The sequence below is a fragment of the Salmo salar genome, chromosome ssa01 (genome assembly GCF_905237065.1).
Source record: "Salmo salar chromosome ssa01, Ssal_v3.1, whole genome shotgun sequence".
NCBI lineage: Eukaryota > Metazoa > Chordata > Actinopteri > Salmoniformes > Salmonidae > Salmo > Salmo salar.
The window spans coordinates 89,782,095-90,070,452 of NC_059442.1; the positions used below are offsets into that span (position 1 = coordinate 89,782,095).

General features: G+C 44.2%; 6 protein-coding genes across 11 annotated transcripts; 2 read left to right on the forward strand and 4 right to left on the reverse strand.

Annotated features, from left to right (window-relative positions):
• Positions 1-14,137: 14,137 nt before the first annotated feature.
• On the reverse strand, positions 14,138-35,144 carry LOC106610051 (NADPH oxidase organizer 1-like). Of its 2 annotated transcripts, none has more exons than XM_045724177.1 (8): positions 35,030-35,144; positions 21,078-21,158; positions 20,765-20,837; positions 20,381-20,564; positions 19,946-20,139; positions 19,642-19,755; positions 16,039-16,156; positions 14,138-15,530 (listed from the first exon to the last, which is right to left on the reverse strand). In XM_045724177.1, the coding sequence occupies exons 2-8, from the start codon at positions 21,156-21,158 to the stop codon at positions 14,810-14,812; spliced, it is 1,485 nt and encodes a 494-aa protein (XP_045580133.1). In that variant the 5' UTR covers positions 35,030-35,144; the 3' UTR covers positions 14,138-14,809. The 2 variants fall into 2 exon arrangements, with proteins under 2 accessions (XP_045580133.1, XP_045580127.1); XM_045724171.1 differs by lacking the exon at positions 35,030-35,144 and adding an exon at positions 21,393-24,435.
• A 20,381-nt stretch (positions 35,145-55,525) lies between these two features.
• On the reverse strand, positions 55,526-65,730 carry cq039 (CQ039 protein). Its single transcript, NM_001173827.1, is given in 6 exon segments — positions 55,526-57,058; positions 58,708-58,838; positions 59,165-59,266; positions 59,903-60,010; positions 62,819-62,878; positions 65,433-65,730. Coding segments are annotated over 6 exon segments (654 nt in total). The 5' UTR covers positions 65,622-65,730; the 3' UTR covers positions 55,526-56,994.
• A 101-nt stretch (positions 65,731-65,831) lies between these two features.
• Positions 65,832-69,440, forward strand: LOC106609766 (ATP synthase mitochondrial F1 complex assembly factor 2). Of its 2 annotated transcripts, none has more exons than XM_014208779.2 (8): positions 65,832-66,423; positions 66,536-66,580; positions 66,690-66,841; positions 67,017-67,114; positions 67,274-67,354; positions 67,537-67,649; positions 67,865-67,980; positions 68,123-69,440. In XM_014208779.2, exons 1-8 carry the CDS (start codon positions 66,285-66,287, stop codon positions 68,258-68,260), a joined length of 882 nt encoding a protein of 293 aa, XP_014064254.1. In that variant the 5' UTR covers positions 65,832-66,284; the 3' UTR covers positions 68,261-69,440. The 2 variants fall into 2 exon arrangements, with proteins under 2 accessions (XP_014064254.1, XP_014064260.1); XM_014208785.2 differs by having other exon boundaries at positions 66,693-66,841.
• LOC106609750 (TOM1-like protein 2) lies at positions 69,148-86,359 on the forward strand. Of its 4 annotated transcripts, XM_045724186.1 has the most exons (16): positions 69,148-69,305; positions 69,806-69,957; positions 70,705-70,789; positions 71,495-71,723; positions 72,508-72,642; positions 72,778-72,969; positions 73,117-73,233; positions 73,472-73,605; positions 73,737-73,785; positions 75,002-75,164; positions 75,365-75,488; positions 75,672-75,750; positions 81,454-81,513; positions 82,049-82,085; positions 82,162-82,311; positions 82,483-86,359. In XM_045724186.1, the coding sequence occupies exons 2-15, from the start codon at positions 69,906-69,908 to the stop codon at positions 82,302-82,304; spliced, it is 1,599 nt and encodes a 532-aa protein (XP_045580142.1). In that variant the 5' UTR covers positions 69,148-69,305; positions 69,806-69,905; the 3' UTR covers positions 82,305-82,311; positions 82,483-86,359. The 4 variants fall into 4 exon arrangements, with proteins under 4 accessions (XP_045580142.1, XP_014064233.1, XP_045580147.1 ...); XM_014208758.2 differs by having other exon boundaries at positions 82,162-86,359; XM_045724191.1 differs by lacking the exon at positions 81,454-81,513.
• Positions 86,360-88,999: 2,640 nt separating this feature from the next.
• Positions 89,000-94,655, reverse strand: LOC106610058 (forkhead box protein L3). Its single transcript, XM_014209181.2, has 4 exons — positions 94,092-94,655; positions 93,323-93,424; positions 93,163-93,229; positions 89,000-92,757 (listed from the first exon to the last, which is right to left on the reverse strand). The coding sequence occupies exons 1-4, from the start codon at positions 94,235-94,237 to the stop codon at positions 92,293-92,295; spliced, it is 780 nt and encodes a 259-aa protein (XP_014064656.2). The 5' UTR covers positions 94,238-94,655; the 3' UTR covers positions 89,000-92,292.
• A 4,783-nt stretch (positions 94,656-99,438) lies between these two features.
• On the reverse strand, positions 99,439-224,281 carry LOC106609787 (extracellular serine/threonine protein kinase FAM20C). The gene is made up of 9 exons (XM_014208805.2): positions 222,825-224,281; positions 222,256-222,434; positions 220,807-220,885; positions 122,294-122,386; positions 115,540-115,655; positions 112,765-112,945; positions 112,351-112,460; positions 106,763-106,904; positions 99,439-101,300 (listed from the first exon to the last, which is right to left on the reverse strand). The coding sequence occupies exons 1-9, from the start codon at positions 223,361-223,363 to the stop codon at positions 101,039-101,041; spliced, it is 1,701 nt and encodes a 566-aa protein (XP_014064280.1). The 5' UTR covers positions 223,364-224,281; the 3' UTR covers positions 99,439-101,038.
• Positions 224,282-288,358: the final 64,077 nt, after the last annotated feature.

Below are 288,358 nucleotides of genomic sequence, written 5' to 3' on the forward strand. Positions count from 1 at the left end.
CAGTGTAGGGAGGCTAGCACTGGAGTAATATGATCAAATTTTTTGGTTCTAGTCAGGATTCTAGCAGCCGTATTTAGCACTAACTGAAGTTTATTTAGTGCTTTATCCGGGTAGCCGGAAAGTAGAGCATTGCAGTAGTCTAACCTAACAAAAGCATGGATACATTTTTCTGCATAATTTTTGGACAGAACATTTCTGATTTTTGCAATGTTACATAAATGGAAAAAGCTGTCCTTGAAACAGTCTTGATATGTTCATCAAAAGAGAGATCAGGGTCCAGAGTAACACCGAGGTCCTTCACAGTTTTATTTGAGACAACTGTACAACCATCAAGATAAATTTTCAGATTCAACAGAAGATCTCTTTGTTTCTTGGGACCTAGAACAAGCATCTCTGTTTTGTCCGAGTTTAAAAGAAGAAAGTTTGCAGCCATCCACTTCCTTATGTCTGAAACACAGGCTTCTAGCGAGGGGCTTCACCATGTTTCATTGAAATGTACAGCTGTGTGTCATCCGCATAGCAGTGAAAGTTAACATTATGTTTTCGAAACACATCCACAAGAGGTAAAATATATAGTGAAAACAATAGTGGTCCTGAAACGGAACCTTGAGGAACACCGAAATTTACAGTTGATTTGTCGGAGGACAAACCATTCACAGAAACAAACTGATATCTTTCCGACAGATAAGATCTAAACCAGCCCAGAACTTGTCCGTGTAGACCAATTTGTGTTTCCAATCTCTCCAAAAGAATGTGGTGATCGATTGAATCAAAAGCAGCACTAAGGTCTAGAAGCACGAGGACAGATGCAGAGCCTCGGTCTGACGCCATTAAAAGGTAATTTACCACCTTCACAAGTGCAGTCTCAGTGCTATGATGGGGTCTAAACCCAGACTGAAGCATTTCGTATACATTGGTTGTCTTCAGGAAGGCAGTGAGTTTGTTGCGCAACAGCTTTTTCAAAAAACTTTGGAGAGGAATGGGAGATTCCTTGTTTTAGCCTATTAGTTCATATCCTGATTTTAACCGTTGTTGTATTTATCTATTAATTCAAATACATTCTAAATGTTTATGTGCACCAGAAACGACCAACTTTGTCTTGCTGTAAAGGAATGCATTTCCTTCAAGGAAGCATCACACCTTCGTCTGCTAAATGACTCCATTGTAAAAGTAGTGCTATGTACATTATCCTCTTACATCTAGACGTTCCGCTAGCGGAACACCTGCTCCAATATCCAATGATAGGCGTGGCGCGAATTACAAATTCCTCAAAAATACAAAAACTTCAATTTTTCAAACATATGACTATTTCACAGCATTTTAAAGACAAGACTCTCCTTTATCTAACCACACTGTCCGATTTCAAAAAGGCTTTACAGCGAAAGCAAAACCTTAGATTATGTCAGCAGAGTACCCAGCCAGAAATAATCAGACACCCCTTTTTCAAGCTAGCATATAATGTCACAAAAAACAAAACCACAGCTAAATGCAGCACTAACCTTTGATGATCTTCATCAGATGACACACCTAGGACATTATGTTATACAATACATGCATGTTTTGTTCAATCAAGTTCATATTTATATCAAAAACCAGCTTTTACATTAGCATGTGACGTTCAGAACTAGCATACCCCCCGCAAACCTCCGGTGAATTTACTAAATTACTCACGATAAACATTCACAAAAAACATAACAATTATTTTAAGAATTATAGATACAGAACTCCTTTGTGCAATCGAGGTGTCCGATTTTAAAATAGCTTTTCGGTGAAAGCACATTTTGCAATATTCTGAGTAGATAGCCCAGCCATCACGGCTAGCTATTTAGACACCCACCAAGTTTAGCCCTGACCAAACTCCGATTTACTATTATAAAAGTTTGATTACCTTTGCTGTTCTTCATCAGAATGCACTCCCAGGACTGCTACTTCAATAACAAATGTTGGTTTGGTTCCAAATAATCCATAGTTATATCCAAATAGCGGCGTTTTGTTCGTGCGTTCAAGACACTATCCGAAGTGTAAATAAGGGTCACGAGCATGGCGCATTTCGTGACAAAAGATTTCTAAATATTCCATTACCATACTTCGAAGCATGTCAACCGCTGTTTAAAATCAATTTTTATGCCATTTTTCTCGTAAAAAAAGCGATAATATTCAGACCGGGAATCTGCGTTTAGGTAAACAGACGAAAGAAAATAAAGCATGGGGTCGACTCGGGCACGCGCCTGAGTCTCACAGTACTGTGACCAGCCACTATCCAAACGCGCTACTTTTTTTCAGCCAGAGCCTGCAAAGCCACGATTCAGCTTTTTGCCGCCTTCTGAGAGCCCATGGGAGCCGTAGGAAGTGTCACGTAACAGCAGAGATCCCCTGTATTGGATAGAGATAATCAAGAAGGGCAAGAAATTGTCAGACAGGGCACTTCCTGCATGGAATCTTCTCAGGTTTTGGCCTGCCAAATGAGTTCTGTTATACTCACAGACACCATTCAAACAGTTTTAGAAACTTTTGAGTGTTTTCTATCCAAAGCTATTAATTATATGCATATTCTAGTTTCTGGGCAGGAGTAATAATCAGATTAAATCGGGTACGTTTTTTATCCGGCTGTGAAAATACTGCCCCCTAGCCATAACAGGTTATGTATTTTTTTCGTTCTGTTTTGATTCCTGTTTAGACACCAGGTAGATTAGCCTCTGCAGCAGCTAATTGGGGATACTACTAATACTGATAAATACTACTAATACTACTAAATACTGCTTCTCAAGCCTAACAGTAAACAACTCCCCTTCAGGGTTAATATTAACTCTCTTCTTTATCATTCAGGTCTATCCATTCCCATTAAGTAATTATCTTTATCTTAACAATGCATAGATAAGATTTACTGCATGCAATGCGGATGCTTCTCTATGTGTTTCGTTTCGAGAAACTAGTTATAAACGACAGAGATGAGAATCTTGAAAACGTGCCAACTTGCTATATGTGCTTGGAAAGACAGTGCACTGATCTGGGTGGAGAGAGGGGAAAGTTGCTACTCAGCAGTGTTGGTAGTGTGGGAAGTACTTATGCTAATTAATACTGATGCCTGTCTGACGAGCATCTACAGATACCTGACCTGTTGAGTGAGATGATTGAGATGATTGACTTGTTTTATGATCTAATCAAATCAAATGTTATTGGTCACATACACATGTCTAGTAGATGTTATTGCGGGTGTATTGACATGCTTGTGCTTCTAGTTCCGACAGTGCAGCAATATCTAAAAAGTAATATCTAACAATTTCACAACACATACCTAATACCCACAAATCTAAGTAAAGGAATGGAATTACGAATATATAAATACATGGATGAGCAATGTCAGAGCGGCATAGACTAAGATACAGTAGATAGTATAGAATACAGTATATGCATACGAGATGAGTAATGCAAGATATGTAAACATTATTAAAGTGACTAGTGATTTGGCCTTGAGATAGAAGCTGTTTTTCAGCCTCTCGGTCCCAGCTTTGATGCACCTGTATTGACCTCGCCTTCTGGAGGATTTTTTATTTTTACCTTAATTTAACTACAAGAACAAATTCTTATTTTCAATGACAGACTAGGAACAGTGGGTAAACTGCCTTGTTCAGGGTAGAATGACAGATGTTTACCTTATCAGCTCTGGGATTTGATCTTGCAACCTTTTGGTTACTAGTCCAACGCTCTAACCACTCGGCTACCTGCCGCCCCAATGATGGCAGGGTGAACAGGCAGTGGCTCGGGTGGTTGTTGTCCTTGATTATCTTTTTGGCCTTCCTGTGACATCGGTGCTGTAGGTGTCCTGGAGGGCAGGTAGTTTGGCCCCGGGGATGCGTTGTGCAGACCGCACCACGCTCTGGAGAGCCCTGCGGTTGTGGGCAGTGCAGTTGCCGTACCAGGCGGTGATACAGCCTGATGCTCTCAATTGTGCATCTGTAAAGTTTTGTGAGGGTTTTAGGTGACAAGCCAAATTTCCCAAGCCTCCTGAGGTTGACGAGGTGCTGTTGCGCCTTCTTCACCAGTCTGTCTGTGTGGGTGGACCATTTCAGTTTGTCAGTGATATGTATGCAGAAGAACTTAAAACTTTCCACCTCCACTGCTGTCCCGTTGTTGTGGATAGGGGGGGAGCTTGCTCTGCTGTTTCCTGAAGTTCACGATCATCTCCTTTGTTTTGTTGACACTGAGTGAGAGGTTATTTTCCTGACGCCACACTCCTAGAGCCCTCACCTCCTCCCTGTAGGCTGTCTCGTCATTGATGGTAATCAAGCCTACTACTGTTGTGTCATCTGCAGACTTGATGACTGAGTTGGAGGCGTGCATTGCTACGCAGTCATGGGTGAACAGGGATTACAGGACAGGGCTCAACACGCACCCTTACGGGGCCCCAGTGTTGAGGATCAGCGAAGTGGAGGTGTTATTTCCTACCTTCACCACCTGGGGGGTGGCCCATCAAGAAGTCCAGGACCCAATTGCACAGGCCGGGGTTGAGACCCAGGGCCTCAAGCTTATTGATGAGCTTGTAGGGTACTATGGTGTTTATTGCTGAGCTGTAGTCAATGAACAGCATTCTAACATAGGCATTCCTCTTGTCCAGGTGGGATAGGGCAGTGTGCAGTGAGATGGCGATTGCATAATCTGTGGACCTATTGGGGCGGTATGCAAATTGAAGTGGGTCTAGGGTGACAGGCACGGTGGAGGTGTTATGATCCTTGACTAGTCTCTCAAAGCACTTCATGATGACAGAAGTGAGTGCTACGGGGCGATAGTCATTTAGTTCAGTTACCTTTGCATGCTTGGGTACAGGAACAATGGTTGACATCTTGAAGCATGTGGGGACAGCAGACTGGGATAGGGAGAGACTGAATATGTCTGTAAACACACCAGCCAGCTGGTCTGCGCATGCTCTGAGGACGCGGCTAGGGATGCCGTCTGGGCCGGCAGCCTTGTGAGGATGTACACGTTTAAATGTCTTACTCACGTTGGCCACGGAGAAGGAGAGCCCACAGTCCTTGGTAGCTGGCCACATTGGTAGCACTGGGTTATCTTCAAAGCGGGCAAAGAACTTGCTTAGCTTGTCCGGAAGCAAGACGTCGGTGTCCGGTTTGGCTGGTTTTCCTTTTGTAGTCCGTAATTGTTTTTAGACCCTGCCACATACGTCTCGTGTCTGAGCCGTTGAATTGCGATTCCACTTGTCTCTATGCGGACGTTTTGCTTGTTTGATTGCCTTTTGGAGGGAATGACTATTTTGTTTGTATTCTTCCATATTCCCAGTCACCTTGCCATGGTTAAATGCGGTGGCTCGCCCTTCAGTTTTGTGCAAATGTACCATCTATACACAGTTTCTGGTTAGGGTAGGTTTTAATAGTCACAGTGGGTACAACATCTCCCTTCTTGATGAAATCAGTAACTGTCTCAGTGCACACGCCAATATTATTCTCGGAAGCTACATATCCCAGTCCACGTGATCAAATCAATCTTGAAGTGTGGATTCCGATTGGTCAGACCAGCGTTGAATAGTCCTTAGCATGGGCACTTCCTGTTTGAGTTTCTGCTTATAGTAAGGGAAGACCCCCCTGAAATGGACAAAAAATGAATGGGATCTTATTGGCACCATACGAAACATATACACAATGTACAATACCACTCATTTAGACGCCGTTTCATTCAAAACATATTGCAAATGTCATATGGCAAATGCCAAGTGTCACACAGCAAAAATCCAATAGATGGCGAGCGTGCTCCACCGTAAATGTTCTTATTGCAAATATAACACAAGTCAAGACCCAAGAGTAAAATTTTGAAAATTTGAAAAAAATTTCAAAAACATATCACCCCCTTAAAAAAGTGCTTTCTGGACCGTTTTTTTCGAAATTCTTTAGATTTTTTTGTCAATTACACATGTATAAGAACTGTATGAACATACTTTTGTCATATTTTATTGTTATATATTATAAGTCAAAAGTCAAAGTCAAAAGTCACTTTTTTTTGCCAAATGCCATAAGAAATGTCCAAATGCAATATGAAAGTATTGAATGTGCCAAATCAGGATGTTTTGTCCATTTGCCATGCACGATCATAGGAAGTCGGTTTCCAAACACAAAAGTCAGTGAACCATGTCCAAATGGCATTTATACGGCCCAAATGATATATAGCCCTATTTTAGCCCTATGACCAGCAGCATACCACCCTGTATCCCACTGCTGGCTTGCTTCTGAAGCAAAGCAGGGTTGGTCCTGGTCAGTCCCTGGATGGGAGACCAGATGCTGCTGGAAGTGGTGTTGGATGGCCAGTAGGAGGCACTCTTTCCTCTGGTCTAAAAAAAATATCCCAATGCCCCAGGGCTGTGATTGGGGACACTGCCCTGTGTAGGGTGCTGTCTTTGGGATGGGACGTTAAATGGGTGTCCTGACTCTCGGATGTCATTAAAGATCCCATTGCACTTATTGTAATAGTAGGGGTGTTAACCCCGGTGTCCTGGCTAAATTCCCAATCTGGCCCTCATACCATCACGGCCACCTAATCATCCCCAGCTTACAATTGGCTCATTCATCCCCCTCCTATCCCCTGAAACTATTCCCCAGGTCGTTGCTGTAAATGAGAATGTGTTCTCTGTCAACTTACCTGGTAAAATAATGGTAAAATAAAATAAATAAATAAAGCAAAGAATCAACCTAGATGGTCTATTTGTCATGTATGATGAGGGAGAAGTGGGACTCTATACTCACAGACACCATTCAAACAGTTTTAGAAACTTTGGGGTGTTTTCTATCCATTTAAAATAATTATATGCATATTCTAGTTTCTGGGCAGGAGTAATAACCAGATTAAATCGGGTACGTTTTTTATCCAGCCGTGAAAATACTGCCCCCTATCCTAAACAGGTTAAAACACGTAGTTACGTTCTAGCTGCGGGTCCAGTTCTGACATTATGTGTAGGCCTAGCTGAGGCGACCCCGAATCCCAAGTTTCGGCTCGATAGGTAATTTGGAGCCTGAGCAGCAACCTTAATTGGTGCTGAAAATCCAAATTTTCTGAGCATTGCTACGGGGTCCTTGAATGAGCTATTGGACAGAAACATTGGGGTCCGTCTCTATGGGCCGAGGCAGTTTCAATGCACCTAGTCTTGCGACTCTGGGACTTTTCTAAATGTCGTCATTTTCGTAATGGTCAAAATGAATTGAAGTTATTGTAAATGTATGAGGCTGTTTCTCGGTCTGGGAACCTTCTAGAGCCACATAACTCACCGTGCACTATTGACTTGAGCTCTAGAACAGGTTTCTAAAGTTTCAGAGCTCTAGGTCTGACTATTCTTTGATAGTTCGAACAAAGGTAACTATTGCAGGCTCTGTGTGTCTCTAAGCCCCACACTGTGTCACTCCATCCTTGCTGTGTGTGTGTGTGAGCTTTTCTTGGAAATGTGATAGGATATATGACTGATTTACAGTTCATGAGGGTTACCTAGTCACACATATGAAGTTTTGGAAAGATGTGACTTTTATAATCCTTCGAAACAGCCACTGTGACCCCAATTTAAGGCCCTTCCGGTTGGCACAGGAAGCTTAAAGTAAACACATATCCTCATTGGGGTAGGCTTTTACAGAATCCTGAGTTTAAAGTCTTTATGTTAAGAACTGACTGATTTACACAGGGTTGAATGTAGTGATTTTCACAATCTGCGGGTTGGTTATATCAAAACACCTTTAGGGTGTTTTTAACAACTTCCGGTTACTCCAGGAAGCTTAGAATCGACACAGGTAGACCGCACAGTGGCCTGATGGTATGTCATCGAAGACAGGTTCATAAGGCATTCATAACCCACATAGGCAGCAGGTTGAATTTAGGGGAATAAGCAATGTATTCCTATGGGGAGAGAAGTCATTGAAAACTGTTTGATGTAAACACCTTCTTTTCACTGTTAAGGGTTAATGCCACATTGTCAAGGTTAACCTGTTAGGGCTAGGTGGCAGTATTGACACGGCTGGATAAAAAACGTACCCGATTTAATCTGGTTACCACTCCTACCCAGTAACTAGAATATGCATATACTTATTACATATGGATAGAAAACACCCTAAAGTTTCTAAAACTGTTTGAATGGTGTCTGTGAGTATAACAGAACTCAAATGGCAGGTCAAAACCTGAGAGATTCCTTTACAGGAAGTGGCCTGTCTGACCATTTCTTGAACTTCTTAGTCATCTCTATCTTTTACTAAGGATCTCTGCTCTAACGTGACACTTCCTACGTCGTCCATAGGCGCTCAGAGCCCGGGAAAAACCTGAATGTCATCATCCCAGCCCCAGGCTGAAACACATTATCGCCTTTCTCAAGTGGCCGATCAAGGGACTCTGGGCTTAGGCGCGTGACCTGACCGCCCCCGTCTTTGTGATTTTTTCCTCTGTTTGCCGAAAAGGAGATTCCCGGTCGGAATATTATCGCTTTTCTACGAGAAAAATGGCATAAAAATTGATTTTAAACTGCGGTTGACATGCTTCGAAGTACGGTAATGGAATATTTAGAATTTTTTTGTCACGAATTGCGCCATGCGTGCGACCCTTCTTTACCATTTCGGATAGTGTCTGGAACGCACGAACAAAACGCCGCTATTCGGATATAACGGATTATTTTGGACCAAACCAACATTTGTTATTGAAGTAGCAGTCCTGGGAGTGCATTCTGACGAAGACAACAAAAGGTAATCAAACTTTTATAATAGTAAATATGATTATGGTGAGTGCTAAACTTGCCGGGTGTCTAAATAGCTAGCCCGTGATGCCTGGGCTATGTACTTAGAATATTGCAAAATGTGCTTTCACCAAAAAGCGGACATATCGAGTGCATAGAGGAGGTCTGTATCTATAATTCTTTAAAAAACTGTTATGCTTTTTGTGAACGTTTATCGTGAGTAATTTAGTAAAATGTTAGCGAATTCCCCGGAAGTTTGCTAGTTCTGAACGTCACATGCTAATGTAAAAAGCTGGTTTTTGATATAAATATGAACTTGATTGAACAAAACATGCATGTATTGTATAACATAATGTCCTAGGGTTGTCATCTGATGAAGATCATCAAAGGTTAGTGTTGCATTTAGCTGTCTTCTGGGTTTTTGTGACATTATATGCTAGCTTGAAAAATGGGTGTCTGATTATTTCTGGCTTGGTACTCTGCTGACATAATCTAATGTTTTGCTTTCGTTGTAAAGCCTTTTTGAAATCGGACAGTGTGGTTAGATTAACGAGAGTCTTGTCTTTAAATAGCTGTAAAATAGTCATATGTTTGAGAAATTGAAGTAATAGGATTTTTAAGGTTTTGAAAATCGCGCCACAGGCTTCAAGTGGCTGTTACGTAGGTGGGACGAATTCGTCCCGCCTAGCCCATAGAGGTTAAGCTTGCACAGATCGGGAGAACCTCAGGAACGTTCCTGAGATCGAATTGTGCTTCTAACCCTAACGGTTCCACCACTGTCCCCCAAAAGCACCTGAAATTTAGGGCCAGGCTGCATTATGGGCCGAATTTTTTCACGTTCGCTGCGCTCAGACCGAGCAAGCTAAGGTCAGGCGGGGCATCTCGTTGAACTCGGCACTGCCTAGAGATTATGGTAATGCCATTGCAGGCTATGTGTGTCTTTAAGCCCCGCACTGTGTCACTCCATCCTTGCTGTGTGTGTATGTGTGTTTGTGAGAGCTTTTCTTTGACATCTGTTGGGAGAAATGACTGATTTACAGTTCATGAGGGTTGCCTAATCACACATATGCAGTTTTGAAAAGATCTCACCTTTTTAACCCTTCAAAACAGCCCCATGACACCATTTTAAGGCACTTCCAGTTGACACAGGAAGCTGAAAGTGAACACATATCCTCCTTGGGGTAGGCTCTTATAGAATGTTGAGTTTTAAGTCTTTATGTTAAGAACTGACTTATTTACAGAGGGTTGAATGAGTGTGTGTTATTTCAGAAAATCACAGACAATCACAGAAATCTCGCAGAGCTCCGAAATCCACCTTAACAGATTCATCTGAACACACTGCAACTGGAGCTGTAACTTTCTTTGAATTATATATTTTTTTGAACATCACCAATTGTACATTGTACGATTTCTCTTAAATTACGATAGATAAATGGCTGGTTCTTTTTTCCTGACACCGTAGGTTCATGTACTTTGATGTGAAGCAGTCAAATTAGCGCTCTATTTTTGTTTTTGACCTTTAATCCCAGAAAAATGGGATTAACTCTTAACTCAAAAAGCGTTGAGGCCTCGACGCCATCTTTTTCGGGGCCAACTGCCCATTATGCTAAACCTATGCTCACCAAGTTTCGTCTTCAAAGTCTTTTCCGTTTAGGAGAAAAGGCCACGTCGTGATTGGTGATGTTCTGTACATTTGCAATATGATTACATTCGCCCTCTGGTGGTATTTTCGTAAAAATTACCAAAATTTGAACATTTTATAAAACGGAAACCGAATGTCCGAGAGACTTTGTTCGATGACTTCCCGGAAGATCTGGCCCCGGTGCACGGCCCGCCGCCGTCTAGTAAGGGACCGTACATTTGCAATATGGAGTTTCTCATCAACCATACAGCAAATGCCAAAATGTTCCCTTCATGTATGGAAGGGAGGAGCAAAATGGAGTCGTGGTCAGATTTGCCAATAGGAGTGCGGGGGAGGGCCTTGTATGCATCCCGGAAGTTGGAATAACAATGATCGAGTGTTTTTCCAGCGCGAGTACTACAGTCGATATGCTGATAGAATTTAGGTAGCCTTTTCCTCAAATTTGCTTCGTAAAAAATCCCCAGCTACAATTACTGCAGCCTCAGGATATATGGTTTCTAGTTTGCATAAAGTCCAGTGAAGTTCCTTGAGGGCTGTCGTGGATTCGGCTTGAGGGGTGACATACGGTGCTGTGACAATAACCAAATACATTTAATTTGGGAGATAACACGGTCGGCATTTGATTGTGAGGTATTCTAGGTCAGGTGAACAAAATGCCTTGAGTTCCTGTATGTTATTACAATTACACCATGAGTCGTTAACCTGTTATGGCTAGGGGGCAGTATTTTCACGGCCGGATAAAAAAGTACCCGATTTAATCTGATTATTACTCCTGCCCAGAAACTAGAATATGCATATAATTATTAGCTTTGGATAGAAAACACTCAAAAGTTTCTAAAACTGTTTGAATGGTGTCTGTGAGTATAACAGAACTCATTTGGCAGGCCAAAACCTGAGAAGATTCCATGCAGGAAGTGCCCTGTCTGACAATTTCTTGACCTTCTTGATTATCTCTATCCAATACAGGGGATCTCTGCTGTTACGTGACACTTCCTACGGCTCCCATGGGCTCTCAGAAGGCGGCAAAAAGCTGAATCGTGGCTTTGCAGGCTCTGGCTGAAAAAAAGTAGCGCGTTTGGATAGTGGCTGGTCACAGTACTGTGAGACTAAGGCTCGTGCCCGAGTCGACCCCATGCTTTATTTTCTTTAGTCTTTTTACCTAAACGCAGATTCCCGGTCGGAATATTATCGCTTTTTTACGAGAAAAATGGCATAAAAATTGATTTTAAACAGCGGTTGACATGCTTCGAAGTACGGTAATGGAATATTTAGAAATCTTTTGTCACGAAATGCGCCATGCTCGTGACCCTTATATACACTTCGGATAGTGTCTTGAACGCACAAACAAAACGCCGCTATTTGGATATAACAATGGATTATTTTGAACCAAACCAACATTTGTTATTGAAGTAGCAGTCCTGGGAGTGCATTCTGACGAAGAACAGCAAAGGTAATCAAACTTTTATAATAGTAAATCGGAGTTTGGTCAGGGCTAAACTTGGTGGGTGTCTAAATAGCTAGCCGTGATGGCTGGGCTATCTACTCAGAATATTGCAAAATGTGCTTTCACCGAAAAGCTATTTTAAAATCGGACACCTCGATTGCACAAAGGAGTTCTGTATCTATAATTCTTAAAATAATTGTTATGTTTTTTGTGAACGTTTATTCGTGAGTAATTTAGTAAATTCACCGGAGGTTTGCGGGGGGTATGCTAGTTCTGAACGTCACATGCTAATGTAAAAAGCTGGTTTTTGATATAAATATGAACTTGATTGAACAAAACATGCATGTATTGTATAACATAATGTCCTAGGTGTGTCATCTGATGAAGATCATCAAAGGTTAGTGCTGCATTTAGCTGTGGTTTTGTTTTTTGTGACATTATATGCTAGCTTGAAAAATGGGTGTCTGATTATTTCTGGCTGGGTACTCTGCTGACATGATCTAATGTTTTGCTTTCGCTGTAAAGCCTTTTTGAAATCGGACAGTGTGGTTAGATAAAGGAGAGTCTTGTCTTTAAAATGCTGTAAAACAGTCATATGTTTGAAAAATTGAAGTTTTTGTATTTTTGAGGAATTTGTAATTCGCGCCACGCCTATCATTGGATATTGGAGCAGGTGTTCCGCTAGCGGAACGTCTAGATGTAAGAGGTTAATCATGAAACATACGTTTGTCAGTCACAGTTCTGAAGCTTCCCTCCTTTTGTTTTAATTGAATTGGTGCCAACTTGTGGCATGCTTTGAATACATTACACTGATCTGACTTACTGGCAAAATGTTACAGGAATCCTGTAAATTGGAGACATGGGAACGTTTTTTGTTATATCAGCAATGTCGGTATTTTCAGTGATTTAAAGGTCAATTGAATAATCTACCAATGTTTTTTTGTGTAAACAAAAGTCTTTATTACCTTTCTTACAGTATTAACCTTCTCTTAAAAGCATTCCCACCAGTAAATCATTGATCCTTAAGCAATTCCCATTAGGCACATTCCCTTGTCTTTGCTTTGACCATTCATGAATATTAACTCATTTTCCCAATAAGCCGTCACTCTTTTAGCAACATGTGTGTGTAATAAGCAAGAATGGCACTGTGCCAGTTCAGCTACTCTACCCAGCGTCTACGTGTTTAATCAGTGTCCTTCCTGCTTGTGTTTGGATAAAAGTCATAATGTCAACAGAATTAACACTTTGTTCCTGACTGTAAATGCCACTCCTAAAAGTACACTGTTGGTTTGCTTTAGTTTCAAGTTTCAAGTTTTAATGTCACGTGCACAAGTCCAGAAGTAATAGTGGAAGTTATAGATGACATCAGAGATCCTCAATTCATGTAATGATTTGGAAACTCCACATTCTTCTCTTTTATATATTTCCTTCATTGTTTGATTGACAGATTTAATCTAGATGCAGTAGGCTAGTTTCATCTTGTTGTGATAAGGAATGGATTGCTACTGTGAGTCCACTATTCCTTTTCTCAGAGGGAAACTATCAGAATACCTTGTTTATTTAACTAATAAATGGGCATTAAAGTGCTGAAAAGCAAAACATATATTGTCCATAAAGATTGATTTTGAATATGATACGGTTAAGTTATTTTTAAGATGTGATACGATGTGAATCCCTTTGTCTGTAGCATGAGTCACGTTAACAAAGGCCTTTTCTCGACATACACAGAGAGAGATTGCTGCCAACAGCAACAACTTGAGAAACACATTTATCATCTAACAGTGTCAATGGCAAGGCGATGACAGACTGACAAGAGCTTTATTTTACAATGTTTGTTCATCAGTCTTTCTAACTGACTGTTAGAGAACAGAAGAAACCAAGTTACATAACATGCTGTTATTCTCACCTCAATCAGAAGCAAATTGACAATCTCAGACTCCAACGTCTAATAGTGTCAAGGCAATCCCCACGAATGTTTTTACACAATGCTTTTTCTTCACTTCATTCATTTTGCAGTTTAAGTCACCTCGCCTTTGAAATGAATGGAATTGAGCTCATTTAGAAAGATAAAAGTAACAAGAAAAACAGTGTAATGAACCATTTGAATCATAATCTCAGCTCCTCAATCACTTCTAGTGTTTTCTTAAATACCACAGGTATCTGTTCACCTGATGTTTTCGCAGGCAACTGGTGGATTGTGTGTGTGTGTGTGTTGGAGGGATGTTTTTAATAAGATGTTCAGTTTGCTTGCGATGTAGTGGATTCTGAGGTGACAATATAAACGGAAAGAATCATGTGATCACAGTAGAAAATACGACTTGGAAAGAGAGAAGATGAATACATTGAATTCAGTGTATAGGATATTGTTTAATGCACACTATATTAGTTAGACATGCATATAAGGCATACAGACAGTAATGGTAAATAGTTACAGTAAAATTCCAGTATGGAATAACAGTGACTTCAGACACCAATTGAAGAATGAAATGTAGGCTACAACAAACAAACCAGTCATTGGTCAGCAACAAACAAACCACTCATTGGTCAACTCCAAAGAGGTATTTAGGCTACAACAAACAAACCAGTCGTTGGTCAACAACAAACAAACCAGTCATTGGTCAACTCCAAAGGGGTAGATCTAAAGCGTATGAGACTGTACACATTTGAAAAAGTACTTTGTCACATAACTTTTAATTTACTGAATAAAAAACAGAAGTACAATGTGTTTCCTTCCCATCTTAACTCTGATTATGGATAAAAGGCCTGTCGAGAGTTTTTTATTTGACAGGTACATTACTCGCATAAAAAGGGTTGGATGGAGTCATGGTTAGTGTAACATGCAGCATAGGCATTCTTATGCTAATTTAACCATAGTCTCATGAGCCATACTCAAAGTATTGCGCTACATGATGTAATGTCGGCCGCGAGAGACGAGTTTAAACCTAACCCCAAAACCCCCACTCCCCATGGCTCCCCATGACCCTATCTCCCACTTCCCCTACCACTGCTGCCAACCTTTCTAGTGGGTCTGGATGGGGTCCTGCAGGGAGAACTCCCCCCTGGAGGCCAGGGCAGCCTTGCGGGTCATGGTGGTACACCGAGTCAGGATCTCATGTGTTCTGGGTCGTGTGGGCACCCTGGGGGCAGCGGTGGGCATCTTACAGGACCCAGCCTCAGGCCTGGAGATGGAGTAGAGGCTCTCATCTGGTCGGCTGCGGCCACTATTCCTCTCCCCTGGCTCGGGTGAGGACTTGGGGCTGTGTGGGGGGCTTAGGGGGTCCTCCTCACTGGAGGAATACGCCCTGACACTCCGGCCCAAAGACTCAATGCCTGACGAGCTGAAGTCAGAGATGGAGGACTCTGCCCCGCTGATGGTGCTCTTGCGGATTGCCGGATTCGGGTTTGACTCCAGGTCTTCTCTCTCTCTTTGGGATGGAGGGACAGCCATGCCGAGACAGGTCTCAGACAGGAGCTCCAGAGAACGGGTCTTTTGGAGATGGGGAGCCCGGTACGGATCACCCCTGGGCTGGGTAGTATGCTCCTTATACAGGGTGGCTGGGTAACAGTTGCTAGATTGGCTTCCACCACTTGATGCCAGGTTGAGAGTAGAGCTGTTCATGTGGGTTGCCAGATTGAGAGAGGAGCTGTGCAGCTTCCTCTGCAGGGTGTGGAAGCCAGCACGTGGGTTGTTGTAGGGCTGCAGGTACATGGAGGGAACATAGCCCATCCTGCCATTATACCTGGAGAGAAAAGATCTGCATCACTCAGAGTTCAAATAGTTCATTTTTTTACAGAACATCTTCAGGTCATGACTTTCATGTCTTTGCTTAACAGAATATTGAAGTGGTGCCGTTCGTCACCATCAATCATCATTTGTCAAAAGGAACCACTAACAGGTGATTGGTCATCCCTACTCTCTTCACTGTTGTTCGTTACCAAATAACACTGTAAGAAAACCATGGGATGTCACTATGACATTTTATTTCAGGTATTAACTTTTGGTGGCCAGCCAAATAGGTGCTCCCTGTTCACATAAACTATAATCACATTTGGAGTGACAATGCATTCAAAAGTTCCCCCCACATACTTGCTGTCACACTATTGTAGCCAAGACAATGAGAGGTTGTACATTGGTTGCGTTGTCTTGTATCACAGACCAGACAAGTAAATGCAGTTTGGTTGCTTTGTCTGTGTAGTATTCTGAGAGGCAGACAGGCAGACTGATAGTCAGGTTACATGTTGACATACCTGATGAGCCACCATCCGTCATCTGATTTCCTTAGCACCTCTACCACAGAGCCAATAGGAACAGGCACCTCGTCATTATTGTTAGTGGAGTAACTCCTCATAGCACAGTAGAGAGTTCCTGAGGGACAAACCAGGAAGCGTGTTAAACAACAGAGATTCCTTTCTACAACACCATCAGCAGTAGTCCTTCTGGGAATTTATACAGTGACTTTAGAAGTATTCACAACCCTTTACTTTTTCCCACATATGTTTTTCAGAATAAAAGTGGAAAGCTCTTAGAGACTTACCAAGAAAGACTCGCAGCTGTAATCGCCACCAAAGGTGCTTCTACAAAGTACTGTCTCAGGGGTGTGAATACTTATGTAAATTAGATATTTCTATATATCAATGAATGTGCAAGAAAAAAATACACTCTGCTCAAAAAAATAAAGGGAGCACTTAAACAACACATCCTAGATCTTAATGAAAGAAATAATCTTATTAAATACGTTTTTCTTTACATAGTTGAATGTGCTGACAACAAAATCACACAAAAATAATTAATGGAAATCCAATTTATCAACCCATGGAGGTCTGGATTTGGAGTCACACTCAAAATGAAAGTGGAAAACCACACTACAGGCTGATCCAACTTTGATGTAATGTCCTTAAAACAAGTCAAAATGAGGCTCAGTAGTGTGTGTGGCCTCCACGTGCCTGTATGACCTCCCTACAATGCCTGGGCATGCTCCTGATGAGGTGGCAGATGGTCTCCTGAGGGATCTCCTCCCAGACCTGGACTAAAGCATCCGCCAACTCCTGGACAGTCTGTGGTGCAACGTGGCGTTGGTGGATGGAGCGAGACATGATGTCCCAGATGTGCTCAACTGGATTCAGGTCTGGGGAACGGGCGGGCCAGTCCATAGCATCAATGCCTTCCTCTTGCAGGAACTGCTGACACACTCCAGCCACATGAGGTCTAGCATTGTCTTGCATTAGGAGGAACCCAGGGCCAACCACACCAGCATATGGTCTCACAAGGGGTCTGAGGATCTCATCTCGGTACCTAATGGCAGTCAGGCTACCTCTGGCGAGCACATGGAGGGCTGTGCGGCCCCCAAAGAAATGCCACCCCACACCATGACTGACCCACCGCCAAACCGGTCATGCTGGAGGATGTTGCAGGCAGCAGAACGTTCTCCACGGCGTCTCCAGACTCTGTCACGTCTGTCACATGTGCTCAGTGTGAACCTGCTTTCATCTGTGAAGAGCACAGGGCGCCAGTGGTGAATTTGCCGATCTTGATGTTCTCTGGCAAATGCCAAACGTCCTGCACGGTGTTGGGCTGTAAGCACAACCCCCACCTGTGGATGTCGGGCCCTCATACCACCCTCATGGAGTCTGTTTCTGACCGTTTGAGCAGACACATGCACATTTGTGGCCTGCTGGAGGTCATTTTGCAGGGCTCTGGCAGTGCTCCTCCTGCTCCTCCTTGCACAAAGGCGGAGGTAGCGGTCCTGCTGCTGGGTTGTTGCCCTCCTACGGTCTCCTCCACGTCTCCTGATGTACTGGCCTGTCTCCTGGTAGCGACTCCATGCTCTGGACACTACGCTGACAGACACAGCAAACCTTCTTGCCACAGCTCGCATTGATGTGCCATCCTGGATGAGCTGCACTACCTGAGCCACTTGTGTGGGTTGTAGACTCCGTCTCATGCTACCACTAGAGTGAAAGCACCGCCAGCATTCAAAAGTGACCAAAACATCAGCCAGGAAGCATAGGAACTGAGAAGTGGTCTGGGGTCTCCACCTGCAGAACCACTCCTTTATTGGGGGTGTCTTGCTTATTGCCTATAATTTCCACCTGTTGTCTATTCCATTTGCACAACAGCATGTGAAATGTATTGTCAATCAGTGTTGCTTCCTAAGTGGACAGTTTGATTTCACAGAAGTGTGATTAACTTGGAGTTACATTGTGTTGTTTAAGTGTTCCCTTTATTTTTTTGAGCAGTATATATACAGTGCCAGTCAAAAGTTTGGACACACCTTCTCATTCAAGGGTTTTTCTTAATTTTTTACTATTTTGTACATTGTAGAATAATAGTGAAGACATCAAAACTGTGAAATCACACATATGGAATCATGTAGTAACCAAAAAGTGTTTATATTTTAGATTCTTCAAAGTAGCCACCCTTTGTCTTGATGACAGCTTTGCACATTCTTGGCATTCTCTCAACCAGCTTCACCTGGAATGCTTTTCAACAGTCTTGAAGGAGTTCCCACATATGCTGAGCAAAAGACACGGCAGTTGGAACCAACAATCTCATATTTTGACTCATCAGACCTAAGGACAGATTTCCAGCAGTCTAATGTCCATTGCTCATGTTTCTTGGCACAAGCAAGTCTCTTCTTCCTATTGGTGTTGAAGGGGTTAAACCAAGGCCTCATACCTTTTAAAGGGTTAATAAATTGTGTTATGATAAACTGTAAGGTCTCCTCTTAAGAGACCTCTGTGTGTGTGTTAACACCTGTTTTGAGTATTGTGCCCTTCAGACACTATCAGAAGGCGGAAACCGCCTACGCTCATACTCCTTGCCATAATATGGACTTGGACTTTTACCAAATAGGGCTGTCTTCTGTACACCACCCCTACCTTGTCACAACACAACTGATTGGCTCAAATGCATTAAGGAGGAAAGAAATGCCACAAATTAACTTTTAACAAGGCACACCTGTCAATTGAAATGCATTCCAGGTGACTACCTCATGAAGCTGGTTGAGAGAATGCCAAAAGTGTGCAAAGCTGTCATCAAATTAAATGGTGTTTTCTTTGAAGAATCTCAAATGTAAAATATATTTGGATTTCTTTAAACCTTTTTTGGTTACTACATGATTGTGTTATTTCATAGTTTTGATGTCTTCTCTATTATTCTACAATGTAGAAAATAGTAAAAATAAAGAAAAACCCTTGAATGAGTAGGTGTCTCCAAACTTTTGACTGGTACTGTATATGTTTTCACTTTGTCAGTATGGGGTACTATGTGTAAATGGGTGAGAAAAATCTATTTAATCCACGTTGTATTTTTTTATTTAACTAGGCAGGTCAGTTAAGAACAAATTCTTATTTACAATGACAGCCTACAGTGGGTTAACTGCCTTGTTCAGGGGCAGAAGGACAGACTTTCACCTTGTCAGCTCAGGGATTTGATCCAGCAACCTTTCTGTTACTGGCCCAACACTCTAAGCACTAGGATCGCTACCGCCCCAAACAGAACAAAATGTGAAATAAGTCAAGTATGTGAGTATATTCTGATGGCACTGTAGATAGTGGATCTTGACAAATCTCAAAACCATGACACAACATCTTGTAATGCAATATTGTAATCTGTAATACAATCTCTGTCTGTAATTCTCTGCTGTTGTTATGATGAGGGTGATTTATCTCGCTCAGGACTACCCCCTGGTGTTTGGCTGGCTGTGGAATGTTCGAACAACTATGGTTTCACCATTCACCAACTGCAATCCAAAGTAGGCCTAGTATATTAAACAAACTCACAACATCTACTGTGATCAAGTTTGGACTGTGGAAAGGATATGCATTAATATACAGTAAGAAGTATCTCACCCCCCAAGGGAATTCCATCCATTTCATCTTCATCCTCCTCTGCCTCACACATCTCCAGGTAGGGAGCAGGGAACCAGGCCAACTGTTTATCCTCGTTCTCCACCAGCCACCAGCCTGAATGAACACACACAGACCGAGACAGAGGAAGTCTTAATTAGACTAGTCTTAATTTCCATGCTTCTCCACACAAAGCTTGAAAGTGGAGCATATCCCAGGTTTACAGTGTAAGGAGAAATTAAATGTGGGCTAACCTACATTTAAATGCAGGTAAATAAAAGTAAACTATATTAAAGAGGACTCTAACCTGCCGGGTCTTTGATGAGCACGTCCAGCCTCTCATCCAAGGCCACTTTAAAGGGCCTGTTCTTAGTGTCCTTGGTGTTGTAGGGCCCCACACAGCGGTAAGACTGGCTAACAAAGGCGTGTGTCCTATTGCCCACGCTCAGACGCTGCCCGCTCATGTTCCCCACCCCCTCCTTTGATGGCAGCGTTATGACGCTGTAGAGAGGAGACAAATGCTGACGGTAACATACCTGCTGGAGGTTTTCTTTAAGTTTTTATGAGAAGACCAGAGTGCTAGGCTCATAAAACATTGTTGCCATTTAGTAAGTAGATGCTCTCATCCGGTACGTTAATCTACGATTTAATTATTAGTGTAGTGAAATAAGAAGGCTGAAACAATAAAAAATATATATTTTAAAAAAAGAAGCTGAAACGAGGAATGTTTGTATGTGTTTACCTGTTCTTGGTGAAGTCTGCCTGCAGGTCGTGATCTTTGGGCATGAAGAACTGAGTGACCTCTGAACTACGGGTCACGGAGGGGTCACACCTGAGCAGGTCGCTGCAGTAGTTCTCCAGTAAGTTCATCCGACGCATCAACCAACTAGGCCCCTTCTCCTGGATCTTTCTCCTCATAGCTGTGGCTGAGAGAAGACAACAATTAGTAAGGTCTGAAAAATGTATTCCCTCTTTTTTAATTGTTGAGGTTTCACTCTTTCATTGAGGTAGGAAGAAGAATAACATGAATGTGATGAGGAAGTGAGATAGCAAAGTGACAAAGCTGAGTTTAAATAATTTGGGGGTAGATTGTGAGGCAAAGATGAGACTGAGGTTGTTGACTTGCCTCTGAATTTGGGAATCACTCTGTCTCTCTTGCGGAAAGGATTCCCAAGGAAAAACCTCTTCTTCAGTTGTCTCTGTTGAAATAAGAGGAGGGATATCACATATCCTCTGATAAAGATGTATCAACCACTTTCAATTGTTACATTTGTTTATCATTTAGCAGACACTTATCCAGAGCAACTTACAGGAACAATTAGGGTTGAGTGCCTGCTCAAGGACATGTCGACATATTTTTCACCTACTGGCCCAATGCCCTTAACCGCTAGGCTACCTGACGCTCCTTTATTGATGTACAGGTTCAATTTAAAACTTACATGAAACTCCTTCAAGTCTAGGAATGATCTGTAGACAATTACTTCACTCTCATCAGACCACAGTATGGAGATCATAAACATCTGTAGAAAAAGTTAAATTATATTACTTTAGAATACTATGTAAAAATGTAACAGATACAAATATAAGAAAAATGTTTAAATTGATCAATTTATATAAACAAAAATGGAATACACACAACACACACACACACACACACACACACACACACACACACACACACACACACACACACACACACACACACACACACACACACACACACCTTATGCTTATTCATTTCTATTGTGGTTTACCTTGACTTGAAATGCCTCTCTATATATCACTCCAATAATCTGGGCACTAGTGGCATAGCGCATCTGGTCTCCCATGTCTGAGTTTATTCTAATCTAATTTTGAGTTGATAATCTAATCTTTCTCTCAAGCCTCTTGCTTTGATCTCTATCTGCTCGACTAGTTTAGTACAATTTATACTTTAGGAGAAGAGGCGGAGTCGGTTGGCACTTATGAAACTACATCGTCACCGTGGTGCTTTTTACCTGTCTGTGGGCTGTGGTTTGGTCATGGGTAGGCACCAGGCTTACATTTACTTATCCATTGATTGTAGGCATACCAAGTAGCCTACTACGAACTTGCAAAATGTGAATTAATTCTACCTTACACCTAGCTGGCAAGATAACTTCAGAGAGTGTTAGTTAATACCTGCTAGGTGTTTGTGGCACTGAAGAAGCACAGTAGCAACATGGATAGTGTCGAGAATCTGTTGCTGTGAATAGGATGGGATGATGAACCACATGTAGTTGTTATTGAACCTGTTTTTGGCTGATATTACCTGTGTGTGTGCATGCAATTACAACACACACACACACACACACACACACACACACACACACACACACACACACACACACACACACACACACACACACACACACACACACACACACACAGTGTTGTTATTGTCCAATGCAAATTTGTTTTAAATGACTCAACGGCTCGTCAGAGTTAATAATCTACTAGTACCAGCCTTCTCCATGAGTAGGCCTAATGCCTGATGCACACACCTCATAGAGGTTAATAATCTACTAGTACCAGCCTTCTCCATGAGTAGGCCTAATGCCTGATGCACACACCTCATAGAGGTTAAATTATACACAGTTTTATTTTAGGCATTTCATTTAGAAGCACAATGTAAACATGCCGATCCAGCGCACAACAGTACTGGCGACCTAAAGCCTATCGCCATTTGTGCGCCGATTTTTGCCTGCCTACTACAGATTATGCATTTAGATGTGATGCAGTTGTAGTGAGCTCCTCTCTATGCAACCTGGCCTCAGCGCCATTCGTTGCATTTGAAAGGTTACATTACATTGCGAATTGAATAGTAGTTGTAGGCTACAATATCATAAGAACTAGAGGAAGTATCATACCTCTTACCCAGTCTTTCAATATCATATGAGTTGAATGACATCCTGTAACTTATCATAATATCATATCATATGAGTTTGATAACATACCGTAACTTACCATCATATCATATGAGTTTGATAACATACCGTAACTTATCATCATATCATATCATATGAGTTTGATAACATACCGTAACTTATCATCATATCATATAACTAAATAATAATACAGCATCATAATGTGTATCAGCAAGCAATATGGTATTCATTTATATGAATGTGATAATATAAATATATATACATATATTTTTTAAAATAGACTAAAGCTATTCCTGGTCTATGTAGTTAAGTAAATAATGTATAAACTTGTTATACATTGAATGTGAATATATAATACATTGAATAATGTATGTGCCCAGTTCCAACCAGACAGGTTATCTATGCAAGCATCAGCATCTCTGCTCAACAATAGACAACAGCTTAGGAGGAAGCAGAACATGGCATGACACTTGGACTGGCACGTTTTACCAGTAACTTATCAGAAAGGCTGATGTATGGCATGTGGACTATCATTCCACTCTCAAATACCAGTAACACATCGGTGAAGCACCTATCCTTTCATTCAGTCAGTTCCTGTAACCTTGCCTTTCATTTGGGGATGAGTCACTGGAGTCTGTCACTTCCCTTTCCTTGTTGTCTCCTAGAAAAAAAGCTGCAATAGCCTATGTATCCATGGCCATACAGAATATTAGAGAATATTACAGTTGTATGGTCTTTACTTTCAAAAAATAGAAAATAATTGCCTATTCCAGCATTGTTGTTATCTTATTTTTCGAACATCATAATGAGGCCGGTAGTAATAAAGAGGTAAAGGGGGACCTTTTAAATACAGAAACTGTGTGTGCAGGCCTTTGGTTTTGTCTGTATCAGGCATGTGGTTGGCGCTTGCAACACCACAATAGTGGGTTCGATTCCTGGGACCACACATACATCAAATGTATGCACACATGACTGTAAGTCGCTTTGGATAAACACGTCTGATAAATGGAATATATTATATTATTATTATTATATATTATATTATGTGCATTTTGACTCTTGATTAAAGAAATTGGCATTGGATACTTGTCACCCACTTTTGCTGTAAACTGTATAGTGTAGTAACATAATAAATACTGTATTTTACTGTAAGTAAATCTATTCAATCTTATTGTATTTGGAACCAAATATAAAATACCGCTACATGTTTATAGCCACTTTGTGACTCCTTCATCTCCAGTGAATGTGTTGATATGTAACGCTTTAACTAAGACATAATAACAATAAAACGATGTCTAAAAATGTGTGTCTGTGTGCGTTTGTGTATGTGTGCGTGTATTGTCGTGGAATATTTCTGATTCAAAGGAGAGAGACTTTTAGATTTCATCAAAACAATCAAATGTTATTATCGATTAAGAATTGCAATAATGAAGCTGGTCAATGACCACCCTTAAGTGATCGCTGAGAGCTCAAATAAGCAGGGTTAGGTTACAGCTCTTTATAGAAAAGTACATCCTCCTGAATGTTCATAACAAATCACAGATGTATAGAATTATACATTGTACTATCAAGCAACAGACAGCAAGATTTACATTGCGGCAGGTTTCTGTCACTAGCTCATTTACTGCTTGTTATACAGGTTTACCTTCTCAGTTTTGCAATCCTTAACACACAGATATTAATCATTCAATGGAATGTAGGCTGTAGGTTCTATCACCAAGCCATCATATATCAATTGTTAGCGCCAAGCCCCAGAGGTCCAACTCAGTCCCACAGACACAGATGATACATACATGGTGTATATGTCACGTCCTGACCAGTATAGGGGTTATTTGTTATTGTAGTTTGGTCAGGACGTGGCAGGGGGTATTTGGTTTATGTGGTTCGGGGTGTGTGTCTATGTAGAGGGGTAGTTGATTTATGTGTTCCGGGGTTTTTGGTCACTGTTCTATGTTTATGTATTTCTATGTTCTGTCTAGTTTAGTCTATTTCTATGTGTAGGTAATTGTGGTGTGGACTCTCAATTGGAGGCAGGTGTTTTCTAGTTGCCTCTGATTGAGAGTCCTATAAATAGGTATGTGTTTGTGGTTGTAGTTTGTGGGAGGTTGTTCTTGTATTGATGTGTGTTGCCTTCAAGACTATTTGTCGTCGTTCATAATTTTCTTGTTTTGTTGTTTATCAGTGTTCACATTAAAAGTTTAATTATGAGCACTCAACCCGCTGCGCCTTGGTCCATTCCTCACGATGGTCGTTACAGTATACTACACATACACTACATTCCTTGTCAATTACAAATTATGCAGCCTTAAAAGTCAAGATAAATTTGTCACTTGCATGAGCACTAGTGTCGGGGTCAATTGCATTTCAATTTGGTTTACTTTTTAAAGGTTATTTTTAAAGGTCCAATGCAGCCGTTTTTATCTCAATATAAAATCATTTCTGGGTAACAATTTAGTACCTAAAGCTTTCCACCTTCTCCACTGCGGTCCCGTCAATGTGGATAGGAGCGTGCTCCCTCTGCTGTTTCCTGAAGTCCACGATCAACTCCTTCATTTTGTTGACGTTGAGAGAGAGGTTATTTTCCTGGTCCCACTCTGCCAGGGCCCTCACCTCCTCCCTGTAGGCTGTCTCATCATTGTTGGTAATCAGGCCTACTACTGTTGTATCGTCTGCAAACTTGATGATTGAGTTGGAGTCGTGAGTGGCCACGCAGTCATGGGTGAACAGGGAGTATAGGAGGGGGCTGAGTACGCACCCTTGTGGGGCCCCTGTGTTGAGTATCAGCGAAGTGGAGGTGATGTTTCCTACCTTCACCACCTGGGGGCGGCCCGTCAGGAAGTCCAGGACTCAGTTAAACAGGGTGGGGTTCAGACCCAGGGCCCCGAGCTTAATGATGAGCTTGGATGGTACTATGGTGTTGAAGGCTGAACTATAGTCAATGAACAGCATTCTGACGTAGGTATTCCTCTTGTCAAGAAGGGATAGGGCAGCGTGCAGTGTAATGACAATTGCATCATCTGTTGATCAATTGGGGCAGTAAGCAAATTGAAGTGGGTAATGGGTGTCAGGTGTGATAGAGGTGATATGATCCTTAAGCCTCTCAAAGCACATCATGATCACAGAAGTGAGTGCTACGGGGAAATTGTCATTTAGTTTGGTTACCTTTTCTTTATGGAGTACAGGAACAATGGTGGACATCTTGAAGCAAGTGGGGACAGCAGACTGGGATAGGGAGAGATTGAATATGCCCATAAACACTCCAGCCAGCTAGTCTACGCATGCTCTGAGGATGCGGCTAGGGATGCCATTTGATCAGGCATTCTTGCAAGGGTTAACCCTCTTAAATGTCTTACTCACGTCAGCCACGGAGAAGGAGAGCCCACAGTCCTTGGGAGTGGCCCGCATCGGTGGCACTGTGTTATCCTCAAAGCGGGCAAAGAAGGTGTTTAGCTTGTCTGGGAGCAAGACATCGGTGTCCGCGACGTGGCTGGTTTTCCCTTTGTAATCCCTTTGTGATTTTCAACACATTAATGTTTCTTATAAAAAGAAGAAAATATGCAGTCAGTCTCTCCTCAACTCTTAGCCAAGAGAGACTGGCATGCATAGTATTTATATCAGCCTGCTGATTACAATGAAGAGCAAGACATTTCGCTCTGTCCTGGGCCAGCTGCACCTTAACTAGGTCTTCATTCGACCACACAACTGGACAATAATCAAGATTAGACAAAACTAGAGCCTGCAGAACTTGCTTTTTGGAGATTGGTGTCAAAAAAGCAGAGCATCTCATTATTACGGACAGACCTCTCCCGATCTTTACAACTATTGAATCTATATGTTTTGACCATGATAGTTTACAATCCAAGGTAACACCAAGTAATTTAGTCTCCTCAACTTGTACAACAGTCACACCATTCATTACCAGATTCAGCTGAGGTCTAGAACTTAGGGAATGATTTGTACCAAATACAATGCTCTTAGTTTTAGAGATGTTCAGGACCAGTTTATTACTGGCCACCCATTCCAGACAAAAGACTGCAACTCTTTGTTAAGGGTTTCAGTTACTTCATTAGCTGTGTGTTGCTGATGCCTATATGGTTGAATCATCAGCATACATGGACATACACGCTTTGTTTAATGCCAGTGGTAGGTCATTGGTTAAAAAGAGTAGAAGGTCTAGGGAGCTGCCCTGCGATACACCACACTTAACATGTTTGACATTAGAGAAGCTTCCATTGAAGAAAACCCTTTGAGTTCTATTAGATAGATAGCTCTGAATCCACAATATGTCAGATGTTGAAAAGCCATAACACATAAGTTTTTCCAACAACAGGTTAGGGTCAATAATATCAAAGGCTGCACTGAAATCTAACAGTACAGCTCCCACAATCTTCTTATAGTCAATTTCTTTCACCCAATCATCAGTCATTTGTGTCAGTGCAGTACATGTTGAGTGTCCTTCTCTATAAGCATGCTGAAGTCTGTTGTTCATTTCTTTATTGAGAAATAGCATTTGGTCTAACACCATTTATCCAAAAGTTTGCTAAGAGCTGGCAACAGTCTTATAGGTCTGCTATTAGAAGCAGTAAAGGCCGCTTTACCACTCTTAGGTATCGGAATTACTTTAGTTTCCCTTCAGGTCTGAGGACAAAGACTTTCCTCTAAGCTCAGATTAAAGACATGACAGATAGGAGTGGCTATAGAGTCAGCTACCATCCTCAGTAGCTTTCCATCTAAGTTATCAATGCCAGGAGGTTTGTCATTAATGATCAATAAATAAAAAAAATCCACCTCTCACACACTAACTTTACAAAATTCAAACTTGCAATGGTTTTCTTTCATTATTTGTTTTTTTATGCATGAATACGATGGCTCACTGTTTGTTGTTGGCATTTCCTGCCTAGGTTTGCCCACTTCGCCAATTAAGTAATCATTAAAATCAGATGAACAATCCATCTGATTTGAATTTCTTTTCTCCATCAAATCAAAACGCATTTTATTTGTCACATGTGCCGAATGCAACAGGTGTAGACCTTACCGTGAAATGCTTACAAGCCCTTAACCAACAGCGCAGTTTAAAAAAATACGGATAAGAATAAGAAATAAAAGTAACAAGTAATTAAGAGCAGCGGGTAATTTGTACATGTAGGTAGGGGTAAAGTGACTATGCATAGATAATAAACAGCGAGTTGCAGAAGTGTAAAAACAAAGGAGGGGAGGGGGGCAATGTATATAGTCCAGGTGGCCATTTGATTAATTGTTCAGCAGTCTTATGGCTTAGGGGTAGAAGCTGTTAACACCCTGGTAGGTTGATTAATAACCTGAACCAGATTACAGGCAGTAGTTACAGTGAGAAGTTTCCTCTTGAGCGGACAGCTTGATGAAAACCAGTCAATATTCAGGTCCCCAAGAAAGTAGACCTCTCTGTTTACATCACATGCACTATGAAGCATTTCACACGTATTATTTGGATACTGACTGTTAGCACTTGGTGGTCTATAGCAACACCCCAAAAGAAAAGGCATTCGATGTACCAAGTGAACCTGCAACCACAACACTTCAATAACACTTGACATAAGATCTTCTCTAAGCATTACAGGGATATGGCTCTGAAAATATACAGAAACACCTCCCCCATAAGCATTTCTGTCTCTTCTATAGATGTTATATCCTTGTATTGCTACTGCTGTATCATCAAATGAATTATCTAAGTGAATCTCAGAAATGGCTAATATATAAATGTTATCTGATGTTAGCAAATGATTGATTTCATTAAACTTATTTCTAACGCTACGTATATCAATATGGGCTATTTTCAGCCCTTCACTGGGTAGCTTAACATAGATATACATAATATGGAAAAGAGCAAACAAAGCAAGATAAAAAAATATACATTCAGCAGTCCATTAATCGATTGGTGTGTGTTGTGGGGTTGAAGCTATGAACCCATAGACTTGGCTCTCTCATCCCTTCCAAGCTTCTGGGAGGGAGGGTGGACAATGAGCCTGTCATAGCGGATGTAAGCAATGTCCCCACGCGCTCTGGCAGCTTTCATGGCTGGGATAAGTTCTTTCCTCTTCTGGTGCACAACTTCCCAATAGCCCTCAATGAGGAAGATAAATGTTTCTCTCGAGTTCTTTGCTCTTTCCAGAGCAGCTACCTTGTCCTTGAACCTCAGGAACTTGACCACTATCGGCCTGGGCCTCTCACCTGGGCCGGTGGTGGGTTTCCAGTCCTGTAGGTGCGCTACGCCTCAATTTTCCTGTGGTCCATCTTCAATTTCTCAGAGATCATTTCCCTCACTTCGTCCTCAGACTAAATCCAGGTCTCATGTGGAGATTCTGCAATTCCGTCCACCACCATGTTGTTCCACATTGATTGTCCCTCAAGACGATTTATCCGTCATTGTTAACATGGATTCACACACAGAACTGATGTCCTCTCTCAATGACTTACAGATTGCTGTCATCTTGCCGTTCTCCTGTTTAAACTCATCGAACTGACCCTGGGAGAACTGTAAACTGTTCTTCAGGTCCTGGACCTCTCTGGTCAGGTTGTCCATTCTTTTATTTGTTGAATCCACCAATATTTGGACAAAATACTTGAAACTATTACTTGTTGTTGTAACAACTGCTTGTAGAAATATTTTTGCTCGGTTAAAAGATTCTTCACGTGTGATAGAGAGACACCACTGTCCTCAACAGTACTCCCGCTGGCTTTGGTCTTTGTCATGGTAGCTATCAACGTAGGTTACGCTGTTACTCCTCACAGTTCCAGACAGGGCAAGTCACAGGGAAGCTTCTACGCCAAATAGCTCCTCAGACCCGGCCTTGGTCAGCGGGATCACTGGACAGAGACTAGAAATCTCTGCAACTGATGCCAACTGCGTCGCTGGATCCAAACTAAAAAGTTAGCTAGCAATACACTTTCAAAACAACAAACTTTTCAAAACAACAAACCGAACTCTCTCTCGTTCCGCGTTCAACAGATCGGTCGGATGGGGAGCGTTGTTGCGCAGCTATTTTCAGGTCTCTCAGTTCGAGTCTGGGCTGTGTCTGGGCAACTCAAGGACATTCAGAGACTTGTCCCGAAGTCACTCCTGAGTTGTCTTAGCCGTGTGCTTAGGGTCATTGTCCTGTTGGAAGGTGAACCTTCGTCACAGTCTGAGATCCTGAGCACTATGGAGCAGGTTTCCAGCAAGGTTCTCCTTGTACTTTGCTCCATTCATCTTTCCCTCAATTCTGACTAGTCTCACAGTCCCTGCCGCTGAAAAACATCCCACAGCATGATGCTGCCACCACCATGCTTCACCGTAGAGAGGGTGCCAGGTTTCCTCCAGACGTGACGCTTGACATTCAGACCGAAGAGTTCAATAGGTGCCTTTTGGCAAACTCCAAGCGGGCTGTCATGTGCCTTTTACTGAGGAGTGGCTTCAATCTGGCCACTCTACCATAAAGGCCTGATTTGTGGATGATGTCTTGAGATGTTGCTTCAATATATTCACATAATTTTCCTACCTCATGATGCCATCTATTTTGTGAAGTGCACCAGTACCTCCTGCAGCAAAGCACCCCCACAACATGATGCCCCCTGTGCTTCATGGTTGCGATGGTGTCCTTCGGCTTGCAAGACTCCCCTTTTTCCTCCAAACATAACGATGGTCATTATGGCCAAACAGTTCTATTTTTGTTTCAACAGACCAGAGGACATTTCTCCAAAAAGTACGATCTTTGTCCCCATGTGCAGTTGCAAACCGTAGTCTGGCTTTTTTATGGCGGTTTTGGAGCAATGGCTTCTTCCTTGCTGAGCGGCCTTTCAGGTTATGTCGATATAGGACTCGTTTTACTGTGGATATAGATACTTTTGTACCTGTTTCCTCCAGCATCTTCACAAGGTCCTTTGCTGTTGTTCTGGGATTGATTTGCACTTTTCGCACCAAAGTATGTTCATCTCTAGGAGACAGAACGTGTCTCCTTCCTGAGCGGTATGACGGCTGTGTGGTTCCATGGTGTTTATACTTGCGTACTATTGTTTGTACAGATGAACGTGGTACCTTCAGGCGTTTGGAAATTTCTCCCAAGGATGAACCAGACTTGTGGAGGTCTACAATTTGTTTTCTGAGGTCTTGGCTGATTAATTTTGATTTCCCCATGATGTCAACCAAAGAGGCACTGAGTTTGAAGGTAGGCCTTGAAATACATCCACAGGTACACCTCCAATTGACTCAAATGATGTCAATTAGCCTATCAGAAGCTTCTAAAGCTATGACATAATTTACTGGAATTTTCCAAGCTGCTTAAAGGCACAGTCAACTTAACGTATGTAAACTGACCCACTGAAATTGTGATACATTGAATTATAAGTGAAATAATCTTTCTGTAAACAATTGTTGGAAAAATTGCGCAAAGTAGATGTCCTAACCGACTTGCCAAATTATAGTTTGTTAACAAGAAATTTGAGGAGTGGTTGAAAAATGAGTTTTAATGACTCCAACCTAAGTTTATGTAAACTTCCGACTTCAACTGTATATACTGAAACCCTCAGTGTAATAGAGCTGCGATGTACGTTTCCAGGGGAAAGTAGGATAGGTACTGTCTTTACTGTAAGTTAAACAGAACTAGTAACCCCAGCTACACACTGTACAAGACAGCAGTGTAATAGCTGAAAAGTGAGTTTCCAAAGGAAACTAGGATAGTCACTGGAAACTAGCATAGTTACTGTATGTAGTCTACTGTTTGTAGTGCAACAGAGAAACTAAGGTAAACCCAGCCACGCACTGTGTGAAAAAACAGTAGTGTAATAGAGCTGTCAGTTTCCAATTAAGTGGATAGTTACTTTCTGTATTGTAAAGCAGTGCAACAGAGAAACTATAGTAAACACAGCTACACACTGAAACCCTCAGTGTAATAGAGCTGAGATGTGAGTTTCCAACGGAAACTATGATAGTTACTGTCTGTACTGTAAAGCAGTGTAACAAAAACTATTGCAACCCAGAAACTGTGTGAAAAAAACACCAGTGTAATCTCACTATGGTTGGGCTAACATAAACTCAGCCCAATACTGGAAAATGAAGCCAACAGTGGTCTAACGGTCTATAGTATACACTGTGCAATACTGTATGATCATATAGAATGGGACCTGCAGTATCAGCCTTTGTCTCATACACTATCTGAATGAGAGAGAGGAGACATGAATGGCTGTAGCTTTTTCTTGTGGAAAAATAATTAAGCCAACAGTGTAAACTGCCTGACCATGAAGGGGTAGGGCATTCTACCTCACACACATAATCACTCCAATAAGGATCACTCCAATAAGGATACCAAATTGGAGTGATCCAATATAGTGCTACATAACCCCACTGTAAAATGCTGGAAAGATGGGGGGAGGGTGAGTCAAAGGGCAGTGGGCTGGATTCAAACCCAATGCAGACTCTGGCATACGTGTGTGGCTTGCCAGGGTCAGCAGCTGTAACCACGAAGGCCACGGATTTGATTTGCTTTCTGAATTGACTGGAATTGAAATGGAATTGACCCCAACCTTGATGAGCACCTCTTCACGTAAGGCTGCTCCCTATTATTTTTGTTGTAGCCTATAATGCAATTTCATGCCCTGCCCTCTCTGTCTCATCTCTGTACTTAAAGTGAAACTGACAGAGTTTTAGCAACTTAAAATCATATACAAATCTATTCATACACAGTGCATTTGGAAAGTATTCAGACCCTTTGATTTTTTTCCCACTTTTTACAACCTTATTCCAAAATTGATTAAGTTGTTTTTTTTCTCCTCATCAATCTACACACAATACCTCATGCTGACAAAGCAAAAACAGGTTTTTAGAAATGTTTGCAAATTGTATTGACATATCACATTTACATAAGTATTCAGACCTTTTACTCAGTACTTTGTTGAAGCACCTTTAGCAGCGATTACAGCCTTGAGTCTTCAAGCTTGGCACACCTGTACTTGGGGAGTTTCTCCTATTCTTCACTGCAGAATACCGCTGTAACATAGCAACACGTGGAAAAAGTCAAGGGTTCTGAATACTTTCTGAATGCAATGTACACCCCCGGGAAGAATATGACACCTTTTCTTTTACATTTACTTAGAGATGGTCATTCATAGAATATTTGGGGATGATGTATACTAAGGCATTTATGAAAATTCTATAGCAATATAGAGTGGGAAAGCTGCCATGCGTTTGGACAATAAATAGACTGTAATGTGGGTCGTATAAAGGGGACCAAGGCGCGGCGTGTAGAGTGCTCATATTTACTTTAATGATAACACTTGAACAAAACAACAAAACGACAGCCAACAGTTCCGTCAGGTGATACTCACAAAATGGAAAACAACTACCCACAAAACCCCATAGACAAACCCCAACTCAACCTAGAAATAGAAAAACAAGAACAAAACATAGAAACAAAAAACATAGACTGCCCACCCATATCACACCCTGATCTAACTACCCAGAGAAAAAACAGCTCTCATAGGTCAGAGCGTGACAGTACCCCCCAAAGGTGCGGACTCCCGGCCGCAAACCTGAACCTATAGGGGAGGGTCCGGGTGGGCATCTGTACTTGGCGGTGGCTCTGGTTCGTGGAGCTGAAACTGGTCTCACCGGACTAGGAAGACGCACTGAGGACCAAGTGCTCAAGGCAGGCACCGGCCGTACTGGGTTATGGAGGCGAACTGGAGGGAGAGTGCGAGGAGCAGGCACAGGACGTACTGGATTATGGAGGTGCACTGGAGGGAGAGCGCGATGAGCAGGCACATGATGTACTGGGCTACGGAGGCGCACTGGAGAGAGAGCACGGGAGGCAGGCACATGCTCACCACAATAAGCACGGGGAGTTGGCTCAGGTCTCAGTCCTGGCCCAGCCAAACTATCCGTGTGCCCCTCCCCCCAAAAAATATTTGGGGTTGCCTCCCGTTCTTCCCCGGCAGGCTCCGATATCTCTTTATTACTTGCCCCCATGTCCAGTTTCTCCTTTCTATCCACTTCTCATGTGACCAGGTGTCCATTTCTGCCTGGGCACACCGCTTGATCCAATCATGGTGGGTAGTTCTGTAATGTGGGTTGTATAAAGGGGACCAAGGCGCGGTGTGTAGAGTGCTCATATTTACTTTAATGATAACACTTGAACAAAACAACAGCCAACAGTTCAGTCAGGTGATACTCACAAAATGGAAAACAACTACCTGCAAAATCCCATAGACAAACCCCAATTTAAATATGATCTCCAATTAAAGACAACACGAACCAGCTGCCTCTAATTGGAGATCATCCAAAACTCAACCTAGAAATAGAAAAACAAGAACAAAACATAGAAACAAAAAACATAGACTGCCCACCCATATCCCACCCTGACCTAACTAACCAGAGAAAAAACAGCTCTCATAGGTCAGAGCGTGACATAGACACTGCAAAACCAAATAAAAAACATCTGTCTTGTCCAGGACCGGAGTTTACGCAGACCGGTGCGTCATAGCCAATCACAGCTACAGTAAGCCTACATACAAATAAGCCATTTGCCACAATGGCCTGCCATCATTCACTTTTAACAGGATTGTGTGTTTACAGGCAGTAGTAACAGCGTGTCATATTCGTGTATGTAGGTGGCAGGGAAGTCAGGCGCAGGTGAAACCAAGTTGGTTAATAATGGAGTATTTAATTATTTTTTTAAATCCAAAACCAAAGTACAAAATAAATGGGTAAAGTATACCCGTCGCACACCGATACACAAACCCACGTAACATAACATCACAAACAATCACCGACAAGGACATGAGGGGAAACAGAGGGTTAAAACCTGTTGGGGCTACAGGTTAGCAATGAACGCCGAGTCGGGATTGCTAACAAGGCTGGAAATTCAAAACATAAAAAATCTAATAATTTCAATTTCTCAAACAATCAACTATTTTACACAATCTAAAAGATAAACATCTCCTTAATCTAACCACATTGTTCGATTTTCAAAGAGGCTTTACGGCAAAAGCATAAAGTTAGATTATGTTAGGACAGTACATAGCCACAAAAGTACAAACATCCATTTTCAATTCAAGGTCAGGCGTCACCAAAAGCAGAAACCAGCTAGAATTATGCACTAACCTTTGTCAATCTCCATCAGATGACACTCCTAGGACATTATGTTATACAATACATGCATTTTTTGTTCCATCAAGTTCATATTTATATCCAAAAACAGCATTTTACAGTAGCGTGAAATTCAGATTTTTTCTTCTCTGAAATGCTTCCGGTGAACATAACAAAATTACTATTCGAAAACATTGGTAAATTATAATATTGGCATTCAAAGAATAATATATTATCATCTCGTAATTGCTACCGAATGGCCAGATCTCAAAATAACTTTACTGGGAAATCACATTTTGCAATAAACGGGGTGCTATGCTAAGAACAATAAGCTATGCTATACAGTTAGCATCATCTAATATCGATAATAACATTGTAAATATCCCCTTACCTTTGATTATCTCCATCAGAAGGCACTGCCAGGATTTACCAGGTCCGGAACAAATGTGGTTTCTTTTGACAAAGTTCATAATTTATGTCCAAATAACAACAAGTAGTTAGCGTTCATTATGCTCCCACAAAACGTGGTGGGGGGGGTGTAAAATCACGCCGAAAAGCTAAAAAAAACTAGTAAATAATCTATTTACGTTCGTTCAAACATGTCAAACGTTGCTTAGCATTAATCTTTTGGTCCATTTTTAACGTTAAACATCAGTAATATTTTCACACAACCTATCCTATGTCTAGATAAACAATGATGACAAACTCACGCTTCTCAGATTTATGCGCAGGCGCAAAAAAATGAAGTGATGACATGTCAACTTCCTTGCATTCTAATTTGCTCTCTGTTTATCATAGACGCTTCAAACAACTTTATAAAGATCGTTGACATCTAGTGGAAGCCGTAGGTGTTGCGAAATGAATACTTTCTCACTATGGTATCTATAAAACAATGACACTAAATAGTACAGTCACAAAATTCACATTTTTTTTGATCTATTTTTCACAGGTTTTTGCCTGCAATATGAGTTTTGTTATACTTGCAGACACCATTCAAACTGTTTTAGAAAATTCAGAGTGTTTTCTATCCGAATGTGTTAATAATATGCATATCCTAGCTTCTGAGTTGGTGTAGGAGGCAGTTAAAAATGGGCACATATTTTTTTCAAAATTTCTCAATACTGCCCCCGAGCCCCAACAGGTTAAATACAAAACATGATTGATTGGATTGGAAACAGGTGTGTAGGAAGACAAGACAAAACCAATGGAAAATGAAAAACTGATCGATGATGGCTAGAAGACCGGTGACGTCGACCGCCGAGCACCAACCGAGCAAGGAGGGGCATCGACTTCGGCAGAAGTCGTGACACAGCGTGACTTTAGATCATTAGAATCTATTCTTCTGCAAATTTGTAAATACCAGTGGCCAATGATTTCAAGTCTGTACAGTGAGGGAAAAAAGTATTTGATCCCCTGCTGATTTTGTACATTTGCCCCCTGACAAAGAAATGATCATTCTCTAATTTTAGTGGTAGGTTAATTTGAACAGAGACAGACAGAATAACAACAACAAAAATCCAGAAAAAGGCATGTCAAAAATGTTATAAATTGATTTGCATTTTAATGAGGGAAATAAGTATTTGACCCCTCTGCTAAACATGACTTAGTACTTGGTGGCAAAACCCTTGTTGGCAATCACAGAGGTCAGACGTTTCTTGTAGTTGGCCACCAGGTTTGCACACATCTCAGGAGGGATTCTGTCCCACTCCTCTTTGCAGATCTTCTCCAAGTCATTAAGGTTTCGAGGCTGACGTTTGGCAACTCGAACCTTCAGCTCCCTCCACAGATTTTCTATGGGATTAAGGTCTGGAGACTGTGTTTTGGGTCATTGTCATGCTGGAATACCCATCCACGGCCCATTTTCAATGCCCTGGATGTGGGAAGGAGGTTCTCACCCAAGATTTGACAGTACATGGCCCCGTCCATCGTCCCTTTGATGTGGTGAAGTTGTCCTGTCCCCTTAGCAGAAAAGCACCACCAAAGCATAATGTTTCCACCTCCATGTTTGACGGTGAGGATGGTGTTCTTGGGGTCATAGGCAGCATTCCTCCTCCTCCAAACACGGCGAGTTGAGTTGATGCCAAAGAGCTCCATTTCGGTCTCATCTGACGACAACACTTCTACCCAGTTGTCCTCTGAATCATTCAGATGTTCATTGGCAAACTTCAGACGGGCATGTATATGGATTTCAGGACTGAAGGATTTCAGTCCTTCACGGCGTAGTGTGTTACCAATTGTTTTCTTGGTGACTATGGTCCCAGCTGCCTTGAGATCATTGACAAGATCCTCCCGTGTAGTTATGGGCTGATTCCTCACCATTCTCATGATCATTGCAACTCCACGAGGTGAGATCTTGCACGGAGCCCCAGGATGAGGGAGATTGACAGTTCTTTTGTGTTTCTTCCATTTGCGAATAATCGCACCAACTGTTGTCACCTTCTCACCAAGCTGCTTGGCGATGGTCTTGTAGCCCGTTCCAGCCTTGTGTAGGTCTACAATCTTGTCCCTGACATCCTTGGAGAGCTCTTTGGTCTTGGCCATGGTGGAGAGTTTGGAATCTGATTGATTGACTGCTTCTGTGGACAGGTGTCTTTTATACAGGTAACAAACTGAGATTAGGAGCACTCCCTTTAAGAGTGTGCTCCTAATCTCAGCTCGTTACCTGTATAAAAGACACCTGGGAGACAGAAATCTTTTTGATTGAGAGGGGGTCAAATACTTATTTCCCTCATTAAAATTAAAATCAATTTATCACATTTTTGACATGTGTTTTTCTGTTTTTTGTTGTTGTTATTCTGTCTCTCACTGTTCAAATAAACCTACCATTAAAATTATAGACTTGTCAGTGGGCAAATGTACAAAATCAGCAGGGGATCAAATACTTTTCCCCCTCACTGTATGTAGGCAGCAGCCTCACTGTGTTAGTGATGGCTGGCTGTTTAACAGTCTGATGGCCTTGAGATGGAGTGGCTTGGGTGGTTGTTGTCCTTGATGATATTTTTCGCCTTCCTGTGACATCGGGTGCTGTAGGTGTCCTGGAGGGCAGGTTGTTTGCCCCTGGTGATGCGTTGTGCAGACCGCACCACCCTCTGGAGAGCCTTGAGGATGAGGGCAGTGCAGTTGCCATAGCAGGCGGTGAAGCAGCCCGACAGGATAATCTCAATTGTGCGTCTGTGTTTTTGGTGACAAGCCAAATTTCTTCAGCCTCCTGAGGTTGAAGAGGCGCTGTTGTGCCTTCTTCACTTCACTGTCTGTGTGGGTGGACCATTTCAGTTTGTCCATGTGTACACCTTGATGATTGAGTTGGAGGCGTGCATGGCCACGCAGTCATGGGTGAACAGGGAGTACAGGAGGAGGCTGAGCACGCACACTTGTGGGGCCCCAGTGTTGAGGATCAGAGAAGTGGAGATGTTGTTTCCTACCTTCACCACCTGGGGGGCGGTCCGTCAAGAAGTCCAGGACCCAATTGCACAGGGCGGGGTTGAGACCCAGGGCCTCAAGCTTAATGATGAGCTTGGATGGTACTATGGTGTTTATTGCTGAGCTGTAGTCAATGAACAGCATTCTTACATAGGTATTCCTCTTGTCCAGATGGGATAGGGCAGTGTGCAGTGAGATGGCGATTGCATCGTCTGTGGACCTATTGGGGCGGTATGCAAATTGAAATGGGTCTAGGGTGACAGGTACGGTGCAGGTGATATGATCCTTGACTAGTCTCTCAAAGCACTTCATGATGACAGAAGTGAGTGCTACGGGGCAAAAGTCATTTAGTTCAGTTACCTTTGTCTTCTTGGGTACAGGAACAATGGTGGCCATCTTGAAGCATCCTCCCAGAAGCTAGCTAGCAAGCTAATGTTAGGCTCTGTGTTTTTAGCTTGATCAACAACTAATGCTAGCCAGAGCGAGAGCCAGAGCAAGATGAGCTAAAATCTAACAAGGGAACATCAGATAAACACTTTCAAACTTTTTCAGCTAGTTGGCGGTCAAAATTACATTGATTGATAAACAATGGGGAATAGTAGCCTACTCGTCCTTCTGCAGCTTGCCTGCTAATGCATGCTTGTCCCAACCCACGTTTTGAAAACTGAATGGGAACTTACCTGCCTGCCTGCCCGCCCATTTGATCGATGCCAAATACATTTGATTGACAACTAAGAGATATGCTAACTGTGGATAACAGTCGTTAAAGTTCAGCATAGCTAGCAAATTCATGGGCCAGACATAGACTATTTGTTTTTACAAGTGAACATACAACTGTGACCCATACGGCCCACTATTGTACTAAAAAACATATGCCCTTTATAATGTCCACTTACAGTGCATTCGGAAAGTATTCAGACCCCATGACTTTCTCCACATTTTGTTACGTTACAGCCTTATTCTAAAATTTATTAAATTGTGTTTTTTTCTCATCAATCTATACACAATACCTCATAATGTCACGTCCTGACCAGTATAAGGGTTAATTGTTATGGTAGTTTGGTCAGGACGTGGCAGAGGGTATTTGTTTTATGTGGTTCGGGGTGGTGTTTTTGTAGAAGGGCGTTTGATTTATTATTTCCGGGTTTTGGTTTATGTTCTATGTTGATGTATTTCTATGTTTAGTCTAGTGAGTGTATTTCTAGGTTTGGTTAATGGGGGGTTTGGGACTCTCAATTGGAGGCAGGTGCTTCCTCGTTGCCTCTGATTGAGAGTCCTATATATGGGTAATTGTTTGGTGTAGGTTTTGTGGGAGATTGTTTCTTGTCTAGCGTGTGTGAGCCTGAGAAGACTGTTCGTTGATCGTGAGTTCGTTTTGTTATTTTGGTGTTCAATTTTGAGTCTAATAAAAGTTCAAGATGAGCAACCACATACCTGCTGCATTTTGGTCCTCCTTTCCCGACGACAACCGTGACAGAATCTCCCACCAAATATGGACCAAGCAGCAGAGTAAGGAGCAAGGGGATTTCAATATGGACTGGCAGGAGAAATGGAGGTGGTCGGAGATGAGGATGTGCATTTCCAGGGCTATGGAGGGGTTAAGTAAACCCGAGAGGCAGCCCCAAGATTATTTTTGGGGGGGGGCACAAGGGCAGTTTTTCGGGGCGAGGATGGAGCCCCAGGCCAGCTCCCCGCATTAGCCTGGAGGTGCGTGTTCCCAGTCTGGCACGTCCAGTACTAGCACCACGCACCAGGTTTCCAGTGCGTCAGCCCAGTCCAACGTCGCCAGAGCTGCCCGTCAGTCAGACGTCGCCAGAGCTGCCCGTCAGTCAGGAGTCGCCAGAGCTGCCCGTCAGTCAGGAGTCGCCAGAGCTGCCCGTCAGTCAGGAGTCGCCAGAACTGCCCGTCAGTCAGGAGTCGCCAGAACTGCCCGTCAGTCAGGAGTCGCCAGAACTGCCCGTCAGTCAGGAGTCGCCAGAGCTGCCCGTCAGTCAGGAGTCGCCAGAGCTGCCCGTCAGTCAGGAGTCGCCAGAGCTGCCCGTCAGTCAGGAGTCGCCAGAGCTGCCCGTCAGTCAGGAGTCGCCAGACCTGCCCGTCAGTCAGGAGTCGCCAGACCTGCCCGACTGCCCGGAGATGCCAGAGCGGCCCGACTGCCCGGAGATGCCAGAGCGGCCCGACTGCCCGGAGATGCCAGAGCGGCCCGACTGCCCGGAGATGCCAGAGCGGCCCGACTGCCCGGAGATGCCAGAGCGGCCCGACTGCCCGGAGATGCCAGAGCGGCCCGACTGCCCGGATCAGCCAGAGTGGCCCGACTGCCCGGATCAGCCAGAGTGGCCCATCGGCCAGGATCAGCCAGAGTGGCCCATCGGCCAGGATCAGCCAGAGTGACCCATCGGCCAGGATCAGCCAGAGTGGCCCATCGGCCAGGATCAGCCAGAGTGGCCCATCTGCCCAGAGTCTGCCGATGACCAAAAACCAAGGGAGTCTAGCAGCAACCCTGAACTGAGTAAGCCTGACAATTCAGAACTTAAAGTGATTAATTGTTTAATTAATGAGTCTGCCTACAGGGTGGAGAGGAAGAGGTCTGCCCATGATCCGGAACAGGGGGAGTCTGCCTACGGCCCGAGGCTGATCGGGTCGGTGTGCATTTTGGAGGACAGTAGGCCGGAGCCTGAACCACCACCTGCTTAGGTGGGTTGGGGAGGGGGGGTGTAGCACAAGTGCTGTCGGTGACGGCAGCCACCCTCCCTTCCCTCCCTTTAGTTTAGGGGGATTTTTTTGTTGTTGTTGGGGTTTTGTTTATTCACGAGGTGCTTCCGGGGTTAGCACCTTTAGGGGGGGGTACTGTCACGTCCTGACCAGTATAAGGGTTAATTGTTATGGTAGTTTGGTCAGGACGTGGCAGAGGGTATTTGTTTTATGTGGTTCGGGGTGGGGTTTTTGTTGAAGGGCGTTTGATTTATTATTTCCGGATTTTGGTTTATGTTCTATGTTGATGTATTTCTATGTTTAGTCTAGTGAGTGTATTTCTAGGTTAGGTTAATGGGGGTTTGGGACTCTCAATTGGAGGCAGGTGCTTCCTCGTTGCCTCTGATTGAGAGTCCTATATATGGGTAATTGTTTGGTGTAGGTTTTGTGGGAGATTGTTTCTTGTCTAGCGTGTGTGAGCCTGAGAAGACTGTTCATTGATCGTGAGTTTGTTTTGTTATTTTGGTGTTCAATTTTGAGTCTAATAAAAGTTCAAGATGAGCAACCACATACCTGCTGCATTTTGGTCCTCCTTTCCCGACGACAACCGTGACACATAATGACAAAGCAAAAACAGATTTTTAGAAATTGTTGCAAATGTATTTGATATAAAACATCATATTTACATAAGTATTCAGACCTTTTACTAAGTACTTTGTTGAAGCACCTTTTGCAGCGATTAAAGTCTTGAGTCTTATTGGGTATGATGCTAGAAAATTGGCACACCTGTATTTGGGGAGTTTCTCCCATTCTTCTCTGCGGATCCTCTCAAGCTCTGTCAGGTTGGTTGGGGAGCGTTGCTGCACAGCTATTTTCAGGTCTCTCCAGAGATGGTCGATCGGGTTCAAGTCCAGGCTCTGGCTGGGCCACTCAAGGACATTCAGAGACTTGTCTCAAAGCCACTCCTGCTTTGTCTTGGCTGTGTGCTTAGGGTCGTTGTTCTGTTGGAAGGTGACCCTTTGCCCCAATCTGAGGTCCTGAGCGCTCCAGAGCAGGTTTTCATCAAAAATCTTTCTGTACTATGCTCTGTTCATCTTCCCCTCGATCCTGACTAGTCTCCCAGTCCCTGCCGCTGAAAAATCCCCACAGCTAGATACGGCCACCACCATGCTTCACCGTAGGGATGGTGCCAGGTTTCCTCCAGACGTGATACTTGGCATCCAGTTCAAAGAGTTCAAGCTTGGTTTCGTCAGACCAGAGAATCTTGTTTCTCATGGTCTGAGAGTACTTTAGGCGCCTTTTGGAAAACTCCAAGCGGGCTGTCATGAAGCCTTTTACTGAGGAGTGACTTCCGTTTGGCCACTCTACCATAAAGGCCTGATAGGTGGAGTGCTGCAGAGATGGTTGTCCTTCTGGAAGGTTCTCCCATACCCACAGAGGAACTCTGGAGCTCTGTCAGAGTGACCATCGGGTTCTTGGTCGACTCCCTGACCAAGGCCTTTCTCCCCCGATTGCTCTGTTTGGCCCGTCGGCCAGCTCTTGGAAGAGTCTTGGTGGTTCCAAACTTCTTCTATTTAAGAATGATGGAGGCCACTGTGTTCTTGGGGCGCTTCAATGCTGCAGAAATGTTTTGGTACCCTTCCCCAGATCTGTGCCTAATCACAATCCTGTCTCGGAGCTCTATGGACAATTCCTTCGACCTCATGGCTTGTTTCTTCGCTCTGACATGCACTGACATGCACTGTGAACTGTTGGACCAAATCATCTCCAACCAATTGAATTTACCACAGGTGTACTCCAATCAAGTTGTAGAAACATCTCAAGGATAATCAATGGAAACAGGATGGACCTGAGCTCATTTTGAGTCTCATAGTAAAGGGTCTGAATACTTATGTAAATAAGGTATTTCTGTTTAATTCTTTAAAAATAAATTAGCAAAAACGTCTAAAAACCTGTTTCCCCCTTTTCATTATGGGGTATTGTGTGTGTGTATTTAATACATTTTAGAATAAGTCTGTAACGTATCAAAATGTAGAAAAAAGGGGTCTGAATACTTCCCGAATGCATGTATGTCATGGAATTTTTAAAACCTCTTAAAAGTTGCTTTGAAGCATAAACTTGTGGTTTGATATTTATTTTTGATAATATGATTGTCTGTTTGTTTCATATCTGCAGAGTAGTTAAAACGCAGTCAGTTCCATTCTGTGGAACATTCATACACTCATCATCGACCTCTGAGCCTTACATAAATATAATTAACTCACAAGCCATATTCTTGAATTAAAACACACTATGCTGGGACACAGGAAAATACAACTTTATTTAATTCCAGTGATGCTTTTTTATTGTCAGGAAATACCAGCCAAGCCCTTGTGTCACTGCAGAGCAACACTGACCTTCCTACTATTTCTGGGAAATAAATAACATAAAGATCCATTGTGCTGGTGTAAACGTGTCTAGACAATGGGTTTTTCCTCCACTGCATACTAGTTGAATGAGAGGGATGGGGTTTTCCAGATCTGCCACTATATACTCTACCAAACCAAAAGTGCTAACTAACCAACACATCATATCTACAGGACAGTAGTTACCTGGAATTATACTGCAACTTACAAGTTATTTCTATGACAAGGGCACAGAACAGAGGATGTGCAATTATGATTTATGGAGTGAATGACTGGGGTTTGTTACCTTGGACAGGGAAGTTATTTCTTTATGGGTCATCACGGACCTCTGGGGAATATACATGTTTGATATATAGAATGTGGTTATCTGAGTTAGTTATATATAAATATGACAATGTATATGTAATTAGAACTATGGGTGACTGGGCTGAACAACCATGTTGTTCAGAAAAGCTTTGAAGGAACTCTACTAATTCTGTTCTCATGTCCACCGGATCTAATGACACCTGTAAATAGCTTTGTTTGTTGTCTATGTTTTGGAGTGTTTTTATTATTATACATTTTTTTCGCCTTGGGTGTGAGAAAAGTATTGAAGATTATTAGGGCCTAGTGAAGAGAAAAACATTTATAAATGGTGAGGGGTGGTGTCAAGATGCACTAGAAGTGAGGGAGGGGTGAAGTGAGGGAGGGGTTGTGACAGGTGGTGGTACTTGGATAATATATTATAATATTTTTTTCTTTTGTGGTATAGTGCTTTACAAAAATATTTAGAAAATGTCCAAATAAAATTTTGTGAATAAAGTGGCAATATTTTGAAAATGAAGTGGCAATATTTCGAGAATAAAGTGACAATATTTCTAGAATGAAGTAGCAATATTTCAAGAATACACACACACAGTATCCCAAAAGCAATACCATTCTAACGGCAATGGTGAGTTGTCAGACTGCGAAGAGACATGGAGTTGTGTGCATCAGTCACAGGGACTGGCGGGTAGGACAGTTGGGCTGGTAACCGGAAGGTTGCTGGATTGAATCCCTGAGCTGACAAGGTAAAACTAGCGTTCTCCCCCTGACCAATGCAGTTAGCCCACTTTTCTCCAGGCGCTGATGACGTGGATGTCGATTAAGGTAGCCCGCCGCACCTCTCTGAGTCAGAGGGGTTGGGTTAATTGCGGAAGACACATTTCAGTTTAATGTATTTAGTTGTACAGCTGACTAGGTAATTCCCTTTCCTTCACGGTGCCCTTTGAATTCGCTATAATGTTATCCTCAATCCCCTGGGTATGTCAACACCTTGTACAGTATATTTTAGACTAGAGAGTAACAGCTAGACCAGCAGCCTATATGTCGAAATGAAGGGTTAACTTACAAATGTGTGCGTAATGGCATGGTGTTTTATGTTGGCTACACTTCCAATGAAGTAGCATCATAGGCCTATGCTTATTATCTTGTGAATGTCACGAATTGCGTGGAGAAGGATTGCGTGTCCCTGTCGGGCTCAAGGGCTGCCCCCAAACTATTGTCATGGACCTTGCATAGCCACGGAGCATGGGCAGGGGTTTGGGTAAAGCCCCATATGAGAAGAGTAATTCTATGTTCCATTGTTATAAAGTAACAGCCAACAGGTATTGCCACTTGCCTCTATAAGGTGAACAAGTGGTAGCCTAAGTTAGCGGTATAGCTGAGACAAATAGCCTATAACAGGGATGATGCCCCTTCTTTGGGATAACTTATGCAAGCTTCATTCCTCCCATCCTTGAAGACAGCACCGATAAATGAATAGTGAAAGGAGATATTACGGTAGGCTACCAAGTCATGTCAGATAAGTGATTATTTCTTTATAGCCTATAAGAATGTATCTAATTGGCCTATATTTAGATCAATGATTATTTCAAGAAAGGGAGAATCCAGCCATAAATATATTCAAACAATCACATTTTAAGGTATGACCCAGGTGCAGACAGTGTTGAAGAAACAAAAGTTTATTCCTCAAACAGGGGCAGGCAAATGACAGGTCAAGGCAGGCAGGGGTCAATAATCCAGAGAGGGTGTAAGGTACAGGACAGCAAGCGGACTCAGGGTCAGTTCAGGCAGAGGTCACTAATCCAGAGTAGTGGGGCAAAGGTACAGGACGACAGGCAGGCTCAGGGTCAGGGCAGGCAGAACGGTCAGAACCGGAAAACTACAAAACAGGAGCAAGGAAACTGCGGGAGCAGGAAAACAAAACGCTGGTAGGTTCTATGAACAAAACGAACTGGCAACAGAAGGAGAGAACACAGGTATAAATACACAGGGGATAATGGGAAAGATGGGCGACACCTGAGGGGGGTGGAGACAAGCATACCTGGTTGAGCAGCGTGCCGGTGTTGGAACTCGGAGATGAGGCCTGGGTCCAGGATATCCCTAGCGGAGACCCAGCACCTCTCCTCCGGGCCATAACCCTCCCAGTCAACCAGGTACTGGAATCTCCTGCCCCGAGGTCGAACCTTCAGGAGACATCTCACCATGTACGCCAGTTGGCCGTTGATGAGACGGGGGAGAGGGGTGGGACTTGAAACAGGAGACAAAGGGCTGTGAGACATGGTTTTAGTACTAGACACGGGAAAGGTAGGAAGTATACGGAGGGCACGGGGCAACAGAGGACGAACAGCAGAGAGGCTAATGATCTTGGAGCGGGGGGGAAGGTCTCGGCTTCCGGGGGTGTAGCCACATGCCTGCATATCTGGCTTGACCTTCTTGGATACGGTCGGTGCTGTGGAAGTGAAGTGGCCCGGGCCTTATTGAACCCCTCCCGGAGGTCCTGGTAATCCGCGGGACTGGTGTAGAGGTCCGGGGCAATTTCCAAGCCCCCACGAAGATGTCCTGGGGCAGGCAGAGCTGACTTCAGGCAATGAGTGTGGCAGGATGGGCTCGAGCCCACAATGGCACCAGTATTCCAGTCAATAGAGGGATTGTGTCTCTGGGCCTAGAGCATTCCAATACCACGGAACCTGCGGAAACTCAACTAGCAGGAATTGGATCGTCTTGCTGTGGTTCCCTGACACTTGTAGGTTGATGGGGGTGGAATGGTGGGTGAGCCGGCCTATAGAGCGCCCGTCCAGTGCTCTAACATCCATGGGAATGGAGAGGGGTTGAGAGGGGATGCCCAGTTCAGACAACCAGGGTGACATCCATAAGACTCACATCGGCCTCCCGAGTCGATGAGTACCTGGAGAGACTTGGACTGGTCACCCCACAGCAGGATGGCATGGAGAGGGGGGCGAATAAGGGGAGAAGAAAATTCTCTTTAAGACCCACCAGAGTACTTACGCCAACGAATGAGCTATGTCTCTTGAAGGGACAGGTAAACACATAATGACCGGCAGTACCGCAATACAGACAACTCTGGGTGTCAAGTCTGAGTAAGCATTCAACTGGAGACAGCCTAGCCTTGCCGAGCTGAGGTGAATCGGCAGTCTTCGGAGGTTCTTGGAGGAACTCGGGTAAGCTTGAATCCTCTCGGGGATGTAGACGCCGGGGACTTCCGGAGTTCATCAGATGCAAGGTGGGATCCTTGAGTGAGCTATTGGGATTCCAATCAGACCTCTTCTCCCTCCTACATTCCCGTAGCCGACCATCAATCCGGATGGTTAAAGCGATGAGTGAGTTGAGAGCCGTCGGTAGTTCCCGGGCTGCAAGCTCGTCCTTTACTTCCTCCGATAATCCGTGCAGGAACGTGTGGAACAGCGCTTCCGGGTTCCAGGCGCCATCCGCTGCTAACGTGCGGAAATCCACCACATAGTCTGCCACACTGAGGGAGTCCTGCTGAAGCTGGAGAAGCTTCCGGACAGCCTCTCTCCCGGACACCAGAGCCTCGAAAACTTTTTTCACCTCCGCCACGAATCCCTCCAGACTGAAGCATGTGGCCGACTGTTGTTCCCAAACGGCCGTAGCCCAGTTTTATGTCATTTTTTATGCTTTGTGTGGACCCCAGACAGAGAAGGTTCTGCTTTCACATCAGCTAATGGGTATCCTATTAAAATACCAAATACCAAATAAGCGTAACTGTCATGCCCTGACCATAGAGAGCCATTGTTTCTCTATGGTGTAGTAGGTCAGGGCGTGACTAGGGGGTGATCTAGTATGTCTATGTTGTGTTCTAGTTTCTTTTTCTATGTTGGTGTTTTGTATGATTCCCAATTAGAGGCAGCTGGTAATCGTTGTCTCTAATTGGGGATCATATTTAAGTAGTTATTTTTCCCACCTGTGTTTGTGGAATCTTGTTTCTGTGTAGTTGCCTATGAGCACTGTTTGAGCTTCACGTATCGTTTATTCTTTATTGTTTTTTCAGAGTTTCATTTAATAAACATGTGGAACACAGATCACACTGCGCTTTGGTCCGAGTATGCTTCCAGTTCGAACGACGAGCGTGACAGTAACTCCTTGTTTGAACGAGTGTTTTAGATCAAAATTGATGGCCATTTGTTTGTTTTGCCACAACTTTTTACGGCCCACACACACACCTGCATACAGACAACGCGCCTGTCTCTACCTATGTATGTAACAATGGTTCTTCCTTCTGAAAATAATCTGTGGCACAACCTCTTTGTCCTAATACTTATAATGATATGGTTATTTCGTTTTTAAAGAGCAAGGATTTCCTTGTTACTACAGCCAATTCTAAAGCATAGTTTCACCAGGTCATCAAACTCAGGCATTTCAACAGTGGTGGACACAGCAACAGGGAGCCAGGGAGCCATGAAATTAACCAAATCCCCATACATTAATCTTGAAATATAATTGCCACTTTAGGAATATTGCCTCTTTATTCTGAAAATATTGCCACTTTACGCAAAAAATAAAAATAAGATATGAATCGTTCAAAGAACGAAAAAATAAATGAAATAATATAGGCCTAAATGCTCAAGCGCGCACATTCATTCATTCTGACTGTCTGCTCAGGCTAACAACCTCACCTGTGAGGGAGGGCCGAGCCAACTCACTCACAGTCACACACTTAGCAGCCGAGGAGAGAGAGGAAGGACAGCTGTGAAAACAACAGCTGGAAAATGAGTCGGAAGCACAGTAGCATTTGGATGCATTTTAATAATGTAGACAATGTTAGAGCACAGTGTAGAATTTGCCAAAACAAAATCTCATATAAAGCCGGTTCTACTCGCAACCTACTCCGGCATATGTGAACTGTGCACCCAACTGTGAAGCTAGCTGTAGCAGAGCTTCAAGAAACTAGCGGGCCTGCTAGTGAAAGTGGTGGAGCCAGCACCTCCACACGTGGAGATGTATCCACTCAGTCAAGTAGGCCTACTCCACAACCCACAGCAACGCAGTCTTCTATGGATCAGTTTATGCCAGTCTATGTCTGTAGCAAAACAAGGCCAAATTGATATCGTATTGGCTAAAATGATTGCCACCGATTTCCAGCCATTTTCGATCATGGAGGACAGATGTTTTAGAAATTATAGCAATAGTCTAAATCCAATGTACACAATTCCAAGCAGGAAAACCCTTTCAAAATCACTTATTCCACAACTGTACGAGAGCACACAGGCTTCAGTGCGGGAAAGAGTTCAAAAAGCTACTGCAGTTTGCCTGACATCAAGGGTAACTACTTCTTACATGTCAGTTATATGTCACTTCATTGAAGATTTTTCAATGTCTAGCTGTCTTCAGGACTGCTTTGAGTTCAGCGACAGACACACCTCAGAGAACTTGGCAGAGGAACTGTTGAGTGGCCAGAGAATGGCAAGTAGATGGAAAAGTGGTCTGTTGTGTTAGCGACAATGCAGCTAACATAACTAAAATGGACCATTCATCCATGTCTTGCCCACACAATCAACCTGATTGTAAGAGATGCTCTGAAGGTGATGAAGCACACTGTGGACAAAGTGAAAGCAGCTGTGGAATACTTCCACAGGAGCACAGTAGGTGCTGAAAAACTACACAACGCCAGATGGGGATGCCTGAGCTGAGGCCTAAACAAGACTGCACTACAAGGTGGAATTCAACATTTTATATGTTGAAGAGGTTTCTTGAGTCAAAGGATGCCATCATCTCTACCCTGGCCAATGTCAATGCACCTGTTGATGCTCTGACCCAAGAGGAATGGGAGGTAGTGGAGGAGTTGTGCAGAGTCCTGGAACCCTTTGAGCAGGTCACTGTGGAGATCAGTGGAGAGAGGTACAGTAAGCAGTTATTACTACATCATTATTTAATCCAGTATTATATATGTATATGAGCAGTAGATGAGAATGTAGTATCAGTAGACAAAACATGAACCTGACTTAATAAGTTACTGTTCTCTCTTTTCAGCTATGTGACAGCCTCAAAAAGGATACTCCTGTGTAAGGGTCTGCAGCAAATCACATCCAGCCGCCAGAGAGAAGCAAATGTAACCACAGGACATGTGACAGAGTTGATGGACACCCTACGTTCATCAATGGACAGAAAGTTCCACAGAATGGAATATAATCACGTGCTACCAGAAACCGCTGCATTTGACCCCAGGTTTAATTAAAATAAGTTAGCCTTCAGTGATGCTACAGCGATTGATGAGGCTCTTCAAAGAATGAATTCAGCAGCAGGGAGGGACAGCCCCAGCAATCAGCTGGCTCAGGCACCAGGGCAACATGAACAAGAGGGATCAGATGGAGCAGAAGCACCAGCAGTATTGCCACAAACATCTGCTGTTTGGATGCTGTTTGACGGGAGAGCAACTGGGGATGCAGCACAAAGATGCCATAACGGAGGTCAGATCCTTTTTGTTTTAAGTGGGATGCTGCAGTTTTGCACATTGTTATTTATTTTTCTTTGATATGGTGCAATATTCTATTATTATGCTGTTCAGATTGTATTAGTCTTGAATTGTTATATACATAAAAAAGTTATACTTTAAATGAAAATGTTTAATAGCATTCTTTTTCATTACAAACCAACGCATTTTTAAATATGATTTCATTTAATAATTTAATTAGAATTGTTTTAACACCAAATATAGTCAAACTATCGCAAACTGTTTGACTTGAAAAAATCCGAAACAGATTTTTTTTAAAGAGCTGTTTGGGAGCCAAAGGAGCCGGCTCTTTTTGGTGAGCTGAGCCGAACAAGCCGGCTCACTGAAAAGAGCCGGAATGCCCATCACTACTATTTTCACTTCCTGTTCGAACCTCGTAGCGCACAAATAGCTTATAACCTGTTTTAGAGAAATGTAATCATCGAACATTGTAAGCGCTTTCATTGTCTGTTTATATGCCCCATTTATTTATCCTACGGTTCTAACTTGTACAGGGATGACACTGTAAGAACAGCCCTTGTTCTGAATTCTGTCGCTGTACATTTGAAAATTGCTAAACAAATAGGTATAGTGACTATTTCCATGGTCACTTGCTCATGTCTTAATCGACATTACGGATTGCCTCTTATCCGCTTGTCGTCCCCTTATGCCATAGTTTCTACATCTCAATTGTCAGTATTAAGCAAGTCTGCCATATCAGATATGTTTTTTTTAAAGGCAGTAAATGAGGCTGAATGAATTGTTTCGATGCCAGACAAGGCTCTGCTGAAAGCCAGGTGTAGCAGTGGTAAGGTGTTGGGACTCTGCTGTTGGGACTCTGCTGTTGGGACAGCGTTACCTGGGGTTTATCCAGTGACCTGGGCTTTATCCAGTGACATGGGGTTTATACAGTGACCTGGGGTTTATACAGTGACCTGGGCTTTATCCAGTGACATGGGGTTTATCCACTGCTGTGGGGTTTATCCAGTGGAGTGCACTGTACTGTATATACAGTGAGCTCCAATAGTATTGGGACAGTGACACATTTAGTTATTTTGTGTCTGTACTCTATCACTTGGGATGTGAAATTATATCATAACTATTTAATTTGAGGGTATTTTCATCCATATCGGCTGAACCGTTCAGAAATTACAGCTCTTTTTGTACCTAGTCCCCCGATTTTAGGGGACCAAAAGTATTGTGACAAATTCACTTATATGTGTATTAAAGTAGTAAAATGTTTAGTGTTTGGTCCCATATTCCTAGCAATGACTACATCAAGCTTGTGACTTTACAAACTTGTTGGATGCATTTGCGATTTGTTTTAGTTGTGTTTTATATTATTTTGTGCCCAATTGAAATGAATGGTAAATTGTGCATCACCACCTGGTACGGCAACTGCACTGCCAACAACAGCAAAGCTCTCCAGAGGGTGCTGCGGTCTGCCCAACGCACAGGGAAAAACGTCCCGCCCTCCTGGACACCTACAGCACCTGATACCATAGGAAGGCCAAAAAGATCATCAAGGACATCAACCACCCGAGCCACTGCCTGTTCAACCCGCTATCATCCAGAAGGCGAGGTCAGTACAGGTACACCAAAGCTGGGACCGAGAAGCTGTTTTTCAGTCTCTATCTCAAGGACATCAGACTGTTAAACAGCCATCACTAGCACATCAGAGGCGGCTGCCAATAGGCATAGATTAATAGTGTATAAACTGCACTCCACACTATTCTACAGTATCTTAGTCACTTCAAATTGTGTTTACATATTAAATCACCCATTTCATATGTATATACTATATTGTATTCTATACTACACCACTGACTGTTAAACAGCCATCTCCAGCACATCAGAGGCTGCTGCCTATAGACATAGATTAGGAATCACTGGCCACCTTAAGGAAATGAAACAATAGCCACTTTAATAAGGTCTCCGTATCTTGCATTACTCATCTCATATGTGTAAACTGTACTCTATACTATTGTACGTTATCTTAGTCACTTTAATTGTGTGTAAATATTGCATCACCCAAAGGTGCAGACTCCAAATGCAACTAAAAAAAATTAAAATCAAAAAAACAAAAGGGAGGGTAGGGAGGGTAACCAGTGTCTATGGCGGCTCTGGTGCAGTACCCAGAACCTTATCATCCAGCGCATCTTCCAGTGGAGGAGGCGGCTCTGGTTCGGGGCGTAACCCCCGCTCCGCCCGCTGATCCCTCTGATTCTGTGCCACCGGACCGCAGGCCGTTGCCGGAGGTTCCGGGCCGCGGGCCGTCGCCGGAGGTTCCGGGCCGCGGGCCGTCGCCGGAGGTTCCGGACCGTGGGAACTGTCGCCGGAAGCTCAGGACCGTGGGAACTGTCGTCGGAAGCTCCGGACGTGGGAACTGTCGCCGGAAGCTCCGGACCGTGGGAACTGTCGCCGGAAGCTCCGGACCGTGGGAACTGTCGCCGGAAGCTCCGGACCGTGGGAACTGTCGCCGGAAGCTCCGGACCGTGGGAACTGTCGCCGGAAGCTCCGGACTGGGAACTGTCGCCGGAAGCTCTGGACTGGGAACTGTCGCCGGAAGCTCTGGACCGGGAATTCGCACCGGAGGCCTGATGCGTGGGGGTGGCACAGGTGACGCCAGACTAGTAACACGCACCTCAGGGCGAGTGCGGGGAGCAGGAATGGGACACCCCGGACTGGGCAGGCGCACTGGAGGCTTGATGCGTGGGGCTGGCCTAGGTGGCACCAGACTGGTAAAACGCACCTCAGGGCGAGTGCGGGGAGCAGGAACAGGGCGTACCAGGCTGGATAGACTCACTGGAGGCCGGGTACGTGGGGCAGGCACAGGATATACTGGACCGTGGAGGCGCACTGGAGGTCTCGAGCGTAGAGCTGGCACAACCCGTCCTGGCTGGATGCTTACTTTCGGCGGGGGGGGCGGGGCGCGTGCACAGGACGCACTAGGCTGTGAATACGCACTGGTGACACAGTGCGCAGCGCCGGCGCAGGATATCCTGGACCAAGAAGGCGAACTGGAGACCAGGAGCGCTGGGCTGGCACCACCCTTCCTGGCTGAATGCTCAACCTAGCACGGCAAATGTGGGGCGCGGGCACAGATCGCACTGGGCTGTGAATGCGCACTGGCGACACAGTGCGCATCACCGCATAACACGGTGCTTGCTTCTTCACTCGCTCCCCATGGTAAGCACGGGGAGTTGGCTCAGGTCTTCACCCTGACTCTGTCAAACTCCCCGTGTGCCCCCTCAAAAAATGTTGGGGGGTGCCTCTCGTGCTTCAGCTTTTGCCGTGCTAGTTCCTCGTAACGTTGCCGTTCTGCTCTCGCTGCCTCCACCTGCTTCCCCGGCAGGCTGTTATATCTCTCCAATACCTGCTCCCTAGTCCAGTCTATCCTTTCCTCCAACTCCTCCAGCGACCAGGATGCCATCTCCTCCCGGGCACACTGCTTAATCCTGTCCTCTTGATCACGCTGCTTGGTCCTTTGGTGGTGGGTGATTCTGTCACGGCTGTCGTAGGAATGAGAGGACCAAGGTGCAGCGTGTGTGTCGTTCCACATTTTATTTAATCTGTGAAACTTTGCAATTCATAAATAAACTGAATAAACAAAACAACAAACCTTGACGCAGAGGAGAAAACAAACACTACTCACAAATAATCACCCACAAAACCCAGGAAGAAAAACCCCTACTTAAGTATGATCTCCAATTAGAGACAACGAGGACCAACTGCCACTAATTGGAGATCATCCCAAACAAACCAACATAGAAATACAAAAACTAGAACCTAAGAACATAGAAATAGAACACATAGAATAAACCCTCCTGTCACTCCCTGACCTACTCTACCATAGAAAATAACAGCTTACCGTGGTCCGGACGTGACAACACCTGTCAGGTGGACGGATTATCTTGTCAAACGAGAAATTCTCACTAACAGGGATGTAAATTAATTTGTGCACACATTGTTTTAGAAATAAGCTTTTTGTGTGTGTGGAACATTTCTGGGATCTTTTATTTCAGCTCATGAAACATGGGACCTACTCTTTACATGTTGCGTTTAGATTTTTGTTCAGTGTAGTATATGTTGGACAGATGGTTACTTGAGGCAAACATGATTAACGCAAACGTATAGCATATGCGAGTTCGAAGCTCATCACGGGTAAAATTTAGCATCTAATGATTCTCCATTCGTATTTGGGAAAATGAACATAAATTCAGGAGGTGGAAAGAACCAATATCGCCAGGCACCCCTATTTGGAATACCCCCACTGTACCTCCAGCGTTTAATGATACCACCTTTAAATTCTGGTTCCAAAGCAGCAGCATCATACATTTTGAGCATGTGTACTATGATGGATCTCTGCTGTCATTCAATCAATTACAAGAAAGATTTGGACTATCCAAAGCCGATTTCTTTATGTTCTTACAACCCAGAAATCTTATTCAATTCGCTTCAACAAAATCTAGATGAACCTAAAGGCCTCTAGCATAGAAAAAAAACGAAAGAAGCTTCTACGCCAAAGATGTTGACTGTCAAGTTATATCAAGGGTTGATTGAAACTCTACCTGATCTAAAGGAAGAAATGGAGAACTATTGGTCACAGATATGTGAAAATGCTCATATCTGCTCCTACAACATGGGACAGAAACTACAGCAATTTAAGATCATTCATAGGACTTAGCACATTCCTGCCGGAATGCATGTAATGCACCCAGAAATGTCACATCGCTGTTGGAGATGCAAAAAGCACAAAGAACCCTATCAGTGGAGGCTGGTGGGAAGAGCTATAGGAGGATGGGCTCATTGTAATGGCTCGAATAGAATGAATGGAACGGAGTCAAACATGTGGTTTCCATGTGTTTGCTGTGTTCAATACCGTTCCATATATTCATTCCAGCTATTACAATGAGCTTGTCCTCCAAAAGCTTCTCCCACCAGCATCCTCTGAACACTATTCTGGGATAATGTATGTGCTATCATTTTATTGTGTATAGGAATTTTATATCCATCCATCTCCAAGATTATGTCTGGTGGGAAATGTAAATATTGGTGATCAATATCAGAGAAAGTTTTGTAATCCAGGTCTAATTGCTGAGGAAAAATGAATAGCGATCAATTGGTACACCTCATATTCACCCTTAATAACAAACTGGAGGACTGAAATACCAAGCTACACACCATTAGATTCGATATAATATCAAATCAAACATAAACCAGACACATTTGACAGAATTTGGAAATCGTATGTTGACCGTCTTAGAGAATGATTTGTATAGTGGGCGTTTTGTTTTTGTGTGTTATGAGAACACAAAAATAAAGTAATTGGTTACTTTCACTGACCGCCAAGGATCTAAATAAGGCGATTACGCCGATACGTAAGCCTGTTGGTACGTCAGATCAGATCAATGCAGAAACAGAGCTCAGTTTTCTTTATTTTCCAGGCGTCACCAGTCGAAGCGTCCTGGGGTAAGGAATCCTTTTTTTCGTTGTGACCCTAGAATACTTTGTTGTAAACTATTGACACAACATTGTGTATCAGGTATGACCACTAGAGGGCAGTGGCTTGTAAGTAGGAACAGGGAACCAAGAACTGCACACATTTTTTCCGCTGTGCATTCTTGACCTTGATGTGGCTCAGAATTTACATGCAGATAGAATATTTATTTAGTTCATTGTAGGTGTTTGTATGAAGAAATATAAAGAGCAGAACCCATTGCTAGTATGTCATTGCAGTACAGTTAATACAACAGTCATTTTTCAAGAAAAAGACAAGGCATTTTGATATGATTTACTCCATTCCTCATAGCCACAACCAGTCAGGTCACACCAATCTACTTTCAGTCCACACACACACACATTTTGATAAGCTTTAAAAAGATGGCACCATTCCATGGACAGGGACTGCTTTAAAAGGCAATTAGACACAATATTTCCTTTAATGAGAAAGAGACACATTTAATACTATCATGATAGAATAAATCTGGTTTCTGAAAACAAGAGTTGTATGGTTGATGTCAGAGTTGTACTGTTAAATAATGTTGCATAGTTAACGATGAGGGGGCATGGGCTTTATGATTTTTTTTGTCAGTGAAAAGTAAAATGCTGCCGACTGCATGGGGCTAAGAACATGACTCCATGTCAAATCCAACCAGGATCTACGCGTTGCGTTACATTATGTATGTACACTGGGTTAGCAGTGTTGCACTGGAGTTAAACACAATGTGTGGCAAATAACACCAGCAACAGAAGCAATCATGAATGTCACCTCGTTAGTCAGAGACCTCCAGGCACTCATTACTCTGTCTTCTGAAGCTTTAGAATGGGTAGCTGAAGAGGTAACTTGCAAAATCTCTTCGCAGGCAATCAGAGAAGTTAGCTGAGCTTTCCAATAAAATAATAACACTGTCATTCAATGAGCTATAAAGTCTTTAAAGCTCCAATCCAAAAGATGCCTGACCTGTAGTTCTAGAACTACAGGTCAGGAAACTTTATTCCAAATGCTGACATTCAGCTTCAAAATTGACCCAGCATATGATAAGAGTAAACTTGTAGAAGAATCCTTGTCCAATATCTGTTCAGCTCAGCTGTGATTGGATAACAGCAGACAAGTCCCCAAGAGGGAATCTTCAGCTATATGTATAGTGTCCAAAGATAAGTGCTGTAGTAATGGAGTCCAGGACTCGACCTCAAAGCAGCAGAGTGAAAGAAAACAAAATATTTTAAACCAGACATTAAAACAAATTAAGAAATTATAAAGCATCACACTGCTGCAGCTGTCTGCCCCAATCTTACGACTGAAGTTCCTGCCTGCCCTGGGGCAGAGCAGTCCTTTCCCTCAGTCTTCTGCATCCATCTTTCCATCCCTTAATCTGTGAAAGCTCCAGCCTAAAAGACCTCCTTCCATCTGTCCATCAATAAATCCATAATTTCCTTTACTTCATCCTCAGACGTCCTCTTGGTAATCGTAACAACAGTTTCCATGTTCCCTTCTCCCCAGTCCTTCCCCAGACTCAGTAGCTTCTGCAGGCCTTACAGTCCTTCTGAGCCAACAGAGCCACAATTCCTGGGTCACCGGAACTCATAGATGGCTGCACTATGTTCTGGAACATGGGTGAGGTTCAGAGACTGGTACCTGTGAAGGAGATAGACAGTACTAGTTAGTGTGGAAAGTCAAGAGAGGAGAGATGCATTGGCCTGTCCCAAATCAACCTCTAGTCCTTGCCTCATATCTTACAGAGAACAGTGCATTCTGTTTAACTTGACTGAAATAAAAATCACATAACTTCATGCCCCACAGAAACAGGGCATGAACACCATTCTGACCTTGATAACCTGAGGACATCAAATATTTGCAAAACCAGTCTAAATAACAAATAAAAAGTTAATCTCTCCTCTGCTCTCATCCTCCTAGACCTATCTGCTGCCTTTGATACTGTGAACCATCAGATCGTACTCTTCACCCTCTCCGAGCTGGGCATCTCTGGCGCGGCCCACGCTTGGATTGCGTCCTACCTGACAGGTCGCTCCTACCAGGTGGCGTGGCGAGAATCTGTCTCCGCACCACGTGCTCTCACCACTGGTGTCCCCCAGGGCTCTGTTGTAGGCCCTCTCCTATTCTCGCTATACACCAAGTCACTTGGCTCCGTCATATCCTCACATGGTCTCTCATATCATTGCTATGCAGACGACACACAATTAATCTTCTCCTTTCCCCCTTCTGACAACCAGGTGGCGAATCGCATCTCTGCATGTCTGGCAGACATATCAGTGTGGATGACGGATCACCACCTCAAGCTGAACCTCGGCAAGACGGAGCTGCTCTTCCTCCCGGGGAAGGACTGCCCGTTCCATGATCTCGCCATCACGGTTGACAACTCCCTTGTGTCCTCCTCCCAGAGTGCCAAGAGCCTCGGCGTGACCCTGGACAACACCCTGTCGTTCTCCACTAACATCAAGGCGGTGACCCGATCCTGTAGGTTCATGCTCTACAACATTCGCAGAGTACGACCCTGCCTCACACAGGAAGCGGCGCAGGTCCTAATCCAGGCACTTGTCATCTCCTGTCTGGATTACTGCAACTCGCTGTTGGCTGGGCTCCCTGCCTGTGCCATTAAACCCCTACAACTCATCCAGAACGCCGCAGCCCGTCTAGTGTTCAACCTTCCCAAGTTCTCTCACGTCACCCTGCTCCTCCGCTCTCTCCACTGGCTTCCAGTTGAAGCTCGCATCCGCTACAAGACCATGGTGCTTGCCTACGGAGCCGTGAGGGGAACGGCACCTCCGTACCTTCAGGCTCTGATCAGGCCCTACACCCAAACAAGGGCACTGCGTTCATCCACCTCTGGCCTGCTCGCCTCCCTACCTCTGAGGAAGCACAGTTCCTGCTCAGCCCAGTCAAAACTGTTCGCTGCTCTGGCACCCCAATGATGGAACAAGCTCCCTCACGACGCCAGGACAGCGGAGTCAATCATCCCCTTCCGGAGACACCTGAAACCCCACCTCTTTAAGGAATACCTGGGATAGGATAAGTAATCCTTCTAACCCCCCCCCCTTAAAAGATTTAGATGCACTATTGTAAAGTGGTTGTTCCACTGGATATTATAAGGTGAATGCACCAATTTGTAAGTCGCTCTGGATAAGAGCGTCTGCTAAATGACTTAAATGTAAATGTTAATTTAGAGAAAATAAATAATCAGAAGTGATGATGCACAGGAATATGTTCTAAGTTATCAGTCATAAACTGTTCATGAATTAACCCGTTGGTATTTAGTGTCCCGTTACCATTCTGAGCTCCTGTGGTAGTAGTACCCCTCAATGGTGGCTGTGGACTTCTGGAAGCAGATATAGTAGAAACCAGCAAAGGAAGCACCGCTGATGTCTTTAATTGTGTGATCAGGGACCAGGAACTGTTCCTGTGGAGGAAAACAACAGTTAGTACATCATTATAAGCCGGGGCGGCAGGTAGCCTAGTGGTTAGAGCGTTGGACTAGTAACCGAAAGGTTGCAAGTTCAAATCCCCGAGCTGACAAAGTACAAATCTGTCGTTCTGCCCCTGAACAGGCAGTTAACCCACTGTTCCTAGGCCGTCATTGAAAATAAGAATTTGTTCTTAACTGACTTGCCTAGTTAAATAAAGGTTAAAAAAATACATTATACAGAGGAAATGTTTCCAAACTTCATTTGCATGTTTTCCTTGGTCAGGGAAGAAAAGGTGACATGCAGTCAGGTTTAAGCTTACCTTCCACCTCATGAAAATGTAGTCAGAGTTCTTCAGCTCATCGTAGTCAAACTCATCCGAGTTGAATGTTTTTGCATACTGGTAGAAGGCTTGGAATTTGCCCTGGAGCCCAAATAGAAAATGGTTAAAACACACCACATGGGGTCCTTTTGCTGGAACAGTACAATCTGTTAACAATCATAACTATTGTTGTTGCTCGACAAATCTACTGATATCAGACTCAGACAGTAAAAGCCAAACCACTCTTCTGTAGCAACCTGATCTCAGAAACACAGAACTAGAATCATGTGTAATTGCATCAGATGCTGGATAAGGTTCTAGGGGAGATGCATGAGAGGAGATATTAACCAGACATAAAAATAAACTCTTAGCACGGGCCAGCTTAATCGAATCCTCTCAATTGAAAGCTCCGCCCCCACTTTCAGCACAACCTTCAATCAATCCTGATATGACCAAATAAAAACCCAGAACAACTGTTGTTTGTCAGTCGTCGCATCCCAGAGTCTTTTGGAAGAAGTTCCAAAACCACTTGTTAAGTAGTCTGTCCACAAGAGATGAATAGCAACCCAACATCATTCATGGGGGGGTGGGAGGGGCAGGGGTGATGCCCCCACATTCTCACCAGACAAGATTAGCCTACTTCATTTGGATCTGAGGTCTAAAGCAGAGCAACGTTGGTGGAAATCACGTTTTTTTTATTTTTATTAGGCTAAATTAAAGATCACATCTTCGATTTACCCAGTGCTTGCGATCCACATCCTCATCTGCATCCCACTTCCTGGTTAGAAATGGACGCTTCCTGCTGATGATCTCCCCAGCAAAGAACGTAGTCAGAGTGGGGTACTCCTATGGAAGAACATCACAACAGAGAAAGAGAAAGAAGTTATAGGCTGGGAATCAAATCAAACCAAATTTTATTTGTCACAAGTGAAAATGCTTACTTTAGAAGCCATTAACCAATAATGCCGTTCAAGAAATAGAGTTAAGAAAAAAATTTACTAAATAAAACTACAGTAAAATAAATAATAACACGGCTTTAAACAGGGGGTACCGGTACCAAGTCAATGTGCGGAGGTACAGGTTAGTTGAAGACATTTTTACATGTACAGTTGAAGTCGAAAGTTTACATACAACTTAGCCAAATACATTTAAACTCAGTTTCACAATTCCTGACATTTAATCCTAGTAAAACTTCCCTGTCTTACATCCGTTAGGATCACCACTTTATTTTAAGAATGTGAAATGTCAGAATAATAAAGAGAGAATATTATTTATTTCACCTTAATCATTTCATCACATTCCCAGTGGGTCAGAAGTCTACATACACTCAATTAGTATTTGGTAGCATTGCCTTTAAATTGTTTAACTTGGGTCAAACGTCAGTTAGCCTTCCACAAGCTTCCCACAATAAGTTGGGTGAATTTTGGCACATTCCTCCTGACAGAGCTGGTGTAACTGAGTCAGGTTTGTAGGCCTCCTTGCTCGCACACACTTTTTCAGTTCTGCCCACATATTTTCCATAGGATTGAGGTCAAGGCTTTGTGATGGCCACTCCAATACCTTGACTTTGTTGTCCTTAAGCCATTTTGCCACAACGTTGGAAGTATGCTCATTGTCTATTTGGAAGACCCATTTGCGACCAAGCTTTAACTTCCTGACTGATGTCTTGAGATGTTGCTTCAATATATCCACATAATTTTCCTACCTCATGATGCCATCTATTTTGTGAAGTGCACCAGTCCCTCCTGCAGCAAAGCACCCCCACAACATGATGCTGCCACCCACGTGCTTCACGTTTGGGATGGTGTCCTTCGGCTTGCAAGCCTCCCCCTTTTTCCTCCAAACATAACGATGGTCATTATGGCCAAACAGTCATATTTTTGTTTCATCAGACCAGAGGACATTTCTCCAAAAAGTACAATCTTTGTCCCCATGTGCAGTTGCAAACCATAGTCTGTTTTTTTTTATGGCAGTTTTGGAGCAGTGGCTTCTTCCTTGCTGAGCAGCCTTTCAGGTTATGTCAATATAGGACTCGTTTTACTATGGATATAGATACTTTTGTACCCGTTTCCTCCAGCATCTTCACAAGGTCCTTTGCTGTTGTTCTGGGATTGATTTGCACTTTTCGCATAAAAGTACATTCATCTCTAGGAGAAAGAACGCATCTCCTTCCTGAGTGATATGACAGCTACATGGTCCCATGGTGTTTATACTTGCGTACAATTGTTTGTACAGATGAACAAGGTACATTGAGGCATTTGGAAATTTCTCCCAAGGATGAACCAGACTTGTAGAGGTCTACAATTTGTTTTCTGAGGTCTTGGCTGATTAATTTTGATTTCCCCATGATGTCAACCAAAGAGGCACTGAGTTTGAAGGTAGGCCTTGAAATACATCCACAGGTACACCTCCAATTGACTCAAATGATGTCAATTAGCCTATCAGAAGCTTCTAAAGCCATGACATAATTTTCTGGAGTTTTCCAAGCTGTTTAAAGTCAGTCAACTTAGTGTATGTAAACTTCTGACCCACTGGAATTGTGATACAGTGAATTATAAGTGAAATAATCGGTCTGTAAACAATTGACTTGTGTCTTGCACAAAGTAGATGTCCTAACCGACTTGCCAAAAGTATAGTTTGTTAACAAGAAATGTGTGGAGTGGTTGAAAAACTAGTTTTAATGACTCCAACCTAAGTGCATCTAAACTACCGACTTCAACTGTAGGTAGGGGAAGTGACTATGCATAGATAATAAACAGCAAGTAGCAGCAGTGTAAAAACAAAGACAGAACAGTCTATGACTTGGGTGACTGGAGTCACAGTTTTTTTGGCCTTCCTCTGACACCACCTAGTATATAGGTCCTGGATGGCAGGAAGCTTGGCCCCAGCGATGTACTGGGCCGTACGCATTACCCTCTGCAGCGCCTTAAGGTCGGATGCCGAGCAGTTGCCATACCAGGCGGTGATGCAACTGTTCAGGATACTCTCGATGGTGCAGCTGTAGAACTTTGAGGATCTGGGGACCCATGCCAAATCTTTTCAATCTCCTGAGGGGGAATAGGTTTTGTCATGCCCTTTTCACAACTGTCTTGGTGTGTTTGGACCATGATAGTTTGTAGGTGATGTGGACACCAAGGAACTTGAAATTCAAAGAGAAAGGGGGCATGTTCAGCTCTCCTTTTCCTGTAGTCCACGATCAGCTCCTTTGTCTTGCTCACATTGAGGGAGAGGTTGTTGTTCTGGAACCACACTGCCAGGTCTCTGACCCCCTCCCTATAGGCTGTCTCATCATTGTCGGTGATCAGGCCTACCATTGTTGTGTAGTCAGCAAACTTAATGATGGTGTTGGAGTCGGGAGTACAGGAGGGGACTAAGCACGCACCCCTGAGGGGCCCCAGGGTTGAGGATCAGCGTAGCAGATGTGTTGTTGCCTACCCTTACCACCGGGGGTAGCCCATCAGGAAGTCCAGGATCTAGTTGCAGAGGGAGGTGTTTAGTCCCAGGGTCCTTAGGTTAGTGATGAGCTTTGTGGGCACTACGGTGTTGAATGCTGAGCTGTAGTCAATGAACAGCAATCAGAAACATGATGAAAATAAAAGCATGAGATTCAACCTCTATTTAACCTCTTTTCAGTATCACGTAATTCATTCTCACCTCTGTTAACCCTTTGATCTTCAAGTACCCACACAAGTATGAGGCTTCCATGGTCACATGCTGAAAGAAACAACACTTCATTGTGAATATAAAGGCTGGACATACAGAAAGTAAGACGAATGTAAAGCTGATTTCTGCTGGAGTCTCGGGACTGATAGGAGAGCTGGTAATGAAAATGTTAACCCTATCACATGTCACTTCCATTAATGATATGGTCATCCTAAAGCTAGGTTTAATTAAGCAATAAGGCCTGAGGGGGTGTGGTATATGGCCAATATTTCCGCTAAGGGCTGTTCTTAAGCACGACAACGAAGTGTGCCCGGACACAGCCCTTGGCCATGGTATATTAGCCATATCACAAACCCCTGAGGTGCCATATTGCTATTATAAACTGGTTACCAACGTAATTAGAACAGTAAAAATATAAATTGTTGTGGTATACGGTCTGATATACAACGGCTGTCAGCCAATCAGCATTTAGGGCTTGAACCACAAAGTTTATAACGGCTGTTAGAGCATCCCTGACAAAATGTAAGATGACACTGGCAGTAGGGCTGGGAAATATGGCCAAAATATCATATCAAAGTATTTTCCAAATTTGATGGTATGACGGTATTTAACGTTTTTGAAAAAAAAGTTTTTTGCTTTGAGTAGTGCGTGACCCTACGTGGAAGCACATTCAATGGGTCATTCTTCATTCTGATTGAACAGTATATAACAATACAACCAAAAATAATTTCCATCAATTTCTGCATTCATTTGAGACAATTTCCACACTTTCACATAGGGCTGCATGATATGGGCAAAAAAATTAGGCCTTATTTTTAACCAAACGTGATTTGACTGCCGATTTAGATCAAAACACTTGGGTAACTGTTGGAATCATGGAAATAGAATGATTATTATAATTACACTACTGTTCAAAAGCTTGGGGTCACTTAGACATGTCCTTGTCTATGAAAGAAAAGTACAAATTTTGCACATTAAAATAACATCAAATTGATCAGAAATACAGTGTAGACATTGTTAATGTTGTAAATGACTATTGTAGCTGGAAACGGCAGATTTTTGATGGAATATCTACATAGGCGTACAGAGGCCCATTATCAGCAACCATCACTCCTGTGTTCCAATGGCATGTTGTGTTAGCTAATCCAAGTTTAACATTTTAAAAGGCAAATTGATCATTAGAAAAACCTTTTGCAATTATGTTAGCACAGCTGAAAACTGTTCTCATTAAAGAAGCAATAAAACTTGCCTTCTTTAGACTAGTTGAGTATCTGGAGCGTCAGCATTTGTTGGTTCGACTACCAGCTGAAAATGTCCAGAAACTAAAACACTTTATTCTGAAACTCATCAGTCTATTCTTGTTCTGAGAAATGAAGGCTATTCTATGTGAGAAATTGCCAAGAAACTGAAGATCTCGTACAACGCTGTGTACTACTCCCTTCACAGAACAGCGCAAACTGGCTCTAACCAGAATAGAAAGAGTGGGAGGCCCCAGTGTACAACTGAGCAAGAGGACAAGTACATTAGAGTGTCTAGTTTGAGAAACAGAAGCCTCACAAGTGGCAGCTTCATTAAATAGTACCTGCAAAAAAACAGTCTAACGTCAACAGTGAAGAGGCAACTCCAGGATGCTGGCCTTATAGGCAGAGTTTCTCTGTCCAGTGTCGGTGTTCTTTTGCCCATCTTAATCTTTTATTGGCCAGTCTGATATATGGCTTTTTCTTTGCCTAGATGGCCAGCATCCCGGAGTCGCCTCTTCACTGTTGACGTTAGACTGGTGTTTTGCAGATACTATTTAGCTATTAGCATTAGCTGCTGACACGATTTAGCTAAAACCTGCTAAGAAAATACAAACTAATATCGTAATTATAGCACGCACGAAGGAAAGTGGCAACAACATTGCTGCATGTGCTGCATTGACCATGCAGACCAAACAAGTCTCGTGGTCAAGCAACAAATGCTTGAGTGACAGGGGGCGGGACTAGGTCTGTGTGGAAAGCAACATGGAGAGCAGAGATGACTCAAGTAGCGGAGTAAACTTTACTTATATATAAATAAATGGACGTTACAATACTTATCACATTTAACAAACCAAACATTCAAATATAGTTATATAAGGTAAAGTAAAAACCCAAACCGGTCCATGCATCAATACCGGCATATAGTAAAATACGGAATACCGCCGAGCATAACCAGTGTTGGAGAGTAATGTTAGTGAACGACATGTAATTCAACTAGTAACGTTAATTTAACTACATTTTGCATTAGCTTGGTGGTAGTTTAACTAAATTCAAATATATGTAGTGCTTTCAGTAGTTAATTACTTTTTGCCGTAAAGTGGTGTAACTTACTACTGGAACACTTGACAAACATAGGTACAGGTAAGCGTTTTCAGAATTGACATTTTTACAATAATGGATGGATGGCGTCTCAATGTTGTTGCTAGTAAATCCCGCGACTAGTCATCAAAACTCGATAAAAGAGAACGGAGTTGAGGGTTCCTCAGGTAATTTTCTGGAAGCTGTCAATCATTACGTGTTATGACATGTCAGCAAAATGACTCGTCAGCTGACTGGCAAATTAAAGTTTCATAAATCGAACTTGCCTGCAAAACAACCTCGACATCGTAGGAGTTGCCTTTGCTCTTCTGGTGTCCTCGGAACTTGGAGCCGCTGTACAGAAGTGAGGCGACAACCCCGGGCTGGTGGGTGTTGATCGGGGGAGCCGGGATAAGCGAGGCCGAGGATGTGAAGGCCATGGGGGTGTTACGGAGGTATCCAGCGGGGACAGGCATGATTCGGGTACCGCGGGGAGGACACCGACCGCAGTCAGTGGCCGTCCGGGCGATAGACGTGGGAAGGGGGTACGGAGAGCACGAATGAGGCGGCTCACCTACATCCAAATGCCTCCAAATTTGTAAGCACGTCAGTCACCAGCAGGCTCGAGTAAAGTAAGCGGACTTTGACGCAGGTGCCGTAAGGCAGCAGCATCCTCCTCTCTCATTAGCTGAGGAATTTCAGTGATCTAAAACCTCGCTGCTGACTGGCTTATTTAGCGCAATGCTGTCTGGGAAGTGTGAGGATGTAGTTCTTTCCGCTCTGGCACTGTTACATTCTGGTTGATTTTGTAACCACTATGGAACTACGTTTCCCATGTATCTGGGAATTCTGTCGAATCTGTGGTCTGTCAAACACGGAAGGTCACGCTCATGTAGAGATGCGAAGCATTGCAGCGAGAGGTGTGTGGAAATACAATCGTATTTCTCCAAATGGTTAGTTTTAGATCAGTCAACCTTCAGCTACTCTTCGGTCGTTTCTTATAGTGACCGCAATGTTTACTACATTTTGAATAGCGACACTGTCCGCCATTCATAATTCCTGCTCGCTAACGTTAATGCAAGTTTTGAACCACACTTTAATTGGGAAACTTGTTTGTTAATAACTCTCTCACTGACACGATGCTGAGGAATCTTCTGAGATTGCACAGTCGTGTGGGGCATGCCCTCTCTCCCCCCATTGTCTGCCCAAGAAGTCAAGCTCTCAAGCTGCCGCTCCCTCTACTCTCTGTGAACTCAAAATATTACTCCATTATCACAGGTAAGAGGTGCACGATTTTATCACCTTTTTTCATCATCAAATATCTGGCTATATGCATCATGAAGGTTGCACAGTTCTTGACATGTTGACTTTGTTATGCTGTCATCAACAGAAAGAAAGAAATTCTACGATGATGTCAGCATATCCCACGGAGAGGGTGAGTACAGGACCGGGCGAGGGAGATACTTTCTCTCTTGATTGAAATAAGTCTCTGAGTGCTAAGAATTCCAAGAACTCACTGTAACATTACCTTGATTCTTGGTCAGCAGGTGGCATGTTTGAGATCAACCTGGACCAACGGAAACTGAAGACACCAGGAGGAAAGCTGTTCACAGCCCCCAACGAAGCCTTAGCCATTGCCGTGGCGAATGAGTGGGATACTCAGAAAGACACTGTCAAGTTTTACAGCATGCATATGGTATGACCTTTTACCTTAGTTCTTTTGTTTGATCCTTCATGTTTGCTGTATCTGGAATGACACACTGTACCCCAAACAGGGCACTACTTTCATTAGATCTTTTGACTTGGGCACTGACTTAAAACTAATGGGGAAAAAGGGTGCCATTTGAGATTTGTTCTCTCTTCTACTTCAGACCACTCTCTGCAACACAGCCCTTGATAACCCTACATTCCGCAGCAAGGACCAAATAATCACTGCTGCCCTCAAGTATCTGGAGACTGACACTATTTGGTACGCAGAGGTCTTCGTAGTAGCATAGGGTTTAAGTATCTGGTGAAGAAAAGTAACCTGCCTAACAGGACCAATATGATACACAGGTTCTCTCCATCAGATCATTAATGTGTGTGATTTTGTATGAATTATAACTCTGATTATGTTGTCTCCTTGTAGTTACAGAGTTGAGGAGCCTCCATCTTTAGTGGAGCTTCAGAATAATGAATGGGACCCTGTGCTGAACTGGATTGAAGACAGGTTAGTTTCACTTTAACATGATCATTGACATGATCATTGACTCATTTGCTGTGGGTTACCTTACTAGAAGTTCACTGGACATGTCTACTTATTTGCATGTCATCTTCAGCAAGGAGCAAAGGAGGAAAACAGATTTGTAGCACTGTCTTGAGAGTACTTGAATTAATGTTTTCCTCTTGCAGGTACAATGTAGTCATTGGCTCTTCTACCAATATATTGGGGCCAGAGATCCCACAGGCAACGATGGATACTTTTCGCCAGCACCTGGGTTCCTATAACTTCTGGTCCCTGACAGGTAAAAACAACTAAAAGCGTAATTAGAGATACTCCCATGCACCTGTGCAAATTCTGAACTGTGTGGGTTTTAAAGGAATCAGCCTCTTGCCTAGACCAATGGAGAGAGAATCCTCAGAAGTTGCACCGCTGTTCATGATCACATCATATTGCTGAGTCTCAGTTAAATAGAGTACACGACTGCACTAATACTATTTGCGTGTCCTCTGTGTATAGGACTGGAGTATGTGATCACCCAGCTGAAGTCTGTGGTGCTGGCATTTGCATTGATTGACAAACACGTTACAGTGGAGCAGGCTGTGCTGCTGTCACGACTAGAGGAGGAGTTCCAGGTATGAACTCGCCACAGAATCAATGCATATACAGAGATTAGAAAAGCATCTTGGCAATGTATTCAATCTCCCTGTCTGTTTCTGTCTCTTCCTCTCTTACTAACGATTTATTTTCCCCTCACTCTCTTTCCCTTCTCCACAGATTGGGCATTGGGGAAACGTAGAGTGGGCTCATGATGTTGACCTGTATGAGCTGAGAGCACGTACAGCAGCAGGGGCTCTGTTTGTTCATTTCTCCTCTGAGAGTTCAACGGTCAAACGCAAACTCATGCAAGACTAAGGAGGCCCTTCGGCGCTTCCCTGAGTCAAACATACAAGCTCAGACAGCACTCTAAGAGCAAAGACAATAAAGGCAGTGTACTGGCCTCTGACTGGGAAGAAATCCCAACTCCTTAGGACTTAAATTTATCTCTGGTGTTGTCCTTGGCGGAACAAAACACATATTTTATCTGCCCAGGTCCGTGACATCATCTGCAGTTTATAAAATGTCCTGTGATGATTCATTTCAGTAAAGAGGAACCGTCTCCTCTGCCACTCCTTCCCTATAAAGTACAGCCAAGTATGATGATCATCTCTTCTACATGTGTTTTGAATCACTAACCAGGTTTCCATCCAACCTTTTTATGGGAGTAAAGTACATGTGTGATAAAAATATCATGGCAGGCTTGATGGAAACAGAACATTCGTCTGCAAACTTTACAAATGTCGACAAAACACAATATGATAGACAAGTTGGGATCTTTTTGTATTGGTCAAATTAATTACATGAGAAATGTTGGTGGAATTATTTGAACTATTGATATATTAACCATCATAAAGAATGTAAACTTGGAGTCTGGAAAGCATTCACAGTTTGGGAACCACTGTATTGGGCTACAGATGAAATAAAGTGTAAGGTGATCAACTCAATTTATGCCCCTTTCCAATAAATATAGAGGGTCTTATTCTGGTGACATGATCATCGATGCTTGGCTGCTGTTTGACACAAAATACTCTCGTTATGTACAATGGCCTACCCGCACGTGCCAATACCAGAGTGGGCACACTCGCTATATAACGCACATTGTTTTGTGAGAAAACCATCAGTAGAGTTGAAAATGCGATTGAAACCAATTTAACTTGTTTTTGTTGTTCGGTTGGCGCGTTACGTCATCACGCATCTACGTCATTGATGGAACCACATCTCTTGGTGGGAAAATGCGCATTTTGTTCTTATGCAGATTTTTGAATATTCGCATGAAAATCTGTCCCCAGTTGGATGGAAACCTAGCTAGTATCTCAGTCATCAGTGACTTTTGGGAACATCGGATGTTTTTATGGAAACAGTAAGTGTTACCCTCTGTCTGTTTCAGCCCAGACGTCTCACCCACTCCCACTGTATTTATTATGTGGTGACTAGCTTGTACAAAGTACACTCTTTTGCTTCAGTAGAAATTGAATAAATCTATCAATGGGTCAAACTGACTAAAGTATGTTTGTTACATGCACAGCAGGGACATACAGCACCAGCTGTTTTGTCTAACTTTGCTTCAAATCCTAAATGCATTAGAATACAAATGACATGGAAACACTTTTTAATTTTTTTTTGTTAGAAAACATTTTGAAATCCTATTGTAAATTCATTGAATTCTTGTCTTGTGGATGTGAGAAGGTTGCTATGTAAACATACTTTCTCAAGGGTTTACATTGGATTGTGTCCACTACACAGATTGTAAAATCCTATTAAGTTAAAAAAAAACTAAAACCAAAATGAGTAGGTTTTATTGTTGGTTGTCATTTATTTACAATAATAATGTAAAGATGGACGTGAATGTTGCTCAATCAGATTGACATGCTAGATGCAGCTGATTGCTCGACGGGCGGAGCTTACTTGTGCCTTTCCCATGAACTGGTGACTTCGTACAAATTGTTTGTTGTCGATCAAGATGGAGTTCCTTTTGGGAAATCCATACAGCACTCCTGTGGGACATTGTATTGGTAAGTATTTCTAAAATAAACTGTGGTTGAAAGGAAACGTCAGATAATCGTGTTTCACGTTCTTGAATCGCACTAACATTTGATTCTTACTTGCTATCGTCTTTAAACTCTGGCTATCGACCCACTTATTAGCCGCGAAGCTATATGCCTGGCTGACTTGCTATTATTTTGATTATTTGCAGGCTGATTTTCAATAAAGATGTTAACTAGCTATGTGTATATACGCATAAACAATAGTTGGTGGTAATCTTGCTAGTTCGTGGTGGGGATCTGGAACAGTATGTTGTATCGCTAGCCTACTATATCTAACGTTAACTATCTTGTATTCATTCCCACTACTAAACTAGCTAGTTAGCAACCAACCAAGCTAGCTAGGTTACAGTCTGTACTGTATCTGGTTGCGTTAACTGGCTTACTAGCGAATGATTGTAGCTGGCTAGCTAACTATTCGATTGAACCATGTCTGTCGTTTGCCATACATTTGACAACTGATACAACTGGATCACTGACCTGGGTGCAGCTGTCCTAAACCGCAATAACCAGCCCTCCCTAGTACGAGTGTGGGCAACTAGCTAGTTAGCACTACCTGTCTGTTCCACAGTATAGAGTTGACAGTGGTTGTGAGCCAATTAGCTAGTTGACAAGTTAGTATGTGATCATTACAATCATGAAAAATATATTGTTTTCAAATTACAATATTTTTCTACTGCTCTGACAAGAGGAAATGTAATGTTCTGTCTTCTTTAGAGAGAGCCACTGATGGCTCCCTTCAGAGTGAGGACTGGACCCTCAATATGGAAATATGTGACATCATAAATGAAACTGAGGATGGGTAAGTAGAAAATAGCTTTCTAACTAGGCCAATGAATAATATGAAGTCAAAAACACCTTTTACACCTCTTCTGGAGCTGTGTGAAGTTGGACTCAATAATTTGTCCCTAGTGACTTACATGTGAATATGACCACGCTTTCTTGGTGAAGATCTCTGGCCTTGTTTGCCGCTTATCAAATACTTGTCTTATCAGAAGCAGTAATGGACTTGAGGATGGATTTGCTCCAAGTGCTGTTCTACTATCTAAGGCTTGGGTGGCAATCTGGTCCATTAACCTTGTTTGTGAAAGTGTTGAAAGCCCTTGCCTGTTTCTGTTTGATAAATGGGTGGGAAATTAGTGTATGTCGATTTGCCCCTACTCCCAGTTTATTTCAAAGTATGACATCAGTTTGATAAAGCCCTATATCAAGAATTCAAGGGAAGGCCACACCTACCTATCACAGTACCATTGATTTGTTATCTGCATTATAGTGTAACCTAAACCAGAGCCCTCTATTAGACCATGTAAGTAAAACATTGAGTGTTAAAGGGTTTAAGTAAAGTGTTACTAACATCATTTCAGTCAACATGGAGAAATGATGCTTGGTGGTGCTGTTACTACATCGTTACTACACAGTAGACTATATGTTTTGTGTATCATGCACATCATGTGTCTGTCTCCTCCCTCTCTGACCCTGTGCTCTGCTCTGTGTGTTGTTGCTGCAGGCCCAAGGATGCCATCAGGGCCATGAAGAAGAGGCTGAACGGAAACAAGAACTACAGGGAGGTGATGCTGGCACTGACCGTCCTGGAGACATGTGTGAAGAACTGTGGGCATCGTTTTCATGCCCTCATCACCAGCAGGGACTTCATAGACGGCGTGCTTGTGAAAATCATCTCTCCCAAAAACAACCCTCCCACTATCGTGCAAGACAAAGTGCTCGCCCTGATCCAGGTCACTTGTGTGAATGTGTATGCATGACATGTTTTCCTTTATATTTGACGACTTGAGTGACGGCATTAATATAACCCGCTTTCATTGAGTATTCTGACAGAATTGTCTGAGGAGATGATGATAGTTTGTCCTTGAGAAAATGGGAGTCATTTGAGGAAGTATACTGTATGGCAAGTGCTTTGAGAAGGTACTGTACAGTATAGGCTACATACTGAGGCAGTGGAGGAGGGTGTTTGGTTACATGTAGCTGCAGTGTTAACCAGGCAGGGTCTTGCTGGTGTGCTACCTGCAGCCAGGCCACTGGTTCTCTGTTTACCATGGGGATCTCGGGTAACCCTGGCCGATTACCTCAGGTGGCCTCTAGCTTCCCGCTGACATGGTGGCTGTTGATGTCTGCTAGAGCACACAGACCTGACAGCAATGAGGAACCATAAGGTTTTTGGCTCAGACTCTGTTCATATCATCTTGTGCAAGTACTGTAACACAAAACAGAGACCTGACAGCAATGAACTGAATGGTTTCTCACCGGACCTCGTGCAAGTGTTATATTACAAACACAGCACAGTTTTCTCACAAAGATGTATGTGTAATGATGAAACACCAAAGATGCTTCCTTGCTCAGCAAGCAATAGCTTTTGTGCTAGCCTAAATGTAATTTTTGACACCTCTGACCTTAATACTTTGACCACTTAATGAATACAGCACTGACAGACATGAGACGATTATACAGTGTATATAACACTTGTCTTTCTCATCCTCCTTCTCCCTCCCTCCTGTCTCCCAGGCGTGGGCTGATGCGTTCAGGAGTAGTCCAGACATGACGGGTGTGGTCCAGATCTATGAGGAGCTGAAGAGGAAGGGTATAGATTTCCCAATGTCGGACCTGGATGTCCTGTCTCCCATCCACACTCCTAAGCGGGTACAACTGCCACTGTCACATCCATTTACATGCAGTTCCATACTGAGTACGAAAAATACATCTGTTCTGCCATTTTTCAACAACTTTATATGAGTTTTTGGGGGTTTGTCTCTTTTTTTTCTTTCTCATTTAAAGCTGTTGACTGGCCCAGAGGAGAACCAAGCCACCGCCCCTCCCCTGGCCCAGCCTATCCCCCAACCCCAACAGCAGCCTCCTCCTCATGCTGTCTCCGCCCCATCGTTTGCATCGTCTGTTCCTCCCACCTACTCTGCCCCGCAGGTCCTCAACCTTGGCGCCTCTGGGTCTATCAACCCTTCACCTGAACAGGTAAGGAAAGAGTGAATTGCCATTACAGTTGCACAATCTGTTCCCTTCCCAGATTTGTAAGAAGGCTTTAAAATCTTCTGGATAGCTTGCATTCCACAGTGCAAGGAGATGGATCTGAGAGGAGTTGACATGGTATTCCCTGTTCAGATCTGCCGGCTGCGAAGGGAGCTGGACATTGTGCGTGGCAACACAAAGGTGATGTCAGAGATGCTGACAGAGATGGTTCCTGGACAGGAGGACCCCTCGGACCACAAGCTCCTGCAGGTCAGACTCCTTGGCCTTCTTTCTCTCTGGTATTCTTATAGCGTGTAAATAGGGCTGGGTTTCTTGGCCATGTAACATGACAAGCGAAAACTCCTGGACTTTATTTTACTGAGGCCACTGGGGGGGTCTGCTTCAGTGTTTCTGGTGTACTGGTGAAAGTATCTGTAATATCAACAGGCGATTTCAGCCTGGGCAGCACTATATCTTTTGATGGCTAACCCTCTTGTGCTTTTTGTAGGAGCTGAACCGGACGTGCCGGGCCATGCAGCAGAGGATAGTGGAGCTCATCTCCTGTGTGTCTGACGAGGAGGTCACAGAGGAACTACTGCACGTCAATGACGACCTCAACAACATCTTCCTACGCTACGACAGGTAGGCTAGCTTACACACACCCACCACTAACATTTGTCTCAACACCTTTCTCCTCTGAGAGACATGCATGACTTCATGTAATAGTCGTTGTGAACAGGTATGGACTACTTGTTATTTGGCTTCTCTCTCAGGTACGAGAGGTACCGGTCAGGCAGAGCATCTCAGGGTATCAATAATGGGGTGAGTTAGCAGTGACAGCCATAGGACGTAACCCCCCCCACACACACAATGACATCCCTTGCTTATTTGTACATGGTTGTCACATATTTCTGTGGTAAAGTTTCTGTACTTTGTCTTCCATAGCTTGCCTGTTTCTCACGTTTCCTCATTCTGTAACGTTGTCGAGTCTGTCTAAAATACAACTGTTCTGTCTAGAGATGTAGGCATGTTACATAGTCTGTCGATGTCCGCACCGTACCATTAATATCATGTCCACACTGACCGTGGCGTGTTGCCCAGGCATGTTAATGATATTCATGGTCTTTTTCCTTTCTGTTTGTCTCTATGTCTAGCTGAGGCAGGCAAGTATGAAAGTCGCCCCAATAAATAGTATGTCACGTATTTGGACCCAAGGTGGCCACTGTTAACACATGGCTGAACTATATGGACCCTGTACATCCCATTTGCTCCATGTGGCATGTTTTAACCACCCACTCTCCTCAATAACTGACACAGAGACAGTCTTAAGCTGGGAGTAGTTGCCACTAGACACTGATCTTAGGCCAGGTGGGTTTCCTCCCTGTATGGTTAAAGTTGGGATTCAGGGAGGGTGAACTGATCCTAGATCTGTGCCTAAGGGGTAACATCTACCCATGTCTAAACATGCACCAACCCCTTCCCCACCACCACCCATCATTCTCAAGTGGAAAGATTATTCTCTTTCGCAGCCAAAAGAAAAAACACCCGCCCAGTGCAAAGGTCATTGCCATGGTTTCTGTGGTCACTGATCATAAATGAATGACAATATCACAGACACACCAAACAGCTCATTCTTCGCCACAAACAAATCGTATTATTGCATTTCTCTCACAAACCCATTCTGGCTGAGTACCTACCCCTCCCTTCAGAAAAAGTCCCACAAACAACAACATGTTTTTCTCCAGCTAACCTATGATATTCCCTGACCTCTCACGTGCTTTATTTGCCTGTACCTTTCTGTTCCAGGTAATCATGTTGATGTTAGTCAAATTGATGAACAAAACTGAAGCCAAATGTCAGAGCCTTTTCTGTAATCCCTCTTCCCTTACTTCAGGACTAGTTTGTCACTTTGTTGTAGTGACGGTAATGGAAAATGGAATTGGCATTCTGTTTTGGAATGGCTCCTAAAAGAGTGGTCCTACGTTGTCTTCAATGGGTCTCTTTCTCTCTTTCCCCCTCTGTCATCCCTGGATCGCAGGTCCTCAGTGAGGCTACAGAGGACAACCTTATAGACCTGGGCCCTGGTTCTCCTGCTGTCGTCAGCAACATGGTCACTTCCACCGTCACGCCTCCATCCTTCACCGCCCCCGCTGCACGTCCTTCCTCACCTGCCTCCCTCGCCTCTCGTCTGGCCGGCCTCGGTATGTCCTCCGGACTCTGTTACTGTACACCGCAGTCTATTTAGTAAAAATATAATCTACTTTAACAGTGCTGAAGCATTTTGTTCTCTTTGAATCAGGTAATTTAGCAATGTGACAAGTTCTTAAAAACACAATTATTTATATATTTATTTTTAATTTTGTTGGAACAATATGGCTGATGTCTTTTTGGCGTTCCTCAGACGTGGGTGCCAGTGTGACCAGCACTCTGAGCTCTCTGCCCAGCTGTAAGCCTCAGGACGACTTTGACATGTTCGCCCAGACCAGGACCGGAGCTCTGCCACTGACTACTGAGACACTCGTCACGTAAGAACACTTCATACATGTTCTCCTGTTCAGAGACAACCCATACCTCCTAGGCTTGTAATGAATAGAGCATACACAATGAGCTTTTCTACATGACTGACAGTGTCTGTTCTGTACCATACATTTTAAATCTGAATGTTTTATAACTTCGTGTCCTTCTGGTCATTACCTCTATCCTGACAGGGCTCCTCTAGAGGACCTTAATGCTGTAGGTGGGATTGAGCTGCCTCCTACTCTGGAAGTCAGGCAGCCTGCAGGAGGGGTGAGTATTGTGGCTGGTCAACCTTTAGAAGTGCGCTAACATCACTAATGATCACTAACTTTTCCATGCAGTGTGCTGTTACACTGTCGGGTAGGGCTGTCCCCAACAAAAAATAATCTTGGTCGACCGAGAGCCTTCTGTTCTTAAAACGTGTATTTTTCCATATATACACACCCTATGTGTTTGAATACAATTAACTATATGCATTGCACTTGTCTGATGCTTTAAGCGCACTGATTGATGAAATAATTAAGACACACTAATGACTAAAGAGGGAGCCAGAGATCAAGATAACGAGAAGAAAATAAACCTAAGTGAACAATGTTACTTTTAAGTTTTCAACCATACAGTAAGTAGAGCAGCAGTAGTAACAACCTGATGAAGTGAGGAAAATACTAGGAAATTAATTATACAGTAACAGAAAAAGAGTACAGTTTTAATTGACGTAAATGGTAGTTTGGGAGCTGTATAAACACAAACTCCCTTCCTTGACAACTTTCTTTACAACAACTCTGCGAATTGCAAGTATTTCTGCAAAGGCCGCATCGCAGTAAATGCTGTATGGCCAATGCAGATGCCGGATTGACCATGCTGCTAGCTTAACTGTCACAGTGGTATTCAGTACAGTATGAATGGCCATGGCCCTAAGACTGATTGGACTGTACCAGATGAAGTGCCCCTCTGCAAGGTCCCCTTTAACCTTGTACCTTTTCCCATTTGTAAGTTAATATTTGTCTGTATCCTTTTCTCGAAATTAACATTTAAAACCTGTTTTTCCCCCAAAAAATCTACATGCCCCCGGACCGCCCACAAATGTTGGAGTTGCTCCTACGCCCCTGGCTTCAAGACTGGTGATTATACACAACAGACTAATACTTTTTTATTTGACCGACTCAACCAGGTAACAACTTGTGGGAGTCAACCATCTGAGTTAGACCTACAGCAGCCTAGGTTAAAACAGTCAAAGCTAAGCTTATCACTGACTCCTCCAAACGCAAATAGCCTAAGTCTCTCAAATATAAGATATTGCAAAACGGAAAAAGTCTTATAAGCTATGTAATAAAGAGAAGATAAAATAACACATTTTGCTAATATTTCTGCATTTAATTGTCAAAAAACTCCTTTTAAATAAGTACTCACACCCCTGAGTCGAAACATGTTATTAACCGTTGGCAGTGATTCTGGTTAAGTCTCTGAGAGCTTTGTGGACCATGATTGATTCAAAATTCTTCAAGCTATGCCAAATTGGTTGTTGATCATTGCTAGACAACCATTTTCAAGTCTTGCCATTGTTTTACAAGCCTATTTTTTTTTTTTAAGTCAACATTTTAACTCGGGAACATTCAGTCTCTTCTTGGTAAGCAAATTGAAAGTAAATTTGGCCTTGTTTTAGGTTGTCCTGCTGAAAGGGGAATTCATCTCGCAGTATCTGGTGGAAAGCAGACTGAACCAGGTTTCCTCTAGGGTTTTGCCTGTGCTTAGATCCATTTTATTTATTTTATCCTGAAAAATTCCCCAGTTCTTAACAATTATAAGCATACCCATAACATGATGCAGCCACCACTATGCTTGAGCATATGGAGAGTGGTACTCAGTAATGTATTGGATTTTCCCCAAACATAACACTTGTATTCTGGACAAAAGTGGATTGCTTTGCCACACTTTTTGCAGTATTACTTTAGTGCCTTATTGCAAACAGGATGCATGTTTTGGATTAAAAAAAAAAATGTGTACAGGCTTCCTTTTCACTCTGTCAATTAGGTAAGTATTGTGGAGTAGCTACAATGTTGTTGATCCACCCTCAGTTTTCTCCTGTCACAGCCATTAAACTAATCGTTTTAAAGTCACCATTGGCCTACTGGTGAAATCCCTACGCAACTGAGTTAGGAAGAATGCCTGTGTCTTTGTAGTGACTGGGTGTATTGATACACCATCCAAAGTGGAATTAATAACTTCAGCATGATCAAATGGATATTCAATGTCTGCTTTAAACATATATTTTTAACCCATGTACCTTCTTTGCAACTCATTGGAAAACCTCCCTGGTCTTTGGTTGAATCTGTTTGAAATTCACTGCTCAAATGAGGGACCTGACAATTATCTGTATGTGTGGGGTACAGAGATGAGTTTGTCATTAAAAAATGATGTTTAACTCTTATTGTACACAGAGTGAGTCCATGTGACTTGTTAAGACATTTTTTTTCCTGAACTTATTTAGGCTTGCCATAAAAAAGGGGTTGACTACTTATTGATTCAAGACATTCAGCTTTTCATTTTTAAATAATTTGTTAAAATTTTGAATAACATAATTCCATTTGTCATTATGGGGTATTTTGTGTATGCCAGTGATGACAAATCTCAATTTAATCAATTTTAAATTCGGGCTGTAACACACTGTGGAAAAAGTCAAGGGGTGTGAATACTTTCTGAGGACACTGTAATTGAACAGTATTACAGTAAATATATTATGTTTAGTAACGAATAAAATAAACAATGAACAAGTTGTAGCCCATCACAACAGTAGGCTATTTAAGTCACCTTCAACAGCAGCTTATGATCTCTAATGCTGAACATAAAATGGCTTATATAGGCCTAGGCTACTTACAAAAAAAATAATAAGCATAGACTATTGCACAATTCCAAACGTTTATCCACCTGCATAATAGCTTAGTCTTCTCTCTTGTCAACTGTATCGGACTGGCTTACTTTACTTCCTCACATAGACCTGGGCTGCCACTTATTACCCTACTTCCCCAATCTTTTCAAGTTATGAGACAGGAACACTAGCTTGTCAACATTTTCGGACAGAAGGCAGCTCCTGGTTTTATTGAATATAAGCCCTGCCTTGGAAAAGATCCGCTCTGATGGAGTAGAGGTCGCCGGGATGGAGAAGAGGTATTTCGCTGCTCTGGCCAGCTTCGGATACCTGTCCTCATTTTTTCCCCACCAAGCTAGCGGTCCACCGTCGACTTTCGTTCTATCTTGGAGATAATCCTTAATTTCTTCTTTGCTATCCCGTTGATCGTCTTTCTCTTCCTCATCTCCACACATGAGCATCTCCATCTCTCGCTCCTTGTCCGTTTTCTTTTTCTTTTGTGCAGGTTCCTCTTCTTCCTCCGTAGATGTAGAGTTGTCTCGTTCTCTCTCATGGGGCCCTGGCTCCTCTAGCTGTGACGCGCTCAAACTGTCGGCCAGCTGGGACAGGTTGACATAGGCTACATCCCGTTTTGCATCGTCAAGGAAGGAAAGCAGCTTGAAGCGGGGGTCTACAACTGCTGCTTGGATGTAAAGACTACTGTCAAATATTTGGTCGTTGAGCTGCCATCTTCTGTCAATTTCCTGCACCAGCTTTGTTTTGAGACTCTTAGTGGTAGGGCTGTCGTCCTCCGCCACGGCCAAGTGGCGGCGTTTGAGGTGGGACAGCATGGGTAAGGTTGCAGATAAGGATGTGTTGTCTTCCTCGGACAGCAGCTCCGTCAGGGTGACCATAGGCTTCAGCACATTCCAAATGTCTTCTGCCTTGTTCCATTGCGCTGTGGTGAGATCAAGGCTGTGTTCCCTTTTCCCTGTGTAGTTGGGGTCGGAGAGCACGTCTATTACAGGCCATCTATGTTCTAGCAGACACTCTATCGTGGTCTGAGAAGAGTTCCACAGCGTGGAAACGTCTAGGCTCAGGAGGTGTTCAGCCACCTTTTGTTTCTGCTTCAGTCCCTTTCTGGCTTCCTTCTTAAAATGAGCCACGAGGTGTCTGGCTGCAGCCGCAGTGCGACAGATGGGGTCTTGTTCGAGAGCAGCATTGATGCACAGCTGTAAGGTGTGCCCGGTACATCTGACTCCTTTAACGTCTGCCCATTCTGCCTCCTGCCTCAGTATATCCGCACACAAAACCATGTTTGCGGCGTTGTCGTGTACCAAAGCAACCCTTTTACATCCTGGAATTTCATATGCGTCTGCAACTTCTCCAAGTCTCTCTGCAATGTTGGCTGTGGTGGGATTCTCCTCCATTTGTTTTGTCTCCAGCACAAGACACTGCAGTCTCCAGGCCTTGGTAATGAAATGGGCAGTGACGGTCATGTAAGACTCCATTCTCAGGGAGGTCCACATGTCGGTTGTAAAACTTACTGCCTGGCTGTTTTGGATAGCCTCCAAAACCTTCTCTTTTGTGTTATGATATTTGGCAGTCAGAGCATGCATAACAGTCTCTCTCTTGGGAACGGTGTAACCAGGCTCCAAGATTTTCATCATCTTCTTAAATCCCACGCCTTCTGTCAGGTTAACGGGCCTCGTGTCCAGGGAAATGAAGTCCACGATACCATCGGTTATCTCCCTTTTTCTTTTTTCTGAGATGTGTAGCTTCTGGTCCAAGGTGGTTAAACCTGAGCTAGCAGTGGAGGCGCTGTACTGAGGATGCGCCTATAAATACACAAATAAAGTACATTTTAAATTCTGTATGCCATTACTATGTTATTACATTGTAATAGGCCTATTCAATTTGGTAATGTTCACTTTTCAATCATATAAAACCTGTCAATGTTTTAGCATGCAACTAGAAAAACAAAGGTTAACTTACTGTTTTCAAGTGGTATGTCATATTCGTTGTCGAACTATGGTAAGCAAACCGCTGTTGGCAGAGTTCGCATTCCACTTTTTTGGTGTCATCCTTTACTACAATGAAATGTTGCCATACTGCAGACTTTTTTGACATTTTGCCTTTAATTAGACCTAATAAGAGTTTCAAGTAGCTACCGTATGTAGCGGTAGGTAAGTCTTAGGCAGCAGTTAGGCAGATTCGCATGTGCTGTCTGCAAAAAAATCTGGCAGATACACAGTTAAATGAAAGGGGATGTTTGGCGTTATATGTTAATAGTAATAAACCACACAATTCGGAAAACATTTGTTATAAAATAATAATACATAATTATTAGCGTAGCACCATTTTGTTCTTGCATAATATAACTATATACAATTTCAGTAGCACATATGTCTTAGTGATGGACTGTACCATCCCCACGGCCTCCACAATGGATTAGGCCACTGAGACAGGCGAGAATCAGACGGGTGTCTCCGTCGACCAACAGCCTATCGACCACACAATCGACCAGTCGACTAAATGGGGTCAGCCCTACGGGCAATACATTATTTTCCACCATTGGCGCGTGTGTGTTTACTGTTGGCCTCTGCTCTAACCATTGATCCCAAGCTGACACTCACTCAGAGAAGTAAGGATTTCATATAGAGATTTGTTATTTAGGATTTGTTTTTGATGGGATAGATCTTTTTAGCTGGCCTGTGGTAGTTGGTGCTTGTTGGTTTGAGCAGACAACCTCTCTCCTTAACAACAACTCTAACATTAAAGACTAGTCTAGTGCATGGCCATCCCATCCCACAGTTTTTCATGCAGCCTGGAAGATGATGCCTCTTCATATTGACTGTCACTGCATGGCGTTGCAAAGCTTTCACATGGCTGTGTGTTAGTTGGAGTGTTTCATGTTGTTTGGTACTGCATGTCATCGATCAGTAGCAGAGGTCTATGTACCATTTATCGAATGGTTTGTTTGCGTTTTTATTAAATGTTAGGTTTAAGTATTGCTTTTTATGTTATTTCAGTTATTTTTATATTTAAGTTGGTTTTGTTTTTGTCTTTTTTTTTTCTGTGGATATTTTTTTGTTGTGGTGCTGTTTGTCCATGACGTTGCCCTGTAGATTCCCGTTGGCCAATCCTCTGTCATGGATGACATAGAGGAGTGGCTGTGTACTGACGTGGTGAGACTATGATTTTATTCCGCCTGTTTTCTTTTCTTTTTCCTGTTGCATCCTTCCATTTTTGGACTCCTCTTGTTCTTCAGAAATATAACTAACACATTACACTTTCTTTGTCTTTCAACACATTTCCTCATCTTTGACCAATCACGTGTCTGACCCATTGTAGCTTTCTGTGTAGTCTTAAATAATGGTGTGTCCTGGCAGGGAACAAAGGACGATTTCTGTCCTCTTTGGTGCATGGTGGTTTTGTCTTAACATTTGAGTGTGTGTGTGTGTGTGTGTGTGTGTGTGTGTGTTGAAGTTCTCTAACCTAAATGGCATTGCGGTGTTGGTGAAATGGGGGATCCACTGTTGTGTGGGTGTAATCCTGTCTGTGGTTTTAAGCACAGAAAAACTTGTCAATGCTGGGTCTGGTTGTGTTTTAATCAGCACTTTTGGATAAATGAAAGGTCAAAATGTACTTTTACGTTATAGGAGTTTGAATTCAGGTTATCCTTAAGATAGTTCCACAATGATGCTTTTCCTTCCTCGACAGCAAGGAGAGGATGGCGAAGAGGGGGTGACCAGTGAAGGTAGGAAACATTTATTCACCTCTAGTAGCTAGCATGTATAATATGCTTCCTCTGATCCCTCTCATCCTCCTTCTAGAGTTTGACAAGTTTCTGGAGGAGCGGGCAAAGGCAGCAGAGACGGTGCCCAGCCTCCCCTCACCCCCTTGTGGTGATCCCGGTGCAACTACCGGTGCACCCAGGAAGAAGGCTGAAAGACCAGAGGACGCCCTGTTCACTTAGTACAGTGGTTTTCAAACCTCTCCTCGGGGACCCCCAGACATTTCACAATGTTGTAGCCCTGAACTAGCCCACTGATTCACCTAGTCAAGGGCTTGATGATTAATTGACAAGTTGAATCAGGTGTGCTAGCCATAGAATAGTTCAAACGCATGGAACGGCTAGGGGTCCCTGAGGAGAGGTTTGAAATCACTCGCTTAGTAGACCTCTCTTAACCTTTTGACTTCTGACCTGACCAGCGCCTGGAGTCCCCAGACTGTTGTCTGTGAAAAATCCACTTTCTCATCCTCCCACTCTGGAGCTGTCTACCATCAGCTAAACGTCTGCTACCCAGTAACACACATTCATGTTCTCAGGCAATTTACTACACTGCAAAGGGAACCCCCACGCATTTTACATTTGTTTTTTTAGAAACAAACCAGCTTCATTAGGGACAAGGTTGCAATGTATTCCCATAATCAACAGTCCCTATCTAACAGTTGATGGTTTGGAACTGTCTCCAGCTTCGGAAGGACTGTGGAGAATCGACAGCCATCTTTATAAACCAGCAGCTCACTCTGTCCCGGGGCTGGTCTTCCTCTGAAGGGTAATATGAGACGTACCCTACCTACAGTACTACCCATATTCTGCTCTGTTCTGACAGCAAGAAGCCATCCCTATCCAGTCGTCCCCTACTCTACTGCATGTATAAACACATCCATTCACCCTTCAATCCCTCCTCGGACTGAAAGGGACGTCAAAGGGAGTTAAATGAAGTGCAGGGACAGTTATTGTTAACCTTTTTTATAGGTCAGATGAGGGCAGGTAGTATTGAAATATATCATGATGTATGAATGGGGAATATTCTGGATCATTGTATTGTTTTTACGATGTGTTTAATTCCAAGTCTATTATATTGTCCATTATAGCCCCTGACTGAATGTCTTACTTCATCCATTTAACTTTGTTTTTGTGTGTAGAATATTAGTTTGAGAGATTTATTTTCGGGTTATTCATTTTGATTTTATTTTTTTTTTGAGTAAGACAACAATCATTAACATTAAATCATTGAATGCACTGCTATGGTTGTTTATTGAGGTGTTATAAAGTTTATTTTAATGAACAAATAAGTAGTATCTACCTGACAAAGATTTTCTATTCATCCATATATTGGGACAGGTACAATGCTGTTGGGAAGGCAAAGACCAGATGTTGTCGTGGAGCCCAAGCATGATTGCATCACATCCATAGTGAATAAAGTAGCTGATCATGCTGTAAGAGTCAGTCAGGAGTGATAATGTATTAGTCAGTCTTATGAGAACAGTAACTTTAGGTTTTAAAGTCTGTAATGTGGTTTTCACTACAGATATGGAGGCAGACTGAATATTGTATGTCTGGTGTTGAATAATAACTGAATTAATGGACTGAAGTTTTGTCTAGTGGATGTAAAAAAAAAACTATAGATGAGATGGTTATGAACACTATGAAGGGGACATTTGGTCTCTGGGGAGTCCAATGCTATATTTTCACCTGAACTCTACCATGTTCTTGTCTCTCGCTGGCTGTGCTGGCACCACTCAGATGCTAGCCAGTTAGCTCTGTGGTTTCACCAGCTGATCAGAAACAGTGTGACTGTGCTGAAAAGAGGGATGGCCTGAGTGGGAGCCAAGCTCTCACCATTTAGCGAACGTAACATTGATGTTTTCAGAAACAACACTGCTTTACTGGTATGAGCAAGAACGTGGAGTACTGAAATCATCTTTATTCTCTTTCTTGATCGTACACATGCTGTTTCATACAATCACAAATACTTGACAGTCCTTCATTACCTTATCCTGCCATTCTGTTATTATTAAAAGATCTAGTTGAGTGAGTTGGTACATTTAACATATCTGTAATCAACGGAGAATGTTGAAATATTGACAAGTCTAGGAATAATTTATTTCGTATTTTCTTCTGTTCTATCAGTATTTGAAATAGTTTTATTTTATAAAGCAGAATGCAATCATGAACTGCTTTATGAGACCGATCAAGGTTTTTCATGTGTGTTAAACATGTTTTGTTTATCTTTTATGGACTTCAACATAATTTTTCCTACACACTGATTTATGCTGATTCAATGTTAGAAATTGTAGAAATGTATTCGGATTAATTTGCAACAACTTTAACGATCACTATGTCAAGTGTCCACTCGTTGGTTTGTAACTAAGGAAATAACCCTATTGAATTTGTTTTCCCATGGTTTGTTGAACAAGCACTACAGTCATGTTACTGTATCTTCCCCTCTGTCTTAATATATGTATATATATATATACACCATGGGACAGCCTAGCACATGATGAACCAACATCATAGGTGTCAGAAAAATGACCTCGCTTCTGAAAGACACTTTAAAAGAAGTGTTGACATTGCACATTATGAAAAGGTTTTCCGTCTCTTCTGTGAATGGAAATATGTTGTGTGCATGTAGAAGGGTTGCCTGTACATCTGATGTATTGGAGGGGGAAGAAGAATTGCTATGTGTGCCATCCAGTATACATAGTTTAATATAGCTCGATATTGATCTAGCTTGCTCAGTGGAACTTTGATTCTATACTTTATCTTGTATAATCAAGGCAGGTATGACTATTAGCTTGGCAGGTGGTCACTTTGAAGCCTGCTCTTAGAAAGAACAAATAATGTGTATATGGTAAAAAATAAAGGGTATTTTATAAGGGAGGCTGTATGTATGCCTACTGCTTCTGCTGTGTACTGCGTTACAGTGAGCTTCAAAAGTATTGGGACAGCGACACTTTTTGTTGTTTTGGCTCTGTACTCTCCACTTTAATTCGAAGGTGTTTTCATCCATATTGGGTAAACCGTTGAAAAATTACAGCACTTTTTGTACTTAGTCCTCCCATTTTAGGGGACAAAGTATTCCGACAAATTCACTTATGTGTAAATAAAAAATATAAAAATTATTGCGACATTACCTCAGAACAAATTCTTATTTTCAATAACGGCCTAGGAACAGTCGGTTTAACTGCCTTGTTCAGGGGCAGAACAACAGATTTTTACCTTGTCAGCTCGGGGATTCGATCTTGCAACCTTTCGGTTACTAGTCCAACACTCTAACCACTAAGGTACCTGCCGCCCCAATTGAAGTATACTGAGCAAAAATATAAATGCAACAATTTCAACGATTTTACTGAGTTACAGTTCATGTAAGGAAATCTGACCATTTAAATACATTCATTAGGCCCTAATCTATGGCTTTCACATGACTGGGCAGGGGTGCAGCCTGGAGAGCCAGGACCAGCCAATCAGAATTAGATTTTTTTCCCCACAAAAGGGCTTTATTACAGAAAAACTCCTTAGTTTCATCAGCTGCCCGGGTCTCAGATGATCTCGCAAGTGAAGAAGCCAGATGTGGATATCATACCGCCCAAAAAATGCTAACCTCCCCTGTTATTATAATGGTGAGAGGTTAGCATGTCTTGGGGGTATGATATTTGTGCCTCTAACTTTCTCATCTTTATTCACAGTTCATTCAGGAATATCCATAATCATGGTAGCATCCACATTAATGTAGACGTGTTTAGAAACATATTCTATTCTTATTTACAATAAAAGTGACTCCAAAATGACACAATTACCATTAATTTCTATTGGGCACAAAATAATCTGAAACACAACTAAAACAAACAGCAAATACATCCAAAAAAATTAGTCAAAAGCTTGATGTAGTCATTGCATGCTATGGATATGGGACTAAATACTTCACTTTTTAGTACTTTAATACACAAGTGAATTTGTCCCAATACTTTTGGTCACCTAAAATAGGAGAACTATGTACAAAAAGTGTTTAATTGTTAAACAGTTCACTCGATATGGATGGAAAAATCCTTAAATTAAAAAGCTGTCAGTCTGCACTTTAACTTCATAGTCATTGTATAATTTCAAATCCAAAGTGCTGGAGTAGAGCCAAAATGTGTCACTATTCCAATACTTTTGGAGCTCACTTGTTTGACTATTGTTTGACTCATGCATGTGTTGAACACCAATAAAACGCTATAGCGGTGTAATATGCTCCAACTTTATCCCTTTGTTTTTGTTTTTTCTTACCATATATAGTTTAATGCTGTGTATATAGTTATGTTGAGTCTAGACTGTATCAACTTGTCTGATACATTTCTGTGCAGTTTTGGCTGTGCATGATTACATATGCTTGCAAAGAAATAAAACAAAGTACATTACTGTACTGTGGAACAGAAGTAAACCTTTTCATGGCTTTTGCCTCACATACATTACTCTAGTCTAATTTGACCTACAGTAACCATTCACCTTGCTGTGGAACCACTGCATTCCCTCCAATCCTCATCCCATGGCTCTCTCTCATCCCTTTCTTCCTTAGGGGGGCAGGCCCTAACTGCCAGTAGCCTCGGGGCTCTCCCATTGGTTGTTTAGGATCACCTCATCTGGAGCATGGCTGGCTCCTCACATTCTGCTCCATACTGCCTGCTGCATTTTCCCGGTCAAAAATATGGGCGTGTCTTATTGCACGACTCATGCTTTGCACAAGCTTGCTGAACATGTGTGGACACTGTTGTCCACAAATTCTATTCTGTTCTATTCCATAACGTGTGGATTTCACTTTGGAAGGTAAATCGTAGTAATAATATATTGTTGCATTAGATGGATGTTTGTTCTTCATGTTGCGAAATTTTATGGTGATGTACATGTATTTTGCAATGTGTTCATAATTCATATTTGATTGATTATTTACGGAATTATCTCAATCTTGTATCCTTTCTCATAATTTCAACGCTATACTTACTATAATCTGTCATTTTTGGAAAATATGAATGATTTAAGTTACCCCGCCAAAACACTTTCATTATAATAACTAGAAGATTCAAAACCTTTATGAAAACCTCTAAGAAAAACATGTGATCATGCCACATGCGATCAGATACTGCATTGAAGACTTCCGTATTGTCCAGTAATGTGATAGTGGTAACTGGACATCGATCTGAGAGAGGAAAGCTGCCTCTGCGTTATTAATGATTGAAATAAATAGAGATTTCCGAATAAATCAATGACATTATTAAAACCATAGCGCTCTTGATTAAAGTATGTGTGTAAAGGGAGCAGTCTGAGCATAGCATAGGCCAGGGATCATCAACTAGATTCAGCCTCGGGATGATTTTTTCTTGAGCAGATGGTTGGGGGCCGGAACATAATTACAAATACTTTGTAGACTGCAAATTGACCACAGAAAACCTAAACAGATATGTTTGACTAAAACATAATGACTTTAAATCTGGCTTGTATACGATCACGTGTCTCTATTGTGCGTGGGAATACTTGGGAACAGATTCCTTAATCCTTTTGAGTAAGACATTGTTGGAGGATGGGGTACTAAACTGACAAGGAATTGTTTTAAACTGGTCGTGCTATGGATCATTTAGCTGTTACATTTAGAATTTTAGGACCCCTTTAGGTATCAAAAAATATATACAAAATGTATTTGATAAAATTTAGATTTTGGCCTAAGAAACAAGGTTTTGAAATGTCTGTCCTAAATCTAGATTTAAGAAAGCTCAGGAAATACATATATGTATATATATTTTTTACACATATTTAACCCCTTTTTTGGGGTATGCACAAAATCACCTTCATCCTTCCATTAGTTTTTTAAAACCGGTACCGTGACACTTGTGGGGGTCGGATGTGGATATCCCATGACACTTGTGGGGGTCGTAGAGCAAAACAGAGAACACCATCGTTTTTGTGAGAGTCTCCCCTTTCCATTGTGAGGTAGTAGTTTAGTTTGTAGGTCAAACCATTCGTACGCTACAGATGTTTACGTGAGAAGACCGATTTCAGGATGTCTCATGGTCTAACAAAGGCCGCTCTAGCTTTGCCACCTTTCACCGCAGATGCGGAAGTGTGACACTGGCGGATGCAGTGGATTGAGACGCATCCAATGCAAAGAAAACAACCTAAACTCTAGCTTAAACTGACACATTTTTATGGGGATTTTTTTGTTATGTAACTTAGATTGAAGCAACGGTGCGTCAATCGACTCTAGGGGGTTAAATCAAAATCACTTGGAGCTGATTTCCTGGTGTTTTTGCAGTCTTTTATGTCCAACAATGAATATATATATATATATATGTTTAATTAGTTTTTGTTTAGAAAACTTGGGGGCCAAATTTGGCCTGCGAGCCGCCAGTTGGGGAACCCTGGCGTAGGCCGACTTACACCGACAACATGAATTAACAAGTGGTCTTACAGTCACCCAGCCTCTATTAATGTCAATGGTCTCTTGCCCTCCCCTTTTCTAGTGGTTGTTTACATGGGACCATGGATCTTTGCAGTACGTAGTAGTATCAAAGATACTGATAACCTTTTATCTGTGGTAGAACCCACTGAAGGCAGTAGCGGTGTAAAACAGATAGGATTAATGATGTTCTTCTCTTCCTCTCTTCAGTTTCAATGGAAACATGACAATCACAGTTCACATTCTAAGCTGTGAGCAGCTCCTACTGGCCAAACTGGGTGTGAGAAGGCAAATGGCCATGTGCAAGCAGCGCTGGAAGGGACTGGGACTAACCACCGTCAATCAGCCCATACACTCATAGCAAAGCAGCAAAATCAACTGACGTGTGTGTTTCTATGTGTGTGTCTGTGTGTGTGTGAGAGAGACTGACTGGCGTGCGTACGTTTGTGTGTATTGACCAGGGCTGTGGTGCATTGTAGTTGCATTGCATGTGTGTGTACATGGTGTGCAATGTGCCTTCCATGCAACACAGAGCTGTGTCATGATAACACACACATTGTGCATGCTGTGTAATTCAGTCTTTACAATTGCAAGGAAGAATTAAATAAAGTCAAGGTCTGATTCTGAAACGTTTTAATCTCATTGTCTGCCGTCTTCTCATCTATCATTTCATGATAAATGCATATTAATTATTGTATTTTCACCCAAAGGACATGACTGTGAAGTGTGAATACTGAAACATGGGACAATATAATGTGAATATGCTAGTTTGCTTTTTTAAGCAGTCTGCTGTACCCCTATAGATGTTGTCACAGATAATATTCTTGAAGAGGGTTTACAAAACGTTGACTCAGCAACAACAAGTGGATGTCTCAGATTGGTCCATCAAACATTGGATTAGACATTGTGTTCTGTCTATGGTCTTAGTAAATTGCTTCCCAAATGGCACCCTATTCCCTACATAGTGCACTACTTTTGAGAAGAGCCCTATGGGTCCTGGTCAAAAATAGTGCACTATATAGGGAATAGGGTGTCATTTGGGACTCATGGTATGCTCTGCCAGGCTTCCTGACTGGGACAAGCAGACATGTAACTGGAGGTGGAGGAGAAATGAGGCAGGCTGAATTGGAAATGAGGGCTTACCCTTTATTTTACAGTCCGATGTTTACTTGCTATTTACCAAGAGTCGCAAGCTACCGTAATTACATAGTAATTAGCTAACAAATTACTCTCATTTCTTTGAGATTCACTGAAGTGCCTCAACATATAAAGCGGTTCCTGCTTGCTAAGCAGTAGATGCCAATTCTCAGTGAATAGTGATGTAAAATAAGGGATACTTCCCATATTTCTCTTACATCCTATTTCATTTCTTACACCCTTCTAGTCATTTTAAAACCCCCGTTTCGGGTTTAGCAGGGACATCCTAACAGGTCTCCAGTAGCAGGAGGCATACAGGGCCTGAAGGATCTACAGTAAATATAATCTAACTGTAAACACATCTAAACTGACATTGATTTGACATCCAGTGTTGATGTTCTCATTCAAAACACATTTAAAAGCCATTTTAAAACTTGCATATTCCACCCCGCAGAATCTACCCCTGGGCTTTTGACTTGTACTGTAAATGGGGCTTCGAATGGATTCAAATGTATGTGAGTCCTTTCTGGCTTCTCAGGCTATTCCAACCCATCTTCATTAGCTAGATGCAAGCCTGATATCATTACCCAGCAATCTGCATTCCATTGTAGGACTGGTACATAAGCAAGTCCCATACAACAAACTGCACCCCTACCCCCTCCTACCACAGCTCAAAGAAATCATGGTTGTTAGTCAAGTAAATAGAAATTACACAGCCTCCCCCATATACAAACATACACTGTATTGTATTGTTTATAAACAACAACACACATATTTATAATGAGATTCATGATCATAGTCATGTTGAAAATGACTCCCAAGAATGAAAATCCAATTATAAAACAAACGCTGTAGATTAAATGACTTACTTGTGTTTATGATTTAGATGTTATTAACGTTGCAGATCGTTGCTTTCCCAATTTCCTTCTCCCTATTCCACTCAATCTACCCTGCGCTGCACATTTCAACATTACCTACCTGCAACATAGCCCACAGCAAGTTGACGTTTATTGGGATGAGTCTTGTCCTGGAGGCAGGCAGAACTGAGTGATTTCCGCTAGATAGGCCAGCTGTGTGTTTTTTTTTGTTGCTCAATATGACATAAATAAAGGTAAAAAATATTGATAGCCTTAAAATGCATTTAAAATATTTTGCGAAAATGTTTGGATTAATTAAAAAATATTTCCCAAGAAAAATAAATCAAACATGAAATAAAGACGTTTAATAAATGTAATAGACGCCGTTCTAGAACCATTGAGTCCGCAGCTACAGCAATAATAGGAGCATTCATTGACAACATAATGTGTGCACCGACTTTTCCCCTGCCTGTGCTCTTTCTCTTTGGTGTCTCAACACAGACCCATGCAGACCCAGACCAGCCTTGCAGCACTTTATGATTAGTTAATTTACCCAAATAGGCCTACATCCACAGCGCCACCTTATATCAACAGCTTCGTTAATGGAAACCTACTGATCCATAACAGTGGTGGTGCTAGACGTTGGCTGGAGGGCCAAGCAGGTATGAATGTTAATATCACTGATCGATCACAGGATTTGAAAGGAGGCATACGCCGGCGTGTTTAATTATAATTGCGTCAGGCTGGTCGGGAGGGGATTGTGGCATTGTTGTTATGGCAGGCCTCGTGTATTTAACTAGGGTCACATCTCGCAAGTGTAATGCTATATTAAATGCCACTCATGTTAAGTGTGTTGTTGTGTTCTGTTGAAACCCCTCCTGTCCTGAATGATGTAGTCACGGCATAATATAAAGGTTAAATTGAAAATTGTCCCTTCAAACAAGCAAGAGAAACCCGGCGATGATTGATATCCCTCCTCATAACAGGGAAACAAATGTTAGCAGAGTAGACCCCATGTTTAAACTCCTACATACAATATATGAATATAATGTATTTTAATGGAGTGCCTGGATTAAATATGGAGTATGTCAGTCGCAGGAGAATTTAAAAGGTCATTGGGAAAGATTAGGTTTGGAGAGGGCTCAGCCTGGATTAATTCAACCTCATGATAATTGCCTTCAATCACAACAAGGGTTGAAACGGCTGAGTACCAGCTGTGACATGTGCCCTTTACCCTGTTCATTGCTTTGACACTTTCACTAACCCAAAACATTGTAGAGATTATTACCTTTTAATCTTAATAGTTCATGATGATATCACACTCCCTTCAGTTTTATCAGCTTTCTCATACAGTCAGCATACACTGTATTATCCTGTCCTTAAAATAGGCAAGATATTATATAGATTATAGATATTATATAGGTGAATCATTATTTTCACAGACCTTCGTAACAGAACGTCCTACTTTATGAATAAAGCGTAATGTAAACATGTATGCCTTGGGACAAGACTATGAACAGTGTACAAGTTTCTTTAGAGTGTAGACTAATGTATATTTACTATAATCAGCTAGGATCCACAGCACAATACTGGACCTCTCTATGTTATTTAATTACAGGACAAGTCAATAAAATATCCCCTTGCACAAAAGGGCAGTCTTTCGATCTCTTCATTTACTAATTCAGATATGGAGGAAAAACCATCCAGTCTTTCAGATGTAGTCTCTCTCTCTTTGTAGTCAAGACTGTGATACTCACAGGGTCCAGAAGTGCAGGTTGAGGTGTTGGGGCTCCAGAACGTGTATGTGGGGCTCTGATGTACCACTATGTGGGGGTCTGAAGCCCGGCAGAGGGGGGTCTGGGGTGGAGAGGATGTAGTCAATACTGAATTTAATTTCCGGTCCTGGTTTCCCCTGGCAGTTTGGGTTGAGGGGGTTGTGGTGACCTGGTCTGTGGGCAGGGCTGATGGAGCAGAAGGAGTCCGGACTGGGGTTAGGATCGGACCGCCTGGTGGAGCTGCTTTGTTGTTTGTTGATGTTGTTATTGTTGTTTACTGGGAAGAAAGGCTCCCCAGGCTCTCTGAAACCAATCTTCATGTTGCGTCGGCGCCGGCGACGCCGAAAGTTGCCGTTCTCAAAGAGGTCGAGCATGGACTCACAACCGGTGGCGAAGGTCCAGTAGTTGCCTTTCCCCTTCTCATTTCCTTCTGTGCGGGGAACCTGGAGGGAAAGTAAAAAAACACACCAATAAGAAAAGAGAAATAACCCCATAATTTTTTAGATCAGGCTCAAATGTGAATTCTACATACAGTACTGTAATGAAACAGTGTTGTGTCTGTTACCATTTTTGCTGATATTGTGTGCAAAAAAGTATTTGCTTACAATTCATACAGTCGATTGGTAAATTAGTATGTAAACGTGTATGCCTGTCTTTACTGTTACCTTATTATTGTAATATATTTTCAAAGTTTCATACAATATTTCATCAATGAGGATAAAATATTATAGTCTTATATATTGTTCTGACTGATATCAAGTGAAACGTGTATCGAAGATTGTGATAACATTTGTAATTAATCAAATGATCAAATATCATCACACAACATGTGATAAAATGTCCCTTACCTTAACAAAGCAGCTGTTGAGAGAGAGGTTGTGTCGTATGGAGTTTTGCCATGCCCTCTGGTTGGACCTGTAGTAGATAAAGGAAACACTACTCTGTCAAACTGAATTTGTGGAAGGTATCCAGAAAATGGCTGTTGAATAAACATGTGAAGCTCCTAACCGGTAGTAGGGAAAGCGCTTCATGATGAACTCATAGATCCCTGACAGGGTGACCCGGTGCTCTGGACTCTGCTGGATGGCCATGGCTATCAACGCTATGTAACTGAGGAGAGAGGGCAGACAGAAAGTTACAAAAAGTAAAACAATTTATTTGTTGGTTTTCACATTGAAATTCACAAGAACATGGTTGGAGAGTAACTGATTACATGCCTTTTAAGGGGAAAGTAATCCAAAAGTACCTGAAAGTAATCAGATTACATTACTGAGTTTTGGTAATCCAAAAGTGACGTTATTGATTAAAATTTGGGACAGGTAACGGATTACATTTAGAAAGTAACCTACCCAACCCTGACCAAGAATATCTTGATAAGACTGATTCAAAATTATATTCAGGGTAACAGGTTTAATATTCTTAATTATGATACCAATTTAATTTGGATATTGGTTGAAATACCACAATCTGATTAAAATAATACAACAATATTTGGTTATTTAAAATTAAGAAAATAAGGTAACTGAGAGTAAGTAAAAGGTTTTTAGATTTTAAATGAGTTGCGTTACATTCCTTTGGGATTTATATTATGGTCTCTAAAATACCAAAATAATTTGAATTTCTTTAGTACTTTTTTACACATTAAAACTAACTAAACATAATGTAATATTTTAAATACATAATTTATAATAGCTTAGATCATGAATAATGCTAATAACAATACTCTTGATAATTCGATTATAAATTCATAAGCCAATATTAATCATAAGAATTCTACCTGTAAGCAGGTCGACACATCTTCTTGTCTTCATCTGTGCTGCAGGAGGGGTATCCATCTCCATCATAGTTGAAGCAGTTATATGGATACTGTGAGTTATCAAACATGTCTACACTTCCACACTGGCTATTATCGGACTGCTTCATCTAATTAACAAATAAAGGCGAGTTTTTACCACCCTCTAAATACCAACAAAAGCAGACACTTGTTTCCTTTACAGTGAATGCCAATGGTCTTCTACTCTAGCATACTCTACTCATAGTGGTAGCTACTGAGAATGAAGTCTACCTTTTCCCTCGTTGATGACTGGGTCCCAAGGAACCCCCACTCTCCTCCTGACTGGCTGACTGTTGGTCCCCAGCTACTGTAGGCTAGGCTTGCGCCGATAAGACATGCCATGCACCAAATGACTTGGCCAGCCCAACACATGCTGTCTGCTTGAATGTCTGAACCCAGGGCGTGATCAACTGGTAGCTAGACTAATCTCTGTCTCACTTTGAATCTGGGTGGTCTATAGCCTACTTAGAATTTACTTTGTTTTGTTTCTTATAGGTTAATCTACCTAACAGAATTTAAACTAATCCAATACTAACAAACCTCACATCTCCATCGCTCTCTTTCTATTGTTTCTCTTCAGCCTAACTCTTTAAAAAGTGTGTTGTGTCAAGATTATACTTTTTTCTGTCCATCGTTTTTTTGGTGTGTGTGTATGTGGAGGGGGGGGGGGGGCTTCCTTGCGTTTTAGTCAACAAGGAGAGTTTTGTAGATGCAATCTATAACGCTGTATAATGGCCTCAAATTGTGTTTCCGTGAATAAAACAGGGGATGTGTGTTAAGACTGGCTCCTAAAGGGCCATGTAGGTCTCTCCAGACAGCCGACACAGACCGGAGAAAACAGCCTGTGGGCGAGGCCTCCATGTGTGGTCTGATGGGATCCAGTAGATTAATTGTTGTAGTGGCCCTTTGTGTGATTATATCGATGCGACCAGAACCGTTTTAAAATGCAATTCTGTGTTTACTAATTCTATACTAATGGGGCAACAAAGTGTCAACACCCAGGTCAATTTTAAAGAGGCAAACAAGAGTGAACATTTTAGATGTCCATGTCCAAATAAAAATAGTCCTATTCTCAGCTCATGTAATTGTGGATTTCCAAATGAATAAAACGTTCAAGTAATGGCATGAAAAAAGTGCCCAACCATATGCAGGCAGCCTAGGTATGGTGCATTAGGAAAGTATTCAGACCCCTTGACTTTTTCCACATTTTGTTAAGTTATCCTTATTCTAAAAAATATTAAATTGTTTTTTCCCCCCTCATCAATCTACACACAATACCCCATAATGACAAAGCAAAAACAGGTTTAGACATTTTTTCAAATGTATAAAAAATATGAAACATCATATTTACATAAGTATTCAGACCCTTTACTAAGTACTTTGTTGAAGCACCTTTGGCAGCAATTACAGCCTCGAGTCTTCTTGGGTATGACGCTACAAGCTTGGCACACCTGTATTTGGGGAGTTTCTCCCATTCCTCTCTGCAGATCCTCTCAAGCTCTGTCAGGTTGGATGTGGAGTGTTGCTGCACAGCTATTTTCAGGTCTCTCCAGAGATGTTCGATCGGGTTCAAGTCCGAGCTCTGGCTGGGCCAGTCAAGGATATTCAGAGTCTTGTTCGGAAGCACTCCTGTGATGTCTTGGCTGTGTGCTTAGGGTTGTTGTCCTGTTGGAAGGTGAACCTTTGCCCCAGTCTGAGGTCCTGAGCACTCTGGAGCAGGTTTTCATCAAGGATCTCTCTGTACTTTGCTCCGTTCATCTTTTCCTCAATCCTGACTAGTCTCCTAGTCCCTTCCACTGAAAAACATCCCCACAGCATGATGCTTCACCATAGGGATGGTGGCAGGTTTCCTCCAGGCGTGATGCTTGCCATTCAGACCAAAGAGTTTCATCTTGTTTTCATCAGAGCAGATACTCTTGTTTCTCATGGTCTGAGAGTCTTTCGGTGCCTTTTGGCAAACTCCAAGCAGGCTGACACGTGCCATTTACTGAGGAGTGGCTTCCGTCTGGCCACTCTATCATAAAGGCCTGATTTGTGGAGTGCTGCAGAGATGGTTGTCCTTCTGGAAGGTTCTCCCATCTCCACAGAGGAACTCTGGAGCTCTGTCAGTGTGACCATTGGGTTCTTGGACAGCTCTAGGAAGAGTCTTGGTGGTTCCAAACTTCTTCCATTTAAGAATGATGGAGGCCACTGTGTTCTTGGGGACCTTCAATGCTGCAGAAATATTTTGGTACCCTTCCCCAGATCTGTGCCTCGACACAATCCTGTCTCGGAACTCTACGGACAATTCCTTCGACCTCATGGATTGGATTTTGCTCTGACATGCACTGTCAACTGTGAGACCTTATATAGACAGGTGTGTGCCTTTCCAAATCATGTCCAATCAATTGAATTTACCACAGGTGGACTCCAATCAAGTTGTAGAAACATCTCAAGGATGATCAATGGAAACAGGATGCACCTGAGCTCATAGCAAAGGGTCTGAAGACTTACAGTAACAGTCAAAAGTTTTGGCACACCTACTCATTCAACGGTTTTTGTTTATTTTTACTATTTTATACATTGTAGAATAATAATGAAGATATCAAAAATATGTAATAACACATTAGTAATCATGTAGTAACCAAAAAAGTGTCAAACAAATCAAAATATATTTTAGATTTTAGATTCTTCAAAGTAGCCACCCTTTGCCTTGATGAACTCTTTGCACACTCTTGGCATTCTCTCAACTAGCTTCACCTGGAATGCTTTTCCAACAGTCTTGAAGGAGTTCCCATATATGCTGAACACTTGTTGGCTGCTTTTCCTTCTCTCTGCAGTCCAACTCATCCCAAACCATCTCAATTGGTTGAGGTTGAGTGATTGTGGAAGCCAGGTCTTCTGATGCAGCACTCCATTACTCTCCTTCTTGGTCAAATAGCCCTTATACAGCCTGGAGGTGTGTTGGGTCATTGTCCTGTTGAAAAACAAATGATAGTCCCGCTAAGCGCAAATCAGATGGGATGCCGTATCACTGCAGAATGCTATGGTAGCCATTCTGGTTAAGTGTACCTTGAATTCTAAATAAATCACTGACAGTGTCACCATCAAAGCACCCCCACACCATCACACCTCCTCCTCCATGCTTCACAGTGGGAACCACACATGAGGAGATCATCCGTTCACCTACTGCGTCTCACAAAGACATGGGGGTTGGTACCAAAAATCTAAAATTTGGACTCATCAGACCAAAGGACAAATTTCCACCAGTCTAATGTCTATTGCTCGTGTTTCTTGGCCCAAGCAAGTCTCTTCTTCTTATTGGTGTCCTTTACTAGTGGTTTCTTTGCAGCAATTCGACCACAAAGCCCGGATTCACACAGTCTCCTCTGAACAGTTGATGTTGAGATGTATCTGTTACTTGAACTCTGTGAAGCATTTATTTGGGCTGCAATCTGAGGTGTAGTTAACTCTAATGAACTTATCATCTGCAGCAGAGGTAACTCTGGGTCTTCCTTTCCTGTGGCGGTCCTCATGAATGCTAGTTTCATCATAGCGTTTGATGATTTTTGCAACTGCACTTGAAGAAAGTTCTTGAAATGTTCCATGTTGACTGACCTTCATGTCTTAAACTAATGATGGACTGTTGTATCTTTTTGCTTATTTAAGCTGTTCTTGCTATGATACGGACTTACTAAATAGGGCTGTCCTTTGTATGCAACCCCTACCTTGTCACAACACAACTGATTGGCTCAAACGCATTATGAAGGAAAGAAATTCCACAAATATACTTTTAACAAGGCACACCTGTTAATTGAAATGCCTTCCAGGTGACTACCTCATGAAGCTGGTTGAGAGAATGCCAAGATTGTGCAAAGCTGTCATCAAGGCAAAGGGTGGCTACTTTGAAGAATCTCAAATGTAAAATATATTTTGATTTGTTGAACACTTTTTTGGTTACTAAATGATTCCATATGTGTTATTTCATAGTTTTGTTGTCTTCACTATTATTGTACAATGTAGAAAATAGCAAAAATATAGAAAATCCCTTGAAGGAGTAGGTGTGTCCAAACTTTTGACTGGTACTGTATGTAAATAAGCTATTTCCCGCTTAGTCATTATGGGCTATTGTGTGTAGATTGATGAGAAACATTTTTTATTTAATCCATTTTAGAATACGGCTGAAACGTAACAAAATGTGGAAGAAGTCAAGGGGTCTGAATACTTTCCGAAGGCACTGTAGGCCTATACCAGCAAATGTGGATTAAATCAACTATAACCAGGTGTCAGTCCAACTGCAACAATGAGGTGTCCACATCTTTATCAACTACAGGATATTGTATTCCCATTTAGAGCCACGGTGTATCCTCTCTGTTTTGTAAGCGACCTTTGTGACCTTTGGTTCGTCTCCCTCAAAATTATTTAGCAAATAAAGTGATTAGCCAGTTATTCTAATTGCAATAACCCATTATCTATTCTAAACATGCCAGTGCACTAATTTCCTTTCTTTAGTGATGCAGTGAAATCAACTGCACCACCGTCTTATGGAGCAAATCCAGGGCATGGTGTACCACACACATTTTCAAACAAGGAGTCACTATCATAGAATTACAACTTCTATTCTATTCTATTCTATGGTCACTCCATCGGAGCAGTGCAGAGGAAAGAGGGTGGGCTCAGGATCAGATAAGGCGTCCTGTTGGTCAGATTCCTGGTTTATTCCCATGACGATGATTCCTCTGCTGTCCCGTCTGCGGTCAGTATGATTACCCTAGTTAGACCTGTGGTCTCTGTCTATTAGATGTTTGTCTCAGAGTGCATCCCAAATAGCACCCTATTACCTTTACAGTGCAATACTTTTGACCAGGGAACATAGGGTTCTGGTTAAAAGTAGTGCACAATGTAGGGAATAGGGTGTTATTTGAGTCGTAAACTCAGACTGGGCTTCCTCCATTCAGTCCTATGGATGCATTTATTAAGCCTGGCGGAGGCTTTTACGGGGGCTAGGGAAAGGTTATCAAAACAAAAAGACTGTAAACATGTTGATGTTGTGGTGCTGTAGTAGACATCATTACTGTACTTATATGTATTCAATTCACTTGATTGTGTCAATTAAGCTACATATGAGGCACTGTACTCTGAACGTATGGACACGTAGATATTAGATATATTTGTTTTCTGTAAGATTCGACTGTTTCTGTGGTGCCTACAAGGATCAGAATCAAGTCAGATTTTTTTTGCCCCGTCTCAATCATTATTTTATCTATTTTTCTAACTTTGAGATATATAACTGATGAGGTTAAATGCCACATTTAAATGCACACCTTGTTTAATTGCACCTTTACAAACCTCCACATAAACCGTCCATACATACAGTATCAACCAGACAGACCTAAGGAGACACAGATAAAAACAGGATGGGATGGATGGAGTATACGCACAGAACTCCCCACCTATGTATATAGCTTTATATCAGGAATTCATATTTTCCTGCAATTACTCTCTTAGTCATGATCCCAAACTTTCAAGTAGTTCTATCATTGCACAGGCACTAGGTTTATCTACCGCAGTGGGGGCTGGTGGGAGGAGCTATAGGAGGATGGGCTCATTGTAATGGCTGAAAATGGAATTGATGGAACGGAGTCAGAAATGTGGGTTCCATATGTTTAATGTGTTTGATACTGTTCCATTTATTCCATTCCAGCCATTACAATGAGCTCGTCCTCCTATAGCTCCTCCCACCAGCCTCCAATGATCTATATATTGACTTTCAGTAGCAATAAGTTAAATGTTTTCTCCAGTAAAGCAGATCTGCCATTGGAAAGTTAAGAAATGTACATCCTGAATATCTGTAGACCACATTTCCATCTGAACATCAGACATTCATCACACTCTAAAGGAACAATCATCATACAAAACCTTGGTGTCAATTTTAGCTTCTTAGTACCATAATAGAGGACATCTTTTAAATCTTAACTTCATCCTCAAATCAATAAAATAATCTACAAGCAGAAGTAAAATAAGAAAAAAAGTACAAAGGAATAATCTGAATAATTGTTGTAATATACACATAGATTTGAACATACATTTTGATTTGATTTATTCCCACCAATGATTAACGGGTCTGTGAATTGTGATACAGCTCTGGACTGGTGCATTTCTTGACAAGTCAAAAGAGCCTAAATTGGACTGAGCCTACTGTACCCTGGTTAGGTTTTGACACAGTTCAAACAGAATCCACAAGCGATTCAGATTCCTTTCCACTAACATTGAACAAAAAGTTCAAATTTATTGACAAAGGACATTGCTATTTGTAGATGCACTAGTGTTACCCACTAGCTGACAAACTCTGAACTCTGTGACCACTTTGTGGCTGTGGTAACTAATAAATACTCTCGGAACAGGTTGCATTTGAAAGATGAAAAGCAGAAGACACAATTTGCAGTAAACCGGCACTCCAATCAAATATATTTATAAAAAAACACATCGACAACAACGTAAAACAGCAACAGAAGTAATAAAACAATTAGCAATAAAACATTTTTGTTAATTAAGACAGTCGATCTCCTCAAATAGGCATGTTGTTTACAGGCCTTTGACAGGTCCCAACAATGCGTATAAACACACATGATTCAGGTGACAACAGAAGGAATAATATCAGTCTTGGAATTCACTGAATTCAAAAATGTCTTCTGAACAAGACAAGCATCTCTCAAGACTTTCATGGTCTGTAGCGCTGTGGTGGGCAATCCATCGATCGGTTGGTTGGGTGGTGTACACTAAGTTATTTAAGGGGCCTATGGTGATAGCGGTCCACATTTGTTCAATCCAGTCCAGTTAAGTCTGATCCACTCTAGTTCTGGACAGTTCGATCCAGTCCAATCCAGTCTAGAACGGTTCAGGCCTTGCAGCTACCTCCCCCTTGGTGATGTGTGCCCCCACTCCCTCTCCCCCGCCAGGTCATCCTCCACAACATTACTATAGCCCTCCTTCTCGATGCAGTCTGCCAGGACGTTGAGTGTATGGCGTAGTCGTCTGTCCATAGCCTTCAGGTGGGGCTGGATGAGGATGGGGGTCAGTTTGTCCCTCAGCAGAGACTCAGACATCAGACCACTCAGCTGGTACTCCTCCTTCGCCAGCAGCTGCAGACGCAGGTGTGTCGACTTCTTCACTCTGGAGGGACAGGAGGGAATGGTGGAAGTTTATTAATGCTGTTTGATTACAACTTCATATAAAGTCATCAACTTATGAAGTGAAAACTCAGGTTAACTGCATTGCAGTTCACCAGTCCCAATTCAAGTAAATTCTGAGAGTTCAGGAAGACCTACAACAAACAAAGAAAAGTAGGAGGGGTGCTCGACAACTATGAAAAAAATCCAACAAAAGGCCTTACCAAGAAAATCTTCCAAAATTACTAATTCGAGGCAGAAGGGATTTGGAGCACTCAACAAAAAAGGCAGAGATTCATATCTAAAAAAGTTTTAATAGGAGACAGAATGCAATCGGATCATCATCTAATTGGCGTTCACATAACTCTTATAGAATTTCCACGTGGACGGGGATATTGGAAATTTAATCAAGGTTTACTGGAGGACAATTTATTTTTTAACTATAACCAAATAAATTCATAACTGAATTTTCCCAGTACAATATAGGTTCAGCAAATCACCTTATTGTTTGGGATACCTTTAAATGTACCTTCAGAGGTCATTCAATTCAATATTCATCAACAATAAAAAAAGCCGTTTTTGGCTAAAGAGACAAGACTAACAAGGGAAATACATAAACTAATTGTACAGGTAGATAGCAAAAAAATTGATACTACAGTACAGAGATACAAAATATGTTAGAGGAAAAAAAGAACTGGAGGAACTTATTCAAGAACAATCTAATGTAATCTATTACAAAAATAAAGCAAACTGGATGGAATATGGAGAAAAATGCACCAAATTATTCCTGAATCTCCAACACAGGAACGCTAACAAAAAGAATTTGCAGAAACTCATTACTGAAGACGGAGTCATCAATGACTCTCCAATTTATGTTTTAAAAGAGGAAGCTAAATATTTTAAGCAGATGTTTTCTTTTCCGTCTCATCCTCACCCACTTAATGACGATTACTGTAAGGAATTCTTTCCAAATAATACAAAAAATATAAAATTAACAAATGTACAGAAAGATCAATGCGAAGGCCAAATTACAGAGGAATAACTTTTTGAAGCTATTCAATCCTTTCAGTCTGGAAAAATCCCAGGGCTTGATGGCATACCGGTAGAGGTATATCAAGCCTTTTTTGATATACTCAAAGCTCCATTGTTAGCTTGTTTTAACTACTCCTATAGAAATGGTAGTCTGTTAGGTACTCAGCAGGAAGGTCTGATTTCACTATTATTAAAACAAGACTAAGATAAAGATCCAGTCTATCTTAAAAACTGGAAGCCTCTTACACTTCAATGTTGTGATGCAAAAATACTAGTGAAATGCATAGCACTCAGAATTAAAAAGGTTTTCGCCAGGTATTGTTCATCCTGATCAGACAGGTTTTTTACATGGACGATACATTGGAGATAATATACGACAACTACTAGAAATAATAGAACATCATGAAACATCTAAGAAGCCAGGCCTGGTATTTATACCGGATTTTGAAAAGACCTTTGATAAAGTAAGACTGGATTTAATTTATAAATGCCTGGAATTTTGACATTTTGGTGATTCTCTCTAAAAGTAATGTATAGCAACCCCAGGTATAAGATGTAAATAGCAGCTACTTTTCAGAGAGTTTTGAATTGTCAAGAGGAGTTAAACAAGGGTGTCCTCTGTCACAATATCTATTTGTTATGGCCATTGAAATGCTAGCTATTAAAATCATATCAAATAACATTACAGGATTAGAAATCCAAGGCTTAAAAACAAAGGTGTCTGCCGATGCCTCAAGTTTTATATTAAGTATGCAAGCTAGATCCCTGCAATGTCTCTTTGAAGATCTAGATAACTTTTCTGGACTCTCTGGACTAAAACCTAATTATGATACGTATTGGATCTTTAAAAAAACTTCTACATTACCCTGCAGTTTACCTATAAAATGGGCTGACAGTGAAGTAGACATACTTGATATTCATAACACAAAATATATAAATTAATTTAAACAGAAAACTTGTAAAAATAGACCAGATCCTGCAGCCATGGAGAGGTAAATACCTGTCTATTTATGGAAAAGTTGCTCTGATTAACTCTGTTTACTCACTTAGTTTGGCGATGCCTACTCCTGATGATTTGTTTTTAAAATCATATGAGCTAAATAGATTTCGCTTTATCTGGGATGCTAAACCATACACGAATATGAATTGGGTGGGTTGAGATGATCAAATAGAAAATACTAAACTTCTCTCTAAAAGCTTCACTTATTCAAAAGTTTTACTTGAACCCTAAATGGTTCTCAAGTGGATTACTAAAAAAATGACAACCATTGTTTAAAAATGGCTTTTTTGCCATGTCTAATTTTTTATTCATTTAAAATAATACTTTTTTAAAAGTGTCAGTTTTTTTCAAACAAGCATTGTAGAGCTGGCTACAATTTCAATTTAATCCCCCCGAAAAGATAGAACAAATATTACAACAAATATTATGGCTTAACTCAAATGTGCTGGTTGACAAAATACCTGTATTTATATTGTAAATTGGAATGGTAGAGTTATGTCTTTCATGGAGTTATCAGAATTGTGTGGGAAGGTTTGCTCAATACAAGATTACAACCAATTGATTTCAGCATTACCCCAAAAATCGAGCGGGAGGAGGTAGGGAACTGGTCTGTCTGCCCAATATAAAGGATCAAAACTGGCGGAGGAATAATAATAGCATTAATAGGAAAGTATACCAGTTTCATTTGAGGACCAGGATGTTGACAGCTGCGCCATACAGATTGCAAAATAGTTGAGAAGAGATTTTTGATGTACCTATTCCATGGTACTGGGTGTATGAGTTGATATATAAAATGACGCAAGATTCAAGACTTAATGCCCTTCAGCTAAAATTATTATATAGAATTCTTGCCACCAACAAAATCTTAAATTGGGGCATTCAATCATCAAAGCTCTGCAGATTTTGTTGTAATGATTAGGGAACCAATAGACCATTTATTTTGGTACTGCCCTCAATTAGCCTGTTTTTGGACTCAGGTTCAGAAATGGCTGAAAATGCATAACATTGATCTAAAACTGTACCATTGGGAGATCTGGAGAGACCGGGTCTGTCAATTACTAATATACTAATACACTTAGTAAAAGTATTTATCTTCAACTCGCAATCTGTGGATTCTATTCGATTAGATTGAAATTGTATGTTAAACATCACATCATAGTTGAAAGATATATGGTGCATCGAAATCCGAAGAGGGTGGCCAGCAGAGATAGGTGGGATGGGCTGAGGGAGCTGAGGGTTGGGATGTGGAATTGGAGACAAGTGGGAGTGCAGTTGCAGGGCGGGGGATAGAATGCTTCTACATCTGCATTGCTTGCTGTTTGGGGTTTTAGGCTGGGTTTTTATATAGCACTTTGTGACATCGGCTGATGTAAAAAGGGCGTTATAAATAGTGTGATTGATTTGAATGAATGACGGTCAAAGATAAAAGTTTTAAAAAATTACGTAAAAATAAAATATAACTAAAATTAAGTTTGAATGACACTGAGGGGCAGTGTTGTTACAGTTAATGCCGGTTCGCCTGAGGCTGATGCAGTGCAAGTGTTTGTACACATGCAACATACACACATTCTCATTCAAATGCACACACACACACACACACACACACACACACACACACACACACACACACACACACACACACACACACACACACACACACACACACACACACGTAAATAGTGCCATACATGCACTCAAACATATTCAGTTGGCCTTGCTGTTATGATTTTTGTTGTCCTTGATGTCTCTTGTTTTTTGCATTGTTGTTTTCTGTTTTTCTTTGTCTTTCTCTTTTTTCCCTTTTGTTCATTTTGTTGGTTGTTGGTGCATTGGAGGGGGGGTCTTGGGGTTGGGGAATGGAATCATTGTATTAATGTGGGGACAGCTCTTGGGGAACTGTAGGGGGGCTGGTAGGAGATCTGACGACATGCCCTTGATGTCACGTCCAGACCATTGTAAGAGGTCATTTGCCATAGTGGAGTGGTCAGGGCGTGACAGATGGTTGTTTTGGGTGGTTTTGGGGTTTTCTGTAGGTGGGATCGTGCTAGAATTCTATTTCTATGTTTCGTTTTCCATGTTTTGGCCGGGTATGGTTTCCAATCAGAGGCAGGTGTCTTTCGTTGTCTCTGATTGGAAGCCATACTTAGGCAGCCTGTTTTCCTTTGGGGTTTGTGGGTAGTTGTTTCCGTTTAGTCTAGTGTACCTGACAGGACTGTTGTTGGTCGTTTGTTGTTTTGTTGTTAAAGTGTATTCATTAAAGACAAAGATTGAGCACTATGCACGCTGCGCCTTGGTCTCCATTCGACGACCCTTATGACACTTGAGCAGGGCGTTGACCCTGGTTGCTGCTTCTGTCGCTCTGCACGGGAGGCTGTTAGATGACTAATGTGATCTAGTTGTTGAGCGGCTTGTTTTAAATATTCAATAAAAACAAATGTAAATAATGTATTATTTTAAAAGAATATCTGTCAAAGAATTAGCATACAGGAAATCTGTTCACAATGCGGACACAGTGGACAGATAAGACCATGTGTAGACGCATTTCTGAAAATGTGGGCACAATCATTATGTGGACAAGATCAGGACAAAGGATGCATGTTAGCGCCAGAAGTTTATTTATAAACTGGGTGGTTCCAGCCCTGAATGCTGATTGTCTGAAAGCCTTGGCATATCAGACTGTAGGTGGCAATCAACACCCATGCCCACACACTACAACCCTCCACCTCTCCTCCTGTTGCTGCCCAATAACTATCTGATACAGTTTCCCCTCGTGAGACCATCCTCATCCAGGTTGAACCCCCAATATCCCCCACCACCCAGGAGACCAGCTACACCTACAGGCTGAACCTGGTTGGGGATCTGCCCAGGAGATAACCCCCACCGCCCAGGAGACCAGCTACACTATCCAGGAGCTGCCCAGGAGACCAGCTACACTGTCCTTGGGGATCCGCCCAGGAGATAACCCCCACCGCACAGGAGACCAGCTACACTATCCTCAACCAGGTTGAACCCCCAATTGCCACCACCGTCCAGGAGACCAGCTACACCCAAACCGAATCAAAGAAGACGGGGAGAAAGTCCTGTAGTCCCCCCATTTTAGGGGACCAAAAGTATAGCAACAAATTCACTTATCTGTGTATTAAAGTAGTCAGAAGTTAAGTATTTTTGTCTTTATGTTTGAAATGATTCATTTTACTATGTTATTAAATATCGACGTTTAAATTATTTTTTTATTTTTTATTAAAATAAAAAAAATCGTATTTCTCATTGTTCAGGATGAATACAGGTGTCAGACGTTTCAGTCAGAGATCCAACTTCTTTCTGCCTCGAATTAGTAATTCTGGACATTTTTAATTGGTAAGCCCTTGATGTCTGCATGCCCAATGATACAGCAAACATGTCAGTTGGTGGAAAATATTAAAAAAGTCACTAACCTGCAACATTGGCTTAAAGGCACCAGAATAGACACCTCATCATGAGAATGCTTTCCAAACCCTCTCCCATTGTCGAGATGGATGATGAAGCTCTCATTACCAAACTTCTCAAACGTCTCGTAGTGATGACGATCCATGTTGCCTAAGGAGAGATGTCATTTTAGAAAGGGAGCCATGTTGTAGTTGTAGTGGAGAGTGCGGTAAGTTCAGCCAAAGTGGTAAGTTGAGCCACCCTTGTTTCTAGAAAACCATACACAAAATTAATAATTTGACCACATAATTATGAAGAGGTCATCATTTCATGGAGTCTGTGAACCAAGAAACCACATGGAAAAAGTGGTAAGCGAGTGAGGTCCGAAAACAGATTTCACCAAGTCAAATTAATGTATTGTGTTAGAGGGTTCATGATGCCAAAGTAGATAATTGTAAGGTTGTTCTATATATCATTAGGCATCCCTATAAGCTTCAATATGAGGTCCCAAACCTAGGATGAGAGTGTATCCTTGTAGCTGTGTGGGCTAATATAGTGCATTGCGATTGGAAACCCTAATTGGTCTACGTGGACAAGTTCTAGCCTTCTTTAGATGTTATCTGTCGGAAAGATATCAGTTTGTCTTTGTGGATGGTTTGTCCTCTGACAAATAAATAGTATGTTTCGGTGTTCCTCAAGGTTCCGTACTAGGACCACTATTGTTTTTACTATATATGCTACCTCTTGGTGATGTCATTCGGAAACACAATGTCAACTTTCACAGTTGTGAAGACGACACACAGCTGTACATTTCAATGAAACATGGTGAAGCTCCAAAATTGTCTACCCTGGAAGCCTGTCTTTTCAGACATAAGGAAGTGGAAAGCAAATGTTTTACTTTTAAACTCGGACAAAACATAGATGCTAGTTCTAGGTCCAAAGAAACAAAAAGATCTGCTGTCGGATCTGACAATGAATGTCAATGGTTGTATAATCGTCTCAAATAAAACTGTGAAGGACATCTGCCTTTCTCTGGACACTGATCTCTCTTTCCAAGAACATATCAAAAATATTTCAAGAGCAGCTTTTTTCCATTTTCGTAACATTGCAAAAATCTTAAACTTTTTGTCCAAAAATGCTTTTGTCACTTCACTTCCTACCTAACTCTCTGATATGGTCCTACTGTACATACAGTACCAGTCAAAATTTTGGACACACCTACTCATTCCAGGGTTTTTCTTTATTTTTTACTATTTTCTACATTGTAGAATAATGAAATAACACATATGGAATCATGTAGTAACCAACAAAGTGTTAAACAATTCAAAATATATTTTATATTTGAGATTCTTCAAAGTAGCCACCCTTTGCCTTGATGTCAGCTTTGCACACTATTAGCCTTTTCCGAACCAGCTTCATGAGGTAGTCACCTGAAATGCATTTCAATTAACAGGTGTGCCTTGTTAAAAGTTATTTCCTTCTTAATGTGTTTGAGCCAATCAGTTGTGTTGTGACAAGGTCAGAAGATAGCCCTATTTGGTAAAAGACCAAGTCCATATTATGGCAAGAACAGCTCAAATAAGCAAAGAGAAACGACAATCCATCATTACTTAAAGACATGAAGGTCAGTCAATCTGGAACATTTCGAGAACTTTGAAAGTCGCAAAAACCATCAAGCTCTATGATGAAACTGGCTCTCATGAGGACCGCCACAGGAAAGGAAGACCCAGAGTTACCTCTGCTGCAGAGGATAAGTTCATTAGAGTTAACTGCACCTCAGATTGCATGCAGCCCAAATAAATGCTTCACAGAGTTCAAGTAACAGACACATCTCAACATCAACTGTTCAGACACTGCGTGCATCAGGCCTTCATGGTCGAATTGCTGCAAAGAAACCACTACTAAAGAACACCAATAAAAAGAAGAGACTTGCTTGGGCCAAGAAACACGAGCAATTGATATTAGACCGGTAGAAATCTGTCCTTTGCTTAGTGGGACTATCATATGTTTTTCAACAGGACAATGACCCAACACACCTCCAGGCTGTGTAAGGTCTATTTGACCAAGAAGGAGAGTGATGGAGTGCTGTATCAGATGACCTGGCCTCCACAATCACCCAACCTCAGCCCAATTGAGATGGTTTGTGATGTTGGACTGCAGAGTGAAGGAAAAGCAGCCAACAAGTGCTCAGCATATGTTGGAACTCCTTCAAGACTGTTGGAAAAGCATTCCAGCTGAAGCTGGTTGAGAGAATGCCAAGAGTGTGCAAAGCTGTTTAAAACGTTTTGGTTACTACATGATTCCATATGTGTTATTTCATAATTTTGATGTCTTCACTATTATTCTAATAGTGAAACAAATAAAGAAATCCTTGAATAAGTAGGTGTGTCAAAACCTGTGACTGGTACTGTACTTATACCTACGCTATTGTTCGTAGAATTTCTAAGCAAACAGCTGGAGGCGGGGCTTTCTCCTATAGAGCTACATTTTTATGGAATGGTCTGCCGATCTATGTGAGAGACACAGACTTTACTGAAGACCCATATCTTCAGTAGGTCCTATGATTGAGTGTAGTCTGGCCCAGGGGTGCGAAGGTGAACGGGCACTGGAGTGACTAACCACCCTTGCTGTTATACCCTGCCTGGTTGGCCCTGTCCTGGGGTAACTTTGGATGGGCCACAGTCCCCCCCCACCCCCTGTCTTAGACTATTGCAGCATAGATACTGGAGACTATGTGCCTTTCTAGGGAGTTTTTCCTAGACACCATGCTTCTACATCTGCATTGCTTGCTATTTGGGGTTTAGGCTGGGTTTCTGTATAAGCACTTTCAATCAATCAATCAATCAATCAATCAATCAATCAATCAATCAATCAAATGTTTTTTATAAAGCCCTTTTTACATCAGCAACTGTCACAAAGTGCTTATAAAGAATCCCAGTCTAAAACCCCAAAGAGCAAGCAATACAGATGTGTCACGTCCTGACCAGTAGAGGGAGTATTTGTTTTTTATTTTGGTCAGGACGTGGCAGAGGGTATTTGTTTTATGTGGTTCGGGGTGGTGGTTTATTTAGTAGGGTGTTTGATTTATTATTTCCGGGTTTTTGGGTACTGTTCTATGTTAGTGTATTTCTATGTTCTGTCTAGTCTTTTGTATTTCTATGTTTTGTTTATTGGGGTTGGACTCTCAATTGGAGGCAGGTGTTTTCTCGTTGCCTCAGAGTCCTATATATCGGTATGTGTTTGGTTTAGTGTTTGTGGGAGATTGTTCCATGTATAGCCTTACAGGACTGTTTATTTGTCGTTGTGTTCTTTTGGTGTACATGTTTATTTTGATTTTTCCTTATTTCCGTAATAAAAGAAGATGAGTACACATATACCCGCTGCGTTTTGGTCTCAATCCGACGACAACCGTTACAAGATGTAGAAGCACAGTGGCTAGGAAAAACTCCCTAGAAAGAAAGGAACCAATGAAGAAATCTAGGGAGGACCCAGGCTCTGACGGGTGGTCTCTTCTGGCTGTGCCGGGTGGAGATTATAAGAGTTCCACTTTTTACATCAAAAGTTGTCACAAAGGGCTTTATAAATCATTTTTAAATGATTGATTGATGGCAAGTTGAGCAAACTCATTCTGATTGGCTGGGTCTGGCTCCCCTGTGAGGGAAATAAATTCATTAGGCCCTAATCTATGGATTTTACATGACTGTGCAGAGGCGCAGCCATGGGTGGGCCTGGCTCCCAAGTGGGTGGCCCTATGCCCTCCCAGGCCCACCCATGGCTGCGCTTCTGCACAGTCATGTGAAATCCATAGATCAGGGCCTAATGAATTTATTTCAATATACTGATTCCCTTATATGAACTGTAACTAATTTTTGTTCAGTATACAGTTGAAGTCGGAAGTTTACATACACTTAGGTTGGAGTCATTAAAACTCGTTTTTCAACCACTCCACAAATTTGTTGTTAACAAACCATAATTTTGGCAAGTCGGTTAGGACATCTACTTTGTGCATGACACAAGTCATTTTTCCAACAATTGTTTACAGACACATTATTTAACTTATAATTCACTGTATAACAATTGCAGTGGGTCAGAAGTTTACATACACTAAGTTGACTGTGCCTTTAAACAGCTTGGAAAATTCCAGAAAATTATGTCATGGCTTTAGAAGCTTCTGATAGGCTAATTGACATCATTTGAGTCAATTGGAGGTGTACCTGTGGATGTATTTCAAGGCCTACCTTCAAACTCAGTGCCTCTTTGGTTGACATCATGGGAAAATCAAAAGAAATCAGGCAAGACCTCAGAAAACAAATTGTAGACCTCCACAAGTCTGGTTCATCCTTGGGAGCAATTTCCAAACGCCTGAAGGTACCACGTTCATCTGTACAAACAATAGTACGCAAGTATAAACACCATGGGACCACGCAGCTGTCATATCGCTCAGGAAGGAGACACGTTCTGTTTCCTAGAGATGAATGTACTTTGGTGCGAAAAGTTAAAATGAATCCCAGAACAACAGCCAAGGACCCTGTGAAGATGCTGGAGGAAACCGGTACAAAAGTATCTATATCCACAGTAAAACGAGTCCTATATCGACATAACCTGAAAGGCCGCTCCGCAAGTAAGAAGCCACTGCTCCAAAACCGCCATATAAAAGCCATACTACAGTTTGCAGTAAGCAGTTACACCGGAGGGCCCCGGTGGCAATACATTAGTAAAACCAAAAGCTTACCTTGACTTGGAAGAGTTCCAGTGTTATGTTGGATAGTCATAGTCAGCTAGCTAACATAGCATCCCTCTGTTTTGAGCAGGGTGTTTGAGTAGGCTAAACTAGCTAGCTGCATTTGCTAACTAAGTGAAACTGAAAGTAAAAAAAAAACAAATGATAATCTCTTTCTCTTGCTTCTTCATTTTGGAAGAAATGTATTTGTTCAAAACTGTTCAACTATTGTCTTTTTTCTCTCTTTGAGTCAACTACTCACCACATTTTATGCACTGCAGTGCTAACTTATGCATTCAGTACTAGATTCATTCTCTGATCCTTTGATTGGGTGGACAACATGTCAGTTCATGCTCCAAGAGCTTTGACAGGTTGGAGGACGTCCCCTGGAGGTTCTCATAATTACTGTGTAAGTCTATGGAAGGGGGTGAGAACCATGAGCCTTCTAGGTTGTGTTGAAGTCAATGTACCCAGAGGACAAAGGAAGATAGCTGTCTTCCAGCTACACCATGGTGCTACCCTAGTGCTGCTGAGGCTACTGTAGACCTTCAATGCAAAACAGTGTTTTAATCAATTATTTGGTGACGTGGATATATTTAGTATAGTTTAATCTACAAAGGGTGACATTTTAAATGGTTAAAAAAAAATCATTGAGGATGGCTCTCCCCTTCCTCTGAGGAGCCTCCACTGATGTATGTAAGTCACAGGAGGTTGGTGCACATTAATTGGGAAGAACAGGCTTGTGGTAATGACTGGAGTGGAATAGTATCAAATACATTAAACACATGGTTTCCAGGTGTTTGATGCCATTCCATTTGCTCCTTTCTGGTCATTATTATGAGCCGTCCTCCCCGCAGCAGCCTCCTGTGAAGTATGTATTAAGAGGTGTGGTCTCACCCATGAGGAAGTCAAAGATGGTCATGTCCATGATGTCCAATAGACGGGTGCCGCTGTCATAGGGAGGGGTCTGTTTAACCTCTTCACAGTAGTCAGGGTCTACCTCCCACCTACACACACACACACAGCAGGCATGCAAATACACACACACACACACACACACACACACACACACACACACACACACACACACACACACACACACACACACACACACACACACACACACAGAGTACTTATCAGCACCTTAATAACCTATATACAGTATGTACATATACCTATTGAGTGAACAACCTTAAAATAAAACTGTTCAACATCTTAACTCTTCAAACTCTACATGGGAGTATAAGCCTGTATATAAATGCACCACTCTATTTGTTGTTATATTATGTCATCCTTGTATTGGTGCCTTACTCTGCTTTCTTGCGTTTGTTGTAGGATCGTCTCCAGGGGTTTCTCCAGGTCTTGCGTTTTGCCAGGGCCAGGTCTGGGAGGAAGGCAGCCAGGGAACCCTCGATCTGGTCTGGCTTACCGCACAGAGCATGCTCCGTAGAGCAGTAGTACGAACACTCCCCATAGAAACAGATGTTGTTGGCTGAGAAATTACATAGTTGACATGAGTGGCTTAGTTGGTGATATTGGTTTGTCAATTTGGTGACCAATAGAATCATCTACAGTCCTTAAACACAGTTGATATGTTCATACTGTATTTTATTATTATAATGTTTTGTATTTTATTAGGATCCCCATTAGCTAAAGCAGCAGCTACTCTTCCTGGGCTCCACACAAAACATACAACATGACATAATACAGAACATTAATAGACAAGAACAGAACCACATACATTTAAAATAATAATACACTTTCATACATTTATGTCTTAGTATTCCAAGCATCATGTACTCATTATAACGGCAACACCGTAGCCATTCATTTGACCATATATTGCATCCTTTGCTCTACTGTTACAATTACTTTGCCTAAGCAGGTCCTGATATCCTAATCTCACAGCATCCTTGAATCCTGATATCCTAATCTCACAGCATCCTTGAATCCTGATATCCTAATCTCACAGCATCCTTTAATCCTGATATCCTAAACTCACAGCATCTTTGAATCCTGATATCCTAATCTCACAGCATCCTTTAATCCTGATATCCTAAACTGACAGCATCTTTGAATCCTGATATCCTAATCTCACAGCATCCTTGAATCCTGATATCCTAATCTCACAGCATCCTTGAATCCCGATATCCTAATCTCACAGCATCCTTGAATCCTGATATCCTAATCTCACAGCATCCTTTAATCCTGATATCCTAAACTCACAGCATCTTTGAATCCTGATATCCTAATCTCACAGCATCCTTTAATCCTGATATCCTAAACTCACAGCATCCTTTAATCCTGATATCCTAAACTCACAGCATCCTTGAATCCTGATATCCTAATCTCACAGCATCCTTGAATCCTGATATCCTAATCTCACAGCATCCTTGAATTCTGATATCCTAATCTCACAGCATCCTTGAATTCTGATATCCTAATTTTACAGCATCCTTGAATCCTGATATCCTAATCTCACAGCACCAGTTGTGTAAATACCTCACAACATCAGGAACCAACTGTGTCCTTAGTTCTTTCGTTTGACGCCAATACTATGCATAATTATCTGATTCATAGACGCTACCCACTGGACACACAACGTTGGTTGCATGTCATTTCTATGAAATTACATTGAACCAACGTGGAATAGACGTTGAATTGGCGTCTGTGCCCAGTGGGTACTGAATGCAAGTGCAACACACGAAAATGGAAGTTTCACCAAAGTTGTTAACTCCTGCTCAGTTCCTCTTGCGTGAAAAGAGACACATATCATATCGTAAGGAGTTGCACCTAAGTTTCACCACTGCTTTGTTCACCTCACATGAATGCAGCAACCTTATTCGCTAAATTCCCCTGACATGAACAAAGCTACAATAAAAGTATGTGGACACCCCTTCAAATTTGTGGATTCGGCTATTTTAGCCACACCCATTGCTGTATAAAATCGAGCTCACAGCCATGCAATCTCCAAAGACAAACATCGGCACTAGAATGGCACTACTGAAGAGCTCAGTGGCTTTCAACGTGGCACCTTCATAGGATGCCACCGTTCCAATAAGTTAGTTAGTCAAATTTATGCCATGCTAGAGCTGCTCTGGTCAACTGTAAGTGCTGCTATTGTGAAGTGGAAACTTCTAGGAGCAACAACATCTCAGCCACAAAGTGGTAGGACATGCAAGCTCACAGAATGGACTGCCGAGTGCTGAAGCGGGTAGTGCGTAAAAATAGTCTCCTTGATTGCAACACTCACTACCGAGTTCCAAACTGCCTCTGGAAGCAATGTCAGCACAATAACTGTTCGTCAGGAGCTTCATGAAATGGGTTTCCATGGCCAAGCAGCTGCACACAAGCCTAAGATCACCATGCACACTGCCAAGCGTCGGCTGGAGTGGTGTAAAGCTCGCCGCCATTGCACTTTGGAGCAGTGGAAACTTGTTCTCTGGATTGATGAATCACGCTTCACCATCTGGCAGTCCGACGGGCACATGTGGGTTTGGCAGATGCCAGGAGAACGCTACCTGCCCCAATGCATAGTGCCAACTGTACATTTTGGCGTAGGAATAATGGTCTGGGGCTGTTTTCCATGGTTCGGGCTAGGGTCCTTAAAGCTACAGCATACAATGACATTCTAGACGATTCTGTGCTTCCAACATTGAGGCAACAGTTTGGGGAAGGCCCTTTACTGTTTCAGCATGACAATGTCCCCGTGCACAAAGCGAGGTCCATACAGAAATGGTATGTCGAGATTAGTGTGGAAGAACTTGACTGGCCTGCACAGAGCCCTAAACTCAACCCCCCTGATGTGAATAAAGAAAGCTACATTACTTTGTTAAATTCCCCTGACTTGAATAAAGCTACCTTGTTTTCCTAAATTCCCCTGACATGAATAAAGCTAACCTGTTTTGCTAAATTCCCCTAACGTGAACAAAGCTACATTGTTTCTCTAAAGCTTCCCTTGTCAGTTTCATTGAATTTGACTCATTCAGTTTCATTGCTCAAGACAACTGTGTTTGAACCTCAGACCACTGTCCTATAGGACACTGACACAGAGAACAGAGGAGTGTAGCGTGTCTGGCTCAGTACCTGGTGAGATGAAGAAGGTTCTCCACAGCTTCTTGTCTCTGGTCACATCCTTGATCTCTTTAGTCATATTCAATAGTCTACCAGCTACAGGAGGGACACGGCGGAAATCCAGGATCCTGCAACAGGACATAGAGAGACAAATAGGTCCACATGCTATGCCACCATATTTATTCTGCTATTCTTCTTCAAGTAAAGTGCACTGTAGTTTCTTTTAACACCACCAGAGGTAGCTGTGACATAAGAAAGAGCACTCTGCCTTGAACTGCTACAGTAACACCCTAGGTCATCACAGAAAGTCTAAATGATTTCACATCAAAAGCTCAAGTTACTCTATTCTAAATCAGCGATGATGATGATCTAATCAACCATGCTTGGTCTTAATTTACACCATGCGTAGTTCTGACATATGCTATGTTTCTATTCTACTCTACTGCAATGTGGGAAGGAGACAGTTATCCAGCGAAGCCACGAGTTGGACACATGCCTCTGATGATGATTCATCTGTGTGTGAACCCAGGTATGTGCACAGAATATTGGCATGTGTGGGCGCAGATGTGTATGTGTGTATGTCCTGTGAATGTGTGTATGCATGAACTATGCAGATGTTCTGTGTTTATAGTATTCTCAGCACGTATGAGACCACTCCAGGGAGATGGAGTCTTCTAACATGAACAGTCTCTCTCTCTCTCTCTCTCTCTGTCAGTCCCTCTCTCTCTCTCTGTCAGTCCCTCTCTCTCTCTCTGTCAGTCTCTCTCTCAGTCCCCTCTCTCTCTCTCTCTCTCTCTCTCTCTCTCTCTCTCTCTGTCCCTCTCTCTCTCTCTGAGTGCTGTTATTCCTGTCTCTGTGTGTGCTACAGACTAATTTTATGCATGTATAACCCCCCTTCTGTTAATGATGACACCACTGTTAACCAGGGATGCTTCAATATTTACCTACCGACATGGACTAGGCCTGGGGACACAGAGAGAGAGGGAGGAAGAGAGAGAGAGAGAGGCATAGCCTTGCTATTGAGAAAGGTCGCCGTAGGCAGACCTGGCTCTCAAGAGAAGACAGGCTATGTGCACACTGCCCACAAAATGAGGTGGAAACTGAGCTGCACTTCCTAACCTACCAAATGTATGACCATATTAAAGACACATATTTCCCTCAGATTACACAGACACAAAGATTTTTTTTTTTTAAATAAACTCCCAAATCAGTTGGGTAAAATACCACAGTGTGCAATCACAGCAGCAAGATTTGTGATCCGTTACCACAAGAAAAGGGCAACCATTGAAGAACAAACACCATTTTAAATAAAACCCATATTTATTTCATTTTTTTTTTTACTTTAACTATTTGCACATCGTTACACTGTATATATTCATACTATGACACTTGAAATGTCTTTATTCTTTTGGAACTTGTGTGAGTGTAATATTTACTGTTGACTTTTTATTGTTTATTTCACTTTTGTTTATCCATTTCACTTGCTTTGGCAAGGTCAAATGTTTGAGGATCTGAGGACTCATGCCAAATCTGTTCAGTCTCCCGAAAGCCTATTCCCCTTCAGGAGACTGAAAAGATTTGGTATGGGTCCTCAGATTCTCAAAAAGTCCTACAGCTGCACCATCGAGAGCATCCTGACTGGTTGCATCACTGTCTGGTATGGCAACTGCTCGGCCTCCGACCGCAAGGCACTACAGAGGGTAGTGTGTACGGCTCAGTACATCACTGGGGCCAAGCTTCCTGCCATCCAGGACCTCTATACCTGGCAGTGTCAGAGGAAGGCCCTAAAAAATGTCAAACTCCAGCCACCCTAGTCATAGACTGTTCTCTCTCTTACCGCACGACAAGCAGTACCGGAGCGCAAAGTCTAGGTCCAAAAGGCTTCTTAACAGCTTCTACCCCCAAGCCATAAGACTCCTGAACAGCTAATCAAATGGCTACCCAGACTATTTACATTGCCTCTTTTACGCTGCTGCTACTCTGTTTATTATCTACGCATAGTCACTTTTACTGTACCTACATGTAGATATTACCTCAATTTCCTCGACTAACCGGTGACATATACAATTTGATTTGATTTAAACATATGTTTCCCATGCCAATAAAGCCCCTTGAATTGAATTGAGAGGGAGAGAAAAGAGAGAGAGAGAGCAAGAGAGAGAAAGAGAGGGAGGGAGACAGAGAGACAGAGAGAGATAGCCAGAGAAAAAGACACAGAGAGAGAGAGCGAACAAGGAAGTAGTTCTGGATTCAATTTCCCTTCGTCACTCTGCTCTTATCCCTCCATCCTCCTTCCTCTACCTCCACCCTCCTCTACCTCCACCCTCCTCTACCTCCACCCTCCCTCCTCTCCTACCTCCACCCTCTCTCCTCTCCCTCTACCTTCACCCTCCTCTACCTCCATCCTCCCTCCTCTACCTTCCACCCTCCTGTCCCTCCATCCTCCTCTACCCTTCCTCTTCTATCTCCACCCTCCCTCCTCTACCTCCACCCTCCTTTACCTCCACCCTCCTCTCCCTCCATCCTCCTCTACCTCTACCCTTCCTCTTCTACCTCCACCCTCCCCTCCATCTACCTCCACCCTACTCTATCCCCACCCTCCTCTACCTCCACCCTACCCCTCCCTCCTCTATTTCTACCTCCACCCTCCCTCCCTCCCTCCCTCCTCAACCTCTACCTCCCTCTTCTACCTCTACCTCCACCCTACATCCTCCCTCCTTTTTTCCTCCATCCTCTACCTCTACCGTCTACCTCCATCCTCCCCCTTCTTTGCCTCCCTCCTCTACCTTCCACCCTCCATCATTTCAAAGGAAGCCGAGATATTTAAGACAGCATTTCCTCCTTTTAATCCAATCAGATAATTAATGGTGCATAGAGCCCACCTTAAAATCCCAAATGGAAAGTGTGTGCCTGTGTTTGTGCACATACCTGTGTGTGTGTGTGTCTGCGGCCTCCTGGGAGATAAGCAACCTCAGCCTCGATAGTTAGCCCGTACCCGACGACAACGCTGAAGCTTTCAATTAGGCCAGAAACCAAACGTGAAAAACTAAACGACTGCTTTGGCTAACCCTAACCCTAACCCAAGTCTCTGCCTGGCTTATATTTAGAAGGTGTGTGGCAGACTGTCTGCTATTGCTGAATGCTGAATTGTGCCTCCAGGCTAATACAGCTTTATACTCTATCTATGTACACTGTGTATGTATGTATGTGTGTGAAAGACTAAGAGATAACAAGTACATTATCATCACCATCTTCACACCACAGTTGACTACAACTGAGCCAGACAGAGAAAAGCCTTGCTGTGTGAAAAGGGCTACGACAGGTGACTACAAACTATATAGTATCAATGAGCTGAAAGAAAACTATTAGACCTCCATGTCACTACAGTATGTAGCTATGGAGACCGAAGCGTAACCATGTGTAACCGATGTGAAATGGCTAGTTAGTTAGCGGTGGTGCGCGCTAATAGCATTTCAATCAGTGACGTCACTCGCTCTGAGACTTGAAGTAGGGTTTCCCCTTGGGTTGCAAGGGCCGTGGCTTTTGTGGCGCGATGGGTAACGATTCTTCGTGGGTGTCAGTTGTTGATGTGTGCAAGGGTCCCTGGTTCGAGCCCGGGTTGGGGCGAAGATATACAGAGCAGAACCATGGCAGTATTTTAATACAGAGCTTAACCATCATGGCAGTATTATTATAATATGGAGCGTAACCATGGAAGGATTATTATAATACGGCACGCAACCATAGCAGTATTACTATAACACGGAGTGTAACCATCATGGCAGTATTATTATAATACGGAGCATAACCATGGCAGCATTATTATAATACGGAGCATAACCATGGCAACATTATTATAAAAATGGAGCGTAACCATGGCAGTATTATTATAATATGGAGTGTAACTGTCACGTCCTGACCATAGAAAGATGTTATTTTCTATGGTAGAGTAGGTCAGGGCGTGACAGGGTTTTCTTCTATGTTTTCTATTTCTATGTTCAGGTTCTAGTTTTGTATTTCTATGTTGGGGTTTTGTTTGGGATGATCTCCAATTAGAGGCAGCTGGTCCTCGTTGTCTCTAATTGGAGATCATACTTAAGTAGGGGTTTTTTCCACCTGGGTTTGTGGGAGATTATCTTTGAGTCAGTGTATGTTTCAACGCTGTGTCACGGTTTGTTGTTTTGTCATTCAATTTATTTATGTATTGCATAGTTTCACAGTGTAAATAAAATGTGGAACGACACACACGCTGCACTTTCGTCCGCTTCTTCTAACGACAGCCGTGACAGTAACCATGGCAGTATTATAATAATACGGAGCGTAACCATGGTAGTATTATTATAGTTTGGAGCTTAACCATCATGGCAGTATTATTATAATACGGAGCATAACCATGGCAGCATTATTATAACACGGAGCGTAACCATGGCAGTATTATTATAATATGGAGCTTAACTATCATGGGAGTATTATTATAATACGGCACTCAACCATAGCAGTATTACTATAATACGGAGTGTAACCATCATGGCAGTATTATTATAATACGGAGCATAACCATGGCAGCATTATTATAATATGGATCTTAACCATGGCAGTATTATAATAATACGGAGCGTAACCATGGCAGTATTATTATAGTCTGGAGCTTTACCATCATGGCAGTATTATTATAATACGGATTGTAACCATCATGGCAGTACTATTATAATACAGAGCGTAACCATGGCAGAATTATTATTGTCACACCCTGATCTGTTTCACCTTTCCTTGTTATTGTCTCCACCCCCTCCAGGTGTTGCTTGTTTTCCCCAGTGTATTTATCCCAGTGTTTTCTGTCTCTCTATGCCAGTTCGTCTTGTATGTCCAAGTCAACCAGCGTTTTTTCCTGTTCTTTTGCTATTTCTCCTTTTTCTAGTCCTCCCGGTTTTGACCCTTGCCTGTTTCTGAACTCTGTACCTGCCTGCCTGACCATTCTGCCTGCCTTGACCTCGAGCCTGCCTGCCACTCTGTACCTTGTGGACTCTGATCTGGTTTTCACATTTTGCCTAGCCATGACCATTCTCTTGCCTACTCCTTTTGGATTATTAAACATCTAAGACTCCAACCATCTGCCTCCTTTGTCTGCATCTGGGTCTCGCCTTGAGTTATGATAGTACGAACTGGCCATGACAGACCCAGCAGACTTGGACCAGCTTTGACACACTGTCTCCCTGCAGGGAGCCACCATTGGGAGACATGAGGAGCTGTTACAGGACCTTCTAGAAGGGCATTGTTCTCTGACAGAACGCCACAACCAAGGGTTTAAGGCTACTATGGAGCTAATTAAGGAGTTATAATATGCTATCTTCAATCGGTCTGAAGGGAACGAAGATGGCTGTAGCTCAAAAATGAGCGAGCACTGAGAAAGAAAGCCCTGACAGGTACCAGGATCTCCAGAATATCACTCCGGAGGAGGTAAGCAGGGTTCTCGGGGAACTGAGGTAGGCTGTACCAACTCACCACGAAAAGGAAAAGAATGTACCGGGAGGTTGGGGTCTCTCAGGGATGGGCACTCCTCCGGAGTGATATTCTGGAGATCCTGGTACCTGTCAGGGCTTTCTTTCTCAGTGCTCGCTCATTTTTGAGCCACAGCCATCTTCGTTCCCTTCGGACCAATCGAAGACAGCATATATTATTACGCTAATGTCGGGAAGGGCGCTCTCCTGGGCCACGGCTGTATGGAAGCAACAACACACCCTTTGTTGTCATCTGGAGGAATTCATGGCAGAGGTCAGGAAGGTATTGGATTCTCCGGTATCTGGGAGAGAGGCGGCCAGTAAACTTCTTGATTTACATCAAAACTCCTGTAGTGTGGCAGACTACGCAGTGGATTTTCGCATGTTGGCCGCCGAGAGTGCCTGGAATCCGGAGTCTCTCTTCGATACCTTTCTTCACAGATTTTCTGAGGTGGTAAAAGATGAGCTAGCTGCTCGGGAATTGCCGGTGGATGTCGACTCATGCATCGCCCTAACCATTAGAATTGATGGACGCTTAAGGGAACACAGGAGTGAGAGGTCTGGCCTTGGACACACTCGGTCACCCGCTATGGCTCGCTCATCTTCGAAGGAATCTAGAAGTTCCCGAAGGCAGTTTCCCGAGAGGATCCGAAGCCACCTGAGCTCCCTCATGAATTATCAACGACGGGTGAGTTGGATTCTCCTGAGCCTATGCAATTGGGAAGAGCTAGGTTATCGGTTGGGGAACGCTCACGTAGGCTGAATCCCAACTGTTGTCTGTACTGTGGAGGGGCAGGAAATTACATAGCTACCTGCCCTGTTAGGAAACCCTTGTCTCTGGTGGGTACAAGTACTTTGGTGAGTCAGACTGGGAGTATATTATATTTATATCTTTATTTTCTGTATTTCTTTCTCGACACATATTGATGCCACATGTACAGTAAATTATGACAAAATGAGTGTCTGGTTAACTCCGGAGGTGGTGGGTGTCTGATTAACTCCGGAGGTGGTGGGTGTCTGGCTAACTCCGGAGGTGGTGGGTGTCTGGCTAACTCCGGAGGTGGTGGGTGTCTGGCTAACTCCGGAGGTGGTGGGTGTCTGGCTAACTCCAGAGTTGGTGGGTGTCTGGCTAACTCCAGAGGTGGTGGGTGTCTGACTAACTCCGGAGGTGGTGGGTGTCTGGCTAACTCCGGAGGTGGTGGGTGTACACACAGACACACACACACTGTGGATTCTTTGTGTCAGGTACAGTTGTGTGTGTGATTTACCTGTCCAGATGAAAGGCAGCAATCTCAGCATTGTGTCTCTCAAAGTCCGAAAAGTAGAAGAAGTCAGGGGGCGTCTCCTGCTCTCGGGTCTGCCTGCAGGGGAAAGGGCAAAGGTCAGAGGTTTACAACCCTGTTCTCTTAACCCATACAAGAAAATAAGCTCTGGGTAGGCACAGATCTAGGATCAGCTTCCCCTTCCCAAAGCATAACCTTAGGAGAAAGAACGCTGCATTGACCTTAGATCAGTGTCAAGGTAGATCAAAGTTTTATCTGGGTAGATAGACGTTGCTCTAGGCACAGATCTAGGATTTTAAGATGCCAACTTCTATACCTAACAAAGACACACCGCCTACCACAAAAACAAGGCCCTCTCTGAAGCACAAACAGAGGTGAAGCCACAATTGAAACTTTGTGGATTGTATTGTGGCTTTTTGTTTGAGACTGGAGAGATTCAAGGTTACTGTAGCCCTCTACCGTACCTATTTCTGGAGTCCTATGATCCTCCCTGAAAATGCTTTCCACACACTGTCTGACCGAAAGCTCTGACTGTTTAAAAAAAGCTTTTTAAGGCTTAACCCTCTCAGAGAGCCCAACAGAGAGGATGAGTCTGGAGGCGAGACACAAAGGAGTCATAGGCATTGAAGCTGAAGAAAAACAGACATACACTTTGGTACCTTTAGATTATCAACGAGCTGACACAGAAGGTATGTTTTTCAGTAAAGACATGATAGCAAGTTGAACTGCAGTTCACAAACTCTGTTAATCACAACAACAAAAATCCCACAAAACATCCAACATCTACGTGTAGTCAGGGTGTATTGCTGATTAATAGAAGGAATGTAGCTGAGATGAGACTGTTCCATCCATTCAATGACATGCTTCACGTTCCCTCTCACACTGTTGTTTACACACGCTTTAGAAGAATAAAACACAATCAGAGAAGTAGTTTCAGGAGAAATGGGTCTGCAACCTCCTCCACATCCATACCTACTCTGCAGGCCTTATCTCATCAGCTGAGGAGTGGTAGTGAGCAGAGAAGAGGAGGGACAGGAGGAGGATTGTAAACAGATTGTTATCTTGGCAAGGCAATGCGCTACGCTCTCTCTCTTCTTCTATCACTCTTTCTCACCCTTCCTCTCTCTCTTTCTTCCTCCCTCAAGCACTTCTCTGTCTCTCTATTCCCCCTTTCTTCCTCACACTCTCCCCCTCATGTCCCTCCCTCTCTCTCTCTGTAGCCTTCAGCTGTGTGTGATTGTTGCTCCACAGCTGTGAAGCTGACATATGCACCAATCATTACATAACTCACCCGGAATCATGGAACACTCCACAACGCATTCCTAACTCTCTACTAACACTTCCTCATCCCTCCTTCCTTCCTTACTCAGCTCTCTCTTGCTGTCTCTTTTTCTTTCTCTTTCTCTCCCTCTTTCTCTCTCTCTCCCTCTCCCACTATTTCTCTCTCTCTCTCTCTCTTGTTTATCCTCAAAGACCAGTCAGCTTGCAGATTCTATCTTCTTCTAAGAAGAAGACTACAGGGACCGCTAATTTGAAACAGACTGTCTTTGCCTGATGAGAATAACAACAGTGAAAAAGTGACCCTGCTTAGGCCTACGTATGATGTTTGGTTACACTGTAAAACATTTCCTGTAAAATGTACAGTAACTTATTGGCAGAAATTACAGTACCAAGTGAGTTACTATAATCTCATTCACAGTACTAATTACAATTACAGCATATTACTGTAATTATCTAGTGACATATTACCCATTGTTCTTTGCAAGTCTTCATGTTTACATTTTGGTCATTTAGCATGCATTCTTGTTTAGCAACTTAGAGTCGGTGCTTTCAGCCAAGCACATATCAGTCATAGGAAGTGAAACGTTTCTGTAACAATTACTGAGAATGTTGTTGTAGTTAAGGATACATTGGTCTTCAGAATAACTGTAATTACAACAAGATATCTTATGATATACAGTACCAGTCAAAAGTTTGGACACACCTACTCATTCCAGGGTTTTTCTTTATTTTGACTATTTTCTACATTGTAGAATAATAGTGAAGACATCAAAACTATGAAATAACAGATATGGAATCATGTAGGAACCAAAAAAGTGTCAAACAAATCAAAATATATTTTATATTTGAGATTCTTCAAAGTGGCCATCCTTTGCCTTGATGACAGCTTTGCATACTCTTGGCATTCTCTCAACCAGCTTCATGAGGTAGTGACCTGGAATGCATTTCAATTAACAGATGTGCCTTGTTAAAAGTTAATTAGTGGAATTTCTTTCCTTCTTAATGCATTTGAGCCAATCAGTTGTGTTGTGACAAGGTAGGGGTGGTATTCAGAAGATAGCCCTATTTGGTAAAAGACCAAGTCCATATTATGGCAAGAACAGCTCAAATAAGCAAAGAAAAACGACAGTCCATCATTACTTTAAGATATGAAGGTCAGTCAATCTGAAAAAATTGAAGAACTTTGAAAGTTTCTTTAAGTGCAGCTGCAAAAACCATCAAGCGCTATGATGAACTGGCTCTCATGAGGACCGCCACAGGAAAGGAAGACCCAGAGTTACTTCTGCTGCAGAGGATAGAGTTAAGTACACCTCAGATTGCAGCCCAAATAAATGCTTCAAAAGTTCAAGTAACAGACACATCTCAACATTAATTGTTCAGAGGAGACAACGTGAATCAGGCCTTCATGGTCGAATCGCTGCAACAAAACCACTACTAAAATACACTGTGACGGATCAGCTCGTCCGAAACACCCTAACACTGGACGGAGGCATGAAACATACCAGACCAGAGGCAGTGGTTGTGGTTCCTTTTATTTTGCATTGTCACTAAACGGGTTTTCTTTTGCAAGACAAAATAAGCCCAGTACAAGGTAGGGTCCAACGCTGAAACAACAGTGTAAAAAGAATAAACAGAAATTAAGCAGCTGACCAAAAGGCTGTGGCCAAAAAGAGAAGACAATACAACAAACGGTCCCCTTGTCTTTAGACTATCGTCTACACATCATATTTACATGGGGAACGCTTCCCTCTATCTATAGCCTGCCTTGTTTAACATAGAGCCAAGGTGCATCAGATGAAGACGCTTTCTCTGAGGTAGGAAAGTCGGAAGTCCTCACAGGTCCCCGTGTCTGATCCCAATTCATCCCCAGCTCTTCTTCTAGCACACCTATACAGTCGTGGCCAAAGGTTTTGAGAATGACACAAATATACATTTCCACAAAGTTTGCTGATTCAGTGTCTTTAGATATTTTTGTCAGATGTTACTATGGAATACTGAAGTATAATTACAAGCATTTCATAAGCGTCAAAGGCTTTTATTGACAATTACATGAAGTTGATGCAAAGAGTCAATATTTTCAGTGTTGACGCTTCTTATTCAAGACCTCTGCAAGCCGCCCTGGCATGCTGTCAATTAACTTCTGGGCCATATCCTGACTGATGGCAGCCCATTCTTGCATGATCAATGCTTGGAGTTTGTCAGAATTTGTGGGTTTTTGTTTGTCCAACCACCTCTTGAGGATTGACCACAAGTTCTCAATGGGATTAAGGTCTGGGGAGTTTCCTGGCCATGGACCCAAAATATCGATGTTTTGTTCCCCGAGTCACTTAGTTATCACTTTTGCCTTATGGCAAGGTGCTCCATCATGCTGGAAATGGCATTGTTCGTCACCAAACTGTTCCTGGATGGTTGGGAGAAGTTGCTCTCGGAGGATGTGTTGGTACCATTCTTTATTCATGGCTGTGTTCTTAGGCAAAATTGTGAGTGAGCCCACTCCCTTGGCTGAGAAGCAACCCCACACATGAATGGTCTCAGGATGCTTTACTGTTGGCATGACACAGGACATTTTACATTTTAGTCATTTAGCAGACGCTCTTATCCAGAGCGACTTACAGTAGTGAATGCATACATTTCATACAATTTCATACATTTCATACATTTTTTCCTGTGCTGGCCCCCCGTGGGAATCGAACCCACAACCCTGGCGTTGCAAACACCATGCTCTACCAACTGAGCTACAGGGAAGGCCTGATGGTAGCGCTCACCTTGTCTTCTCCGGACAAGCTTTTTTCCGGATGCCCCAAACATTCAGAAAGGGGATTCATCAGAGAAAATGACTTTACCCCAGTCCTCAGCAGTCCAATCCCTGTACCTTTTGCAGAATATCAGTCTGTCCCTGATGTTTTTCCTGGAGAGAAGTGGCTTCTTTGCTGCCCTTCTTGACACCAGGCCATCCTCCAAAAGTCTTCGCCTCACTGTGCGTGCAGATGCATTCACACCTGCCTGCTGCCATTCCTGAGCAAGCTCTGTACTGGTGGTGCCCCGATCCCGCAGCTGAATCAACTTTAGGAGACGGTCCTGGCGCTTGCTGGACTTTCTTGGGTGGCCTGAAGCCTTCTTCACAACAATTGAACCGCTCTCCTTGAAGTTCTTGATGATCCGATAAATGGTTGATTTAGGTGCAATCTTGACTGGCAGCAATGTCCTTGCCTGTGAAGCCCTTTTTGTGCAAATCAATGATTACGGCATGTGTTTCCGTGCAGGTAACCATGATTGACAGAGGAAGAACAATGATTCCAAGCACCACCCTCCTTTTGAAGCTTCCAGCCTGTTATTCGAACTCAATCAGCATGACAGAGTGATCTCTAGCCTTGTCCTCATCAACACTCACACCTGTGTTAACGAGAGAATCACTGACATGATGTCAGCTGGTCCTTTAGTGGCAGGGCTGAAATGCAGTGGAAATGTTTTTGGGGGATTCAGTTCATTTGCATGGCAAAGAGGGACTTTGCAATTAATTGCAATTCATCTGATCACTCTTCATAACATTCTGGAGTATATGCAAATTGCCATCATACAAACTGAGGCAGCAGACTTTGTGAAAATTAATATTTGTGTCATTCTCAAAACCTTTGGCCAAGACTGTATAGAGGGAGACACCAAGCCAATTAGTGAGTCCAGGTGTGTACTAATTGGCTTTACACTGAGTACCTATCCCCTGAGGAGGGTGCTGTTGTGTCGTCTACCTCCGGCTGGTCACTGAACCCTCACAACACCAATAAGAAGAAGAGACTTGCTTGGGCCAAGTAATTTTGCATCTATAAGATATTAGGTTCAGTATTTCTTCTCAAGTGAAAAAATGTGTATGAAAAGGAGTCTTCTCTCTAGTTACTGCACTAGCACAGTAGGCCTACTAGCTTTTAACACCATTTCTTCTGGCAAACATTCAGTCCTATGATTCAAGGTCATTCAGGCTCCTGGAAATCCACAATCATACCACACACATTCCTAACACATTCCTTTCCTTGTGAAAACTAGACATAACAAAATCTTGGATTTCATTTCTGTGCAACAGAATACACACCATGTTTTCACTGTGTGATCCTATGGCTCAGAGGCTGTCTAAGACCCTGTCTTGCTGTGTCCCCCCTGACTGTCTTGCTGTGTCCCCCTGGCTGTCGAAGACCCTGTCTTTCTGTGTCCCCCCTGACTGTCTAAGACCCTGTCTTTCTGTGTGTCCCCCTGGCTGTCTAAGACCCTGTCTTGCTGTGTCCCCCCTGGCTGTCTAAGACCCTGTCTTTCTGTGTGTCCCCTGACTGTCTAAGACCCTGTCTTTCTGTGTCCCCCCTGGCTGTCTAAGACCCTGTCTTGCTGTGTCCCCCCTGACTGTCTAAGACCCTGTCTTTCTGTGTCCCCCCCTGGCTGTCTAAGACCCTGTCTTGCTGTGTCCCCCCTGGCTGTCTAAGACCCTGTCTTTCTGTGTCCCCCTGACTGTCTAAGACCCTGTCTTTCTGTGTCCCCCCTGGCTGTCTAAGACCCTGTCTTGCTGTGTCCCCCCTGGCTGTCTAAGACCCTGTCTTTCTGTGTCCCCCCTGACTGTCTAAGACCCTGTCTTTCTGTGTCCCCCCTGGCTGTCTAAGACCATGTCTTGCTGTGTCCCCCCTGACTGTCTAAGACCCTGTCTTGCTGTGTCCCCCCTGACTGTTTAAGACCCTGTCTTTCTGTGTTCCCCCTGACACTCTGTGGCTGTCATGTGCGTGTGCGCACGTACGTACGTGTGTGTGTGCGTGCGTGTGCATGCACGGTGTGTGTGTTTGTGTGTGCACCTATATGCATGGTGTGTGTGTGTGTTCCCCTCTTATTGTCTACAGGGCCAGAGATGATCCAGCATTGACACGTATTTGTCAATGAGTGTCTTGCCCAGAGGCAGGAAGGCTGGGTAATTACTTTGATACACATCTAATTCAAATGCCAATAAAGCTATCTATCTGGAGCATGGTATTACACACCGGCCTGGAGAGAGAGAGAGCGAGAGAGAGAGAGAGAGAGAGACAGAGAGGGTGAAAGAGAGAGAGAGCAAGAGAGGAGGGGGTAGAGAGAGAGAGGGAGATAAATAGGGGGAGAGAGAGCGAGAGAGAGAGAGTGTGAAGGAGAGAGAGAGGAAGAAGGAGAGAGAGAGAGAGAGAGAGAGAGAGAGAGAGAGAGAGAGAGAGAGAGAGAAAGAGAGAGGGGCTAAGGAGGCATCTGTGATTCCTATGAGGGGGAGGAGGGTATAGTCATGACCCTGTAGCAGGGGGTAAACACATAGTTTACACTCCGGGGTTAGACAACTTCTTGGCAGCATGGTGGCTTGGAAGCCCAAGGCAGCCAATAGGCCTGCAGACACTGGCGTGTGTGAATAGTAGCAATGCGCAACAGGAAAACATAGGCATACCTGTACACTACATCTCATACTGACCTCTCACCGACAGAAAAACAAAGAACAGATGTGGCAGAGAAGTCCTTTGTCCTAAAGTCATATTGACACGATAAGTGCATACTTACTGTGGGCTCAAGTAGAGCATAGATTATATGTGGCAAAAATGTTGTGTAAAGAACCTACAGAGGAAAAGTACAAGGGCATCACTCTGCCCTTACAGGTGCATTTAAAGACTGACTCCAGTCTCTGTCATCTATAATCTGTCAAACAGACACATACTGCATGATGAAAAGCTGTCTGCAGAAAAACCCTGTTTCACACACATGGTGTCCCTCTGGGGCTGTTTAGGAAGGGTTCATGTTCAGTATGTTGCAGATAGAAAATGGCATAGAGCTGCTAAAAGTCCCTATTCTATATGTCAGAGACTCATATCTGTTATACACAATACATTTCTATAACTTCCTGTCCTGAAAAGGTATTTACTGATCCTCAACACAGGGGCCCCACAAGGGTGCGTGCTCAGCCCCCTCCTGTACTCCCTGTTCACCCATGACTGCGTGGCCACGCACGCCTCCAACTCAATCATCACGTTTACAGATTAAACAACAGTAGTAGGCCTGATTACCAACAATGACGAGACAGTCTACAAGGAGGAGGTGAGGGCCTTGGGAGAGTGGTGCCAGTAAATAACCTCTCACTCAACATCAACAAAATAAAGGAACTGATTGTGTACTTCAGTAAACAGCAGAGGGAGCAGGCCCCTATCCACATCGACAGGACCACAGTGGAGAAGGTGGAAAGCTTCAAGTTCCTCGGCGTACACATCACTGACACACCACGCAATAGGGCCTCTTCAACCTCAGGAGGCTGAAGAAATGTGGCTTGGTCTCTAAAGCCCTCACAAACTTTTACAGACGCACAATTGAGAGCATCCTGTCGGGCTGTATCACCACCTGGTACGGCAACTGCACCACCTGCAACCCAACGCATCACCGGGGGCAATCTACCTGCCCTCCAGGACACCTACAGCACCCGATGTCACAGGAAGGCCAAAAAGATCATAAAGGACATCAACCAGCCGAGCCATTGCCTGTTCACCCCGCTATCATCCAGAAGGTGAGGTCAATACAGGTGCATCAAAGCTGGGTCCGAGAGACTGAAAACCAGCTTTTATCTTAAGGCCATCAGACTGTTAAATAGCCATCACTAGCCGGCTTCCACCCGGTTATGCAACCCTGCACCATAGAGGCTGCTGCCCTATATCCATAGGCTTGGAATCACTGCTCACTTTAATAATGGAACACTAGTCAATTTAATAATGTTTAAATTATGTTTATATACTGCTTTACTCATCTCATATGTACTGTATCCACTGCTCACTTTAATGTACTATTCTACTGTATTTGGGTCAATGCCACTCCATCATTGCTCAATCTAATATTTATATATTTCATAATTCCATTATTTTACTTTTAGATTTGTGTGTATTGTTGTGAACCAATTTTAGATACTTCTGCACTGTTAGAATCAACTGTACTTTGGAGCTAGGAACATAAGCATTTCAATACACAATCTGCTAAATATGAGTATGTGGCCAATACAATTTTATTTGATTTGAGTAGCTTGTCTTCTCTCTCTCTACCTCTAGGGGGATGTGTTGAGCTGCAGCCCCTGTGGATAGACACAGCACCACAGTAGAGGTGCTGGTGGTGGCCGGTTGTTTTAACTCCACTGGAGCACCAGGCCTGATGGTGATGGTGGCCGGTTGTTTTAACTCCACTGGAGCACCAGGCCTGATGGTGATGGTGGCCGGTTGTTTTAACTCCACTGGAGCACCAGGCCTGATGGTGATGGTGGCCTGTTGTTTTAACTCCACTGGAGCACCAGGCCTGATGGTGATGGTGGCCTGTTGTTTTAACTCCACTGGAGCACCAGGCCTGATGGTGATGGTGGCCGGTTGTTTTAACTCCACTGGAGCACCAGGCCTGATGGTGATGGTGGCCGGTTGTTTTAACTCCACTGGAGCACCAGGCCTGATGGTGATGGTGGCCGGTTGTTTTAACTCCACTGGAGCACCAGGCCTGATGGTGATGGTGGCCGGTTGTTTTAACTCCACTGGAGCACCAGGCCTGATGGTGATGGTGGCCGGTTGTTTTAACTCCACTGGAGCACCAGGCCTGATGGTGATGGTGGCCGGTTGTTTTAACTCCACTGGAGCACCAGGCCTGATCATAGAGCTGATCAAAGGAGAAAGGCAACACACATCTCCCTAAAGGCTGATGGTGACATATTTATCTACAAAAGCACCTTATAGTTTTTATGAGAGCAATGATTAAAAATATAATTTAATAATTATGCATAACCTGCATAATCATGTTGTTGTGTTGGAAACGAGGCGCCTCATTTCTTAGTGTATCTTTTCCCCAACCACATTTAAAAACAGAGTTAAAATAGGAGAGGCTATCTAGTGTATATGACCACTGTATCGCTCCCTGCCTCCATGGGCTGCTGTGTTTTATAGTAATTTAGTGCTCAGTCAGACAGTGGTAGCTGACAGTGTGTGTGTGTGTACTGGTTGGGTGAGGATGAGAGAAGTTGAGAGGAGAAGAGGAGGAGGAGACCTTGAGCGTGCTCCAGTCTACCTTGTCTATGAGGGAGAAGGAGTGTGTGAACAGATACTCAGCTAGGCAGTAAACAGTCCACTTAGAGACTCTTGTAGCCAGAGGATCCTAAACAACTCCTACACGGTGGTCCAGGTATGCCTGTTTGTATGTGTGTGTGTGCGTGCATCATGAGTGCGTGCATATACGTGCCTGTACTGTATGCGTGTGTATGTGTGTGTGTTTGTGTGAGACAACTCTGTATCTCTAAGAACAGTAAAGACCCTTCAACACTCCTCAGTCCCCCCCGATGCCTCAGATCCCACCGCTGAAAGGGGGATGGTTAAAGGCTATCTCGGGCTGTGGAGAGGGGGAGAGGCTGAAAGGAAGAGGTTGGATGTGGCTTTGGAGACAGCTGATTTCTCAAGGCCCAGGGGTGGCCTGTTACACTCTGACACAGGGATTGGAGGTGACTGGAGAGTCGGTTGGTACTAAAAGACTGACTGACAGGTTCTCTCTCTGCATTACCATTTGACTTTGACTTCCAAGACACTATAGGCAGTCCTCTTCTCTGTGTGTCTACTTTCTAAGATATATCAAATAACATGTGCTGAATGCTAATAACTATAAGTGTGAGGCCTGATGTCTTTGACTTTGCTGGGGGGTAACAGATAGAAATATCCCTACCTTATTAAACTTCCCAACATTTAAAAAGTCCTGTGTTTAAGCTATAAATAGACCTAAATGTAAATCCTAGTTTGAAACAGCCGTTACAGGATTAGTGTGTGGCAAGACAACATGAAATGTGTTTTTACTCTGTGAGGAGAAAGCAGAAGAACTGCACGTTATTGTGTTATTGAATAGCTTTCAGGATGACAGCAAGAGACAGCTAAGTGACTGACTGACAGGTGACAGCAAGAGACAGCTAAGTGACTGACTGACAGGTGACAGCAAGAGACAGCTAAGGGACTGACTGCCATGTGAAAGCAAGAGGCAGCTAAGGGACTGACTGACAGGTGACAGCAAGAGACATTAAGGGACTGACTGACAGGTGACAGCAAGAGACAGCTAAGGGACTGACTGACAGGTGACAGCAAGAGACAGCTAAGGGACTGACTGACAGGTGACAGCAAGAGACATTAAGGGACTGACTGACAGGTGACAGCAAGAGACATTAAGGGACTGACTGACAGGTGACAGCAAGAGACAGCTAAGGGACTGACTGACAGGTGACAGCAAGAGACAGCTAAGGGACTGACTGACAGGTGACAGCAAGAGACATTAAGGGACTGACTGACAGGTGACAGCAAGAGACAGCTAAGGGACTGACTGACAGGTGACAGCAAGAGACAGCTAAGGGACTGACTGACAGGTGACAGCAAGAGACATTAAGGGACTGACTGACAGGTGACAGCAAGAGACAGCTAAGGGACTGACAGGTGACAGCAAGAGACAGCTAAGGGACTGACTGACAGGTGACAGCAAGAGACATTAAGGGACTGACTGACAGGTGACAGCAAGAGACAGCTAAGGGACTGACTGACAGGTGACAGCAAGAGACAGCTAAGGGACTGACAGGTGACAGCAAGAGACAGCTAAGGGACTGACTGACAGGTGACAGCAAGAGACAGCTAAGGGACTGATTGACAGGTGACAGCAAGAGACAGCTAAGGGACTGACAGGTGACAGCAAGAGACAGCTAAGGGACTGACTGACAGGTGACAGCAAGAGACAGCTAAGGGACTGACTGATAGGTGACTGCAAGAGACATTAAGGGACTGACTGACAGGTGACAGCAAGAGACAGCTAAGGGACTGACTGACAGGTGACAGCAAGAGACAGTTAAGGGACTGACTGACAGGTGACAGCAAGAGACAGCTAAGGGACTGACTGACAGGTGACAGCAAGAGACAGCTAAGGGACTGACAGAAGACAGCAAGCGACATTAAGGGACTGACTGACAGGTGACAGCAAGAGACAGCTAAGGGACTGACAGAAGACAGCAAGAGACAGCTAAGGGACTGACTGACAGGTGACAGCAAGAGACAGCTAAGGGACTGACAGGTGACAGCAAGAGACAGCTAAGGGACTGACTGACAGGTGACAGCAAGAGACATTAAGGGACTGACTGACAGGTGACAGCAAGAGACAGCTAAGGGACTGACTGACAGGTGACAGCAAGAGACATTAAGGGACTGACTGACAGGTGACAGCAAGAGACAGCTAAGGGACTGACTGACAGGTGACAGCAAGAGACAGCTAAGGGACTGACAGAAGACAGCAAGAGACATTAAGGGACTGACTGACAGGTGACAGCAAGAGACAGCTAAGGGACTGACAGAAGACAGCAAGAGACAGCTAAGGGATTGACTGATAGATCCTGCAACTGTAATGCAATACAGGATGAGATCTGTAATCCCACACACACACAGCTACTCCACACCCCCACCCCCCCGTCTACCACACACACTGTAGATAAACTGACAAGCATAACCTAATATCCTTCACTACAGTACTCCATAAGCAAGCCTCCCCTACCAGGCCCTGTTGTAATGACATCCTGTAAATGCCCAGGCAGGCAGCTGCATCAACAGGCCATAAAGAGGGATCCATCATCTACACATACTGTAGTCTGGGAGCGATGAAGCCTTTTTAAAACTCAAATACACTACACGTTTCTATTACTTCCTGTGCAGGAAAATTCTCAGCTACAAAAAAAGTGATTAAATTACGATCCTACATTTGCAAGCAGCTACAGTAGCAAATTGTAGATGCATTATAAGCAACAACAGCACTAGAAAATACTACAGAACTCAGGCACCTATAACTGCATATAACAATGTGTGCTGGGAGTCGGGATGCAAGTACAGGGAGTGAATATCTAATAAATAAACGGAACATAATACAAAACAAGAAACACTAACAACACACAGACATGAAACAGAAACAATAACGCCTGGGGAAGGAACCAAAGGGAGTGACATGAATAGGGCAGGTAATCAAGGAGGTGATGGAGTCCATGTGATTGTCATTAGGCGCTGATGCGCGTGGCGATGGTGACAGATGTGCACAATAATCAGCAGCCTGGTGACCTAGAGGCCGGAGAGGGAGCACACGTGACACTGCAATATCAATATAGCTTTCAATTCTGTTGTTATGTCTACTCCTGCTATCCCGCTCCAGCACTCGACATCACCGGGTTACTAACCACCAGTCCTGGCAACCCATCTCTACGCACACTTGGCAATCATCATTACGCACACCTGTGCCCTATCATCAGTCACACCTGGACTTCATTACTACCATTGCAGACGCTTCTCTTGTTTTGTATCGTTCCATGTTTGTTGTTAATAAACTCACTAACTTCACCTGCTTCCTGCGTCTATGTTACACCTGTGCATTTCAAACCTCAAAATCAGCAACCCACTAGGCACACACTGGTTTAAGCAACGTTGTTTCCACATGGAACCAAAATGGAATAGATGTTGTCTTTAGGCGCTAACAAGATGGTGCCGACAGACATGCTCGTCCTGTTTCTAGCTCCTAACCAACTTTGCAGTTTTTGGTTTTATTGTGTTATTTCTTACATTATTTGCTCAGAATGTTTCTTGTATTATTACCTACAGACGGAAATAACTTTGGGACATTATATCAGCGGTCACTCACCAGAAATTCTAGCAGAAATTCAACTTCCCTGACCTGGATCCTTTAGAACTTCCAGAGGCAGCTTTATTCATCCCGGAGGCTGCACCAAAACGCCGAAGCTGGAGAAGAGGTAGAAGGAGTGGGGCCCTAGTCAGACTCAGGTGGCATGGACTTGCTGACGTTTAGTCCATGGACAATAAAGTAGATGAGCTCAGGGTGAGGATCTCATTCCAGAGAGACATCAGGGACTGTAACATACTCTCTTTCACGAAACCATGGCTCTCTCCGGATATATTGTCCCTGTTTCGGTGACCATATTACCGCAACACCAGCGGTCAGGAGTCATGAAGGCTGTCAAATTCCACGCAACCGCCTAGTCAAGGAAATTAGGCTTCTCCAAGCTCTGATGCTGCTGATGGTCATTAGTAGCCTAACAAACTTGCTAACTGTCTGTTACTCAGCACTCTATTGTCCCTCTGATCTAGGGTTGCAAAGGGTCAGAAACAGGGTCAGAAGTTAAGCCCTGGAATTTGGGGAATTTTGCTTAAATTCATCAAAAAGTTTAGTTTATAACAGTGAACCTTTTTTGTGGGATACACAAGGCAATTCTAGGTCTTGTGGCATATTTTGGTTAAACTATCGTCAATTCAATGGAATTGCAACCCGCTGCATTCTTCCATCACATGTACAGTTAATTCTCAAGATCTTGCACACTAATGAGATGCTATTAAGCCCACACTACTACACTGTCTGAGCCAAGGACTACATGCTTTCTGGTAAGTTTGATTACAATACTGGGTGGGGTGAATATATTTTCTATGACATATTTTTTGTTAACTAGTAAATAGTAGCCTACAGAAAAGTGTGTTTAAATCATTTCTAACTTGTTAACAATTTCTGCTAGTTAGTTTTTGCTACCATGTGGGTTTTAGCTTGCTTGAGCCTGCTAACTGAGGAGTGTTAATTCACCTGTTTCCATACGTGTTTCATTTAAAAACATTTATCTTACAAAGGAGTTGTTTAATCTAACTGCTTAACTATTTATCTGTACATGGAATTGTATTTGCTGTTTTTTACTCATTTTTTTCTAATATTTACAGGAAAATGCCACAGGCATTGTAGAAGGAAAAGCTGTGTACATTTGCAAATACTATTCCAAATCATATGTGAAGAATGCAACAAAGATGTAGAATCATCTGGCCAAGTGCAAAAGTTCCCTCAGCGCTCACAACAAGCAACCTCTGACAAAAGTCCCTCTACTTCTATTCGAGGTGAAAATAATGAATCAGACACCTTATCGATAGCAACAGCTTATGGTCCTCCTGGAATCAGATGATTTTTTGACTCAATGGAGGAACGTAGTCAGAGAAATGCTGATGAATGTCTTGCTCGAGCTGTGTATGCAACTGGTTCACCTCAGATGCTCACAGGCAATGTGTATCGAAAACATAACGTTAACTTTCACTGCTATGCGGATGACACACAGCTCTACATTTCGATGAAACATGGCGAAGCCCCAAAATTGCCCTCGCTGGAAGCCTGTGTTTCAGACATAAGGAAGTGGATGGCTGCAAATGTTCTACTTTTAAACTCGGACAAAACAGAGATGCTAGTTCTAGGTCCCAAGAAACAAAGAGATCTTCTATTGAATCTGACAATTAATCTTGATGGTTGTACAGTCGTCTGAAATAAAACTGTGAAGGACCTCGGCATTACTCTGGACCCTGATCTCTCTTTTGACAAACATATCAAGACTGTTTCAAGGACAGCTTTCTTCCATCTACGTAACATTACAAAAATCTGAAATGTTCTGTCCAAAAATGTGGCAGAAAAATTCGTCCATGATTTTGTCACTTCTAGGTTAGACTACTGCAATGCTCTACTTTCCGAGAAACCCGGATAAAGCACTAAATAAACTTCAGTTAGTGCTAAATATGGCTGCTAGAATCTTGACTAGAACCAAACATTTGATCATATTACTCCAGTGCTAGCCTCTCTACACTGGCTTCCTGTTAAGGCAAGGGCTGATTTCAAGGTTTTACTGCTAACCTACAAAGCATTACATGGGCTTGCTCCTACCTATCTCTCCGATTTGGTCCTGCCGTACATACCTACACGTACGCTACGGTCACAAGACGCAGGCCTCCTAATTGTCCCTAGAATTTCTAAGCAAACAGCTGGAGTCAGGGCATTCTCCTATAGAGCTCCATTTTTATGGAATGGTCTGCCTACCCATGTGAGAGACTCATCTCTTCAGTAGGTCCTATGATTGAGTGTAGTCTGGCCCAGGAGTGTGAAGGTGAATGGAAAGGCACTGGAGCAACGAACCGCCCTTGCTGTCTCTGCCTAGCCGGTTCCCCTCTCTCCACTGGGATTCTCTGCCTCTAACCTTATTACAGGGACTGAGTCACTGGCTTACTGGTGCTCTTCCATGCCGTCCCTAGGAGGGGTGCGTCACTTGAGTGGGTTGAGTCACTGACGTGGTCTTCCTGTCTGGGTTGGAGTATGAGATTTTTGTGGGCTATATTCGGCCTTGTGTCAGGATGGTAAGTTGGTGGTTGAAGATATCCCTCTAGCGGTGTGGGGGCTGTGCTTTGGCAAAGTGGGTGGGGTTATATCCTGCCTGTTTGGCCCTGTCCGGGGGTATCATCAGATGGGGCCACAGTGTCTCCTGATCCCTCCTGTTCCAGTATTTATGCTGCAGTAGTTTATGTGTTGGGGGGTTAGGGTCAGTCTGTTTTATCTGGAGTATTTCTCCTGTCTTATCCGGTGTCCTGTGTGAATATAAGTATGCTCTCTCTAATTCTATCTTTCTTTCTTTCTCTCTCTCGGAGGACCTGAGCCCTAGGACCATGCCTCAGGACTACCTGGTATGACTCCTTGCTGTCCCCAGTCCACCTGGCCGTGCTGTTGCTCCAGTTTCAACTGTTCTGCCTGCGGCTATGGAACGCTGACATGTTCACCAGACGTGCTACCTGTCCCAGACCTGCTGTTTTCAACTCTCTAGAGACAGCAGTAGAGATAGTCTCAATGATCAGCTATGAAAAGGCAACTGACATTTACTCCTGAGGTGCTGACCTGTTGCACCCTCGACAACTACTGCGATTACTATTATTTGACCATGCTGGTCATTTATGAACATTTGAACATCTTGGCCATGTTCTGTTATAATCTCCACCCGGCACAGCCAGAAGACGACTGGCCACCCCTCATAGCCTGGTTCCTCTCTAGGTTTCTTCCTAGGTTTTGACCTTTCTAGGGGTTTTTTCCTAGCCACCGTGCTTCTACACCTGCATTGCTTGCTATTTGGGGTTTTAGGCTGGGTTTCTGTACAGCACTTTGAGATATCAGCTGATGTAAGAAGGGCTTTATAATTCAATTTGATTTGATTTGAAGAGATTTCTGAATGTTCTTCACCCAGCATACACCCCTCCAACCAGACATACTTTATCTACTCATTTGCTGGATGCAGAGTTCAACAGAGTTCAAGTGAAGGTCAAGCAAATCATAAGAAAGCAGACTGTATTGTAATCATCTCTGATGGGTGGTCGAATGTTCATGGGCAAGGAATAATTAACTACATAATCTCCACAAGGGACAATAGACACACTGGTCTCCACTGTACATTGCAGATGAGCTGAAGGCAGTCTTCAATGACCTTGGACCACAGAAGGTATTTGCACTGGTGACACAATGCTGCGAACATGACACCCATTGGCTGTGCTGCTCATGCACTGAATCTGCTCCTCAAGGACATCATGGCACTGAAAACAATGGATATACTCTACAAGAGAGCCAAGGAAATGGTTAGGTATGTGAAGGGTCATCAATCTACGTCACCAAGCAAAGTGAGAAGAATAAGAGCACCACATTGAAGCTGCCCAGCAACACCCATTGGGGTGGTGTTGTCATCATGTTTGACTGTCTCCTGGAGGGGAAGGAGTCTCTCCAAGAAATGGCCATATCACATTCTGCCGATATGGACAACCCCATCAAGAGGATCCTCCTGGATGACGTATTTTGGGAGAGAGTGGTAAGCAGCCTGAAACTCCTGAAACCTATAGCAGTAGCCATTGCACAGATTGAGGGAGACAATGCCATCCTGTCTGATGTTCTCACTCTGCTTGCAGATGTAAGAGAAAAAATCCATACTGCCCTGCCCACTGTAGCTACAAGCAGAGGAAAATGCAGTTCTGATATACAATCACAAAGCGTGACGACTTCTGCCTGAAACCCATACACGCTGCAGAGTACATTAAAGCAGGAAGCACCAGTGACTCGGCATATAAAAAAGTGGTCAGATGAAGCAGATGCAAAACTACAGGACTGTTTTGCTATCACAGACTGGAACATATTCCGGAATTCTTCCGATTGCATTTAGGAGTACACCACATCAGTCACTGGCTTTATCAATAAGTGTATCGAGGACGTCGTCCCCACAGTGACTGTACATACATATCCCAACCAGAAGCCATGGATTACAGGTAACATCCGCACTGAGCTAAAGGGTAGAGCTGCCGCTTTCAAGGTGCGGGACTCTAACCCTGATGCTTATAAGAAATCCTGCTATGCCTTCCGACGAACCATCAACCAGGCAAACTATTACAAACTACAAAGGGAACCACAGCTGCGAGCCAGTAACATGAGCCAACCAGACGATCTAAACCACTTCTATGCTCGCTTCGAGGAAAGGAAATCTGATGCATGCATGAGAGCATCAGCCATTCCGGACGACTGTGTGATCATGCTCTCCGTAGCAGACTTGAGTAAGACCTTTTAACAGGTCAACATTCACAAGGCCGCGGGGCCAGACGGATTATCAGGACTTGTACTTCGGGCATGTGCTGACCAACTGGCAAGTGACTTCACTAACATTTCCAACATGTCCCTGATTGAGTCTGTAATACCAACAGGTTTCAAGCAGACCACCATAGTCCCTGTGCCTAAGAACACTAAGACAACCTGCCTAAATGACTACAGACCCGTAGCGCTCACGTCCATAGCCATGAAGTGCTTTGAAAGGCTGGTAATGGATCACATCAACACCATTATCCCAGAAACTCTAGACCCACTCCAATTTGCATACCGCCCAAACAGATCCACAGATGACGCAATCTCTATTGCACTCCACACTGCCCTTTCCCACCTGGACAAAAGGATCACCGATGTGAGAATGCTATTCATTGACTACAGCTCAGCGTTCAACACCATAGTGCCCACAAAGCTCATCACTAAGCTAAGGATCTTGGGACTAAACACCTCCCTCTACAACTGGATCCTGGATAACCTGACGGGCCGCCCCCAGGTGGTGAGGGTAGGTAGCAACACATCTGCCACACTGATCCTCAACACTGGAGCCCCTCAGGGGTGCGTGCTCAGTCCCCTCCTGTACTCCCTGTTCACCCACGGCTGCGTGGCCAGGTATGACTCCAACACCATCATTAAGTTTGCAGACGAGACAGCAGTGGTAGGCTTGATCACCGACAACGACGAGACAGCCAATAGGGAGGAGGTCAGAGACCTGGCAGGGTGGTGCCAGAATAACAACATATTCATCAACGTAACCAAGACTAAGGAGATGATTGTGGACTACAGGAAAAGGAGGACTGAGCACGCCCCCATTCTCATCGACGGGGCTGTAGTGGAGCAGGTTAAGAGCTTCAAGTTCCTTGGTGTCCACATCACCAACAAACTAGAATGGTCCAAACACACCAAGACAGTCGTAAAGAGGGCACGACAAAGCCTATTCCCCCTCAGGAGACTGAAAAGATTTGGCAAGGGTCCCCAGATCCTCAAAAAGTTCTAAAGCTGCACCATTGAGAGCATCCTGACTGGTTGCATCACCACCTGGTATGGCAACTGCTCGGCATCTGACCGTAAGGCGCTACAGAGGGTATTGTGTACGGTCCAGTACATCACTGAGACCAAGCTTCCTGCCATCCAGGACCTATATATTATAAAGGTGTCAGAGGAAGGCCCAAAATATTGTCAAAGACTCCAGTCACCCAAGTCATAGACTGTTCTCTCTGCTACTGCACGGTGCTCCACGTCTAGGAACAAAAGGCTCCTTAACAGCTTCTACCCCCAAGCCATAAGACTGCTAAAAAATGTATCAAATGGCCACCAGGACTATTTACATTGACCCCCCCTTAGTTTTTACACTGCTGCTACTCACTGTTTATTATCTATGCATAGTCACTTTACCCCTACCTACATGTACAAATTACCTTGACTAACCTGTACCCCCGCACATTGACTCGGTACCGGTACCCCCTGTATATAGCCTTGTTATTGTTATTTTATTGTGTTATTTTATTTACTTCAGTTTATTTGGTAAATATTTTCTTAACTCTTTCTTGAACTTCATTGTTGGTTAAGGGCTTGTAAGTAAGCATTTCACGGCAAGGTCAACACCTGTTTTATTTGGCGCATGTGACAAATAAAGTTTGATTTGATCGATGACCTCCACTGGTTTATAAGTTTTAAAAAATTTGGTAACCAATTGGATGGCTGAAATGTGACCAATCAGACCACCATGGCTATGAGACCCTTTTGAAGCCTGGTAAAGCCTGGGGCGGCAGGTAGCCTAGTGGTTAGAGCATTGGACTAGTAACCTAAAGGATGCAAGATTAAATCCCCGAGCTGACAAGGTAAATATCTGTCGTTTTTTCCCTGAACAAGGCCGTTAACCCACTGTTCCTAGGCCGTCATTGAAAATAAGAATTTGTTCTTAACTGACTTGCCTTGTTAAATAAAGGTTTTTTTAAAAAATGCAGGGAAATCCCAGGTGCAGAGAGCAGATACTTCCCAGGTGAAACTTCTCAAGTTACAGCTGTGCAGAGAGACAGTGTAACGGCTGTCTTCTGTGGAAATGGACCAAGGCGCAGCAGGTATGTGAATACTCATCTTTAATAAAAATAAAGGAGTAGAGCATCCACTTAACAATACAAACAAAATATAAGACAGGAACAGTTTTGCAGGCACACAACACGCAGTGCAAAAACAACTACCCACAAAACCAAGTGACAAACATACTCCTACATATATGACTCCCAATCAGGAACAACGATCCCCAGCTGTTCCTGATCAGGAGTCACAAGACCAACACAGAACAATCACACACACAAGACTGCCACGTCCTGACCCCAAAACTACAACAACAGCTCCATCTGCTGGTCAGGACGTGACAGTACCCCCCCTCAAGGTGCAGACCCCGGCATGCACCTAACAACGAAAAAAACACCAACAAACAAAATCCCCAACAAAACCCATAAACAATAACCCCTAAACAATAAGGGAGGGAAGGGAGGGTGGCTGCCGTCAACGACGGCACTGTGCTACACCCTCCCTCCCCAACCCACCTATCCTGGAGGTGGCTCCGGTGCAGGACGTGGACCCTGCTCCACTCTCGGCGTCGCCCACTTCGGTGGAGCCGATAGCTGCGCCAGGCATACGGACCCCTCGAGCCGGGCCGGAGGACAGGAGGGCCCCTCGGGCTGGGCCGGGGGCAGGAGGGCCCCTCGGGCTGGGCCGGGGGCAGGAGGGCCCCTCGGGCTGGGCCGGGGAGCAGGAGGACCCCTCGGGCTGGGCCGGGGAGCAGGAGGGCCCCTCGGGCTGGGCCGGGGAGCAGGAGGGCCCCTCGGGCTGGGCCGGAAGGCATGCGGGCCACTCGGGCTGGGCCGGAAGGCATGCGGGCCACTCGGGCTGGGCCGGAAGGCATGCGGGCCACTCGGGCTGGGCCGGAAGGCATGCGGGCCACTCGGGCTGGGCCGGAAGGCATGCGGGCCACTCGGGCTGGGCCGGAAGGCATGCGGGCCACTCGGGCTGGGCCGGAGGGCATGAGGACCACTCGGGCTGGACCGGAGGGCAGGAGGACCACTCGGGCTGGACCGGAGGGCAGGAGGACCACTCGGGCTGGACCGGAGGGCAGGAGGACCACTCGGGCTGGACCGGAGGGCAGAAGGACCACTCGGGCTGGACCGGAGGGCAGGAGGACCACTCGGGCTGATCCTGACAGGCCGGGCACCCTGGCAGATCAGGGCAGGCGGGCACCTCTGGCAGAACCGGGCAGTCTGGCCACTCTGGCAGAACAGGGCAGTCCGGCCACTCCGGCAGAACAGGGCAGTCCGGCCACTCCGGCAGAACAGGGCAGTCCGGCCACTCCGGCAGTTCAGGGCAGTCCGGCCACTCCGGCAGTTCAGCGCAGTCCGGCCACTCCGGCAGTTCAGCGCAGTCCGGCCACTCCGGCAGTTCAGCGCAGTCCGGCCACTCCGGCAGTTCAGCGCAGTCCGGCCACTCCGGCAGTTCAGCGCGAGTCCGGCCACTCCGGCAGTTCAGCGCAGTCCGGCCACTCCGGCGACTGTTGACTGGCGGGCAGCTCCGACGACTGTTGACTGGCGGGCAGCTCCGACGACTGTTGACTGGCGGGCAGCTCCGACGACTGTTGACTGGCGGGCAGCTCCGACGACTGTTGACTGGCGGGCAGCTCTGACGACTGTTGACTGGCGGGCAGCTCTGGTGACTGTTGACTGGCGGGCAGCTCTGGTGACTGTTGACTGGCGGGCAGCTCTGATGACGACTGTTGACTCCTGATGCGTGGGGCAGGTATTGGACGTACCAGCCTGGAGACACGCACCTCCATGCTAGTGTGTCTAGCGGGAAACACCGGACCGAAAGGGCGCACTGGCGGTCTTGAGTGCAGGGTTGGCATCACCCCTTCCGGCTCGATGCTCCCCTTGCCCTGGCACCTGCGGGGCGCTGGTACTGGGCGCACTGGGCTGTGCGTCCGTATAGGCGAGATGGTGCGCACCTCAGCGTAACATGGCGCCCTCCACCTTGTACGCACCTCCCTGTAGTCACGGGTAGCTGGCTTACGGCTCTTCCCTGGCCTGGCCAAGCTACTCGTGTGCCCCCCCCAAAAAAAATCTTGGGGCTGCCTCTCGGGTTTCCTAGCCAACCGTGTTCCAGCGTAACTTTCCCGATGGTTCCTCTGTCCAGCTGCCTCCACTCTCCTGAGTGCCTCCACCTGTTCCCATGGGAGGCGATCCCTTCCGGCCAGGATCTCTTCCCAGGTGTAGGCTCCCTTGCCGTCCAGGACGTCCTCCCATGTCCATTGTTCCCTTTTTCTCTCCTGTGGCTTCCTCCTCTTCTGCTGCTTGGTCCTTTGGTGGTGGGTAGTTCTGTAACGGCTGTCTTCTGTGGAAATGGACCAAGGCGCAGCAGGTATGTGAATACTCATCTTTAATAAAAATAAAGGAGTAGAGCATCCACTTAACAATACAAACAAAATATAAGACAGGAACAGTTTTGCAGGCACACAACATGCAGTGCAAAAACAACTACCCACAAAACCAAGTGACAAACATACTCCTACATATATGACTCCCAATCAGGAACAACGATCCCCAGCTGTTCCTGATCAGGAGTCACAAGACCAACACAGAACAATCACACACACAAGACTGCCACGTCCTGACCCCAAAACTACAACAACAGCTCCATCTGCTGGTCAGGACGTGACAGACAGGCAAGACATGTTCTTGAGTTTCACATGAACGGGACTTGGCACCCTGCTAAGTGGCATGCTGGAGCAGAGGTGATTATCATGGTGGATTGCCTGTAGAGCAGCTAATCATACACACCTTTCTCTCTGTAATTGACTATGGTGACTTGTTGCATATGCATGCAGCCTCCTCTGTCTTACAGTGACTGGACTCTGTTTATCATACAGTGAGGGAAAAAAGTATTTGATCCCCTGCTGATTTTGTACGTTTGCCCACTGACAAAGAAATGATCAGTCTATAGTTTTAATGGTAGGTTCATTTGAACAGTGAGAGACAGAATAACAACAAAAGAATCCAGAAAAACGCATTTCAAAAATGTTATAAATTGATTTGCATTTTAATGAGGGAAAAAAGTATTTGACCCCTCTGCAAAACATGACTTAGTACTTGGTGGCAAAACCCTTGTTGGCAATCACAGAGGTCAGACGTGTCTTGTAGTTGGCCACCAGGTTTGCACACATCTCAGGAGGGATTTTGTCCCACACCTCTTTGCAGATCTTCTCCAAGTCATTAAGGTTTCGAGGCTGACGTTTGGCAACTCGAACCTTCAGCTCCCTCCACAGATTTTCTATGGGATTAAGGTCTGGAGACTGGCTAGGCCACTCCAGGACCTTAATGTGCTTCTTCTTGAGCCACTCCTTTGTTGCCTTGGCCGTGTGTTTTGGGTCATTGTCATGCTGGAATACCACCTCCACGACCCATTTTCAATGCCCTGGCTGAGGGAAGGAGGTTCTCACCCAAGATTTGACGGTACATGGCCCCGTCCATCGTCCCTTTGATGCGGTGAAGTTGTCCTGTCCCATTAGCAGAAAAACATCCCCAAAGCATAATGTTTCCAACTCCATCTTTAACGGTGGGGATGGTGTTCTTGGGGTTATAGGCAGCATTCCTCCTCCTCCAAACACGGCGAGTTGAGTTGATGCCAAAGAGCTCCATTTTGGTCTCATCTGACCACAACACTTTCACCCAGTTGTCCTCTGAATCATTCAGATGTTCATTGGCAAACTTCAGACGGGCATGTATATGTATTCTTGAGCAGGGGGACCTTGCGGGCGCTGCAGGATTTCAGTCCTTCACGGCGTAGTGTGTTACCAATTGTTTTCTTGGTGACTATGGTCCCAGCTGCCTTGAGATCATTGACAAGATCCTCCCGTGTAGTTATGGGCTGATTCCTCACCGTTCTCATGATCATTGCAACTCCAAGAGGTGAGATCTTGCATGGAGCCCCAGGCCGAGGGAGATTGACAGTGCTTTTTTGTTTCTTCCATTTGCGAATAATCACACCAACTGTTGTCACCTTCTCACCAAGCTGCTTGGCGATGGTCTTGTAGCCCATTCCAGCCTTGTGTAGGCCTACAATCTTGTCCCTGACATCCTTGGAGAGCTCTTTGGTCTTGGCCATGGTGGAGAGTTTGGAATCTGATTGATTGATTGATTGCTTCTGTTGACAGGTGTCTTTTATACAGGTAACAAGCTGAGATTAGGAGCACTCCCTTTAAGAGTGTGCTCCTAATCTCAGCTCGTTACCTATATAAAAGACACCTGGGAGCCAGAAATCTTTCTGATTGAGAGGGGGTCAAATACTTATTTCCCTCATTAAAATGCAAATCAATTTATAACATTTTTGACATGCGTTTTTCTGGATTTTTGTTGTTGTTATTTTGTCTCTCACTGTTCAAATAAACCTACCATTAAAATTATAGACTGATCATTTCTTTGTCAGTGGGCAAACGTACAAAATCAGCAGGGGATCAAATACTTTTTTCCCTCACTGTACATCCTTGCGTTTTATTACAAATGCAAAGTCACTCACCCACCATTGCACCTTATTCCAAATGGTGGGTTGAACCTCACTTTATATGCGCAGAAAGTAACATTTGTATGTGTTCATCTGCAAAGCCCTTCTGGGTAAACTCCCTCTTTACCTCTGTAGTCTGGTCTCCTTCACCACCAGCAGTTACCATACCCAGTCTGCTAGATGGTTGCTACTTAAAGTCCCCAGTTCATTTACAGTATTAGGCAAGACTGCCTTCTCATATTATGCACCCAAGGATTGGAATAGTCTACAACCATCACTGAATGAATTTATATTTTTGATGGGAGACTCTGTTACAGAGGAGTATAAATGCTTTTTTTTAAATTGTATTGTATTGTATTGTACGTTTTAATTCTCGAATATATTGATTGTTGCTGCCTTCTTTGCCAGGTCTCCCTTGAAAAAGAGAGTTTGGGTCTCAATGGGCTTTTCCTGGTTAAATAAAGGTTAAATTAAAATAAAATAAAACACCTTTACATACATCTCTGCACTAAAACAGACTGCTACCTATTGAATTTCACTCCACTGGCCTGAAAGTCCTTTCTCCTTTATATTTGTTCAATGTTAGACCCTGTTAGACCCTGTCAGATCCTGTTTTAATGTATTGTATTGATTTTCCAGCAGAAGACCCTATATAACCCCCCTGCCTAATACTCCCAGCCAGTCCCAGTGCAGAATAACCAATAGCCAGAAGAAGAGTGAGACTCCAACACAGAGAGCCCTCTGTCTGATCCTATAGCCAGGAGCAGAGTAGGGCTCCAACACAGAGAGCCCTCTGTCTGATCCTATAGCCAGGAGCAGAGTAGGGCTCCAACACAGAGAGCCCTCTGTCTGATCCTATAGCCAGGAGCAGAGTAGGGCTCCAACACAGAGAGCCCTCTGTCTGATCCTATAGCCAGGAGCAGAGTAGGGCTCCAACACAGAGAGCCCTCTGTCTGATCCTATAGCCAGGAGCAGAGTAGGGCTCCAACACAGAGAGCCCTCTGCCTGATCCTATAGCCAGGAGCAGAGTAGGGCTCCAACACAGAGAGCCCTCTGTCTGATCCTATAGCCAGGAGCAGAGTAGGGCTCCAACACAGAGAGCCCTCTGTCTGATCCTATAGCCAGGAGCAGAGTAGGGCTCCAACACAGAGAGCCCTCTGTCTGATCCTATAGCCAGGAGCAGAGTAGGGCTCCAACACAGAGAGCCCAGCCAGACTTACTCAACACACCTAGTCATCATTAACCCACTGCCAGCTAGCCATCCGTTACCGACTAGCAGCGCTGTAGTTACTAATACTAAACAACGGAACGATTTGACTAGTGCAGTGTTACCTAGCTAGCTACCTAGTTGTCTTTGTCATAACTTGATAATTGTTAATTGATAATTGTTAGCTAGCCAGCCATCGAGGTTAGCTAGCCAGCTATTTCCGTCCCCCGCGACGCCATTTTTCCTAACCTAGCCAACTATTACCGACGAGCAGCATTGTTGAAAGTAAATACACTACAAGGAACGTCTTGATTAGTGTTATGTTAGCTAGCTAGCTACAAAGTTGCTTTGTATCATGACAAGGTGTAGTACTGAAACTACCGAGGTTACCTAGCCAGCTACACGTTCAAAGTCAACAACGCAGCCACTGCTAGCTAGCCTACTCCACCAGCCAGCAGTACTGTATCATTTTAGTCAATAACATTTTTGCAACGTAAGCTTAACTTCCTGAACATTCGAGACGTGTAGTCCACTTGTCACTCCAATCTCATTTGCATTAGCGTAGCCTCTTCTGTAGCTTGTCTACTATGTGTCTGCCTATCCCTGTTCTCTCTCCTCTGCACAGGCCATACAAACGCTCCACACCGCGTGGCCGCTGCCACTCTAACCTGGTGGTCCCAGCGCGCACGACCCACGTGGAGTTCCAGGTCTCCGGCAGCCTCTGGAACTGCCGGTCTGCGGCCAACAAGGCTGAGTTCATCTCAGCCTATGCTACCCTCCAGTCCCTAGACTTCCTGGCGCTGACGGAAACATGGATCACCACAGATAACACTGCTACTCCTACTGCTCTCTCCTCGTCTGACTACGTGTTCTCGCATACCCCTAGAGCATCGAGCCAGCGGGGTGGTGGCACTGGAATCCTCATCTCTCCCAAGTGGACATTCTCTCTTTCTCCCCTGACCCATCTGTCTATCTCCTCATTTGAATTCCATGCTGTCACAGTTACCAGCCCTTTCAAGCTTAACCTCCTTATCATTTATCGCCCTCCAGGTTCCCTTGGAGAGTTCATCAATGAGCTTGGCGCCTTGATAAGTTCCTTTCCTGAGGATGGCTCACCTCTCACAGTTCTGGGTGACTTTAACCTCCCCACGTCTACCTTCGACTCATTCCTCTCTGCCTCCTTCTTTCCACTCCTCTCCTCTTTCGACCTCACCCTCTCACCTTCCCCCCCTACTCACAAGGCAGGCAATACGCTTGACCTCATCTTTACTAGATGCTGTTCTTCCACTAATCTCATTGCAACTCCCCTCCAAGTCTCCGACCACTACCTTGTATCCTTTTCCCTCTCGCTCTCATCCAACACTTCTCACTCTCCCCTACTCGGATGGTATTGCGCCGTCCCAACCTTCGCTCTCTCTCTCCGCTACTCTCTCCTCTTCCATCCTATCATCTCTTCCCTCTGCTCAAACCTTCTCCAACCTATCTCCTGATTCTGCCTCCTCAACCCTCCTCTCCTCCCTCTCTGCATCCTTTGATTTCCTCTGTCCCCTATCCTCCAGGCCGGCTCGGTCCTCCCCTCCTGCTCCGTGGCTCGACGACTCACTGCGAGCTCACAGAACAGGGCTCCGGGCAGCCGAGCGGAAATGGAGGAAAACTCGCCTCCCCTGCGGACCTGGCATCCTTTCACTCCCTCCTCTCTACATTTTCCTCTTCTGTCTCTGCTGCTAAAGCCACTTTCTACCACTCTAAACTCCAAGCATCTGCCTCTAACCCTAGGAAGCTCTTTGCTACCTTCTCCTCCCTCCTGAATCCTCCTCCCCCCCCTCCCTCTCTGCGGATGACTTCGTCAACCATTTTGAAAAGAAGGTTGACGACATCCGATCCTCGTTTGCTAAGTCAAACGACACTGCTGGTCCTGCTCACACTGCCCTACCCTGTGCTTTGACCTCTTTCTCCCTCTCTCTCCAGATGAAATCTCGCGTCTTGTGACGGCCGGCCGCCCAACAACCTGCCCACTTGACCCTATCCCCTCCTCTCTTCTCCAGACCATTTCCGGAGACCTTCTCCCCTACCTCACCTCGCTCATCAACGCATCCTTGACCGCTGGCTACGTCCCTTCCGTCTTCAAGAGAGCGAGAGTTGCACCCCTTCTGAAAAAAACCTACACTCGATCCCTCCGATGTCAACAACTACAGGCCAGTATCCCTTCTTTCCTTTCTCTCCAAAACTCTTGAACGCGCCGTGCTTGGCCAGCTCTCTTGCTATCTCTCTCAGAATGACCTTCTTGATCCTAATCAGTCAGGTTTCAAGACTGGGCATTCAACTGAGACTGCTCTTCTCTGTGTCACGGAGGCTCTCCGCACTGCTAAAGCTAACTCTCTCTCCTCTGCTCTCATCCTTCTAGACCTATCTGCTGCCTTTGATACCGTGAACCATCAGATCCTCCTCTCCACCCTCTCCGAGCTGGGCATCTCTGGCACCGCGCACGCTTGGATTGCGTCCTACCTGACAGGTCGCTCCTACCAGGTGGCGTGGCGAGAATCTGTCTCCGCACCACGTGCTCTCACCACTGGTGTCCCCCAGGGCTCTGTTCTTGGCCCACTCCTATTCTCGCTATACACCAAGTCACTTGGCTCTGTCATATCCTCACATGGTCTCTCATATCATTGCTATGCAGATGACACACAATTAATCTTCTCCTTTCCCCCTTCTGACAACCAGGTGGCGAATCGCATCTCTGCATGTCTGGCAGACATATCAGTGTGGATGACGGATCACCACCTCAAGCTGAACCTCGGCAAGACGGAGCTGCTCTTCCTCCCGGGGAAGGACTGCCCGTTCCATGATCTCGCCATCACGGTTGACAACTCCCTTGTGTCCTCCTCCCAGAGTGCTAAGAGCCTTGGCGTGACCCTGGACAACACCCTGTCGTTCTCCACCAACATCAAGGCGGTGACCCGATCCTGTAGGTTCATGCTCTACAACATTCGCAGAGTACGACCCTGCCTCACACAGGAAGCGGCGCAGGTCCTAATCCAGGCACTTGTCATCTCCCGTCTGGATTACTGCAACTCGCTGTTGGCTGGGCTCCCTGCCTGTGCCATTAAACCCCTACAACTCATCCAGAACGCCGCAGCCCGTCTGGTGTTCAACCTTCCCAAGTTCTCTCACGTCACCCCGCTCCTCCGCTCTCTCCACTGGCTTCCAGTCGAAGCTCGCATCCGCTACAAGACCATGGTGCTTGCCTACGGAGCTGTGAGGGGAACGGCACCTCCGTACCTTCAGGCTCTGATCAGGCCCTACACCCAAACAAGGGCACTCCGTTCATCCACCTCTGGCCTGCTCGCCTCCCTACCTCTGAGGAAGCACAGTTCCCGCTCAGCCCAGTCAAAACTGTTCGCTGCTCTGGCACCCCAATGGTGGAACAAGCTCCCTCACGACGCCAGGACAGCGGAGTCAATCACCACCTTCCGGAGACACCTGAAACCCCACCTCTTCAAGGAATACCTGGGATAGGATAAGGTAATCCTTCTAACCCCCCCCCTTATAAGATTTAGATGCACTATTGTAAAGTGGTTGTTCCACTGGATATTATAGGTGAATGCACCAATTTGTAAGTCGCTCTGGATAAGAGCGTCTGCTAAATGACTAAAATGTAAATGTAAATGATCCTATAGCCAGGAGCAGAGTAGGGCTCCAACACAGAGAGCCCTCTGTCTGATCCTATAGCCAGAAGCAGAGTAGGGCTCCAACACAGAAAGCCCTCTGTCTGATCCTATAGCCAGGAGCAGAGTAGGGCTCCAACACAGAGAGCCCTCTGTCTGATCCTATAGCCAGGAGCAGAGTAGGGCTCCAACACAGAGAGCCCTCTGTCTGATCCTATAGCCAGGAGCAGAGTAGGGCTCCAACACAGAGAGCCCTCTGTCTGATCCTATAGCCAGGAGCAGAGTAGGGCTCCAACAAAGAGAGTCCTCTGTCTGATCCTATAGGGGCTCGGAGGTAAAAGGAGAGAAAGGAGATCACAGATCCAGTTTCTGGAGTCCCATACCTAGCCTGACCCTATTCATTCATTACAGACACTCAAGAGTGTACAGCTACATAGTGTGTGTGTGTGTGTGTGTGTGTGTGTGTGTGTCTGTGTGTGTGTGTGTGTGTGTGTGTGTGTGTGAGTGTGAGTGAGTTGGGCGATAATTGAAATAAATACAGCAATAAATAAATCAGCAATAAATGTGTTTTTGGGGAGGTGTGTGAGTGTGTGAGTGTGTGTGCGTGTGTGCCGTGACAGGAATCAAAGCAGATTAATTAATGCCAGCCCATTTCCACTGCCCTTGATGTTAGCCCAAAGCAGGGAATAATCGTGCACCAAAACAGGAAACATCAGACATATCGCTGTCTTCCGTTTTTCCTTGATGTCCAATGAAACAAAGAAACTGAAAAAACTGTTCAATACAGTGTTGATGTGTCCAAATGAGCATTGTTGTTCACCACTGTGCCAAGCCCCTAGGCTAGGATTGACACGGAGACAGACAGACTGAAAAATATTACATCACAATAGGTTTCATGGTAAACAATACAAAATAAGTGTAGTGAAACTAGGCTCTATTAAAGGTAATCACTGACTCACACATCATCTGTTATTGTCTGATGCTCTATTAAACTCCATTCAAGGAACTTACAACTACAACCAATGACACGTCACTAGCTACAGTACAACTCCCACCCCTATCCCACCAATGACACGTCACTAGCTAGAGTACAACTCCCACCCCTATCCCACCAATGACACGTCACTAGCTACAGTACAACTCCCACCCCTATCCCACCAATGACACATCACTAGCTACAGTACAACTCCCATCCTTATCTCACCAATGACACGTCACTAGCTACAGTACAACTCCCACCCCTATCCCACCAATGACACGTCACTAGCTACAGTACAACTCCCATCCTTATCTCACCAATGACACGTCACTAGCTACAGTACAACTCCCACCCCTATCCCACCAATGACACGTCACTAGCTACAGTACAACTCTCACCCCTATCCCACCAATGACACGTCACTAGCTACAGTACAACTCCAAATCCCTATCTCACCAATGACACGTCACTAGCTACAGTACAACTCCCACCCCTATCCCACCAATGACACGTCACTAGCTACAGTACAACTCCCACCCCTATCTCACCAATGACACGTCACTAGCTACAGTACAACTCCCACCCCTATCCCACCAATGACACGTCACTAGCTACAGTACAACTCTCACCCCTATCTCACCAATGACACGTCACTAGCTAGAGTACATCTCCCACCCCTATCCCACCAATGACACGTCACTAGCTACAGTACAACTTCAAATCCCTATCCCATAATCTGGAGGTTGAATTGGGCCTTTTATGTGGTATGATCAAATCAAATCAAATTGTATTTGTCACATGCGCCGAATACAACAGGCATTCACCTTACAGTGAAATGCTTACTTACAAGCCCTTAACCAACAATGCAGTTTTAAGAAAATACCTAAAAAAAATAAGAAATAAAAATGTGCGGGGGCACCGGTTAGTCGAGGTAATATGTACATGTAGGTAGAGTTATTAAAGTGACTATGCATAGATGATAACAGAGAGTAGCAGCAGTGTAAAGGGGGGGGGGTGCAAATAGTCTGGGTAGCCATTTGATTAGATGTTCAGGAGTCTTATGGCTTGGGGGTGGAAGCTGTTTAGAAGGCTCTTGGACCTAGACTTGGCGCTCCGGTACCACTTGCCGTGCGGTAGCAGCGAGAACTGTCTATGACTAGGGTGGCTGGAGTCTTTGACAATTTTTAGGGCCTTCTTCTGGTATAGAGGTCCAGGATGGCAGGAAGCTTCGCCCCGGTGATGCACTGGGCCGAAGGCACTACCCTCTGTAGCGATGAGTCACATTTGAGGTATATCTTTTTGGTGATGTCGGAGCAATGTTTAATTTGAGATGCCAAGCAAGGCAAGGTCTAATCAATCCTGTTGAAATTACAGTAAACCAACCTGGTAAACCCTGCTCTGAAAAGCATCATTTCTAAATAGAAAAGCTTGTCTCAGCAGTGAAACGTTGGCTGGTTCGGGATGCGTCCGAAATTCAGGCCGGCTCTGGTCAAAAGTTGTGTACTATATAGGGAATACGTTGACAGTTCAAAAGTAGTGTTCTGTACAAGGGTTGACAGTTCAAAAGTAGTGTACTATATATGGAGTAGGTTGACAGTCCAAAAGTAGTGTACTATATAGGGAATAGGTTGACAGTTCAAAGGCGGTATACTATATATAGGGAATAGGTTGACATGTCAAAGGCAGTGTACTATATAGGGAATAGGTTGACAGTTCAAAGGTGGTATACTATATATAGGGAATAGGTTGACATGTCAAAGGCAGTGTACTATATAGGGAATAGGTTGACATTTCAAAGGCAGTGTACTATATAGGGAATAGGGTGACATTTCGGTCAAAAGTAAATCCCTATTGGATATCATTTCAGACAGAAGCATCCTTGGTCGCTTCTTTAACTTCTCTAACTATAATTAGATTTGTTTCTCAAAAATCTTTCATGTTTGGGATGAAATGTATTGCTGCAACAATTAAGCTAATTATACAGCTATGCCGTCTCGGTAGTAAGGCTTTGTTGGCATGCCACAGCACCGACAGGACCAGGCATGTAGAGCTGTTTTCCCCAGTTTTACCACAAGGCTTAATTGCAACACAATCAGTACTTGTTAATCCTGGTTCCTTTGCGTTGACGTGAATTGAGGTGATTGGATAACAGACGTCACCTCAGGAATGTTGAGTAGATCTCGCAATGTTGGTTGGTTGGCTCTCAAGGCACAAACAGTCTAAAGACTGAGAGCTTCATAAATGGTGTAGAATATCAAATCAATAAAGCATTTCCAAAAGCTAATAAGATTAGAAAATGACTCAAAAACGCATGGAAGAGAGTCAAAAGGGTATAGTATAGAATAGATCCTTCTAGTTCCAGGATCTGGGTTTCAACAGTAAATCATGTGGGCTGTGCATGAGGAGAGACAGAGTATGTGGTAGACGCAGACTGACACTCCGTATTGGAATAGTCATTAGAGAGCAATGAGAGACAGAGAGAAAGTGAGAAAGAAAGAGAAAGAGAGATGTGGTGGGGAGAACCTATACTGTAGGATGTGACTGAGAGAAGCCACAACCCTGTTGTGTATTCAGAACCCTGTTGTGTAATCAGAACTCTGTAGTATAGTCAGAACCCTGTTGTGTAATCAGAAACCTGTTGTGTAATCAGAACCCTGTGGTGTAATCAGAACCCTGTGGTATAGTCAGAACCCTGTGGTATAGTCAGAACCCTGTGTTATAGTCAGAACCCTGTTGTGTAATCAGAACCCTGTGGTATAGTCAGAAACCTGTGGTGTAATCAGAACTCTGTGGTATAGTCAGAACCATGTGGTATAGTCAGAACCATGTGGTATAGTCAGAACCATGTGGTGTAATCAGAACCCTGTGGTATAGTCAGAACCCTGTAGTATAGTCAGAACCCTGTTGTGTAATCAGAAACCTGTGGTGTAATCAGAACCCTGTAGTATAGTCAGAACCCTGTTGTGTAATCAGAACTCTGTGGTGTAATCAGAACTCTGTGGTATAGTCAGAACCATGTGGTATAGTCAGAACCATGTGGTGTAATCAGAACCCAGTGATACAGTCAGAACCATGTGGTGTAATCAGAACCCTGTAGTATAGTCAGAACCCTGTTGTGTAATCAGAACTCTGTGGTGTAATCAGAACTCTGTGGTATAGTCAGAACCCTGTGGTATAGTCAGAACCATGTGGTGTAATCAGAACCCTGTGGTATAGTCAGAACCCTGTGGTACACTCAGAACCCTGTGGTCTACTCAGAACCCTGTGATATAGTCAGATCCCTGTGGTGTAATCAGAACCCTGTGGTATAGTCAGAACCCTGTGGTGTATTCAGAACCCTGTGGTATATTCAGAACCCTGTGGTGTAATCAGAACCATGTGGTATAGTCAGAACCCTGTGATATAATCAGAACCCTGTGGTATAGTCAGAACCTTGTGGTATAGTCAAAACCCTGTGGTATAGTCAGAACCCTGTGATATAATCAGAACCCTGTGGTATATTCAGAACCCTGTGGTATATTCAGAACCCTGTGGTATAGTCAGAACCCTGTGGTATAGCCAGTGGTGTAGTCAGAGCCCAATGGTGTAGTCAGAGCCCTGTTGTATAGCCAGTGGTGTAGTCAGAGCCCTGTGGTATAGCCAGTGGTGTAGTCAGAGCCCTGTGGTGTAGTCAGAGCCCTGTGGTATAGCCAGTGGTGTAGTCAGAGCCCTGTGGTATAGCCAGTGGTGTAGTCAGAGCCCTGTGGTGTAATCAGAACCCTGTGGTAGAGTCAGAACCCTGTGGTGTAATCAGAGCCCTGTGGTTTAGCCAGTGGTGTAGTCAGAACCCTGTGGTATAGCCAGTGGTGTAGTCAGAGCCCTGTGGTGTAGTCAGATCCCTGTTGTATAGACATTTTTTACTTTTTTACATTTGAGTCATTTAGCAGACGCTCTTATCCAGAGCGACTTACAGTAGTGAATGCATACATTTCATACATTTTTTTTTCTCCGTACACCATAGCCAGTGGTGTAGTCAGAGCCCTGTGGTATAGTCAGAGCCCTGTGGTATAGTCAGAGCCCTGTGGTATAGTCAGAGCCTTGTGGTATAGCCAGAGATGCACTACTCAGTACGGTAAATTGGTGGGTTGGGAATACTGTGGCTGTTGATAAGCATTTAAAAAACAGAAAGGCTTCTATAAATATAGTAGGGAAACTCTGGGACGAGCCTATGTGACCAGGCAGTAAGGCAGCGGTGAGGAGAACCCCCTGACCAACACCCAGTCTGATGCCTAGAGAGAGAGAGAGAGAGAGAGAGAGAGATGGATGGATAGATGGATGGATAGATGAAGAGAGCAGGGAAGACAGAGATAGAGATAAGAGAGAGAGGGTGGAATAGAGCCAGGGAGAAAGAGAGAGCCAGCTGGAAACAGAACAAAACAGAGAGAAACCCCTATAGAGACGGCAGTAAAGGATGATCCCAACCCACACAATCTGCAGAGCTCCTTGTATTATTATGTAAGTAGAGAAAATGGCATCTTAAAACTCTCTGTTTGACCTTACACGAACCCAAACCTTTCATTGTGTTATTTTACACACACCAATATAACAGGATAATAGAGGAGAGGATACCCTGTGGAAACTACAACTGAAAACTAACCTTGTTAAACATTTACAGGCACCGTCTGGGACGCTTTATTGGGGAAAAACAAGTTTGTCAGAGAAGAAAAAAGAGATTATAAATGACTCCCTTGACATTGGCAGTGCATGAACGACTGTTCACATTGTCCAACAATGTGGATAAACTGCTTTGGTAAGAGTCACTGGAGCAAAACACAAAGTGAGAAGGAGGGAAAAACAAGATTTTAAGAGGTATATTTTCCTCCGTATTGGATCAGTCAGGTTGTTAAAGAGAAAACATGTTTGTTGCTAGACAAAGGACAGTGCTTTCTGCTTTCTATCGCTCCAAGATGAAGGGATGGGGAGGAGGACTGGAAAAGGGAGTCGAGTGGTGAGAGAGAGGAGAGAAAGAGAGAAAGAAAGAGAATCAACATTACTTTTAGATTAATTATATAAATAGAACTGTGTGTAGATATAGAACCAAAGATATAGATACACTAGATATAGAAATACAAAAATAGAACTGTGACAAATATGGTGCAGAATACCAGAAGGATCCAGCAGAGAGAGAGGTCTGGTGGCAGTTATAGTCACTTATAGTCTCGGTGCCACTCTGTAAACCTCTTCCTGAATGACTGTCGCGTGTTTTCCTACAGGGGAACCAAAGCCTACAGAACTAGTCACAGAGCCTCACCATACACTCCCTCATAACACATTCACAAATGAAATAATAGCCTGTGGTGACCTACTCGTTCTGGAGCCTTTTTAGACTCTAAAACCTAAAATAGTCCCATCCAAAGCCTTTCCACTTCCTCTAAGGGAAAAATGCCATTAAGTGATCATAGCTGGAGCAGAATTATCACTTTGTTGATCTGATGTGATGTTTTCATGCTAAAGCCAAGTCATTTGTTTACATAATGGTTGGCCAACTAGTTTATTTGGATCAGTGTATTGAAAGTATGCCAGAGTTAATGTTTTGCAGAGAAAGACTACAAGTGGCAGCCATCTTGATGATGATGTCTACTGTGTGGGAGGGAGAGGAAGGGGGTAGGGCAGAAGGTAAATATAAAATCCTATTTCTGGCACTGTTTTATGATTTCTTCACTGGGTCATTACTGTGACTGATGAGCGGGACACTCCCCCAGACACGAGGTCTTGTTCAGACAGAGATTCAACTCCAAAGCTCATATTTGAATAAGCCAATAGACAAACACCATCATGTTTTCCATCCTTACTGAAAGACTAACAAGATGGTCCATCCCTACTACATGGAGTTTCATAAACTGTTTTTCTCCAGATTGGCCAAACCAAGCTGAAGTACACTAGTCATGTTTTCTTTGCAACAGATTATAATCATTCTTTGGTGGGGCTGGTTGCCATATGCTATTTTCTTTATCCTTTCATTTTACACAATCCACAACCTACTTTAATAAACTCTCTGGGGAGAATAAGAGGGAGGAAAACACACACGCAAGACATTTTATAAATGATAAGCCACCAGTTTCCAGTCCCTGTGGAATACTTTTTGTTGTTGTTGTTCCATTCAAAACAGCTGTGACTACTGCCTACCACTTGGATAGCACAATCACATTCATAAATGTAGCCAATTCATGACGGTGGATAAGCTGTTATGGTAAGTGTGTCCTCCTTATGCATTGATACAGGAACACTACTGGCTGCTTTGTGTTCAGATGTGAAGCTTTTTATATTCCACAGCCCTGAAACGTACAAACAAAACAAATAGGGTTTCTCAACGTTTCTTTGGGAAGGGTGATGGTTCTACGTGGAACCATAATGACTCAAAGAACCATTCAATGGTTCTTTGCAGTTCACAAAAGGCTTATTTGCTCTTTTAATGATCATTAAACTGTAGGGGAGGCGGCTCATTAGCATATTTGGGTGTGTGGTTTTCTCACAACTCTTTTTGTGCAACCTTGAGTATCATTTCAGTTGATCTAATGTGTTGTTGTAACAGTGTAGGTTCCGTCCCTCTCTTCGCCCCAACCCGGCTCGAACCAGGGACACATCAACAACTGACACCCACGAAGCATCGTTACCCATCGCGCCACAAAAGCCACAGCCCTTGCAACGCAAGGGGAAACCCTACTTCAAGTCTCAGAGCGAGTGACGTCACTGACTGAAACGCTATTAGCACGCACCACCGCTAACTAACTAGCCATTTCACATCGGTTACATTGTGTTATGCCATTACATATTATACCAGTCCTTTTGGCTGATCAATGGATGCTTTCAGGTTGGGTGGAAAAGATGATGGGTGTTGTTGAGTCGGTGAAGGTAACCCGAAGTGGACTTCTGATGTTTGTGTTTCTTCTGACCAGAAGGATCAGGCGCTCTGTGACCCGTAACTTGAGTCAAGATCTGTTTCTTCCTTTGCTCTTAGGAACAGGGCAAGGAGTAGGGGTAGCGTTAAGTGTGGAGGTGGAGCATTTGAAGTTGAAGATTGTTGGTGTTTGTGACCAGGATCAACACCGTGGTGAAACTGAGGAGTCACTGTCAGTCCTTTTGAGTCTTTACCCATGGTCATCATTCGGAAAGTATTCAGACCCCTTCCCTTTTTCCACATTTTGTTATGTTACAGCCTTATTCTAAAATATTATTCTACAATGTAGTAAAAATAAAGAAAACCCTGGAATGAGTAGGGGTGTCCTAACTTTCGACTGGTACTGTATATATAAATATATAAATACATATAAATATCTAAAAATAAATATATATAAATCTATAAATATATACAATTTTGTTCCTTTTTTTGGTTCCCTTTTCCCATTTTGTATCACAAAGTGTAATGGATCTACACTATAGTTCAGTTGGGGGCGGCAATGCAACATATTGGATGTCAACTGCCGTTAAACCTCACAGAAGAAGAATGACATATTATATATGACTATGGCCAGTGTCTTGTGAGAGACTCACGTATGGCCTTGTGTCAATCGAAAATGGTTGACTAAATCAGTCACCAGTTGTCAATTCTCCCCTCAGGGACCCCCAGCTGTTCCAGAGGTAGCTGAGTTGATTCAACTAATAAAAAGGGTTCTATATAGCCCCAAAAAGGGATTTAACGACAGCGGAACCCTTTTTAGGTGCTATATTTAAGCAATAACGCCCGAGGAGGTGTGGTATATGGCCATATATCACAAAGTCAATCACCCAGTTTATAAAATACATTTTTTAATGGTACTTCATAGAACCTTAGGAAAGGGTTCTTCATAGCACTATACAGGTGCCATTTAGAACCTTATCAGCATGGTTATTTATAGAACGTTCAAAAAATGGTTCTACAAAGCACCAAAAAGGGTTTTGCTACGGTTACAAGCCAAATAACCCCATATCTGGTACAATTTAGATCAGGGGTGGGCAACTTTGATGGGGGTGGGGGCCACACAAAAAATCTGAACCCATCATGAGGGGCTGAGAGAGTGAGAGAGAGAGAGAGAGAGAGAGAGAGAAAGAGAGAGCAAAAGAGAGAGATTCAACATCTAACTCACAGAGACAGAGTCCAAATAGAAAGTCTTCATCAACCCTGGTGGACTGTAGGAGAGGGGAGACTAGAGAACAAATCATGTTGGGACAGGGATGTTACGCGTTGCATTGAGGACAGTTACATCAATGGGGTGAGCCGTCCACATCTCCCATCTCCCTTCCCTGGATCAGGGAGTTAAAAATCCCCCGTGAGAGTGAGAGAAGGAGTTAAGGCGCTGTACTCATTTAAAGCTTTGAACAGATATTTCTTTACGCCCAGTCTATTGTATATGGGGACTTCAGAATGCTGAATGACAGCCGTCCACAAAGATGCATACAGTACAGCAATGTTCCTTATCCTCCAATAATTATGCATCACAATGTGATGTTTCAGATGCATCAGGGTATCTAGCTCCTAAGGAAAAGACTAAAGCTACTGTACAGCAATGTACAGATTTAGCTGTTTTCAAAGATTTTGCAGCAAAACATCCATATTTACAACACAACACGGTGTATTTATAATCAGATCACCTAGCTTAGGGAAAGACCAAACTACCATGGACTGTACAGCAGCAAATAGATTTAGCTGTTGTCCAATAATGATGCATATAGACCTATACAACACCATATTTCATATCAGATCACTTAGCTTATAGCTCCTATGTAAAAAAAACCCAACAACGATTAGACCTACTGTCTGTCTGGTGAGAGGAGATGTGAGGAGTGAAAACGTGACACTGGCCCTGCGGTGTCATAATTAAACCTGACAGTCAAGACTTTGTGGAACTGTCAACGTGGTATTTTACCCCCTGCTTCATTATCTATGAATGATTCTCCTGAGGTTCTTTTCTCCGACATTAACTACCGGTTCTAAAACATGTCTGCTTCTACTGGTGGGGAGAGAGAGACAGAGAGACACAAGAAAAGGGCAACCAGTGAACAACAAACACCATTGTAAATACAATCTATATTTATGTTTATTTATTTTCCCTTTGTACTTAAACTATTTGCACATTACAATACTGTATATAGACATAATATGACATTTGAAATGCCTTTATTCTTTATTATTTTGGCATACAGGAGACTAGATGAAACCTACATCTATACACGTGGGAAAGCGCTGTAAAAGAGAAGCTATAAAAAGAGAAATGATGGTACCGCTGAAAGTTAAGAAGAGTTACATGGCTGCTTCACGTCTAATACCCAGGTACGTCAGGATAAAAGGAGTATTCACTGTTTTCCGTCAAGCAGTTTGAAAGAATCAACGTGATGGCTTTGAGAGCAGCTACTTTATCTCTGGGCAGAAAGATAGACTAGTACTGTCGGCCTTGGAGGGATGTCAATTCAATTCAATTCAATTCAATTCAATTCAATTCAAAGGGCTTTATTGGCATGGGAAGCATATGTTTACATTGCAAAAGCAAGTGAAATAGATAATATAACAAATATGAAATAGATAATAAACAAAAGTGAAATAAACAATAAAAAATGTACAGTAAACATTACACTCATAAAAGTTCCAAAGGAATAGAAACATTTCAAATGTCATATCATGTCTATGTACAGTATTGTAACAATGTGCAAATAGTTAAACTACAAAAGGGAAAATAAATAAACATAAATATAGGTTGTATTTACAATGGTGTTTGTTCTTCACCGGTTGCCCTTTTCTTGTGGCAACAGGTCACAAATCTTGCTGCTATGATGACACACTGTGGTATTTCACCCAATAGATATGAGTGTTGATCAAAATTGGGTTTGTTTTAAATTTTTTGGTGGGTCTGTGTAATCTGAGGGAAATATGTGTCTCTAATATGGTCATACATTTGGCAGGAGGTTGGGAAGTGCAGCTCAGTTTCCACCTCATTTTGTGGGCAGTGTGCACATAGCCTGTCTTCCTTTGAGAGCCAGGTCTGCCTACGGCCGCCTTTCTCAATAGCAAGGCTATGCTCACTGAGTCTGTATATAGTCAAAGCTTTCCTTAATTTTGGTCAGGTATTCTGCCACTGTGTACTCTCTGTTTAGGGCCAAATAGCATTCTAATTTGCTCAGTTTTTTTGTTAATTCTTCTTAATGTGTCAAGTAATTATCTTTAGTTTTTTCATGATTTGGTTGGGTCATATAATGTCTCTCTCTCTCCATGAGACGAGACAAGGTGACATTTGATATCAACTGACACAGTCACACAATGAGCTACTGTTAAAATGACTCTTTCTCTCTCCAGAGGAGAACAGATAGGGATGAGGCCGGAGGAGGGGGTTGTGTACATTAGTGTCATAAAAACAGGGTGATTAACCTTCTCTGTCTTCCCAGAGACAATGAGCGGGTTTATCAGAGCCTGCCTTAATGTGCTGCATTGTGATGAGCCATAAACATTATGCCTCTGAGACAACACAGAAATGTCAGGAGTGAAGTCACACACGCACCCAGGCACACAAAGACAAACACACAGATTCTGTACTAGCCCATCACCTTTCCTTTACTAAGCACAAAAATGTGTTTTCATTCCTTTAACAGTGGGAGCAGAACAACATTCTAACTGATAATAATCAACCTGGAGGGAGGTTTTTTAGCTTTTTTAAGAAATGTTTCTAAGGTTTAAACACTCACAGCATGGAAGCTGTGAGTAATGCACGGATTGCAGAGCTACCTATCACTGAATGTAACACAGAAAGATTTGTTTGGTCCCAGCCTGTCCAAAATCATCAGGGGTGTGGTGAGGAGAAACACTGGGCTGAGAAGTGTTCATTTATAACAATGAGACTCAGCAATGCTAGACAACGCTGAGGACAGCAGAGCAGAGAACAGAGCAGAGAGGAGAGCAGAGGAGAGGAGAGCGGAGCAGAGAGATCAGAGAGGAGAGGACAGCAGAGGAAAGGAGAGCAAAGAGTAAAGCATAGCAGAGCAGAGGAGAAGAGAGGAGAGGAGAGGAGAGGAGAGGAGATGAGAGGAGAGGAGAGGAGAGGAAAGTGGGGAGGAGAGGAGAGGAAAGTGGGGAGGAGAGAAGAGACGAGAGGAGAGAGGAGAGGAGAGAGGAGAGCAGAGAGGAGAGGAGAGAGGAGAGGAGAGCAGAGCAGAGAAGAAAGGAGAGCAGAGAGGAGAGCGGAGAGGAGAGCAGAAGAGAGGAGAGCAGAGTGTAGAGCAGAGGAAATGAGAGGAGGGCAGAGCAGAGCAGAGAGGAGAGCAGAGCTGAGAGAAGAGCAGAGAGGAGAGCGGAGAGGAGAGAGGAGCAGAGAGGAAAGCAGAGAGGAGAGGACAGCAGAGAGGAGAGGAGAGAGTACAGAGGAGAGGAGAGTAGAGCAGAGCAGAGCAGAAAGGAGAGGAGAGAGGAGAGCGGAGAGGAGAGGAGAGCGGATAGGAGAGCAGAGCGCAGAGAGGAGAGCGCAGAGAGGAGAGGAGAGGAGAGCGGAGATGAGAGGAGAGAGGGGAGAGGAGCGGAGAGGAAAGGAAAGCAGAAAGGAGAGGAGGGCGCAGAGAGGAGAGGAGAGAGAAGAGCAGAGAGGAGTGGAGAGCGCAGAGAGGAGATGTCACGCCCTGACCATAGAGAGCCCTTGGTTCTCTATGGTGTTGTAGGTCAGGGTGTAATTGGTTCCCAATTAGAGGCAGCTGATGTTCATTGTCTCTAATTGGGGATCATACTTATGGGTTCCCTGTTCCCACCTGCTTTGTGGGATATTGTTTGTGTTAGTGTTTTGTGCACTACGGCTTTCACGTTTGTAGTAGTTTGTTTATTGTTTTGTTAAAGTTTCACAGAAATAAAAGATGTGGAACTCATATCACGCTGCGCCTTGGTCCGACCATTTCTACGAGCGTAACAGGAGAGGAGAGAGGAGAGCAGAGTAGAGAGGAGTAAGGCACTTCATGCAAGACACTTCAAATGCTGTCATATTATAAACAACCCTAAAAATCAGAAGCTAAATAAATACAGCAAACATCTTCCAACATTCAATAGCACTATTGTTTTTACACATTGCATACAGCGATTAACCCACAAAGCCAGTAACAAGGACAGTAATGTGCATGCCCACATTGTGTCATTCGCCTACTATTTGCATCGTACAGTAACATATATTGACCATTTACATTGGCAAGTAGGGTACTATACATAAACAGGCCTACATAGAGCATCACATGATGCTAGTGAGATCCCTGTAAGGTTAAACATGATGGCTGAGAGTAGGAGGTCACTACACACTCCCACAGGGTTACACATGATGCCTGAGAGTAGGAGGTCACTACACACTCCCTCAGGGTTAAACATGATGCCTGAGAGTAGGAGGTCACTACACACTCACTCAGGGTTAAACATGATGCCTGAGAGTAGGAGGTCACTACACACTCCCTCAGGGTTAAACATGATGCCTGAGAGTAGGAGGTCACTACACACTCCCTCAGGGTTAAACATGATGCCTGAGAGTAGGAGGAGGTCACTACAAAACCCTCAGGGTTAAACATGATGCCTGAGAGTAGGAGGTCACTACACACTCCCTCAGGGTTAAACATGATGCCTGAGAGTAGGAGGAGGTCACTACAAAACCCTCAGGGTTAAACATGATGCCTGAGAGTAGGAAGTCACTACACACTCCCTCAAGGTTAAACATGATGCCTGAGAGTAGGAGGTCACTAAACACTCCCTCAGGGTTAAACATGATGCCTGAGAGTAGGAGGAGGTCACTACAAAACCCTCAGGGTTAAACATGATGCCTGAGAGTAGGAGGAGGTCACTACAAAACCCTCAGGGTTAAACATGATGCCTGAGAGTAGGAGGTCACTACACACTCCCTCAGGGTTAAACATGATGACTGAGAGTAGGAGGAGTTCACTACAAAACCCTCAGGGTTAAACATGATGCCTGAGAGTAGGAGGTCACTACACACTCCCACAGAGTTAAACATGATGGCTGAGAGTAGTAGGAGGTCACTACACACTCCCTCAGGGTTAAACATGATGCCTGAGAGTAGGAGGTCACTACACACTCCGGCAGAGTTAAACATGATGGCTGAGAGTAGGAGGAGGTCACTACACACTCCCTCAGGGTTAAACATGATGACTGAGAGTAGGAGGAGGTCACTACACACTCCCGCAGAGTAAAACATGATGGCTGAGAGTAGTAGGAGGTCACTAAACACTCCCTCAGGGTTAAACATGATGGCAGAGAATAGAAGGAGGAGGTCACTACACACTCTCTCAGGGTTAAACATGATGGCTGAGAGTAAGAGGAGATCACTACACACTCCCTCAGGGTTAAACATGATGGCTGAGTGTAGGAGGAGGAGGTCACTACACACTCCCGCAGAGTTAAACGTGATGGCTGAGAGTAGGAGGAGATCACTACACACTCCCTCAGGGTTAAACATGATGGCTGAGTGTAGGAGGAGGAGGAGGTCACTACACACCCCCTCATGGTTAAACATGATGGCTGAGAGTAGGAGGAGGTCACTACACTCTCCCTCAGGGTTAAACATGATGGCTGAGTGTAGGAGGAGGAGGTCACTACACACTCCCTCAGGGTTAAACATGATGGCTGAGAGTAGGAGGAGGTCACTACACACCCCCTCAGGGTTAAACATGATGGCTGAGAGTAGGAGGTCACTACACACTACCTCAGGGTTAAACATGATGGCTGAGAGCAGGAGGAGGTCACTACAAAACCCACAGGGTTAAACATGATGCCTGAGAGTAGGAGGTCACTACACACTCCCTCAGGGTTAAACATGATGCCTGAGAGTAGGAGGAGATCACTACAAAACCCTCAGGGTTAAACATGATGCCTGAGAGTAGGAGGTCACTACACACTCCCTCAGAGTTAAACATGATGGCTGAGAGTAGGAGGAGGTCACTACACACTCCCTCAGGGTTAAACATGATGACTGAGAGTAGGAGGAGGTCACTACACACTCCCGCAGAGTAAAACATGATGGCTGAGAGTAGTAGGAGGTCACTACACACTCCCTCAGGGTTAAACATGATGGCAGAGAATAGAAGGAGGAGGTCACTACACACTCTCTCAGGGTTAAACATGATGGCTGAGAGTAAGAGGAGATCACTACACACTCCCTCAGGGTTAAACATGATGGCTGAGTGTAGGAGGAGGAGGTCACTACACACTCCCTCAGGGTTAAACATGATGGCTGAGAGTAGGAGGAGGTCACTACACTCTCCCTCAGGGTTAAACATGATGGCTGAGAGTAGGAGGTCACTACAAAACCCTCAGGGTTAAACATGATGCCTGAGAGTAGGAGGTCACTACACACTCCCTCAGGGTTAAACATGATGACTGAGAGTAGGAGGAGCTCACTACAAAACCCTCAGGGTTAAACATGATGCCTGAGAGTAGGAGAACACTACACACTCCCGCAGAGTTAAACGTGATGGCTGAGAGTAGGAGGAGGTCACTACACACTCCCTCAGGGTTAAACATGATGGCTGAGTGTAGGAGGAGGAGGAGGTCACTACACACCCCCTCAGGGTTAAACATGATGGCTGAGAGTAGGAGGTCACTACACACTCCCACAGGGTTACACATGATGCCTGAGAGTAGGAGGTCACTACACACTCCCTCAGGGTTAAACATGATGCCTGAGAGTAGGAGGTCACTACACACTCACTCAGGGTTAAACATGATGCCTGAGAGTAGGAGGTCACTACACACTCCCTCAGGGTTAAACATGATGCCTGAGAGTAGGAGGTCACTACACACTCCCTCAGGGTTAAACATGATGCCTGAGAGTAGGAGGAGGTCACTACAAAACCCTCAGGGTTAAACATGATGCCTGAGAGTAGGAGGTCACTACACACTCCCTCAGGGTTAAACATGATGCCTGAGAGTAGGAGGAGGTCACTACAAAACCCTCAGGGTTAAACATGATGCCTGAGAGTAGGAAGTCACTACACACTCCCTCAGGGTTAAACATGATGCCTGAGAGTAGGAGGTCACTAAACACTCCCTCAGGGTTAAACATGATGCCTGAGAGTAGGAGGAGGTCACTACAAAACCCTCAGGGTTAAACATGATGCCTGAGAGTAGGAGGAGGTCACTACAAAACCCTCAGGGTTAAACATGATGCCTGAGAGTAGGAGGTCACTACACACTCCCTCAGGGTTAAACATGATGCCTGAGAGTAGGAGGTCACTACACACTCCCTCAGGGTTAAACATGATGACTGAGAGTAGGAGGAGTTCACTACAAAACCCTCAGGGTTAAACATGATGCCTGAGAGTAGGAGGTCACTACACACTCCCACAGAGTTAAACATGATGGCTGAGAGTAGGAGGAGGTCACTACACACTCCCTCAGGGTTAAACATGATGCCTGAGAGTAGGAGGTCACTACACACTCCGGCAGAGTTAAACATGATGGCTGAGAGTAGGAGGAGGTCACTACACACTCCCTCAGGGTTAAACATGATGACTGAGAGTAGGAGGAGGTCACTACACACTCCCGCAGAGTAAAACATGATGGCTGAGAGTAGGAGGAGTTCACTACACTCTCCCTCAGGGTTAAACATGATGCCTGAGTGTAGGAGGTCACTACACACTCCCTCAGGGTTAAACATGATGACTGAGAGTAAAATTAGGTCACTGCACACTCCCTCAGGGTTAAACATGATGGCTGAGAGTAGGAGGAGGTCACTACACACTCCCTCAGGGTTAAACATGATGGCTGAGAGTAGGAGGAGGTCACTACACACTCCTTCAGGGTTAAACATGATGGCTGAGAATAGGAGGTCACTACATACTACCTCAGGGTTAAACATGATGGCTGAAAGTAGGAAGTCACTACACACTCCCTCAGGGTTAAACATGATAGATGAGAGTAGGAGGAGGAGGTCACTACACACTCCCTCAGGGTTAAACATGATGGCTGAGAGTAGGAGGAGGTCACTACACACTCCCTCAGGGTTAAACATGATGGATGAGAGTAGGAGGAGGTCACAACACACTCCCTCAGGGTTAAACATGATGGATGAGAGTATGAGGAGTTCACTACACTCTCCCTCAGGGTTAAACATGATGCCTGAGTGTAGGAGGTCACTACACACTCCCTCAGGGTTAAACATGATGACTGAGAGTAAAATTAGGTCACTGCACACTCCCTCAGGGTTAAACATGATGGCTGAGAGTAGGAGGAGGTCACTACACACCCCCTCAGGGTTAAACATGATGGCTGAGAGTAGGAGGAGGTCACTACACACTCCTTCAGGGTTAAATATGATGGCTGGAAGTAGGAGGAGGAGGTCACTACACACTCCCTCAGGGTTAAACATGATGGCTGAGAGTAGGAGGTCACTACACACTACCTCAGGGTTAAACATGATGGCTGAGAGTAGGAGGAGTTCACTACACTCTCCCTCAGGGTTTAACATGATGGCTGAGAGTAGGAGGAGGTCAATACACTCTCCCTCAGGGTTAAACATGATGGCTGAGTGTAGGAGGTCACTACACTCCCCCTCAGGGTTAAACATGATGGCTGAGAGTAGGAGGAGGTCACTACACACTCCCTCGGGTTTAAACATGATGGCTGAGAGAAGGAGGAGGTCACTACACACTCCCTCAGGGTTAAACGTGATGGCTGAGAGTAGGAGGTCACTACACACTCCCTCAGGGTTAAACATGATGGCAGAGAATAGAAGGAGGAGGTCACTACACACTCTCTCAGGGTTAAACATGATGGCTGAGAGTAAGAGGAGATCACTACACACTCCCTCAGGGTTAAACATGATGGCTGAGTGTAGGAGGAGGAGGTCACTACACACTCCCTCAGGGTTAAACATGATGGCTGAGAGTAGGAGGAGGTCACTACACTCTCCCTCAGGGTTAAACATGATGGCTGAGAGTAGGAGGTCACTACAAAACCCTCAGGGTTAAACATGATGGCTGAGAGTAGGAGGTCACTACAAAACCCTCAGGGTTAAACATGATGCCTGAGAGTAGGAGGTCACTACACACTCCCTCAGGGTTAAACATGATGACTGAGAGTAGGAGGAGCTCACTACAAAACCCTCAGGGTTAAACATGATGCCTGAGAGTAGGAGAACACTACACACTCCCGCAGAGTTAAACGTGATGGCTGAGAGTAGGAGGAGGTCACTACACACTCCCTCAGGGTTAAACATGATGGCTGAGTGTAGGAGGAGGAGGAGGTCACTACACACCCCCTCAGGGTTAAACATGATGGCTGAGAGTAGGAGGAGGTCACTACACTCTCCCTCAGGGTTAAACATGATGGCTGAGTGTAGGAGGAGGAGGTCACTACACACTCCCTCAGGGTTAAACATGATGGCTGAGAGTAGGAGGAGGTCACTACACACCCCCTCAGGGTTAAACATGATGGCTGAGAGTAGGAGGTCACTACACACTACCTCAGGGTTAAACATGATGGCTGAGAGCAGGAGGAGGTCACTACAAAACCCACAGGGTTAAACATGATGCCTGAGAGTAGGAGGTCACTACACACTCCCTCAGGGTTAAACATGATGCCTGAGAGTAGGAGGAGATCACTACAAAACCCTCAGGGTTAAACATGATGCCTGAGAGTAGGAGGTCACTACACACTCCCTCAGAGTTAAACATGATGGCTGAGAGTAGGAGGAGGTCACTACACACTCCCTCAGGGTTAAACATGATGACTGAGAGTAGGAGGAGGTCACTACACACTCCCGCAGAGTAAAACATGATGGCTGAGAGTAGTAGGAGGTCACTACACACTCCCTCAGGGTTAAACATGATGGCAGAGAATAGAAGGAGGAGGTCACTACACACTCTCTCAGGGTTAAACATGATGGCTGAGAGTAAGAGGAGATCACTACACACTCCCTCAGGGTTAAACATGATGGCTGAGTGTAGGAGGAGGAGGTCACTACACACCCCCGCAGAGTTAAACGTGATGGCTGAGAGTAGGAGGAGATCACTACACACTCCCTCAGGGTTAAACATGATGGCTGAGTGTAGGAGGAGGAGGAGGACTACACACCCCCTCAGGGTTAAACATGATGGCTGAGAGTAGGAGGAGGTCACTACACTCTCCCTCAGGGTTAAACATGATGGCTGAGTGTAGGAGGAGGAGGTCACTACACACTCCCTCAGGGTTAAACATGATGGCTGAGAGTAGGAGGAGGTCACTACACACCCCCTCAGGGTTAAACATGATGGCTGAGAGTAGGAGGTCACTACACACTACCTCAGGGTTAAACATGATGGCTGAGAGCAGGAGGAGGTCACTACAAAACCCACAGGGTTAAACATGATGCCTGAGAGTAGGAGGTCACTACACACTCCCTCAGGGTTAAACATGATGCCTGAGAGTAGGAGGAGATCACTACAAAACCCTCAGGGTTAAACATGATGCCTGAGAGTAGGAGGTCACTACACACTCCCTCAGAGTTAAACATGATGGCTGAGAGTAGGAGGAGGTCACTACACACTCCCTCAGGGTTAAACATGATGACTGAGAGTAGGAGGAGGTCACTACACACTCCCGCAGAGTAAAACATGATGGCTGAGAGTAGTAGGAGGTCACTACACACTCCCTCAGGGTTAAACATGATGGCAGAGAATAGAAGGAGGAGGTCACTACACACTCTCTCAGGGTTAAACATGATGGCTGAGAGTAAGAGGAGATCACTACACACTCCCTCAGGGTTAAACATGATGGCTGAGTGTAGGAGGAGGAGGTCACTACACACTCCCTCAGGGTTAAACATGATGGCTGAGAGTAGGAGGAGGTCACTACACTCTCCCTCAGGGTTAAACATGATGGCTGAGAGTAGGAGGTCACTACAAAACCCTCAGGGTTAAACATGATGCCTGAGAGTAGGAGGTCACTACACACTCCCTCAGGGTTAAACATGATGACTGAGAGTAGGAGGAGCTCACTACAAAACCCTCAGGGTTAAACATGATGCCTGAGAGTAGGAGAACACTACACACTCCCGCAGAGTTAAACGTGATGGCTGAGAGTAGGAGGAGGTCACTACACACTCCCTCAGGGTTAAACATGATGGCTGAGTGTAGGAGGAGGAGGAGGTCACTACACACCCCCTCAGGGTTAAACATGATGGCTGAGAGTAGGAGGTCACTACACACTCCCACAGGGTTACACATGATGCCTGAGAGTAGGAGGTCACTACACACTCCCTCAGGGTTAAACATGATGCCTGAGAGTAGGAGGTCACTACACACTCACTCAGGGTTAAACATGATGCCTGAGAGTAGGAGGTCACTACACACTCCCTCAGGGTTAAACATGATGCCTGAGAGTAGGAGGTCACTACACACTCCCTCAGGGTTAAACATGATGCCTGAGAGTAGGAGGAGGTCACTACAAAACCCTCAGGGTTAAACATGATGCCTGAGAGTAGGAGGTCACTACACACTCCCTCAGGGTTAAACATGATGCCTGAGAGTAGGAGGAGGTCACTACAAAACCCTCAGGGTTAAACATGATGCCTGAGAGTAGGAAGTCACTACACACTCCCTCAGGGTTAAACATGATGCCTGAGAGTAGGAGGTCACTAAACACTCCCTCAGGGTTAAACATGATGCCTGAGAGTAGGAGGAGGTCACTACAAAACCCTCAGGGTTAAACATGATGCCTGAGAGTAGGAGGAGGTCACTACAAAACCCTCAGGGTTAAACATGATGCCTGAGAGTAGGAGGTCACTACACACTCCCTCAGGGTTAAACATGATGCCTGAGAGTAGGAGGTCACTACACACTCCCTCAGGGTTAAACATGATGACTGAGAGTAGGAGGAGTTCACTACAAAACCCTCAGGGTTAAACATGATGCCTGAGAGTAGGAGGTCACTACACACTCCCACAGAGTTAAACATGATGGCTGAGAGTAGGAGGAGGTCACTACACACTCCCTCAGGGTTAAACATGATGCCTGAGAGTAGGAGGTCACTACACACTCCGGCAGAGTTAAACATGATGGCTGAGAGTAGGAGGAGGTCACTACACACTCCCTCAGGGTTAAACATGATGACTGAGAGTAGGAGGAGGTCACTACACACTCCCGCAGAGTAAAACATGATGGCTGAGAGTAGGAGGAGTTCACTACACTCTCCCTCAGGGTTAAACATGATGCCTGAGTGTAGGAGGTCACTACACACTCCCTCAGGGTTAAACATGATGACTGAGAGTAAAATTAGGTCACTGCACACTCCCTCAGGGTTAAACATGATGGCTGAGAGTAGGAGGAGGTCACTACACACTCCCTCAGGGTTAAACATGATGGCTGAGAGTAGGAGGAGGTCACTACACACTCCTTCAGGGTTAAACATGATGGCTGAGAATAGGAGGTCACTACATACTACCTCAGGGTTAAACATGATGGCTGAAAGTAGGAAGTCACTACACACTCCCTCAGGGTTAAACATGATAGATGAGAGTAGGAGGAGGAGGTCACTACACACTCCCTCAGGGTTAAACATGATGGCTGAGAGTAGGAGGAGGTCACTACACACTCCCTCAGGGTTAAACATGATGGATGAGAGTAGGAGGAGGTCACAACACACTCCCTCAGGGTTAAACATGATGGATGAGAGTATGAGGAGTTCACTACACTCTCCCTCAGGGTTAAACATGATGCCTGAGTGTAGGAGGTCACTACACACTCCCTCAGGGTTAAACATGATGACTGAGAGTAAAATTAGGTCACTGCACACTCCCTCAGGGTTAAACATGATGGCTGAGAGTAGGAGGAGGTCACTACACACCCCCTCAGGGTTAAACATGATGGCTGAGAGTAGGAGGAGGTCACTACACACTCCTTCAGGGTTAAATATGATGGCTGGAAGTAGGAGGAGGAGGTCACTACACACTCCCTCAGGGTTAAACATGATGGCTGAGAGTAGGAGGTCACTACACACTACCTCAGGGTTAAACATGATGGCTGAGAGTAGGAGGAGTTCACTACACTCTCCCTCAGGGTTTAACATGATGGCTGAGAGTAGGAGGAGGTCAATACACTCTCCCTCAGGGTTAAACATGATGGCTGAGTGTAGGAGGTCACTACACTCCCCCTCAGGGTTAAACATGATGGCTGAGAGTAGGAGGAGGTCACTACACACTCCCTCGGGTTTAAACATGATGGCTGAGAGAAGGAGGAGGTCACTACACACTCCCTCAGGGTTAAACGTGATGGCTGAGAGTAGGAGGTCACTACACACTCCCTCAGGGTTAAACATGATGGCTGAGAGTTTGAGGAGATCACTACACTCTCCCTCAGGGTTAAACATGATGGCTGAGAGTAGGAGGAGGTCACTACACACTCCCTCAGGGTTAAACATGATGGCTGAGTGTAGGAGGAGGTTAATACACTCTCCCTCAGGGTTAAACATGATGGCTGAGAGTAGGAGGAGGTCACTACACACCCCCTCAGGGTTAAACATGATGGCTGAGAGTAGGAGGTCACTACACACTACCTCAGGGTTAAACATGATGGCAGAGAGTAGGAGGAGGTCACTACACACTCCCTCAGGGTTAAACATGATGGTTGAGAGTAGTATGAGGAGTTCACTACACACTCCCTCAGGGTTAAACATGATGGCTGAGAGTAGGAGTTCACTACACACTCCCTCAGGGTTAAACATGATGGCTGAGAGAGGAGGTCACTACACACTACCTCAGGGTTAAACATGATGGCTGAGAGTATGAGGAGTTCACTACACTCTCCCTCAGGGTTAAACATGATGCCTGAGTGTAGGAGGTCACTACACTCTCCCTCAGGGTTAAACATGATGCCTGAGTGTAGGAGGTCACTACACACTACCTCAGGGTTAAACATGATGGCTGAGAGCAGGAGGAGGTCACTACAAAACCCACAGGGTTAAACATGATGCCTGAGAGTAGGAGGTCACTACACACTCCCTCAGGGTTAAACATGATGCCTGAGAGTAGGAGGAGATCACTACAAAACCCTCAGGGTTAAACATGATGCCTGAGAGTAGGAGGTCACTACACACTCCCTCAGAGTTAAACATGATGGCTGAGAGTAGGAGGAGGTCACTACACACTCCCTCAGGGTTAAACATGATGACTGAGAGTAGGAGGAGGTCACTACACACTCCCGCAGAGTAAAACATGATGGCTGAGAGTAGTAGGAGGTCACTACACACTCCCTCAGGGTTAAACATGATGGCAGAGAATAGAAGGAGGAGGTCACTACACACTCTCTCAGGGTTAAACATGATGGCTGAGAGTAAGAGGAGATCACTACACACTCCCTCAGGGTTAAACATGATGGCTGAGTGTAGGAGGAGGAGGTCACTACACACTCCCGCAGAGTTAAACGTGATGGCTGAGAGTAGGAGGAGATCACTACACACTCCCTCAGGGTTAAACATGATGGCTGAGTGTAGGAGGAGGAGGAGGTCACTACACACCCCCTCAGGGTTAAACATGATGGCTGAGAGTAGGAGGAGGTCACTACACTCTCCCTCAGGGTTAAACATGATGGCTGAGTGTAGGAGGAGGAGGTCACTACACACTCCCTCAGGGTTAAACATGATGGCTGAGAGTAGGAGGAGGTCACTACACACCCCCTCAGGGTTAAACATGATGGCTGAGAGTAGGAGGTCACTACACACTACCTCAGGGTTAAACATGATGGCTGAGAGCAGGAGGAGGTCACTACAAAACCCACAGGGTTAAACATGATGCCTGAGAGTAGGAGGTCACTACACACTCCCTCAGGGTTAAACATGATGCCTGAGAGTAGGAGGAGATCACTACAAAACCCTCAGGGTTAAACATGATGCCTGAGAGTAGGAGGTCACTACACACTCCCTCAGAGTTAAACATGATGGCTGAGAGTAGGAGGAGGTCACTACACACTCCCTCAGGGTTAAACATGATGACTGAGAGTAGGAGGAGGTCACTACACACTCCCGCAGAGTAAAACATGATGGCTGAGAGTAGTAGGAGGTCACTACACACTCCCTCAGGGTTAAACATGATGGCAGAGAATAGAAGGAGGAGGTCACTACACACTCTCTCAGGGTTAAACATGATGGCTGAGAGTAAGAGGAGATCACTACACACTCCCTCAGGGTTAAACATGATGGCTGAGTGTAGGAGGAGGAGGTCACTACACACTCCCTCAGGGTTAAACATGATGGCTGAGAGTAGGAGGAGGTCACTACACTCTCCCTCAGGGTTAAACATGATGGCTGAGAGTAGGAGGTCACTACAAAACCCTCAGGGTTAAACATGATGCCTGAGAGTAGGAGGTCACTACACACTCCCTCAGGGTTAAACATGATGACTGAGAGTAGGAGGAGCTCACTACAAAACCCTCAGGGTTAAACATGATGCCTGAGAGTAGGAGAACACTACACACTCCCGCAGAGTTAAACGTGATGGCTGAGAGTAGGAGGAGGTCACTACACACTCCCTCAGGGTTAAACATGATGGCTGAGTGTAGGAGGAGGAGGAGGTCACTACACACCCCCTCAGGGTTAAACATGATGGCTGAGAGTAGGAGGTCACTACACACTCCCACAGGGTTACACATGATGCCTGAGAGTAGGAGGTCACTACACACTCCCTCAGGGTTAAACATGATGCCTGAGAGTAGGAGGTCACTACACACTCACTCAGGGTTAAACATGATGCCTGAGAGTAGGAGGTCACTACACACTCCCTCAGGGTTAAACATGATGCCTGAGAGTAGGAGGTCACTACACACTCCCTCAGGGTTAAACATGATGCCTGAGAGTAGGAGGAGGTCACTACAAAACCCTCAGGGTTAAACATGATGCCTGAGAGTAGGAGGTCACTACACACTCCCTCAGGGTTAAACATGATGCCTGAGAGTAGGAGGAGGTCACTACAAAACCCTCAGGGTTAAACATGATGCCTGAGAGTAGGAAGTCACTACACACTCCCTCAGGGTTAAACATGATGCCTGAGAGTAGGAGGTCACTAAACACTCCCTCAGGGTTAAACATGATGCCTGAGAGTAGGAGGAGGTCACTACAAAACCCTCAGGGTTAAACATGATGCCTGAGAGTAGGAGGAGGTCACTACAAAACCCTCAGGGTTAAACATGATGCCTGAGAGTAGGAGGTCACTACACACTCCCTCAGGGTTAAACATGATGCCTGAGAGTAGGAGGTCACTACACACTCCCTCAGGGTTAAACATGATGACTGAGAGTAGGAGGAGTTCACTACAAAACCCTCAGGGTTAAACATGATGCCTGAGAGTAGGAGGTCACTACACACTCCCACAGAGTTAAACATGATGGCTGAGAGTAGGAGGAGGTCACTACACACTCCCTCAGGGTTAAACATGATGCCTGAGAGTAGGAGGTCACTACACACTCCGGCAGAGTTAAACATGATGGCTGAGAGTAGGAGGAGGTCACTACACACTCCCTCAGGGTTAAACATGATGACTGAGAGTAGGAGGAGGTCACTACACACTCCCGCAGAGTAAAACATGATGGCTGAGAGTAGGAGGAGTTCACTACACTCTCCCTCAGGGTTAAACATGATGCCTGAGTGTAGGAGGTCACTACACACTCCCTCAGGGTTAAACATGATGACTGAGAGTAAAATTAGGTCACTGCACACTCCCTCAGGGTTAAACATGATGGCTGAGAGTAGGAGGAGGTCACTACACACTCCCTCAGGGTTAAACATGATGGCTGAGAGTAGGAGGAGGTCACTACACACTCCTTCAGGGTTAAACATGATGGCTGAGAATAGGAGGTCACTACATACTACCTCAGGGTTAAACATGATGGCTGAAAGTAGGAAGTCACTACACACTCCCTCAGGGTTAAACATGATAGATGAGAGTAGGAGGAGGAGGTCACTACACACTCCCTCAGGGTTAAACATGATGGCTGAGAGTAGGAGGAGGTCACTACACACTCCCTCAGGGTTAAACATGATGGATGAGAGTAGGAGGAGGTCACTACACACTCCCGCAGAGTAAAACATGATGGCTGAGAGTAGTAGGAGGTCACTACACACTCCCTCAGGGTTAAACATGATGGCAGAGAATAGAAGGAGGAGGTCACTACACACTCTCTCAGGGTTAAACATGATGGCTGAGAGTAAGAGGAGATCACTACACACTCCCTCAGGGTTAAACATGATGGCTGAGTGTAGGAGGAGGAGGTCACTACACACTCCCTCAGGGTTAAACATGATGGCTGAGAGTAGGAGGAGGTCACTACACTCTCCCTCAGGGTTAAACATGATGGCTGAGAGTAGGAGGTCACTACAAAACCCTCAGGGTTAAACATGATGCCTGAGAGTAGGAGGTCACTACACACTCCCTCAGGGTTAAACATGATGACTGAGAGTAGGAGGAGCTCACTACAAAACCCTCAGGGTTAAACATGATGCCTGAGAGTAGGAGAACACTACACACTCCCGCAGAGTTAAACGTGATGGCTGAGAGTAGGAGGAGGTCACTACACACTCCCTCAGGGTTAAACATGATGGCTGAGTGTAGGAGGAGGAGGAGGTCACTACACACCCCCTCAGGGTTAAACATGATGGCTGAGAGTAGGAGGTCACTACACACTCCCACAGGGTTACACATGATGCCTGAGAGTAGGAGGTCACTACACACTCCCTCAGGGTTAAACATGATGCCTGAGAGTAGGAGGTCACTACACACTCACTCAGGGTTAAACATGATGCCTGAGAGTAGGAGGTCACTACACACTCCCTCAGGGTTAAACATGATGCCTGAGAGTAGGAGGTCACTACACACTCCCTCAGGGTTAAACATGATGCCTGAGAGTAGGAGGAGGTCACTACAAAACCCTCAGGGTTAAACATGATGCCTGAGAGTAGGAGGTCACTACACACTCCCTCAGGGTTAAACATGATGCCTGAGAGTAGGAGGAGGTCACTACAAAACCCTCAGGGTTAAACATGATGCCTGAGAGTAGGAGAAGTCACTACACACTCCCTCAGGGTTAAACGTGATGGCTGAGAGTAGGAGGAGGTCACTACACACTCCCTCAGGGTTAAACATGATGGCTGAGTGAGGAGTAGGAGGAGGTCACTACAAACCCCTCAGGGTTAAACATGATGGCTGAGAGTAGGAGGAGGTCACTACACACTCCCACAGGGTTACACATGATGCCTGAGAGTAGGAGGTCACTACACACTCCCTCAGGGTTAAACATGATGCCTGAGAGTAGGAGGTCACTACACACTCCCTCAGGGTTAAACATGATGAATGAGAGTAGGAGGAGTTCACTACAAAACCCTCAGGGTTAAACATGATGCCTGAGAGTAGGAGGTCACTACACACTCCCACAGAGTTAAACATGATGGCTGAGAGTAGGAGGAGGTCACTACACACTCCCTCAGGGTTAAACATGATGCCTGAGAGTAGGAGGTCACTACACACTCCGGCAGAGTTAAACATGATGGCTGAGAGTAGGAGGAGGTCACTACACACTCCCTCAGGGTTAAACATGATGACTGAGAGTAGGAGGAGGTCACTACACACTCCCGCAGAGTAAAACATGATGGCTGAGAGTAGGAGGAGTTCACTACACTCTCCCTCAGGGTTAAACATGATGCCTGAGTGTAGGAGGTCACTACACACTCCCTCAGGGTTAAACATGATGACTGAGAGTAAAATTAGGTCACTGCACACTCCCTCAGGGTTAAACATGATGGCTGAGAGTAGGAGGAGGTCACTACACACTCCCTCAGGGTTAAACATGATGGCTGAGAGTAGGAGGAGGTCACTACACACTCCTTCAGGGTTAAACATGATGGCTGAGAATAGGAGGTCACTACATACTACCTCAGGGTTAAACATGATGGCTGAAAGTAGGAAGTCACTACACACTCCCTCAGGGTTAAACATGATAGATGAGAGTAGGAGGAGGAGGTCACTACACACTCCCTCAGGGTTAAACATGATGGCTGAGAGTAGGAGGAGGTCACTACACACTCCCTCAGGGTTAAACATGATGGATGAGAGTAGGAGGAGGTCACAACACACTCCCTCAGGGTTAAACATGATGGATGAGAGTATGAGGAGTTCACTACACTCTCCCTCAGGGTTAAACATGATGCCTGAGTGTAGGAGGTCACTACACACTCCCTCAGGGTTAAACATGATGACTGAGAGTAAAATTAGGTCACTGCACACTCCCTCAGGGTTAAACATGATGGCTGAGAGTAGGAGGAGGTCACTACACACCCCCTCAGGGTTAAACATGATGGCTGAGAGTAGGAGGAGGTCACTACACACTCCTTCAGGGTTAAATATGATGGCTGGAAGTAGGAGGAGGAGGTCACTACACACTCCCTCAGGGTTAAACATGATGGCTGAGAGTAGGAGGTCACTACACACTACCTCAGGGTTAAACATGATGGCTGAGAGTAGGAGGAGTTCACTACACTCTCCCTCAGGGTTTAACATGATGGCTGAGAGTAGGAGGAGGTCAATACACTCTCCCTCAGGGTTAAACATGATGGCTGAGTGTAGGAGGTCACTACACTCCCCCTCAGGGTTAAACATGATGGCTGAGAGTAGGAGGAGGTCACTACACACTCCCTCGGGTTTAAACATGATGGCTGAGAGAAGGAGGAGGTCACTACACACTCCCTCAGGGTTAAACGTGATGGCTGAGAGTAGGAGGTCACTACACACTCCCTCAGGGTTAAACATGATGGCTGAGAGTTTGAGGAGATCACTACACTCTCCCTCAGGGTTAAACATGATGGCTGAGAGTAGGAGGAGGTCACTACACACTCCCTCAGGGTTAAACATGATGGCTGAGTGTAGGAGGAGGTTAATACACTCTCCCTCAGGGTTAAACATGATGGCTGAGAGTAGGAGGAGGTCACTACACACCCCCTCAGGGTTAAACATGATGGCTGAGAGTAGGAGGTCACTACACACTACCTCAGGGTTAAACATGATGGCAGAGAGTAGGAGGAGGTCACTACACACTACCTCAGGGTTAAACATGATGGTTGAGAGTAGTATGAGGAGTTCACTACACACTCCCTCAGGGTTAAACATGATGGCTGAGAGTAGGAGTTCACTACACACTCCCTCAGGGTTAAACATGATGGCTGAGAGAGGAGGTCACTACACACTACCTCAGGGTTAAACATGATGGCTGAGAGTATGAGGAGTTCACTACACTCTCCCTCAGGGTTAAACATGATGCCTGAGTGTAGGAGGTCACTACACACTCCCTCAGGGTTAAACATGATGGCTGAGAGTAAAAGGAGGTCACTACACACTCCCTCAGGGTTAAACATGATGGCTGAGAGTAGGAGGAGGTCACTACACACCCCCTCAGGGTTAAACATGATGGCTGAGAGAAAGAAGGTCACTACACACTCCTCAGGGTTAAATATGATGGCTGGGAGTAGGAGGAGGAGGTCACTACACACTCCCTCAGGGTTAAACATGATGGCTGAGAGTAGGAGGTCACTACACACTCCCTCAGGGTTAAACATGATGGCTGAGAGTAGGAGGAGGTCACTACACACTCCCTCAGGGTTAAACGTGATGGCTGAGAGTAGGAGGAGTTCACTACACTCTCCCTCAGGGTTAAACATGATGGCTGAGTGTAGGAGATCACTACACACTCCCTCAGGGTTAAACATGATGCCTGAGAGTAAAAGGAGGTCACTACACACTCCCTCAGGGTTAAACATGATGGCTGAGAGTAGGAGGTCACTACACACTCTCTCAGGGTTAAACATGATGGCTGAGAGTAAAAGGAGGTCACTACACACTCCCTCAGGGTTAAACATGATGGCTGAGAGTAGGAGGTCACTACACACTCCCTCAGGGTTAAATATTATGGCTGAGAATAGAAGGAGGATGTCACTACACACTCCCTTAGGGTTAAACATGATGGCTGAGTGTAAGAGGAGGAGGAGGTCACTACACACTCCCTCAGGGTTAAACATGATGGCTGAGAGTAAAATGAGGTCACTACACACTCCCTCAGGGTCAAACATGATGGCTGAGAGTAGGAGGAGGAGGTCACTACACACTTCCTCAGGGTTAAACATGATGGCTGAGAGTAGGAGGAGGTCACAACACCTTTCCTCAGGGTTAAACATGATGGCTGAGAGTAGGAGGTCACTACACACACTCTCAAAGTTAAACATGATAGCTGAAGGTAAGGGGGAGGGCACTACACATTCCGTCACGGTTAAACATGATGGCTGAGAGTAGGAGGTCACTACACACTACCTCAGGGTTAAACGTGATGGCTGAGAGTATGAGGTCACTACACACTCCCTCAGCGTTAAACATGATGGCTGAGAGTAGGAGGAGGTCACTACACACCCCCTCAGGGTTACACATGATGACTGAGAGTAGGAGGAGGAGGTCACTACACACTCCCTCAGGGTTAAACATGATGGCTGAGAGTAGGAGGAGGTAACTACACACTCCCTCAGGGTTAAACATGATGGCTGGGAGTACGAGGTCACTACACACTACCTCAGGGTTAAACATGATGGCTGAGAGTATGAGGAGGTCACTACACTCTCCCTAAGGGTTAAACATGATGGCTGAGAGTAGGAGGTCACTACACACTACCTCAGGGTTAAACATGATGGCTGAGAGTAGGAGGTCACTACACACCCTCTCAGGGTTAAACATGATGGCTGAGAGTAGGAGGAGGTCACTACACACTCCCTCAGGGTTAAACATGATGGCTGAGAGTAGGAGGAGGTCACTACACACCCCCTCAGGGTTAAACATGATGGCTGAGAGTAGGAGGTCACTACAGACTACCTCAGGGTTAAACATGATGGCTGAGAGTAGGAGGAGGTCACTACACACTCCCTCAGGGTTAAACATGATGGCTGAGAGTAGGAGGAGGAAGTCACTACACACTCACTCAGGGTTAAACATGATGGCTGAGAGTAGGAGGAGGTCACTACACACTCCCTCAGGGTTAAACATGATGGCTGAGAGTAGGAGGAGGTCACTACACACCCCCTCAGGGTTAAACATGATGGCTGAGAGTAGGAGGTCACTACATACTACCTCAGGGTTAAACATGATGGCTGAGAGTAGGAGGTCACTACACACTCCCTCAGGGTTAAACATGATGGCTGAGAGTAGGAGGAGGTCACTACACACTCCCTCAGGGTTAAACATGATGGATGAGAGTAGGAGGAGGTCACTACACACTCCCTCAGGGTTAAACATGATGGCTGAGAGTAGGAGGAGTTCACTACACTCTCCCTCAGGGTTAAACATGATGCCTGAGTGTAGGAGGTCACTACACACTCCCTCAGGGTTAAACATGATGACTGAGAGTAAAAGGAGGTCACTACACACTCCCTCAGGGTTAAACATGATGGCTGAGAGTAGGAGGAGGTCACTACACCCCCCCTCAGGGTTAAACATGATGTCTGAGAGTAGGAGGAGGTCACTACACACTCCCTCAGGGTTAAATATGATGGCTGGAAGTAGGAGGAGGAGGCACTACACACTCCTTCAGGGTTAAACATGATGGCTGAGAGTAGGAGGTCACTACACACTACCTCAGGGTTAAACATGATGGCTGAGAGTATGAGGAGTTCACTACACTCTCCCTCAAGATTAAACATGATGGCTGAGAGTAGGAGGAGGTCCCTACACTCTCCCTCAGGGTTAAACATGATGGCTGAGTGTAGGAGGTCACTACACACCCCCTCAGGGTTAAACATGATGGCTGAGAGTAGGAGGAGGTCACTAGACACTCCCTCAGGTTTAAACATGATGGCTGAGAGTAGGAGGAGGTCACTACACACTCCCTCAGGGTTAAACGTGATGGCTGAGAGTAGGAGGTCACTACACACTCCCTCAGGGTTAAACATGATGGCTGAGAGTAGGAGGAGGTCACTACACACTCCCTCAGGGTTAAACGTGATGGCTGAGAGTAGGAGGTCACTACACACTCCCTCAGGGTTAAACATGATGGCTGAGAGTAGGAGGTCACTACACACTCCCTCAGGGTTAAACATGATGGCTGAGAGTTTGAGGAGATCACTACACTCTCCCTCAGGGTTAAACATGATGGCTGAGAGTAGGAGGAGGTCACTACACACTCCCTCAGGGTTAAACATGATGGCTGAGAGTAGGAGGAGGTTACTACACTCTCCCTCAGGGTTAAACATGATGGCTGAGAGTAGGAGGAGGTCACTACACACCCCCTCAGGGTTAAACATGATGGCTGAGAGTAGGAGGTCACTACACACTACCTCAGGGTTAAACATGATGGCTGAGAGTAGGAGGAGGTCACTACACACTACCTCAGGGTTAAACATGATGGTTGAGAGTAGTATGAGGAGTTCACTACACACTCCCTCAGGGTTAAACATGATGGCTGAGAGTAGGAGTTCACTACACACTCCCTCAGGGTTAAACATGATGGCTGAGAGAGGAGGTCACTACACACTACCTCAGGGTTAAACATGATGGCTGAGAGTATGAGGAGTTCACTACACTCTCCCTCAGGGTTAAACATGATGGCTGAGAGTAGGAGGAGGTCACTACACACCCCTCAGGGTTAAACATGATGGCTGAGAGAAAGAAGGTCACTACACACTCCTCAGGGTTAAATATGATGGGTGGGAGTAGGAGGAGGAGGTCACTACACACTCCCTCAGGGTTAAACATGATGGCTGAGAGTAGGAGGTCACTACACACTCTCTCAGGGTTAAACATGATGGCTGAGAGTAAAAGGAGGTCACTACACACTCCCTCAGGGTTAAACATGATGGCTGAGAGTAGGAGGTCACTACACACTCCCTCATGGTTAAATATGATGGCTGAGAATAGAAGGAGGAGGTCACTACACACTCCCTTAGGGTTAAACATGATGGCTGAGTGGAGGAGGAGGAGGAGGTCACTACACACTCCCTCAGGGTTAAACATGATGGCTGAGAGTAAAATGAGGTCACTACACACTCCCTCAGGGTCAAACATGATGGCTGAGAGTAGGAGGAGGAGGTCACTACACACTTCCTCAGGGTTAAACATGATGGCTGAGAGTAGGAGGAGGTCACTACACCTTTCCTCAGGGTTAAACATGATGGCTGAGAGTAGGAGGTCACTACACACCCTCTCAGGGTAGAACATGATGGCTGAGAGTAGGAGGAGGTCACTACACATTCCCTCAGGGTTAAACATGATGGCTGAGAGTAGGAGGTCACTACACACTACCTCAGGGTTAAACGTGATGGCTGAGAGTATGAGGTCACTACACACTCCCTCAGGGTTAAACATGATGGCTGAGAGTAGGAGGAGGTCACTACACATCCCCTCAGGGTTACACATGATGACTGAGAGTAGGAGGAGGAGGTCACTACACACTCCCTCAGGGTTAAACATGATGGCTGAGAGTAGGAGGAGGTCACTACACACTCCCTCAGGGTTAAACATGATGGCTGGGAGTACGAGGTCACTACACACTACCTCAGGGTTAAACATGATGGCTGAGAGTATGAGGAGGTCACTACACTCTCCCTCAGGGTTAAACATGATGGCTGAGAGTAGGAGGAGGTCACTACACACTCCCTCAGGGTTAAACATGATGGCTGAGAGTAGGAGGAGGTCACTACACACTACCTCAGGGTTAAACATGATGGCTGAGAGTAGGAGGAGGTCACTACACACACCCTCAGGGTTAAACATGATGGCTGAGAGTAGGAGGAGGTCACTACACACTCCCTCAGGGTTAAATATGATGGCTGAGAGTAGGAGGAGGAGGTCACTACACACTCCCTCAGGGTTAAACATGATGGCTGAGAGTAGGAGGTCACTACACACTACCTCAGGGTTAAACATGATGGCTGAGAGTAGGAGGTCACTACACACCCTCTCAGGGTTAAACATGATGGCTGAGAGTAGGAGGAGGTCACTACACACTCCCTCAGGGTTAAACATGATGGCTGAGAGTAGGAGGAGGTCACTACACACCCCCTCAGGGTTAAACATGATGGCTGAGAGTAGGAGGAGGTCACTACACCCCCCCTCAGGGTTAAACATGATGTCTGAGAGTAGGAGGAGGTCACTACACACTCCCTCAGGGTTAAACATGATGACTGAGAGTAAAAGGAGGTCACTACACACTCCCTCAGGGTTAAACATGATGGCTGAGAGTAGGAGGAGGTCACTACACACTCCCTCAGGGTTAAACATGATGTCTGAGAGTAGGAGGAGGTCACTACACAATCCCTCAGGGTTAAATATGATGGCTGGAAGTAGGAGGAGGAGGCACTACACACTCCTTCAGGGTTAAACATGATGGCTGAGAGTAGGAGGTCACTACACACTACCTCAGGGTTAAACATGATGGCTGAGAGTATGAGGAGTTCACTACACTCTCCCTCAAGATTAAACATGATGGCTGAGAGTAGGAGGAGGTCCCTACACTCTCCCTCAGGGTTAAACATGATGGCTGAGTGTAGGAGGTCACTACACACCCCCTCAGGGTTAAACATGATGGCTGAGAGTAGGAGGAGGTCACTAGACACTCCCTCAGGTTTAAACATGATGGCTGAGAGTAGGAGGAGGTCACTACACACTCCCTCAGGGTTAAACGTGATGGCTGAGAGTAGGAGGTCACTACACACTCCCTCAGGGTTAAACATGATGGCTGAGAGTAGGAGGAGGTCACTACACACTCCCTCAGGGTTAAACGTGATGGCTGAGAGTAGGAGGTCACTACACACTCCCTCAGGGTTAAACATGATGGCTGAGAGTAGGAGGTCACTACACACTCCCTCAGGGTTAAACATGATGGCTGAGAGTTTGAGGAGATCACTACACTCTCCCTCAGGGTTAAACATGATGGCTGAGAGTAGGAGGAGGTCACTACACACTCCCTCAGGGTTAAACATGATGGCTGAGAGTAGGAGGAGGTTACTACACTCTCCCTCAGGGTTAAACATGATGGCTGAGAGTAGGAGGAGGTCACTACACACCCCCTCAGGGTTAAACATGATGGCTGAGAGTAGGAGGTCACTACACACTACCTCAGGGTTAAACATGATGGCTGAGAGTAGGAGGAGGTCACTACACACTACCTCAGGGTTAAACATGATGGTTGAGAGTAGTATGAGGAGTTCACTACACACTCCCTCAGGGTTAAACATGATGGCTGAGAGTAGGAGTTCACTACACACTCCCTCAGGGTTAAACATGATGGCTGAGAGAGGAGGTCACTACACACTACCTCAGGGTTAAACATGATGGCTGAGAGTATGAGGAGTTCACTACACTCTCCCTCAGGGTTAAACATGATGGCTGAGAGTAGGAGGAGGTCACTACACACCCCCTCAGGGTTAAACATGATGGCTGAGAGAAAGAAGGTCACTACACACTCCTCAGGGTTAAATATGATGGGTGGGAGTAGGAGGAGGAGGTCACTACACACTCCCTCAGGGTTAAACATGATGGCTGAGAGTAGGAGGTCACTACACACTCTCTCAGGGTTAAACATGATGGCTGAGAGTAAAAGGAGGTCACTACACACTCCCTCAGGGTTAAACATGATGGCTGAGAGTAGGAGGTCACTACACACTCCCTCATGGTTAAATATGATGGCTGAGAATAGAAGGAGGAGGTCACTACACACTCCCTTAGGGTTAAACATGATGGCTGAGTGGAGGAGGAGGAGGAGGTCACTACACACTCCCTCAGGGTTAAACATGATGGCTGAGAGTAAAATGAGGTCACTACACACTCCCTCAGGGTCAAACATGATGGCTGAGAGTAGGAGGAGGAGGTCACTACACACTTCCTCAGGGTTAAACATGATGGCTGAGAGTAGGAGGAGGTCACTACACCTTTCCTCAGGGTTAAACATGATGGCTGAGAGTAGGAGGTCACTACACACCCTCTCAGGGTAGAACATGATGGCTGAGAGTAGGAGGAGGTCACTACACATTCCCTCAGGGTTAAACATGATGGCTGAGAGTAGGAGGTCACTACACACTACCTCAGGGTTAAACGTGATGGCTGAGAGTATGAGGTCACTACACACTCCCTCAGGGTTAAACATGATGGCTGAGAGTAGGAGGAGGTCACTACACATCCCCTCAGGGTTACACATGATGACTGAGAGTAGGAGGAGGAGGTCACTACACACTCCCTCAGGGTTAAACATGATGGCTGAGAGTAGGAGGAGGTCACTACACACTCCCTCAGGGTTAAACATGATGGCTGGGAGTACGAGGTCACTACACACTACCTCAGGGTTAAACATGATGGCTGAGAGTATGAGGAGGTCACTACACTCTCCCTCAGGGTTAAACATGATGGCTGAGAGTAGGAGGAGGTCACTACACACTCCCTCAGGATTAAACATGATGGCTGAGAGTAGGAGGAGGTCACTACACACTACCTCAGGGTTAAACATGATGGCTGAGAGTAGGAGGAGGTCACTACACACACCCTCAGGGTTAAACATGATGGCTGAGAGTAGGAGGAGGTCACTACACACTCCCTCAGGGTTAAATATGATGGCTGAGAGTAGGAGGAGGAGGTCACTACACACTCCCTCAGGGTTAAACATGATGGCTGAGAGTAGGAGGTCACTACACACTACCTCAGGGTTAAACATGATGGCTGAGAGTAGGAGGTCACTACACACCCTCTCAGGGTTAAACATGATGGCTGAGAGTAGGAGGAGGTCACTACACACTCCCTCAGGGTTAAACATGATGGCTGAGAGTAGGAGGAGGTCACTACACACCCCCTCAGGGTTAAACATGATGGCTGAGAGTAGGAGGTCACTACAGACTACCTCAGGGTTAAACATGATGGCTGAGAGTAGGAGGAGGTCACTACACACTCCCTCAGGGTTAAACATGATGGCTGAGAGTAGGAGGAGGAAGTCACTACACACTCCCTCAGGGTTAAACATGATGGCTGAGAGTAGGAGGAGGTCACTACACACTCCCTCAGGGTTAAACATGATGGCTGAGAGTAGGAGGAGGTCACTACACACCCCCTCAGGGTTAAACATGATGGCTGAGAGTAGGAGGTCACTACATACTACCTCAGGGTTAAACATGATGGCTGAGAGTAGGAGGTCACTACACACTCCCTCAGGGTTAAACATGATAGATGAGAGTAGGAGGAGGAGGTCACTACACACTCCCTCAGGGTTAAACATGATGGCTGAGAGTAGGAGGAGGTCACTACACACTCCCTCAGGGTTAAACATGATGGATGAGAGTAGGAGGAGGTCACTACACACTCCCTCAGGGTTAAACATGATGGCTGAGAGTAGGAGGAGTTCACTACACTCTCCCTCAGGGTTAAACATGATGCCTGAGTGTAGGAGGTCACTACACACTCCCTCAGGGTTAAACATGATGACTGAGAGTAAAATGAGGTCACTACACACTCCCTCAGGGTTAAACATGATGGCTGAGTGTAGGAGGTCACTACACACCCCCTCAGGGTTAAACATGATGGCTGAGAGTAGGAGGAGGTCACTACACACTCCCTCGGGTTTAAACATGATGGCTGAGAGTAGGAGGAGGTCACTACACACTCCCTCAGGGTTAAACGTGATGGCTGAGAGTAGGAGGTCACTACACACTCCCTCAGGGTTAAACATGATGGCTGAGAGTTTGAGGAGATCACTACACTCTCCCTCAGGGTTAAACATGATGGCTGAGAGTAGGAGGAGGTCACTACACACTCCCTCAGGGTTAAACATGATGGCTGAGAGTAGGAGGAGGTTACTAAACTCTCCCTTAGGGTTAAACATGATGGCTGAGAGTAGGAGGAGGTCACTAGACACCCCCTCAGGGTTAAACATGATGGCTGAGAGTAGGAGGTCACTACACACTACCTCAGGGTTAAACATGATGGCTGAGAGTAGGAGGAGGTCACTACACACTACCTCAGGGTTAAACATGATGGTTGAGAGTAGTATGAGGAGTTCACTACACACTCCCTCAGGGTTAAACATGATGGCTGAGAGTAGGAGTTCACTACACACTCCCTCAGGGTTAAACATGATGGCTGAGAGTAGGAGGAGGTCACTACACACTACCTCAGGGTTAAACATGATGGTTGAGAGTAGTATGAGGAGTTCACTACACACTCCCTCAGGGTTAAACATGATGGCTGAGAGTAGGAGGTCACTACATACTACCTCAGGGTTAAACATGATGGCTGAGAGTAGGAGGTCACTACACACTCCCTCAGGGTTAAACATGATGGCTGAGAGTAGGAGGTCACTACATACTACCTCAGGGTTAAACATGATAGATGAGAGTAGGAGGAGGAGGTCACTACACACTCCCTCAGGGTTAAACATGATGGCTGAGAGTAGGAGGAGGTCACTACACACTCCCTCAGGGTTAAACATGATGGATGAGAGTAGGAGGAGGTCACTACACACTCCCTCAGGGTTAAACATGATGGCTGAGAGTAGGAGGAGTTCACTACACTCTCCCTCAGGGTTAAACATGATGCCTGAGTGTAGGAGGTCACTACACACTCCCTCAGGGTTAAACATGATGACTGAGAGTAAAATGAGGTCACTACACACTCCCTCAGGGTTAAACATGATGGCTGAGTGTAGGAGGTCACTACACACCCCCTCAGGGTTAAACATGATGGCTGAGAGTAGGAGGAGGTCACTACACACTCCCTCGGGTTTAAACATGATGGCTGAGAGTAGGAGGAGGTCACTACACACTCCCTCAGGGTTAAACGTGATGGCTGAGAGTAGGAGGTCACTACACACTCCCTCAGGGTTAAACATGATGGCTGAGAGTTTGAGGAGATCACTACACTCTCCCTCAGGGTTAAACATGATGGCTGAGAGTAGGAGGAGGTCACTACACACTCCCTCAGGGTTAAACATGATGGCTGAGAGTAGGAGGAGGTTACTACACTCTCCCTTAGGGTTAAACATGATGGCTGAGAGTAGGAGGAGGTCACTAGACACCCCCTCAGGGTTAAACATGATGGCTGAGAGTAGGAGGTCACTACACACTACCTCAGGGTTAAACATGATGGCTGAGAGTAGGAGGAGGTCACTACACACTACCTCAGGGTTAAACATGATGGTTGAGAGTAGTATGAGGAGTTCACTACACACTCCCTCAGGGTTAAACATGATGGCTGAGAGTAGGAGTTCACTACACACTCCCTCAGGGTTAAACATGATGGCTGAGAGTAGGAGGAGGTCACTACACACTACCTCAGGGTTAAACATGATGGTTGAGAGTAGTATGAGGAGTTCACTACACACTCCCTCAGGGTTAAACATGATGGCTGAGAGTAGGAGTTCACTACACACTCCCTCAGGGTTAAACATGATGGCTGAGAGAGGAGGTCACTACACACTCCCTCAGGGTTAAACATGATGGCTGAGAGTATGAGGAGTTCACTACACTCTCCCTCAGGGTTAAACATGATGCCTGAGTGTAGGAGGTTACTACACACTCCCTCAGGGTTAAACATGATGGCTGAGAGTAAAAGGAGGTCACTACACACTCCCTCAGGGTTAAACATGATGGCTGAGAGTAGGAGGAGGTCACTACACACCCCCTCAGGGTTAAACATGATGGCTGAGAGAAAGAAGGTCACTACACACTTCTCAGGGTTAAATATGATGGCTGGGAGTAGGAGGAGGAGGTCACTACACACTACCTCAGGGTTAAACATGATGGCTGAGAGTAGGAGGTCACTACACACTCCCTCAGGGTTAAACATGATGGCTGAGAGTAGGAGGAGGTCACTACACACTCCCTCAGGGTTAAACGTGATGGCTGAGAGTAGGAGGTCACTACACACTACCTCAGGGTTAAACATGATGGCTGAGAGTATGAGGAGTTCACTATACTCTCCCTCAGGGTTAAACATGATGGCTGAGTGTAGGAGATCACTACACACTCCCTCAGGGTTAAACATGATGCCTGAGAGTAAAAGGAGGTCACTACACACTCCCTCAGGGTTAAACATGATGGCTGAGAGTAGGAGGTCACTACACACTCTCTCAGGGTTAAACATGATGGCTGAGAGTAAAAGGAGGTCACTACACACTCCCTCAGGGTTAAACATGATGGCTGAGAGTAGGAGGTCACTACACACTCCCTCAGGGTTAAATATGATGGCTGAGAATAGAAGGAGGAGGTCACTACACACTCCCTTAGGGTTAAACATGATGGCTGAGTGTAGGAGGAGGAGGAGGTCACTACACACTCCCTCAGGGTTAAACATGATGGCTGAGAGTAAAATGAGGTCACTACACACTCCCTCATGGTCAAACATGATGGCTGAGAGTAGGAGGAGGAGGTCACTACACACTTCCTCAGGGTTAAACATGATGGCTGAGAGTAGGAGGAGGTCACTACACACTCCCTCAGGGTTAAACATGATGGCTGAGAGTAGGAGGTCACTACACACCCTCTCAGGGTTAAACATGATGGCTGAGAGTAGGAGGAGGTCACTACACATTCCCTCAGGGTTAAACATGATGGCTGAGAGTAGGAGGTCACTACACACAACCTCAGGGTTAAACGTGATGGCTGAGAGTATGAGGTCACTACACACTCCCTCAGGGTTAAACATGATGGCTGAGAGTAGGAGGAGGTCACTACACACCCCCTCAGGGTTACACATGATGACTGAGAGTAGGAGGAGGAGGTCACTACACACTCCCTCAGGGTTAAACATGATGGCTGAGAGTAGGAGGAGGTAACTACACACTCCCTCAGGGTTAAACATGATGGCTGGGAGTACGAGGTCACTACACACTACCTCAGGGTTAAACATGATGGCTGAGAGTATGAGGAGGTCACTACACTCTCCCTCAGGGTTAAACATGATGGCTGAGAGTAGGAGGAGGTCACTACACACTCCCTCAGGATTAAACATGATGGCTGAGAGTAGGAGGAGGTCACTACACACTACCTCAGGGTTAAACATGATGGCTGAGAGTAGGAGGAGGTCACTACACACACCCTCAGGGTTAAACATGATGGCTGAGAGTAGGAGGAGGTCACTACACACTCCCTCAGGGTTAAACATGATGGCTGAGAGTAGGAGGAGGTCACTACACACTACCTCAGGGTTAAACATGATGGCTGAGAGTAGGAGGAGGTCACTACACACACCCTCAGGGTTAAATATGATGGCTGGGAGTAGGAGGAGGAGGTCACTACACACTCCCTCAGGGTTAAACATGATGGCTGAGAGTAGGAGGTCACTACACACTCCCTCAGGGTTAAACATGATGGCTGAGAGTAGGAGGAGGTCACTACACACTCCCTCAGGGTTAAACGTGATGGCTGAGAGTAGGAGGTCACTACACACTACCTCAGGGTTAAACATGATGGCTGAGAGTATGAGGAGTTCACTATACTCTCCCTCAGGGTTAAACATGATGGCTGAGTGTAGGAGATCACTACACACTCCCTCAGGGTTAATAATGATGCCTGAGAGTAAAAGGAGGTCACTACACACTCCCTCAGGGTTAAACATGATGGCTGAGAGTAGGAGGTCACTACACACTCTCTCAGGGTTAAACATGATGGCTGAGAGTAAAAGGAGGTCACTACACACTCCCTCAGGGTTAAACATGATGGCTGAGAGTAGGAGGTCACTACACACTCCCTGAGGGTTAAATATGATGGCTGAGAATAGAAGGAGGAGGTCACTACACACTCCCTTAGGGTTAAACATGATGGCTGAGTGTAGGAGGAGGAGGAGGTCACTACACACTCCCTCAGGGTTAAACATGATGGCTGAGAGTAAAATGAGGTCACTACACACTCCCTCAGGGTCAAACATGATGGCTGAGAGTAGGAGGAGGAGGTCACTACACACTTCCTCAGGGTTAAACATGATGGCTGAGAGTAGGAGGAGGTCACTACACCTTTCCTCAGGGTTAAACATGATGGCTGAGAGTAGGAGGTCACTACACACCCTCTCAGGGTTAAACATGATGGCTGAGAGTAGGAGGAGGTCACTACACATTCCCTCAGGGTTAAACATGATGGCTGAGAGTAGGAGGTCACTACACACAACCTCAGGGTTAAACGTGATGGCTGAGAGTATGAGGTCACTACACACTCCCTCAGGGTTAAACATGATGGCTGAGAGTAGGAGGAGGTCACTACACACCCCCTCAGGGTTACACATGATGACTGAGAGTAGGAGGAGGAGGTCACTACACACTCCCTCAGGGTTAAACATGATGGCTGAGAGTAGGAGGAGGTAACTACACACTCCCTCAGGGTTAAACATGATGGCTGGGAGTACGAGGTCACTACACACTACCTCAGGGTTAAACATGATGGCTGAGAGTATGAGGAGGTCACTACACTCTCCCTCAGGGTTAAACATGATGGCTGAGAGTAGGAGGAGGTCACTACACACTCCCTCAGGATTAAACATGATGGCTGAGAGTAGGAGGAGGTCACTACACACTACCTCAGGGTTAAACATGATGGCTGAGAGTAGGAGGAGGTCACTACACACACCCTCAGGGTTAAACATGATGGCTGAGAGTAGGAGGAGGTCACTACACACTCCCTCAGGGTTAAATATGATGGCTGAGAGTAGGAGGAGGAGGTCACTACACACTCCCTCAGGGTTAAACATGATGGCTGAGAGTAGGAGGAGGTCACTACACACTCCCTCAGGATTAAACATGATGGCTGAGAGTAGGAGGAGGTCACTACACACTACCTCAGGGTTAAACATGATGGCTGAGAGTAGGAGGAGGTCACTACACACACCCTCAGGGTTAAACATGATGGCTGAGAGTAGGAGGAGGTCACTACACACTCCCTCAGGGTTAAACATGATGGCTGAGAGTAGGAGGAGGAAGTCACTACACACTCCCTCAGGGTTAAACATGATGGCTGAGAGTAGGAGGAGGTCACTACAAACTCCCTCAGGGTTAAACATGATGGCTGAGAGTAGGAGGTCACTACATACTACCTCAGGGTTAAACATGATGGCTGAGAGTAGGAGGTCACTACACACTCCCTCAGGGTTAAACATGATAGATGAGAGTAGGAGGAGGAGGTCACTACACACTCCCTCAGGGTTAAACATGATGGCTGAGAGTAGGAGGAGTTCACTACACTCTCCCTCAGGGTTAAACATGATGCCTGAGTGTAGGAGGTCACTACACACTCCCTCAGGGTTAAACATGATGACTGAGAGTAAAAGGAGGTCACTATACACTCCCTCAGGGTTAAACATGATGGCTGAGAGTAGGAGGAGGTCACTACACCCCCCCTCAGGGTTAAACATGATGGCTGAGAGTAGGAGGAGGTCACTACACACTCCCTCAGGGTTAAATATGATGGCTGGAAGTAGGAGGAGGAGGCACTACACACTCCCTCAGGGTTAAACATGATGGCTGAGAGTAGGAGGTCACTACACACTACCTCAGGGTTAAACATGATGGCTGAGAGTATGAGGAGTTCACTACACTCTCCCTCAGGGTTAAACATGATGGCTGAGAGTAGGAGGAGGTCACTACACTCTCCCTCAGGGTTAAACATGATGGCTGAGTGTAGGAGGTCACTACACACCCCCTCAGGGTTAAACATGATGGCTGAGAGTAGGAGGAGGTCACTACACACTCCCTCAGGTTTAAACATGATGGCTGAGAGTAGGAGGAGGTCACTACACACTCCCTCAGGGTTAAACGTGATGGCTGAGAGTAGGAGGTCACTACACACTCCCTCAGGGTTAAACATGATGGCTGAGAGTAGGAGGAGGTCACTACACACTCCCTCAGGGTTAAACGTGATGGCTGAGAGTAGGAGGTCACTACACACTCCCTCAGGGTTAAACATGATGGCTGAGAGTAGGAGGAGGTCACTACACTCTCCCTCAGGGTTAAACATGATGGCTGAGAGTAGGAGGAGGTCACTACACTCTCCCTCAGGGTTAAACATGATGGCTGAGAGTAGGAGGAGGTCACTACACACTCCCTCAGGGTTAAACATGATGGCTGAGAGTAGGAGGAGGTTACTACACACTCCCTCAGGGTTAAACATGATGGCTGAGAGTAGTAGGAGGAGGTCACTACACACTCCCTCAGGGTTAAACATGATGGCTGAGAGTAGGAGATCACTACACACTCCCTCAGGGTTAAACATGATGGCTGAGAGAGGAGGTCACTACACACTACCTCAGGGTTAAACATGATGGCTGAGAGTATGAGGAGTTCACTACACTCTCCCAAAGGGTTAAACATGATGGCTGAGTGTAGGAGGTCACTACACACTCCCTCAGGGTTAAACATGATGGCTGAGAGTAGGAGGTCACTACACACTCCCTCAGGGTTAAACATGATGGCTGAGAGAGGAGGTCACTACACACTACCTCAGGGTTAAACATGATGGCTGAGAGTATGAGGAGTTCACTACACTCTCCCAAAGGGTTAAACATGATGGCTGAGTGTAGGAGGTCACTACACACTCCCTCAGGGTTAAACATGATGGCTGAGAGTATGAGGAGTTCACTACTCTCTCCCTCAGGGTTAAACATGATGGCTGAGAGTAGGAGGAGGTCACTACACTCGCCCTCAGGGTTAAACATGATGGCTGAGAGTAGGAGGAGGTCACTACACACTCCCTCAGGGTTAAACATGATGGCTGAGAGTAGGAGGAGATCACTACACACTCCCTCAGGGTTAAACGTGATGGCTGAGAGTAGGAGGTCACTACACACTCCCTCAGGGTTAAACATGATGGCTGAGAGTAGGAGGAGGTCACTACACTCTCCCTCAGGGTTAAACATGATGGCTGAGAGTAGGAGGAGGTCACTACACACCCCCTCAGGGTTAAACATGATGGCTGAGAGTAGGAGGTCACTACACACTACCTCAGGGTTAAACATGATGGCTGAGAGTAGGAGGAGGTCACTACACACTCCCTCAGGGTTAAACATGATGGCTGAAAGTAAAAGGAGGTCACTACACACTCCCTCAGGGTTAAACATGATAGCTGAGAGTAAAAGGAGGTGTGTGCAGGGACTGTGTGTGTAGGGACTGCGAGCAAGCCTGTGTACTGTACATACATACGTGCGTGAGTGTGTGTGTGTGTGTGTGTGTATTCCTGTGTGTGTTTGCATGTGTGTTATGCTTACATTGCCTTTCACAATGCCTCCCGTTCATTAGACTAGCCTCCATAAACATATGTTAAGTCATTCAACACAAACCCTGTTGAACTCAACAAAGCCCAGAGCACCCAATTACAGTATTACAACAGGGAAATTGTCAAAACATTATTAAACATTAGGGGGTAATTTGCTGAACCAGTGTTGGGCTCACAGTGCTGTTGTATCACATGATCACACTGGGATGTTTATTGATTCATTATTTTGTTCTTCTGACTCACTTCATCTCCCATTAGGAACACTGGCAACTGCTACTAAGATACTGATCTAAGGTCTGTTTTGTGTGTTTTCTCCTAATGGTTAAGTTATAGTAGGGTGAAGCTAAGCTGATCCTAGATCTGTGCTCAGATGATCATCACAATATAGCTTTGAAGAGTGTGGCATTTCTTGTTTGATTTTTTGTAATTATAATTATTTTACCAGGCAGGTCAATTAAAGGTGCACTATGCAGAAATCTCTCTGCAATTTCCTGCTTGCTAAAATTCTAACAGTTCGCCTAATTTCCGTTTATGTGACAAAACAATCAAGTATAGTGTAGAGAATCATTGTACCATCTAAACCGCTGTGAAATATATTTTCCTGGTGTACAAACCCGAAAGAAAAAGACACCAAAAAAATACAATTAAAAAGCATACAAATAGTGCATATTGAACAGATCTACCGCTTCCTAGACTTGTTTTCAATGGCCTGGGGAAGGTATCCCCATCTAGCAATCACTGCCCTGTGTCACTTATGTTAGAAGATGACCCCTCAATTACCACAGATCTGGGATCACACAACCTTACAATAATCAGTATTTGTTCACCATAAAACAATCTGATGGGAAAACAATATCTGACCGTGAACCAGCGGTTAGAGGTGAAACATCTACTACAGTATACTAACCTTCCCTGGCCTGAAGCTGTGTCATTGTAGTAATCATAAAGTGTCAGTTCTACTCATTTTAAACCTGTCTCATATTCGTCTCCTCTCAACCACTTGTCCTGAGGCAAGTCATTCCTCTACAACAGTCAATCTCAGAAGACCTAGTCAAATACCGTTATATTATAAAACAGAGAGAACAGAGAGCGAAAGGGAGGGGGAGAGAGAGAGGGGAGAGAGAGAAATAATGTTCATATTGTATTAGAGATGAAAATAAAGAGAAGAGGTTATATTATATGCTGAGAACATTGAACGATTGTGTTAGTTTGATATCTCTCTATAAGGCTGACAAAACAGAACTCGTATTGTCATAGGGCTGCATTGTTCTCAGAGAGAAGCCAAGCGGCCATCAAAGCGAATGAAAGACACTCTGTTCAGTTCAGACATTTTTCTATCTCAATACAGGACATCGCCCTGAGCTCTGATGCTATTTGATTAAACCATTGTTTCACATCTCGCCCATTTTGATGAAATGTTGAAATGTTTTGTGTGAGTAATGATCTGCCTACACATGCTGACACATCTCAGGGGAGTTATTTGGTGTTGTTAATATACTGACAAAAAGAGTGAAAAATATTGCACTGACTCTACTCTCAAACTGTCAATCAAGTAAATATATGGTTGCACCATTATTATGAACCGTCCTCCCCTCACCAGCCTCCTGTGTTTGATTGATACTACACAGACTATCCAATTTGTCTCCATAGAAAGCGACAGGGTATATTGGATTTGTGTGTACTGTATGACTCAGTGGCGTTGATTGACAAGCAATACAGTTAACCAGGAATGCTGGAACAGAAACCATCATTATATCAATACCCAACCCTGCCTCCCATTTGATCTCATGAGCTAACTAACAATGTCTGTGTACTCAGGGTCTAATTTGGATGTACATATGACGATCACGTCTCCTCCACACCCACAAACAGATGAGAATGAGAGACTGACAGACAGACAGCTAGACTGGCTGTCAGAATAATGATCGTTACAGAGGCAGTGTTTACGCCCAACCTAGTGCTCTTTACCCAAACAAAGACTGGAATCATGGTGAAATGGAGCTTATCAGTTAGGATTCCAGGCTAACCCACTAAGACACTAGACTAGACTGTACCGTGGGTGGCTCTACCTCATTGTGCAACTAAATAGGTTGTAGAGATCATTTGTAAGGCGCACATCATGACAAGGCCGATGTTAAGGGGTGAATCATCAGACTTACTGTTGTCTGAGTGGGGCTTTGAGGGAGCTGACTGACCTGACATGCTCCAAATAACTTTTCGCAAAACATAAGACTTTCTGGATGCAATAATCTCAGGAGACAGAGAGAGAGAGACTGGTCTATTACTACTGACTGGTTAAGACTGGTCTACTACTACTGACTGGTTGAGACTGGTCTACTACTACTGACTGGTTGAGACTGGTCTTTTACTACTGACTGGTTGAGACTGGTCTACTACTACTGACTGGTTGAGACTGGTCTATTACTACTGACTGGTTGAGACTGGTCTAATACTACTGACTGGTTGAGACTGGTCTATTACTACTGACTGGTTGAGACTGGTATACTACTACTGACTGGTTGAGACTGGTCCATTACTACTGACTGGTTGAGACTGGTCTACTACTACTGACTGGTTAAGACTGGTCTACTACTACTGACTGGTTAAGACTGGTATATTATTACTGACTGGTTGAGACTGGTCTATTATTACTGACTGGTTGAGACAGGTCTACTACTACTGACTGGTTGAGACTGGTCTACTACTACTGACTGGTTGAGACTGGTCTATTACTACTGACTGGTTGAGACTGGTCTACTACTACTGACTGGTTGAGACTGGTCTACTACTACTGACTGGTTGAGACTGGTCTATTACTACTGACTGGTTGAGACTGGTATACTACTACTGACTGGTTGAGACTGGTCTATTACTACTGACTGGTTGAGACTGGTCTACTACTACTGACTGGTTGAGACTGGTCTAGTACTACTGACTGGTTGAGACTGGTCTACTACTACTGACTGGTTGAGACTGGTCTACTACTACTGACTGGTTGAGACTGGTCTATTACTACTGATTGATTGAGACTGGTCTACTACTACTGACTGGTTGAGACTGGTCTACTACTACTGACTGGTTGCGACTGGTCTATTACTACTGACTGGTTGAGACTGGTATACTACTACTGACTGGTTGAGACTGGTCTATTACTACTGACTGGTTGAGACTGGTGTACTACTACTGACTGGTTGAGACTGGTCTAGTACTACTGACTGGTTGAGACTGGTCTATTACTACTGACTGGTTGAGACTGGTCTATTACTACTGACTGGTTAAGACTGGTCTACTACTACTGACTGGTTGAGACTGGTCTACTACTACTGACTGGTTAAGACTGGTCTATTATTACTGACTGGTTGAGACTGGTATATTATTACTGACTGGTTGAGACTGGTCTACTACTACTGACTGGTTGAGACTGGTCTACTACTACTGACTGGTTGAGACTGGTCTATTACTACTGACTGGTTGAGACTGGTCTACTACTACGGACTGGTTGAGACTGGTCTATTACTAGTGACTGGTTGAGACTGGTCTACTATTACTGACTGGTTAAGACTGGTCTACTACTACTGACTGGTTGAGACTGGTCTACTACTACTGACTGGTTGAGACCGGTCTATTACTACTGACTGCTTGAGACTGGTCTACTATTACTGACTGGTTAAGACTGGTCAACTACTACTGACTGGTTAAGACTGGTCTACTACTAATGACTGGTTGAGACTAGTCTATTACTACTGACTGGTTAAGACTGGTCTAATACTACTGACTGGTTGAGACTGGTCTATTACTACTGACTAGTTAAGACTGGTCTATTATTACTGACTGGTTGAGACTGGTCTATTATTACTGACTGGTTGAGACTGGTCTACTACTACTGACTGGTTGAGACTGGAATACTACTACTGACTGGTTGAGACTGGTCTATTACTACTGACTGGTTGAGAATGGTCTACTATTACTGACTGGTTAAGACTGGTCTACTACTACTGACTGGTTGAGACTGGTCTATTACTACTGATTGGTTGAGACTGGTCTACTATTACTGACTGGTTAAGACTGTTCTACTACTACTGACAGGTTGAGACTGGTCTACTACTAATGACTGGTTGAGACTGGTCTATTACTACTGACTGGTTAAGACTGGTCTACTACTACTGACTGGTTGAGACTGGTCTACTACTACTGACTGGTTGAGAATGGTCTACTACGACTGACTGGTTGAGACTGGTCTACCACTAATGACTGGTTGAGACTGGTTTATTACTACTGACTGGTTAAGACAGGTCTACTACTACTGACTGGTTGAGACTGGTCTATTACTACTGACTGGTTAAGACTGGTCTACTACTACTGACTGGTTAAGACTGGTCTACTACTACAGACTGGTTGAGACTGGTCTACTACTACTGACTGGTTGAGACTGGTCTACTATTACTGACTGATTAAGACTGGTCTACAACTACTGACTGGTTGAGACCGTTCTATTACTACTGACTGGTTGAGACTGGTCTACTACTACTGACTGGTTAAGACTGGTCTATTACTACTGACTGGTTGAGACTGGTCTACTACTAATGACTGGTTGAGACTGGTCTATTACTACTGACTGGTTAAGACTGGTCTACCACTACTGACTGGTTGAGACTGGTCTATTACTACTGACTAGTTAAGACTGGTCTATTATTACTGACTGGTTGAGACTGGTCTATTATTACTGACTGGTTGAGACTGGTCTACTACTACTGACTGGTTGAGACTGGTATACTACTACTGACTGGTTGAGACTGGTCTATTACTACTGACTGGTTGAGACTGGTCTACTATTACTGACTGGTTAAGACTGGTCTACTACTACTGACTGGTTGAGACTGGTCTATTACTACTGACTGGTTGAGACTGGTCTACTATTACTGACTGGTTAAGACTGGTCTACTACTACTGACAGGTTGAGACTGGTCTACTACTAATGACTGGTTGAGACTGGTCTATTACTACTGACTGGTTAAGACTGGTCTACTACTACTGACTGGTTGAGACTGGTCTACTACTACTGACTGGTTGAGAATGGTCTACTACGACTGACTGGTTGAGACTGGTCTACCACTAATGACTGGTTGAGACTGGTTTATTACTACTGACTGGTTAAGACAGGTCTACTACTACTGACTGGTTGAGACTGGTCTATTACTACTGACTGGTTGAGACTGGTCTATTACTACTGACTGGTTAAGACTGGTCTACTACTACTGACTGGTTAAGACTGGTCTACTACTACTGACTGGTTGAGACTGGTCTACTACTACTGACTGGTTGAGACTGGTCTACTATTACTGACTGGTTAAGACTGGTCTACAACTACTGACTGGTTGAGACCGTTCTATTACTACTGACTGGTTGAGACTGGTCTACTACTACTGACTGGTTAAGACTGGTCTATTACTACTGACTGGTTGAGACTGGTCTACTACTACTGACTGGTTGAGACTGGTCTACTACTACTGACTGGTTGAGACTGGTCTATTACTACTGACTGGTTGAGACTGGTCTATTACTACTGACTGGTTGACACTGGTCTATTACTACTGACTGGTTAAGACTGGTCTACTACTACTGACTGGTTAAGACTGGTCTATTACTACTGACTGGTTGAGACTGGTCTATTACTACTGTCTGGTTGAGACTGGTCTATTACTACTGACTGGTTGAGACTGATCTACTACTACTGACTGGTTGAGACAGGTCTACTATTACTGACTGGTTGAGACTGGTCTACTACTACTGACTGGTTGAGACTGGTCTACTACTACTGACTGGTTGAGACTGGTCTATTACTACTGACTGGTTGAGACTGGTCTACTACTAATGACTGGTTGAGACTGGTCTATTACTACTGACTGGTTAAGACTGGTCTACTACTATTGACTGGTTGAGACTGGTCTACTACTACTGACTGGTTGAGACTGGTCTAATACTACTGACTGGTTAAGACTGGTCTATTACTACTGACTGGTTGAGACTGGTCTACTACTACTGACTGGTTAAGACTGGTCTACTACTACTGACTGGTTGAGACTGGTCTATTACTACTGACTAGTTAAGACTGGTCTATTATTACTGACTGGTTGAGACTGGTCTATTATTACTGACTGGTTGAGACTGGTCTACTACTACTGACTGGTTGAGACTGGTATACTACTACTGACTGGTTGAGACTGGTCTATTACTACTGACTGGTTGAGACTGGTCTACTATTACTGACTGGTTAAGACTGGTCTACTACTACTGGCTGGTTGAGACTGGTCTATTACTACTGACTGGTTGAGACTGGTCTACTATTACTGACTGGTTAAGACTGGTCTACTACTACTGACAGGTTGAGACTGGTCTACTACTAATGACTGGTTGAGACTGGTCTATTACTACAGACTGGTTAAGACTGGTCTACTACTACTGACTGGTTGAGAATGGTCTACTACGACTGACTGGTTGAGACTGGTCTACCACTAATGACTGGTTGAGACTGGTTTATTACTACTGACTGGTTAAGAAGGTCTACTACTACTGACTGGTTGAGACTGGTCTATTACTACTGACTGGTTGAGACTGGTCTATTACTACTGACTGGTTAAGACTGGTCTACTACTACTGACTGGTTAAGACTGGTCTACTACTACTGACTGGTTGAGACTGGTCTACTACTATTGACTGGTTGAGACTGGTCTACTATTACTGACTGGTTAAGACTGGTCTACAACTACTGACTGGTTGAGACCGTTCTATTACTACTGACTGGTTGAAACTGGTCTACTACTACTGACTGGTTAAGACTGGTCTATTACTACTGACTGGTTGAGACTGGTCTACTACTACTGACTGGTTGAGACTGGTCTATTACTACTGACTGGTTGACACTGGTCTATTACTACTGACTGGTTGAGACTGGTCTATTACTACTGACTGGTTAAGACTGGTCTACTACTACTGACTGGTTAAGACTGGTCTACTACTACTGACTGGTTGAGACTGGTCTACTACTACTGACTGGTTGAGACTGGTCTACTATTACTGACTGGTTAAGACTGGTCTACAACTACTGACTGGTTGAGACCGTTCTATTACTACTGACTGGTTGAAACTGGTCTACTACTACTGACTGGTTAAGACTGGTCTATTACTACTGACTGGTTGAGACTGGTCTACTACTACTGACTGGTTGAGACTGGTCTATTACTACTGACTGGTTGACACTGGTCTATTACTACTGACTGGTTAAGACTGGTCTACTACTACTGACTGGTTAAGACTGGTCTATTACTACTGACTGTTTGAGACTGGTCTATTACTACTGTCTGGTTGAGACGGGTCTATTACTACTGACTGGTTGAGACTGATCTACTACTACTGACTGGTTGAGACAGGTCTACTATTACTGACTGGTTGAGACTGGTCTACTACTACTGACTGGTTGAGACTGGTCTACTACTACTGACTGGTTGAGACTGGTCTATTACTACTGACTGGTTGAGACTGGTCTACTACTAATGACTGGTTGAGACTGGTCTATTACTACTGACTGGTTAAGACTGGTCTACTACTACTGACTGGTTGAGACTGGTCTACTACTACTGACTGGTTGAGACTGGTCTAATACTACTGACTGGTTGAGACTGGTCTATTACTACTGACTGGTTGAGACTGGTCTACTACTACTGACTGGTTGAGACTGGTCTATTATTACTGACTGGTTGAGACTGGTCTACTACTACTGACTGGTTGAGACTGGTCTACTACTACTGACTGGTTGAGACTGGTAATTACTACTGACTGGTTGAGACTGGTATACTACTACTGACTGGTTGAGACTGGTCTATAACTACTGACTGGTTGAGACTGGTCTACTACTACTGACTGGTTGAGACTGGTCTACTACTACTGACTGGTTGAGACTGGTCTACTACTACTGACTGGTTGAGACTGGTCGATTACTACTGACTGGTTAAGACTGGTCTACTACTACTGACTGGTTAAGACTGGTCTACTACTACTGACTGGTTAAGACTGGTCTATTGTTACTGATTGGTTGAGACTGGTCTATTATTACTGACTGGTTGAGACTGGTCTACTACTACTGACTGGTTGAGACTGGTATACTACTACTGACTGGTTGAGACTGGTCTATTACTACTGACTGGTTTAGACTGGTCTACTATTACTGACTGGTTAAGACTGGTCTACTACTACTGACTGGTTGAGACTGGTCTATTACTACTGACTGGTTGAGACAGGTCTACTATTACTGACTGGTTAAGACTGGTCTACTACTACTGACTGGTTGAGACTGGTCTACTACTAATGACTGGTTGAGACTGGTCTATTACTACTGACTGGTTAAGACTGGTCTAATACTACTGACTGGTTGAGACTGGTCTATTACTACTGACTAGTTAAGACTGGTCTATTATTACTGACTGGTTGAGACTGGTCCATTATTACTGACTGGTTGAGACTGGTCTACTACTACTGACTGGTTGAGACTGGTATACTACTACTGACTGGTTGAGACTGGTCTATTACTACTGACTGGTTGAGACTGGTCTACTATTACTGACTGGTTACGACTGGTCTACTACTACTGACTGGTTGAGACTGGTCTATTACTACTGACTGGTTGAGACTGGTCTATTACTACTGACTGGTTGAGACTGGTCTATTACTACTGACTGGTTGAGACTGGTCTATTACTACTGACTGGTTAAGACTGGTCTACTACTACTGAATGGTTAAGACTGGTCTATTACTACTGACTGGTTGAGACTGGTCTATTACTACTGTCTGGTTGAGACTGGTCTATTACTACTGACTGGTTGAGACTGATCTACTACTACTGACTGGTTGAGACTGGTCTACTATTACTACTGACTGGTTGAGACTGGTCTACGACTACTGACTGGTTGAGACTGGTCTACTACTACTGACTGGTTGAGACTGGTCTATTACTACTGACTGGTTGAGACTGGTCTACTACTAATGACTGGTTGAGACTGGTCTATTACTACTGACTGGTTAAGACTGGTCTACTACTACTGACTGGTTGAGACTGGTCTACTACTACTGACTGGTTGAGACTGGTCTAATACTACTGACTGGTTGAGACTGGTCTATTACTACTGACTGGTTGAGACTGGTCTACTACTACTGACTGGTTGAGACTGGTCTATTATTACTGACTGGTTGAGACTGGTCTACTACTACTGACTGGTTGAGACTGGTCTACTACTACTGACTGGTTGAGACTGGTCTACTACTACTGACTGGTTGAGACTGGTCTATTACTACTGACTGGTTGAGACTGGTCTTCGACTACTGACTGGTTGAGACTGGTCTATTACTACTGACTGGTTGAGACTGGTCTATTACTACTGACTGGTTGAGACTGGTCTATTACTACTGACTGGTTGAGACTGGTCTACTACTACTGACTGGTTGAGACTGGTCTATTACTACTGACTGGTTGAGACTGGTCTATTACTACTGACTGGTTGAGACTGGTCTATTACTACTGACTGGTTAAGACTGGTCTACTACTAATGACTGGTTGAGACTGGTCCATTACTACTGACTGGTTAAGACGGGTCTATTATTACTGACTGGTTAAGACTGGTCTACTACTACTGACTGGTTCAGCCTGGTCTATTACTACTGACTGGTTAAGACTGGTCTATTACTACTGACTGGTTAAGACTGGTCTACTACTACTGACTAGCTGAGACTGGTCTATTACTACTGACTGGTTGAGACTGGTCAATTACTACTGACTGGTTAAGACTGGTCTATTACTACTGACTGGTTAAGACTGGTCTACTACTACTGACTAGTTGAGACTGGTCTATTACTACTGACTGGTTGAGACTGGTCTACTACTACTGACTGGTTAAGACTGGTCTACTACAACTTTCTAGTTGAGACTGGTCTATTACTACTGACTGGTTGAGACTGGTCTACTACTAATGACTGGTTAAGACTGGTCTATTACTACTGACTGGTTGAGACTGGTATACTACTACTGACTGGTTGAGACTGGTCTTTTACTACTCACTGGTTGAGACTGGTCTACTACTACTGACTGGTTGAGACTGGTCTATTACTACTGACTGGTTAAGACTGGTTTATTACTACTGACTGGTTAAGACTGGTCTATTACTACTGACTGGTTAAGACTGGTCTATTACTACTGACTGGTTAAGACTGGTCTATTATTACTGACTGGTTAAGACTGGTCTACTACTACTGACTGGTTGAGACTGGTCTATTACTACTGACTGGTTGAGACTGGTCTACTACTACTGACTGGTTGAGACTGGTCTATTATTACTGACTGGTTGAGACTGGTCTACTACTACTGACTGGTTGTGACTGGTCTATTACTACTGACTGGTTGAGACTGGTCTACTACTACTGACTGGTTGAGACTGGTCTACTACTACTGACTGGTTGAGACTGGTCTATTACTACTGACTGGTTGAGACTGGTCTACTACTACTGACTTTTTGAGACTGGTCTATTACTACTGACTGGTTGAGACTGGTATACTACTACTGACTGGTTGAGACTGGTCTATTACTACTGACTGGTTGAGACTGGTCTACTACTACTGACTGGTTGAGACTGGTCTACTACTACTGACTGGTTGAGACTGGTCTATTACTACTGACTGGTTGAGACTGGTCTATTACTACTGACTGGTTAAGACTGGTCTACTGCTACTGACTGGTTAAGACTGGTCTACTACTACTGACTGGTTAAGACTGGTCTATTGTTACTGACTGGTTGAGACTGGTCTGTTATTACTGACTGGTTGAGACTGGTCAATTACTACTGACTGGTTAAGACTGGTCTATTACTACTGACTGGTTAAGACTGGTCTACTACTACTGACTGGTTGAGACTGGTCTACTACTACTGACTGGTTGAGACTGGTCTATTACTACTGACTGGTTGAGACTGGTCTAGTACTAATGACTGGTTGAGACTGGTCTATTATTACTGACTGGTTAAGACTGGTCTACTACTACTGACTTGTTGAGACTGGTCTACTACTACCGACTGGTTGAGACTGGTCTAATACTACTGACTGGTTGAGACTGGTCTATTACTACTGACTGGTTGAGACTGGTCTACTACTACTGACTGGTTGAGACTGGTCTATTATTACTGACTGGTTGAGACTGGTCTACTACTACTGACTGGTTGAGACTGGTCTACTACTACTGACTGGTTGAGACTGGTCTATTACTACTGACTGGTTGAGACTGGTCTACTACTACTGACTGGTTGAGACTGGTCTATTACTACTGACTGGTTGAGACTGGTATACTACTACTGACTGGTTGAGACTGGTCTATTACTACTGACTGGTTGAGACTGGTCTACTACTACTGACTGGTTGAGACTGGTCTACTACTACTGACTGGTTGACACTGGTCTATTACTACTGACTGGTTGAGACTGGTCTATTACTACTGACTGGTTAAGACTGGTCTACTGCTACTGACTGGTTAAGACTGGTCTACTACTACTGACTGGTTAAGACTGGTCTATTGTTACTGACTGGTTGAGACTGGTCTGTTATTACTGACTGGTTGAGACTGGTCTACTACTAGTGACTGGTTGAGACTGGTCTATTACTACTGACTGGTTTAGACTGGTCTACTATTACTGACTGGTTAAGACTGGTCTACTACTACTGACTGGTTGAGACTGGTCTATTACTACTGACTGGTTGAGACTGGTCTACTATTACTGACCGGTTAAGACTGGTCTACTACTACTGACTGGTTGAGACTGGTCTACTACTAATGACTGGTTGAGACTGGTCTATTACTACTGACTGGTTAAGACTGGTCTACTACTACTGACTGGTTGAGACTGGTCTACTACTACTGACTGGTTGAGACTGGTCTAATACTACTGACTGGTTGAGACTGGTCTATTACTACTGACTGGTTGAGACTGGTCTACTACTACTGACTGGTTGAGACTGGTCTATTATTACTGACTGGTTGAGACTGGTCTACTACTACTGACTGGTTGAGACTGGTCTACTACTACTGACTGGTTGAGACTGGTCTACTACTACTGACTGGTTGAGACTGGTCTATTACTACTGACTAGTTAAGACTGGTCTATTATTACTGACTGGTTGAGACTGGTCCATTATTACTGACTGGTTGAGACTGGTCTACTACTACTGACTGGTTGAGACCGGTATACTACTACTGACTGGTTGAGACTGGTCTACTACTACTGACTGGTTGAGACTGGTATACTACTACTGACTGGTTAAGACTGGTCTACTACTACTGACTGGTTGAGACTGGTCTATTACTACTGACTGGTTAAGACTGGTCTACTACTACTGACTGGTTGAGACTGGTCTACTACTACTGACTGGTTGAGACTGGTCTTCGACTACTGACTGGTTGAGACTGGTCTATTACTACTGACTGGTTGAGACTGGTCTACTACTACTGACTGGTTGAGACTGGTCTATTACTACTGACTGGTTGAGACTGGTCTATTACTACTGACTGGTTGAGACTGGTCTATTACTACTGACTGGTTAAGACTGGTCTACTACTACTGACTGGTTGAGACTGGTCCATTACTACTGACTGGTTAAGACTGGTCTATTATAACTGACTGGTTAAGACTGGTCTACTACTACTGACTGGTTCAGCCTGGTCTATTACTACTGACTGGTTAAGGCTGGTCTATTACTACTGACTGGTTAAGACTGGTCTACTACTACTGACTAGCTGAGACTGGTCTATTACTACTGACTGGTTGAGACTGGTCAATTACTACTGACTGGTTAAGACTGGTCTATTACTACTGACTGGTTAAGACTGGTCTACTACTACTGACTAGTTGAGACTGGTCTATTACTACTGACTGGTTGAGACTGGTCTACTACTACTGACTGGTTAAGACTGGTCTACTACAACTTTCTAGTTGAGACTGGTCTATTACTACTGACTGGTTGAGACTGGTCTACTACTAATGACTGGTTAAGACTGGTCTATTACTACTGACTGGTTGAGACTGGTATACTACTACTGACTGGTTGAGACTGGTCTTTTACTACTCACTGGTTGAGACTGGTCTACTACTACTGACTGGTTGAGACTGGTCTATTACTACTGACTGGTTAAGACTGGTTTATTACTACTGACTGGTTAAGACTGGTCTATTACTACTGACTGGTTAAGACTGGTCTATTACTACTGACTGGTTAAGACTGGTCTATTATTACTGACTGGTTAAGACTGGTCTACTACTACTGACTGGTTGAGACTGGTCTATTACTACTGACTGGTTGAGACTGGTCTACTACTACTGACTGGTTGAGACTGGTCTATTATTACTGACTGGTTGAGACTGGTCTACTACTACTGACTGGTTGAGACTGGTCTATTACTACTGACTGGTTGAGACTGGTCTACTACTACTGACTGGTTGAGACTGGTCTACTACTACTGACTGGTTGAGACTGGTCTATTACTACTGACTGGTTGAGACTGGTCTACTACTACTGACTGGTTGAGACTGGTCTATTACTACTGACTGGTTGAGACTGGTATACTACTACTGACTGGTTGAGACTGGTCTATTACTACTGACTGGTTGAGACTGGTCTACTACTACTGACTGGTTGAGACTGGTCTACTACTACTGACTGGTTGAGACTGGTCTATTACTACTGACTAGTTGAGACTGGTCTATTACTACTGACTGGTTAAGACTGGTCTACTGCTACTGACTGGTTAAGACTGGTCTACTACTACTGACTGGTTAAGACTGGTCTATTGTTACTGACTGGTTGAGACTGGTCTGTTATTACTGACTGGTTGAGACTGGTCAATTACTACTGACTGGTTAAGACTGGTCTATTACTACTGACTGGTTAAGACTGGTCTACTACTACTGACTGGTTGAGACTGGTCTACTACTACTGACTGGTTGAGACTGGTCTATTACTACTGACTGGTTGAGACTGGTCTAGTACTAATGACTGGTTGAGACTGGTCTATTACTACTGACTGGTTAAGACTGGTCTACTACTACTGACTTGTTGAGACTGGTCTACTACTACCGACTGGTTGAGACTGGTCTAATACTACTGACTGGTTGAGACTGGTCTATTACTACTGACTGGTTGAGACTGGTCTACTACTACTGACTGGTTGAGACTGGTCTATTATTACTGACTGGTTGAGACTGGTCTACTACTACTGACTGGTTGAGACTGGTCTACTACTACTGACTGGTTGAGACTGGTCTATTACTACTGACTGGTTGAGACTGGTCTACTACTACTGACTGGTTGAGACTGGTCTATTACTACTGACTGGTTGAGACTGGTATACTACTACTGACTGGTTGAGACTGGTCTATTACTACTGACTGGTTGAGACTGGTCTACTACTACTGACTGGTTGAGACTGGTCTACTACTACTGACTGGTTGAGACTGGTCTATTACTACTGACTGGTTGAGACTGGTCTATTACTACTGACTGGTTAAGACTGGTCTACTGCTACTGACTGGTTAAGACTGGTCTACTACTACTGACTGGTTAAGACTGGTCTATTGTTACTGACTGGTTGAGACTGGTCTGTTATTACTGACTGGTTGAGACTGGTCTACTATTACTGACTGGTTGAGACTGGTATACTACTACTGACTGGTTGAGACTGGTCTATTACTACTGACTGGTTTAGACTGGTCTACTATTACTGACTGGTTAAGACTGGTCTACTACTACTGACTGGTTGAGACTGGTCTATTACTACTGACTGGTTGAGACTGGTCTACTATTACTGACTGGTTAAGACTGGTCTACTACTACTGACTGGTTGAGACTGGTCTACTACTAATGACTGGTTGAGACTGGTCTATTACTACTGACTGGTTAAGACTGGTCTACTACTACAGACTGGTTGAGACTGGTCTATTACTACTGACTGGTTAAGACTGGTCTACTACTACTGACTGGTTGAGACTGGTCTACTACTACTGACTGGTTGAGACTGGTCTACTACTACTGACTGGTTGAGACTGGTCTACTACTACTGACTGGTTGAGACTGGTCTATTACTACTGACTAGTTAAGACTGGTCTATTATTACTGACTGGTTGAGACTGGTCCATTATTACTGACTGGTTGAGACTGGTCTACTACTACTGACTGGTTGAGACCGGTATACTACTACTGACTGGTTGAGACTGGTCTACTACTACTGACTGGTTGAGACTGGTATACTACTACTGACTGGTTGAGACTGGTCTACTACTACTGACTGGTTGAGACTGGTATACTACTACTGACTGGTTAAGACTGGTCTACTACTACTGACTGGTTGAGACTGGTCTATTACTACTGACTGGTTAAGACTGGTCTACTACTACTGACTGGTTGAGACTGGTCTACTACTACTAACTGGTTGAGACTGGTCTACTACTACTGACTGGTTGAGACTGGTCTATTACTACTGACTGGTTGAGACTGGTCTATTACTACTGACTGGTTGAGACTGGTCTACTACTACTGACTGGTTGAGACTGGTCTATTACTACTGACTGGTTAAGACTGGTCTACTACTACTGACTGGTTGAGACTGGTCCATTACTACTGACTGGTTAAGACTGGTCTACTACTACTGACTGGTTGAGACTGGTCTACTACTACTGACTGGTTGAGACTGGTCTATTACTACTGACTGGTTAAGACTGGTTTATTACTACTGACTGGTTAAGACTGGTCTATTACAACTGACTGGTTAAGACTGGTCTATTACTACTGACTGGTTAAGACTGGTCTATTATTACTGACTGGTTAAGACTGGTCTACTACTACTGACTGGTTGAGACTGGTCTACTACTACTGACTGGTTGAGACTGGTATACTACTACTGACTGGTTAAGACTGGTCTACTACTACTGACTGGTTGAGACTGGTCTATTACTACTGACTGGTTAAGACTGGTCTACTACTACTGACTGGTTGAGACTGGTCTACTACTACTGACTGGTTGAGACTGGTCTATTACTACTGACTGGTTGAGACTGGTCTATTACTACTGACTGGTTGAGACTGGTCTACTACTACTGACTGGTTGAGACTGGTCTATTACTACTGACTGGTTGAGACTGGTCTATTACTACTGACTGGTTGAGACTGGTCTATTACTACTGACTGGTTAAGACTGGTCTACTACTACTGACTGGTTGAGACTGGTCCATTACTACTGACTGGTTAAGACTGGTCTACTACTACTGACTGGTTGAGACTGGTCTACTACTACTGACTGGTTGAGACTGGTCTATTACTACTGACTGGTTAAGACTGGTTTATTACTACTGACTGGTTAAGACTGGTCTATTACAACTGACTGGTTAAGACTGGTCTATTACTACTGACTGGTTAAGACTGGTCTATTATTACTGACTGGTTAAGACTGGTCTACTACTACTGACTGGTTGAGACTGGTCTATTACTACTGACTGGTTAAGACTGGTCTATTACTACTGACTGGTTAAGACTGGTCTACTACTACTGACTAGTTGAGACTGGTCTATTACTACTGACTGGTTGAGACTGGTCAATTACTACTGACTGGTTAAGACTGGTCTATTACTACTGACTGGTTGAGACTGGTATACTACTACTGACTGGTTGAGACTGGTCTATTACTACTGACTGGTTGAGACTGGTCTATTACTACTGACTGGTTGAGACTGGTCTATTACTACTGACTGGTTAAGACTGGTCTATTATTACTGACTGGTTAAGACTGGTCTACTACTACTGACTAGTTGAGACTGGTCTATTACTACTGACTGGTTGAGACTGGTATACTACTACTGACTGGTTAAGACTGGTCTACTACAACTGTCTAGTTGAGACTGGTCTATTACTACTGACTGGTTGAGACTGGTCTAATACGTATGACTGGTTAAGACTGGTCTATTACTACTGACTGGTTGAGACTGGTATACTACTACTGACTGGTTGAGACTGGTCTATTACTACTGACTGGTTGAGACTGGTCTATTACTACTGACTGGTTGAGACTGGTCTATTACTACTGACTGGTTAAGACTGGTCTACTACTACTGACTGGTTGAGACTGGTCCATTACTACTGACTGGTTAAGACTGGTCTACTACTACTGACTGGTTGAGACTGGTCTACTACTACTGACTGGTTGAGACTGGTCTATTACTACTGACTGGTTAAGACTGGTTTATTACTACTGACTGGTTAAGACTGGTCTATTACAACTGACTGGTTAAGACTGGTCTATTACTACTGACTGGTTAAGACTGGTCTATTATTACTGACTGGTTAAGACTGGTCTACTACTACTGACTGGTTGAGACTGGTCTATTACTACTGACTGGTTAAGACTGGTCTATTACTACTGACTGGTTAAGACTGGTCTACTACTACTGACTAGTTGAGACTGGTCTATTACTACTGACTGGTTGAGACTGGTCAATTACTACTGACTGGTTAAGACTGGTCTATTACTACTGACTGGTTAAGACTGGTCTACTACTACTGACTAGTTGAGACTGGTCTATTACTACTGACTGGTTGAGACTGGTATACTACTACTGACTGGTTAAGACTGGTCTACTACAACTGTCTAGTTGAGACTGGTCTATTACAACTGACTGGTTGAGACTGGTCTACTACTAATGACTGGTTAAGACTGGTCTATTACTACTGACTGGTTGAGACTAGTATACAACTACTGACTGTGTGAGACTGGTCTTTTACTACTCACTGGTTGAGACTGGTCTACTACTACTGACTGGTTAAGACTGGTCTATTACTACTGACTGGTTAAGATTGGTCTATTACTACTGATTGGTTAAGACTGGTCTATTATTACTGACTGGTTAAGACTGGTCTACTACTACTGACTGGTTGAGACTGGTCTATTACTACTGACTGGTTAAGACTGGTCTATTACTACTGACTGGTTAAGACTGGTCTACTACTACTGACTAGTTGAGACTGGTCTATTACTACTGACTGGTTGAGACTGGTCTATTACTACTGACTGGTTAAGACTGGTCTATTACTACTGACTGGTTAAGACTGGTCTATTACTACTGACTGGTTAAGACTGGTCTACTACTACTGACTAGTTGAGACTGGTCTATTACTACTGACTGGTTGAGACTGGTCAATTACTACTGACTGGTTAAGACTGGTCTATTACTACTGACTGGTTAAGACTGGTCTACTACTACTGACTAGTTGAGACTGGTCTATTACTACTGACTGGTTGAGACTGGTATACTACTACTGACTGGTTAAGACTGGTCTACTACAACTGTCTAGTTGAGACTGGTCTATTACAACTGACTGGTTGAGACTGGTCTACTACTAATGACTGGTTAAGACTGGTCTATTACTACTGACTGGTTGAGACTGGTATACTACTACTGACTGGTTGAGACTGGTCTTTTACTACTCACTGGTTGAGACTGGTCTACTACTACTGACTGGTTAAGACTGGTCTATTACTACTGACTGGTTAAGATTGGTCTATTACTACTGATTGGTTAAGACTGGTCTATTATTACTGACTGGTTAAGACTGGTCTACTACTACTGACTGGTTGAGACTGGTCTATTACTACTGACTGGTTAAGACTGGTCTATTACTACTGACTGGTTAAGACTGGTCTACTACTACTGACTAGTTGAGACTGGTCTATTACTACTGACTGGTTGAGACTGGTCTATTACTACTGACTGGTTAAGACTGGTCTATTACTACTGACTGGTTAAGACTGGTCTATTACTACTGACTGGTTGAGACTGGTCTACTACAAATGACTGGTTGAGACTGGTCTATTACTACTGACTGGTTAAGACTGGTCTACTACAAATGACTGGTTGAGACTGGTCTATTACTACTGACTGGTTAAGACTGGTCTACTACTACTGACTGGTTGAGACTGGTCTATTACTACTGACTGGTTGAGACTGGTCTACTACTAATGACTGGTTGAGACTGGTCTATTACTACTGACTGGTTAAGACTGGTCTACTACTACTGACTGGTTGAGACTGGTCTATTACTACTGACTGGTTAAGACTGGTCTACTACTACTGACTGGTTGAGACTGGTCTATTACTACTGACTGGTTAAGACTGGTCTACTACTACTGACTGGTTGAGACTGGTCTACTACTACTGACTGGTTGAGACTGGTCTATTACGACTGAGTTGTTGAGACTGGTCTACTACTACTGATTGGTTGAGACTGGTCTACTACTACTGACTGGTTGAGACTGGTCTACTACTACTGACTGGTTGAGACTCGTCTACTACTACTGACTGGTTGAGACTGGTCTACTACTACTGACTGGTTGAGACTGGTCTACTACTACTGACTGGTTAAGACTGGTCTACTACTACTGACTGGTTAAGACTGGTCTACTACTACTGACTGGTTGAGACTGGTCTATTACTACTGACTGGTTAAGACTGGTCTACTACTACTGACTGGTTGAGACTGTTCTACTACTACTGACTGGTTGAGACTGGTCTACTACTACTGACTGGTTGAGACTGGTCTACTATTACTGACTGGTTAAGACTGGTCTACTACTACTGACTGGTTGAGACTGGTCTATTACTACTGACTGGTTGAGACTGGTCTACTACTACTGACTGGTTGAGACTTGTCTATTACTACTGACTTGTTGAGACTGGTCTACTACTACTGACTGGTTGAGACTGGTCTACTACTACTGACTGGTTGAGACTGGTCTACTACTACTGACTGGTTGAGACTCGTCTACTACTACTGACTGGTTGAGACTGGTCTACTACTACTGACTGGTTGAGACTGGTCTACTACTACTGACTGGTTAAGACTGGTCTACTACTACTGACTGGTTAAGACTGGTCTACTACTACTGACTGGTTGAGACTGGTCTATTACTACTAACTGGTTAAGACTGGTCTACTACTACTGACTGGTTGAGACTGGTCTACTACTACTGACTGGTTGAGACTGGTCTACTACTACTGACTGGTTAAGACTGGTCTACTACTACTGACTGGTTAAGACTGGTCTACTACTACTGACTGGTTGAGACTGGTCTATTACTACTGACTGGTTAAGACTGGTCTACTACTACTGACTGGTTGAGACTGGTCTACTACTACTGACTGGTTGAGACTGGTCTACTACTACTGACTGGTTGAGACTGGTCTATTACTACTGACTGGTTAAAACTGGTCTACTACTACTGACTGGTTGAGACTGGTCTACTACTACTGACTGGTTGAGACTGGTCTATTACTACTGACTGGTTAAGACTGGTTTATTACTACTGACTGGTTAAGACTGGTCTATTACTACTGACTGGTTAAGACTGGTCTATTACTACTGACTGGTTAAGACTGGTCTATTATTACTGACTGGTTAAGACTGGTCTACTACTACTGACTGGTTGAGACTGGTCTATTACTACTGACTGGTTGAGACTGGTCTATTACTACTGACTGGTTGAGACTGGTCTATTTCTACTGACTGGTTGAGACTGGTCTACTACTATTGCTTTTATATATTGTTATTCTCATTAATATTGTTGTTGCAGTTTCTGTTAATGGTAATCCCATTTCCACTACTACTATTATTATTGCTGTTGGTCTCACTATTTGGTTATTTGTACAGTACCAGTCAAAAGTTTGAACTCACCTACTCCTTCAAGGGATTTTCTTTATTTTTCCTATTTTCTACATTGTAAAATAATAGAGAAGACATCATAACTATCAAATAACACATGGAATCATTTAGTAAGCAAAAAAGTGTTACACAAATCAAAAATACTTTATATTTGCGATGTGTCAAAGTAAACACCCTTTGCCTTGATGACAGCTTTGCACACACTTGGCATTCTCTCAACCAGCTTCATGAGGTAGTCTCCTGGAATGCAGGTGTGGGTTGTTAAAAGTTAATTTATGGAATTTCTTTCCTTCTTAATACGTTTGAGCCAACCGGTTGTGTTGTGACATGGTAGGGGTGGTATAAAGAAGATAGCTCTATTTGGTAAAAGACTAAGTCCATATTATGGCAAGAACAGCTCAAATAAAGAAAGAGAAATGACATTCCATCATTACTTTAAGACATGAAGGTCAGTCATTCTGGAAAATCTTAAGAACTTTGAAAGTTTCTTCAAGTGCAGTTGCAAAAACCATCAAAAGCTATGATGAAACTGGCTCACACGAGGACTGCCACAGGAAAGGAATACCCAGAGTTACCTCTGCTGCAGAGAATAAGTTCATTATAGTTACCAGCCTCAGAAATTGCAGGCCAAATAAATGCTTCACAGCGTTCAAGTAACAGACACATCTCAACATCAACTGTTCAGAGGAGACTGTGTGAATCAGGCCTTCATGGTCGAATTGCTGCAAAGAAACCACTACTAAAGGACACCAATAAGAAGCAGAGACTTGCTTGGGCCAAGAAACATGAGCAATAGTCATTAGACCGGTGGAAATCTGTGCTTTGGTCTGATGAGTCCAAATTTGAGATTTTTGGTTTAAGGCTGGTTCCGGATGATCTCCAGGCTGTGTAAGGGCTATTTGACCAAGAAGAAGTGATGGAGTGCTGCATCACATGACCTGGCCTCCACAATCACCCGACCTCAACCCAATTGAGATGATTTGGGATGAGTTGGACAGCAGAGTGAAGGAAAAGCAGCCAACAAGTGCTCAGCATATGTGGGAACTCCTTCAAGACTGTTGAAAAAGCATTACAGGTGAAGCTGGTTGAGAGAATACCAAGAGTGTGCAAAGCTGTCATCAAGGCAAAGGGTGGTTACTTTTTGTATTACTGCATGATTTCATATGCGTTATATCATAGTTTAGATGTCTTCATTATTATTGTACAATGTAGAAAATAGTAAAAATAAAGAAAAACCCTTGAATGAGTAGGTGTATCTAAACTTTTAACTGGTACCGTATACTTTGACAAGTAATTTAACTTGCCATGTCAATAAAGTCTATTGAATTGAATTGAATTGAGAGAGAGTGAGAGAGAGAGAAGAGAGAGAGAGACAGAGCGACTGATAGAGAGAGACAGAGAGACAGATAGAGAGAGAGAGACAGAGAGAGAGACGAGAGAGAGAGAGAGAGAGAGAGAGAGAGAGAGAGAGAGAGAGAGAGAGCGCCATAGGATTGATACAGAGCAGCACTACTGGATTCCTGCTCTGATCTGCACCTGCTCGGTGCCATTCTATTCCGAACCCAGTTTACTGGTAGAAGGAGTCCGTCGCCAGATTGGTACCCAGACGCTCTGCTCCTCTCTCTCAAATGTTTATGCATTTGCATTTGTGTTCAGAGTAGAAGCTGACGTGAAGCCTTTGATGTTGCAGCCTCTGTCTCTGATGCACCATGTGGCAACACGCAAACAGATTGAGGAGAGAGAGTTGGTGGGGTGTTATGGAGCGGTGTGTGTGTGTGAGTGCGCAAGTGTTTGCGAGCATGTGTATGCGTGTGTGTGTGTGTGTGTGTGGCGGCAGGTAACCTAGCGGTTAAGAGCGTTGGGACAGTAACCGAAAGTTTGCTGGTTTGAATCCCCGAACCGACAATGTTAAAAAATCTGACGATGTGCCCATGAACAAGGCAGTTAACACTGATTCCTCTGAATAAGAGTGTCTGCTAAATGTCTCAAATGTAAGTGTGTGTGTGTCGGTTCACTATGTTGTCTAGGGAATAGTGCAGAGGATATGTCTGCCAGTCCAGCTGGATAGAGGTTGGGGTCTAACTTTGCCGTCAAGACAGTTCTGATGGCCATGCTTTGTTAAATGAAATGTATCAAGACGGGGGAGTGAAAATAAGCCTCATATTCCTCCTGCCCCTCCTGTCTCTAGATGAGAAACCAAGGGGATAGATAATATCAGACATGAGTTGACAGCCTCAAACAACAAATAGATTTAAATCCCAAACACATCACCACAGGTTTTGACTTTTAAAAAAAACGTAATTTCGTGTTTCTGTTCAAATTCAATATTAGTGTACCGCAGAGAGGAACTCTGGATGGATTTTGATTGCATATTTCAGCAACAATGCATGAGGGGGTGTGGTATATGGTATAAGGGCTGTATCCAGGCACTCCATGTTGCATTGTGTGCCTAAGAACAGTCCTTAGATGTGCTATATTGGCCATATACAACAAACACCCCCAGAGGTGCCTTATTGCTATAATGAACTTGTTACCAATGTAATTAGAGCAGTAAAAAGCACTTTTTTGTCATACCCATTGCATGCGGTCAGATATACCACAGATTTCAGTCAATTAGCATTCAGGGCTCAAACCACCTGGTTTAAAATGTCAGTATGCTTCTCTCCTGATTTGAGGTGAGTCTCGCTTGACTTAATATGAGTAGACTGAAGGAGTTTGTAATGACAGCCTATGAATAGCTTCTCCCCCTTTCCCTGTTCCTTTTCCTCCTTCTCCCCCTTCACTCCTCCTCCTCCTTCTTCCCCCTTCCCTCCTCCTCCTCCTTCTTCCCCTTCCCTGTTCCTATTCCCCCTTTCTCCCCCCTTCCCTCCTATTCCTCCTTCTCCACCCTTCACTCCTCCTCCTTCCCTCCTCCTTCTCCTTCTCCCCCCTTCCCTGTTCCTATTCCTCCTCCACTTTCTCCCCCTTCCCTCCTCCTATTCCTCCTCCTCCTTCTCCCCCCTGGGATCATCCACAGGCTTAACCCAGCTCTCCACACTGACACTGAGGCCACACACCACGGGAGGGTGAATATGATTAACCAATTACGATAACAAAAGTAATTACATTTAAATCCCAGCTAGCTATAACAATGATGAAAAGGATTAGGACTAAAGGACCAAGTCTCTCAGAGGAAGTATATTATCATTACAATATGGCCAACCTGGATACAAATAAGGTTAAATAAAATAAATGTAGTTTTCATTTAACCTTTATTCATCTATATTGTCCCCCGGAGGCACTGTACGAATAGCCTATTGAACCTATACAATACATCACCATGAGAAGCATTTCTGGCTGTTATAAAGCAGTCTACTTACTTCATAGGTTTGAACAGAGCCTGTCCATAGTTCTGGAACGTCATGATGAGTTTTAGTTGGGTGCCTCCAGACTTCATGGCTGTTGGAGATACACAAAGACAAACAACTCAAATCATCATTGACAGCAATTACACAGTATGGCAGAATCATTCAAACTGGATGACATTGTAGAGTACACGGAAATCATCAGAGATTATATAATCAATTACGCAATGGATTTCCCTCTCCAGAGGATGGTCAACCTCTCCCACTGATTCAGTTCAGACTGTGTGACTGTGTACTCAGAGTGAGTGACAGATGATGTCACAGTGTTTGTTTGATCAGGAAGGAGACTGGGAGGTGAAGGACAGAGAGTGCATTCACATCGCTGTCTGTTTTCTCTCTGTTCTTTCCATTCTCTCTGTTCTCTCTCGCGCTCTTCTTTCTTCCCTCATTCTCTCTCTCTCTGTTCTTTCTTCCCTCTCTCTCGCTCTCTCGCTCTAGAACCTAGAACATAATAAGCCATTCTACAGGGACTCCAGAGACAGCTGTTCAGAGGACAGAAGATGGAATCCTCACATCCAAAAAGGGACAAACTCCAAGTCAATTTCTTGGCCGTAAAACAAACAGGCCCCAAAAAAGAGGCACAAAGTCTTTGAAAAATACCATAATAGCTTTGAGAAAATATTGTTTCATGTAAAAGATATTTTGACATGGGCTGTGCAAAGGCGAGAAGAGGGTGAACCGTTCAAGAGGAAAATGTCAACGTTTCAGTCTCTAGACTGTTGTCATACCCACTCTATAGGGAAGATGCCCTGATGTAACAGACCCAAAGGCTTTAGGCTCTATGTTCTACGTGTCCTAGTGTGAGTTACACATGACCAAATATGTCACTTATCAACTAGAAAATGGAATTTGTCATACATTATAAATATACAGTATATAATATCCATTGATTCTTTGAATTGTATTCTTTCTGTGAATGAGTGAAGTATATGTGACTGTAGCTAGGCATGCTATATAAAGAAAAACCCAAACTACCAACTGCTGGCTTCTGTAGTCTCAATTGGTATTGACATCCTGGCCTCTCAGTAGTCATACAGCTGTGTAATTACATGGGCTGGAGGGAGCAGCATGTAGCTGGCCATACTGCCAGACCAAGCTGCATCCATCCTGCATGGATTTGGAGAGAGAACCTGGTCGCAGATCTGTTTCTGTGTTTCGTTTAGCCAACTCCTCTGACTACTGTTGTTGTGCCATACAGAGGAGACACTAGCCTGGTCCCATCTGTATGTGCCTTCGCCAAGTTATCTGTGTCAATGATAGTCAGAGGAGTTGGCTAAACAAACCACTAACAGATCTGGAACCAGGCTAGTTTCTCAACTTCTATGGCATGAGAGTTGGCTGAACGAAGCAAAAACAGATCTGGGACCAGGCTATAGAGAAGCTACCTTCTCTCCTCTGACTTACCAACGCTGGTGATTCTCTGTGAGACCAAGTCCCTGAGGAGGGCATCGATGACTGAGTTGTGTCTGGAGTAGAGCTCATATCGATTAATCCCTATGTGGAAGCGGAGCCAGTTGGGGTAGGAGTCAACCATCAGCTCCCCTCCTGTCGGAGAGTACTGCTCCACATTCCGCTCAGCATGCCTGGGGGGGGGGTTAGAGGGAGGAGGAGGTGATCGGTGTTATTACAACAGGGAGGATGACATGATTATGCATTTTGTGTAACCCCTGAATCACCCTCCTTTTTAGTGCTTCAGCTGTGTTAGCGTTTCGTGTGTTGAGGTGACATGTTTTACTAAGGGATTTGAATTTGCAAGAGGGACATTTGATAATATGGTTCCGTAGCCTATAACCCTTTGTGTAATAACACATGTATTCATATATTAACACGTTTAAAATTGTAATTAACATATCATATCTTAGGTGTATTGTTTGTTTAATTTATGTTAATGAATTATGTTGAATTTGAGGAGGATAATAATCACTTTCAGATTGTGGTGATAGTCTATAAATATTTATAAAAATATAGGTTACCATTCCTGATTCTCTGTGGCGCCTTTGGTGTCAAATCTGATGTCTGTGTTGACGTTGAACAATGTGTCCTCGTCGGTCAGAGATGGTAAGGCTCTCTTAAATAATGGGTGGTCAAACAGCGCCCGCAACCTTGAACCTTTGACAGGTACGTTTTTGTTGAGCACAGTGTCCTGTATAAACCGTCTATTTTTGTCACCATTTTGCGCATAATGTTCAGGCCGTATAAAGGCTTCCGTTTTGTCCCCCGCTTTGGGGATCTTCTCCGGAGAATGGGAAGAGATGTTAGAGTTTGGTTCATTGCTGAAGTCCTGGAGGATTCTCAGAGTGTGTTTGTTAGGCCAGCCCGACTCCACTCCCGACCTGGCTCGGTTTTTAGCCCAGTTCTGAGGGTCCTCGCTCGGCGTGTGCGAGCAGGAGCAGCCGATGTTGCTGCGCCTCTCCAGCTTTGGTAACAAGTCTATCAAGATGTGCATCGAGCAGGCGATTAGAAACACCATGAGAATCAAAACTCGGAATTTACGGAAGAGTAGCATCTTCATAGTCCCCTGTTTGAGCTGTTGTGAGTATTTTACTGCAAATGATGAGCACGCATATGAACAGACTCACTACATCACTGATTATGTTTATTACGCTGGATGCCAATTTAATTAAATACACGTTGAACACGAAACCATGTTCACTTATAGCCGTCTTGAGTAGACTAAAGTTGTCAGTGTTCAACTTTTGTATTCCCAACCACAAAGAAGGCTCCTTTTGTGATTCAGAACGAGAGGATTCTCCGCATGCGCCCAGGTAAAACAGGTCGATTCGGTTCAGACCAACGGTCAAGTTGGGCAACCGGCATTATCTCAACTGCTTCCTGCTCTATAGCTCCGAGTCCGACCTCAAGGCTTTATACACAACATAAGGTATAAAGAAAGTGCAAGGGGCCCGAAAAAAAGCTCAAAAACAGTAGATAAATGATCCATCAGAGGTGTGTGTTCGCGGGGTCTGCTAGCGCACATCGGTCCGGCCGTTGAGCGTGAACTCTGCGGTGTGAGAAACGAGGCTATCGTGGATCCGCTGGGCACGGGCAACGCATTGGTCCAGTCCAGGATAGGAAAAGCGCAGAGAGCGCTATTCACCAATGTCAAAATATTATGAAAAAAATAAGACTATTTGAGATTCCTCCTTTGCCACGATAAACGGTGAACCAACGTTGAAAAGCGCCGCAGGTAAAAAAAAAAAAGTGTAGGCTAAGTGAATTAGTTCACCTATAGCCTACTGCACAGTAAGCGACCCAGGATGAAATATATGTCAATGATCACACAACAAATCCGGAATAACGACAGGCAAAACAAAACAACCAAAACGAGACAAATCAAATAAATAATTCGGACAGGTGCCGATTCGCTTTCTCTCTCGAATATGTGGCTTTTGCGCGAGGAAAAAGAGAACCACTGTCTGTCCAGTGTGAGATCGAGAGTGGGTGTGTTAAATATGATGATGAAGCGCGTCTAGATCCAGCCTTGCGGTGCGTCACCATGCACAGATTGGCTGAGTCTCTCGTTCAGTCATAGAGAGAGGATGAGGACAGCAACCCCTGAGGCTCAAGTGCCTGGCCTGCCTGTGTCTGTCTTGTTGAAAATATCACCCCTGCACATCCAGGATGTGCGAGAAGAGGGCGTCTCATCCCAGTGGCGAAAATCCGCTGTCGCACAATATTGTATGAATACTATACATTCAATTATTTATGTCTACTGATTAGTGAAGTGCATCTGCTTGCATCACGGAGGCTTCCTTATGGAGACATGGCAGTGTCAGTCCAGGGGTTCCATTCAGTCATATCAGAACTGCATTATCTGTACAACACACAGGAGGCTGGTGAGGGGAGGACGGCTCATAATAAAGGCTGGAATGGAGTGAATGGCTGGAACGGAATTCCATTAATTCCGTTCCAGACGTTACTATGAGCCCGTCCTTCCCAATTCAGGTGCCACCAACCTCTTGTGGTACAGCAGCATCATCAACATGTATAAAACAAATGTATGTGGCCAAAAACAACTACAGGAATACCAGGCAGTATGGAAATGTACAGAAACAGATGGCTGCAGCTAATATTCACATCGCCTACCTTCACTTCCCAATCAACAGACCAATGGTAATCTTTATGACTAATTGACTGGCTGTAAAGCTACTGAATGGATGGTTAGGGTTAGGATGGTTGGACCATGTCTGTATTATCCTTGTATGACCGATCATGTCCATCATGATTACCTAATGAGCTGACATTATAGCTACAGTAAAAGCAGCATGGCTTAACAACATGACTAGAGACAGACAGTGGGGTCTGTGCCACGCCACACCACAATGGTATAGGGATGCTTTTAGACTGTATAGGGATTTATATAAAACAGTACATTAACCGTGAAGACTAATTAAGTATCTGTAAAGGCAAAATTACATGGGAACATAATGATAATTGTCAATCCGGGCACTAAATTGGAAGTGTGTGTGTGTGTGTGTGCCTGCCTGCCTGCCTGTGTGTATGATTGAGGTCGTGCGTGTGTGTGTGTACTAAAGTGAGTGAGTGAGAAATTATGGGTTTATTTCAGTCCTACAGGAAGGAGCCTTTCCAAGAAGCAAGTAACAGTCTAGTGACTCACTCACCTAACACAACGGACCACTACAGTCTTGCCTATTGTGTGAGACAGAGGAGGAGGAACATAGCCCCACTTACTTAATAGATGAGATTTGTTCACCAAATTGCTATGTTGGCTTCCTGCAGGGATAACATGGGGTGACACACTGACTTTTGAAGCCATGAAGAAACTCAATAAAATAGCAGGTAACTAATGGCATTGATTCAGACCACAGATCTAGGATCTTAATTTGATCAGTCTTTTGTTCTTGAGAATTTTCCTGCACAACAGGAAATGCAAACTTGTACTGTATTCAAGTTTTAAAAAGGCTTCTAAAGTTAGTTATTTACACTTTAAAATGTCAGACTTGATTTACCCTAACAAAAAATGTATCAACCCCTACACAAAATCTCCATTAATTATAATCCACATAATCATTTACATTTCCTGTTACTGCAGGATTATTTTCCTGCTGTAGCAAACTGGCTCTAAATAAGATCCTACATCTGTACAATGCTTTGCTTGTTACCCATCATCCACTATGATCATCTACAATGACTGCTCTAGCTTCCTCTCTCTTGCCTATAGGGTGAAATAGCCAGAGCCATATGTCTATTGATGTCAGTCAGATAGGCATGATGATGATAGCATGCACTCAATGGGTCAGTGAATCTTTAAAAAAAAACTGGTCTGAATGACAGGCTGCGTTGCGCAATTTATTCAACCTTTCAATATGAATCAAGTTCACCTTTGTATTCTTGATATTTTACTGACCATTGCCCTAAAAAAATATATAACACATACTTGATTAACTGGTGTTACAACACACCTGTCATGTTTCAGAACACCTCAGGATGAATGTTTCAGTTTAGCTTCAATTTGTCTCATAAGCCTCACACCCATGTGTTACAACACACCATGTCATGCTCTACTCTCTGGCTACCCGGATAAAGCACTAAATACACTTCAGTTAGTGCTAAACACAGCTGCTAGAAATTTGACTAGAACCCCAAAAATGTATGGTATTACTCCAGGGCTAGCCTCTCTACACTGGCTTCCTGTTAAGGCTAGGGCTGATTTTAAGGTTTTACATGGACTTGCTCCTACCTAGCTCTCCGATTTGGTCCTGCTGTACATACCTACATGTACTCTACGGTCACAAGACACAGGCTCCTTACTGTCCCTAGAATTTCTAAGCAAACAGCTGGAGGCAGGGCTTTCTCCTATACAATCAATTTGAATGGAATGGTCTGCCTATCCATGTGAGAGACGCAGAGTCCGTCATCTCTTCAGTAGGTCCTATGATTGAGTGTAGTCTGGCCCAGGGGTGCGAAGGTGAATGGCAAGACACTTTAGCGACAAACCGCCCCTGCTGTCTCTGCCTAGCAGGCTCCCCTCTCTCCACTGGGATTCTCTGCTTCTGACCCTATTAAGGGGGCTGAGGCACAGGTCTGAGTCACTAGCTCCTCCATGCCATCCTTAGGAAGGGTGCGTCACTTGAGTGGGTTGAGTCACTGACATGATATTCCTGTTCGGGTTTGCGCCCCCTCGGGCGGTGGAGGAGATCTTCGTGGGCTATATTCAGCCTTGTCTCAGGGTAGTAAGTTGGTTGTCTGTTGATTTCCCTGTAATGGTGTGGGGGCTGTGCTATTGCAAAGTGGGTGGGGTTATATCCTGCCTAGTTGGCCCTGTCCAGAGATATTGTCGGACGGGGCCACAGTGTCCCCCGACCCCTCACTGTCTCAGCCTCCAGTATTGATGCTGCAATAGTCTATGTGCCATGGGGCTAGGGTCAGTCTGTTAAATCTGGTGTAATTCTCCTGTCTTATTTGATGTCCTGTGTGAATTTAAGTATGCTCCCTTTAATTCTCTCTCCCTCTCTCCCTCCCTTCCCAGAGGACCTGAGCCCTAGGACCATGCCTTAGGACTACCTGGCCTTATGACTCCTGGCTGTCCCAAGTCCACCTGGTCGTGCTGCTGCTCCAGTTTCAACTGTTCTGCCTGTGGCTATGGAACCCTGACCTGCTCACCAGATGTGCTACCTTGGCCCGGACCTGCTGTTTTCGACTCTCTCTCTCTCTCTCTCTCTCTCTCTCTCTCTCTCTCTCTCTCTCTCTCTCTCTCTCTCTCTCTCTCTCTCTCTCTCTCTCTCTCTCTCTCTCTCTCTCGCTCTACAACCACTGTGATTATTATTTGAACCTGCTGGTCATGAATGAATGTTTGAACATCTTGAAGAACAATCTTGCCTTTATGGCCATGTACTCTTATGATCTCCACACGGCACAGCCAGAAAAGGACTGCCCACCCCTCAGAGCCTGGTTCCTCTCTAGGTTTCTTCCTAGGGAGTTTTTCCTAGCCACTGGGCTTCTACATCTGCATTGCTTGCTGTTTGGGGTTTTAGGCTGGGTTTCTGTATAGCACGTTGTGACATCTGCTGATGTAAAAAGGGCTTTATAAAGAAATTCAGTACACCTTCAGTCTGTCCCAATACCCTAACACCCATGTGTTACAACACACCATGTCATGTTTCAGAACACCTCAGGATGAATGTTTCAGGACATCATACATCTGTCTCATAACCCTCACAACCATGTTTTTCAATGCTCTAGCAAAGTTAAGGTTTCGTCTCCTTAAAGTTGGTGGCAGCTCAGTTGCCACTAGTTTTAGTGTTACAAAGCACTTCATTTTAACAGTGTGGTGCAATAAAATTTGTCCCCTGTACGAGTATCCTAACAGTGAGGGACAGCAGAAGGAAAAACAATCAAATTAGCATAACAAATCAATTAATGTATTAATTGAAACAAAATTGTCTTATTGGCCACAACGCATCACCTTAAATGCCCTTTATGTGACAAAGTGCTCTGTGTTATCTCTGGCTGACACCAGTGATATGTCTCTGGATACAGAATGACCTAGCCCCCCCCTCCCCCAACTCAAATGACAACAATAACATGGCACAGCAGAAGTCATAAAGACATAGATTGATGTCCTATACGTATTGGGGAGTACATTGAGATAGCAAATCCTTATCTTCATCAATGCTATCTCAACAGTGGGTGACTTATCTATTTGCTATATAGGGGCTGGTGGGAAATACGGGAGTCAGGGCTGTGGTTTTGGTGGGAAAGGAATTAAAGTTGTAATTGGGAAAAAGTTGCTTACTTGATTTTATAGTCGTGAGCTTCTGTCCTGAAATGTGCAGTAAAAGTGGGACTGGTACTGTATCAGGAGTAGCTGGTTAGGAATGACATCATTGGGACACATGCCACGATATGGAAAGGAAATACATCAAGTTAAGATACGAAAGTCACCCTCAAGTTTTAAAAGGAAAAAATAAATCTTATATATTATCATAAAGACGGCTTGGGTTGGCCCTTCCTCTCCACCTTCACTCCTCATCAGTGCGCTCCAAGCGTTACATATGCGTTGTGTGGTAGCTGCATTTGTATGAATCTTCCCTTGGCGTGACCGGGGTTGAATGGAACATCCATGGAACAAGCCTCATTTCCATCCCTGAAGTTCTTCTGCACCTGATATGGCAGATTTAAAAGGATGTTACAGATAACATTGCCCTCTGTTGGCCCCAATAAGCCACAAAACTCCCATCTTATTACTAATTTGTTTGTTCCCTCTATCCCTCCCTCCCTCCTTCTCGCCATCTTCAAGTCTTCCACGATTTAATTTAGAGTGCGGTTCACAGGCCAGCCACTGTTGAATTGTAAGGACGTGGAGATTTAATTTAAATGGTCCCTTTAACTGACGGTAATGACTTTATCAATATATGCTAGGTCAAAATGACACCCCTTTCCCTATATAGTTCAGTAGGGAATAGGGTGCCATTTTAGATGTACTATTTGTGATAATTAAGATTTACACTATTGGAACATTACGTAATTGTCTATATATGAATTACAAGTAATCAAAGCAGTTAATTGCCACAAAATGATAAAGCCATTGCAGCTTTATAATTACATGTGGGCAGGTTTTTCTCCATCTGTTTGAACCTTTTTATTTTCTTTAAAGGGCCAATCTGCAGTTCACACATTAACAATGCGCCTCCCCACCACTGGTTTGGCAAATGTACTCTTAGAAAAAAAGGTGCTAAGTAGAACCATATAGGGTTCTTCGGTTTGTCCCCATAGGGGAACCCTTTTTGGTGCTAGGTAGAACCCTTTACAAAGGGGTTGTTAATGTAGGGTTTGTCATAGAACCCCTTGTACATGGTTCTATCTAGAACCCTCTATGAAGAGTTCTGCCTAGAAACCCCTATAAAAGGTTCTACTCAGAACCTTTTTCATCTTTGAAGAGTTCTTCCTAGAACCCTCTATAAACAGTTTCACCAGCTTTATTAGCCTTTAAAATTAAACTCGTTATGACAATACATTACATTTATCATGACACCTTTCTTGAGGGCCAAGTTATACCCTAACACAGTGGTCTTAGGAAACTCCTGGTTTATAGGCCACATCAGGCCTGCAAGTCACACTACACTGGCGTGCAAAGTGAAGTGTAATATCTACTGGAATCCAGCCAGAGTGAGGATATCCAACCATTGGCGCATTTAATCACCCGCAACCTGCATTCCGAATGACTACTAGGGTAGAGAGGATAGAGTAAGGAGACTACCTAAATAATCTAAACGAGGAACAACCATCTCAGTAATGAGTGCAATAATTCCAACTACTAACAGATTGAATTAGTTTAGAAAAATATACGTTATTTATTTTTGTATAGCATAATATTAATCAACCAATCAATGTACATGCAAAAACACAGATATTGAAACAAAAAATTCTGAAAAGCAACCTGAAATAGAGCATGCCTGGAAATAAACTCAGCAAAAAAAGAAATGTCCTCTCACTGTCAACTGCATTTATTTTCAGCAAACTTAACATGTGTAAATATTTGTATGAACATAACAACATTCAACAACTGAGACATAAACTGAGCAAATTCCACAGACATGTGACTAACAGAAATGGAATAATGTGTCCCTGAACAAAGAGGGGGTCAAAATCCAAAGTAACAGTCAGTATCTGGTGTAGCCACCAGCTGCACTAAGTACTGCAGTACATCTCCTCCTCATGGACTGCACCATATTTGCCAGTTCTTGCTGTGAGATGTTACCCCACTCTTCCACCAAGGCACCTGCAAGATCCCGGACATTTCTGGGGGGAATGGCAGAACACTGACATTCCTGTCTTGCAGGAAATCATGCACAGAACGAGCAGTATGGCTGGTGGCATTGTCATGCTGGAGGGTCATGTCAGGATGAGCCTGCAGGAAAAGTACCACATGAGAGAGGAGGATGTCTTCCCTGTAACGCACAGCGTTGAGATTGCCTGCAATGACTACAAGCTCAGTCCGATGATGCTGTGACACACCACCCCAGACCATGACGGACCCTCCACATCGATCCCGCTCCAGAGTACAGGCCTCGGTGTAACGCTCATTCCTTCGACGATAAATGCAAATCTGACCATCACCCCTAGTGAGACAAAACCGTGACTCGTCAGTGAAGAGCACTTTTTGACAGTCCTGTCTGGTCCAGCGACGGTGGGTTTGTGCCCATAGGCGACGTTGTTGCTGGTGATGTCTGGTGAGGACCTGCCTTACAACAGGCCTACAAGCCTTTAGTCCAGCCTCTCTCAGCCTATTGTGGACAGTCTGAGCACTGATGGAGGGATTGTGCGTTCCTGGTGTAACTCGGGCAGTTGTTGTTGCCATCCTGTATGGATGTACCGGATGTATCGGATGTACCGATCCTATGCAGGTGTTCTTACACGTGGTCTGCCACTGTGAAGACGATCAGCTGTCTGTCCTGTCTCGCTGTAGCACTGTCTTAGGCGTCTCACAGTATGGACATTGCAATTTATTGCCCTTGCCACATCTGCAGTCCTCATGCCTCCTTGCAGCATGCCTAAGGCACGTTCATGCAGAGGAGCAGGGACCCTGGGCATCTTTCTTTTGGTGTTTTTCAGAGTCAGTAGAAAGGCCTCTTTAATGTCCTAAGTTTTAATAACTGTGACCTTAATTGCCTACCATCTGTAAGCTGTTAGTGTCTTAACGACCATTCCACAGGTGCATGTTCATTCATTGTTTATGGTTCATTGAACAAGCATAGGAAACAGTGTTTAAACCCTTTACAATGAAGATCTGTGAAGTCATTTGGATTTTTACGAATCTTTGAAAGACAAGGTCTTGAAAAAGGGACGTTTCTTTTTCTGCTGAGTTTATGATGTGGTTTTGAGTGTTTTACTCTACACAGTAAAAATGCCACAATCACACTCAGCTCTGGTTATTAACACTAATACTGGGGTTATTTTATACCTGTCAAGGGGTGAGTGTAGCTGGTGCATGGAAGTCAGGCGCAGGAGAGCAGAGAGATGAGTGGACAAAGCACTTTACTTAGGCAATCATAATGAACAGAACGCAACCGCATCACAAAACAAATGCCCAACGAACAAGTAAGGCAGCATGAAGTTCAAAACCCAAGTACAAAGTACCGGCTGCCACAAAACACGGGTATGAAACAAAACCCGGCGCAAACCAGCCGGAAGTGTGACAACCTCGACAATAAACGATTTCACACACAGACATGGGGGGAACAGAGGGCTAAATACACGACAAGTAATGAGGGAAATGTAAACCAGGTGTGTGGAAAAACAAGACAAAACAAATGGAAAATGAAAGGTGGATCGGCGATGGCTAGAGGACTGGTGACGTCGACCGCAGAACGCCGCCCGAACAAGGAGAGGAACCGACTTCGGCGGAAGTCGTGACAATACCACTAAGTGTTAAGTTAATTTAAATCCTGAATCAACACTAGGCATGTTACAGTGAAAAATCAACACTAGGTAAAACTGGCCAATTTGCTATTTACCATACAGTACAATACACTGCTGGTTCACTCATTCCCTTCTATTCTCCTACTCTCCGCTCAATAAAATCACAGAAAATACTCATTACCGTATAGTACCGTATGGGTAAAATGATTAATAAGGGAATACCAGATACGTGCACAATTATTCCCATATAGGTACAGTTTAAAACATTCTCATGTGTATCTTTTTAAATTATAAGATTACTCGAACTCCTGATGTAAAAGTTTAAACACTGAGGTAAGCGCTAATGCTCAGGCACTATTTAAAAGCAAGAAACAAAAATAAATCCTATCAGATTCAGAAGGGTTCTATGTAGAACCCTTTGGAACCCTTTTTTCTAAGAGTGTAGCTGTGGGATGGGCTCAAGAAACGTAGCCAATCTCAAATGTATAGACAGCGTTATGGATGCAAGGACTGACCATCCATGAGATCAACATGACATTTTTAACAATGTTTTGAGGATATACAGTGTTTGTTTACAATTACTTTGTTTACAAAGAAAGGAATAAAACAAGTTTGTGTTGGGTTCGGATGAGGTAAGAACATGGAACTAAGCTCATGAGGTATTCATAACTTATATTATTCACTAATCAATGGGTGTATACAGATGTATGATTAATTTAAAAGTCCAAAATTGAATTTAGCAATCGCAGATTGACCCTTTCAGGTGGAAATGATCCACATTTAGCATGATCCTTATACAGTGTGTAAAAAGAGACTGCTATTGTGATTAGAAGTGTGCAGTGCATCCCCCCTCTCTGAAAGCTGTAAAATGCAATCAAGCAACATGTATACTCAGAGGAGGATGTAGATATTCAGATGTACAGGAAGTGCTTATAGTGCTCATAATGGCCTACTACCCTATATGTTCTCCTCATGTGGGTGTAGGAGACGAGACCGTTATTATATGACTCTATGGACGAGACTGTCACGTCCTGGCCAGTATAAGGGTTAATTAGTATTGTAGTTTGGTCAGGACGTGGCAGAGGGTATTCGTTTTATGTGGTTCGGGGTGGTGTGTTTGTTAAAAGGGTGTTTGATTTAGTATTTCCGGGTTTTGGTTTATGTTTAGGTATTTCTATGTTTAGTCTAGTGTGTCTGGTTCTATGTTGAGTTAATTGGGGTTGGACTTCCAATTGAAGGCAGCTGTTTGGTGTTGCCTTTGATTGGAAGTCCTATATTAGTTGGGTGTGTTTGTCTTGTATTTTGTGGGTGATTGTTCTGTGTTGAGCCTATGCTTTGCCAGACTGTTGGTTGTTCGTTTATTCTCGTGAGTTCGTTTTGTTGTTTTGATGTTCATTTAGTCTGTAAATAAATACACACAATGAGCATACACATACCTGCTGCGTTTTGGTCCTCATTCACCGACGACAACCGAGACAGGCTTCTTAATTCACACTCTTCTAAACACAAGGCCTCTACAGTACTGCATGTGATGATTATGCCCTGAGGCCAGCTATCTGTGATCTGAAGAGCCCCAGTCTTAGCGATAATAAGCTGCTATTGCGAAACACAGCCTAGTCTGCCTACTTTAGCTACAGGTCTGACTCCTCCCCTCCTCTTACCCCGGCCTCCTTCTCTCCCTGGTTCCCTACCCCACCTTGTGTTTATTTATACATCTTGTTTAGGCGGCTGGCTGCACCTAGTCTCCACACTGCTAGATCTTTATGTGTTAGTTTAGACCCTGGGCGAGGAGAAATATGTACAGATGTAGGATTTTAATTTGACCTATTTGTCACAGAAAAATAATCCTGCAGTAACAGGTCCATAAAGTGTAGCCCATAACGTTGCATGATCAGCCGTTAGGCTATTAGCTGTCCAAAAGTAAGCTACATGAAAAGTGCATATGTTAATATAACCTTGTGTTAGTGTAGGTTTCAGTGAATTTATGTAAATCTCAAAGCTCATCTGCATTTTATGCGATGCAGGACAATTCCGAGCAACAGGAAAGCAATCAAATTATTGATCCCACACCAGTACGTATGGGGTCATATGGAGCATAGAGAGGTGTGTTTGTGTCATATTTTCTGTGTGTGTGTGGAGTTTATTTTGGAGTGCGGGCCTCTCCAGGGATAGGTCCCGATATAGTAATGACCCCTCTGCCTCTTCCGGCCAAATAACAGATCTGTGGAAAATATGCTTGTTATGTTGACTTCCACTGCTCTAAATATATTGTAGGTATGAGAAATACACTTTAATATACTGTAGGTCTGAGAAGTACACCTTAATATACTGTAGGTCTGAGAAGTACACCGTAATATACTGTAGGTCTGAGAAGCACACATTAATATACTATAGGTCTGAGAAGTACACCTTAATATACTGTAGGTCTGAGAAGTACACTTTAATATAGTGTAGGTCTAAGAGGTACACCTTAATATACTGTAGGTCTGAGCAGAGAGGTACATGCTAGTATACTTCAGGTCAGAGAGGTACACGTTAATATACTGTAAGTCTGAGAGGTACACCTTAATATACTGTAGGTCTGGGCAGGGAGGTATGCTTTAATATACTGTAGATCTGTGCAGAAAGGTACACCTTAATATACTGTAGGTCTGGGCAGGGAGGTACGCTTTAATATACTGTAGATCTGTGCAGAAAGGTACACCTTAATATACTGTAGGTCTGGGCAGAGAGGTACACGTTAATATACTTTAGGTCTTGGCAGAGAGGTACACCTTAATATACTGTAGGTCTGTGCAGTGAGGTACACGCTAGTATACTTCAGGTCAGAGAGGTACACGTTAATATACTGTAGGTCTGGACAGAGAGGTACACCTTAATATACTGTAGGTCGGGCTCCCGTGTGGCGCAGCAGTCTAAGGCACTGCATCTCAGTGCTAGAGGTGCTACTACAGACCCTGGTTCGATTCCAGGCTGTATCACAACCGGCCTTGATTGGGGGAGTCCCATAGGGTGGCCCACAATTGGCCCAGCATCGTTCTGGTTAGGGTTTGGCCGGGGTAGGTTGTCGTAGTAAATAAGAATTTGTTCTTAACTGACTTGCCTTTTTAAATAAAGGTTAATAAAAATAAATAAAGGTCTGGGCTGAGAGGTACACTTCAAAGAACTTACCCTGTGTTGTCGTGGAGTGGCTTATCAGATCCTATTTTAGCATAGGAGGGAGAGTGTAACAACATCACCGATGTAAGGATCAATTGTATGTATATTTTTTAAACACATTTCATTGTACAATCACAATATCCCAATGGAGATCGATATTATCAGTGAACCACAATGAAAGTATCAGTGTCACTAATCCCTCCTGAACTTCCATTACGCACACCTGGTCCCTATTCCCAGTGATTAGTAATTGTATAAGTGTGGCCTTGGATTACCATTGTCCTGTCGATTATTGTTACAATGTCCGTTGGTGCGTGTGAGTGCCTGTGCTGTGTGTTTTGGCTTTCGTGCCATTGTGGATTGTGCAGATGATTATTGGGTCTCGTTCTGTGTGTTAATCATTGTGCGCTTGTGTTATTTATTCGAGGTTCTCCTCGCTCTTTTGTTTGGGTTTCTACCTTGTGTTTTATATAGTGTTTGTTTGGTCTTCGTCGTTTTATATAGTGTTTGTTTGGTCTTCGTGGGTAAGAAATAAAAAATAATATTACGCATTCCTGAGCCTGTCTCCCGAATCATTCATACCAACAACGTGACAATCAGTAAAATTGTATCTTGTGTCAAGTCATTTAGAATCACTTTAGGTGCACTTTCTAAAGCCTGTTTTTTGATGCTCTCTAACAAAATCAACACAGACGTCGCTGGAGCATATTAACTGTCCTTTTCAACCTCTCCTTGTCCTAGTTTGTAATTCCCACATGACTGGTTGGCCACGCACAACTCCAAACCATCATCAAGTTCGCTGATGACACAATGGTGGTAGGCTTGATCTCCGGCGACAATTAGTCAGCCTACAGGGAGGAGTGACCTGGCAGTGTGGTGCCAGAGCAACAACCTCTCCCCCATGGTCAGAAAGACCAAGGAGCTGATCGTTGACTACATGAAACAAGGGTTTCATTAATGCCCTTGATGGTTTTTGCGACTGCACTTAAATGAACTTTAAAAGTTCTTGAAATGTTCCCCATTGACTGACCTTCATATCTTAAAGAAATAATGGACTGTCACTTCTCTTTGCTTATTTGAGCTGTTCTTGCCATAATATGGACTTGGTCTTTTACAAATTCACTTTTAACAGGGCACACCTGTTAATTGAAATGCATTCCAGGTGACTATCTCACGAAGCTGATTGAGAGAATGTCAAGTGTGCAAAGCTGGCATCAAGGCAAAGGATGGCTACGTTGAAGTATCTCAAATTTAAAATATATAGTTTTTTTTAACACTTTTTTGGTTACGACATGATTTCATATGTGTAATTTCATAGTTTTGATGTCTTCACTATTATTATATATATAAAATAATATTATAAAAATAAAGAAAAACCCTTGAATGAGTGTGTGTCCAAACTTTTGATTGGTACTGTAAGTATTCAGACCCTTTACTCAGTACTTTGTTAAAGCACCTTTGGCAATGGTTACAGCCTAGAGTCTTCTTGGGCATGATGTTACAAGCTTGGCACACCGGTATTTGGAGAATTTCTCCTATTCTTCTCTGCAGATCCTCTCAAGCTCTGTCAGGTTGGATGGGGAGAGTTGCTGCACAGCTATTTTCTGGTCTCTCCAGTGATGTTCGATCGGGTACAAGTCCGGGCTCTGGCTGGGCAACTCAAGGACATTCAGAGACTTGTCCCTGGGTTGTTGTCCTGTTGGAAGGTGAACCTTCACCCCAGTCTGAGGTCCTGAGAGCTCTGGAGCAGGTTTTCATCAAGGATCTCTCTGTACTTCGCTCTGTTCATCTTTCCCTCGATCCTGACTAGTCTCCCAGTCCCTGCCGCTGAAAAACACCCCCACAGCGTAATGCTGCCACCACCATGCTTCACCGTAGGGATGGTGGCAGGTTTGAAACCAAGAGTTCAATCTTGGTTTCATCAAACCAGAGAATCTTGTTTCTCATGGTCTGAGAGTCTCCAAGCGGGCTGTCATGTGCCTTTTACTGAGTAGTGGCTTCCGTCTGGCCACTCTACCATAAAGGGCTTGATTGGTAGAGTGCTGCAGAGATGGTTGTCCTTCTGGAAGGTTTTCCCATCTCCACAGAGGAACTTTGGAGCTCTGTCAGAGTGACCATCGGGTTCTTGGTCACCTCCCTGACCAAGGCCCTTCTCACCCGATTGCTCAGTTTGGCCAGGCGGCCAGTTCTAGGAAGAGTCTTGGTGGTTCCAAGCTTCTTCCATTTAAGAATGATGGAGGCCACTGTGTTCTTGGGGACCTTAAATGCTGCAGAAATGTTTTGGTACCCTTCCCTAGATCTATGCCTCTCCACAACACTGTCTCAGAGCACTACAGACAATTCCTTGGTTTTTGCTCTGACATGCACTGTCAACTGTGGGACCTTATATAGACAGGTGTGTGCCTTTCCAAATCATGTCCAATGAACTGAATTTACCACAGGTGGACTCCAATCAAGTTGTATTATGTGTGAGTGAGCAGGCACTGTGTATGTGTATTAAAGTAGTAAATAGTAGTATTTGGTCCCATATTCATAGCATGCAACGACTACATCAAGCTTGTGAATTTACAAACTTGCTGGATGCATTTGCTGTTTGTTTTGGTTGTGTTCCTCCATCTCCCCCATCCCATTTACCTGGCTGTTGACTGTACATCTCATATCGCTCCTCTCAGCTCCTGTCATTTCTCTCCCACTCAGAGAGAGATAGAGAGAGCAGGGCAGGTAGTATAGCACGGCTTGTTCCTTTATTACTCTGTCTGTCTGCCTCTCGTGCAGAGTGTCAATTCAACCAGCTCCCATCCTCATCATCATCATCATCATCGTCAGCCGCAAACACGACATGGCTGAATAAATATACATACGGTTATGAGGAGTGGAAGGCGGTGCGGCACGGCTCGGCTTCGGTTCAGTCAAATATCTTATTTTTTGAGTGTTTGGAAAGGATTGCAGGTCACGATGACAAAAGAAAAGTGGTGTTCGTCCGTCTGTGTTTGAAAGACATGGTACACAGACTCAGTTAAGCTCAGATGTCGCAGTTGGAATGATTTTTAGAATTACAGTAAACTCACTACACTGTATGACATGAATCTTACAACATCCATGACCCTTCCTTCAACCGAGTTACAGAACATGGAGATCAAGCTGTCAGAAGACAGTTTTAGCATTCAACAAATCTGCAATTAATGTGACCACACAACTATGCCAAATTAATCATAATTAACAAAACAACATGTTGACCTGTCTCACTTTACAACCTCAATTACAGCAGTGTGTGTGTGTGAAGGGGACTTTCTGACTCATTCAGGAAGAAAGGAAAAATAGAAAAACAAAATAACAAAACAGGAGAGATAGAGACAGAGAGGGAACATTGGGGGAAAACACAGGTTGGCAACTGGTTCCCAGTGATATCACTATTTACATTAATTTCTATTAAAGGTCAAATCGATGTGTTAATACAGATTTCAATATCCAATATACCAAACCCCACCCCACCCCCGCTGTTATGTTGTACTTTATACGATTATAATAGCTCCGTCTGGTTGGCACTGACTGTTACCAGGAAAGATAGTTTTAATCAGACTCAGGATGGACTGACCTTTCAGTGATATAGCCTCAACACCGCAGTACTTTCCCCCAGGCTAAACTGAAAGACATTACGGCTGTTTTTCCCCGAACACAAGCTTTATTGAGAGTGAGAGAGACAGTTCTCATGGAGTATTACGATAAAGTCTCACCTCTGAGCCCATTTGGGTTCTCTCAGCGATCGGTGAGAGAACGATCGCCAAAAAGTTTTTAAGAAATGGTGTTAGCCCTGTGAATGCAGAAAAAGCTACATTGTACCATGAATTTAAACGATTCCAGCTAAGAGCATTCGTTTATTATGTCATGCTAGAATGATGTGAACCATGTTACTGCTGGACAGCTATTAAATCTATTAAATCAGAATTCAGCCCTGGTATTTTATCCACACCAGCCCACCTCACTGCGCACGCTACAAACTTTTGAGTTAAATATTGGGTTGACAAGTTGTAATATTTTACTGTAAAAAATCCAGAATTTCCAGATTTTTTATTGTTCAATACAGCTTTATGTGCTTTACTAATATCATAGGCTAATTATTTTGGGGTTGAACACCTGAGGAAGTGGAAACACATTAACTAGATCACTAACTCTCAATATAATACCTACTGCTAGTATACAGTGCCTTCGGAAAGTATTCAGACCCCTTTACTTTTCCATATTTTGTTACGTTACAGCCTTATTCTAAAATTGATGAAATTGTTTTTTTCTTCATAAATCTACACACAATACGCCATATTGACAAAGCAAAAACAGTTAAAAAAAATATAATATATATATATATATATGCTCATAAAAAAACACAAATACATAATTTACATAAATATTCAGACCCTTTACTCAGTACTTTGTTGAAGCACATTTGGCAGCGATACAGCCCCGAATCTTTTGGGGTATTATGCTACAAGCTTGGCACACCTGTATTTGGGGAGTTTCTCCCATTCTGCTCTGCAGATTCTCGCAAGCTCTGTCAGGTTGGATGGGGAGTGTTGCTGCACAGCTATTTTCAGGTCTCTCCAGGGATAATCGGTCGGGTTCAAGTCAGGGGTCTGGCTGGACCAATCAAAGACATTCAGAGACTTGTCTCAAAGCCACTCCTGCGTTGTCTTGGCTGTGTATTTAGGGTTGTTGTCCTGTTGGAAGATGAACCTTCACCCCAGTATGAGGTCCTGAGAGCTCTGGAGCAGGTTTTCATCAAGGATCTCTCTGTAATTTGCTCTGTTCATCTTTGCCTCGATCCTGACTAGTCTCCCAGTCCCTGCCACTGAAAAACACCCCCACAGCATAATGCTGCCACTACCATGCTTCACCGTAGGGATGGTGGAAGGTTTCCTCCAGATGTGACGCTTGGCATTCAGGCAAAAGAGTTTAATCTTGGTTTCATCAGACCAGAGAATCTTGTTTCTCATGGTCTGAGAGTCCTTTAGGTGCCTTTTGGCAAACTCCAAGCGGGCTGCCATGTGCCTTTTACTGTTGAGTGTTTTCCGTCTGGCCTCTCTACCATAAAGGTCTGATTGATGGTGCGGCAGAGATGGTTCTCCTTCTGGAAGGTTCTCCCATCTCCAAATAGGAACTCTAGAGCTTTGTCAGAGTGACCATCGAGTTCTTGGTCACCTCCCTGACCAAGGCCCTTCTCCCCCGATTGACCAGTTTGGCCGGGTGGCCAGCTCTAGGAAGAGTCTTGGTAGTTCCAAACTTCTTCCATTTAAGAATGATGGACGCCGCTGTGTTCTTGGTGACCTTCAATGCTGCAGAAATATTTTGGTACTCTTCCTCAGATCTGTGCCTCGAGACAATCCTGTCTCTGGCTTGGTTTTTGCTCTGACATGCACTGTCAACTGTGGGACCTTATATAGACAAGTGTGTGCCTTTCTAAATCATGTCCAATGAATTGAATTTACCACAGGTGGGCTCCAATCAAGTCGAGAGACATCTCAAGGATGATCAATGTAAATAGGATACACCTGAACTCAATTTCGAGTCTCATAGCAAAGGGTCTGAATACTTATGTAAATAAGGCATTTCTGTTTTTAGGGTTTTATACATTTGCAAAAATGTCTAAAAACCTGTTTTCGCTTTGTCATTATGGGGTATTGTGTGTAGATTGATGAGGGTTTATATATATTTAATCAATTTTAGAATAAAGCTGTAACTGAACAAAATGTGGAAAAAGTAATTGAGCCTGAATACTTTTTGAAGGTGTTGTATGTATTCATCCAACAGTAAATGTAATGTCCTAAAAAAACATTCTAGTTGTAGGCTACTACCCTAAAACCTAGAAAGAATAAATCCATTACTGAAATTACCCATTGGGCACATTTAAATTAAATTACTTTGGACTAATATGGAATAGACGTTGAATTGACATCTGTGCCCAGGGGGTTAAGTTGTTCTCAGATTGGCGGGATAGTTTTTTGGCTCGATGGCCACATCGGGATTTCGAAATTCAACAGAGGGCCACACAGATGTTTTTTAATAGTTTTTTGTTGTTGTTATTTTTTATCGATTTGCGTGCTTGAAAAAGGGCAGGTATTTGAAAATATAATTTCTTCATACTTTCTGTCTAGTTTCCCTGTAGATCCATTCTTGTGTATTTTTTTTATTCCTCATGTTACTAATTTTGATTAATTTTGGATTATTATTTTTAAACTCGTTGGGAAGGGCTCATAAGCAAGCATTTCATGGTAAAGTCTACACCAGTTGTGCATGTGACAAATTCAATTTGATTGGATTTGTATGATCTATGTGGGTAAAATATGATAAACCCATAAAATGTAATAATTTCATATGAAATGTACTGTAACGGAAGGCCACTGACGTCTTGTCTTGTAGATGACTGACATCTAGGCAGCATTTTCTGTGTTTAGCATATTTTCTATTTTATTAGGATACCCATTAGCCGTTGAGAAAGCTGCAGCTACACTTCCTGGGGTCCACACAGAACATGAAACATGACATAATACAGAACATTAATAGACAAGAACAACTCAAGGACAGAACTACATACATACACATACAAAACAGCACACATAGCCTACATATCAATACATACACACAAAATATCTTTATCTGAGTTGCTTTATCTGTTTTATCTGTTTTTTTTAAACCAGGTTTGCTGTTCATTTGAGCAATTAGAGATGGAAGAAAGTTCCATGCAATAATGACTGCATATAATACTGTGAAAAGACCCCTGGTGGCATATCTGGTGGGGTAAGTGTGTGTGTCAGAGCTGTGCGTAACTTGACTATGCAAACAGTTTGTAATTTTCATCGCATTATAGAAACAAGAAGAAATGCAGTCAGTCTCTCTTCAACTCTTAGCCAAGAGACACTGGCATGAATAGTATTTACATTAGCCCTCTGATTATAATGAAGCACAAGACGTGCCAGTCTGTTCTGGGCTAGCTGCAGCTTAAGTCTTTCTTTGCAGCAGTTGACCACATGGCTGGACAATAATCAAGATACGACAAAACTAAAGCCTGCAGGACTTGCTTTGTAGAGTGCAGTGTCTCTTTATTACTGTCAGACCTCTCCCCATCTTTACAACCATTGAATCTATATGTCTTGACCATGACAGTTTACAATCTAAGGTAACACCAAGGAATTTAGTCTCCTCAACTTGTTCAACAGACAAACCATTCATTACCAGATTCAGCTGAGGTCTAGAGCTTATGGAATGATTTGTACCAAATACGATGTTCCTCATTTTAGAAATGTTCAGGACCAGTTTATTACTGGCCACCCATTCCAAAACTGACTGCAACTCCTTGTTTAGGGTTTCAGTGACTTCATTAGCAATGGTTGCTGACACGTATATGGTTGAATCATCACCATACTTTGTCAAGCTTACCAGCGTTTGTCCTGTCAGCTCCTGTCTTTTCCCAACCTCTCTTTTTCTCATCCTCCTGGTTTTTGATCCTTGCATGTCCTGACCCTGTACCTGCCTGCCTGACCACTCTACCTGTCCCTGACCCTGAGCCTGCCTGCCGTCCTGTACCTTTGCACCTACTCTGGATTATCAATCCCTGCCTGTCTTGACCTGTCGTTTGCCTGCCCATGTTGTTACAATAAACATTGTCACTTCACACAGTCTGCACTTGGTCTTACCTTGATACCTGATAGTACAAACTGGCCATGACTGACCCAGCAGACTTGGACCAGCTCTGCAACGCCATCTCCTCCCAAGAAGCCACCATTGGTAGGCACGAGGAGTTGCTTCGCGGGCGGATGGAAGGGTTCCAGGCCATGGCCGAACATCACGACCTAGCCTTGGATGCATTGCTGGAGCAATTGCGTCAGTTACCTACTAGGCAGCCTACCACAACGGTAACCTCCCAGCCCCTCTGTAACCCGGCTGGTAGCAGCTCCGTCAACCCGGTTTCCTGGGAACTCCGCTTACCTCCCCCGGAGCGCTACGATGGAGATTCCAGAACCTGCCGGGCCTTTCTCTCCCAGTGCTCCCTTGTTTTCGAACTGCAGCCTTCATCGTTCCCCTCGGACCGCTCGAAGATAGCATATATTATTACGCCGATGTCCGGGAGGGCACTCGCTTGGGCCACGGCGGTGTGGGAGCAACAATCCGCCGTCTGCCTCAGTCTGGAGGTATTGGTGGCGGAGGTAAGAAACATTTTCAAGGCTCCGGTGTCCGGGAGAGAGGCTGCCAGGAAGTTACTCCAGCTTCGGCAGGACACCTTCAGTGTGGCAGACTATGGGGGGAGTTCCACATGCTAGCAGCGGAGGGTACCTGGAACCCGGAAGCGCTGTTCGACACGTTCCTGCACAGATTATTAGAGGAGGTAAAGGATGAGCTGGCAGCCCGAGAACTACCGACGGTCGATGGTCACCTATGAGAACGTAGGAGGGACAAGAGGTCCGATTACGTACCCAATCGCTCACTCAGGGATCCCACATTGCAGCTGATGAACTCTGGAAGTCCCAGGCGTCTACCTCCCCGAGAGGATCTGAGCTTACCCGAGTCCCTCCATGAGCCTCTGGAGACTGCCGATTCACCTCTTCCCGAGCCGATGCAGCTCGGCAGGGCTAGGCTGTCTCCAGCCGAACGCGCACGCAGACTTGAGACCCAGAGTTCTCTGTACTGCGGTACTGCTGGTCATTTTGTGTCTACTTGTCCCTTCAAGAGACCTAGCTCATTCATTGGAGTGAGTTCACTGGTGAGTTTTAAAGATAATTGTTCTTCTCCCCTTACTCACCCCCCTCTCCATGCCACCCTGCTGTGGGGTGACCAGTCCAAGTCTCTCCAGGTACTCATCAACTCGGGTCCCGATGTGAGTCTCATGGATGTTACCCTGGCATCCGAGCTGGGCATCCGCAATACCCCTTCTGCATTCTCATGGGTGTTAGAGCACTGGACGGGCGCTCTATAGGCTGGGTCAACCACCAGACCACCCCCGTCAACCTACGAGTGTCAGGGAACCACAGCGAGACGATCCAATTCCTGCTGGTTGAGTCACTGCAGGTTCCCGTGGTATTGGGATTATTTTGGGTCCAGCGACACAATCCCTCCATTGATTGGGCTACTGGTGCCATCGTGGGCTGGAGCACATCCTGCCACACTCATTGCCTGAAGACAGCTCTACTTGCCCCGGGACGTCTTCCCGGGGGCTTGGAAATTGCCCCGGACCTCTCCGCCAGCTCCGCAGAGTACCAGGACCTCCGGGAGGGGTACAGTAAGGCCCGGGCCACTTCGCTTCTGCAGCACCAACCGGTATCCAAGAAGGTCAAACCTGAGACACTGGCATGCCGCTATAGTGCCGCGGCTACAACCCCGGAAGCCGAGACCTTTCCCCCCCGCTCCAAGATCATTAGCCCCTCTGCTGTTTCTCCTCTGTTGCCCCGTACCCTCCGTATTTTTCCTACCTTTCCTGTGTCTAGAGTCAATACCTTGTTTGACTGCCCCTTGTCTTCTGTTTCTAGGCCCATGTCACGTCCTGGTCTGTTTCACCTGTCCTTGTGCTTGTCTCCACCCCCTTCAGGTGTCGCCCATCTTCCCCACTTATCCTCTGGGTATTTATAGCTGTGTTTTCTGTCTGTCTGTGCCAGTTCGTCTTGTTTGTCAACCTTACCAGCATTTGTCCTGTCAGCTCCTGTCTTTTCCCAGCCTCTCTTTTTCTCGTCCTCCTGGTTTTTGACCCTTGCCTGTCCTGAACCTGTCCCTGCCCCCCTGACCACTCTGCCTGTCCCTAACCCTAAGCCTGCTTGCCGTCCTGTACCTTTGCACCTACTCTGGATTATTGACCCCTGCCTGCCTTGATCTGTCGTTTGCCTGCCCCTGTTGTTACAAATAACATTGTTACTTCACACAGTCTGCACTTGGGTCTTACCTTGATACCTGATAAAGCTTCATTGAAGAAAACCCTCTGATTTCTATTAGATAGATATCTCAGAATCCACAATATGGCAGAGGTTGAAAAGCCATAAAAATGGTTATGGTCAATAATATCAAATGCTGCACATTAATCTACTGCTTCCACAATCTTCTTATTATCAATTTCTTTCAACCAACCATCAGTTATTTGTGTCAGTGCAGTACAATGTTGAGAGCCCTTCTTTATAAGCATGCTGAAAGTCTGTTGTCAATTTGTTTACAGATAAATTGCACTCTATTTGGTCAAACACCATTTTGCTAAGAGCTGGCAGCAAGCTTATTGGTCTGCTGTTAGAACCAGTAAAGGCCACTTTACCACTTTTGGGTAGCGGAATGACTTTGGCTTCCCTCCAGGCCTGAGGACACACACCTTTCTCTAGGCTCCGATTAAAGCTATGACAGATAGGAGTGGCTATAGAGGCAGTCATTGTCATTATTGAACGATAGCAATAATTTTTCCACCGGTCCCACATGAACTTTACAAAATTCAAACTTACAATGCTTTTCTTTCATTATTTGTTTTTTTATGCATGAATACATTGGCACACTGTTCGTTGTTGGCAATTTCTGCTTAAGTTTGCCCACTTTGCCAATGAAGTAATCATAAAAATCATTGGCAACATCAAATGATTTTGTGATGAATAAGACATCTGATTCGATGAAAAATGGAGTTGAATTTGTCTTTCTGCCCCCTTTCTGCCTATGTTTTTTTTCCCATCATTCTTTATTTCATTGATCTTGGCTTCATAATAGAAGTTCTTCTTTTTGTATAGTTTAGTCACATCATTTCTCAATTTCCAGTAAGTCAGCCAGTCAGATGTGCAGCCAAACTTATTAGCCACTTATTTTGCACCATCTCTTTCAACCATACAGTTTTTCAATTCCTTATCAATCCGTGGAGCCTTAACAGTTCTAACAGTCAGCTTCTTAACAGGTGCATGTTTATCAATAATTGGATGAAGAAATGTCATAAAATCATCAAGTGCAGCGTCTGCATGCTCCTTATTAATCACATCAGACCACCAAATATTTTTTACATCATCCACATAAGCGTCACAGCAAAATATGTTGTATGATCCACTATTTTAGGCCCAGCTTTTGGAACCTTGGTTCTTCTAGATATAGCCATATTGTAATCACTGCATCCAATGGGTACGGATACAGCTTTAGAACAGAATTCTACAGTATTAGTAAAAATGTGATCAATACAGTGAGGGAAAAAAGTATTTGATCCCCTGATGATTTTGTACGTTTGCCCACTGACAAAGAAATGATCAATCAATGAAATTTATTTATAAAGCCCTTCTTACATCAGCTGATGTCACAAAGTGCTATACAGAAACCCAGCCTAAAACCCCAAAACAGCAAGCAATGCAGCTGTAGAAGCACGGTGGCTAGGAAAAACTCCCTAGAATCCCCAAGCCTTCACATAGTGGGCTCGGGGATTCAAACTAGCAATAATACATACTTTTTTTTTTCTGTCCCCCCGTGGGAATCAAACCCACAACCCTGGCATTGCACACACCATGCTGGCTTTGCAAACACCATGCTCTACCAACTGAGCCACAGGGAAGACGGAGAACTTTTTTAATGAAATGTATGCATTCACTACTGTAAGTCGCTCTGGATAAGAGCGTCTGCTAAATGACTGTAATGTGGAGTTTGAGGGGGTCCAGGGGAGGACAGAAGTAGAGCAGATTGACTGCAGCCCTAATAAAATCAAATTATAAATGCATGCAGGTAATACATATTCATGAAATTTGTGCAAGACTCTCTTTTGAAAACAGTACAGCAACAGTATAAACACAGAGACATAAATTCTACTCACTGTAATGATCAGTCTATAATTTTAATGGTAGGTTTATTTGAACAGTGGGAGACAGAATAACAACAAAAAAATCCTGAAAAACGCATGTCAAAAATGTTATAAAATGATTAGCATTTTAATGAGGGAAATAAGTATTTGACCCCTCTGCAAAACATGACTTAGTACTTGGTGGCAAAACCCTTGTTGGCAATCACAGAGGTCAGACGTTTCTTGTAGTTGGCCACCAGGTTTGCACACATCTCAGGAAGGATTTTGTCCCACACCTCTTTGCAGATCTTCTCCAAGTCATTAAGGTTTCGAGGCTGACGTTTGGCAACTCGAACCTTCAGCTCCCTCCACAGATTTTCTATGGGATTAAGGTCTGGAGACTGGCTAGGCCACTCCAGGACCTTAATGTGCTTCTTCTTGAGCCACTCCTTTGTTGCCTTGGTCGTGTGTTTTGGGTCATTGTCATGCTGGAATACCCATCCACGACCCATTTTCAATGCCCTGGCTGAGGGAAGGAGGTTCTCATCCAAGATTTGAGGGTACATGGCCCCGTCCATCGTCCCTTTGATGCGGTGAAGTTGTCCTGTCCCCTTAGCAGAAAAACACCCCCAAAGCATAATGTTTCCACCTCCATGTTTGACGGTGGGGATGGTGTTCTTGGGGTCATAGGCAGTATTCCTCCTCCTCCAAACACGGCGAGTTGAGTTGATGCCAAAGAGCTGCATTTTGGTCTCATCTGACCACAACACTTTCACACAGTTGTCCGCTGAATCATTCAGATGTTCACTGGCAAACTTCAGATGGGCATGTATATGTGCTTTCTTGAGCAGGGGGACCTTGCGGGGGCTGCAGGATTTCAGTCCTTCACGGCGTAGTGTGTTACCAATTGTTTTCTTGGTGACTATGGTCCCAGCTGCCTTGAAATCATTGACAAGATCCTCCCGTGTAGTTCTGGGCTGATTCCTCACCGTTCTCATGATCATTGCAACTCCACGTGGTGAGATCTTGCATGGAGCCCCAGGCCGGAGATTGACAGTTCTTTTGTGTTTTTTCCATTTGCGAATAATCGCACCAACTGTTGTCACCTTCTCACCAAGCTGCTTGGCGATGGTCTTGTAGCCCATTCCAGCCTCGTGTAGGTCTACAATCTTGTCCCTGACATCCTTGGAGAACTCTTTGGTCTTGGCCATGGTGGAGAGTTTGGAATCTGATTGATTGATTGCTTCTGTGGACAGGTGTCTTTTATACAGGTAACACACTGAGATTAGGAACATTCCCTTTAAGAGTGTGCTCCTAATCTCAGCTCGTTACCTGTATAAAAGACACCTGGGAATAAGAAATCTTTCTGATTGAGAGGTGGTCAAATACTTATTTCCCTCATTAAAATGCAAATCAATTTATAAGATTTTTGACATGCGTTTTTCTGGATGTTTTTGTTGTTATTCTGTCTCACTGTTCAAATAAACCTACCATTAAAATTATAGACTGATCATTTCTTTGTCAGTGGGCAAACGTGCAAAATCATCAGGGGATCAAATACTTTTTTCCCTCACTGTACATATGTATGATCTTGTTCCAGTAGTGTTTGTAAACACCCTGGTAGGTTGATTAATAACCTGAACCAGATTACAGGCACTGGTTACAGTGAGAAGCTTCCTCTTGAGCAGACAGCTTGATGAAAACCAGTCAATATTCAGGTCCCCAAGAAAGTAGACCTCTCCATTTATATCACCTACACTATCCAGCATTTCTCACACGTTATTTAGATACTGACTGTTAGCACTTGGTGGCCTATAGCAACAGTGTTATGTTTATACAATTAAAAAAAACAACACTTGTTTTCAGTTGAAGCTAACGTTTATCTCAATGAGTAGCATCTCTAAATACAATGGAATTAGAACCACCAAATCACCTAGTCAATTCCGATAAAAACATATTTACATTTACATTTAAGTCATTTAGCAGACGCTCTTATCCAGAGCGACTTACAAATTGGTGCATTCACCTTATAATATCCAGTGGAACAACCACTTTACAATAGTGCATCTAAATATTTTACGGAGGGGTTAGAAGGATTACTTTATCCTATCCCAGGTATTCCTTAAAGAGGTGGGGTTTCAGGTGTCTCCGGAAGGTGGTGATTGACTCCGCTGTCCTGGCATCGTGAGGGAGCTTGTTCCACCATTGGGGTGCCAGAGCAGCGAACAGTTTTGAATGGGCTGAGCGGGAACTGTGCTTCCTCAGAGGTAGGGAGGCGAGCAGGCCAGAGGTGGATGAATGCAGTGCCCTTGTTTGGGTGTAGGGCCTGATCAGAGCCTGAAGGTACGGAGGTGCCGTTCCCCTCACAGCTCCGTAGGCAAGCACCATGGTCTTGTAGCGGATGCGAGCTTCGACTGGAAGCCAGTGGAGAGAGCGGAGGAGCGGGGTGACGTGAGAGAACTTGGGAAGGTTGAACACCAGACGGGCTGCGGCGTTCTGGATGAGTTGTAGGGGTTTAATGGCACAGGCAGGGAGCCCAGCCAACAACGAGTTGCAGTAATCCAGACGGGAGATGACAAGTGCCTGGATTAGGACCTGCGCCGCTTCCTGTGTGAGGCAGGGTCGTACTCTGCGAATGTTGTAGAGCATGAACCTACAGGATCGGGTCACCGCCTTGATGTTAATGGAGAACGACAGGGTGTTGTCCAGGGTCACGCCGAGGCTCTTAGCACTCTGGGAGGAGGACACAAGGGAGTTGTCAACCGTGATGGCGAGATCATGGAACGGGCAGTCCTTCCCCGGGAGGAAGAGCAGCTCCGTCTTGCCGAGGTTCAGCTTGAGGTGGTGATCCGTCATCCACACTGATATGTCTGCCAGACATGCAGAGATGCGATTCGCCACCTGGTTGTCAGAAGGGGGAAAGGAGAAGATTAATTGTGTGTCATCTGCATAGCAATGATATGAGAGACCATGTGAGGATATGACAGAGCCAAGTGACTTGGTGTATAGCGAGAATAGAAGTGGGCCTAGAACAGAGCCCTGGGGGACACCAGTGGTGAGAGCACGTGGTGCGGAGACAGATTCTCGCCACGCCACCTGGTAGGAGCGACCTGTCAGGTAGGACGCAATCCAAGCGTGGGCCGCGCCGGAGATGCCCAGCTCGGAGAGGGCGGAGAGGAGGATCTGATGGTTCACGGTATCAAAGGCAGCAGATAGGTCTAGAAGGATGAAAGCAGAGGAGAGAGAGTTAGCTTTAGCAGTGCGGAGAGCCTCCGTGACACAGAGAAGAGCAGTCTCAGTTGAATGCCCAGTCTTGAAACCTGACTGATTAGGATCAAGAAGGTAATTCTGAGAGAGATAGCAAGAGAGCTGGCCAAGGACGGCACGTTCAAGAGTTTTGGAGAGAAAGGAGAGAAGGGATACTGGTCTGTAGTTGTTGACATCGGAGGGATCGAGTGTAGGTTTTTTCAGAAGGGGTGCAACTCTCGCTCTCTTGAAGACGGAAGGGACGTAGCCAGCGGTCAAGGATGAGTTGATGAGCGAGGTGAGGTAGGGGAGAAGGTCTCCGGAAATGGTCTGGAGAAGAGAGGAGGGGATAGGGTCAAGTGGGCAGGTTGTTGGGCGGCCGGCCGTCACAAGACGCGAGATTTCATCTGGAGAGAGAGGGGAGAAAGAGGTCAAAGCACAGGGTAGGGCAGTGTGAGCAGGACCAGCGGTGTCGTTTGACTTCGCAAACGAGGATCGGATGTCGTCAACCTTCTTTTCAAAATGGTTGACGAAGTCATCCGCAGATAGGGAGGGGGGGGGGGAGGGGGAGGAGGATTCAGGAGGGAGGAGAAGGTAGCAAAGAGCTTCCTAGGGTTAGAGGCAGATGCGTGGAGTTTAGAGTGGTAGAAAGTGGCTTTAGCAGCAGAGACAGAAGAGGAAAATGTAGAGAGGAGGGAGTGAAAGGATGCCAGGTCCACAGGGAGGCGAGTTTTCCTCCATTTCCGCTCGGCTGCCCGGAGCCCTGTTCTGTGAGCTCGTAGTGAGTCGTCGAGCCACGGAGCAGGAGGGGAGGACCGAGCCGGCCTGGAGGATAGGGGACAGAGGAAATCAAAGGATGCAGAGAGGGAGGAGAGGAGGGTTGAGGAGGCAGAATCAGGAGATAGGTTGGAGAAGGTTTGAGCAGAGGGAAGAGATGATAGGATGGAAGAGGAGAGAGTAGCGGGAGAGAGAGAGCGAAGGTTGGGACGGCGCAATACCATCCGAGTAGGGGCAGAGTGAGAAGTGTTGGATGAGAGCGAGAGGGAAAAGGATACAAGGTAGTGGTCGGAGACTTGGAGGGGAGTTGCAATGAGATTAGTGGAAGAACAGCATCTAGTAAAGATGAGGTCAAGCGTATTGCCTGCCTTGTGAGTAGGGGGGGAAGGTGAGAGGGTGAGGTCGAAAGAGGAGAGGAGTGGAAAGAAGGAGGCAGAGAGGAATGAGTCAAAGGTAGATGTGGGGAGGTTAAAGTCACCCAGAACTGTGAGAGGTGAGCCATCCTCAGGAAAGGATATACATAAACAAAATAGACTGTCCAATCGATGATACGAATCACGGATGCGATACTAGACAATCAGTGATGAACACAACGCAACAAACACCCCAAAAGAAAAGGCTTTAGATGAGGCAGGTGAACCTGCAGCCACAGTACTTCAATAACACTTAGACATGAGATCTCCTCTAAGAATTACAGGGTTATGGTGCTGAATAGCAACACCTCCCCCATAAACATTCCTGTCTCTTCTATAGATGTTATACCCTTGCATTGCTACTGCTGAATTCACAAGGAAGATGGCACTCAGCTGCTGCAGCTCATTACCCTCTGTCAGGGTCACCTGCTGCAGCTCATTACCCTCCGTCAGGGCCACCTGCTGCAGCTCATTACCCTCTGTCAGGGCCACCTGCTGCAGCTCATTGCCCTTCGTTAGGGCCACCAGCTGCAGCTCATTACCCTCTGTCAGGGCCACCTGCTGCAGCTCATTACCCTATGTCAGGGCCACCTGCTGCAGCTCATTACCCTATGTCAGGGCCACCTGCTGCAGCTCATTACCCTCTGTCAGGGCCACCTGCTGCAGCTCATTACCCTCCATCAGGGCCACCTGCTGCAGCTCATTACCCTCCGTCAGGGCCACCTGCTGCAGCTTATCACCCTCCATGCCGGGTACAATACAAACAGAGGGGCTGATCCTTAAAGCCTGGAAAGGAATACGGCCTATTGATGGACAGACTGAGGGATTATTATGGTGGTTCAGGTTTTTATGGAGCTAATGCTGTTATTCAAGACGGAAGTCAGGGGTTCTTTCTCAATTCCTCTTTCCTCAATTCCTCACATTCTGTTTCGCCACCTCCTCAAAATGCATTGGAAAATAACATTTGAGGGTAGGGACCTTGGACCATCAACTCCAATATGGTTGAGAGGAGACAAGGAGATAAGATGCGAGGAATCGAGGACAGGCAGGAAAAATTGAGAAAGAGCCAGCATCTAGAGTCTGTCTGTGGGTGCCGACAGACAGGACAGCAACGGCTCGAGGTCCATTTCATGCTTTGTTTCTGTGTCTGTCTGGTGAAACAGTCAGATGACCCCATTAATCATGGCTTGTCTGAGTTCATGTTTCCTTACAGCAGGTGTGTCAAACTCATTCCATGGAGGGCCTAGTGTCTGCTGGTTTTTCCTTTCAATTAAGACCTAGACAACCAGGTGAGGGGAGTTCCTTACTAATTTTTTGACCTTGATTCATCAATCAAGTACAAGGGAGGAGCGAAAACCCGCAGAAAACCCTCCTTAGAATGAGTTTGACATATGTGCCTTAGGTGGACCAAATAACGGCCCTCTTGAAGATTCTCCATGGTGTTTTGTCTGTTTGTTTGTTGTAAAACTGAGCAGCTACAGTTGTAACATTGCTGTACATTTTAGAACTTGGGGAAGGTAGAATTTAAATGTGTAGTCTGCAACAGACAGTCTGGGTAAAGTCTGGGTGCTGGGACAAAGCAACTTCTGAGGAAAAATACATTTGATTTGTGATTGCAACCACTTTAAAACCCCAAGCAGAACAGAGAATGTCAAATCGCTAAAATACAGTGAACATAAAACAAGGAATCTAGAAACTAAATATATGGCTAAATGATGACTGCTGCACTGCATTTCTCTGTAACTAGAGGCTAGATCAACCCTTCTCTGTATTGTTTGTCCTCTTCTCTTGTCTTCTTTACTTACCTCACTTTTAACTAAAGCAAGAGAGCAGGAAAATTCGGGCTTCTGAATAGATTTCATTTAGATTGAAAAAGTCAATTGAATTAGCATTGGTCAATCATTCAACCGTGGTATTGATCTCCTACCCACAGAAATATCTAGATGGCAGCTGACTAACGTGTGATTGATTACACCCAAGACCTAACATGGGATTTCCAGTCCCTTACATCAATTCTCTCACAATGACAACACATCAAGTTGATAATGACAACACATCAAGTTGATAATGACAACACATCAAGTTGATAATGACAACACATCACGTTGGCAATGACAACACGTTGATAATGACAACACATCAAGTTGATAATGACAACACATCACGTTGATAATGACAACACATCACGTTGATAATGACAACACATCACGTTGATAATGACAACACATCACGTTGATAATGACAACACATCACGTTGATAATGACAACACATCAAGTTGATAATGACAACACATCACGTTGACAATGACAACACATCAAGTTGATAATGACAACGGATCAAGTTGATAATGACAACACATCACGTTGATAATGACAACACATCAAGTTGATATCGGCAGCTATCAGTACTTGATACAGTTCCACTGTGGAACATTGAGTGGTATGAGAAAAGGCTTTGGAGCTGCAATTCTAAATACATTTCTTCATAACTACATTATTTTTCCATTCATAGATAAGGTCCAAGTCTGCGAGAGAGAGCAGTATGCCTGTATTGTAGCTGTATGCTTACATGCTTTAACTTCATAAAACAGAGAATGGATGGAGAGGCACATAAATACTATCCATTGTTATTATAATACATCCCATTTTTTATAATATTTCTCAAGGGTATATTGTCCAGCCAGGGGATGCAGAGAGTGGTTAAGAGCCCTGGAGATATTCCTGTTGTTCATCCATCACTGGGGTAATTGTAGGAGCTATGATTCTGTTACCACAGTTCGTCCATTGTGGCTCTGAGGCACTGATAAAGATGAATGTCCCTAGCTATGATTCTGTTACCACAGGTCGTCCATTGTGGCTCTGAGGCACTGATAAAGATGCATGTCCCTAGCTATGATTCTGTTACCACTGGCAGTCCATTGTGGCTCTGAGGCACTGATAACACACCCCAGCCTGTCCCTTCTCTGTATGGCTCACAGCCTACAGCCATGCCCCAGCCATAATTGTACACATCAATAAACCTTTCACATCATATCTGACCCACACTCCTTCTTGTGCACACACACACGTGTGTAGGCAGGACACACATGAGCACACACACATAGAGACATGATTCCATTGAAAAGATGGAGGCATGGGTGAAATTATATCTATATTGCTCACAGGGCAGTGTTCATTTTCGCACTCTTTTTTAGATTTAGTCTAGTCTTAGTCATTTTGACTAAAATATCATTAAGTCTTAATCACATTTTTGTCATTTGAATAATGATTTAGTCTAGTTATTGTCGAAATGATGGAAACAGTGGGCCATTTTAGTCAACTAAATGCCCTTTCATTTTAGTCATTACATTTGGTATTGCCTCATTAACCTACAGTAAACATACATCACTGACTTCCATGTGTACAAACATACATAGCCTTGTCCTACCAACATGTTTTTTTGCATAACATCCTATTCTCTTCCCAACAGCAGAAATATGACAACCATACAGTATATAGGAATATATAAGAATTACTGTATCTCCTTAGGGTGCTTTCACATATCCCCTTATGATCCGGATCCTGGAGTGTTAGGTACCCTGATGTGTGCTATAAAGCATGCGTGAAATGCAAATGAACCCTGGCTGAAACAAATCCTGGACCTGCATGGTTAGACCAGTGGTTCTAGGCCTCCTGAGTGTAGCAGCGGTCTAAGGCACTAGAGGAGGGTTTGTCCTTGTCCCATCGCGCTCTAGTGACTCCTTGTGGCGGGCCGGGCGCTTGCACGCTGACTTCAGACGGCAGAGGTACGGTGTTTCCTCCGACACATTGGTGCGGCTGGCTTCCGGGTTAAGCGAGCAGTGTGTCAAGAATCAGTGCGGCTTGGCAGGATCGTGTTTCGGGGGACGTGTGGCTCTCGACCTTCGACTCTCCCGAGTCCGTACGGGAGTTGCAGCGATGGGTGGGACAAGACTGTAACTACCAATTGGATATCACCATTGTTTTATTTAACAAATCAAAGAGTAGTGGGTCTAATGGTGCTTTCAAGACAACTGGGAACTAGGTCGAGGTCGAATCATGACATCAGTGATATTCAGGTTGGAAAGTCGGAGCTCTAGAAAGAGGCCTAAGTTCCCGACTTGGAATTCTGAGTTGGATCACTGTTCAAAATGAATTTCCCCAGTCTAAGCTCTTTTTTCCCCGAATTCCCAGTTGTCTTGAATGCACTGTCGGAAGTCTGAGATTTCCCAGATATCAGTAGAGGCTGCTGAGGGGAGGATGGCTCATAATAATGGCTGGAACGGGTTAGTGAGTGAAGGGAATGGTATCAAACATATGAAAACCATGTTTCCATTACATTTACTCCATTGCAACCATTATTATGAGCCGTTCTCTCCTCAGCAGCCTCCACTGACAGATATAGTGTTGTGGCAAGAGGAATTTAGTCAATAAATTGATATTCCTTTTCCTTTCTTTCTGTGTCACCAAATGTTTACATATAGGCTACTGGTAATGTTGCCAGGGCCACTTTCAGTTGCAAAACGTTCTTGAACATTGCAGATAGAAATTCCATGAATAGAGACAATGTTATTCATTATTCAACATATCAGAGAGGCATGTTTGTTCTACATAGTATATTTCTATCTGAACGTTCCAGAACTTTGAGTCCTGCAGAATGCGCCTCAGGTTGTTAGCTATAGGTAGCTGATGAGGTAACATGACTGAACAAGGTGTAGCCTAAACAAATGGTTAACAGTCAGGTCCACAAGTAGCCACGTTTTAGAATGGCCTGTGATATGCTTTATGAATGTAAAATGCGGCCTGCCAAAGCACGATAGAAAGAAAGAAATGTAGTGCCGGTATTATGGGTCGTATCTTTTGAATGGTAAGTGCTAGAATAAAGCCGTTTTCCCTCAGGAAAATAGGGAGACTTGGCTAGTTGGCTACAGGACAGGGCTATGAAATGCAGTGGGGAAAGTGAGAGGGGTGAGCCAGACTGCAAATTCAAAGTCTGTCTACTTTTCTATGCTCAAGGGAGAGAAAAACAAACTGTAGTTACTATTGTTTTACTTTTAAACTCAGTGCTGCTATTGTTTTACATTGGTAAAGGCAGCTTGTGTTTCTTAAAGAGACAAAGGGTAGCTAACTAGAGGGCTGGTGGTGACTGGTTAGCTACGGGGAAGCAAGAGAGTCGCCTGCGCAATTTGTATAATCGGAAGTGGAGCCAGAGAAGAGCCTGTCTGCCTACACTCATCACTTGCTCCCCCACAGCTCACCAGCTGAATCAGTCTGTGTGTGGAGGGTGTGGCACATCCTTCCCACTGCTGAACAGAACTGCGCATCTGTGCTGCTAATATTAATTGTGCTTATCACTGAAAAGCTCTCAATCTCACCAATAACTCTTGTCCAGCCCACTTTGTAGTCCAGTTTTAGTCACAGAGATAATTTTGTTTTCTCGTTTTTGTCAACTGAAATTAAGAATCATTTTATTTTAGTTGTTGTTTTTTCTACTTTTGTCTATTTAGTCAGCTAAAGTCTCGACAATTACCACCGAAAAATAGGTGTTTGACAAATATTTTAGTCACTATTTTTGTTGACGGAATTACCACTGTCACAGTGTAGGGCTTAAAGCGGAAAACACTGTCTATATACCGTCTGTGTAGTTTACAGTCTGCATCGAGCCTCTCTCTCTTTCTCTCTATCGCCAGTGATCTGGTGTGTCTGTGGGGAAATTGCTCTATAACTCATTTACACCCACTGTCAATGGTTGGCCAGAGGCGGGGAGGGATACGCTCTCTTTTCCTGCCATTAACAGGGGGTCTATATTTAAAGCAGCTGTGACGGTGGAAGGATATGTCAAGCGAGCTCCTGCTTGGGTCTTCAGACAATAATATGTGTATTCTGGATGGAAATTGTGGTCAGCTTCAAACACCTCTTCAGACGCACATTCAATAATTTTTCTTGGGTTGACAAAAAATAGATTGTTATCCACAACACCATGAGTTTGTCCTGACTAACCAGGTTACCTGACCAGGAAAAACTCTAGACCCAGAGATCCAAACTATGAGATATAAAAACAGGTTAAATGCTTTACATTCAAATAAATTACATTAATTTGTTAAATTAAGAGTCCACAAAATGGCTACTGTCTTATCTTCTGGGTGGCAGATTGAAACGTTAATGATGTCATTTGATCATGAGGGGCCCTGCCTGTCATCCATTTGTTTGTACAAAGCCTGGTTGAAATCGGCTCTTCACTGCTCTGAGTTGGATTAAGAAACACAGTACTTTGACATGAATTGCTCTCTCTCTCTCTAGCCTCACCACTGATTCCTCACAGTTTCCAATTATTGATTGGTCTTATGAAGTGGTGAAGGTCCTGGGATTTAGACACGAGATTCAAAAGTAGACGGCTTTCAAAAAGTGGCCACATCAGCAGTAGAATTTCAATCTCGATGAAGAGAAGAACAGCAGAGAGAGAGACAGACACACAGAGAGAGAGAGAGAGAGACAGACACAGAGAGAGAGACAGACACAGAGAGAGAGAGAGAGATAGAGACACAGAGAGACACAGAGAGAGACAGAGAGAGAGAGAGAGAGAGAGAGAGAGACAGAGAGACAGAGAGACAGACAGACAGACAGACAGACAGACAGACAGACAGACAGACAGACAGACAGACAGACAGACAGACAGACAGACAGACAGACAGACAGACAGACAGACAGACAGACAGACAGACTTGAATGTGGGAACTACTGTTATAAAGAAATGTCATTGTCGAGGACAAATTAGGTACCTTAGAACTTTTATGGTCATCAGATGAAATGTAACTTTGAGAAATGAGAATGTAAACAGGTTATTATCTATACTGGAGAGGATACATTGCTACACTAACACATCTGTGAGTATTTTGGTTTTATTATAATTATTATTGGCTCACAATTATTGGCTCACAAATTATTCCTGGATGCAGAAACACCAAGTTGAAACCAAACACTGATGCTGATTGGTCTCTGGTGAGTCATTTGTGAGCCAATAATTTCCTGTTACTTACAGTAGATGTTCCCCTTTCATTCTTAAACTTCAAAACCAATCAAAATACACCACAGGCTCTGTGTACAGTACATTCAGCATATATGTTGATAATGGTGACATGGTTGTTAGAAACATCAACCTTGCTATTATGATGACATAATTCATTCACTTACAGTACATAATGCTTCTGTACTTATTCCACTTAATGCTGTTCGTTCTTATTCTATAGTGTGTACTATGCTTTGGTCAAACACCATCTCTTTCCCAATATAACTTACAATTGTCTGATTAGTAGCTGGTGTATAGAGGAGAGTAGAGGATAAATGTCCCGTTCCCCTACAAGTGGCTTCATTCCTGTATAACGCATTGGAATAACACTGACAGGGATGTCTGATGTATTTAAATGGAAATGGGACAACTCTCTTTATCACTGGTTCATGGTTGAATTAGAAAGTGATTGCTTAAATGGACATCCCAGTTGCAATCATGTTGTGAAAAGATTTAGTTAAAAGGCTGTGTAAAATTTGTACAGTACTCAACATGTTCCGATGATGGGTCCTTCCCTTCGTTTGTCAGAAATTACCTGGAACCCAAACAATTCTTTGAAAGTCCTGGGCATATTTTTGGGAGGGTTTAACATAATTTGAGCATTGTTTTACGTGAATATTGACCATATCAGATAGAGTAATCACAACTAAATATTATTCCAAATTAGCGTATAGTACTCCTACTGTCACAGGCGTCGAAAGGATTAGACCCAGGCGCAGCGTGTATAGTGCTCATTCTTGATTTATTTTATGAGAACACTTTAAACAAAAATAACCAACGACCAACAGTTCCGTCAGGTAAAACAACTAAACGGAAAATAACCACCCACAAAACCCAAAGGAAAACAGGCTGCCTAAGTATGGCTTCCAATCAGAGACAACGAAAGACACCTGCCTCTGATTGGAAACCATACTCGGCCACACAAGGAAAATGAAACATAGAAACAGAAAACTGGAACAAATTCCCCTAGAAACAAACCAACCCCAAAACACACAAAACAACCCCCCTGCCACGCCCTGACCATTCTACTATGGCAAAATGACCCTTTTCACTGGTCAGGACGTGACACTTACTTTGATTTTATACGGCTGATGAAGGTAGATGGCAATGTAAAATACAACAATAGCCCAATGGAATCTGAAAATAATAAATACCCAGATCATTATCTTTGGAAAAAGTCAATTGAAACCATGTTATTCTTCTATAACATAAGCTGATGTAAAGGATAGTCAATGTAACCACTCTAGTCATTATGCAGAACTCAAAACATGTTTAACATTTATTTAGCTTTTACAGTATCTCTCTGTGTGAGCTATTATGTCTGTTCCTCTACATGCTCCCCTCATTATCCCAGCCATAGCTCTGATTATCTGAGGCCCCATAATTGCTGCAATTATCATTCAAACTACTGTAGCTTGTTCCACCTGGGCCATATGACACTGAGACCCCTCTGGTGTGCTACTTAATCTCAGACATACTGGATAGCTACCACATATTATTAACAGGTAGAGAGTACTGTACCACGTCTTAAAGCTACATGTCTTATTAGTAGCTTGAGTACAGAGGAGTAGAGAGAGAGATAGGGGACGAGAGAGAGAGAGGAGAGGGGGAGAGGAGGAGAGAGATGGGAGCAAGAAAGAAAGAAAGAAAGAGAGGGGGGAGAGAGAGAGAAAGAGAGTATCATCTAGCACAGTACAACAACATGACAGCTGAGGTTGAATAATAATCAACGCCTGCCAGGGTTGATTTCATTGCCTGTCAGGAGGGTTGAGGGCTGGCCGCTGGGCACTGGATTAGTACTGGTTAAAAAACATCCCTGGGAGAATTATTAACGTTAGTTTTAATGTACAGACGCTGTTTTTAATTTAGCTAAGAGGAGTTCTATTAGCTGTATTAAAATCAATCAATCAATTCATCCTGTTTTATGTAATTAAGGCCCTAATAAAGCTATGGACTGAAATAAAGTAAGACTACAGGAGGCCTTTAGAAGGCCCTATTGGTGGAGTATATATAGCTTTAGTTTCATCAGCAAATCCTCATTTAGTTGAGTACAGCATCCTCCTGAGTCTCTGAGGAGACAGACTGTTCTGTTGTAGAGGAAATGACAATCAAATGTTTTATAAAGTCCTTCTAACGTCAGCTGATGTCACAAAGTGCTGTACAGAAACCCAGCCTAAAACCCCAAACAGCAAGCAATACAGATGTAGAAGCACAGTGGTTAGAAAAAACTCCCTAGAACGGCCAAAACCTAGGAAGAAACCTAGAGAGGAACCAGGCAATGATGGGTGGCCAGTCCTCTTCTGGCTGTGCCGGGTGGAGATTATAACAGAACATGGCCAAGATGTTCAATTGTTCATAGATGACCAGCAAGGTCAAATAATAATAATCACAGTGGTTGTCGAGGGTGTAACAGGTCAGCACCTCAGGAGTAAATGTCAGTTGGCTTTTCATAGCCGATCATTCAGAGTTCCTCTACCGCTCCTGCTGTCTCTAGAGAGTTGAAAACAGGAGACACTGTGGCCCCGTCCGACGGTGCCCCCGGACAGGGCCAAACAGGCAGGATATAACCCCACCCACTTTGCCAAAGCACAGCCCCCACACCACTAGAGGGATATCTTCAACCACCAATTTACTCTCCTGACACAAGGCCGAGTATAGCCCACAAAAATTTCCGCTACGGCACAACCCAAGGGGGGCGCCAACCTGGATAGGAAAATACGTCAGTGACTCAACCCACTCAAGTGACGCACCCCTCCTAGGGACGGCATGGAAGAGCACCAGTAAGCCAGTGACTCAGCCCCTGTAATAAGGTTAGAGGCAGAGAATTCCAGTGGAGAGAGGGGAACTGGCCACGCAGAGACAGCAAGGGCGGTTCGTTGCTCCAGTGCCTTTCCGTTCACCTTCACACTCCTGAACCAGACCACACTCAATCATAGGACCTACTGAAGAGATGAGTCTTCAATAAAGACTTAAAGGTTGAGACCGAGTCTGTGTCTCTCACATGGGTAGGCAGACCATTCCGTAAAAATGGAGCTCTATAGAAGAAAGCCCTGCCCCCAGCTGTTTGCTACGATACTACAACTTGCTGGTGAGGTCCTCCATGCTTCTGTAGTGGTCAATACTTTGCTGTATAACACTCACAGCCATAGTGGATCAAATACAAATATAGGCCTATGCCATCAGTTAAAAAATGTATATAATAAGTTAAAGCATCTACAAAGCCTTTATAACAAACACAACATAAAGGGTCCAAAACCCATTTATAAATGTTTAAATGATGAATAATGACTGATGCTTTCCTCTGTGCTCTCGCCTTGACTGTCCTGTCCTGAGCGTTCAGTGGAAGAGAACACTGGAGGGGGTAGAAAGAGAGAAGGGACGACAGAATGGGTGATAGGAGGGATAAGGCACAGTTGTCTGCTACAGAAGGCTCTACTATCTTCCAGCTGCTCCAAGGGGCAATATCTATTGTGACGTACTTATTAAGCCTTTATGATCCCCACACGCCTTAAAGTGACTACCATCTATAATCCCAACATGTTTTAGTGACTACCATCTATAATCCCCATGTTTTAAAGTGACTACCATCTAAAGTCCCGGCGTCCTAAAGTGACTACCATCTAAAATCCCCGCGTCCTAAAGTGACTACCATCTAAAATCCCCGCGTCCTAAAATGACTACCATCTAAAATCCCCGCGTTCTAAAGTGACTACCATCTATATTCCCAAAGTTCATAATTTTTTTTATTTAACTAGGCAAGTCAGTTAAGAACAAATTATTATTTACAATGATGGCCTACCCCGGCCAAACCCGGAAGACGCTGGGACAATTGTGCGCCGCCCTATGGGACTCCCAAACACGTCCGGATGTGATATAGCTTGGAATCGAACCAGGGACTGTAGTGACGGATCTTGCACTGAGATGCAGTGCCTTGGACCGCTGCACGACTCGGGAGTCTTAAGGTGACTACCATCCATTTTTTTTATTTCACCTTTATTTAACCAGGTAGGCCAGTTGAGAACAAGTTCTCATTTACAACTGCAACCTTGCCAAGATAAAGCACAGCAGCACGACACAAACAGCACAGAGTTACACATGGGATAAACAAACGTACAGTCAATAACACAATAGAAAAATCTATATACAGTGTGTGCAAATGTAGTAAGATTAGGTAGGTAAGGCAATAAATAGGCCATAGTGGCGAAATAATTACAATTTAGCATCAACACCGGAGTGATAGATGTGCAGAAGAAATCAATAACAATATGGGGATGAGGTACTTGGGTGGGCTATTTACAGATTGGCTATGTACAGGTGCAATGATCGGTAAGCTGCTCTGAGAGCTGATGCTTAAAGTTAGTGAGGGAGATAAGGCTCCAGCTTCAGTGATTTTTGCAATTCGTTCCAGTCATTGGCAGCAGTGAACTAAGGAAAGGCAGCCAAAGGAGGAGTTGGCTTTGGGGATGACCAGCGAAATATACCTGCTGGAGCATGTGCTATGGGTGGGTGATGCTATGGTGACCAGTGAGCTGAGATAAGGCGGGGCTTTACCTAGCAAAGACTTGTAGATGACCTGGAGCCAGTGGGTTTGGCGACGAATATGAAACGAGGGCCAGCCAACGAAAGCACACAGGTCGCAGTGGTGGGTAGTATATGGGGCTTTGGTGACAAAAATGGATGGCACTGTGATAGACTGCATCCAATTTGCTGAGTAGAGCGTTGGAGGCTATTTTGTAAATTACATCACTGAAGTCAAGGTTCGGTAGGCTAGTCAGTTTTACAAGGGTAAGTTTTTTTCAGCATGAGTGAAGGATGCTTTGTTGCGAAATAGGAAGCCGATTCTAAATTTAATTTTGGATTAGAGATGCTTAATGTGAGTCTGGGCGGAGAATTTACAGTCTAACCAGACATCTAGGTGTTTGTAGTTGTCCACATATTCTAAGTCAGAACTGTCCAGAGTAGTGATGCTAGACAGGTGGGCAGGTGAGGGCAGCAATCGGTTGAAGAGCATGCATTTAGTTTTACTTGCATTTAAGAGTAGTTGGAGGCCACGGAAGGAGTGTTGTATGGCATTGAAGCGCATCTGGGGGTTTGTTAACACAGTGTCCAAAGAAGGGCCAGAAGTATAAAGAATGGTGTCGTCTGCGTAGAGGTGAATCTGAGAATCACCAGCAGCAAGAGCGACATCATTGATGTATACAGAGAAGAGTCGGCCCGAGAATTTAACCCTATGGCACCCCCATAGAGACTGCCAGAGGTCCGGACAACAGGCTGTCACGGTTATCGTCGGTGAAGGAGGACCAAAATGCAGCAGGACTGTGTTTGTTCATTTTGAACATTTATTAAATCAAAATGAACACAAAAGCAACAAAACGAACTCATGATATACCGACAGTCTTCTCAGGCTCATACATGCTAGACAAGAAACAATCTCCCACCAATACACAGACAAACACACCCAACTAATATAGGACTTCCAATCAAAGGCAACACCAAACAGCTGCCTTCAATTGGAAGTCCACCCCAATTAACTCAACATAGAAACAGATTACCTAGACTAAACATAGAATTACATAAACAAGGAACAGTGCCCAAAAACCCCGGAATACATAAATCAAATGCCCTTTTTAGAAAAACCACCACCCCGAACCACATAAACCAAATACCCTCTGCCACGTCCTGACCAAACTACAATAACAATTAATCCTTATACTGGCCAGGACGTGACAGTACCCCCCCCCCTATAGGTGCTAACCCCGGAAGCACCTCAAATTAAGAAAAACCCCAAACAACAACAAAAATCCCCCTAACTAAAGGGAGGGAAGGGAGGGTGGCTGCCGTCAACGACGGCACTGTGCTACACCCCCCCTCCCCAACCCACCTATATCTGGAGGTGGCTCTGGTTCAGGCAGTTCCGGGCAGACGACCCACCCCGGCAGCTCCGGGTAGACGGGCCACTCTGGCAGACCCGGAAGACAGTCGGGCCGCTCTGGCAGACCCGGAAGACAGTCGGGCCGCTCTGGCAGACCCGGAAGACAGTCTGGCCGCTCTGGCGGCTCCGGGCAGTCTGGCCGCTCTGGCGGCTCCGGGCAGTGTGGCCGCTCTGGCGGCTCCGGGCAGTCTGGCCGCTCTGGCGGCTCCGGGCAGTCTGGCCGCTCTGGCGGCTCCGGGCAGTCTGGCGGCTCTGGCGACTCCTGACTAGTGGGCGGCTCTGGCGACTCCTCACTGACGGGCGGCTCTGGCGACTCCTCACTGACGGGCGGCTCTGGCGACTCCTCACTGACGGGCGGCTCTGGCGACTCCTCACTGACGGGCGGCTCTGGCGACTCCTCACTGACGGGCGGCTCTGGCGACTCCTCACTGACGGGCGGCTCTGGCGACTCCTCACTGACGGGCGGCTCTGGCGACTCCTCACTGACGGGCGGCTCTGGCGACTCCTCACTGACGGGCGGCTCTGGCGACTCCTCACTGACGGGCGGCTCTGGCGACTCCTGACTGACGGGCGGCTCTGGCGACTCCTTACTGACGGGCGGCTCTGGCGACTCTTGACTGACGGGCGGCTCTGGCGACTCCTGACTGACGGGCGGCTCTGGCGACTCTTGACTGACGGGCGGCTCTGGCGACTCTTGACTGACGGGCGGCTCTGGCGACTCTTGACTGACGGGCGGCTCTGGCGACTCTTGACTGACGGGCGGCTCTGGCGACTCTTGACTGACGGGCGGCTCTGGCGACTCTTGACTGACGGGCGGCTCTGGCGACTCTTGACTGACGGGCGGCTCTGGCGACTCTTGACTGACGGGCGGCTCTGGCGACGTCGGACTGGGATGACGCACTTGAAGCCTGGTGCGTGGTGCTGGTACTGGACGTATCAGCCTGGGAACACGCACCTCAGAGCTAGTGCAGGGAGCGGGAACAGGACGAGTCGGACTGGGCTGACGAACTGGATGCCTGGTGCGTGGTGCTGGTATTATCTTCACCAGACAGCTAGCACGCACCTCAGGACTATTAATAAACGCTACTCCAGGTGATAACATTAGGACACGCTCTGTAGGGCGAATGTCGTGCCTAAAACACCAACACAGTAGCTCTCTCATCCTAGGGTTTCAGATGTTTTCTGAAGATGGGCAGGGACTCTGCTGTCCTAGCTTCAGGGGAAGCTGGTTACACTGTTGGTGTGCCAGGACAGAGAAAAGCTTAGCCTGGGCTGAGCGGGAGCAGCCCTCCCGTAGGGCCAAGAGAGGTGGCAGAACAGAGTGCTCGGGTTGGGGTGTATGGTTTGAGCATAGCCTGAAGGTAGGGAGTGGCAATTCCTCTTCTGTTCCGGAGGCAAGCTCCATGGTCTTGTAGTGGAAGCAAGTTTTGACTGGAAGGTTGGGAAGGTTAAACACCAGATGTGCTGCAGTATTCTGGATAAGTTGCAGGGGTTTGATGGCACAAGCGGGGAGCCCAGCCAACAGTGAGTTGCAGTAGTCCAGATGGGCAATGACAAGTGCCTGGATTAGGACCTGTGCCGCTTCCTGTGTGAGGTAGGGTCATACTCTAAGGATATAGTAGAGCATGAACCTGCAGGAGCGAGTCACTGTTTTGATGTTTGCAGAGAACAACATGGTGTTGTCCAGGGTCACTCCAAGGTTATTTGCACTCTGGGAGGGGGACACCGTGGAGTTGTCAACCGTGATGGAGAGGTCTTTGAGAAGGCAGGCCTTCCTCGGGAGGAGGAGCAGCTCCGTCTTGTCGAGGTTAAGATTTATGTGGTGGGATGACATCAAAGTGGAGATATCTGCCAGGCATGCAGAGATGTGTGTCGACACCCTGGTGTCAGAAGGTGGGAAGGAGAAAAGTAGTTGAGTGTCATCAGCATTGAAATGATAGGAGAGACCATATGAGGATATGACGGAGCTGAGTGACTTGGCGTATAGAGAGAAGCGGAGAGGGCCTTGAACCGAGCCCTGGGGGACACAAGTAGTGAGAGTACGTGGTGCAGACACAGACCTGCATGGCAAGAGGTACTGGTACCTCATGTCTGATACCAACAGGCTCCTGAACAGCTTCTATCCCCAAGCTATAAGACTGATAAATAGCTAACAGTATGGCTACACAGACTATATTTTATCTCTAATGCACACTCATATGACTCTGCACACTCACGTGTTGGCACGCCAACACACACATAACATGCACACATATTTATACTGGACACACACACACACACTCACATACAATCATAATTTACACTGCTGCTACTCTGTACGGCAACTGCACCACCTGCAACCGCATGGCTCTCCAGAGGGTGGTGCGGTGTGCCCAACGCATTACCGGGGGCACACTGCTTACCCTCCAGGACACCTACAGCACCCGATGTCACAGGAAGGCCAAAAAGATCATCAAGGACATCAACCACACGAGCCATGGCCTGTTCACCCCGCTATCATCCAGAAGGTGAGGTCAGAGAGACTGAAAAACAGCTTTTAACTTAAGGCCATCAGACTGTTAAATAGCAATCACTAGCCGGTTACCACCTGGTTACTCAATCCTGCACCTTAGAGGCTGCTGCCCTATATACATAGACATGGAGTCACTGGCCACTTTAATAATTGAACACTAGTCACTTTAATAGTGTTTACATACGGCTTTACTCATTTCATATGTATATACTGTATTCTATTCTACTGTATTTTAGTCAATGCCACTCCGACATTGCTCGTTCTAATATTTATATATTTCTTAATTCCATTATTTTACGTTTAGATTTGTGTGTATTGTTGTGAATTGTTAGATACTACTGCACTGTTGGAGCTTGGAACACAATCATTTCGCTACACACGCAATAACATCTGCTAAAAATGTGTATGTGACAAATACAATTTCATTTGATTTATTATATATCCTGATGCCTAGTCACCTTACCCCTACACAGAGCTCTCTCTTATCACTCCAGTATCCCTGCACATTTTAAATATGTTATTGGAACTGACCCTGTATATACAGTAGCTTCTTACTTCATGTTCTTATTTCAATATCTTGTGGGTTTTTCTTCTACCTTGTGTTATTTTTAGTGCTACATTGATATTGATTACTTCATGTTGGGTTTAGAGCTTGCAAGAAAGACATTTCACAGTATTTGTGCACAGGACATTAAAACGTGAAACTATAACGGATGAATAACCACATAAAGTCTCCAAATACCATTGTGCCATTCTTGACAGTCTTGTCCTGTCCTGTGAGGGATGAGAGGAAGGATGAGGCCCAGTTATCTGCAATATTATCTTCCAACTGCTCGTTCTCTTATTCCACTGGGCTGCTTGTGCCTTCACAGCAACACCTCTCTCACTCCCTCCCATACAGCCAGCTAAAATAGCCAATGTCCCAGTAGACTACGATATTACTGCTCCATTGAACAGCATAATGAAAGTCTCCATTGGTTCACATCCATGGACTGCCCTGGGAAAAGAAATGTAGTGGTTAGCTGGTGTTTCATGACCATATACTGAAGCGATGTATGGAGGAGAATGTTGCATATCATGGTTGGGGTTAACTCCATTTCAGTTTAGGAGATCAATTGAAATGTATATTTTATAGAAAGAATTAAAATGAAATGTATTTTTATTTCGCTATCTTATGCAGCTTGTGGGTCAATCTTTGTGTCAGTCCAAATGGAACCATTACAAAGCCATCTTCACATGTTCAGATGGGCCGAAACACCTCACGGTCCACCGTGGGGGCGCAGGATAAGAAAGGTTTCACATTATCTCCCTTCCACCTAGATTAAGTCAAATGAAGTCCTTGTACTATAGCGGTTGCTATGGCTACTTTGCCAAACTAGCCCAGAGGAGTAAATAATGGTTCACTCTCACCACAAACAGTCACCCACCCCAACCAGCCTCTCCATCTCACCCTTCTTCGTTAGTCAAGATGATTCAGAGGGAAGTGCCAGAATATGGGTGTATGATTCACATTGACTCCACGGTGCACATTTAATTTGGACTGATAGGACAGCAATTAGACACATAATGCATCAGCAGCCTATCAGACAATGCTTGCTGAACTAGCGTTCATGCTATTGTAATTGGGTTTTCAGTTCAGATGTTCAGTCTGAACATAGAGAGGATGGCTGATGTCTCAACCAGCAGTACAGCAACCTAATAGGACACAGATCTACTAGATTAATATAGATCTAGGTAGCCGTCTTCTAGATAAAATACAGTACCAGAGTGTAAATGAAATAGTTTTGCCTTCAATGGCATACAGCATTATACTTTTACTGTAATTCACTTTTCTTCATGGCTAGGATTCATCTTTGGTGGTCTATGGTCCAGGAATAGGATTAATATGGGTCTGGGGAAACAGACCTAGCTAACTGTGCTTTGCAAAAATGTGTCACATATGTAGATGTTCTTTACCAGATAACATCCATAGTGCAGAGTTGTCCCAGTAGTTCAGTGATCAAAAAAAGCAATTCAATATTTTTCTGCCAGCACTCACTCTTGGGTGTGACTGCTCACTCCGCACCCCCCTCTCCTTTTTTTCATTTCAGAAAGATGATAGATGGAATGAGAGTAGAGCTGCAGGTGATGCGGACATGCTTCATTGTCTCATTAGAACAGTAAGAAGGAAATGTGTCCTGTGGACATCTGCTTGTTGGGCTCAGATGTTTAAAAGGCCCAGTGCTGTAAAAAACATAATTTCACCAAATCAGTCACCGGGTTCATTAATAAGTGTATCGACAACGTCATCCCCAGAGGGACCGTATGTACATATCCCAACCAGAAGCCATGGATTACAGGCAACATCCACACTGAGCTAAAGGCTAGAGCTGCCGATTTCAAGAAGTGGGACAAAAATCCCGCTATGACCTCCAACGAGCAACCAAAGTGTCAAAACATCAGTGCAGGACTAAGATCGAATCCTACTATGCTGGCTCTGACGCTCGTCGGATGTGGTAGGGCTTGCAAACTATCACAGATTACAAATAGAAACCCTGCGGCGAACCACCCAGCGACGCTAGCCTACCAGATGAGATAAATGCCTTTTTACGCTCATTTTGAGTCAAGCTACACTGAACCATGCATGAGAGCACCAGTTCTTCCGGATGAATGTGTGATCTCACTCTCCTTAGCAGATGTGAGTAAGACCTTTAAATAGGTTAACATTCACAAGGCCAATTACCATGAATACCAGGACGAGTACTCAGAGCATGCGCTGACCAGCTGGCAAGTGTCTTCACTGATATTTTCAACCTCTCCCTGACCCAGTATCTAATACCTACATGTTTCAAGCAGGCCACCATAATCCCTGTGCCCAAGAACACCAAGGTAACCTGTCTAAATAACTATCGCCCCATAGCACTCACATCTGTAGCAATGAAATGCTTTGAAAGGCTGGTCATTGCTTACATAAGCATCATCATCCTAGACACCCTGGACCCACACCAATTCGCAGGGGGATTATTTAAGATCCTCTTCAAAGAGGTAGGGTTTCAGGTGCTTTCAGAAGATAGACAGGGACTCTGCTGTCCTGGCTTCAGGGGGAAGCTGGTTACACCATTGGGGTGCCAGGACAGAGAACAGCTTGGGATGGGAGGGCCAAGGGACCAGATGTGGCAGAATGGAGCCCTCGGGTTGGTGTGCAAGGTTTGAGCATAGCCTGAAGGTAGGGAGGGGCAGTTCCTCTTGCTGTTCCATGGGCAAGCACCATGGTCTTGTAGTGGATGAGAGCTTTGATTGGAAACCAACGGAGTGTACGGAGGAGCAGGGTGGCATGGGAGAACTTGGGAAGGTTGAAATCCAGGCGGGCTCCAACGTTCTGGATAAGTTGCAGGGGTTTCATGGCAATGAAAAGAGACCATGTCAGTAAATGATGGAGCCGAGTGTCTTGGTGTATAGAGAGAAGAGGAGAGGGCCTAGAACCAAGCCCTGGAGGAAACCAGGAATGAGTGTATGTAGTGCAGACACAGATCCTCTCCACATTGCCTGGTAGGAGCGGCCTGCCGTGTAGGATGCAATCCAAAAGTGTGCAGGGCCTGAGATGCCCAGCTCCGAGAGGGTGGAGAGGAGGATCTGATGGTTCATTATGTCGAAGGCAGTGGATAGATCTAGGATGATGAGAGCAGAGGAGAGAGAGTCAGCTTTGGCAGTGCGGAGAGCCTCTGACACAGAAGAGCAGTCTCGGTTGAGTGACCCACCTCGAAGCCTGACTGGTTAGGGTCAAGAAGATTGTTCTGAGAGATCTAACTAGAAAGTTGATCAGAGACGGCATGCTCAAGTGTTTTGGAAATAAAATAATGGATACAGGTCTATAGTTTGACGTCAGATGAGTCGAGTGTTGGTTTCTTGAGGGGACGCAGCTAGTGGTCAGGGATGAGTTGATGAGGAAAGTGAGGAATGGGAGAAGGTCTCCAGGGATGGTCTTGAGAAGGGAGGGGATGGGGTCAAGTGGTCAGGTTGTTGGATGGCCAGACCTCACCAGTCGCAGGATTTCATCTGGAGAGAGGGGAGTAAAGTCAAGGCATAGGGTAGTTCTGTGTGAGTGGGAACAGTGGAATCAGTAGGCTGAGTGAATGAGGAGCGGATGTTGTCAATCTTCTTTCAAAGTGGTTGAAGAAGTCGTCTGCATATAGGGAGGAGGGAGAGAGGGAGGCGGGAGAGGGGAAAGGATTAAGGAAGGAGGAGGTGGAAAATAGTTTCCTATGGTTAGAGGCAGAAGCGTGACATTTAGAGTGGTAGAAAGTGGCTTTAGCAGCAGACACAGACGAGAAGGTAGAGAGGAGATAGTGAAAGGATGATAGGTCCTCCAGGAAGTTGAGTTTTCCAAAAAAGAATTGCCCTGTTTGGTAAGCTCGCACTGAGTCACTCAGACACAGAGCGGGAGGGGAGGGCCGAGTCATAGGATGCGGAAATGGAGGAAAGTAGGGTCAAAGAGGTAGAATCAGGAGACAGGAGGGAGAAGGATTTAGCAGAGAGATGATAGGATAGATGAGGAGAGAGTAGTGAGAAAGCAAAGATTGCGGCGTTGCATGACCATCTGGGTATTGGCTGAGTGGTTAGGGTTGGAGGAAAGGGAGACAGGACAGAAAACAAAGTAATGATCAGAGACCTGGAGGATGGTTACAGTGAGATTAGTATGCGAACAGCCTCAAAGATGAGGTCAAACGTATTGCTTGCCTTGTGAGTTGGAGGGGATTGGGAAAAAGTGAGGTCAAAAGAGGTATGGAGGGAAAAGAGTGTTGGAAAGAAATGGCAGACGTCAGGAGGTTGAAGTCGCCAAGTAGGAAGAGCGGTGAGCTTTTCTCAGGAAATTAGCTTATCAAGGTTTCAGGGCACCTTGTGGGCGATAAATGACAATGTTAAGTTTGAGTTGACAAGTGACAGTAACAGCATGGAATTCAAATGAGGAAATGGACAGGTGAGAGAGGGATAAAAAAATCTAATCTCCAGTTAGGACAAACAAGTAGCCCTGTGCAACCACTGCGATGACTACATGCTCTTGGACTATGAGAGAAAACCTTGTCAAATGAAGAGAGCAGCTGGAGTAGCAGTGTTCTCTGGGGTGATCCATGTCTCCGTCAGGGCCAGATCAGCAGTTCCAAATGTTGCCAGAGACCCAGAATTCCACATGGGTTGTGTGCGCAGGGTACATTAAATTAGAAGGGTTGCAGCCAAGGAGTGGGGAGCGTCTGTAAACCCTACAGGGAGAGGAGTGAACAGGAATAGAAAACGCTCACATAGTTGCCAAAGCTACAAAAGAGCAAAATTATATTCAGAAAATAACTACATACTCAAGTGAGAGAGTGGTGTGGAGCCTTCTTCTCGAAGAACTCCGCAGAACCGTCTTTGTTTTGGCGATGTTCTTCGTTTCGGCGACAAAACCACCACTTACACGGCCACCGCTGAGAAAGCAGGGCAGACTGAAGTACTAAACCTAATTGCTAAATGCCTAGCAGAGGTGGAGAGCACGCCTCTCTGTACTGATTGCTGATTGCCTAGGAGAGGAGAAACCATTCCCTCTCTAATACAGCCACCAAAATAAGTCACAAATTGCCCTGCCCCTTGATCCTGGTTGATGTGTCAACATTAATCTGCAAGTTATGAGCAGTCAGCAGTTCACACACCAAGTAGACTACTGGGAAGACTGGCAGCACTTAAAGTAGACGGCCTTATCTAGCAAAAAGACAGTACTTGACAACAGATAAAGACAATTCTACTTATCACTCCTGGAGATATCAAGAGTCCTGTAGCTATAGAATGAAGTGAAAGTACAATATTGTCAATCTTTCATTTAAATCTGACGAGAGAAACATTTCTCATAATCGTCCACTGAGCGGTGCAGAGACACCATTCAAACGTGTGCAGACTCTATAACTTCATCTTTAAGCACAAAGTGATTTAGTTTGTCTGTGACAAAGAGAAAGTGATCTTCAAATCAAATCAAATCAATTGTTATTTGTCACATGCACTGAATACAACAGGTGTAGACCTTAAAGTGAAATGCAAAATTACAAGCCCTTAACCAACAATGCAGTTTTAAGAAAAATAAGTGTTAAGGAAATAATAGATAAGAAATAAATGTAAAGTAAAAGTAACAAATAATTAAAGAGCTGCAGTAAATAACAATAGCGAGGCTATATACAGGGGGTACCGGTACAGAGTCAATGTGCGGGGGGCACAGTTTAGTTGAGGTAATTGAGGTAATATGTACATGTAGGTAGAGTTAAAGTGACTTATTTTGTCCTTTTTGCTTATGGCTGTATACAGCTCTTTGAGTGCGGTCTTCGCTTCAGCATCGGTTTGTGGTGGTAAATAGACAGCTCCGAAGAATATAGATGAAAACTCTCTTGGTAAATAGTGTGGTCTACAGATTATGGTGAGATACTCTAGCTCAGGCGAGCAAAACCTTGAGATTTCATTAGATTTCATGCACCAGCTGTTGTTTACAAATATACATAGACCGCCACCCCTTGTCTTACCACAGGCTGCAGTTCTATCTTGATGAAAAATTGTAAAACCTGCCAGCTGTATGTTATTCATGTTGACATTCAGCCACGTCTTGGTGAAACATAAGATATTACAGTTTTTAATAATGTCCTGTTGGTAGGATATACGTGCTCGTAGTTTGTCTATTTTATTATCCAATGATTGTACGTTGGCTAATAGGACCGATGGTAAAGGCAGATTACTCACTTGCTGTCGGATCCTTACAAGCAGTGGCAGTTCTAGACCATTTCAACTGGGGGGGCCAAGCTGGGGCCAGTTGTACTGTTAGAGGGGCCAGTTACATTAGACGTTATTGTTGTCATATCGTTTTCTTCACTGCATTGCAGGCATTAGCAGGCAAAAGACTATAACACCTGTATACCATCTCTATAACACCTTTAACACCTCTAACACCTCTATGACATCTCTATGACATCTCTATATATCTTTAACACCTCTATAAAACCTCTACGACATCTCTATGACATCTCTATATATCTTTAACACCTCTATAACACCTCTATGACATCTCTATGACATCTCTATATATATATTTAACACCTCTATAATACCTGTGTAACACCTCTATAACACCTGTATAACACCTCTATAACAACTCTATAACATCTCTATAACATCTCTATAAATTCACTATAACACCTCTATAACACCGGTACAACATCTCTATAACACCTCTATAACACCTATATACCATCTCTATAACACCTTTAACACCTCTATGACATCTCTATGACATCTCTATATATCTTTAACACCTCTATAACATCTATATGTCATCTCTATATATCTTTAACACCTCTATACCATCTCTATAACATCTCTATAACACCTCTATAATACCTCTAATACCTTTATAAAAACTCTACAACATCTCTATAACATCACTATAACATCTCTATAACAATAATTAGAAAAGTAGAATACAAAAGGTGTAACTAAATCTTACTTAGCATCCCCACAAGGCTAGAGGAGCTCCTGTGCATACTCTCCCACACACACCTGCGTGCACACACACTAATTAAGAGGCCTATGTCTCTTTTTGCTGTACCAATCTGCATGGCCCATCTCAAGGTGAGTGGAGCTGTGGTGTCTATAAAAAGCCTTTGATCACAGATCCTCACAAGGGGCCCGATTCCGACTTAGGAAATGTATGCCTTTCCTACACACTTCTCAGTACTTGGTATTCAGACTTACCTTATGCAGATGCGTAATAGGCTTTGTAGACATGCTTCTCTTGCGTGGGCTGAATGAATTTAATTAAACTGCTGTAAACACTCCCACACATTCTCGTGGAGTTTTCGTTCAATGGGGTTTCAGTACATTTATCTTAAGCCATCCCTTTAAATATGATGTACCTTTAATTAGAATTTTGTCGACAGACTAGAATACATCAAGAGAACGGGGTCAGAATATAGGGATCAATGAAAGAAATCCATGATATATTTATCTCTGTTTCAGCCCAACTGATAGATTTAAAATGTATGAATGAATCGTAAAAAAACGGGTTTGAAGAGCCAGTGGTTTGATTCATTCTAAAAGTTGCCATATTCAAGTCCAATCCATAAAATATTGGAAGGTGATTTAAAAAAAAAAAAAAAATGGGTTGAACAATAGTCCTATACATCTACCTTAATTCTCACTAATCATAGAACTGTATGACAACGGTCCAGTCATCATGAACCGTGCTCCAGATTTAACCTGCTACAGTAGGTGTGGTCTGAGTTCCATAATGATTCAAATAGGCTACATGTCCCAAATTATTGCATAACGTTAGCCTAATATTATCCACTAATGCTAGCGACCCCAGGAACAATTTACAAGGCCTTGACAGAAGACAGAAAAGTAAACGGAATGGAATGGAATTTTGCAAAATGTGGGATACAAATTGAAGAAAACGAACACTTCAGTGACAGTTATAAATTGATGTGGGTATTCCTGACGGTAGATCCTGATAGCAGCTAATATTTAAAATGATACAAATAGTCAAATAAAATGGAGAAAAGCCTGGGTATATAATTAAAACATTCGAAAGAGCATACATCAACTCGGCAGGTTCAGCCCTACAGAAGCCTATAGCTTGCATCTCCAAATTTCATCCACGCAAATTAAGAGGGCACACAATTAATGGCACTGCTATTTACAGCCTACTTCACTGTGGAGAAGGGTCTGCAATACCTCTTATGTTGATATGATTTTCAGTTTGCTTCCTTTCGGCTGGTTTCACATTAATCTCCAGTGATCATAATGTAAAATAGATCTAAAACAATTGTTATTTAGCCTACCTTTACAATCCCCTTCTAACGGATACTCATTTACCTAGCTCTTATCAATAGGTCTTATCAATTTATAGATTACAGTGCATGGAGAATGCTATTATTTCTATCTGAAAAAATTAAGTAGATGCTTTTTCAACTTGGAACCGGCAGGTTCACTAGACCTTATTCATGGTTTCCTCACGCGTAAAGGTGGTGGAATTATAAGGGGAATTAAGTCAAGATCAGAATACGGCGTATCTGTAGACACACCTCCACCACACCTTCATTTCCTAGATCTCCACCCCCAACGAATAGCAGGTGAATAGCATGGTCAGAATTCTCAGAGAGAAAAGTACATTAGAAGGGAATTACATTCCATTTAAGCATGCTTAACTCATCCTGATAATCTGCCACCATTTACCTCAACTCATCCTGATAATCTGCCACCACTTACCTGAACTCATCCTGATAATACTACCACCACTTACCTGAACTCATCCTGATAATACTACCACCACTTACCTCGACTCATCCTGATAATCTGCCACCACTTACCTGAATTTATCCTGGTAATACTACCACCACTTACCTGAACTCATCCTGATAATACTACCACCACTTACCTCGACTCATCCTGATAATCTGCCACCACTTACCTGAATTTATCCTGGTAATACTACCACCACTTACCTGAACTCATCCTGATAATACTACCACCATTTACCTCGACTCATCCTGATAATCTGCCACCACTTACCTGCATTTATCCTGGTAAAACTACCACCACTTATCTGAACTCATCCTGGTAATACTACCACCACTTACCTGAACTCATCCTGGTAATACTACCACCACTTACCTGAACTCATCCTGATAATACTACCACCACTTACCTCGACTCATCCTGATAATCTGCCACCACTTACCTGAACTCATCCTGATAATACTACCACCACTTACCTGAACTCATCCGGGTAATACCACCACCACTTACCTGAACTCATCCTGGTAATACCACCACCACTTACCTGAACTCATCCTGATAATACTACCACCACTTACCTCGACTCATCCTGATAATCTGCCACCACTAACCTGAATTTATCCTGGTAATACTACCACCACTTACCTGAACTCATCCTGATAATACTACCACCACTTACCTCAACTCATCCTGATAATCTGCCACCACTAACCTGAATTTATCCTGGTAATACTACCACCACTTACCTGAACTCATCCTGGTAATACTACCACCACTTACCTGAACTCATCCTGGTAATAATACCACCACTTACCTGAACTCATCCTGATAATACTACCACCACTTACCTGAACTCATTCTGGTAATACTACCACCACTTACCTGAATGATGACTGTTTTCCAGAATGGCAGTGGCCTTGAGTGCTATGATGTCGAGGTAGCTAAAATTGACTTCTTTTATTAGGCAACTGCTGGAAATACTGGGTCAAGGCTCTGAACATGGCAGCTCCAACATGAACAGGGTCAGTGTGGATGGTACACTGGAGACCAATGACCCGTCTCCCTCACAACAATCAGTATACAGTAGATGGGGGTGTTTTATTTACCTTCAGACAACACTGTCTGTATAGTAAAGCTGTGTTGATTCACTGAATCTTGAGTTTGTTTTAGGCTGAAACAAAACCCTTCACTAGACCCTGTGGATCCATTAAACCAGGAGTGAAGAACACTGAGCTAAGGAGAATTAGTGGATTCAATCCGTAGCGCCAAAGATCAGCATTGTAGCCAAGGGGCCAGGGTTCCGGTCTAGAAGCACAGTTTTGACTGTTCCTACAGTTTTGCTTCAGTACTGCAGTTTAACTAATGCCCGGCGCAGAAAGACAATTTCCATACACTGCCAAATAGAAGTCGAATTAGAAAATTCCTGATAAGACACATTAGTCATCACTTTTGTGTACAAAACATCCATTGAATTATTCAAATAACTGTCACTGAGGCAGATTTTTTCCCATCACTCACAGCCTTAATTTTTTGTCTTTATATTCATTCAGTGTCTGCCATGTTTTTGGATGATGTCATCATTGCTCGCGCTACTCCCTGTGCGGACTATAGTGCACATGTGATGTTGGCTGTAAACCAAATGCAACCCGGATATAGACGGTCCATGAATCGGTGTATTCGAACTTGAGTACCTTACCATGAAAACAACAGTCAGACATCTTAGAAGCAGTCTCCAGTTGTTATTATACCACAGTGGTTGTAGTGCAGTTGAAATGTAAGGGTCATTTCCGATTGAGCCAGCATATTCAGCGGTTACCATGAATACAGTCGCCGCGAACGCGCAAACATTGCTTTTAAATTTCAATAATGCTACAACACTGATTTTCAGAACTACAAATTGAATCCAGCCCTGAGTCTCTCCATAGTGTCAATGCTCCACAGAGGGATGGATGGTTTTGTGGAAAGTCATGGCACGTGGTCCACTGTGATAGGTGGATGTATTGTAATATCTGACAGCAGGCTGATTTAGCATGGGGGTTGGAGTCTACAGTCTACATCTATCAGGAGGGTTAGACTACGGTCTACATCTATCCCCCTATAGCCTGTCAGACAGGGGACGTCCATAATAAGACCATGAATTAGTGGGTCCCCAACCATACTGTGGTTTCAGGGCACATGATTTATAGGGTGTGTGTTTGTGTGTGTTTGTCTGTGTGTGTGTGTGTGTGTACATCCGTACGTGTGTGTGTGTTCATTCAAACATGTCACTCAGAATCAGGTCCAGAATATCTCTCTGCAGACTTCAGTGTCAGTCCAATATCAGGCGGTAATGACATGCTGCTTGGTTTATCCATTCCCAGATGGAGCAGGAACAGGTGAGTAATCAGGGGACAAAGACTCTGGGCTCAGACAGGGAACCAGACAGAAGTCATTCATCACAGAGGTGATTGTTCTCAGCTGGTCAGTCTGATGCTATTATTTCATCCTTTTATGGTTCTATTGGTATCAGTTTGCAAGAATTAACCAACAAATAATGATACTTTTACAGTCATTTTAACTCCATTTAAAATAAGATCGTTTTTCTCTGAATTCATTATTTCGGTGCTGTGGCTGGCAACGAATCAGAAAATATCTGCATGTTTTGGTCTTTGATTCATATTATTCTATTCATGAATACAAAGATCTCAATTTTCCAATGATTTGCTATCTCCATAGTAGAGTACACAAGTAAATTTCACGCCTGAAAGCAGTAATACTTTCTTCAATCAATAAGGTATTTCATCCTGGAACATACAAGGACTCACAAAATAATGAAAATCCTTGATGGATACTCATAAAATGCATACAATTATATCTGTTCTGGAGATATTACAACGATGAAAGACAACATCATCAATGGATCTTGTCTGATGCACTGTGTGTGTAGAACATTAGGGGAAAAACGGTCTACTTTTATCTCAGGACTTTGATGTTGGAGGTTCAAGAATCATCATGAGAGAGATGGGCCTTTCCTCAATTGGTTAAGAGTCTGTCCTCTCCTCAACTCCTCCGTCCTCCTCTCCTCCATAAAATGGCAGTTTTTTTCCTCAAAGGAGAAAAGCATGCACACATTTAAAAAAAGATAATAAAAAAAAAGATTTAAAAAAAGATAAGGCTAATTATCCTTTTGTCTATAAAATGTCTAGCACCACTAGCAAAATGAATTTTTACCACTTTAAACTTGTGTTTCGCGATTCCACCTCTGTAAATGTAATTTGCTAGTTGATTTTTTTATCTACATTTTCTAAAGATTTTCTGTCTTCATTGCAGAGTACACAAGTTATATTTCCACCTAAACCTCAAGAGGTATCAGTAATGCTTTCATCAATCAATAAGATCATTTCATCCTGGAACAAAATATAATGAAAATCTTTGAGGATGGACACCCATGCTATGCATAAAATTAAATCTGTTCTGGAGATGATAGTGGAGATGGAAGTTAGAGAGAGAGAGAGAAGAAAAAAACACAGAGAGAGAAAAAGACACACAGAGAGAGAAAAAGACACAGAGAGAGAGAGAGAGAGAAAGAGTGACGGAGTGACAGAGAGACAGAGAGAGAAAAGGGAGAGGGAAAGAAAGCAAGGAGAAAGAGAGAAGACACTGCATTCTGGGCCGCATGCTGGGTGTGGTAGATGGTCCTTAAGAAACACATACCTGTATGTGTGTGTGTGTGTGTGTGTGTGTGTGTATGTGTGTGTGTGTGTGTGTGTGTGTGTGTGTGTGTGTGTGTGTGTGTGTGTGTGTGTGTGTGTGTGTGTGTGTGTGTGTTGTCCTGTGCTGTGGAGAAAAATTGCATTGTTTGATTCCATTACAGCTGTAGTTAATGGTTGTGTCACAGTCTATTAACTGCATTCATCTTTTCTGTGATATATCATGACATTTCTGCACTCAACAAATGACCTCCCCTCTTCCTGCTACTGCATTACCATTCCTACCTTATTCTCATCAGTGTGACAATACGCATACGCACGCACGCACGCACGCACGCACGCACGCACGCACGCACACACACACACACACACACACACACACACACACACACACACACACACACACATACACACACACATACATACACACATACACACACACACACGTATGGAGAGATTGAGGTAGGACTATATGAGCACCAGTGGCAGCCAGGCAACAATCTGGGTTGATAATGGCTCAGAGAGTTGGTTTATGTAATCTAAACAGAGATGGTAATGTAATCTAAACAGAGATGGTTTATGTAATCTAAACAGAGATGTTTTATGTAATCTAAACAGATATGGTAATGTAATCTAAACAGAGAGGGTAATGTAATCTAAACAGATGATAATGTAATCCAAAAAGAGAACGTAATGTAATCTAAACAGAGATGGTTTATGTAATTTAAACAGAGAAGGTAATGTAATCTAAACAGAGATGGTTTTTGTAATCTAAACAGAGATGGTAATGTAATCTAAACAGAGATGGTTTTTGTAATCTAAACAGAGATGGTAATGTAATCTAAACAGAGATGGTTTATGTAATCTAAACAACAGAATTATCTGTAGGAGACCATGGTCAAAAGACTATCATAATAACCATATTACATGATAACCACAGAACAGAAAATGAGGGGTGACAGCTGTGACTGTGTGTGCTCGAATGGATGGGTGCCTTCATGCTTGTGTGTGTGTGTGTGTGTGTGTGTGTGTGTGTGTGTGTGTGTGTGTGTGTGTGTGTGTGTGTGTGTGTGTGTGTGTGTGTGTGTGTGTGTGTGTGTGTGTGTGTGTGTGTGTGCATTCTTGTCTGGCTTTCTCAAATTTTTTCAGCGCCTGTTTTAAAAAAATGAATTTCCTATTGAGAATATGCATGGGGGGGGGGGGCACACCATGGCAGCTAGTGTGCGCTCTGCTCTCGGCTTGCCAGCCTCAATCTATTTGAAGCGGCTTTTAGGGCTGCTCCGTTCCTATACTCTTTCACAATTTGAGTCTCTAATCAATAAACAATAGAGCATCTACATGAAGAATGGTAATGGGAAAACAGCAAAGAGAGAAATATGGAAAGCTGTCTTTTTTCTATGAAACAGATACCGCTCAACTGACTAATATAACTTAATATGAAACTCAGAGACCACATACGCAGCCGGTGGAAGCTGATATTCAGCTTAAGCATTTCTATTCCCCACTCCCCAGCCCGCCCGCCCGACCGCCAGCCTGCTCGCCAATGTGCCTGCCTGACAGCAATAAACACATTTAGATAACTCACACGTTGCCAAGCTCCAACTCTAGCTCCAGGGACATTACCCTCTCTCTCCAACGGTACACACGGAAATTACACTGTCACTTTACTATTAATGGAGACAGGTGTGTAGGCACTCTTTGAACTTATATAATTAATATTAATTCTCTGTCAGTCCTCATTAGGAACTTGATTAACTTGTATCCGGAAGCAAATGAGCATTTTGACCCTTTCAGGGGGCAGGTGCTTAACATGATTGACATCAGGAAAAGAACGGGGGCTATCAGCTGACCATTGAGGTTGGTGTAAATCTGCTAGGTAGTCAGCTAGCTCCATTCTTTTTTTCACTGATTGTGATTTATCTTCAATGCTCTTAAATACTTAAATAATAACTTCATAATATAATATTCATCATCTTCTAACTCATGATATATGGGTTGGCTGGCTAGTGGTATGTGTGGATATGTTAGTTTATGGTGATTAGCTAGAGTCTGGACTACCCGTATTGCTGCTGCCCTGACACACGTATAACTCCCGACTGAAGAAGGGATGGAGTTGAGTGAAGGGTCGTTGATACAGCTGCTCCTCACCATGTCTTTCTGCCTCGCTCTGCTGCACGTATCAGCCAATCAGATCGAATATTGATGAGGTACATCAAGTTTTATTAAGTGTTAATCAAATGTTATGCTGCTGTGGCAGTACTGTTGATATTTAAACTAGGTAGCTAGCCATTCACATTCGACGTGTGACCGCAGTGGGTTCAGAACTACAACGACAAAAACTGTATACGAAACTGTATACCATAATTATACCATCACCCAGAAGGGCACTAAGTGAGTGGGAGGGTGAAGGGGCGTTTGCTCGGTACAGGTAGACTCCTATCTGTGCACGTGCCTACAGCCTATACATCTTTTAGTTGTAACAAGTTAATGAGAAGCGACCCCTGGTCTAAGATGGATACCTACAGAGTTTTTGGTCACTCTGATTCAGATGTAAGGCTGCATTACAACTACTGTAGGTTTTACATTGTATACCGGCTGAAATACATTTTGACTAAATTAAATTCTTCATTCCTGAAATATTTGTTCCTAAATAAGATCCACTTGATGCTCCCTGTCTCCCAGCTGTCCCCTTATCTAAAACAGCTGATGCCATATTGGCCTTCTCCTCTCCTTGTTCTAGGAAGATGTGCCTATTGTTAAATTACCCATTATTCTTCATGGCTGGGTCACTGTGCCTTCGTCCATAATCGCACCCTATTCCCTATTTAGTGCACTACTTTTGACCAGGGCTCCTGTGCGCTTAACAGGGTGCCATTTGCTATGAAGCCATTTTCTGTCAGTCTGTCCGTGCTGGCTGGCCAGTGGACTGAGTGTAATCAGCCATGCTGTATGTCTCTGTTAGCTGCCTGGGGAGATGGGTCTGTAATAGAGATGAGAATGGAACGGGTTCATGTCTATTTTCTTCAATAAACACTTGTTATAAGGGGGTTAGCTTTAAGCCAAGTCATTCCAAGCTGCTGTAAAATAAAATAAAAAGTTCAACAAGTTTAACATACTGAGGCAGGTGCAAGCCAAAACACTTTTACTGACCCTCTGAACATGTTCCCTTGATGACTAAAAATGGCACCGGAGGGGATGGGTGCTGTTTTACGGGCTCCTAACCAATTGTGCTATTTTGTGTGTTTTTTCGCATTGTTTGTAACTTATTTTGTACATAATATTTGTGCTACCATCTCTTATGACCAAAAAGAGCTTCTGGATAACAGAACAGCGATTACTCACCTCGAACTGGACAAATATTTTTTCTTTAATGAGTTGGACGCAAAGGATATAATGTTGCTCCCAGCCAAGGCCCAAATGCTCATCATTTGCATGAAGAAGAGAAGCAAATATAATTTTAAGGAAGTCTCAAGGTTTTGCTCGGCTGAGGTAGAGTACCTCATGATAAGCTGTAGACCACACTATCTACCAAGAGAGTTTTCATCTATATTTTCCATAGCTGTCTATTTACCATAACAAACCGACGCTGAAACTAAGACCGCATTCAACGAGGTGTATAAGGCCATAAGCAAACAAGAAAATGTTACTCCAGAAGCGCCGCTCCTAGTGGCAGGGGACTTGTAGGCAAACTTAAATCCTTTTTACCTAATTTCTACCAGCATGTCACATGTGCTACCAGAGGGAAAAAAAACTCGAGACCACCTTTACTCCACACACAGAGACGCGTACAAAGCTTTCCCTCGCTCTCCATCTCGAAAAAAAATTATATCCTTCTGATTCCTGCGAACAAGCAAACACTAAAGCAGGAACTACCAGTGACTTGCTCAATATGGAAGTGGTCAGATGATGTGGATGCTACGCTAGAGGACTGTTTTGCTAGCACAGACTGGAATATGTTCTGGAATTCATCCAATGACAATGAGAAGTATATCAACTCAGTCACTGGCTTCATCAATAAGCGCATCGACCATATGGACGTATCCCCACAGTGACCGTACGTACATAAGTGCATCAACCGTACGTATGCATCAACCCCACAGTGATTGTATGTACATATCCCAACCAGAAGCCATGGATTAGAGGCAACATCCGCACCGAGCTAAAGGCCAGAGCTGCCGCTTTCAAGGAGCGGGACATTAATCCGGACGCTTATAAGAAATCCCACAATGCCCTTAGATGAACCATCAAACAGGCAAAGCATCAATACAGGACTAAGATTGAATCCTACTACACCGGCTCTGACGCTCGTCGAATGTGGCAGGGCTTGCAGAATTATTATGGACAACAAAGGGAAACCCAGCAGTGAGCTGCCCAGTGACGCTACCCTACCAGATGGGCTAAATGCCTTTAATGCTCGCTTCGAGGCAATTAACACTGAAGCATGCATGAGAGCACCAGCTGTTCCGGACGACTGTGTGATCATGCTCTACATAGCCGATGTGAACAAGACCATTAAACAGGTCAACATTCACAAGGCCGCGGAGCAAGACGGATTACCAGGATGTGTACTGCAAGCTTGCTCAGACCAACTGGCAAGTGTCTTCACTGACATTTTCAACCACACACTGACCGAGTCTGTAACACCAGCATGTTTCAAGCAGTCCCTGTGCCCAAGAAAGCGAAGGTAACCTGCTTAAATGACTACCGCCCCGTAGCACTCACGTCGGTAGTCATGAAGTGCTTTGAAAGGCTCTTCATGGCTCACATCAACACCATCATCCCGGAAACCCTTGACACACTCCAATTTGCATACCGCCTCAAAAGATCCACAGATGACGCAATCTCAATTGCACTCCACACTGCCCTTCCCACCTGGACAAAAGGAACACCTATTTGAGAATAATGTTCATTGACTACAGCTCAACGTTCAACACCATAGTTCCCACAAAGCTCATCACTAAGCTAAGGACGCTAGGACTAAACACCTCCATCTGCAAATGAATGCAGGACTTCTTGACGGGCCGCCCCAGGTGGTAAGGAAATGGAAGCCGAACACGCCCCATACACATCAACGGGGCTGAAGTGGAGCAGGTCGAGAGTTTCAAGTTCCTTGGTGTTCACATCACCAACATACTATCCTGGTCCAAACACACCAAGAAAGTCACCCTCCATTTAGCAAATCTGGCCATAATTCTATCCTCCCGACTCTTGCTTACAAGCAAAAATTAAAGCAGGAAGCACAAGTGACAAGATCAATAAAAAGTGGTCAGATGAAGCAGATGCTAAGCTAGCACAGACTGAAATATGTTCAGGGATTCCTCCGATGGCATTGAGGAGTACACCACATCAGTCATTGGCTTCGTCAATAAGTGCATCGATGACCTCATCCCCACAGCGACCATACATACCCCAAGCAGAAGCCATGGATTACAGGCAACATCCGCACTGAGCTAAAGGCTAGAACTGCCGCTTTCAAGGAGCGGGACTCTAAACCGGAAGCTTATAACCCGGAACCTTCTCCCAGGTAGGATTACATGCAACATCCACACTGAATTAAAGGCTAGAGCTGCCGCTTTCAATGAGCGGAAGATTATAACCCGGAATTTCCTCCCAGTTAGGGGAGTGATGAGCTCTACAGCAGTCTCACAACTCAATCGCTGGTTGAAAATTGTTTTCGCCAACAAAAGATAATTGGCCCTCTTTCTGGGACTCACCCACAAACAGGACCAAGCCTGGCCTGCTGAGGAGTGACGGACTCCGGGGTGCTCTCATCTTATCTATGAACATAGACAGGGCTCTACAATGAGATAGGGTGCAGGCCAGGCAGCAGGCTGTTAGCCAGCCTGCCGGCTCAGTGGAGTCTGCCACTAGCACAGTCAGTGTAATCAGCTCAGCTACCCCCATTGAGACCGTGTCTGTCTGTGCCTCGATCTAGGTTGGGCAAAACTAAACATGGCGGTGTTCGCCTTAGCAATCTCACTGGAATAAAGACCTCCTCCATTCCTGTCGTTATTGAACGAGATCGTGATATCTCACATCTTAAAACAGGGCTTCTTAATGTTAGATCCCTCACCTCCAAGGCAGTTAAAGTCAATGAACTAATCACTGATCATAATCTTGATGTGATTGGCCTGACTGAAACATGGCGTAAGCCTGATGAATTTGTTAAATGGGACCTCACCTCCTGGTTACACTAGTGACCATATCCCCCGCGCATCCCACAAAGAGGAAGTGCTGCTTACATTTACGATAGCAAATTTCAAATTACAAAAAAAACTACTGCGTTTTTGTCTTTTGAGCTTCTAGTCATGAAATCTATGCAGCCTACTCAATCACTTTTTAAAGCTACTGTTTACAGGCCTCCTGGGCCATATTCAGCGTTCCTCACTGAGTTCCTATCGGACATTGTAGTCATGGAAGATAATATTCACATTTTTGGTGACTTTAATATTCAAATGGAAATGGCCACATACCCACTCCAAAATGCTTTCGGAGCCATCATCGACTCAGTGGGTTTTGTCCAACATGTCTCCTGACCTACTCACTGCCACAGTCATACTCTGGACCTAGTTTTGTCCCGTGGAATAAATGTTGTGGATCTTAATGTTTTTCCTCATAATCCTGGACTATCGGACCACCATTTTATTACGTTTGCAATCGCAACAAATAATCTGCTCAGACCCCAACCAAGGATAATCAAAAGCTGTGCTATAAATTATTGGACAACCCAACGATTCCTAGATGCCCTTCCAGACTCCCTCTACCTACCCAAGGACGTCAGAGTACAAAAATCAGTTAACCACCTAACTGAGGAACTCAATTTCACCTTGTGTAATACCCTAGATCAGCGGTCCCCAACCCCCAGGCCACTGACCGGTACCAGTCCGTGGGTCATTTGGTACCGGGCCACAGAGAAAAAATAAATAACTTACATTATTTCCGTTTTATTTATTATCTGAGTCTGAACGATGTTTTATTTTGAAAAATGAACACGGAGCACAGACACCTTCTTTTATACACAGAAATAAGATGGTTATCCCGAAGGAGATCGCTGGCCAAAGTGTTTGAATTACGAGAGATTTCTCTCAGAAAAAAAGTCACCGCTGGCAGCACATTTCAGTGACGAGGAATGGGTCGCAAAACTCGCTTACTTGTGCGACATATTCAACCTGCTCAAGGAACTCAATCGGTCACTTCAGGGGAAAATGACAACTGTCTTCAAGTTGGCAAATAAAGTAGCTGCATTTAAAGCCAAACTGGATTTGTGTGGACGGCGCGTGAACGGAGGTATATTTGAAATTTTTCAAACATTCGTGGGGATTTTGGAAGAGACTGAGCCCGAGCCTTCATTGTCCCCGCTGGTGCACGATCACCTGTCTTTGCTTTTAAAAGAGTTTGAGCGCTACTTCCCAACCACAAAAGACCCACTAACTGCCAAGGAATGGATCTGCGACCCATTTGTCAACAAACCAGGTGAATCCAGCATGTCAATGCAAGAAGAAGATCAACTGCTGGAGATTGCAAATGACGGCGGCCTTAAAAGCATGTTTGAGACAACAACTCTGCCGGTGTTCTGGATTAAAGTCACGGCAGAATACCCTGAGATCGCCACAACAGCACTGAAAACCCTGTTGCCATTTCCGACATCCTATTTGTGTGAAGCGGGATTTTCTGCAGTGACAGCAACCAAAACAAAATTACGGAGTAGACTGGACATAAGCAACACACTTCGGGTGTCATTGTCTCCCATTACCCCTAGATGGGATCGTCTCGTTGCAGAGAAACAAGCTCAGGGCTCCCACTGATTTAGCGTTATGGTGAGTTGTATTTTTCAAGCACTTTATATTTGTTTTTGTGTTGTATCTTATTTTTAAGGCATGTTTAAACATTACCATAGCGACCAGAGAGCGTTAGGGGGCAGAGAAGATGTTACTCATGTTATGTTGTTGGTGCGATGTTACGAGGGCGCTGCTAATAAAGTTACATACGAGTACACAGTGGATTCACGTTTATTATTATATTAAAAAAATACCACCGTTTTTATGCCGGTCGTATCATTTCATTTTGTGTCTTTATCCGCCACACCTTAAAGGCCGGTCCGTGAAAATATTGTCTGACATTAAACCGGTCCGTGGCCCAAAAAACGTTGGGGACCGCTGCCCTAGATGCAGTCGCACCCCTAAAAACAAAATACAATTGTCATAAGAAACGAGCTCCCTGGTATACAGAAAATACCCAAGCTATGAAGCAAGCTTCCAGAAAATTGGAATGGAAATGTGCTACACCAAACT

Coding starts and splice junctions, on each gene's coding strand:
- LOC106610051 (XM_045724171.1), bottom strand. CDS start 21,467: ATGGGAGACCAGATGCGCTATGCCACTAGTGCCCAGATTATTGGAGTG. Junction 20,565..20,764: donor AGTGATTCCCAAATTCAGAG/GCAAGTCAACAA, acceptor GTCTTCTCTCAG/CCACAGCTATGAGGAGAAAG. Junction 15,531..16,038: donor GACGGATGGTGGCTCATCAG/GTATGTCAACAT, acceptor TTTTCTCTCCAG/GTATAATGGCAGGATGGGCT.
- LOC106609766 (XM_014208779.2), top strand. CDS start 66,285: ATGCTGAGGAATCTTCTGAGATTGCACAGTCGTGTGGGGCATGCCCTC. Junction 66,424..66,535: donor ATATTACTCCATTATCACAG/GTAAGAGGTGCA, acceptor TGTCATCAACAG/AAAGAAAGAAATTCTACGAT. Junction 66,842..67,016: donor AGTTTTACAGCATGCATATG/GTATGACCTTTT, acceptor CTTCTACTTCAG/ACCACTCTCTGCAACACAGC.
- LOC106609750 (XM_014208758.2), top strand. CDS start 69,906: ATGGAGTTCCTTTTGGGAAATCCATACAGCACTCCTGTGGGACATTGT. Junction 72,970..73,116: donor TCAACCCTTCACCTGAACAG/GTAAGGAAAGAG, acceptor TTCCCTGTTCAG/ATCTGCCGGCTGCGAAGGGA. Junction 73,786..75,001: donor CTCAGGGTATCAATAATGGG/GTGAGTTAGCAG, acceptor CCTGGATCGCAG/GTCCTCAGTGAGGCTACAGA.
- LOC106610058 (XM_014209181.2), bottom strand. CDS start 94,237: ATGAAGCAGTCCGATAATAGCCAGTGTGGAAGTGTAGACATGTTTGAT. Junction 93,425..94,091: donor ATGTGTCGACCTGCTTACAG/GTAGAATTCTTA, acceptor CTCTCTCCTCAG/TTACATAGCGTTGATAGCCA. Junction 92,758..93,162: donor TCAACAGCTGCTTTGTTAAG/GTAAGGGACATT, acceptor CTTTCCCTCCAG/GTTCCCCGCACAGAAGGAAA.
- LOC106609787 (XM_014208805.2), bottom strand. CDS start 223,363: ATGAAGATGCTACTCTTCCGTAAATTCCGAGTTTTGATTCTCATGGTG. Junction 122,387..220,806: donor GCTCTGTTCAAACCTATGAA/GTAAGTAGACTG, acceptor TTTCCCCTGCAG/GCAGACCCGAGAGCAGGAGA. Junction 115,656..122,293: donor GCTGCCTTTCATCTGGACAG/GTAAATCACACA, acceptor GTCCTGTTGCAG/GATCCTGGATTTCCGCCGTG.